Raw genomic sequence first — 243,793 nt, 5'->3', positions numbered from 1 at the left:
GTTGGGGTGGGGGATGGTGGGTGGGGAGACTCTTACCCTGTTGTTGTTGTTCAGTCGCTCAGTCATGTCTGACTCTTTGCGACCCCATGGACTGCAGCCCGCCAGGCTTCTCTGTCCATCACCAACTCCCAGAGCTTACACAAACTCATGTGCATTGAGTCGGAGATGCCATCCAACCACCTCATCCTCTGTCATCCCCTTCTCATGCCTTCAGTCTTTCCCAGCATCAGGGTCTTTTCCAATGAGTCAGCTCTTCGCATCAGGTGGCCAGAGTATTGGAGCTTCAGCTTCAGCATCAGTCCTTCCAATGAATATTCAAGGTTGATTTTCTTCAGGCTTGACTGATTTGATCTTCTTACTGTCCTGCTTTCTAACAAATCTGACAATTTGTGTTTCTTTTCTGAGCCCTTTGGCTTGTTCTCCAAATACTCTCAGGGCAGAGGTGTGAAGTGAGAAGTAACCGAGTAGCCCAAGAGTACCCAGGACCTGGGGCTCTAGAAGGTGAGTAACTCCCATAGATGACGCTAAATTAAGAGCCTTTGCTTTTACAAAAAGCTGTAGTGCAATCGTGTCCCCCGTGTGCACAGCTGGCCCCCATCCTCTGACACTAACAGTCAGAGGAATCTGGTGCGTCCCTTCCTCATCTCACACAGCGCAGACAGCACTCTACCTGAAGCCAGCAGGTCTGGGCTCTGGGCCTGGGTGGTCTGTTCTGCCACCACCCCCTACTTTTATTCCTTTTGTAGCACTTTTGGCCAATCTCTGGGTTTCATTTTCCCAACATATGGAGATCAAGAAGCTGCAAGCAATTTGACTTCTGGGAATGGATTCCAAAAAAGCATTAAGCATTTATGCAAATATTTAGCTGCATGAATGTTCATTACAGCACTCTTATGAACAGAGAAAAAGTTGAAATAACGTAAGCGTTTAGCAATGAGGGATTGGTTAAATAAACTGAGTAGTTCAGGTAATAGGAATGTATGCAGGCATTAAAATGATGTTGAGAAATATATCTATAGCCTCATAAAATGTTAGGTAAGGGGCAGGAAAAAATCACAAAAACAGTATAAACAGGATGAACCCATTTTTGCTTGAAAAAAGTACATTTGATGTGTGGGTATATATAATTATATTATACATAATATAGTATATAGTACATTATATATTTTATATAGTACAATATAGTCCTTATATATAATAATATGTATACATATATATATTTACTGAGGAGGGTATTCTAATTATCTAACATGGTGTTAATAGTGTAAAATGTTATACCAATTGTAAAAAAATTAATATATTTATTTGTATAAGGCGATATTTTAGTTATCTAGCATGATGTTACTGGTGATTGTTTAAAACGGGTGAGATTATGGATATTTGACCATTTCTTCTTTTCACTTGTCTGTATTTTCTCACTTATCTCTAATGAGCAGCGGTGCTATTTAAAACGAAAACAATTTGCTAAGGTAAGAATTCATCTTCCAATGAAGGAGACTTGGGTTATATTCCTGGTCAGGCAACTAAGACGCTATTAATACATGCTGTGGAGCAACTACACCCTCTCAAGACAACTACTGAGCCACAACCAGAGAAGAGTACATGCTGGTACGAAGACACAGTACAGCCAACAAATAAAAGTCTTAAAAAAAAGCCAATAAAAGAAATTTTGACAGAAAGGATCGCTTGACTATGATTGCTGAAGTTCAGTCATGCTCAAGAATTCTGGAAGGAAGACCCACTCTCTATAGAGCAGTGGTGGGATGGCAAGAGGGAAGGTTCCCCCGCCCTGGGCTGAGGGCTGGGAAGCCACCACCACCTTGATTTTGGTCTGTACTCTCCCACATAGATATCCTCTCCACCTAGCTCATGCACCATCCTGGAGTTACTCATCCCTAGCTTTCTGTTTATTTTGCCTCACTCCTCAGACTTCATCTAAAAGGAATTTCTGTTTAACCACAGCGCCCACATGAAGAATTCTACTAAAATTTCATTTTAACTAAATTCCAGCAGACAGATGACTTAAATAAGCTACAGTGGGCTCAGAGAAAGTATGCCGCATTTGTTGCTCATGGGCCTCATCAGCAGATGGGCAAACTCCATTTTATACACACACACTTGCCCCCTACATCGACAAAGTCCAGGCATCAGTTGATGACATGTGCCCTTCGTTCTTGAACTCCCAGCATGGACCGGTCGCCAGGGCTGGCTCCTGATGTGCCCCTGTCTCTGCTCCAGCGGTTGAAGAGAAGCCCCTGTGGTACCAGGGACACTTGTAGCCTTGGATCCGGAGTGACTTTGAGAGCTGTGGATGCACTGTTCCATCTCACAGGGAACGCTGCCATTTTCCCTGCACTTGGCTCGCCTGAATGCTGATTTTCCTTTCTGTTTATTTTTCCCCTAAGGCCCACCCAAGGAAGCTCTTCCATACCTCTCAGTGTGCTTCAAGAAATATGTGTGGGCTTCGGCATTTACTTGGCTGGCTCTTTGGGAAGGCCTTGATGTGCTGTTATTTTTTCTTTAATGTTAAGGTCCCCTGGGGTCCCCTTGACTCTTGTGGGCTGGTTACACTTGGCTCAAGACTGGAGCCCACTGTGTGTGACCAGAAGCAGTGTAGCAGAGTAGGGCTGGTGGGAAATGGGGGTGGGGGACTTTTCCACATCTTTAAAGATAATATAATAGCATCATGCTTAAGATGAGAATGGAAATATGTTCAGTTCAGTTCAGTCACTCAGTATGTAAGAGAAAGCAAGATTGTGAGACAGATGGGGAAAAGCTACCCCACCCACCAGTGGTGGAGGCTTTGCTGCCCCAACTCTGCAAGCTTAGCTCTTGACCGCCCCTCTGCCTGTGACAACAAAGCTCTCCTTGGGATTTCTTAAGAGTCCTGGGGCTTATTTCCCAGGATTCAGACTCTGCTCCTTGCATCTGCAGTCTTTCTTTCCTTTAATTTTTATTTTCAATTTATTTTTAATTGGAGGATGATTGCTTTATAATGTGTTCATTTCTACCATACAGCAATGTGAATCAGCTATAAGTACACATATACCCCCACTCGCTTATGCCTCCCTCCCACCCCCACCCCATCCTAACCCTCTAGGTCATCACAGAGCACCAAGCTGAGCTCCCTATGTTGTATAGCAGTGTCCCATCTATGGGGTCGCACAGAGTCGGACACAACTGAAGTGACTTAGCAGTAGCAGCAGCAGTGTATATATAGCTACTCTCTCAATTTGTCCCACCCTCTCGTTCCCCGACTGTGTCCACAAGTCTGTTCTCTATGTCTGCAGTCTTTCTTGCAGCATGTCTGTTTAGCCCCATGACAACAACAGAGGCTCACCTCAGCCCTCCAGTGGTTTCCCAGCAGCATCCCCGCACCATCTTCACCTCCCATGCCTGGCCTCCTGGACAGGTGCTCTAGCCTCTCTTCCTGATCCAGCACACTCTCTTGCTGACATTTAGGGTCTCCACTCCTTGCCCCTGTGTCTCTTCACTCTATCCCTGAAACAGGCACTTTCTCCCTTTCTCAGCATCAGACTTACCCCTTTTCTGCCGTGAGGCACCAGGTCCTTTTCCTTTAGTTCTCATTTAACTGTGAATCATTTGTCAGGCAAATCACTTCTCTGCCAACATCTTGTTCAAAGGTGAAGATTTGCCTCACTCTTTCCATCCTCCTCCCCCACCCTTCCCAATTTGAGGTTTCCAGGGAGTACTTGGTACAAACTTCCGCTTTTTTTTTTTTTTTTAAGCTTATTATTATTTTTCTTCCAAGGAGCAAGCGTCTGGAAGAAAAGCTATGACCAACCTAGACAGCATATTAAAAAGCAGAAACATTACTTTGCTAACAAAGGTTCATCTAGTTAAAGCTATAGTTTTTCCAGTAGTCATATATGGATGTGAGAGTTGGACTATAAAGAGAGCTGAGCGCCAAAGAATTGATGATTTTGAACTGTGGTGTTGGAGAAGGCTCTTGAGAGTCCCTTGGACTGCAAGGAGATCAAACCAGTACATCCTAAAGGAAATCAGTCCTGAATATTCATTGGAAGGACTGACGCTGAAGCTGAAACTTCAATACTTTGGCCACCTGATGCGAAGAACTGACTCATTTGAAAAGACGCTGATGCTGGGAAAGATTGAAGGTAGAAGGAGAAGGGGATGGACGATAGAGGATGAGATGGTTGGATGGCATCACCGATTCAATGGACATGAGTTTGAGCAAGCTCCGGGAGTTGGTTATGGATGGGGAAGCCTGATGTGCTGCAGTCCATGAGGTCGCAAAGAGTTGGACATGACTGAGTGACTTAACTGAATTGAATATTATTTTAAAAAGAACACCATTTTATTTATTTATTTGGCTGTGTCAAGTCTTAGTTGTGGCGTGAGGGATCTTTTGTTGCAGGGCACAGGCTTCTCTCTAGTTGCGTTGCTTGAGCTCTAGAGTGATGGGCTTAGATGCCCTGTGGCTTGTGGGGTCTTAGCTCCCTAACCAGGGATCAAACCCATGTCCCCTGCATTGGTAGGTGTATTCTTAACCACCGAAGAAAGTTCCCAGGCTTCTGCTTTATACCTAGGACTTTGAATCATAACTAGTTTTCTCTCCTTGGACTGAACAATGAGCTTGGTACAGACAAGGACGGGGTCTTTCATCTATGTTTCCAGCTCTGCTTATGACCTATGTCTTTAACATGCATTTGAGCAGGTATTGAATGAAGTTGGGCTGATGACACTGGAGACAAGACTGAATAATGCCTAATTGTGGGCTAGGTTGTCCATTTTCCGCCTGCCCACCAAGAGGAAATCCAGAAAAGTGCTTTCATGGATGGAAGAGAACTGGTCTGCAGTAAGTGAGGTATGGGTGTGGTAAGGAAGGAAGCACCATCCCATATGTTTCTTCTCAAAGGGGAGAGGTTCCCATAGCCTTCCCCAAGGGCCTGCTTGATGAGGCCTACCCTACCTTACCCTTGTCATTCATTCAACACCATTTATCAAGTATCAACTGCTTCCCTAGCGGCTCAGATGGTAAAGAATCTGCCTGCAGTGTAGGAGACCTGGGTTTGATCCCTGGGTTGGGAAGATCCCCTGGAGAAGGAAATGGCAACCCACTCCAGTATTCTTGCCTGGAGAATTCCATGGACAGAGGAGCCTGGTGGGCTGCAGTCCATGAGGTCGCAAAAAGTTAGATACAACTGAGCAACTAACACTTTCACTAACTACCTTCCAGGTCCTATCTCAAGGTTAAATGGGGAAACTGAGGCACCAATCAAGCCGCTTGTCTGAGGCCTCCCAGCTAGGTAATGGAAGAGCTGGAGGACAAGCGTGACTCCCAGTGCAGAGCCCTCACGTTTCGCCTCAGTGCCAGATGTTTGAGATGAACAGCAGAAGCCTTGAGTGTTTCCTGGGTTTTGTTCAGCCTGGAATCTGCTGGGAATCTGACCTCCCTGCAGTTGGAGTCTGCCAGTCTTTGGAGCAGTAGAGGAAAGGGACAATCTCTGGTGGAGTCACCTGTCAGCTGGTAACTGGCCTCAGCTGACTCTTGCTGATGGTGTATGGGCTGGGCATTTGTGGGGACCAGTGAGTCCACCTCCAGTTCTCAGGATAAACAAGCTGCACTGTGTTGGCCAAGATGTTTGCAAGCACCGTTTCCATTCAACAGCACAACCAGATTAAGGTTTCTGAGACCTGCTAAGCAGCCACCCCCTTGGATCTTTATCCTTCCTCCTATGTCCTTCCTGCCACCTGTAGTCTAAATTTAGAGATAAGCACAGTAGAGCACATTCTGGCCTGGGTCGCTCTGGTAGGCTCTTGAGCTGCTGATGAGCTGTTACTGCACCATCTCTCGGCACCGAGGGGTTGGGGAGTGTGCGGGAGCCTCCTGACAATCATCCTGGGAGGGTCTCCTGAGCTAAGGGCTTTCTTGCATTGTTTTCTTTTGATTATACAAATGATATATAGCTTGGAAAATGCAGAAAAATATAAAGGAAAAAAAATATCAATTGCATTCCCTTTGTTAGGAGATTTCATTGTTAATATTTTGTCCAGGTTTGCTTCTTTATATTTAAATCATATTTTTATTCTGATAATAATAAAACTTATTGAAAAAAAAAAAGATGATTATGAGCAAGGAAGAATCCTAGCCCCCAGAAATACCACTGCTAATATTTTGACATATTAGGTTGGCAAAAAATTTCGTTCTGGTTTATGTGCAATGTTACAAAACAACTGGAATGAACGTTTTGGTCAACCCGATAATTTTTTAACATATTTAAAAATTTTTCTGTTTTTGGCTTACAGAGTTAAAATCATACCATATGATCAATTTTGTCTCCCGCCGTCTCCACTTATCACTTTGCAAAATAAGCAGTCTCCAAGTTTTTATTTCAAACTCTTTAAGATCATTTGTCAACACAACATTTCTTTGCTTCAATAAACTATGATTTCCTTAACCATCTTGACTTCCTTCCATCTCCCTCTTTTGAGGTTTCTTCTAATATTTTGCAATTCTAAATTATGTAGTTGTCTACAGTTCTTAGAAGGTCAGTCAGTTCAGTTCAGTCACTCAGTTGTGTCTGACTCTTTGTGACCCCATGAATCGCAGCATGCCAGGCCTCGCTGTCCATCACCAACTCCCAGAGTCTACCCAAACCCATGTCCATCGAGTTGGTGATGCCATCCAGCCATCTCATCCTCTGTCGTCCCCTTCTCCTCCTGCCCCCAATCCCACCCAGCATTAGGATCTTTTCCAATGAGTCAGCTCTTCACATGAGGTGGCCAAAGTATTGGAGTCTCAGCTTCAACATCAGTCCTTCCAATGAACACCCAGGACTGATCTCCTTTAGGATGGACTGGTTGGATCTCCTTGCAGTCCAAGGGACGCTCAAGAGTCTTCTCCAACACCACAGTTCAAAAGCATCAATTCTTCAGTGCTCAGCTTTCTTCACCGTCCAACTCTCACATCCATACATGACCACTGGAAAAACCATAGCCTTGACTAAACGGACCTTTGTTGGCAAAGTAATGTCTCTGCTTTTCAATATGCTATCTAGGTTGGTCATAACCTTCCTTCCAAGGAGTAAGCGTCTTTTAATTTCTTGGCTGCAATCACCATCAGCAGTGATTTTGGAGCCCTAAAAAATAAAGTCTGACACTGTTCCCACTGTTTCCCCATCTATTTCCCATGAAGTGATGGGACCTGATGCCATGATCTTAGTTTTCTGAATGTTGAGCTTTAAGCCAACTTTTTCACTCTCCTCTTTCATCTTAGAAGGTACACTTTAAAAAAATCTGAAAAGAGTTAAATTTTAAAGTCTCCTGACTGATTGGCATACATTACTAAGGTGAATGATTTCTTATGTCTTTGCAAATTGTCTGGATGCTCTTTAAGTTAACCTGAGGTCTACATCCACCCATGCTCCAATCCATGTGTGTGCTTTCTGCTCTTGAAGTATCATGACCTGTCATGGAGGGAATTGCAGCATGTAGGTATGAGGCTTTTCTTGTGGCCTTTCTCCTTTCATATGCATTGTTGTTGTTTAGTCAGTAAGTCATGTCTGACTCTTTTGTGACCCTGTGGATTATAGCTGGCCAGGTTCCTCTGTCCATGGGACTTCTCAGGCAAGAATCCTGGAGTGGGTTCCAATTTCCTTCTCCAGGGGATCTTCCCCATCCAGGAATCAAACCAGTATCTCCTGAATTGGCAGGCAGATTCTTTATCACTGAGCCACCATGAAAGTCCTTCATATACCCTAGGACACCTGAAGTGGGTTGAACCTCAGATATGCCCTTGCTGTTAAAAATTTAATCATTATTCAAAGATGAATTCAAATCCCATCTCTTTCAGGTAGGAAAAAAAATAGATCCTTTGACCCACCTAGGCTAACATGTTCACTTTCTTTCCTAAACTTGATCTGTCTGTAACAGTGGTTTGAACAATCCTATTTGGGTATGATCATCTCTCTTTTTTAACCTCAAAAAATCTTTGCATAACCTACATCACAATAATTGTTCTTTTAGTACCTATTATAATAATTCATGATGACCTAAGGACAGCATAGCAAATAGCTATGTATTTCGCCAATCATAATATGTATTTGAAAAGTAAATATATGCACTTTTTGAGGCGTGTCTAAGTCATCTTGTAGATACGTGGATTTCTGAGGCTTCGTTCAACCCATAAATTACAAGCGATTTGAGGTCCAAAGTTTGGGAATCACTGGTCTGTGGATTTATTTGCAATGGATCACAGGTCAAGGGTACTGCTGGCATTGTCACACAACTCTTCAGGTTGGACTGTGTCCTTCATTTAGACTGAATCCTCCCTGAGGACAAGAACTTCCTCTAACATGCCTTTGTACATCTACCATGCTAATGGACCAATTAATCAAGGATCATTAATTGAGCACTAACCATATCCAGGACGCTGAACTTGATCCTGTGGGAGATACAAAGTGTAAGATCCAGTTCCTACCTTTGAGGTCTCACAGTCAGTAGAGACACGACATATGTCTCTATAAATGGATTAATGAACGAAGGCTCTGAGAGCAAGGCTTGAGATATAAAGTAACAGTTGGATTGCCAAACTCCACAGGCCTGTAAGGTGACTCATGAAATGAGGTGAACAGACGTTGAAAGGCAAGAGCACAGAAGAGAAGGAAAGCGCGCCAGTGAGCAGGGAGGCTTTGTAGAGGAGAGCTCTGAGCGCGAACCGCCAGGTGATCAGGACCTGGCTGCTTCCCTCAGCCCTGGAAGGTGCTCAGAGAATAATTTAACCAATGTGCACAGAAAGCATTTTGGGTCATTTATACCTCTATAGGTACAACTGAGATCCTTGTTCTTTTAAAGAACTCAATGGTGCAGTGCTTCATCCAGGACCATACAACCAGTTAGTAACACAGTTGGGACTTGACCTCTGGAAGCTAGACTTCAAGGTTAGTGTACTTTCCACTCTATCCTGTTACCCCTAGAATTCCCTCCTTTTGACCGAACTTTCCAGAACAATGTGTATAAGTTAAGTTTCCCGGAAGCTAACCATTCACACCTCCTCCTTTTTCTAATCTCAGTGCTAGATAGGCGTTTCTTCTTTTGCTATCCAAACATGCCCTAATTAGAAATTAGAAGCAACTTCTGGGCCCTGGCCAATGCGTCAAAGGGACTGTGTATTGGCACCCACTATGCCAAAGCCATCTTGTAAAAGACAAACTATTAATTACAAAATCCAAACCATTGCTTTGTGGATTGTGGGGATCTCATGAGCATGGTGGGAGATGTGGGTGTTTCTGGAGGGGCCCTCTCCACTGCCATTAGGTTTCACCCACAACAGAGAGAGTTGCCTCCTTTAGGATACCACAAACCAATTAGTTTGGGACCCTTCCAAGGAAACTGTCACCATCTGCTGAATATACAGGCAGCTTGGGTGATCTGAAAAGACAGTGGGTGGTCCCTGGGATACACAGACAGGACTTAAGGCCAAGGACGCTCCAGGCTTAGGAATCTGGAAGGCAAATACCCTTAAGAAATTACCTCCAAATCCCCTGGGCATCTGTGGCCTGAAGTCAAGCCATTGGTTTAGCTTGTTCCATTGTGAAGTATTTAGCAAATTCTTTGCTAAGAGGTCTTGGCTTCTCCTAACTGTACACTTTTCTTATTTCAGTGATAACTTTCTTTATTACTATCAAAGACTCCTGGGCCTTTATACTTTCTCTTTCCTGATCTACCCCAACAAAGCCTTGTTCTCAGAGCTTGAACCCATTAATCCACTCACTCAATGTATCTACTTCGCTGGCTTAGTACAGTGAAGTCACCACTTAAAGACCACTGGGTGATGTGACTTTCTCTGATTCTACAGACCAAGGCTCACTAACTGTGTGACTTGGGCAAGGCATTTACTTTTCTGGTCCCTCTGCTCTAATCTCCTTACATATAAAGTGAGGGAGTTGTATAAGATGATTCTTTTTCATTCTGTCTTTGTCATTCAAGGTAGGAGACAGAAACCACACCGTACTAGGAACAGGGAAGGTTTCATATAAAGATTTATTGGCTAATAACAGAGAACTGGCAACGCGGGGGTAAAGTAAACTTCTAAGAATACTGGAACTGCAGACAGTAGGAACAGTTTAGGGCCTGCCCCAGGGGCTGAGGCAGAGTACCCAAGGAAAGAACACATTTGGAGAAGGCTCCCAAGGCTGAAATAAAGACCTTACAGCTGTATCCCGACCAATGGCACAGAAATTCACTGGGGTATTACGGGATGGGGCTGACAGGTGAGGGGTACTAGAAAATCTCATTGAGGAGCTGCCTGTGGGAATGCTGCTGGTCTCATGGAGAAGTCAGCTTGGGTGCTGGTGGAATTCCACAGATGTGCCTGTGGGGCGCCCCTGATACTCACCTGAGGTGAGCATGCCCCCAGCCCCATCCTTTGTCTCCACAAGGAAGCTGCAGGAGTAAGAAGAAAAGAAAACACACCCAGGAATTCCCTGGTGGTCCAGTGGTTAGGACTCCAAGCTTTCCACTGCACGGAGCTCAAGTTCGATCCCAGGTTGGGGAACAAAGATCCCAAGTAGGATCAAAAAATAAGAATTTTAAAAAGAGAAAGAAATCACACTAGAACCAGGAAAAGAAGTCCCTTTCCCTTGCTTTCCCACGGTATCTCTCCGGAACCCTCTGCTGTCAAAGCTTCCATTATGTTGTCAGATAAAGAGGTAATGTTTTAGAGGGTCCAGTTTGCTGGGTAATGAAGGGTGAATTTGGAGATGAGAAGCAATAAGTCAATAACTGACAAATCATCATTATATAATGTGTGGCTCTTTGATTTGTTCAGTTTTTACATTAAAATGTAAGAAAAAACGTGAATCAGTTGTATTGTACCCAGCCTAGATATGATCTTAGCTTATTTTTCTATGCCTTCCTCAATAGTTAATGAATTGTTTCAGACTGAAACTACTCCTGAATGAGATGACCTTTGACCTTAACACTCTAAACATGCCACAATCATGTAAGATCTAGAATAAATTTATATATGATTCTAAATATATATATGTAATTGGTAATTAGTTATTAGTAATATCTATGCCAAGGACAGAGATGGATCTGTGAGCTTCCAGGAGAACGACTAGAAGATATCAAGGCCTTCTGTATCCTTCCTGGTGACAGCAAATAACTCAAGAGTTATTTGATTAAGAGTGAAGTTAATCTCAAACCAGATATTATCAAGAACCAGGTGAACAACAGAAACTGTGATAAAAGTTCATAGGAAGGAAAAGGATCCAAAGACTGAAATGGTCAAGCAAAGATTTGTGATGGCAGCTAGACTTGAGAAGAATGTTGAACCACGGACAGAAGTTGTACATAAAGTGCAAAGGAAATAGTCCAAGATGTGGCTACAGGTGAGAAACAGACTAATGCTCCCTTGACCCTGAATTGGCTAGCTTTAGCTTTGAACTGAGCCAGTCCGTTGCCAACAGATGTGTCATGCACGTAGGACAGATACCAGGGACATCAGCATGCAGGACCTCCAAGAGTCACTGAATCTCCTGTGGCCTCTTTGAGGGAACATCATTACACGCACCTCCTCCATCATGTAGATAAACTTTTGGTTCTCATATCAATGGGTTGAGCATTTGCTGGTATAGAGGATTTACTGTTCTAATAACTTCTCTGCACATTGTTTAATTGAAATATTGAAATACCAAGAAGTAAAAGCAAACAAATGTCCCAAATAATTGTGATCAACTGTGCAAATACAGTCTTGCCATGTCAGGCTGTGTTGGGTGCCTTCAGTTTATTTGTTCTCTCACAAGTGAAGACAGGGTGTGGCTCAGAAGTGTTCTGATTGTTTGACAAGCTGTGCTGTGAGAATGACAGCAGAAAAGTAGCAGTTGACTTCTGTCTATATCACTTGCACTTAATATTTACTGACATTTGGCCTCTGACCCTAAAGTTTGCTGGCCTGCATTTCTCTATCCATTCTTTAAAGACTACCATTCCTTAGGCTCTGTCCTATGGTTTACTCTACATACCTCCTGGGCCTTCTTATCTCTTCCTGTGGCTCAGATTATCATTTATATTTACTGACAACATCTGAGATTTTTATCTTTGGTTCCAGACCAGAATAGCCTCTGTGCTGCTAGATAAGGATGCATTACAGGCAACTCTAGCTCAGCACCAGAGAAAAGTCTTGAGCTCTTACAATATCCTACTGGGAACTACATGACGTAACTTTTTACTCCACCTTACATCTCTCAGTTCATATCCATCTCTTGCCCTTTTTCATTCTGTTCCAGTCACATGGGCACGTTTCACTTTCTATTCTTTGTCCTTCAGGAACAATGATTAATCTCAAGGAGTCTGAACGTTGCCTGGCACTTAAAAAGAACTCAGCAAGTATTGAATGAATGAATGAGTGAATCAATTTTCTCAATCACAAACTCTCATATTGCTTAATTTTTCCTGTCTTTAATGATGCTGTTTGCTATTTCAATTGTTTTTCGAAATGTTTATGTAGAATCTCAATTTTAGACAGCATTGACTAGATTTTTGCTTAAAGTGGACAAGAGAATGCAGGGCTCCTACAATACCAGGAACATTAGCCAAAAAACCAAAAAAATCTGGGGAACATGTCTGAAAGAAAACTTGATTTCACCCTAGAGTCTTTTTCAACCCTATACTCTAAGTCCTGCTTGTTCTGACATGAATCAGGAATGAAACTGGGAAGACATACTTTTGAAATTTCACATAACAATCACCTGTGACTTTATAAATGTACCACTTCAGTGAGTATTCATAATCTTAGACCTGAGACAAGATGGTCAATGAATCCTTTGTTTAAGATGACATTAACCTAAATCTTTGTGTGTGAATTGTTTTCAGATAGAAAACTCAGTCGCTTACATTATCCAATGTCAACACCAACTTCTCAGCACTTATTTGAGGAAGCTGTAGGCCTCAAATTATACAGATATATTAAAACACAGAAAGTGACCACTCTGAATCTCTATATGTGATTATACCTTATTCATTTCATTATTTCAACATTTTGGTAAAAAAGACAGATCTGAACAAAATGCAAACACTGGAACAAGATGGTCTCTTACACCTATTCCTAATCCTAGTATCAAAAGTACATTAGAATCAGTGCTCTTATAGTTAGAGATTTCCTTTTATTTTATTCATTTAGCCCATAGAAGGGGTGCTATAATCTCAGAACAACTGAAATTCTGAGATCTCAAAGTTATCCTTGCTAAACCTACCCAAGGGAGCATGAGGTCTGATGGTCCCAGAAGGTCTCTTGCTAACTTTTTCCAGTGGTGTGCTGTAAGAGCTGATTCTTAAATTTTAAGGAATTTTTACAAGCTGGTTGAACTCCATGCTGACTTGAACTCCAAAGTGGGATTATTTACACTATGGGACTGAGCAGTTACTACAAACCCATTAACCCTACAAGAAAATTAAAAAAGCCAACTGTTAAACATTTTACCAATTCTGCACCACTGGTTGAGTCACTTCTTTGACAGACTTTGTAGAATCAACTGGGGTTTCTAAATTCCCATTTATCCATGTTGGACTTTCTGAAGGATTTAACTGTCTATAGCGAATTGTGTACCTTTATAGGTATAGGTCTTTTATTTCAGTTTTGGCTTTATAGTTTTTCTCTCTATGGGCAAATTATTAACAAGCATAAATACCTTATCTACTAATAGATTTGGTTTTGCATTCATTTACACAACATCTTTTCTAATTATATGGCATGATTAATAATTGCTAATTCTCTGTCTTTCCCATCTCATGGACAACTTCACCATCTCTCATGTTGATACAATTTAGCCTTTGTAAGCTTCATATGCATCACTTATAAAACTGACATAATAATAGTACATGCTGCTCATTTAGTTGTTGGGAGTAGTAAAAGAAACAACATATGTAAAGAACTTAGCACTGTGCTTGGTACACGGTGGTATCTCAATACATTTGACTCATGTAGTAAGCCATTTGATTTATGTAGTAAGTCACTGGGACTTCCCTGATGACGTAGCAGGTAAAGAATCTGCCTGTAATGCAGGAGACACAGGAGATGCAGGTTAGATCCCTGAGTCAGGAAGATCCCCTGGAGAAGGAAATGGCAACCACTCCAGTATTCTTGCCTAAAAAATCCCATGGAGAGAAGAGTCTGGTGGGCTATGGTCCAATGGGTTGCAAAGCGTCAGACATGACTGAGCAACTAAACACAAGCACACTAATAGTAGTATTCAATAGTAGTACTTTGTGTGGTGGGGTACATACACACAAAAAGGTGAGATGTGGTCATTTGGTGGCTCAGTATTTTAACCTATCCCTGCTTTATAGCCTGGGAACCCAAATTAACCAATATATGCTTCTTGGTGGTTTTGATATTGGGGGTCCCTGTCTGAGTGGATCCCTTTACTAGTAGAAATTTATCAGTAGAATAGTTATTTCATACTCCTAGAATAACATTGAGGATCTCAGGTCAGGCAGAGAAAATTGATATTTTGGAGTTGTAAGACTGAAAGATATTGGCTCTTTCACACTTTCTCATTTCTCCTCAAACTTCCAAAAATCTCATTTCCTCACTGCTCATCTTTCCTTTAACTGATGATCACGATTCATAAGAAAATAGATGTAACCTACTTGAGACCTTCTATTTTTCTTTCCTCTAAATATACCAACCTCTGTGTATCTGTGCCTGTATCTGTGCCTATATATTTTTGCCTTCCTTCCTGTTAATACAGATGATGAGTTCAAGCTTTTGTCTGAGGAATCAGACCCTCTTTTCACCTTCTCAAGGACTTAATCCCTATGAACAGCACCCTTCTCTGTTTCATGAGTCCTTGCCCCTCTCCTAGATCATTCTCCTCCCAGCTTACAGAAAAGCTTTAGTTGCAATAGCTCCCACCTTAAAAAGACTCCTACTGACCTCTTGTTGCCCTTTAGCTATTATTCCCATTTCTCTGCTCCCTTTTACACTATGTTGGTCATAATCTCCACCCCATTACTTTCCACTCTGTCTTGAACCTATTTTAGCCAAATCTGATGGAAATTGTATGGTCAAGGCTATTCGTACTGTACTTGACGCCAAGTCCAATGGTCTCTCATCTGTCTTCATGCTTCTCCATCTTTCAGCACTATTTGGCAGAGCTGACCTTTGAAAATCCATCCTCTCTTGGCTGCTGCATCACCACCCTCTGGGTTTCTGCCTGCTCTCTAGCCATTGTTTCTCAGTCTCCTCCTCCTCTCCCTCTCCTCTCTTGTTTTCCAAGTGCTGCAGTATCCATGTCTTGGCCTTTGGCCCTCTTCTTCCATAATAGAGCTCATCTGGTCCCATGGCCTTACATTTCATTTATTAGCTTTTAATTTCCAAATCTGTGTCTCCAGCCCCATCTCTCCAGTGAGTTTCACTCTGACTGTTTAGACTGTCTAGTTAAATACTGCTGTTTAGATTGTCTAGCTAAAGTTCTTTTGGAGTTTTTCCATAATTCAGTTCATTCATGGTTTTTCCATAACATCTTATAGGAAAACTCCAAACAAACATTTTGGCGAAACCAATATATCCCCACTGGGATGCCCAATGGGAAGTTCAAACAGCATGACCAAAAAAGAACACTCAAATAACATTCAAAGTTTCCCTTCGAAACAGAGCTCCTGTAGTCATTCCCACTCAGTAAATGGCAGCACCATCCACTTAGTCGCTTAATGTCTCCTCTCTGTATCCAGTCTACTAGCAAGTTAGTTCCATCTCTAGACTGTGTTCCAATCCTGTTCATGTCCTCCTGCTTTCCTTCTTGGTCATTTATGATCAGTTCTTTCCCCATAAAAGGAAAGATATTTTTAGTATGTAAGAAAGATCCCATCATCTCTTGCTTAATTAGCTTCCTGTTAAAAAACAATCCAAAACCTTATATCGGCCCACAAGGCCTTACTTGTGTTGGCTTCAGCCTGCATCTCCAAACTCTTCTTGCTCATATTCTTTCCACATCATGTGCCAGTCATGTTGGCCGTCAGTGTGTTCCTTCAACACACTAACCTAGACCTCCCCTTAGGGCCTTTGCATTTGCTGTTTCCTCTGCCTCCACAGTTATACTTTTTTTTTTTTTTCAGTTAAGATCTTTTGATGTGGACCATTTTAAAAGTCTTTATTGAATTTGTTACAACATTCGGTTTTATGTTTTGGGTTTTTTTGCCACAAGGCTTATGGGATCTTTGCTCTCCGACCAGGGATAGAACCCCCATCCCCTGCACTGAAAGGCAAAGTCTTAACCACTAGGGTGCCAGGGAAGTCCTGTCCATATCTATACTTGGCAGGCTCCTTTAAGCCTGCTTGAGGAGGCTTAATTTGATCTCATCCAAACTTGAGGTCAAATTCACTTCTCCAAGAGACCTTCTTGAGCACCCCATCTTTGGTAACGCCCTCCTCTCTTATTCTCTAGCACATGACTCCTTCTATTTTCCTCATGTACCACTATCTGAATTTATCTTGGTCACTTATTTGTGCGTTTACATTTTCTCCTCCCTTCCACCCCTCTTGCAAGAATTAAGGTCCATGAGAGCAACTTCCCTTTTGTTTCCTCAGCACTGTCTCACACGTCATCTGTGACTAACTGTGCTGAGTGAATGAATGAACATCTGGATGCTTAACAAGGATATTTCTAAATACTGCAAGGGTAAACATAAGTGAGGAGATTGTCTACCACACTGCTCACTGTCCTGTATGTGACGCCACACCCATATGAGAAATATATTCTAGAATGCAGCATCAGGAAAACTTGACTTCTATGGAGAACCTGTTGTGCCTCTTCCTTTCCTCATATTAAAGCTGTCACTGATTGTTTCCATTTTTGTTTTGCCCTAGCTGTTAGGACAGAGAAGGCAATGGCACCCCACTCCAGTACTCTTGCCTGGGAAATCCTCTGGACAGAGGAGCCTGGTAGGCTGCAGTCCATAGGTCGCTGAATTGGACACGACTGAGTGACTTCACTTTCATTTTTCACTCTCACGCATTGGAGAAGGAAATGGCAACCCACTCCAGTATTCTTGCCTGGAGAATCCCAGGGACGGTGGAGCCTGGTGGGCTGCTGTCTATGGGGTCGCGCAGAGTCGGACACGACTGAAGCGACTTAGCAGCAGCAGCAGCAGCTGTTAGGAAGTAGACAGCCAAATTTCAAACCCAGAACAGTGGGACTTCCCTAGTCTCCCAATGCAAGGGGTCTGGGTTTGATCCCTGGTCAGGGAAGTAGAGCCCACATATCACAACTAAGAGTTTGCATGCAACAACTAAAGATCCTTATGCTGCAGTGAAGACCCAGCACAGTCAAATAAATTAAAAAAAAAAAAAAACGAGCCAGCAATAATAGTTGTTTTAATAGTCCCTTCCTCTGGTTTATTTCCTACTTTTCTTAAGGAAAGTATGGTAGTGAGATTTGTTGAAAAAGTGAGTGTTAGCCTTTCAGTCATGTCTGACTCTTTGTGACCCCATGGACTATAGTCAGCCAACATCCTCTGTCCATGGAATTCTTCAGGCAAGAATACTGGAGTGGATAACCATTCCCTTCTTCAGGGGATCTTCCTGACCCAGGAATGGAACCTGGGTCTCTTGCACTGCTGGCAGATTCTTTGCTGTTTGAACCATCAGGGAAGTCTTTTATGTCACCTCAGTTTCTTTTTGGAAAGAAGTGTGATTCAAATGAAAGCACTGAAAGTGTGGACATCTAGTGTTGACTTGGAGCAATGTGATATTGGATGGGAGCTTTCTGGCCATAAGGGTTCATGTGGTAGTGTGAGCTTTGTTGTTGTTAGGGGTTTGCTGTGATTCATATTTGGGGATTTCCCAAGGTCACTTTAATTAGGATTTACTCAGTTAATCAGAGCCCAACCCTTCAGGCATTAGGGTAGTCAGGCTTATTTGTATTTGTTGACTTGATGAATGTCACTTCAGAGTTACGAGCCGAAAAGTTGATGCATCTTGAGAGTTTATTATTCTCTTCATGTCTCAGGAGTGGAAGAAAGATGCCTTTTAGTTCAGCCTTAAAATGCTATGCCTTGATCTTAGGGTAATTCATAAACTACACCCTCCTAAGATTCAAAAGAACAGTTCTTAATTGTTATTTAGGTCTAGGGATGGTCTTGGAGTTTATGGAACATAATATGTAATGTTTCTCCTTAGTATTACAAAATTAAAATCTAACTCTTTGAAGTCCAGAGTGTGTTGATATTTTAACTGATTAGTTATTTTATATATTTTGCTTGTAGCAACAGCATTCATAAAACAGCAACTGTGAAAGCAAAGCATAAATTGATCCATTATTATTGAATATCTTGATGCTTGTACTAAATTGATATCACTGATGTAAAGAATATATACATGGTTAATTCATGAGGGCATCAGGGTGGACAAATCTCTTGGAATAGTGCCCTTATTTAAAACTGCCCTTACTGCTTATGTGCAGTGTGGAATAATGCCACTGTACACAAGAACTGTATCTTAATTTAAAATTTTCTCTCAAATAAGCATTGTGATTAAGTATTACAATGCAGAAATTTGATACAAACTAAATTTTAATTTTTGATAGTAATTTAAACATTGATGCAAGTAGTTTTGAAGAAATGGTACAGACAAAAATTTTTGCAAGCTTTTCTCGTACAGGAAGCAAATGTCTGAGTCATTTGGTAACCAAATCCAAACACACATAATACATAAATCCTGTATGATACTGTGCAAGTAACTGATTTTGAAGATTAACCTTTTGAAATACAAATTTACCCACACTAATATGGTTCATTTTTTTATACGAAAATTAGGACTTACATAAAGATCTGTTAATTTGTGAAACTATTTTATGAAGAATTCCACTTCCAGTCTGCTGACTTTCTGAATAAAGTCACTATTACTTGCCTCAAAAAAAGGATCCTAAATAATGCTTAAAAATAATAATATAATCTTGTATAATGTGATGTATAATAATATAGTACCTAATATACATAATAAGTTGTGTTTACATATAACTTTTTTAGAACATCTATTTATCCAGCATTTTTCTGTGACCTTTCTTTCAGCATAACCTAAACTACTATAGTTTTAATTCAAATGACTGTAAGATCATTGTTAAATATGTATCATAAAGCCTGGGACCTTTACCAAGCATATTTGAATGTGAGATTTACCTTGACTTGTTGTCTGGAATGTTCTTTCATTAGCTTGAGTAGCAAAGATTGGCATAGAATAACTTATGGTATACCAGTAACATAATTTACTAGTAATTATTCAATCAAGAATATCATTTAAACTCTATAAAGATATTCTTTATTTGCCATATTTTCAATTTAAAAGCAAGAAACTTTTCTATTCCACTTCGACAGTGCTGAAGTCTTGAAAGTTTTTTGGCTCATTGTGAATATCATGGTGTGCTGGCCAAGATAAGAAAAATCCAGGGTCTGGAATCCAGGAAAGTTTATCATGGAAGTCAGATGCTTACTGGTTCCTGAACCAACTGCCTTGCATTTATCTGGGTTCCAGGTTGAGTAGCCTGTTTTAAAAAAGGCAATCCAGAGCTTCTACCACTCACATCGAGGGCCATCAGTCTCACAGAGAGAGGCCAGTGGTATTTCTGGAGCTTTGTATAATCAAGACTCAATAATAAAGGCTACTTTTCACCAAAGGAGATGGGTTGTATTTTCTGACTTTAAACCTGACTGAGTTTAGAGAAAAAGTGATGGCTGTTTTTAGGTGTAAGCTGTTATGGCAGGGAAGTCTGGTTTTGCTCCTGACAATGCCTCTCCCTGCTTTTTTGCTCCCTCCTTCAGTATTGAAACTAATGACACACTTGATGTGTCATACATGAATGACAGTCTGTCAATGCCAAGGAGGACAGGGAGACAGAAAGCAGTCCTCTTCAGGAGATAATTGGTAGGCTCAAGCTTGCTACAGCAGAACACAAAACAGCCCTCAGCAGGAGATTAAAAGAGTTTCTGAATATTGGAAATAAAAGCAAAAATAAACAAATGGGACCTAATTAAAATTAAAAGCTTTTGCACAACAAAGGAAACTATAAACAAGGTGAAAAGACAGCCTTCAGAATGGGAGAAGATAATAGCAAATGAAGCAACAGACAAACAATTAATCTCAAAAATATACAAGCAACTTCTGCAGCTGAATTCCCGAAAAATAAATGACCCAATCAAAAAATGGGCCAAAGAACTAAACAGACATTTCTCCAAAGAAGACATACAGATGGCTACCAAACACATGAAAAGATGCTCAACATCACTCATTATTAGAGAAATGCAAATCAAAACCACAATGAGGTATCATTTCACACCAGTCAGAATGGCTGCTATCCAAAAGTCTACAAGCAATAAATGCTGGAGAGGGTGTGGAGAAAAGGGAACCCTCTTACACTGTTGGTGGGAATGCAAACTAGTACAGCCACTATGGAAAACAGTGTGGAGATTCCTTAAAAAACTGGGAATAGAACTGCCATATGACCCAGCAATCCCACTGCTGGGCATATACACCGAGGAAACCAGAATTGAAAGAGACGCGTGTACCCCAATGTTCATCGCAGCACTGTTTACAATAGCCAGGACATGGAAGCAACCTAGATGTCCATCAGCAGATGAATGGATAAGGAAGCTGTGGTACATATACACAATGGAATATTACTCAGCCATTAAAAAAAATACATTTGAACCGGTTCTACTGAGATGGATGAAACTGGAGCCCATTATACAGAGTGAAGTAAGCCAGAAAGAAAAACAACAATACAGTATACTAATGCATATATATGGAATCTGAAAGATGGTAACGATAACCCTATATGCGGGACAGAATGAGAGACACAGATGCATGGAACAATTTTATGGACTCTGAGGGAGAAGGTGAGGGTGGGACGTTCTGGGAGAATGGCATTGAGACATGTGTATTGTCATATGTGAAACAGAGCACCATTCCATGTTCGATGCATGTGACAAGGGCTCGGGGCCGGGGCAGTGGGATGATCCAGAGGGATGGGAGGGGGAGGGAGGGGGGTGGGGGGTTCGGGAAGGGGAACACATGTAAACCCATGGCTGATTCTTGTCAATGTATGGCAAAAACTATTACAATATTGTAAAGTAATTAGCCCCCAAGTAAAATAAATAAATTTATAAAAAAAAAAAAAAAAAAGAGTTTCTGTAAGAAGGAAGCAGTTACCTCCTCTCCCTACTTCTCTTCTTTCCACTCTAGTTTTCCAGGATGGAGTCATTGGAGAGCTTACTAGAAAATGCAGATGGTTTTAAAATTAGTGCCAAAGATGACCTATTTTTTTTTTTTTTAAAGCTCTCTTATGCAGTGTGTTTTAGTTTTGACTGTGGCAAGAGAAGAGGGTGTGAGAACTGCCTCATGTCTCTCATTCCTGGGGCTGCCCTATAAGTTGTGGGTGGAGGTGCCTTTCCTCATGACCCTGTGGCCACACGTGGTTCTGCCACTAATCTGCTTTGGTATCTGAGCTGGGAGAGAATGACTGATGTCCTGGGATTCTCCACGGAATTATTGACTGACTTTGTTGGCAGGGTTCCCTGGGGTTACCGGGGAGACAGAAGTTCTGAAAATGAAGAGGGAAGTTGTTGGACATAAAATTCATAAAATTCATGATTAAAAGTAGATCATTTTAACTGTAAATTTTTGATTCTCTGTGCTTAATTTGTCTTTGTCATGTTGCCATTATCATCACATGGATATCAACGAGTATCTCCCAATCGAACTCTCTTATCTGCTCTGGCTGGTCCCCAGGGAATCCTTTGCCTTCTTGGTGTTCCTTCTCAGTACACTCACTGAATCTTCTCCCAACTTTGGCTGTTCTCCCTACATGAAAACTTATTTCCTGATCTTTCCTTCCCTAAATACCACCCACATCTGTACTCTACCATACAGTTTAGTAAGTAGTTGTTCTCCAGTTGAGCTATGTATGTTAGCTTTGTCCCCCAGACTAGAATACAAGCTCCTTGACTGCAGGAGCCAAAGAACAGAGGTGGTAAGGAGACTCACTTTCCCCCTTCTGTATTACTTGAGATGTCTTTATATTATGAATGTATAACCTATTAAAATAATTTTAAATGCATTTCCCTTCCAGATCTCATATATTATAAGAAGCAAAACAACAACAAAAAATCACATAGATTCAGCATGGTACCAAATAAATTTCATCTAGATATGGTAAGTGTCTTTTGCTCTGAAGGGGAGATAAAAAATAAATAATAGTGATAATGGTTAAAAAACAAAACAAAACGTGTCTGGCTGAATACTAGTAAAACTGCCTTTACTTCATGTTGGTAGCTTCCAGATCAATACAAAAAAGATGTACTGCACATTCAAACCAGTGCTATTTACTTAGCAGCTCTCGAATGGGAACATGCAGACAACAGCTATCAAGTTTCTAGCCTGGAAAAATCCACAAAGGCCACTGAACACAGACACCATGGGGACATCATGCAGACAGTTTATAAAAATAACCTGCCCACACATTTTTGGAACCTGATGTAAGCTGTACTTGTGGCTCTGTCTGCTTCCTTTGCTTTATCCAGTAACAACTGAAAAGAGACCAGTTACTAGGAGTCCGAGAACTTGGATGCTCAAGAGATACCCAGCATTCAACACAGGGAAAGTACCAATCTTGTGTTACATGAATACACACAACAAACTGTAATGCAGTCTAGTAACAAAAAGAAAAATGGATCAATCTATTCAGAAATATTTATCAAGCACTTGATACATGCTGAGCAGTCTAGGGAATTCAAACATGTATCAGTTATTCCCTGGGTTTAAGGAGTTTGAAGTCTAGTAGTGAAATAATTTTTGTTCAGAACGTATGTGTTAGTATCATCTGAGAAGCTCAATTTAATCATTCTGAAGATGGAGAAATCACTTTCAGTTGAGTGATCAGAAAATGCTCTATTAAAAAAAAAAAAAGAAAAGAAAATGCTCTATTAGAGGGGAGGACACTTGGAACGGATGTATGAGTTTAAAAAACTTTTAAAATTCAAGTATAACATATACAAAAGTGCACATATCATAGACTACAAGCTAACTGATTCTATACAAACTGAACACATTAGTTATGTAATCAGCACACTAGTTATATAACCAGATAGAATAGTACAATACTCCAGAAGTTCCCATTGTGCTCTCTTCTGATCATTCTTGGCAGGGGGCAGTAGAATTTTGTTAGATGAATGTAGACAGAGAGAAAATTACTGGAGGAAGGATTAGCATGCTTAAAGATGTGAAAATTAAAAGGCAAGACCCATGTTTGAGGAACGGGCTGAAGAGTTTGCTTGGAGTGTCAGCAAGAGAACAGGGTTGGATACATATTATACAGCCTTAAATGCCAAGTGAAAGAGTTAAATTTTATTAGCTCTGAAGCTGTTTGAGCAAAGGAGGAATATTTTGTAAAATTTTTTGATGATTGGTAGTTCAGAGGTCAGCAACCTCTGTTGGAAAGCTTCTATAACATCCAGGTATGAGATGATTTTGGATCTGCAGTGGCAGATGAGGACAGAGAGTGACTAGCCATCCAGACACTATAAAGAGCCAACAAAACTGAATGACTGTAGATCTTGAGGAAGGAGGAGGAAGAAAATTTACTTCCATAATACTAATCAAGAGAAAATTTAATAATTTTCTCAAGTAGTTAACTGTTACTAAGTGTTTTGTTAAGGGTAAACACGGGAATGCCGTCTCTCCAAAACAGTTCTGAAAACTTTCTTACACTATTTGAATAAAATCTTTAGTTATTCTAAGTAAACTCCAGAGAAGCAACTGACCTTTCAGACAAAAAGAGTCCTTTGTTAGTGGGAAATGTGGACTGTTTATCTTTTCAAATGGGTGAATGCTAGAATAAATATTTTGCTGGGAAAAACTGACTCCCAGGAAGACTTCTGAAGATGTCACCATAACAGCAAATTATTGGGTGTTGCTCACTTGCTGTTTATCCATCCAAATTTCTGGAGAGGATGAATTAATTTCATTGTATACTTTCACCTGTGTTTCTACAGGAAACACCATCATTTTTCTGGAAAAAAGGACAATTTTTTTTTTCTTTGACAGCTTTTTATGTATCACTTTGGCCGTGTGGGTCATTTTTGATTAAAGCTCTCCCCCTCCAACTTTCAACTCTTACCCTCCAAAGCAGTGGATTCTGGGCTCAACAAATAATTATTGAGCACATGATATGTGCCTTGATTTTCTATAACGTTTTCAGTCTGTTTCTAACCCTTCTGTACAACTATTACCTCATTCTTCAAAGTCTGTTTGTTTTCTTTTATTTCCCCTGGAGTTTTGGATGCGAGTAGTTGTTTCCAGATACTGGGATCTGTCTAGCGAAACATCAACCGATGTAAGGGAAGTTGTTCTTGGAAGCCGGTGAGTGTGCAGGTGACCAAGTCTTTTCTGGGATCAGACGGAAGAAAGAGAAATTTACTTGGGAAAGAGCACGTGGGTGGGAAGAGGAGGGGAGTCCGGGTAGATGAGAGCTGGTGTAGGCTAGACTCCGTGCTCTCTCTAGACCTGACGCTCCATCACCCAGGTAGTCGGGGCGCCCACGGCCTGGAGCTTCTAGAGTCGCTCCACATCGCTGGCTGCTCACCTCCACCGCTTCCCAGCTGAAGTTCCCAACTTTTTCCTGCGGAGAGAGGAAGGGTGTTATTAAGTTTGAAAGGGAAGTCCCTCCCCCTTCCCGGATTCCTATTGGTCAGATCCAGCCCCATCCCCACCAGGGTCGTGGGCGGATTGGCTGTGGGAGGGGAGTCCCGCCGCAGGCCCGGAGCCGACGGCTGCCCGGGGGCCCCTAGGTGGCAGGTGGGGCCGGGACCGCCCGCGCCGCCGCCTCCTCCGCGCGTTTCCAGCCGGCAGACTTTAAGGTTTGCGCGCTGGTTGGGGGCGCCGCGCTCGGCGGGAGCGGGACTGCCAGGTCTTGGCCATGAAGAGCCTCAAGTCCCGCCTGAGGAGGCAGGACGCGCCCGGCCCCGCGCCGTCCGGAGGCGCCGCCGCCGCCGCCGTCAGCGCGGTGAGTTCCTTGGCCAGTGCGCGCCCCGAGCGCCCGGCGCTTCCCTCCCGCGAACCGCGCTCGGCTTTCCCTCACAGCGTCCCGCTGGGTCGGCCCCGGCGACTCCTCCTCCCTCCCCAGACCAGGCTCCGCGTTGGCCCGGAGACCCCGGGGACCCTCCCCGCCGCTGCCCCGGGGCTCTACGGGCCCCTTCCCCACCCCTCACCCTTAGGTTTGCCAGCTCCTGGCCTTTAGGATTGTATCGTACCCTCTTCCTCAAGTCGGTGTTTCGGGGTTGTCCACCACCTCGGCCCTTCTCCGGTGACCCCAGTCCCTGCCCTCTCCCCGGCTGACCCCCGCACCCCACGCGCGCTCAGTCCCGGCCCGGCTCTGCTGGGCACAGCGGGCGCCCCTCAGTCCCCGGGCCTGCGGGTCTGGCGGGGGCTTGGCGCCCCGCAGCTCAGGTGGGCAGGGCAGTGGACCCGGCGCCGCCCCGTCCGGAGTCCGGACCTTTCGTGGGTGAGCGCTGCTGGGCTGGGTGGACGCCGTGTGCTAGCCGCTGTCTCGGGGTCACTGGGACTCAGAATCAAACACACACAAGTTTGATTTCTGAGTGAGGCAGAAGCATCTGGCGTAGTTGTAAAGACAAAGCCCCAAATGGGTGGTGATCCTGAAAGTGGTGGTGAAGTTGGGAAATTGTCTTGTAAGTCTCACCTGTGGGACAGACAGACCCCGGCAGACCTGCATTCAGCGCTGATCTGCAGCCCGGCCTCTGCACGCTAAGTTCTCAGGGCCTCTCTTAGTTGGCAGGAGAACAGAAATGTTGAGAAACAGCCTGACTGCAGATGTTGGGATTTAGATAATTTGGCAAGTAGAAGAATGTCTATATCTTCCACATTATGTATTATTGGAATAAACGTTATTTAAAAAGTCTTGAGGGTCAGAAACGTTTACGAGATGTAATGCTCAAACTGCCTGGTTGTCCATTTGAAGTCATTAAAACAGATCTTAATAATTTCACATAGGTTTTACCAAATGATTAAATGCTTTTTTTGTGACTACTCATTAATCTGCTTTGGCTTTTGAGTGAATTCAGAATTATGCCTTTTTCTCCACTTGACTACTTCTGGGATGATTTTACTTGGGCTTAAAGGAAATTGTGGTGAAATTTGGCTCTTTACTTCTCAATTGAAAAAGAAAGGGGGGGATAGTTTCAGATAGCATGATATTTGATGATTTGATATTGGTTAATATGGCATGAAATTGTTTAATTAGCCCATAGAAGGGACGATTACTTTCAGATTTGTTAAAAGAAAATAATTGACAGACGAGTGATTTAGTGATATCAGATCACTATACATAGTTGAGTTGAAGATTCAATTTCTTTGTAGTGCAGATTGTTTTCAGCTTTAACAGTATACTTTTCTACGATTATTCACAATGTTTTACCCCGTTTGGTTTGCACTAAGTACACCTTAATTTTAGCCTGTTTTCTCTTCTAGAGATGCAGAGTATTTAGTTGTTATTGGTATTACCAACATGCCAGTTTGCATTTTATACATTCAGCACATAAAATGCATCTTTCTGAGTAAGTCTTTAACACTTGTTACATGGGGCATTCTGTTATTTTTTTAAAAAATAATGTCATAAAAAATAAAGAGAAATACATTGTATAAAAAAATAGAACCTACCTGCTTAGAAAAAGTGAACATCTCTCAGTTTTAGCCAAATTTGCAAATACGTTTTGTAAAATATTTAAATGAAAATGTATAAAGGTGATGAGTAATGAAACCAAATTAAACATCAGAGTTTAATAAAGGAACAGGGGAAATAGATTCTTTCTGCTTTTCAGTCTATAAACCATAAGCCCTAATGTCCTGTTTGGTCACATGTGTATGTATTGTTATGATTGAGCATTTTAAAAAATCTTTTTGCTTTCAAAGTTATTTAAAAATTTATTTGTTTTTGAATAGATAGTATAGCACATGGCTTAATATTTAAAAGGAACAAAATTATTTACAGTAGAAAGTCCTTCTCCCACCTGTGTACTTCAATTTTTCTGCTTGCCCCCCACCATTCCTCAGAAGCCATTGGTATTGTCAATTGCTTGTATATCCCACCAGAGTTTAGCATATACAAGCAAATATTAATATAAGTATTCACCCTTTATATAAATGGTAATACACTGTACTCGCTGTTCCATATATTTTTTAAAACTGAAGTATCTAGGCCCATTTAGAGCATCCTCATTCAAATCTTTTGCTATAATGTACAATGCTATGATGAATAAGCCTGTATATATTGCATGCGTGTGTGTATACTTGTCGGATCAATTCCGGAAAGTGTAATTGCTAGATTAAAAGACAAGTGCATGTATAATTTTAAAGAATGTTGTTAAATTTCTTCTGTGCATCATGTACCCAGTGTATATGAAATTATTATTTCCCATGCTTTTATTTAAAGTTTGTTCAAATTGTTAAGTTTTTTCAGCCTGATTAAGTAAATCTGGTATCTCAGGAGAGTTTGAATTTGCATTTCTTTTACTGTGGGTGAAGTTGAGCATCTTTTCACGTTTTTAAGAGCCCCTTCCATGTTCTTTTCTGTGAAGAGTTTACTCTTTCAGATTTTCTATTGGGTTGTCGATTTCTTTCCTTTTCATTTGTATGTACTTTATATCAAGGAAATTAGTCTTTTCAATATGAATTTTTTTTCTTAATTGGTTTTTTGTCTTTTGACTTTGTTTATGGTGGCTTTTGCTATGCAGAGTGTGGCATATTTTTATACAGTTGGATTTATCAACCTTTTTTTGTGACTTTTTATATCTTGACCTTTCCACTCTGCAATATTAAACAAAAATAAAGAAAAATCTCCTTGGTTTCATCTAGTCTTTGTTTCATTTTTAAAAATATTTAACTCTTTAATCCATATAGAATTTTTTCTGGTGTAAGATAAGAGGTATACATCTTGTTTTCTTCCTTCTCTCCCATTTTCCCCTTGTGGCTACCTAATTGAATCTTAAAGCATTCATTTACTCATTATGGAAATGATCACAATTTGTACAACTTTAAAGATTTAAAAAGTGTATTTCATAAATAGTTTTCTTCATGCATTTATAATGTTTAAGCTTATTTATCTGGAGACAAATTAGAAATAAACTGAACTATGTAAATATTTTATGATATTATAGTATGAAAAATACAGCATATTAATGTAACATGCTAAATTATAATTATATGCTATGTAAGGAATTTCAAATATTCTGAGTAGTACCATGATTATTAATATGTCAGTGAGTTTACAGTTCACTAAAAGAGGGTGTGTTTATACACATAAATAAATATAGTTCACAATTTTAAATTGTGCATAGAACACATGTGAGTGTCCTTTACTAGCTAAATCTAGAGATAGCTGCATCTTTTAATCATAAAATAAGACAATTTTTGTTGTCAGATTTATTTTTAATTACTAAATTGGAATTCAGATTTCTGAAAAGGATAATTAAATAACTATAAATGCTACTTCAGATCTAGTCAGTTATATGTACAGTCAATTATGTGTACAATTATATGTACAATGAGAATAGGCTTGTTCGATTTTCACCTAGTTCAGATTAGGAAATTTGAGTAGTAATTAAAAGGACTACTGCAAACCAGTATTGCAAGCACACATTTTGGAAGGAGGTTCCACTTTAAATTGTACCTATACTACTAATCTCTGACCTGTGAAGATTTTTGCTGCCCTTTCTTTAGGCTGCTTTTCAATGGGGCAATCAGTTTTATAAATCAGCAACCAGATATGTTCGAAAGCATCTCATTAATGTCTCAGTACCCTGAAAAAAATTTTGGTATTTCTAAAAGAATTTAGAGTTACAAATATAGCAACTGAAAAATCTTCAAAAAACTTCTTTTGGTTCCCACCAAGAGTAGAAGTTTGACATGTTTTGAAAAGCATAAAAGATTAAGTATTATTTTGTTTTAGTTGTAATTTTGAGAATGAGGCATTTGTGTTTTCCACTCAGTGATATGGGTGTGTTTGAAAGGATGTTATTGTTATTTTTGTATTGATGATTTTGTGGTAATGTGAAAATTAAGATCACAAATTGTTCTGTTTAAACTCATGATACTTAATTGAGTAGTGTTTACTCATTTTCATTAAAGATGCCAACCTTTAGTCAAAATGTTTACCTTAATTAAAACTTTATTCAGACAGTTTCCTAGGATTATTCCTGTGTTGTATTTCTTGTGGTTCTTGCAGGAAGATCACAATAAAGAAGCCCTCTTTTTATACTTTTGGATTTCAACCCAGCAGCAGTTTTTCTCAGCATCGTGCTGACTTTAATTGCTGAACTTTATTATAATACCAAAGCAGGAGGGTTGAGCTGCTTTGGTATGTCTTTTAGTACATAATGAGTCCAAGAACTTAAATGATGAGTACTTAAGCATTTTAATTACTTCTTTTAATAACAGTGGAGTAATGATTGTGCATTTATTTATTCCACATCATACACATTTTTCAAATTTAAATTCATTAGTTTAGTAATAAGGCAGTTGCCTTATTTAGTTTGTAAGACATTTATGGCACACGTAAGCTAGGCTCAAGAAGACTGAATTAATAATTAGATCCTCTTTGAAGACATGGATAATTCCAAACTGGGAGCAGAAAATGTGCAAGATGACCATGGCATCCTTCATTACACTAGAAAGCAAAGAAGTCATCAAAGATCAGGACTAAAAGAGAAAGAATGAAACTTGTGCTTTTTCTCAGGGTAACCAAAGGTATTTTACCCCAGCTGGTAGATGAAGATGGGATGATAGAATTAATATATCACAATTTTTTAGCTCCTCATGAATCAATGACTGTAGAGTGCCGACAGGCATTTATGAGTGGCTACTAATGTCTCAGAAAGACAGTTGGACATAGTTTATCTCCTGATGGAAATATTCATTGCTACTAATTGTCTTGCTAAAAGTGCCAAACCTAAATATGATAGGTCTCTAGACCTAACCACCATTTTACAGAAAATACGGAGGACAGAGAAACATGGGGGTGCAATGAGCAAAATTCTAATCATGGAAAACTCTATAGAGTAAGTGACCTAGTTTCTTAAAAAATATATTCTAAGAAGAAGAAGAAAAATGGAGGAGAAATCTAGATATTAAGAGATTTAGGAGACATATTAACTAACCACAATGGTAGACCTCATTTGACCCTGATTAAATAACTGTAAAAATAAAAGTTTATAAGACAATTGAAGAAATGTAAACACCGTCTGAATTTGTGTTGATAGTATAGAATTATTATTTTAAAAGATTTAAGTGTGACAGTGGTAGTAATGCGGTTACATTTATAAAGAGGTCTGTCTTTCAGAGAAACATTTAAGAGTATACTATTTACAGATGAAATGATGTGGAGTGTGGAATTTGCTTCAAAATAATCTGGGTGGGTGGGAGAAGTAAGTGGGGGATATAGTTGAAATAGGATTGGTTGTGAGTTAATAATTATTGTAACTGGTTGGATAATGATACTGTTGTATTTGCTTTTGTGATACTATTTTGTATATGTTTTAAAACTTCTGTAATAAGAAAGATAAAATAATTTTCATGAAGTTTCAGAGAGCTAGGCATAAAGTAATACTATAGTAAGAGCCATAATATAGGTGTGTATAAATTGCTGTAAGAGCACAGATGTGTAGGGTGGAGTCAGGGATAAAGGTAGAAAGGTGAAGCCTGAACATGAGTCAGACAGAGTTCGAAGGGCATTGAGGGCAAAAGAGAAGTGAGCACACTGTTTTGGAGTTGTGAAATTATATAGCCAATTGTGGGAGTATCAGGTTTGGAAACAAAATTTGGTGTTCTTGTGAAGGATGGTACATATGAGTTACTGACAAGGATTTCAGTGAAAGTCAGGAGTTAGAGGGTGACAGCTTGAGAGGAGAGTGAAAGGAAGATTTTTCTTTCTTTCTATTTTTTTTTTTTACCTTGAATTAAAACTTCGAATTTCTTGACAAGTTTTAACCATTGTTTAGAGGGATCTCTGACGAGAGTCAGTTAAGTTTCATCTTCAGAAATTATCCTGTTAATAACAAGTTCATGTTCCCTCTCATCCCCCCTCCTCTAGAATTAGCTAACAGCCAGCACAGTTTTGTTCTCATCAGCCCTGTTTCGCTTATGGTTGCATCCTTGCTGAAGACATCTAGATCCCAGAATATTAGATTTAAACATAACTCCTGTAGTCTCTGTGTCAGTATCATATGGAAACCTTTACTGTCCTGTTACAAATGTGAGGACATTTGTCTGTCCTCACATAAAGGATCTAACAAACTGGTGAAAATTTCCACCTGCATGAGCTATCTGCATGAGCATGAGAGAAATCAAATTGATTTCTGTAATGAATTTGCCTAAAAATAGATGTTTGAAATGTACTTCCTGAAATTATAAGCAGAATGATAGGATAATATATGCATTTTGTCTCTTCCTAAGTCATAAAACGATTAAAAGCTTTACATAGTTTTTATATAGTTGGAAAAAGTAATAGGTCTGTAAGGTTTAAAAATATAACACAAAAACACAAAGTAAACTCACTTGTTTGTAGTTACAAAAACAGTTTTGTCTGTTGGGCTTTTTTATATTCTCAGGAATCCTGAATATTGTTAATGTGAACTAATTTATTTCCACATACTGTAGTCTCTAAAAGGAAGTATAAAACATGAACCAGTACAGTTGAGTGACTAAAGCGCTGACCAAGGCTGGGATTTGATAAGCTGTATTTATGTAATGGAATCAGACTGGCAGGTGCCCTTGAGAGAGAGTAGATATTTGACTGAACCAATGAGGATAAATGGCTATTGATTTTAAAAATCTCTTTTTTCCCATAGAAGTCACACATGCTCATGGTAGAAAACAAAATATAGTTGAAGATAAAGAACAAGTCAATTGTAGTTTTATTCATCAGATTTTAAACCACAGGTAATGCTATTTATTGAAAGATTCCATAGTACCTCTTTGTTATTCACTTAGCATTTAGTGACCTTAATGCCACAGTAATGATATGTGTATGTTTTTGAATAATGTTTGATTCTAAGACATTTTGTACTTAAAACTACAAGTAATTTGAAATGATTTGAGCAGATTCAAATGTCCCATTAGGAGAACTCAGTAAATGCTAGTGAATTTTCTTAAAAATAAATAACATACAAGAAGTCCAAGTGCCAATAGCCAATATTTATTGAACGTGGATATCCAGGCATCATTTTAAGTGCTTTACATGAACTCACATACTCCTCACAACAACCCTAAGAAGTGAGTGCTATTGCCATCATTTTATAGACGGAAGTTAAAGAATTTACTTGCCCAGGTGCTGTGGCTATAAGTAGAGAGCAAGGTGGTCTGACTCTGGAACCGTGTTTTTAACCATTGTGAACTGGTATAATTTCAGATTGAAAGCTATGGAATTTGTGTCTTAAGCCAAAGACCTAAAAAATTGGGAGGCAGGGTATTTGGGCAGAAGGAAGACCTTTTATGGTAAGTCTCAAAACCATTTTGTGTTCTATCCAGCAGTTGCATTCCCCATACCCTTCCAAAAATCAATACTATGATTTAAAACATATTTATTTATCAACCAAAATATTATTGCTTCAATCTGTGTCTTTATTTTCCACGGAGTATGACAATATTCTTGTGATTATTGGCTGTTTCACTTCTTGTTTTAAGAATTATCTATTCACGTTATTTGACCATTTCTTTCTGTTGATGCCTTGTTCATATTGATCTTTGAGAGTTTTATATCTCTATTTTTGCTATTTTATGGCCCATCATAGCTTTGAGAGTAGTGTATCTTTGACTATAGTTGCTCTTCTGTCCTCTTCCCTTTATATTTCAAACAGTTTTTGCTTTATGTACTTAATTTTGTTTTAATTGATATATTAAGGTTCCTGGATACTTTACATTCATTGTAAAGTCTTAACTAGTGATTATAAAAATCTTGAATTTGTTCCATTATAATTTTGTCTTGAATTGTTGATATTAATACTGTCATATTGTATCCTCTTTGCCTTTTGCTGTTGTGTATATGTGTATGTTCACTCAATAGATTATCCCATCATCCTTGGTTTTAGCATTACTTGGAGGATGTGTGGGTGAAGTAAGTCCTGAGTATCCAATAGAACTAAAAATTGTTGGCTTAGTGTCTGGAAAGGTGTGTGTGTGTGTGTGTGTGTGTGCACGTGTGTGCATGCTTGTGTACATGTGTGTCTAAAAGGGTATACGCTTTTTGGGGTGGGGGGAAATATGTTTTTAATATTGACCTTATTGATATGTTGTCAAGGTTGACATTACTTCTGTAGTAAAGTTTTTCCTTTCGGATGCACAAACATATTTTAAAAAGTCTCATTGACTTCTGGTTAATTTTTTTCTTACCAGATTCTGATATTATTAAAGAGGAGGAGGGAGGAAGGACATAAAACAATCATGCTGTCTAAACTAAAAAAAGTGTGTGTAGATTTTCTTCTAGCTTGTTTTGGTTATTCTATAGTTTTCTCATCCACATGATACTTAGCCTGTGTAGAGGTTGGGGTGTCATGAAAATACCCCACCCTCTCCAGTGGGGAAGTCTTGTGGCTGGGGTTCTAGTGAGGCTGATGCACTCTGATCTTTTCTGCTGTGTACATGAGAAATAGCTCACAAACACTTGCTAATTGACACACGAGAGGTTTTTTTTTTAAATGGGAGATTTTGTTATGATGCACCTCTATTTTTTTAACTGTTGGATTCTTTTAAAAAATTAACATTTTGTATTTTAAAAACACTTTATAAAATACAAACAACATTCATGGCAATGGATAAGTAGATAAATGTGGAAAGTGGAGTGTTTTCTCAGCGTTAGAAAGGCACACTATGGGCCAGACTGTTCATAGTTTTTGAAACTATGCCTGGAGCAATGTGAAGGGGCAGGTGGTGTGTTATTGTTGTAGGGTCAAACTCTGCAGCCTGGTAGACTTGAACTTGGATCTTGCTGCTCCCAATAACCAGCTTTATGACCTTGGGCAAGTTACTTCAATATACTTTGTTTCCTTATTTGGAAAATGGGGTTAATAATTGCAGTTAACTCAATAAATGGTAGTTCTTTTCATTACTCCCTGAAAAATCTCACCTGAGCTCATTCCATTTTTGTCCTTTGCTGCTGCTGCTGCTGCTAAGTCGCTTCAGTCGTGTCCGACTCTGTGCGACCCCATAGACGGCAGCCCACCGGCTCCCCCGTCCCCAGGATTCTCCAGGCAAGAACACTGGAGTGGGTTGCCATGTCCTTCTCCAATGCATAAAAGTGAAAGTGAAGTCTCTCAATTGTGTCCAACTCTTCGCGACCCCATGGACCGCAGCCTACCAAGCTCCTCTGTCCATGGGATTTTCTAGGCAAGAGTACTAGAGTGGGGTGCCATCGCCTTTATAACCAGATAAATAGCAGTCTTCCTGATCTTTTTCTTTCCAGCTAATACATGCTCTTGTAGGCTTTTAATAGAACCTAGATCTTCAAAAGATTGTTTGCCCCTAGCCTTTTGCCCCCAAGGAGATAAGTGGTATCTCTATTTTTTGTTTATTAAAAATTAATTTTTGAGGGCCTAGGCTAAGCACAGGGAGATGAGAAGATGAGGAAGATAAAGAGGCTCAAAATACTGTGCGGGAACTCTATAAATGGATAATACAAAGTAATAAGTGCTGTGGAGTTTACAAGGTGCTGATCCAGTCTGGGGCTGAGGAGTCAGTGAAGGTTTTTTGTATTTTTTGTAGGGTGGGCTGCTGCTGCTTTTTTAAAAATTAAGATGAGAGCCACATAACAAATCATTTTAAAGTGAACCATTCGGTGGCATATAATATATTAACAGTATTGTGTTAGCACCATCTCTGTCTAGTTCCAAAACTTTTTCATCACCCCAGAAGAAAACCCTGTACGCATTAAGCAGCTGCTTTCCAACTCTCCTCCTCTACCCCTTGGCATCCCCAACCACCAGTCTGCAGAATGAGCCTCTTCATCTGAAGCTTTAAAGAAGTGGATAGGAGTGATCAGGGAAGGAAGACATTCTTTTCAGAGGGAACAGCAAGAGCAGAGGCATGAAGGGAAGAAATGTTGGAGTTGGGGGAAGGGGAAGTTGGATTGTCAGCTCAGCTTTGTGCCACCAAAATACTCAGCAAGGGATTGAAGGGGAGCTAGTCAGGAAGGCAGGTTGGGGCTAAATCTTGGAATGGCTTAAAATAGGCCACGGTGTTAATGTTGGACTTTGTCCTGTGTATGCAGAAGTGGCGAATCATATGATCACAGGTGTTTTATTAGATGGATTACTGTGTAGCTGTGTGCAAGATGGATTTGAGGGGGTCTGTCTTAGAGGTGGGCAGATTGTTTATGAGTCTGCTACCATAGGATAGGCAAGGATTAGTGAGGGCCTGAATCATAACAGTGCTGGAACGGATGGAGAAGAGGGAGTACATCAGAGAAGCATGGGTCATCTGAGACCAGAGAAGTTGTGACTTGCCAGGCATACAGTTAACTTGCCCTGAGCAAGTCCCACTAAGCCCCCTGCACCTGATGCAGTGGGGAAGGTGCAGTCCCAGACTGGAGGTAGTAACTCTCAAGGTGGGAGTGGAGGGGTGGCTGGAGAGAATGCTGTCTCCATCTTCCTGTATCCTAACATCTTAGCTTTGTTTTAAAGTACACTGATTCATAGTTTGGATGAATAGTTCAAAGTTCTGATGATGTTGTTTGAAAAATACTTTTGAAAGCTTAACATGCTATGTTAATAATCATTATAAGCACATTATAAGCATTATAAGCACACATTGCTTATAATCATTATAAGCAATTTGTATAATTCTTATAAGCATTATAAGAACCCTCGATTTAGGGTGTTTTGCTAGCTGTGGAAGACATTACTCGTGTATTTGATAGAGTTGAAGCTATAGTTGGTGTGTTTTTTTTTTTTGGCCTCACTGCATGGCATTATAGTTAGTATTTTATATTTACCACTCTATGAGCTTACCATTCTATGGTATCATTCATATCTACTAGTGTACTCTTCCCACTGGTAAATACAAATAGGCAGAATCTGGCTTATTTTGCTGGGAACAAATCTTTGGAATTCTGTTGAGGAACATACTGTATCTGCTTGTATTGATATATTTGCCATTGTATAAATTATAATTACTTTGAGACTGAAAATTTCAGTTCCACTCATAGTTGTCAGACTTTCTTGGTCTTAAAACTTCTGTAGTTTGCCCTCATTTTCTTCTCTCGTTCTCAGGAACTGCTCTCCAGTCCCCTTGCAGATTGCTCCACCTTGGACCCCATTTTCAGTCTATCGGTAGCCTGTTGGTAATGTTTAGCCCATGAGTAGCTGAAATTGAGAAAGAGTTCTCTTTTCTGTCCAGAGGCTTGAAGTTCCTGAAGGCTAACAAACATATTTACTGTCTATTACATTGTGCTTTCATTCAACACATATTTATTTAGCACCTTCTTTATGCCAGGTTTGGTTTGGTTCCTCCCTCCCTTCCTTCTCCCTTCCTCTTTGCTTTTCCTCCCCCTTTTCTTTTTTTTTGGCCAGATTTCTGTGGTGGGCATGAGGACTGTCTCATACCAAAGTCAGTTGGCTGAATCCCTCTGAGATGCCCTGCTACCCTGATCCCTGGGTTGTATCTTTAGTCGTAGTTTTCCTTAATGAACCTTGCTTGGAATAGCCTAAGAGCCAGGTTTTCGTTTGGCCCATTTACTCCTCTGTTCTTTATAGCAAGAATCAGACTGGAGTTTTGTACTATTGAAGTTGTCACTGGAGGTAGAGTTCTTCGCTTCTGGTTTACCCAGTCATTATGATTTGGCACTAAAACCTTTATTTCCATAGCCATGCTTTGCCTTTTGGTGTAACTAGAAAATTGGCTCCGAAAGGTGATGATTTTACAGAAACATGTCTTACCTGTCTTTTTTTTTTTAAACTAGGGGAAAGTTCAGTTCCCTTTTTATTGTAACTAATTTTTAAATTCATATAATTTGATTTTCTTAGTGAGTTCTAAAATAGCCCTTCACTTTATCTCTTTAATTTGTTTAAATATTAGATTTTTAAAAAGCATTTTAGGATTAGAAACGACCTTAAAGTTTGACTGTTATCCACAGTTAGAAATACATTTTCTATTGTGACAGAGAGGTAGTGGGCAGAATTCTAAAAATGGCCTTCCCTAATTTCTCACCTTAATCCCCAGGACTTTGAATTTGATAAGATACTATGCCCATGGTTATGTTCTGTTACATGACAAATGAGATTTTGCAGATGTAATTTAAGGTTACTAACAACTGGACTTTGAGTTAGACAATAGGAGTTTATCCAGGTGGACCTATTCTAATCACATGAGAGTTAAAAAATAGATTTTTCTCTGGCTAACAGCAGAATTGGAAAACAGAGAGATTTGAAGGACAGGAAGGACTTGGTATGTTGTTGCTGGCTTCAGGATGGAGGGGGCCAATGTGTCAGCGAATGCAAGAGGCCTTGAAGAGCTGAGAGAGAGCTCTGTGCTGACAGCCACCAAGGAAACAGAGTCCTTGACCTACAGCTACAGGCAATGGAATTCCACCAATAACCTGAATGAACCTGGAAGTGAATTCTTCCCAGACGAGAACCCAGCCTGGCAGGCATCTTGATTTTGGCCTTGAGAGACCCTAAGCAAAAAACCCAGTCAACCCCACTGGACTTGACCTGTGAACTCATAAATAAGTTTCGTTTTTAAACCTCTAAATTTGTAGTAATCTTTTTACACAGCAGTAGAACAATGCAAGACTTTTGCCATAGTCTTATTTTGCTATGTAAATAAATTCTATGGAAGAAATGGAAATCTTATAAGTGAAAAACATCAGAATAAAAAATATAGGTACAACTTGATAATAGTCATATGAAAATTCACATGGGAAAAGACCAGCAGGGGAATACACAAAGATGATCATCATTATGGATTATAAAACTTTTATGTTTCACTTCTTTGTTATGATTTGAATTTTTATAATTAAAATTGACTTATATTAATATAATTTTAATACACTTACTTATGAAAACTAATGGCTTAATTTTATTTGAGGATTTATTGCTGGGAACATGTAAGTCCATAGGCCTGAAAGACTCTTGCTGGCAAGTGTTACATGTAAAAAGCTTCTGAGTGGTTTCCCTTGCGTTAATTATTGAATGTATATAATTAAGATAATTGGTAGAAAGAGCCCATTGGCAATAAGCTAAAACCCCTATGTTCCTTAACATTCACCCCATCACTAATTTGCTGAGGAGATAGCCTTTGCTGTCCTGTGTTGTTGAGGGAAACACATAGGCCTGCACAGTTTTGGAAAAGAGATTCAGTATAGGGGTCACAAGGTGGCCGTTGGAAAGATAGATTTAAATTGCTTATGTGTGGCCTTTAAAATAAAGATGTGAAAGGACTTGTACCAAATATTACTCGTCTCCAAGCCCCTTAAAGTGATCTAGCCTTAATAACTAGCTTTATTGCAGGGGGTTGGGCAAGTTAAGCTTTGTTAATCAGAACTCTTTCTCTGCACAGTTGAGGAAATGGAACAGCAGTTTTCCTAATTGCTTAGATCTAACAGCATTCCTGCTGTTGAACTGTTTTTATAGCGTGGGAAAGGGTGAGTCACAAAAGAGGAAGGAACTATACTTAGGACCCTTGATAAACACTTCTGGGTGTGGTGGTGTGTTTGGGTCTACTCCTAAGACAAAAGTGTCTCATTTTATGTAATGAGGCTATCATGTAGGGTTTTTGTTGTCAGTGATTCTAACTTATAAGATAAAAAACTTCCTTTGTCTGCTCCTCGGTAGCATTGAAGATATTTCCTAAAAAAGACCATAAGTAGGAAAAGAATAGTATTGCGTCATGAAGATGAAATTCTACCCTATAGTTATTTTTGGATTGAAACTGATTTATTAAAACTAATATTGCTAACCACAAGGTATACTATTGCTTTTCAGTGTTTCTAGTTGATAACACTGATTCAGTTAAATAGTGATAATTGGGAAAATATGTTGAAAATAACATTTCCATTGAAAGTGTGAATACACATGCTTAAAAATTACAAACCACTTATAAACACAAGGCCAGCTTTATAAAGGACAATCTTAGAGTTCCTGAAATGCCCCTTTTTTTCCCAACCTTCAAAATTTCAAAATTTAGGTGTTCCAGTTGTATCCATGTGGGTGACTCTTTTTGCTGGATTCCCCAGTTCCTTGTTTGGTACCATTAGACTAACAGTTTAGGCAGGCCCTATGGTTCTTTGAGGGCTCTCAGAGATAACAAGAAAGGTATAAGTGCCAAGGCTTAATACAGGACAGAACTTGGAGATGCGGAAATCAGGGTGCTGTTCCTGCTGTTAAGTGCAATCCCTGCCGAACCGGAGGCAAGATTAAAACAGCAGTTGCTTTCTTTATATTTTAGCTTATTACCTGGCCATTAGGATGAGTCCTTCCTTAAATTTAGTGCCCTTAGCACTTTACTCCCCTTACCCTGGTGGCAACCCACTCCAGTATTCTTGCCTGGAACATCCCATGGATAGAGGAGCCCGGTAAGCTATAGTCCATGGGGTCACAAAGAGTCGGACACGACTGAGCAACTTCACTTTCACCCTGGTCCCAGCCCTCCTCATTGGTGCATCACTGTGTTAGCAAGTTATCCCATTTTCTCTTCTCTGAAGGAGAAACTATTAGATTTTTGCCCAGAGAATCCAAAAAGAGGGTCTTTAAGTTGGTTCTTGTATATATGACTTCACTTGGCCAATGCTATCACAGATATGTATATGAATATAAGTTAGAAGATATTTAATTTATGCATTTGAAGTAGTTTGGCTTGTATGTATTATTTCCAGAACATAAATATTGCGTGAACAGTTTAGATCAATAAATATTTCATGACTATGACTGCAAGGTCTTCCAGTATGCCCAGGAATGTTCTGATTTGTTATTTTCTTCCTTCTTTTATTGAGACTTTGTACGCCTGTAATTTTTGACAGAAGTTTTCATGGTGTGTTTCATGTTTGTAATTGCTGTTAGCATGAGGGGTGGAAATGGGATGTATATTGCCATTGCGTTGAAATGGGGGGAGAGACGATTGGACATGAACTGTAGTTTTGAGACAGAATTTTACCTTTGGAGATTGGGAGAGAAATACCACCATTTTTTGGTATTTATTTGTTATAAAATATAAATAATAAACCAATCTGAGATTTATTTATGCACCATACTAAATCCTAGAGGTAGTACTATTAGTTTAGTTGAACTTCGATAATTAACTTCTTTCATATTGATTGCCAAAATATGGTAGTGTTTTTGGCTGAATTAGCAGGAATCTTAAGTATTATCAGTGAAATTTTGAATTTTGAATATGTAAGCTGTTAAGAATTTGGTATACATCTTATATATCTGTAAATAAAGTTTACCTTTTAGACTCATTTGAATGGCCTTTTAAAGTAAAATTAGGTTATATTGGCAGGAATAAGACCAAGTTGTCCATACCTTATTTCGTTCATTTTTAGCAGTGGTTCACAGCTATGAGTAGGTTTCTGTTCCCTGGGAGATATTTTGCAATATCTAGAGACATTTTGGGTTATTACAACGTGGGAGTGTACTACTGGTGTGTAGTGGGTAGATGCCAGGGAGCCATGCTGCTAAGCATCCTAGAGTGCATAGGACACACCCTTCACAACAGATACTTACTTGGTGCAAAGTTTCAAGAGTGCCAAGGTTGAGAAAGTATGCTTTATAAGGTTTATAGCAAAATATAGTTTATATCCTCCTTTGTATATTTTATTCTCCTCACCCCCACATCTTAGGTGAACCAGCATTTTGAAATCGTGCTTTTGTCATGCGTGATGTGTGGTAGACCATTACAAAATGGTTCCATTCTCTACCCTTCCCTGTATCCATAGTCTTTGCAGTGTGACTTTGCCTATTTCCCTGCTTCTTGAATATAGGTTGTACAAGCAGCTTGCTTTGGACAATAGAAAATGTTGGAAATGATGTTGAGCCTAGGTCTCAAAAGGCCTTTCATGCTTCTATTTTCTCTTGTGATCAAGCCCATACTTGCCTGGCTAGATTGCTGGTTACTAATTGCTCCTATTGTCCCAGGAGGCATCTAACCAATCACCAGACATGGGAAAGAGGCCATCTCAGTCCAGCCAGCTGGGCCATTTGACTGTAGACACATGCATCACCGACGTTACCCAGCCTCACTCAGCACAGCAGAACTGCCCCGCTGACATGTAGACTCATGAGCAATAATATTAATACATGGTAGCTATTTTAAGTCTCTGTGTCTGGTTTTGCAGCAGTGGAAAACTGATAAATTATGATATAGTAAGCTTTTTGAAGGGAATGAATGTATCTGCTTTTCCTTCTAATTATTAATAATTCTAGGCAGATGTCTTGTTAAAAAGCCTTGAGATGCAATTATATTTATTTTCTTCGTAATTTAAAAACAGGGAGACCATTAAAGTTGAAGTGAGGTGAGCAAAGACCCTAATGTTGGGAGGGATTGGGGGCAGGAGGAGAAGGGGACGACAGAAGATGAGATGGCTGGATGGCATCACCGACTCGATGGACATGGGTTTGAGTAGACTCCGGGAGTTGGTGATGGATAGGGAGGCCTGGTGTGCTGTGATTCATGGGGTCGCAAAGAGTTGGACACGACTGAGCGACTGAACTGAACTGAACTGAACAAAGGGGAGAAAGTGGAAGGAAATTTTGTCAGTGATCTCTTGCAGGTACAGATCATGTATGGGTAAGGATTTTGGATTGTATTTGGATCCCAATCTAAAAAATCCAGTAGGCCAATTCTTCCGTTTGTTTGCTTTTTACAAAACATCCCACAGTTTGACTTTTCTTGATTGCTTCCTAATATTACTTTCAGGTTAAATATTTAAGAATACTAACTACTAGAGGATTTTAAGCAAAGGAGTGATATGATCTGACTTAGGTTTTAAAAAATATTCGACTACTGTGTAGGGTGTAAACTGTAGCTTACAAGTAGTCAAGGGGCACAGATAGAGTGGGAAGGCCAATTCATAGATTATCGTTATAGTCCACAGTGATGCAGAAACTAAAAAACCCACAAAACTCCCAAGCAAAACCATAATGCGTGCATGTGCTCAGTGGCTCAGTTGTGTCCGACTCTTTGTGACCCTATGGAGTGTAGCCCATCAGGCTCTTCTGTCTGTGGGATTTTCCAGGCAAGAATATTGGAGTAGGTTGCCATTTCCTCCTCCACATGCTCTTCCTGACCCAGGGATTGAACTTGCGTCTCTTGTGTCTCTTGCATTGGCAGGTGGATTCTTTACCACTGTGCCAGTTCTTATTGCCATTAATTAATATAAATCAATTTTATTGTAGGCTATTTATTGTAGGCTATTGTAGGCTATTTAAAGGCTATTTAAAACTTTTTCTGTATTTTCCATATACTCGCACTTGAGAAAGAATGAAATGTTTAAAAATTGGCCTTTTAAAATAATAAACTCATGGGTTTATTTAAAAGCTCATCTTTCCTCCAAACATTAAGGAGAAAGGTGAGGATGGAACAACAAATTATAAAATGTGTGAGGCTGTGTTATATCTATATTATTGGAAAAGTCTAAGCAAATTTTTTATTTTAAGAGTGAACCTCTGAGTTTGGCTTGGTTTGTATTTAAGTACTATGACCGAATTTGTTCTTTTTAAAAGAAATTCTTTCATTTTTAAGGAAAAGGCTGTGATTGAAGTACAAAAGATATTCTTAAAAAGAATTGAACCATTTCATATTTAACAAAATAATTATTATATAAATACATATAAGTAAGTAGATTTAGCAAGTGTTTTTGAATATAGAAAAAAATACTGTGCAAATTTAAAATTGAGTAAAACTTTTTAGGAAGAATGTAACAAAGTTTAAGATTTTTACCTCAAGAGAATACAGGTTTTTTTATCTTTAATGTGTATATTTTATGTAAGACTTTGGATGAAATAGCTTGCTCTTCTTGATTTGTTGACAGTATGGAAGTGGTCCCCAAAAAGGGTCCTGCTACACTCAAAAGGGATAGACAATCTTCTCAGACAGTCTTGCACTCTGAGCCATGATAGCCACCTCTTCAGATTTGTTTCCCAGCTTTGAATAGTAATGATTTTAAAGCACCGCAACTGTGCTAGATCTCAGATCTCCTCATCATTAAACAGCCTTGAAATTCAGAAAAATATGGTGATGAATATGAGCCACCCTTATACCTCTCACAATGCCTGAAAGGATCACTAGGCAACATGTGAGAACCAGTGACCTGAAACTCTTATTACACACTGCCTAGCTCTGCCATTAGCAAAGTCATGAGCTCTGTCACTGTCAACCAAGAGGTTATAAATATAAACATTTATTAACTCCAATTAGAATAATCACTGCAATAGAAGTAAGTACAATCCTTTGTTAAGATGAGAATAAAGATACTGAACTTTAAGCTCCATAATTTCTCAAGTACAGAGTATTATTTGAAATCTGTTGAATATGCCACTATTTTATTAAAATCAATACAAAATATCTCAATTCCAATTGTATAGTGAAATACAATTGTTAGAATAGTTTGCTATAATTTGATTATAAAATAATACTTTAATCATACTAATTTGAAAACTACTCATTCATGCTAAATTAAAATTATTCTTCATATGCAGTTACTTGAGTGATGTAAAATATGTGAAAAATTCAAAATTGCTTGTAAGAGTTATTAAATATTTCCAAAACATGAAGACTATACTTAAACTAATTAACCAATTTAGAAATATGCCAAGGCTTCTGTGGTGGCTCAGACGGTAAAGAATCTGCCTGCAGTGCAAGAGACCTGAATTCGATCCCTGGGTTGGGAAGATCTCTTGCAGAAGGGAATGGCTGCTCTCCCCAGCGTTCTTGCCTAGAGAATCCCACGGACAGAGGACGCTGACAGGCTACATTCCATGGTGTCTCAAAGAGTCGGACGTGACTGAGTAACACTTTCACTTTCAGTGAACTTCCAAATCCCAAACCAGGGATGTTTCCCGCAAAGGTATCTTCCAGTACCATATAAATATTATAATCTCCAACATTAAATTCTAAAATCAATTCAGAGTACTCCAAATAGCAATGGAAACATTTGTTAATCATTCCTTTTTAAAAACTTTGTTCTCTCTGATTATAGAAAATTTGTAATCCTTAGAGATTATCATTTAGATTGTGAAACATCGTCATATTTACATATATGTGACATGTCAAGATATCCAAGATATATTTATTATGTGAAAAAAGCAAGTTGGAGGATAGCCTATTAGTACAATCCTAGTTTGGTTACTGGAGAATTTTTAATTGGAAAAATATATACTAAATTCTTCATTAAACTCTTAAAAGTAGTTTCCTGTATTTAAGGAGTACAGGAATATGGGGTTCTCAGAGATACTCCTGCACCACACTTTAAGAGATGGGTTAGATTTGGTATCATTCTGTGTGTTGAATAAACTCATGTGCCAGGTCATTTTGATGCTGACGGCTTGCCTGCTACAGCTCCGCTTGCAGGGCTGAGCTGCTCTATGGAGTATCTTAGGTGGTAGAGGACAAAGGAAAGAATACAGCCAGCAAAGGGACCCTATTTTCAAAGAGAAACTCATCTTCTTTATTCACTTCAGGACTTCTTTGAAAAAATTTTCTGAAATTAAAAAGATTTGAAAACCACCTTCCGAGATTGCTGTCCACATCAAGTAGAAGTTCTAGAACAGTTTGAGGGTCTTTAGTAATTAAAACTTTAATGTCTCTACCTTATGTATATTTGGAGTTTTTAGTTTTTGAGAACATTTTCTCAGTTATTTTCATTTTAATCAATTTAATCTGAGCAGGACAGATGGGAAAATGTATTAGGAAAGAACATATTTCTACCATGATGAAATATTTCACATAATTTATAAATAGGTTGCCAATATAAATTAATCTGCTCTGTGGACAGTAAAGTTCAGAAAAAATATCTATTTAAAATGGAACCAATCAGTTTTATAGTGCTTCATATTATTTATATGCGATGCAGTATCAAATAATTTCAAAGTAATCTGTTTTGATTATGTGCATTTTCTCATTGTTGTATAATCATTGTTTATGTAATAGAATGAGGAGAAACTAAGGATATTGTGCTTTCCTAAATAATATTTTTACAATTTTTAGAAACATAAATATTAACTTTCCTTTTATAGGTTATTCCTCCCCGCCTCCAAATGTCAGGGAGGATGAGGGAGACTTTTCCTTTTTATACTCCTTTTTCTATACTGTCTAGTTGTTGTTTAGTCTCTAAGTCGTGTCTGGCTCTTGCCACCCCATGGACTGGAGCTTATCAGGCTGCTCTGTCCATGGGATTTCCCAGGCAAGAATACTGGAGTGGGTTGCTATTTCCTTCTCCAGGGGGATCGTCCCGACCCAGGGATTGAACTTCTGTCTCCTGCGTCAGCAGGTGGATTCTTTACCACTGAGCCACCAGGAAAGTTGTACTGTTGGATCTTTCTGAAGACCATGTGTGTGTATTCAATGCATAATCTAAAAAGGTGCAATTCAGTCCATAAGCAAAAGCTGCTTATTTTCCTAACCTTCTTATACCTTAACACACAGCTTTCTGCTTAAAATGAAGGAAATTTGGAGTTTAAGGTGGAAGCAAAGAAAGCCATGTCCATGGCTGACAGCGTGGAAGACATGCGTGGACCAGAATGGAACAGTGTACATAGCAGAGCTTTGGTGGGCAGCTCCACTCGGTCCTCTTCTTGAGGTTCCTGGAGCAGAACTGATGCCGGGGCCACCCTGTCTCCAGACTTGTACAGCGCAGCTCAGCTGTCATTTTCTATGAGATTTCTCTTGCAGCTCTTTCTTTATATAGCTTTATGATAAATCCAGTTTTCCTTAAGGCAACTGAATGGGTATTTTTTCTTGCAAGTAAAGAAGCTTTAATAGAACAATATTCATGGTAGAAAATACAGAAAATATAAAGAATTCAGGTCTTCTCTAATCCCACATTCCATAGCTGTTAACTGTTTTGTTGTTTCCTCCCATTATTTTTCTGAATGTTTATTCCTTAAAATTGTGATCTTACAACCTAGATTAATGTTTGCATGCCTTTTCAGTGTGCTGAGCTCTATGATCTTATTTCTACTTCAGATGAAAATTAAAGTCAAGTGAAACGAGAATTGATAGGTATGTACTTTTAAAACCTGAATTTTGGAGAGATTTAGTTTTATTTTTAAAAGAGCAGCAAAGAGGATGCTTCTAAGCTAATGAGAAAATCAGTGCTGTTTACAGTTTCTACAGATTTCCTCTGTGTTGCTCATATATGTCTTATAAAAATTTGAATTAAAAGTTTTGTTAAGGGAGACCCAGTTTCCTGTTGTCAGGGAAAGCCTTTTTATCTCCTTGATAAATTCACATAAGGCTAGTTTGAGCAGAAGCTCAATCTTGATTGGGTTCGAAGATGCTGAGTTACACTGAAAGTTCACTGAAGTATTAAATGTCATCTTATTATATTATAAGAAGTAAGTAGCAGACTAGTGGGCTGGATACTTCATCCAGTCTTTCCCTATAGGGAAGCAAGTTTATCAGAAGCTTTCTTGGTGAAGGTAGCATCAGAAGAGTGGGAATGAGCCATACCATTCCAATGTTTAAAGCCATCATTGTGTTTTGATGACTTGGTGTCCCGTCATCTTCCTTGGATTGTTCCTACCTGAATTTCTGAAAACTTTCCCTATTGATTCACTTCTCCTTTCATTCCAGTTTGCTCACAGGTACTTCAGTGTGCCTCTCACTCTTGATTCCTATTTTTTGGTTAAATGACAACATAGGAAATGGAACACTGAGCCTGATCACAGCCCATCCACCTCTGTGGAGACTGTGGTGCATTAAGAGATCTATCACCAGAGAGCCTCCTCAAGGCTGAAAGTCCATCAAGAAAGTTGAAGGGTTTTCTTTTCAAACGTGGAGGAGGGAGATTTACCAGAATTTGTTGGCTATCTCCTGTCACAACCATCAGCAGCAAATGTTCCCTGTAACAATTAAAATCACATGTTTTTCTCACATTTTTGACTACTGCTTTATTTTCAGGGAGGTCTGTGGACATCCTTGGTAAAAAGGAAAGAGTGCCAAGATTGATTTCATGGGAGTGGCGACATATAATGCTAATAATTATTCCTGAACTGGATGATCCCCCAACAGCTTAAGCCTATTATATATATATATGAGATTATTTTAAAATTTTAATTTTCCATAACATAACAAGGGAAGAAATTAATTTTTAATTTTCTATATGTCATAATGCAGCTTTGGAATCATAAAAGTGAAAAGTGAAAGTTGCTCAGTCGTGTCCGACTCTTTGCTACGCCATGGACTATACAGTCCATGGAATTCTCCAGGCCAGAATACTGGAGTGGATAGCCATTCCCTTCTCCAGGGCATCTTCCCAACCCAGGGATCAAACCACCAGGGAAGCCTATTTTGGAGTCATAGGATCTGCTAAAATCATCAATAAAGAGAAAAATCTATCCAACACATCTGTCAAATGAATTTATCAAATATCCTATCAAATAAGATTTGAGTCTAGGAGGTGTGTTGCAAATGTTGTTTTGTTTGGTTGGGGCTTTCCTTGTTGAGGAAAAGCCATTTGGGGCAAAACTCATTATATACTTGGGAATGCTTACTATATAAGGAAGGAGCTAAATCTATAGAAAGGTCACACTCTTTAAGGCAGTTGGAGGTAGGTGTTGGTTTAAAATAGTGCGATATACATACTTCTGGAAGAAACCATGAAGCACAGCTTTTAGCTGGTTATTGCTAGCTTAACTAATTTGCTAACCACAAATTCCCTTGAAAAGTAAAACTCTAATACAGTGTAAAACACTCAATTTTAGACAAATTTTCAATTGAATATTTGTTACAAAAGCAAGCCACAGACATTAACTAAAAAAATTAAATTATAAGTGTTAAAGGATTATCATATATTTAGGTTTCTGTGTTCTTAAAAATTCTTCTCTTTGAAGTGTACAACTTAGTTAAAGATATTTCTGTATATTATTGTCTAACTTCATGAACAGGCTTTATGAGCAGCCGGCCTGAGAGTTAAACAAAGGAAAATATCCATAACGTTGTTTTACATTTAAGTGGCCACCTTTCTGTGTGAAGTAGTCAGGCTGAGAAAGAATTCTTTGATTTCAGTATTTGTTAATTAAGTTTATTCAGTCATTCAACAGATACTTAAGTGCCTACTCTATGCAGCCAAGTGGCGAGGTTGTGAGGATACGGAATACTTCTCCCTGATCTTGAGGAACTTGTAGACAGACAGGGGCAGGTCAGGAGGCAGTGTTACAGGGCTAACACATTTAAATATACAGTTACAGCTTTGTGTGATAATACGTAATAGGGATAATACATAATAGGGAAGGTCTGACTTGGTCTGGGAAGGCAGAGCAAGTGTCTCTGCAAAAGCTGAACTGAGATCTAAAAAAATGAGTTATTGTTAAGCAGCATTGAGGAAGGAAATGCTGTAATTAGGTACTCTGTGAAGGAACCTGGTACTTTTGAAGAACTTCACTATGAAAAGAGATTGGAGGACTGAAGGGAGAGTATCCAAGTTCAAGATTACACTTTAGAGGTTAGTAGGGGCCAGACCATGAAGAATCTTAGAGGTCATTTTAAGGAATTTGATCTTAAAAGCAATAGGAAGTAGCGGAGAGTAAGTACAGTAAGTTTACATTTTAAAAGTTAATCTATTTGAATTGATAACTGTATAGTATTAATAATTCTTTAAAAGTTAATCTATTTGAATTTGTTAACTGTATAGTATTAATAATTCTTTAGAGGGTATGCTGTCTAATCCCAACTTAACTCCTTGTGGTGGTGATAGTAATAGCAGTAATACTTAACTGCCATTTATCTTGCATTTAGTCTATTAATTCGAATTTTTATAACTAATTGGGTGGTTATAAATGCTAAATGATATTAGCTTCATTTTACAGATGAGGATACTGAAACTCTGAAGGGATAAATAATTTGACCAAGGTCATTAGCAAATAAGTTATCAAGCTGGGAACTTGCTGGGAACTCAGTCCAGGATTGTCTGATGCTAAATCCCTGTTGGCTAATAAGAGCACACTCAATAATAGACCGTTGTACTCTTTCTGGCCAAATTATACATTCAAACAAGTTCTCAAAGATGTTTTTAATAATGATAAATGAGTGCTTCTCTGAGACTTGAGTTTTTAAACAAAATGAATAATAATAAAAAGCTTCTCTTAGTGTCCAGCAGAGGGAGCCAGAAAGACTGATATTTGAATTCAGTGGACTTCTCCAAGTTAGGAATATTCATTTATAAACAATTCTGTTGAACTCATATTAAAAATAACCATGTAAATGAAATATGTGTATTTTTATTTAAAAGTAAATGTGTATCTATGTATTGAAAATGAGGAAGGATGTGTAACAAAATGTAAAGTTGTTATTATCTCTTTAATTGTGGTTTTGCTAGGTTGTCCTTTCTGCTTTTTTGAATTTATATTAGTTTTGTATAATTTGTCTACCCTGAATGTATGTTATATGATAAAAATAGCTGTCATTTTTTGTTTATATGGGTGAGATAAGGTCTATTAAATGGTTCATAAAGTGTTTAAAATGTTCTTCTTATCTAAAACGCATCGCCAGTTGTTTTCTTACATTATTGATTTGCTTGGGAAATCTTTTTCATATTAACTAGGTAAATTTAGGCCATTACTTAACCTGAATCTTCAAAATTTTGAATTGCTATAATCTACATTTAAGAAAATATATTCAATAGAAATAAAAGATGTATTATTTTAGATTCTTGGTTGTCATATTAATAGGGACATCTTAGAGTATAAAAGAAGAATTCATTATGAATAGTATGTTTAATATGATTTGTATTTAGAACTGAGCTCATGGCATCAGTTTTCTCTTGCATCAATTTTGTAGAAATGTAAAAAGTATAAAACCAAGATAACTCTTTTATGGACTGATGACACAATAATCTTTGCCCTTTTTTTTGACAGCATGGTATACAAAAACATTGAAATTTAGAATTAGAGAGTCTTGAATTTGAATTTTTACTCTGTCATTTGGTAGGTGTTTAACGTTGGCAAGTTACTGAACGTCTCTAATTTTCTTTCTCTTTATATGGAAAATGAAGATGGTAATAAAAGTCTTTTTGCTCAAGTTGAGGATTATGTGAAGGGAATGTGAAGTGCTTATTATTAATAATAAATGTTAACTTATCAGGTTTGCAACCTTAGTTTTATTTTTGCTGCAACCTCACTTCCAACAACTGAACTGAACTGATTTATCCTTTATGGAATCTATATTTACTCATACCCCCAGCTGCTAGAGAAATATAGATTTTTCACTAACTGTGCTAGCCTATAATCATAGGTATCAGCTACTAAAGTAATAGCTAAGCATCACAGAATCCCTCCACCTTTTTCCTTTTGCTTCATTTGATTTCTGTGTTAATCAACTTGGCTACAGAAATAGATAACTCCCCAATTTCGGTGGCTTAACATCATATTACCTTACACAAAGACTTTGGGCTGCCTGTGCTGAGTGGCTCTGCTCCACATGTTTTCAATCTAAGACTCAGACTGAAGGAGCAGCCTCTGTCTGGACCTGCCGTTTGCGTGGTATTGAGAGCTCAAAGGGCTGACTGAAACTTGTGATATCCCTTAAAGCTCTGGTTCAGGTGTGGAGTGCCTCATGACTGCCAAAACATGTCACATGATTAGGTTCAAAGTCAGTGAGGCACAGGGACAAATGTTCCCACTGGAGGGTATAGGCAAATTATGAATTAATGGGCAGGGATATAGAGCCTCTTCCAAGGATGGGTATGGTAAAGAGTGAACAGTAATATAATCTGCCACAATCTCACCTCTTGATTACAAATATTAACTTTCTTCCTTTCTGCATACTAGATTTATTTATCCTTTCCTCAAGAAAAATAGCTTAATTGTATTAAAGTCTTGAAGCACATTAAAATTTCTACATCATTTCTGCATGTAGATTTTCTTGACCCGGAGACAAGTCATCTTCTACCCTCTGTCTCCCCAGTGTACAGTGATGAGCAGGGATAGGCTCTCCACAGTAAACCCTTTTGTTAAGAAAGGGGAAGAATGGAGGCACACAGCAATCACTGTGCTGTGCTTCATCGCTCAGTCATGTCCAACTCTTTGCAACGCCATGGACTGCAACCTGCCAGGCTCCTCTGTCCATGGGGATTCCCCAGACAAGAATACTGGAGTGGGTAGCCATGCCCTCCTACAGGGGATTTTCCCAACCCAGGTCTCCTGCATTTTAGGCGGATTCTTTACTGTCTGAGCCACCAGGAAAGCCCAAGAATACTGGAGTGGGTAGCCTATCTCTTCTCTAGGGGATCTTCCCAACCCAGGAATCAAACCGGAGTCTCCTGCATTGCAGGCAAATTCTTCACCAACTGAGCTACCAGGAAAGCCACAGCAACACAGTCTTAAAATTGCCAGGGTACAGCAATCACTGAACCCTATTTTAAGAATGTGTGTGTGTGTGTGCACACATGCTCAGTAGCTCAGCCATGTCTGACTCTCTGAGACCCCATGGACTATAGCCCGCCAGGTTCCTCTGTCCATGGGATTTCCCAGAAAGAATACTGGAGTGGGTTGCCATTTCCTTCTCTAGGGGATCTTCCTGACGCAGGGATTGAACTCACATCGCTTGTGCCTCCTGCACTGGCAGGTGGATTCTTTACCACTGCACCACCTGGGAAGCCCCAGTTATAAGAATATTCTTGGGTAAATATAGTGAGGCCTCCTTTTCTTTGCACTAGGGGATGCTCCTTGACTAGGCCCTGGTTGTGCTCCTGTGTGAGGCTCCCTAGTTCATCATTTTCTGTGGCCATTGGCTGTGCCCTCTGTGAAGTGTTTCCTGTAGTATATCATACTCATCCATATTGAAACAGAGTATTGGAGGGTATACCCCTCTCAGCTGGGGAATGAGGTAAGTGTTGAGCAGCTTTCCTAGCCTGCTTCTCACCTATAGACATTTGGGGACCCAAGATGATCTGGAAGAGTAGTAGACCTAACTCAGGCTGGGGAGTGTTTTGGAAGTTGTGTTTTTATCTATTTGATTTCAGCCAGATCCATGTGCTATGAACTGCACCCTCAATTCTTTGAGAAATGCATTTTTCTCTAGACATCAGTACAATTATCTTGAGCTTATCAGGTTTCTGTGGCACCACATCCTTAGTCTTTTCCTGTGGGGAGTTACCCTCCAAGCCATTTTGTTCCACTGAAAGAGTTTACTGGGTGAAAGGAAAACATTTGTTTCCTTTACTCATAACTCACTGAATAGTTTTGTATTCCCAAGTAAGTGTGGGTTTTTCCACACCAAGCAGTTCTCTGTGGGTACCCGCTGGGTGTCCTATAATATAACTCATTGTTGGCACTACCCAGAACTAGCTCAGACCTCACAGGTTCAGGGATCAGTCGTGTAACTTTAGGTGCTCCTCTCCCACTTGGTGGCTCTGGTTAGTTCATGGGGTTGCAGAAGACTCAGACACAACTTAGCAACTAAACAACATTAAGGTAATAATGACCTTAAATTTTAAAAAGGATACTCTGATTTTTGTACATTATCCAAAACTATGTAAGAAAGTTGTGGTAGACAGTATTATTATTTGAGATTATCCAATCCCCTACTTCCTCATATATGTGTGTATGTGTGTGTGTGTGTGTGTGTGTGTGTATCCCCACATGTATGACTTTTGCATATTTTACAAAGACTATACCTCCCATGGTTATTGATTTGGGGACTGCTCATGTCATATGCTGCGGCCAAATTTGGGCCAGGCTTCTTGTTTCAATACTTTATCAAGAGACTGCCATGTTTCCTGTAAGGGTTGTTCCTTCAGCCTTGGTTCTGGAGGGGCATCACAGGCTATTTCTACAGAGCTGACCCACAGTCTACAACATAATGTTAATAGGACATACAAGTTTGTTGTTTTGAGAAACCACTGAAATTTGGAGGTAATTATTACAACAAAATGAACACTGCAGGAACTGGAACCTACCAGTACCACCAAAAATAATAAAAATATGTGATGTAGGCATGGAGGCCAGGGGGCTGGCAGCAAGGAAACTGTAAGGGCAAACCACATAATGTAGTGGTAAACAAAAATGTTAGGTATAAAATATTAGACAACTTGGTGCAAAGACTGGAATTGTGATTGGCATCTACAGTGGGAGTATGTAAAAGTAAAGTGTTACTTGCTCAGTCATGTTCAACTCTTTGTGACCCATGGACTGTAGCCAGCCAGGCTCCTCGTCCGTAGGATTCTCCAGGCAAGAATACTGGAGTGGGTAGCTATTCCCTTCTCCAGGGGATCTTCCTGACCCAGGGATCAAACCCGGATCTCCTGCATTGCAGGTGGATTCTTTACCACTGAGCCGCCAGGAAAACCCCATTATTATATTAGGTAGGGTTCTCCAGAGAAATAGAATAGAAGATATCTATATATCTATATCTCAAAGATATCTGTATCTAAGAGAGAGAGATACTTATGTACTTTAAGGAATTAGCCTACATGAATATGGGACTGAAAAATCTGACTTGTAAGGCAGGCCAGACTTACAATCTGACTTGTAAGGCTGGGAACTCAGGCAGGATTTCTGTGTTACAGCCATGAGGCAGGATTGCTTATTCTCTGGAAATTTTCAGATTTTGCTCTTTAGGTTTTCAAGTGATTGGATGAGGCCCTACCCCACATTATCAAGGGTTATCTCCTTTACCTCAGGTCAGCTGATTTCAGATGTTAATTACATCTACAAAATACCTTCATAGCAACATCTAGACTCGTGTGACCAAACAACTGGACATCATAGCTGAGTCAAGTTGCCCTATAAAATTTACACACACAAACACACACACACACATATATATAGTGCTGTTTTGAAGAGAGTGGAATATGAATACAGAAAGTACTTTCTAATAGATCTCATGATGATAAGAAAGGAAACAAATTAGTTTGATCACAACTAATAATGTTTTTGGCTGAAGATGTTTGAGTATCTAAAACAGGTTGGCAACTGTGGCCCACTGCTTGTTTTTTATAAATAAAGTTTTATTGTAACAGCAATGCTTATTTTTTGTGTATTGTCTGTGGCTGTTTTCATGCTACAGTGGCAGAATTGAATAGTTACAACAGAGACTGCATGGCTTGCAAATCCTGAAATACTTACCATCAAACCGTTGATAGAAAGTGTTTGCCAATGCTTAAAGAATACATAGAAATGCTGCTTGTGGTTCTTGCTCTGTTATGGTTCATTCCTAGTTCAATATTTCCATTCAAGTATGAATGTATACTTATTAAACATTACAGTAGCAATGTTTTGTTGTTGAAAGCCACAGATTTTACTAGTTTCATAAAATTTAATAATTTCTTAACTTTTTCGTTGCAGAGATATTCAAATTTTCTCTTAGATCACTTGCTGAATTCAGTTTTTGTGGATAAAATATGTATGAATGCTGTTAGTCTTTAAATGAATACTTGTGTATCTTTGGGAATGAAGAGAAGGTACTTTTTGTACAAAATTTAGTCAGCCTCATATTATTACAATTGCAGAATTCATTGTATGTATCTATTTTCCTTCTTTTAACATGGTAAAAAGGTATATTTCTATGCCCAGCTCATCCCCTTTTTTTAGATAATGGATTAAAAAGTAAGCTATTTTTTAATTTGCTCCTTTATCTGTAAAACTGAATCAGACTATAAGATGCAGTTGTTTCCCAACCAAATAATAAATTGCAGCTTTTGTTAGTAGATAGAGTCTAGGCCCTGGATTCAGACATTCCTCGGTTTAAATGTAGTGGTTTAAAACAACGGCTATTTTACTTGCTGCTGACTCAGGTCAGCAGTTTGGGCTGGGTTCTGCTGCTTGGTTGTTCCACTGGTCTTGTCTGGGATTACTTATGTGGCTGCCAAGTCATCTGGTAGTGCCTCTAAGGCTGGGTGGTCTAAGTTGGCCACGCTCATGTGTCTGGCAGGTTTTGCTAGGTTGCATGACTGGGTGGTTGGGCTCTCTCTTATAAGATCTCTCATGCTGTAGGAGGCTAGTTTGCTTACACTGTGTCAGCAGCAGCCCCAGAGGGGAAGCTGCAAGGTCTCTTGAGACTTCGATTCAGTGTTCTACAAGATCACTTCTGCCACAGTTCAACTTGTCAAGTCCAGCCCAGATTTAAGGGATGAGGAAATAAATGCCATCTTTTGATGAGAATCATGGCAAAGTCATATTGCAAAGGATGGGTTTACAGGAGAGAAGGGAATTAATAGTAGCTGCCCAATCTAACACCATCAGTTGCTTAGTTTCTTTATGCCCCGTTTGGAAAGTAGAAATAACAATGTGACTTAGAGAGTTTTTCTTATAGTGTAACAATTATGTATATAAAGCACTTAGAAGTATTTCTTAAAGAATTTTGAAATTGAATATTTTAAATGCTGTGTTTTATTATTGTATACTTAAATATCATGAGAGTATTCATTCTTCCTCATTGTTAATTTGGTCATGTATTTTTAATGAGGAGAAACATATTAAGACTTATTGGGAGCAAATCCTGTGTAAAATAACTGTGCAGGAAGAGTTAGGCATATGTGTAGAACTATTATCCTTTTCATAATTAAAAAGAAAAGCAGTTAACTTCTAATGTGTTTGTAAAAACATGTATTTTCTTATGACCCTCTGTCTACATATCTTTGTATTTCCAACTTTCAATTTTAAAAACACTGGCTAGTAGGGTAAGATTTATTATCAGTTTAATTCTCAAAGGGTCTGTTTAGTTCTAGCAAACATTTTTATTTAGCTGTTTCTCTGCAAAGCCAAGAATAAATAGAAAACCAAAGAAACAAAAATATCTCTTATTTTTCACTGTAGTCAAACCCCATCAGAGGCTCTTTTATAACTGTATCTGTTTTGCCTTTTACTTTGTCAAGAATAAACATAGAATGTTTCCTAAATCTGTCCTGCTTGCAGACATTAGCAGAAATGTTTGTTAAAACTCACCAGAGGTATTACTGTGTTCATTGGTGTGTGTAAGGTAGGGTAGGAGGCATAATAGACCCTTCTTGGTTTTTACCTTTATACTGAAAAAAATTCACTCATGACACTTAGATGTTTAAAGAACTCTAATTTAAATACATTTTTCTCTAAAATTTTCTCGGGAGAAACTTTTCTCCTGAATAACCAATTGCTTAGCATTTTAAAGGGGATCTTAAATAAGATCTTATATATCCAGCCTGAGAGCTCTATTCTTGTATGATACACATTTATCATTTGTTGTGTTCAAGATCTACATATATATTTACTTTAGAATTTGATACTTCTTCTGTTACCAGAAGAATGTTAAAATAAAACAGGAAGGGTGAAATACATAATATTATGAAACAAATGATACTTATTAAAATTGGAGAGGCAATTTCCTATCTATTTTAAACAACCTCTTTTGGGCCCCTAGACAGCTCTAATAAAGGAGCAAATACCTGCAATAGTTAGTGGTAGACAGTCTGGTATTTATACGACAGACTAGAATAGAATCAAACGGAGTGGTTAGGAAATCTTATCAAGGCAGTGCTGAGTCTTTTAGACTGTAGTTTGCTTTAAGTTATTTTATTTATTTATTTATTTTTAAAATTTTATAGCACCTTCAGTATTTAAGATGTTAAATTTGTTATTTAAGTAATAATAGTAATTATTGTTGTTGTTTTTTCTTGACATTTTTATGTAGAGAAATTCAGTAAAGCAGGATTTAGCCTGTCTTGGTCAGAAAAATGGTTGACGGGATAAGTTTTCTCTAATTGTTCCATTGAGTCCTGACTAGTACTTACAGATCACATAGTGGAAGACTTGAGTAGATAAAATGGGGCCTAATTAAATAAGGAAAAGGAAAAATCAGAAAGGGAAGAGAGCCTGGAATCTAGGAGAAAGACACTGGATGCACAGCTTTTGTTTTCCTGTTTTATTTTAACATTCTTTTTTTTTTTTTCTTTTTCTGTTATGTAAGCTCTAACTTGCTGTTATATAAGAAAGAAGAGTAAATAACCTTTGGACTAAATGGAATGGGGGAAATATTTCTAACTATCATCAATCCAGTGAACTGTAGAACAGTTCTTAATTGTGCAGCCTAATCTTCAAGGAATGTTTATGCTTCATGAGCTTTGCTTTCTGCTGTTTGCTCCATTTTCGGTTGTGGCGGGGCTTGTCTTGGGTTTAGTAATGAGAATGGTGATAATTGTAGGGTACTGTGGAAGCCTTAAACTCATTAAGTTATGTACTTTATATATGTACGGCTTTTTACACGTCAATTATACTTTAATAAAGTGGTTTAAAAAAGAGAGATTTTGGCTGTCTTATTCACGTCTATATCTCTGGTGCCATGCCTGACATATATATTAGGTGCTTCATTAAAGTTTGTATATGCAAATATGGAAGTTTTTATTTTTTATTTTTTTGATGTAAAGGACATCTAAGTTTCTGATGCTTAAATTTTTAAAAAATACTTGCATTTTTACATCAAAGATTTATTTTCAGATGATTTGAGAAGTTGAAATTTCTTAATTAGTAGAAACCACTGGATAACAAGTCTAACAAAAGAATTCTCTAATCATTCTGCAGCTAACTGCAATTGCCTTATACAAAATCCCGTAATCTCCCAGTGACTCAGTTGCTGCATATATAATATGAGAATCAGTTAACATTTCAATATGAGGAGGCTGAAGGAGGTAGTGGGGATAACACTATTCAGGGATTTGTAGACATCATGAGCATAGCCTAGTGTGCTACAGTCCTTGAGGTTACAAAGAGTCGAACATGACTAAGCAACTGAACAACAAGACATCATGAAGGAATTTGTTTTTCTCCTCCAAGAATAGGAAACTACTGAAAGATTTTAAGCGAGGTGGCAAAGGGTGTTTGAAAAGGAGTGGTGTAGTGGTGGTGGTGTCATGAGGTTTTCATTCTGAAAATCACTTTGGCTGCAGTGTGGAGAATACAAGGGAAGGGGCTGAAATGAATCAGGACAGACTGTTTAGGAAATTAATGCAGTAATCCTGGTGAAGAATGGTGCTAACTTGAAGTAGGGTGATGTTGATTGACATGGAGATGAGCAGGTAGAGTTGAATAATGGGGAGGTAAAGTCTCTGAGATTTGGTGCCAGGGGAACAAGGAGGGTCAGGTGTCAAGACTCATCTCTATATTTCTGTCTTGTACAACTAGATGGATGATAGTATCATTTACTGTGTTAGTAAAAGTTAGAGTAAGATCAAGTTTCAGGAGGAAGAACACACTTTTAAGACACTGAAGAGGAAATGTCAAGAAGATATTTGAATACGTGGGCCTGGAGCTTAGAGAAGCCTGGGTTGCAGATGTGTATATGGTAGTCATATGTGAACAGATTTTTTTAATTACAATATGATGAAGTGCTTTGTCTACAAGCTGTGTTTAGTTCCCTAATTTGTGGTGTTATTTCAAACCTGGTGATTTTTCTACTCATCTTTTTTTGTTGTTGTTAATTTTTATTTTTTTTAGAATAACAGAAAATATTTTACTAAAACATAAGATTTACAAAAGATTCCAGACAAGCCACGCAAAATGATCACAAGGTTTTTCTTGAAGGGAGAATTCTACACTTGACAGGAGGGTCACAGTGTTACTAATAAGGGCTGTGATATTTGTTTAATGTTTCCATTTTGGTTCAAACGATAGAGCTTGTCCATCTACAGTGTCTAAATAAAGTTAGAGTTGGCTGGAGAGCATATTCTAAAAAACTGGCTAGCTGTTTTTACCCAATGCAGTTAGATCACCATAAGACGGGAGAAAGGAACTCATAAAATAAACTAAAACTACCTTCTCCCCCACCAAATAAATAAAGTGTAACACCCTCACCCCTGCTGCTAACCCTGACAACTACCTTTATTCACAGTGCTTTCTATTTAAACTGTGATGGGGGAAATGAATAAATGCAGAGAGGGGTCACTGCTTTTGAATGTTTTGCAACATCCAGATGATACTTGTAGCCTCTGCTCAGGCTTTACAACAGTGAATCAGGGCAACACATAGATTTGCTAATGTGCATTTAATCACTAAAGGACTGAAGCTGTCTAGGCTTTTATTCTGTAATGTTTTTAAGACTGTGTCCATTAAATGCAAACAAAAAAGGAAGAAGTCTTGGCAGAACAGAAGTCATGCAGACTTGATGATCGGATCAGTGTAAATATTATTCATGGCATATAGCCTAGTCCATGCTCTAGCTGTTTCTATGGCTTGGGCTTCATTGGCCTTCCACTGATCTTATATTGTTTGCTAATGGATTATCTGGTTTGGAAGCACTTAACAAAGCCAGGATCCATGGCAGAACTGTTCATATGTGCAGTGCTGGGGACTACTTATTCAAAGTATCTGAACATATTCTTCCCAGCTTGTCTACATTAGGATGATAAATTTTGGTTATTAAACATATTTTAGGAGCTGCCATTAGGTATTCTTCTGGAAGGAATAGTTCAAGTTTAAAAGTCCCTCGCTCAAAGGGGGAATCCTGTGGGCCAGCAGTGACCACATGAAAATAACAAGCATTGCTTTCTTCTGGTTCTGCTTTATGCCAGGAACTGGTTCTGCCAGCAGATGCTGGGTTTCCTTGATAATCTTGTGGGGCAGCCCGGCCATCTTGTTAGATCCTGAGTTCAGCCTCTGATCTCGTCTCCCTACTCATCTTTCAGTAGATAGTTTACTAAACTATCTACTTTTTTTTCTACAATTTTTTTTTCTGATTTTCTCTCTTTTGAACTACTTCTATACCTTCCATGTAATTAATGTAGTGTTACAGCAGTGTATGAACACCCCACTCCAGTATTCTTGCTGGGAGAATCCCATAGAGGAACCTGGCGGGCAACAGTCCATGGGGTCACAAGAGTCAGACACAGCTGAGCATCTAAGCATAGAACATAGATAGGTAGCAGTGTATTATGATTATTTGCATGTTTGCATATGTATCTGTCTTTTTCATATTGTGAGAGCAATTGAAGAAATAACTGGGTTTTATTCCTGTGAATTTGCCTGAGGCCAGGTCTCATGTATGTTTTGTTCCCTATTTTATATCCTGCACCTGACATGTGGCATAGCACATACCAAATGATCATGTATATTTAAATCCCGAGTCGAGTATTTAAATATATCCCTTTACACATAATGCTCGGTAAATTTTTACTGAACAAAATAAATTATCCCATCTTCCGACAGTTATTCAGTATTTTAGAAACATTATATGAAAGACAAAACTCCTTTGCTGCTTCTCCTTATCTGTGTTAGCAGTTTTTGACCTGGAGTTCATGGATTCCATATTTGTAGAGAGATCAGTGACCCTCCAAAAATAAATGTAAATTATTTTGATTATGTGCTTTTATATACTCTTAAAAAGAGTTCTTTCATCTGATTCTTGAAGGGGTCTGCGACACTAAAATGAACAATTGTGAATTAGGTACTTTCGTTTAGCATGACTTTTCTTGGTTTTAAGCAGTTTTCTATGAAAGTTTTGTGGTAATCTCTGAAAGTTTTGTGTATGTTTCTCTTTTGGATAATACATCTAAGATGGCCTTTAGGCTAAAACTGGTCTTCAAATAATATTACCTGTGATCTGTTGAGTCTACCCCTTAAATATATAAATACTTTATATGAATTTGCATATATTTTAAAGTCTGCTTGCTTATTTGCTTCTATAAAGTTATTCTCAAGAGACCTTCTATCCTAAATATTGAATAAATGAAGCAACTGTTGGACTCATTTATGTTTAAAAATTGTGACTAGACCTTTTAACAGAGAAGAAATCAGAGGTTAGTATACAAAATTTTTAGTAATTATTTTCTGTGTGGTGGAATTTCTATTTTTATATGTAAAGTTAAATGTATTACAGATTTTCTACATTAGAGATGTATTACTTAAACATTTTTAAAATTTCATTTAATTTCTGAAAAGCTATGAATTTGCAGTTGATGCTAACATGAGGAAATCACTGTCGAAACTTTTAAGTGATTTTCTTTATGGTGATTTAGTGTTTAAAGATATCTTCTATTTAGGTCTACTTAGAATACTTTGTGTTAGAATGTTTTATTTATTCTCTAGAAACAACTGTATTTTGATTTTTACCATAGATGTGTTGGCTTGGTACATTCTGAGTTTAATGAATAGCTTCTTTTCAAACAGTACAGTACTGAAGTACAGAAACATATTTATTATAATATGTGGTAAACACTTAATGCTTTTTTTTAAAAAAAAAAACTGCTTCTTTTCAGAATGCTTTCATTCAGTAGCACAGGACTCATCTTCTAAGTATATAGCTGTGAATGAAAATGGCTTCATTTTAATCCAGAGAGGACTGAGTGGAAAGGATATACTGTGTTTCCTGCCAAAGTAATGAATCGGCGAAGGGCCTTGGTAAGAGGCATGTAATATAGTTTAAAAATTTATACATCAACCAGATTTATTGGACCAAGTGTCAAAAGTGCATGAAACGCAGAAGTTGAGAGAATAGTTTAGCATAGCAAACCCCTGATGAACGTATAACTCAGCTTTAACAATTATTGACCTGTGGTCAGTCTCATTTCATCTATATCTTCACCCTCTTAATTTTGTTTTTAAAAGTTTATTAATTAATATAAATCATGCTAATGATATTGTGAGATTGCATTTCTTTTGTTTTATTTTTAATTGTGGTAAAAAGCACAGACAGTTTACCATCTTAACCATTTTTAAGTGAACATTTCAGTAGTGTTAAGAATATTCACACTGTTGTGCAAATTATCACCAGAAAATTTTCATCTTATAAATCTGAAAGCTAAAATATATCCATTAAATAACAACTCCCCATTTCCCTCTTTCCCCAAATCCATTCTGTGTTTTGTTTCTCTGAATTTGACTACTTTGGATACCTCATAAGTGGAATCATACCGTATTTGTCTTTGGAGGGCTGGAGTTTATTTCACTTAGCATAATGTCAAGATTCATCTGTGGTGTAACATGTGAAGAATTTCCTTCCTTTTTATGCCTGATTCCTATTCCACTGCATGTATATACCACATTTTGTTTATCAATTCATCCATCAATGGACATTTGGGTTGCTTCCACCTCTTGGCTATTGTGAATAATGCTGCAGTGAACATGGGTGTGCAGATACCTCTTTGAGACTCTACTTTCAATCCATTCAGATATATACCCAGAAAAAGGATTAGTGGATTGTATGGTAGTTCCGGTTTTAATTTTTTGGGGAATCTTCATCTTGTTTTCTGTAGTGGTTGCACCATGTTCAATCCCACCAACTGTGGGAAGGGTTCAAATTTCTCCACCACCTATGGGAAGGGTTCAAATTTCTCCACCATCTATGGGAAGGGTTCAAATTTCTCCACCACCTATGGGAAGGGTTCAAATTTCTCCACCATCTCTGGGAAGGGTTCAAATTTCTCCACCATCTCTGGGAAGGGTTCAAATTTCTCCACCATCTCTGGGAAGGGTTCAAATTTCTCCACCATCTATGGGAAGGTTTCAAATTTCTCCACCATCTCTGGGAAGGGTTCAAATTTCTCCACATCCTTAGCAGCACTTATCATTTTCTAATTTTTTGATAGTAGCCATCCCAATGGATGTGAAGTGATATCTTATTATGATTTGATTTGTATTTCTAATTTAATGATGTTTAACATCTTTTTATATGCTTGTTGGTCATTCATATATCATCTTTGGAGAAAGGTCTATTTAAGTCCTTTGCCCATTTTTAATTGGGTTATTTCTTTATAATTGAGTTACAATTCTTTCTATAGTCTCCGTATTAACTGTTTATCAGATACATGATTTGGAAATATTTTCTCATCCTGTGTCTTTCGTACAGGAGTTTTTAAGTTGGATGTAGTTCCATTTTTGCTTTTGTTGCCATATATAAGAAATTACTGTTAAATCCAAAGTCATAAAGCTTTTCCCTGTATTTTAGGAGTTTTATATTTGAATGTTAAGTTTAGTCTTTAATCATTTTGAATTAAGTTTTCTATATGGTGTAAGATAAGGGTCCATCTTCATTCTTTTGCATGTGGATATCCAGTTTTCTCAACAGAATTTGTTGAAGAGACTGTCCTTTCACCATCAACTGGTCTTAGCACCCTTGTTGAAGATCATTTGACCTTATATATTAGGGTTTATTTCTGGTTCTTTATTCTATTTCATTGTTCTGTGCTGTGTGTGTGCTCAGTCGCTCAAATGTGTCTGACTCTTTGCAACTCCATGGACTGTAGCCCACCAGGCCTCTCTGTCCATGGGGATTCTCCAGTCAAGAATACTAGAGTGGGTTGCCGTATTCTCCTCAAGGGGATCTTCTCAACCCAGGGATCAAACCCAGGTCTCCCGCATTGCAGGCAGATTCTTTACTGTCTGAGCCACCAGGGAAGCCCAATGATCTGTTTTCATGACAGTACCATACTGTTTTGATTACTGTAACCTTGTAACATGTTTTGAAATCAGAACATGTGAGACCTCATACTTTTTCTTTTTCAAGATTATTTGGCTATTTGGGTTCCCTTGAAAGTCAATATGAATTTTAAGGTGAATTTTTCTATTTCTGAAAAAAAAAAATGTCTTTGGAATTTTGATAGAGATTATATTGAATCTGTGAATTGTTTTGAGTAGTATTGACATTAATGACAATAAATCTTCCAGTCTAACATGAACTGTCTTTCCATTTATTTGTATCTTCTCTAATTTCTTTCAGCAATGTTTTGTAGTTTTTGGTATACAAGTCTTTCACTTTATTGGTTAAGTTTAGTCCTGATTATTGTATTATTTTTGATGCTATTGTAAGTGGAATTGTTTTCTTAGTTTCATTTCTGGATTGCTCCTTGTTAGTGTGTATAGAAGCATAATTGTTGTGTGTTGCTTTTGTATCCTGTAATTGTACTGAATTCATTGATTAGGTCTAAATGTTTTATTCTTGTGGAATTTTTAGGATTTTCTGCATATAACATCAGGTTCCCAGGTGGCTCAGTGATAAAAAATCTGCCTGCCAACACAGGAGACATGGGTTCAATCCTTGGTCAGGAATATCCCCTGGAGAATGAAATGGAAACCCACTCCAGTATTCTTGCCTGGGAAATCCCATGGACAGAGGAGCCTGGCAGTCTACAGTCCATGGGGTTGCAAAAGAGTTGGATACAACTTAACAACTAAACAACAAAGAACAACATATAACATCATGTCATCTGCAAACAGATATAATTTTACTTCTCCCTTTCCAATTTGAATGCCTTTTATTTCCTTTTCTTGTCTAATTGTTCTGGGTAGAACTTCTAATACTTTGTTGAATAAAAATGGTGAGAGTGAACATCCTTATTTTGTTCCTGATCTTAGAGGAAGTGTTTCACCATTGGATATGATGATACCTATGTGCTTTTCATATGTATCTATTATGTTGAGGTAATTTCCTTCTTCTTTTATGATTTAGTTATTTTTGGCTTTGCTGGGTCTTCATTGCTGTATGGGCTTTTCTCGTTGCAGTGCAAGGGCTTCTCATTGCGATGGCTTCTCTTGTTGTGGAGCACAGGCATTTGGGATTAGTAGTTGGGGATCCCAGGCTCTAGAGCGTGGGCTCAATGGTTGTGGCGTACAGGCTTAGTTGCTCCATGGCCATGTGGGATTTTCCCAGACCAAGGATTGAACCCGTGTCTCCTGCATTGGTGTATGTGGTGTATGATCCTTTCAATGTGCTGTTGAATTCAGTCTGTCCCCCTGATTATTTTGATTATTTTTGAAGTAAATACCAGAAATAGGAAGTAAGCTAATAAATGGGTAACCATATGATATACTGGCAGATACGGATAAGTATCATGAAGCTGGATGAAACAGGGCAGAAAGATAAAGAGTGGCAAGGGTAGCATGGGGCTAGTGCTGTAGATACAGTATTTGAGAAGTTGTCTGAGGAAGTGATATTTAAGAACTAGAATGAACGTTAAGGGAAGAACCTTATTGGCACAGGGGGCAGCAGAGGGCAGCAGAGGTGGGAATTTGTCTTGAGCTCTTGGGAAATAGCTGAGAAGGAGAGAGAGAGAGTAGAAAAAGGAGACTGAGAAACAGGAGAGGTTCAGGATATCCACAGTATAGGAGGGTCCATACATCCCGTCTCCTGAGCCTTAGTTACTAGCACAAGACAGCTCCATATATGGCTTTTACTACTCCTTGCAGATTTCCCCCTTTCTTTTTATTTCCTTTGCCTTTGCTGTCCTATTTCTAGAAAGAATGTGCTTGCTTTGTTAACCAAAGGACAGGGCATGAGTTCTATTCCGCCCAGATTTCCTCTGAAGAAGGGTGAAATGGAGTGGGCGGAGTCTCTGGGTCCAGCCGAGAATCCATTGTGATGTCTAACGTGATTTGGGGGAAAAAAAGTTGTTTCAAAAATAATAGATTATGGTATATGACCTTATATATCTTATAAGTAGAATATGTACCTAATATTTTACATAGTTGGAAATGGATTTCTTGATGATATTCATCAAGTTTAGCTGGCGGCATGATCTGTAGTATAGCCCTTATCTCCTTCCTATAAACAGTTGTGTCGGGCTGTTTTTCATTCCCATGAAATGGTTTTCCCAAATCTGACTTTTTGGAGGAAGTGTAAATTACTCTTGTGCTAATGAGGGAACTATAACAGAAAAAATCCCTGGAGCTTGTGGAAATTTGTCATCGTCCTTGATAATGTAAGGGATGTTGTAGCACAAGGAGGTAAAACATCACGGAGGAGAATGTGGAGAGGTTGTTTACTTTGTCCCCAAATGGAGTTTTATTTGCAGTCTAGCTCAGTGATTAAAATGCATTTGCTTCCTTTAATATTTAATCATCTTATTTGTTTTTTAAAAGCCCTGAATCCAGATAATTTGATTTTCCACTGATAAAATAATTTACTTGCTATATCAGGCAGGGTGCTAAGCTTGGAAATTAAGAGCAGTGAGTTAAATTTAAAATTTGTTGAAAAGTATTCATCATAATGCAGACTATTTAATGTCTTGGCAGTGCCTCACTCTTCTCACTTAACATGTTAGGAGACAGACTGGCAGCAGTTGTAAGCTGAAACCTGGTTGCATGCAGAACAAGACTGAGAGGGGTACAAGGAAAATGGAGAAAAATCTGAAAATGTTTCTCTGTGTGTGTGTTTCCTTAAATTAAAGTGTGATTCTATTTGCCAAAAATAGAATTTTATATTCTGTTTATCAAGGTTATTATAACTTCTGTTTAGAAGATCCTAAGACCGAAACTGGTTTAAAATATTTTTTTGTGGAAATAACCAAATTTGTCTGTTAACAATATTGTTGTAATGTCACACAAGTTGCTTTGATATAATAAGCATGTTTTACAATGTGTTTGAGTCATTCTTCCCTCACAGACCTTAAGTTTATTACTCAGAGGAGAAGCATGCATTTACAGTATATTCTTAGCTGCTCTTCTCTATCTATCACTCAGCTGTCAAGGCCTATGGAATCTAAAATAGATCCTGACCAATGGGAGACAGTCTACACACTGTTTATGGGATGATTCGGATGTGGACAGCTTTATCGCACACAGACGCTGATCTGTGCTGCAGTGTTGAGGCGGCAGGATGTAGAGTGAACAGCACTGTTCAAGCTTTCCAGTGGAGTCCCTGAAAAGGGAAGGCAGTGAAAGACAGCTTCTAAAGAATAACAAATAGGAGGAGTTACAGTACCTGATTTGGGGCTGCTGTTAATCAAGGGCTGCCGCTGCAAGGAAGATAATTTTCAAGCGTTATGAAGGCGGAGAAGGATTCCGAAGACGAAGAAAATATCCTTAGAGATCCAAGCTAAGTGTAGCGCAGCATGAAGATTGCAGAACAGGAAGAGTTGTAAGAAGGACTGAGTCACTAGTTAGGAGTTTCTCTGGGGGCTCGCTTTGTGAGCCACAGTGATTTGTAACTTAATGCGAACTAATTTGCTGTTAGCAACAAGAAACTAAATCCTGTCTATGATGAGCTGTTGGTTTTCTTGTGCTCCTAAGAACAGAGTAGGTATCCCTATAGTCAGTGAAACAAAAGTCTTGGCCAGGCTTTCTGAACTGTATTCTTTTAAAATGTACTACTTTTTAAAAAAATTTTGTTTCTTTGTCTTATTCTGTTCTCTCTGGTTTATTTGATTAGCAGACTGGGGCTAGTGATCGGAAACAAAAATGCTTGTTTCTTTTTCTGGATTTAAAAGGCTCATAATAGAATTTTAGTAATTGAGCAGTATTTCTGTTAACTGACAGTGGACCGAAGTGCTTGGTAGGGTAGAACTGAAAATCACAGGATTAATACCCGACTTTAATCTCATTTAGTTATCTTTTACTAACTAAAAGCCTTACTTTGGGATTTTGCAATTGTTCTAGTGTTTTAAATAGCTCCTTTCTCCACCAGCTAGTTTACGTGGAAATAAAATTGAGATTGTTCTAACTGCAAGGGTAAACTAATCAATTTAGAGCAAGGGTTTGTGTGCTAAACGTGACTTAATCCCTTAGGCATTTGAAAACACAAAGCCTACATCTACTACCACTCCCCAAATTACAGCCAGTACACTGATTGTTTTGTTTTAAAGCTAAAGAAAGGGGAAGCTGAAAATGTTGTTTAGACTGAGGCAGTAAGTAGGGTTCATAGGACTCATATCATAGTTGATATTTTGAACTTCTCAGGTTAGACGGAAGTAGTTCATCTCCAAATTTGACTGCAGACAACAGTTCTGAAGTCTTTGTAGATACTTGAACTAGATTCCACTGAAATGTTACATTTCATTAGTGGGTTAAAATTTTAATATATCTATCTTTTTTCATATTCAGTTTTTATATTTTTCACTTCAAGTATTTAATGAATACATTACTTATTTAGCTAGAAAATTGGTTACTTTTTTTGTTTTGTTTTAGAGGAGAGTAGATATAAAATAATTCTATTGATCAAACGTTTAGAGTATATGCTTTATATAAAGTGATTCAATTTTTTCCTCCAGAGATTTATTATTGTGTTTGTGGACATAGGAATTGCTTTGTAAGTTAAGTGAAAGATATGTACATTATTTTTTGTTCTAAAAATGATATTGGACTTAGCAAAGAAGAACTTAGCAATAAGTTTACTGTACAGAATTTTAAAAGGCTAAGACCTTACTTGTTTAAATAATGTATATTTTAGTTCTGAGTTCTACATTTCTATTTACTAAGAAAAGGTTAAAGTTATTGGCTTCAGAATATCTAATATCTTGAATGTATTTTCTCCAATTAAAACTTGATAACCTTGTTATAATTAAAATGTATATCATGTGATATGTTTTTCTATTTTAAAAAAAATTGCCTTTAATGTTCCTTTGACATACATATGCACTGTTTTTGTTGAAATCAAACATCTTTTTTTTTTTTATATGTTGAATGTAAAGAAGCAAGAAAATGAAAGTCATCTCTGATTCTATAATGTTAGGATTTTTAAGTAGTTAATATTTTTAGACACTTTAAAAAATTTTTTCTATGTAGATGTTTCTTTTTATCCTAATATATAAGCATAATGGATTGCTTTTTTAATTGCATGTATGTGTGTACAATTTGCTTCTATAATTATATTTCCAATAGTACCTTTTAAGCAAGTGATGCTGGGGGGAGAGGGGTGGGTGTTCTTAAATGTGTACAGAATTCCACTGCCTCTAAAGGTCTTGGGCGATAGGTAACCAGAGCCAATTTCAAAAGCATGAATTGCAGAATAGGAAAACAAGCACACTGATTTGGGAAGTCATGAGAAGTCAGAATTGGGCTTGGCCTCTTAAGTCATTTAATATCCCTGGAGCCTTGATTTTTCTCATCTGTTAAATGGAGGTGATAAATCTGCTTTACTAGGGTTGTTCCAGTAACTTATACCTGGCACATGGTAGGTATTCAACAGTTAATTCCTTTCCTTTCTTTGCTCTGAAGGCAAAGAAAATAGGGCAGAAAACATGAGAAATCCTCTTTTTCTCAAATATATAATATATAAATTATTTCTTGTATATTGTGTGTTTTGGAAAGGCTCTTTTCATCAAGTTAGAATAGCGAGGAGAAAGGAATTTGAGATACATTTGACAACTGAGTGATGTATTATACAGTACCCTTTTCCCTTCTCTTGTTTCCCCTTCTTTGGAGAGCCTTACTAATATAGTATATAGTATGTTATGTTTACTTTTTTTTCCCTTTATTGTAGCAAGCAGCAGATTGGAATAAATATGATGACCGATTGATGAAAGCAGCAGAAAGGGGAGATGTAGAAAAAGTGTCCTCAATCCTTGCTAAAAAGGGAGTCAATCCAGGCAAGCTAGATGTGGAAGGCAGATCTGCGTGAGTATTACTGGTGGTAATTCTCTCAAGGGTACACCCTTGGCATACAAATGAAATTTGTGAATTATGGTTATCAACATGTAATTTAAAAAATCTTTACCAAAACCCACACTCTAAAATCTTTCAGACATCACTTTCATCACTTTCATCAATTTGAGGACAATTAATAATTGTCCTCAATGTGAAAGACTTTCAAAGTGAGAGAGAATACTAGAATATGACCCAGTGGTCTAGTTGTTTGGGCCCTATGGCAAATCACAGCCTGGGTTATTGGTGCAATTTTGTTTATAAGCTTTTTTCAATACTCCTTATCATGTTTGATCCTCACAGTGGCCCTCTGAAAGAAGTAGGAAGAAGTTTACAGAGGCTAAATAACTTAGTGTCTAGTCTCATTAAAAGTCACAATCTGGGATATAAACCCAAGTTTTCTATTTTGGAAGAGTTCTATAAATTACACTGCCTTTTCCCCTTAACCCCAATCCATTTTTGTATTGGGGTAATTAAATTAAATGAAGATGTCTAGGACAATAGAGAGGCAGAATAACTAGTGTGACTTAGGGAGATACAGGCAATGATCCTGCCCTTTTGTTTTTGTGTTACTGAAGGCTGCTGGCTTGTCTATATGTTTATAAACCAGGTATCTTTTCTCCTACCTCTTCCTAGTCGTCTTCATTTTCCTTCATGTTGTGGATAGGGAGCAGTTCGGTTAAAGGATAGATCTAGATTCTGTTACTATCCTCTATAAATACAGCAGTTCAAACCTTATCTGGGAAACCTTCCAAAGTTAGAGGTGAAAAGTCTCATTTCCTTAAATTCCTCTCTGCCTTATACTTGGATGAGGTTTTTTTTTAGAATACTGGAAACCAGATACTAAATATAGAAGTGAATATTAGGAAGTGAATAGTTAATGTTTGATGTAGGTCACTGCCTTAGAATGCTTGCTGCTGCTGCTGCTAAGTCGCTTCAGTCGTGTCCAACTCTGTGCGACCCCACAGACGGCAGCCCACCAGGTTCCGCCGTCCCTGGGATTCTCCAGGCAAGAACACTGGAGTGGGTTTACATAAATATAGTAAAAATAGCAGAGAATGACTTTAAGTTGTTTGTAAGAGCACTGAAGTTTGAGAAGTCCCAATTTTTTGTACTGTTTCAGTTTTGTAAAGTAGGCAATTTGATGGCTACAGAAACTGGTTATTTTGAGTCCTGCTTCTATTTTTGCTAAATTTTAAGCTATTTATAGTGCTCACAGTATAAATAGTAAAAATTTAATATCAAAACTGTTTTTTTGTATTTTTTTCCCCAAGTGCCATGATATTAAAAGTTGAAAGGATCTTCTTTGTGATGAAAATCTTCAGTGAAACCTTATTTCTTCAGTTTTGTCTGCCCATGCTTTGAATGTTTTGAATGAATGGTTACTTGAGATTTTGTTCAGACTTTTTTGATCTAAGGTTCAATTTTGAGGGAAATTACTTATATTAATAGAGTTATGCAAATCTGGTGTAATATGATGAACTGTGAACTTTAGTTTATGATGAACTGTGAGCTTTAGTTTATGACATATTTGAGTAGTGTAAGTTTTTGAGGTATTCACTACGGAAGTAGCATTCTTTCTAGGATTCATAGGATAAAATATTTTCCTTTTGTTATTCACACACAAAGTGTTTCTTAACTAAAGCATTTTATATTTAGTCAAGTATAGGACATACTACAAATATATTTTCTATAGTTATAAAAATAGTTTAATCTTGAATGATTTTTTTTGGTTTTTAATTTTTGAAATTTAAAGCAAAATTAATATATCCTTCTTAATCTCTGAAGTGAAAGTGTAAGTCAGTCCATCATGTCTGACTCTTTGCAACCCCATGGACTGTAGCCCTCGAGGCTCCTCTGTCCATGGAATTCTCCAGGCAAGAACATGGGAGTGAGTAGCCAATCTCTTCTCTAGGGGATCTTTCCGACCCAGGGATAAAACCCAGTCTCCTGCATTGCAGACAGATTCTTTACCATCTGAGCCATCAGCAAAGCCCCTCTTGATCTCTATACAGTTTCAAAAATGAAATATTTGAGGCCTTGCCATTGTCATTACAAGAATCTATTTTCTTCCAGGTCATCTCTTTCCCAGGGATGTAGCCCTTTGCCAATACAAAATGGGGCAGGTTCACCTAGAATCCCTATTGCCTCTTGGAGAGCTGTGGGTTCCAATTCCTGACTTGCCTTCCCCTCAGGCTGTCAAAAGTACTGTTCAACCTCTCAGTTCTTTTCTCTCTAACCAGCAAATGCTCCTAGAGAAAAAGTAGCCCCATATTCCAAGTTCACCTCTCTGGGCCTCTGTGCTTCCCTGCATACTGTCTTAGTAATTTTTCACTATCATGTTAGCTCACTGATACCTTCAGGCAGATTTCTTATTTTGTATGCTTTTCTGGTTGTCTTCAGAGGTGGGGACTGTCCAAATTACCTGAATCTCCTATTATAATAGTAATACTTGTCTTGTTTTTAAAAAGAAAAAGTTGATTTTTTAATTGAAAAAGCATATTTCTATAAAGCAGTTTTCCAGATTTCCTTTGCAGCTCTGCATACAGTGTAATGATTGATATATCTTCTTTCTGAAGCACATCTACTTTTTATAGCACACCCATATTAATAATGCATTGTAGATTTGCTCCGATTTCTGCCCTCTTAGTGCATCATCAGTATAATGCTAAGTTATTTTGAAGAAAGAAGTCTTTCAAATTTTGTGAGCTAAGAAGTGAAAACAGGTAGACAAAGAATGAGATATCCAAAGTTGTTTGAAGATGAAAAACCTTCGCTTGAAGGAAATTACCATTCCTCAAAAAGTTCTCAGTGCATTGCATAATATAATTCCCCACTTTAGTGTTGCAGAAAGAATTTATACCCTCAGCCTTATAGCAGTTTAATTCTACTATAAGGAGAACTTTTCTGACTTTTAAGAACAGTATATTCTTTTTATCAGAAATACCTCTGTCTCATTCAAACTGTACACAAACCTGATTTACTTTACTTAGTGGTGCTCGGTCTCTAGTTTGCATTTATGTTCATCATAATGATAGTAGAGGCATAACTGAAGATCTGGAAATGAATTTGCAAGGTATCTCTACATTTTGTTTCTAAGCATTCAGTTATTTAAATATTTGAGGGTCCATCATCAGTCTGGTGGGCTTCCCAAGTGGCTCAGTGGTAAAGAACCCACCTGCCAATGCAGAAGACATGGGTTTGATCCCTTGGTCAGAAAGATCCCTTAGAGAAGAAAAGTGTCCCACTTCAGTATTCTTGCCTGGTAAATTCCATGGACAGAGGAGCCTGGTGGGCTATGGTCCATGGGATCACAAAAGAGTCGGACACGACTTAGTGACTAAAAAACAACACATCTGTCTGGTAGTTTAATTGGTTTTGGGAATATAATAGGAAGCAGAACAGCCAAGAATCCCTGCTTTCTTAGAGGAGATTAACAGAACACCATTCCATGTTCGATGCGTGAGAGACAAATGCTCAGGACTGGGGCAATGGGATGACCCAGAGGGATGGGATGGGGAGGGAGGTGGGAGGGGGGTCCAGGAAGGGGAACACATGTAAACCCATGGCTGATTCATGTCAATGTATGGCAAAAACTACTACAATATTGTAAAGTAATTAGCCCCCAACTAAAATAAATAAATTTATTTAAAAAAAAAATAGACCATAAAGAAAATAAAATTTGAATATATGTATATTAGAAAGTGCATAGTTAAATTTAAAATAATGAAGGCAGGGATGAAGGAACTAGGATACTAAGGTTTCAGGGAGTGGGGGAAATGTAAAATTTTTAAATGGTACGGTGAGGGAAGACCCCTACTGCGGGGTATGCTGCCGAGTGTGTCTGTATCCAGGCACCTTGCTGAGCCTTTATCTCCTGGCATCGTCACAGTGGTTATTGTACTTGTTTATAGCCTGAGTTCAATGTCCTCTGCCAACAAGTCCTACTGTATTTACGTACAGTATCAGTTCTTAATGCACACAAGGTATTTCTGTGTTTGTTCATTAAGAAAAAGTATTAAGATGATCAAAGAAACAATGGGATATTTTATCCTGTATCTTGAATACTTGATGACTTAAAGTTATGTTTTTAAGTAGGCTTTACTTGCCTTATTAGAAAATGTGTTCAATTCTGCCTGTTTGTGTGAAATTTCAACCAGTCACACAGATCTCTTGAGTGCAAGAAGGAATTATGTGGTAGTACTTTGGGGGAAGAAGATGATGCCAGATCTTTTGTGGCTTTCAAGTGTAGCTTAGCTTGTTTTGAAAACTTTTCTATGTCAGCTTTAATATGCTAATTCTAAAGAGATGGATAAGTGTTTTGATCTGTCTTTGGCCTTAGCATTCTGCGCTATCTTCATTTGTTTTAGCAGTTTCTGTATATTTGAAATTAAGTAAAATAATCTGATAGAAAATTTTCAGTGCATTTAAGATCTAAACATCACTTCTTCTGTTACTGAAATGATAAACTGTACGGGTAGTGATATAAATTTGGATTAAAATGAGTTTTTCAGTAATGTAAAATAGGTTTTTTTTTCTTGTATTAAATATGTAGCTGTTTAGTGTAGCCTTTAAAATGCACATGTATACGTGTGTGTATGTATGAGTATTGAATATAAGATGACGTGAATGTAACATTAGAGTTGACCTTGGGTAGTTTCCATGGCATAACAAAATTTTCTTTTTGTTTAGCTTTCATGTTGTGGCCTCAAAGGGAAATCTTGAGTGTTTGAATGCCATCCTCTTACATGGAGTTGATATTACAACCAGTGACACCGCAGGTATGTTTACCTCCGTAGTTAATAACAGTACAGAGAAGACAAGCATTGTCCACTGATAATGCTCTCAGTCAGACTTAAATGTGATTTACAGAGAGAAGGTCTTAACTTTGTTTCTAATTAGTTGAGGTATTGTGGGGGAGAGGACAATGTAGCAGAATGCATGACTGAACAGATTAGCAGCTGGAGACCTGAAGTCTAGGGCTTGTCTTGGTAGTGTCACAGGATTCTAGAATCTCAGACTTCGAAGAATCTATGCTGCTGCTAAGTTGCTTCAGTCGTGGCCAACTCTGTGCGACCCCATAGACAGCAGCCCACTAGGCTCCCCTGTCCCTGGGATTCTCCAGGCCAGAACACTGGAGTGGGTTACCATTTCCTTCTCTAATGCATGAAAGTGAAAATGGAAAGTGAAGTCCCTCAGTCGTGTCTGACTCTTAGCGACCCCATGGACTGCAGCCTACCAGGCTCCTCCGCCCATGGGATTCTCCAGGCAAGAGTACTGGAGTAGGGTGCCATTGCCTTCTCTGTCGAAGAATCTATAGGGGCCATTTAATTTATACTTACATACTATTTATGGCTCAGCGGTAAAGAATCTGCCTGCAATGCCAGGAGCCGTAGGAGATGTGGGTTCGATCCCTGGATCGGGAAGATCACCTGGAGGAGGGCATGGCAACTCACTCCAGTATTCTTGCTTGGAGAATTCTGTGGACAGAGGAGCCTGGTGGGCTACAGTCCATAGAGTCACAAAGAGTCATGCATGACTGAAGCAACTTAGCACATGTGCATGTACTATTCAGTATATAAATTCTTGCTGTCCTGAGGTCATTTGGCCTTTGGTTAGACTTGTTGGGGAACTAATTGCCTCATAACAACATCACCAGTAGTGATCATAACAAGAATAGATGATGCTTTTTTTTTTAACATGATAATAGATGATGCTATTCTGCTAAGCACTTGACATGTATTAACTCATTTTATCCTCACATCAAGCCAAAGAGTCTGCAAGGCACTGAGTTGTTAAGTGATGTGCCAGAGTCCTTCAGTGTATGAGTCACAGTCAGAGTCTATGTTCTTAACTGTTATGCCTCATGAGGAGACCTGGTCTGTTTGGCTAGCTATATTTATAAAAAATTATTTCTTCTAGACAGGCCTCCTGCTTAAACGTAGTCATACCTATGTTTCTCTTTTAAACTACTATAGCATAAGTTTGTTTGCATATCACAAGATAGATTTTAAGTGTTTGAATATAGCTATCACTTTTCTTTAGTGAATGTTTTAGTTTTCCGTTCATCTAGACAATCATTCTCAGTTCTCTGAGATCCTTTGCAACTTATATCTCTGAGCTTATACTTGGTTACTCAATGAAATATGGGAGTTGACCTAAAGCAGAGAGTTTTCTTAACAACTTTAATGTTTTATCCTGTGACTTCATGTGTGGACAAATACACGCATTACTGTTAACAGCATTCTGTTTGGAAATGGAAGGCAAGGAGGGAGAGAAAGAGAGACATCACAGATAAGTTAGTGAGGTAAATCTTTACCTAAAGGTACATCAGATTCTTAATTGAAGACCAAACTTTATTTACTTGCCACCTTTGAATGAACAAAAAACTGTTTATTACACATACACACACACGTATGTATACACACACACGTGTGTGTGTTTTCCATTGATGCAGAATATTTATTTTTAGAAATTTTAGACTAAGCATACCATTTCAGAACTCATAAAACTTTATATGTGTATTGTGGTGATTCCAACTCTGACGTATGTCTTTCATGTTTTTGTCTGTGTTCTTTCTGCTCTGGACGTTTTGCCTAGTGGCCAATCTGAATGATTTTTGCCCTCCCTCCTTCAGTGCAAATAAAGCTCAAACTTAAAGCATGCCCATAAATGAAGTAGTCTATCGACTGATTTTGGAAAAATCAATCACATTTTTAAGGGGAATTCACATGTGAAGAAAATAACTCTTATCATATATTTAAAATTATCTCTTTTCTAGGAAGGAATGCTCTTCACCTGGCTGCAAAGTATGGGCATGCACTGTGTCTACAAAAACTTCTACAGGTAGTAAAAGTGGTTAATACTTTGACTTTATTACTTTGACTGCAAATAGTTGATGTGTTTTCAATGCATTTTTGAAACTTGAGATCAAAGAAAATAGTAGGCTAGCTTTGACTGTTAGCTTACGTAATGTTTTTTCCATCATTTGTGAAAGAATGTGAACAATAAAGAGCAAAAACTCTGAGGGAAGTGAATTGCATAACTCAGTGTATTAAAAATAAACAACAAAGACTTGACCTTCCTGTTGACATTAGCTAGAGATTGGAATTTTCTGTGGTCTGGTATATGACTTGAGATGAAGTGGCACAGCGTACGATCTATATGTTTCTATATAAACACCAATAAGTCAGACTGTATAATAGCATCATTAGTTTAGCTTGTAATCACGCAACCACAAAGTTCTATGAACTAGTGGGCTAGATTAAGTTTTTAGTTGAAGAGTCTAGTCACACTTTTCCTTGAACATGTTTGCTATTGAGTTTCACAGCAGAGCTCATTTTTTTTTTTTCTGATTCAATTGTTCCAGTTTTAACTGTTACAGAAAAAAAAAGCAAAACCCAAACAATAGCCATTTCTATATTCCATGCTATTGTAATGTACCGTATGTTTTCCTGTTTGCCAGAATACTGTTAAATTTATAGTATAATGTTATTATATTTGTCACATGTCAAAATATTTATGACTTGTCTAGTGCTCTTTAGAGTTTTTGATAAATGCAATATTTTTAAGATGAAATAACAGCTGTTCATTTGAATCACGATATTTAATTTGAAAATAAAACTTCCTTACATGACTAAATTTCTGTGTTTTAACAGTACAATTGTCCCACTGAACATGTAGACCTGCAGGGAAGAACCGCACTTCATGATGCAGGTAAGCAAAGGTTTCAGTTGGACATAAATCTTTGTTAAAATGGCTGTGCATTTAAATTAACTTCAGAGTTTAACATGCATATGTTTATGTAATCCATGGAGAAACATAATGTTATGAATTTTTTTATTTACTCAAGTTTGAAATTGGGTAGATTGTACAGCTTGAAAAGATTCATTCAGCCAGTATTTATGGGTGAAGATGCTAGATACTGAGAGTCCAAAGATGAATAAACCATAACCTTGTTCTCAAGGAGCTGTAAATACCATGTGTGTGCTTGGGGACTGGTAGGAGAAATGGAAGAAGGAAGACTTTTCTCTTTCTTAAAAACTGTATTTACCTCATTAACATGTCTGTACCTCATTTTCCTCATCTACTGACTGAAGTTAATAATACTACTACTGCCTTGTGTGTTTAGTCGCTCAGTCGTGTCTGACCCTTTGTGACTCCATGGACTGTAGCTCACCAGGCTCCTCTGTCTATGGGGATTCTTCAGGCAAGAATACTGGAGTGGGTTGCCAACCCCTCCTTCAGGCGATCTTCCCAACCCAGGGATCGAACCCAGGTCTCCTGCATTGCAGGCGGATTCTTTACCATCTGAGCCACCAGGGAAGCCCAGTAGTGGTTATAACTGAATCATGAATAGTGCCTGGCATGTAGTAACTTCTCAATTAATGGTGGTGGCACTTGTTTTGGTTTAGAGGTATCAGTGCTGAATTTGATATCATTGTAATGTGCTCTATTTTAAAAGAGATTTATATTAGTAATTTCAAGGATTTTATTAATATCAAAGTTTATCTGCATTATTCTTTAGGTGTTTTAAAGAAAATGATTAGAAAAGGTTAAATGTTTAAGGAATTTTGGAATGTAAGACCCCTGGCTGGACTCTTCTAAGTCTGAAATTCCTAGTTAACTAGAAGTTCAAAGAAAAGGAAAAAAAACAACACTGTTTCTTTTCATGTATATGGAAAAACTGTGGTAGTTAGAGTGGTCCCTTGAAAAATGTATTATACTTCAAATTTCCTTCAAACTTTCATAAGTTGATTTTCTTCCTTTAAAAAAATGTGTACTTTTATGATAGTTTAATCTCTTACACAGTGCATTTTTAAAAATTTTGGAACAGAGTGCTATTATTTGCAAAGCATTTTTACATACATTATCATTTGAGCCTCACAATGACCGCTGTGAGTTTCTGTAGTTTTTTATTTTTATGATAATTTTGTATTGCTACTTGTATAAAAATAAGTAACTAAAAAAATGTAAACCTAGACTCATATGTAATATACTTATCAAGCTTGTGTAGTTATGGAATCACCAAACAGATTTATTTAAATTTAACACCATAAAAAAAATACAATTCATTTCTATAGCACTAATTTATTGTGCTTGATAGAAATTTTAAAATGATTTTGCTGCTTAATGAAGTATGAATTTGTGTCATGTGATATTTCTGTTCTCCTACCACCTTTTCATAGTTATTTTTTAATCCATCCAACCTTATTAATAATCATGTTTTTAAAATTATTTAAAAATTTTCATTATGGACAATTTCAAACATAAAGTTAAACTATCATATGAAAATACCTTATACTGTTTATCCAACGTAGACAGTTGTGATCATGTTGATTCATTTATACCACCACCCATTATCTTACTCTCCTGGCATATTTTAAATCAAATCCAAAACATCATATAATTCTATCCATAAACAATTCAGTTTTTATCTCTGAAAGATAATGATTCTATTTTGTAACCTAAATGTAATATCATTATTACACTTAGTGTGTTTGAAAATAGTTTCAATATCATCTACTCAAGGTTCAGCTTTCCCTAGTTATTTTTATTTTTTTAAATACCTGAGGTATAATTATTATAGAAAATTGTAGATAATTATATAATAATGTATTGCATATTATTAACAATATGATATTGTATAATTTAAAATATATTAAGAGGACAGAATATTTTGATAAGCATTGTCACCAAAAAAAAAAACCTCAAACCCCCAAAACACATACGCATGAAATGACACAAGGAAATTTGTGGAAGTGATCCGTATGTTTAGTATCTTGATTGTGGTGATGGTATTACAATGTATGCTTTAGTCCAAACTCATCAAAATGTATACATTAAGTGTGTATAGTTTTTTGTATATTATAGATTTTATTATCCTTGCTTTTAAAACTGGTACCACTTAACCAATTGAAATCTAAATATTTGTTCATTAGGTATATTGATGAAGTTAGAATGAAGACCGAGTTGATGTAATAAAAGAACTTCAGTACCAGTTGCTTATTAAAAAAATGTTGAGTGGTATATAGGTTAGCACATGGCTTGAGGTCATTCATGCACTGAATTCTTTCCATATCGTTGCTCCACTTTCCTCTGGTATCTTTCTCAGCTACGTCATTGAAGCTGGATTGTAGTCATATCCGTGTTCCAGCTAGCAGCAAAGGGAAGGAGAACTGGGGAAGCAAATGCCCGCGATCTAAGCCCTAGATTTGGAAGTGGTAAATAGCCCTTTATTCATAACCCATCAACAAGAGAAAAGTCAGTTGGTGGCCTGCAAAGGAGGCCCAGAAATGTAATCTCTAGATAACTAGTCACGGCCCAGCTGCTCCACTGTAGAAGAAGAGGAGAACAGATTGGTAACAATCGCCACAGTCCAGCCCTTGGCCTTCCAAACATTCCCGCAGCTGCTACTTACTACACATAGACCTTTGCCCCCTCCCTAAGGAGAGGATACATAACCAATCCAGTTACTGAGGCCACCTCAAAGTCGGGCTTCTGGGTGCTGTGCTCTTGTTGGCTCTGAAATGGCTCTTCATGGTCCAACAATTTGTAAACTTAAAGAAAAGAAAGCTACTCTTCATAATATATAGTGATGAAACAAGAACAGGATAAATAAACTAAAGTCTCTGTTTCAGAAAAGGGAGACCTGGGAAATACACAGCAATCACTAATCAATAGCAGGTATCAAATGCTGCTGAGCAAAACTTGCAAAGGCTTTCAGCTGAGGTCTTGAAGTAAATTTCTTGGTTAACTGCTTCAAGTGCCCCCCTGGTTCTGTTTCCTGTGAGAAATCCCTTATCATTGTCATCTGTGGGCCCTAGCACTGCCATCTGGGAGGTTCTTACTTGTCTATTATCCTCTAAGACACAGATAAGTTGGATGCTGGAAGGTATGCCTTCTATATAGGCAGCTTAAGTGCAGGAAGAGTTATTGGTTTAGCTGCCTGGGCTTTTGGATTTGGGGCTAGCGCATTCATTCCCTCAAAACCTTGGTAGGTTTCTTGCCTGTTTGTTCCCAGCCACTTTCATATACCAGAAACCATTTATTTTCTGGACATAAAAATTTTAACCCTCCTTTATTTCTTGTCTTTATTTCTAGAGTCATGATACTCTACCTCATTTTATTTTTTTGGCCAAAATTTAGAAAATTTGTTTATTTATAAAATGTTCCATACAGTGTAGAACATTAGGTTAATTTACAAGGTTTTAAAAAATTGTTATTGAGAGTATAGTTGATTTACAGTGTACAAATGTACAGCGAAGTGAATCAGTTATACATATTGCCACTCTTTCTTTTTTTAGATTTTTTTCCCATATAGGCCACTACGGAGTATTAAGTAGAGTTTCCTGTGCTATAGAGTAGGTTCTTATTAGTTATCTATTTTATATAGAGTGGTGTGTATATGTTAATTCCAATCTCAATTTATCCCTCCCCTCCATCCCCGGGTAACCGTAAGTTTGTCCTCTATATCTGTGACTCTATTTCTGTTTTGAAAATAAGTTCATTTGTTCTCTACTTAATTTTAATACTGCTATCTCAAAGTCATTTGAAATAATAGTCTTGTATAGGAATATAGTATCCTCAATTCGATCTTTATTCCAGGGCTGGACCTTTTTTCTTCCCTCCCTTTCTTTATTTTCCTTACTGTGCAGTCTTTGGGAAAAGTTGTGACCAACAATAATTTTAGATCTTGCTGTTTGGTATAGAGAAATAATTGGCTTCCCTATACCTGTGAGGTCCCAAATATCTAGGCACTCTGTTTGCTTCCAACAGTGTGCATAACTAATTCTTGCTTAACCTCATCACTTTCTTAAATACCTTACTAAAAGCAGTAAGCAGCTGTCAATATGTACTAAAATTTTGGCTCTTTTCTGTTGCTTCACCTAGAAAGGTTCCATAGTCACATGATGTACCTTTTAAATTGGAACACATGATAAATCTAGCAAATGTTTTGCTACAGCATGAGAAAAATCACAAAGTTCCTAGCTTGAAATACATTTTACTGACCACCTACTATCCATCCAGTAAACCGATGCAATGTAATTTAGTTATTTGTTCAGTTATTAGCAGCACCTGACTCCCAATAACAATTTTTGTCTTGATTAGGGTTAAGATTCTACCGCTGTGACAAAATAACACTGGCTTTTAAAAAAACACAGAGTTTCTTTCATGTCACAGCCCTGATGATTAGATTGGCTTATTCCTTTGTTCCATACAGCGGTCCTTCGGGGACCCAGATTACTTCCATTTTGCAGTTCTGCCATTGCCTGGGGGGTGTTGTCCTCTTCTTTAAGGCTGAAGCTGACAATGGGTATCTGTTTTCCTGCTAACAAGAAAGGGAAAGATTATGGAGGAATGTATAACCACATTTTGCAGCCCTAGCCTCAGAAGGTAGCACACATCCCTCCGGTCAGACTCAACTGGCATGATCTAACTCATATAGTCTTGCCTGCATGCAAAGGAGACTGGGACCTATGGTCTAGGTGAACCGCCCTGTGACTGGCACAGTTTTATTACCAGGGAAGAAGGGTGAACAGCTAACATTCTCCATCACAGCACCTTTAATACTGAGTTTACTTATGCAATATGGTATAACTCTCAAATTTTTTATCCATTACATTTGTTCATTATTATTTGAACCTAAATGGTTGTTAATTTCATAATTCTGGAATTAATGTATTTGATTTCAGTTTTATCTTTTTTAAAAGGTTGATGGTATATTTTATATAAAAGATTGCTGGATTAAAGACATCAGAAATGAAAAATTTACTTGATTTTTTTAATGTATGTTTTGTTTTACTTTATTGAATTTTACCAAAAAAAAAGAACATTGACTTAGTTCTTTTTGTGCAGATAATCTAATATCAACTCATAAAAATTTATAAAAACTCATGGGAAGTATAAACACATTTTATGAATTTGACCATTTTTTCCTGGTACAAATATGAACTCTAGTGTCAATCAGAGAAGAAGCATGATGTGACTTTGTAATATAATTTTTAGCAAAATGACCCTGCTTTTTGCATAATGAAGGCCAGACATTGCAGTTTCTGCTTTAAAGGGCATGTGAACTGTATGAGTCATACTTTATTAACTAGCTCTTCTATTTAAAAAAAAAAAAGAAAGGATATGATTCTTTAAAAAAAAAAAAACTGAGTTAATACTTCAAGGGTCCAGTCAGTTATAGCCATATTTTAAAATATACTCTATTTTTAAGTTTGATTTTCATTGTCAGTGTTTACCCTTAGAACAGCATTCTATAAGAATGACAGTATTCCTTGGTTCTAATAAATTATACAAAACTTACAAAATGATCTTGTCTAACCCATTTTCAGATAGAAAAATCGATGCTTATAATGCTAAACTGAGAGTGAAGGATGTAAAGCTTAGTATTTTAGGGATTGAAGAATTTAGGCCTTATATGGGTCTTGCAAAACACCACGTGTTACCAGCAGATGTTCACCATTTATCATTTTCCTTTGTTCCTCAAAGCTATGGCAGACTGTTCTTCTAGCATACAGCTGCTCTGCGACCATGGGGCCTCAGTGAATGCCAAAGATGTAGTAAGTCAGTTTATGTTTATTGTCATTTCAACTCATGGATTCTAACGTTCACTTTTTGGGAGATCTGTTGTCTTAATGTTGTCTTATTTTTTTGTTGCTTAGGATGGGCGGACACCGCTTGTTTTGGCTACTCAGATGTGTAGGCCAACAATATGTCAACTGCTGATAGATAGAGGGGCAGATATTAATTCCAGAGACAAACAAAACAGGTAATTCTTTTATCAAGGTTCCCTAGACATGAGCTGGATGTACAGTGATCCTGAAGCTCTGCTGTTGTGACTTGGCCTTTCCACCGGCTGTGGTTCTCCCTTCCTTGGAATTAGCATTCACTTCTTATTTTTCTTCAGAATTGGCTGAAGAAGAGGGGAGAGGGAAATAGGGGATGATGAGAGGATGAACTTGAAATATACGCAGTGACTATGGCCTGTGTTTGAGTCAAAGAACTGAAGAAAGAGGAATTATATCCTAGTTATTTCTAACTTTTAAAATAACCTTTAATGAAATGGGTTCAAATAATGAAGAAGAATAAAAAGCTACATCTACAATCTACTTCTTCATTAGTGAATCTTTTGAGAGTAAAGGAGTTCTTGGCTGTCCTGGAGATTGACATGTTTCAGTTAGGTTTTCTCAAGGTGTTTTCTCTCCTTTCTACCTGCGCACAATGCCACCTCCTCTGAAACTGAGTTCATTTCTGTACCCCAATACAGATTCCATTCATTTACTTCTGCATCTGTATTTGATGTTATTTTAATTGATGTGCACTAACAATTTCTGTCTGTATTTCTCCCTGTCTTCTTTTCTGGGCTTAGTGTATCATGTTACTTGCTATATTGTAATTCTGATGTTTATAGTCACAGAGTTTCTGACAACAAAGTATCCAAAATATGCCCATTTCACCAGGTGAAGCATTATAATAATTTATGACAAGTTTCTGAGATTTTTATAGATGATTACTAGTGAAATTGTTGGTTTCTTTTCAGTTAATTTTATTCTTTTAAACATATATTCTATTGTTTGTAGTTCACTGGAAGTAGATAAGTATAAGAATCTTTGGATGTCAGATTTTATAGCTCTGATCGTTTTTACTGTTCAGGCATCCCAAAGGAGGAAATTCTTAAGCAATTAAATCATTAGTGTGATTTTTTTAAGAAAGTGACTTTTTTATTTTACTTTGTTTTTGTGATACTGTAATCTGGCTCCAAGCATGATTAATAAAATTTGATATAAAAATAAATTTTAGAGAGGGGTGATCTGGCTGATCCATGTATATAATGTCTTATTTAATAAATCTTATGTTTTCCCAAGTATGTTTGTCTCTTTTTCATTGCTGTGTTGTGCTTAGTCATGTCTGATTATGTGACCTGATGGACTGTAGCCTGCCAGGCTCCTCTGTCCATGGAATTCTCCAGGCAAGAACACTGGAGTGGGTAGCCATTCCCTTCTCCAGGGGATCTTCCTGACCTAGGGACTGAACCCAGGTCTCCTGCATTGCAGGAGGATTCTTTACCATCTGAGCCACTGCAAACTAAGGGAAGCCCTGTAAACTAAGACACAAGCACATGTTTTTATAAATGCAATGGAGTTAAAATATAAAATAAAAATATGAAGTCAAATCTGTGTGTGTAACAATATAGCTTTTTAAAGTCATATCTGTTCTTTAAGAATGGGCCTCTGAAAGAGATTTCTGAAATATTTTTTGGATCCTTCTTATTGTCTTTTATTCTTCTGTCTTCCTTTGTAGGACTGCTCTCATGCTAGGATGCGAGTATGGTTGCAAAGATGCAGTAGAAGTCTTAATCAAAAATGGCGCTGATGTAACCTTGCTAGATGCCCTTGGCCATGATAGTTCTTACTATGCAAGAATTGGTGACAATCTGGACATTCTAACCTTACTGAAGACTGCATCAGAAAATTCCAACAAAGGTACCAGCAGTTTTCTGTCATTAGAAAAGTGCTAGTTAATAAACCGTGCTAATAAAGAACAGCTTTTTAAGATTTACATGGTAGAGCTACAGTGTCTGTAAGGGGCAAAACACTCCTTACTTTAAGCAGTACTGGTTCATCTCCCTCTTTGACCCAGCTGTGCGGGTTTACATTATAGTCACTCATTTTGAGGCAGTGTATGTTACATTTACTGTCTAGCTTATCCAGTCAACCCTACTCTACTGGGGAGTAATTTAAGAACTGAAAAGAAAGACCCAAATAAAGGTCTTTACTAATACATATTTTTTGATGAGGGGTGAGGGATTTAAGGTCTTATACTTAAAAAGTTTCAAAGAATCGTTGTTTAAATGTGTATATAAAATATTCAACCAAGATTTATTGAATACTTGTGTCAAGTACATTTCTATGCTTACTAAGGAGAAATTGGAAAGTACAGAAAAGCACAGCAAGTAAAATTAGCCACTCATTCTGCCCCTTCCCTGGTGGCTCAGACGGTAAAGCGTCTGCCTACAATACAGGAGACCTGGGTTCAATCCCTGGGTTGGGAAGATTGCCTGGAGAAGGAGATGGCAACCCACTCCAGTATTCTTGCCTGGAAAATCCCATGGCTGGAGGAGCCTGGTTGGCTACAGTCCATGGGGTCGCAAAGAGTCAGACACGACTGAGTGACTTCACTTTCTGCCACTGAGGAGCCTCTACTAACATTTTGAGGAATATTCTCCCAGTCTGTTCACTGTGCATAAAATTGAAGTCACCTGTAGTGAGCTATAGATTACTTTTTTTGTAATATAGTTTGAAGACTTTTCCCTCATAAGTATTTTTTCTATAGTATGATTTTTATTGATGCATAAAATTCAATCTATTTACGTTTAATTTGGTTAAGTAATTTTCTATAGGTGTTATTTAAGTTGTTTACAGTTTTTGCTAATGTAAATAACCATTTAGTGACTGTCCTTATACATAAATGTTTTAGCATGTTTTTATTATACCCTTAGAATCACTTCCTAGAAATTGAGTCAGAAGGTTTCAGGTTATGCACATTTCTTTAAGCTTTTGATATATATCAACAAGTTGCCTTCTCATTTAGGAGTGTTTTCAATTTTGCATTTTTTACCTCCCTCCCCTCCCTAGCATTGAATGTTGTCTACATGGATGTTATCATAGGAAAAAAATACTTTACAAATTAGATAGGCAAAAGTATGTTTCACTATTGTTTTAACTGTAAGGTAGTAAGCTATAAAGAAACTTAGAAATTTATTTCTTTAATATTGACTTAATCATATAATTAGGGAATGGAAATCTACCTGAGTTAAACTTCTGTCTCACTGTTCCTCTTTCTCCTCTCTTTCCCTCTCTTTAAATCTTCAGGGAGAGAACTTTGGAAGAAAGGACCATCTTTACAACAGGTTAAAAATTATGTGTATTGTGCAATTTAAGTAAAGTGCTTAGCAAACCTGGTTAATGGTTATGTATAACTATTTTGAGTTTAAATTCATGTTGTTCTCTCTTCTCAGTTAATCATGCCCATGTAGAACCTAGGTCATGAGATCCTGAGGCTTTATACAGATACTGTCACTCAGCTTGAGACAGTGGGTCTTAATTACAATAAATGTATCCAGTGGGCAATAAGCAACCTCCTGATCACTGGTCTTGAACATCCAGTCCTTTCAAGTGTGAAATATTGCACCTTGTTGAGATTCTTTGATGATGAATATTAGTCTGGCAGACTGTAGACAGTTTTCTGTTCTCACTTAGTAACAGAACCAAATATATCCTGATGTGGGAAAATTCTTTCAGTGCAATAAGAAGTGAAGAAAACAGAATTCAAAGATTATATATGTGATTTCAATGCCACTGTTAACATTTTGATTTTCTTTTTTCTTTTTTGCTGTGTGTATTTAATTTAGTGAGGACTTGACTTTAAAAGGGGCTTCCCTTGTGGCTCAGCTGGCAAAGAATCCGCCAGCAATTTGGGAGACCTGGGTTTGATCCCTGGGATGAGGAGATCCCCTGGAAAAGGGAAAGGCTACCCACTCCAGTATTCTGGCCTGGAGAATTCCATGGACTGTATAGTCCATGGGGTCGCAAAGAGTCGGACACAACTGAGCGACTTTCACATTGACTTTTAAAAAAAACACAGTACATGAAGTAATTCATCCCTTGCACTAACTTTATTATCAAATCATTACTTAACCCTGGTTTTGTGTCTCAGTCTCAGTAGATGTCTAATTATTTCCCCTAATCTCTTTGAGTTAAAACAAGTGGGGTTGCTTTACGCACTCTACCCATCTTGCCAAAGCTAGTGTAGGCAACTCTCCTCTTCTGCCGGCTGTTCCCTTCCAGGCTTTCAGCTTTTCTCTAGTGAGAAGGACCTGAACACTTCCAAACCCTGAAGAGAAAGTAATCAGGTACCTTCTCAGCCATCCTGTCATCATTCTGCATCATTTCTGTAGCCCGCACCTGAATCTGAAAGCTATATGAAAGCATGCTGCCCTTTCAGTCCATCAGAATTAAGTAATATGTCCATGCATGGGTCATGTCTACTGTCACTTTTTTTCCATCTGGAGCAGCTGTTTCCTTAGATAACCTAAGTTGGGGTAGAGGGAAATAAAATGTACGCTCTGATAACTGTACCAGTCCTCTCACCCAGATTCAGAGAAAAATGAGTCTGAAATACACAGGTGTATAAAAGAAAGAATTATTGAATATTAATATGGGAATGGTATCTTAATGAATAAGTTACCTAAATGAATTCATGGAATTAATATTCTACTAAGAACAATGAAACTTATTTCAGTTATTTATTAAATACATTTTATAATAGCTGCTATAAATAGGATTTGTTTCTGTACTAAAGGACATGTAATCCTTGTTATCAAGAAGCCTATAGTTTAAAAATAAGATGTATTCAGTTACTTACTTTATGCCCATTACTGTTCTAAGTGCTGGGGATATCAGTGTTCAAAGTCCCTGCTCTCATGGAGCTCCCAGCCTAGTGAAAGAGATGAATAATAAACAAATAGGTATTTAGTATCCTAGGAGATGCTTTGAAGACCAGCAGAACAGGATGAGGGGAGGCAGAGACAGAGGGCAGGAAGCTATTTTAGATGGTGTGGTCAGGAAGTGACATTCCAGCAGAGGTCTGAAGGAAGTGAAGAGGGAGCCAGGGGCTCTGTGGGTGAAGCCTCAAGGGCAGAGGGAATGGCAAGTACCAAGCCTCTGATGAGGGAACATGTCTAACGTGTCCAGGGGGCAGTAGAGGGACAGAAGGACAGGAACTGGGGACCAGAAGGGAAGGTGAGAGCAGAACATGTTATGATGAGACTGGTCAGATTCCACATGAAAACGGACCTTTGATAGAAGCAATGAAGCTAGAAATGTAGTTTGGGCCAAATTGTGGATACGGAGTATCATCTTAATGGGAACTTTTTTCCCCTCTAACTCCAAATCCAAGCTCATTAGAATGATAGTTTAAGCACTTGATTAAACAAAACTCAACAAATAATGCAAAACATAATTACCTTAGAGAATTAACACATTTACTTTTTTACTTGGTTTTTTAGCTCTCAAATTATTGTGTAGATTTACAGATCTATTTGGGCAAAAAAAGGTTATTTTCTCTCGTTTAATGATTGTGTTGTGTTTTTATTAAAGCAAATCTCTAAGCTGGAATAAAGTTTCAAAGCAGTAAGTGTACAGAAACAGATCATGTACCAGCCAAGTCATTTAGAAGTCTTTCATGTAGCTTTTGTCAGTGCGTTGTCTGTCTCTTTCTTATCACACCCTTTGATATTTTATTTCCTCTGTATTCAAAGAAATAATTTCCATATTTTCTTTCAATATTAATATAACTCCCCCTTCTCCTCTTTTTAAACACCAGTTCCCTTGTTTTGGGAGGAGTAGCTGATGCTTTTTAGTATAACTTGAGTTTTGCCTCTAGTATAAATTCTTCTTTTTAGAATTTTGTGACTTTGGTGAAAATAAATAGTTAATAATAGAGATTTTAAATTCCATTATTTTTTAGTATTTAAAAATAGACTATATTTGATTCATTTAAAGCCTATATTGTTAAATATTTTTTCCATTTGGAGTTTTAAGTGGAAACACTGCCACCTTGTGTTTTGTACAGGAAAGTGAAAACTCGGGTAAGCTGAAAAGCACCCATTGGGTCTATTTCCTGTTGAGGAAAATTACTTTTCTTTATTCTCACACTTGCTAACCTGTGTTTTCATATGTTTTACCAAAGCGAAATTTGTCTCAGATGCTAGATGAAGTAAATATGAAGTCAAATCAGAGGGAGCATCAAAACATTCAGGTAAAAAGAAAAACATTGGTATCTTCCTTTGTGGAGAATTCCAGTGTTGTTTGTGGTGAGGTTTGGGACAAGAAGGGAAGCAAAAATGGGAAGTAGTATGGATAAGTAGAGGCAGGAAGAGAAGCTTGTTATGTTTTGTGATTCTATTTCTTGCATAATTCCTTCTAAAAGAATTGACTTTTGATACAAATGTTTGTGTCAGTATTATCTTATGGAAAGTATTGTTTTAATATACGTTAGGAAGTAAATAACTTTATATAAATTTTTGTTGATTTAAATATATCTGTTTTAGGCCATAAATCATACATTTGTATTTATTTCAGAAAATTAATTATAATGACAAAATGATTATCAGTGTGAATAAAACAAAATCTGAACACCTTCTTAAATTTTAAAATTTTGACTAAAAAAAAATTTTTGTTACTCACAATAATTTTACCTTTTATGTTCATTAAAGTGTTCAAAAAATAATTATTATTTGGGTTGCATTAGAAGATGAGCCATAATTAAATGGTTTACTTTGTGACAAATACCATTAAAATATAAGTTGAATAACCATTTCTGTACAATGAAACAAAAGCATCTTGGGGGGATTTCATAGTTTACTATGTAGTGTTAAGAAAGTGAACTATAGCCTTAAATGTTTTATCAGAGCACTGAAGTGATGATTAGGTTAACAAAGTGTAAGAGTATTCTTCACTTTTTTAAACTCATTAATTTGAGAGGTGTTTGGCAAAAGTTAAAATGACATATTCTGCTATTTTCTATTTCTAGATGATGCTTTTATTTCTTATTTATTAGAATCATGATTTGCTGTCTTATATATAGTTGTATTTATTAGTTATCATAGGACTGTAAATTTCTACATTATTTCTCATGTGTAGATTTTATTTAAATGTCATTGAAATTATTATATCTTTATACTTAAAGCTGTTTGTATATGTATATATTTATGATAGTGAACCGCTTTTAGAAATTTCTTCTATAAGAGTTGCTCCTTTAAAGTTGGTCTAGCACCTGTTATCTTTACTGTTGAAGGATCTGGAGATTGAAAATGAAGATCTGAAAGAGAGGTTGAGAAAAATTCAGCAAGAACAGAGAATATTATTGGATAAAGTCAATGGTTTACAGCTACAGCTGAATGAGGTAAATAATTGCACGATACCAACAACATCCAGAACTATTTTACTGTGAGTCATCATCATTGTCAATAACAAATTGTTAACGATCAAACCCTCCCAGCAAGTCATGGTGCCAGATGCTAAAGGAGGTAAAATCAGGTCATTGCCCTTGAGGAAAGTTATATCTTATTAAGACCTTTACACGAAACTTAATGTCAAATCTAAGAACAGAGAACACTGTTGGTCTATGGTGATAACATTGGAGTTGTGGGATTGGAGAGGAAGGAATGGACAGAAGTGAGGAGGAAGAGCGAATAAGAGTTGTAAGGAATTGATAGGTTGTCAGAAGAGTCTAGAGTGCTTGTGAACAAGGTTAGTGAGATGAGTGAATGACAGAGAGCACGGAAGTGGTGGCACAGGCATTTTCTTCTCACATCCGTGACCCCAAGCTTAATGACATGCACGTCTTTTTAAAAGATATTTGCCAAGTGCATGCTTCTTAAAATAAACTTTCAAGAGTGAAAATACATTTCTTCTTCTTTTTAAATTTAGGAAGTAATGGTGGCTGATGATCTGGAAAGTGAGGTAGGATGATTAAATTTTACTTTAAAGCTGTAAAATATTACATAAATTGAAGAGAATATTGCAGTAGACATTTAAGTCCTGAATTGAGATGGAGACAGAATTCCTTTTTTGGTTAATTGTTTAAAAGGAAAAACAAAACCTATGTGTGACTGTAAAACTATGTTTTGAGAATAGCGGCATGGGTTATTGTAGGCATTTTGTTGTTACTCTTCTGAATGTCTCATTTTCCATGAGACTTGTCATGAAAAGATATAAAATTCTAAGCATTATAAAGAAAATGTCTGAAAATAATATGACTTAAAACCACAGAAATTTGAACTTTTCATAATGTTGTTTGTATATTGTGTATATTATTAGTATATTGGTATGAAGTTTGACTAATAGTTAAAAAAATCTACCAAGTTAGAGAATTCATTAACGATAGTGCTCAAAGTAATTCTAATGCACATTTTCTGTAATACATTTTTAACATGATTTCAAGCACAGTATGATTTTGTGCTGTATTTATTCCTTTCCATTTCAGAAAGAAAAGCTGAAGTCCCTTTTGGCAGCCAAAGAAAAGCAACATGAAGAAAGCCTAAGAACTATTGAGGCTCTGAAAAGTAGATTTAAGTATTTTGAGGTACAGAAAGCTTAAATAAAGTATTTTGTGTAACTTACAATGGAAGTGGTAAAGGGCTTGAAGTCAGACTTGAATTTGAATTATCACTCTCTCTTTTATAGTGTGACCTCAGGCAATTCATTTCAAGTCTCTGAGCTTTTTGCTGCTTTGGCAAAATTGGGGTGATTGTCCCTTTTTCCATGGAGTTGTTGTAAAGGTTAAATGAAATAATTGAAATTGACTAAACTAACATTTAGTTCAGTTCCAGTTTCTCTCCCCCAACCTTCCTCTTTGTCCATTTTTACCATTTCAAGACGTCATACTTTTACCTGTAAAATGACAGTGATTCTGATGGTGTTAATAAAAAGCATCATTTAAGTGAATAGTGGTGATTCCAGGATTATCTGAGAAAGAGCCTTGTGCATATACAAACTTGTTTGGTGAGGGTAGTGTGTTAATAAGGCTCAGATCATATATTTAACTTCTATTGACTCAGTTAGCTCTTAGTTTTTCCAAGACTGTGTTTTTCTAAAAACTTTTAATCAAAATATAATATATGTTAAAAAGTACATGTTAAAGTGAATAAGTTGAAGGATTTTCACAAGTTTCACAAATCAAACCTCCCAGATCAGGAAATAGCACATCACCTTTATCCAGAAGCCTCCTCATGCTTGCTCCCTGCACCAAGGGTGACAGCTCTCCACACCTGCAACTGTATAGATGTGTTTCACGAGGCCATAATACATATTTTTATAAATGTTGTTCAGCACTGGGATCCCTGAAGAGAGTAGCTGATTCAGTGTGAGTCTTTTATCTTTATTGTGAGCTATAACTCCAAAATACATAACAAAAGTCAGTTTTTTCTTTGTAAATAAAAAAAAAAAAAGAATGGGTACTGCTATGGAAAAGAATATAAAGACATGGATGAAACTCAGAGATATAATGTTGCATGAAAGAAATCAGATGGAAAGAGCACGTATTGCATAATTCCTTTTTTATGAAGTGCAGAACTAGATACAGCTAATCTATGCTGATACAAGGCTAATCTATGCTGATACAAAACTCATCTCTGCTGATAATGGTATTCTTAGCACCTGACCATCCTTTCAAACCTTTCTTTGTACATGTATGTGTGTGCGTGCTCAGTCTCTAAGTCGGGTCCGTCTCTGCAACTCCCATGGACTGCAACCCACCAGTCTCCCATGTTCATGGGGTTTTCCAGGCAAGAATACTGGAGTGAGGTGCCATTTCCACTTCCAGGGGATCTTTCCAAGCCAGGGGTTAAACCTGTGTGTCCTGTGTCTCTGGCATTGACTGGAGGATTCTCTACCTCTGAGCCACCTGGGAAGCCCCTTCTTTGTACATAACTTTTGTTATATACATGAATTCATCAGGTGGAATCTTATTATACATCCTATTTTGTAAGTTTTTGCATTCAGTATAATGGGGACATTTTCCCCAATCAAATGAATTTTTATGCTAGAAATGATCTTTAACCATTCATGAGAAAATTATAAGGTCCACTTTATTTGTGACCCAGTGTTTATGAAAGCGGTTATTAAAAACTAAGGAATCATAATTTGTAATATGGAATATCCACTGCTATCTCATCTCACTTGAAAGTCTTCATAAACTGCCACCAGCATTGCTGTATTATGTGTAATACTTAGTTCAGTTCAGTTGAGTTGCTCAGTCATGTCCAACTCTTTGCGACCCCATGGATTACAGCATGCCAGGCCTCCTTGTCCATCACCAGCTCCCGGAGTTTACCCAAACTCATGTCCATTGAGCCGGTGATGCCATCCAACCATCTCATCCTCTGTCGTCCCCTTCTCCTCCAGCCTTCAATCTTTCCCAGCATCAGGGTCTTTTCAAATGAGTCAGCTCTTTGCATCAGGTGGCCAAAGTATTGGAGTTTCAGCTTCAACATCAGTCTTTCCAATGAACACTCAGGACGGAGCTCCTTTAGGATGGACTGGTTGGATCTCCTTGCTGTCCAAGGGACTCTCAAGAGTCTTCTCCAACACCACAGTTCAAAAGCATCAATTCTTCGGTGCTCAGCTTTCTTTATAGTCCAACTCTCACATCCATACATGACTGCTGGAAAAGCCATAGCCTTGACTAGACAGACCTTTGTTGGCAAAGTAATGTCTCTCCTTTTTAATATGCTGTCTAGGTTAGTCATAGCTTTTCTTCCAAGGAGCAAATGTCTTTTAATTTCATGATTGCAGTCACCATCTGCAGTGATTTTGGAGCCCTAAAAAATAAAGTCTGCCACTGTTTCCATTGTTTCCCCATCTATTTGCCATGAAGTGATGGGACCAGATGCCATGATCTTAGTTTGTGAATGTTGAGTTGTAAGTCAACTTTTTCATTCTCCTTCACATTCATCAAGAGGCTCTTTAGTTCTTCTTCGCTTTCTGTCATAAGGATGGTGTCATCTGCAATCTGAGGTTATTGATATTTCTCCCAGTAATCTTGATTCCAGTTTGTGCTTCATCCAGCCCAGCATTTCTCACGAGGTACTCTGCATATAAGTTAAATAAGCAGGGTGACAATATACAGCCTTGACGTACTCCTTTTCCTATTTGGAACCAGCCTGTACCATGTCCAGTTCTGTCTGTTTCTTCCTGTCCTGCATACAGATTTCTCAAGAGGCAGGTCAGGTGGTTTGGTATTCCCATCACTTGAAGAATTTTCCACAGTTTGTTGTGATCCACACAGCCAAAGGCTTTGGCATAGTCAGTAAAGCAGAAATAGACGTTTTTCTGGAATTCTCTTGCTTATTCAGTGATCCAGCGGATGTTGGCAATTTGATCTCTGGTTCCTCTGCCTTTTCTCAAACCAGCTTGAACATCTGGAAGTTCATGGTTCACATATTGTTGAAGCCTGGCTTGGAGAATTTTGAGCGTTACTTTACTAGTGTGTGATATGAGTACAATTGTGTGGTACTTATTTTTATAGAACAAGTTTGGGAAGCGGATATTTTAGAACAAGGCTAATTTTATTTTGTAACTCATGCATTTGTTGTTGTTTGAGTTATCAAGGAAAGGTAATAAGTCCAAACTAAGTTTTTTGAATTTCTTATGTGCCATGGCCTCCCTTCACCCAAACATGTATAAGCCCATTTACTACCTATTGCAGACTCTAGTATTAAATATTAAATATTATTTAGAACAAAGAGCTTACCTAAGTTTACAGATCTTTTTCCATACCCTTGGGGCAATAAGTTTTAGTGGGACATTAATTTAGTTATTGAACTATGGGCCGTTTTTATCATGGTCACTTATCAGAGTTTGACACACAGCCATTAGTATGAATATAGATAAATACAGAAACATGATGTACATCTGCATATCTTTACTCTTGATGGTATAGTATTTTAATTTCTGTTAGGTTCTTTGTACTTGGCTTACTTGGGATAGGGAGCAATCCAAGTATACTTTAACTCAGTATCTAAATTTTCTCTATTATTCTCCTTTTCCTAACTGATGCATTGGTGGATTTATTATGAGCTATATGCAGCTCTTTGCCTCAGTTTTATTTCCTGCTCTCTGACTCTGTTACCTTCAAAGGTAATTGGTATTTTATAAATCTGAAATAAAGGGTTAGGCTAATGTTTCATAGTTGATGAGGTAAGGCTGCTCCCCAGCCGTGATAGAGTAAATTGATTTTTTGGTGCGAATGTGGCATTTCCTTCCTTTTGAGGTAAAGCAGCAGAGAGTACATGTTCAAAGTTGTTTCAGTTCATTTGGAGCTTGCTTTTCTTTTGAACAGTCAAAATTTTTTCTTGAAATACTTGTCTGCTTGTATTAAAATGCTTAGTGAAATAGTTTATTCCCAACTGATCTCGCTAATTGTGCTTTGCCTTTTTGTGAGTTCGAGTAGAATAATACCCAGGAGAAACAAGGAATGTTGAAAATGTGGTTTTATGACTAGATCATTTCGAGCTAAAATAGATACAGAATTTAACAAAATTGAAACAGTATTCATCTAAATGTTTTAATATATTCTTCTGATTTCAGAGTGATCATTTAGGATCAGGAAGTCATTTCAGTAAGTATAACAGTATAGATTATCATTACAGTTCACCCAGTTCAAGCAAAAAAGAATGTTTATGCCTCTTTATTTTATCTGACTATGTATGATACTCCTGCTGCAAAACTTCATCAACTACTTGGTATCTTATACCTCAGCATGGCACAGGGAAGAGGTTAAAAATGACTCCTATAGTCTCTTAGCTGAAAATCCGGTAATCACTAAGGCTCTGATTTTCCTTAGGACCTAAATTTTTAAACTGTGTATTGTACAAATTACCAAATTTGCATATTGATTGTTAAGACATTCAACCTGTTATATTTGGGACTTGCTCTTTATTGAAAGAGATGTAAATATAGTTTTCTGATGTGGAAAAATCTTTGGATATAGCCTCATGCAGGTAAGCATTTTAAAATTATTTAGATGTTCCATAAATACTTCTTTATTATTTTAAGACTTTACATAATTAATCTTCACTGTGTTTATTCTCCAATTTTAAAGTTTCTCTATAAAATCCAATTTTTTGCTCTCTATTGAATATTAAATTATTCCTTAGCTAAGTACAGTTGTAATATTTATCCTATAAATTGCAAATGATACCATTTTTATTTTGACTATAATAACATATTTTATAATAATCATTTAACTTATTTAGTCTAACAGTTTTACATAATTCTAAAAGCCAACTTCGTATCTACTCAAAAGAATATACATACTTTCCTTATGTATATAGAAAAATAAGTAAAAATATGGCCATTTTAGAACAGGATAATTTTATTTTGCAACTCATGCTTCTTTTTTATTTGAATAATAAAGGAGATAATAACACCAAATTAATGCTTAGCCTTCTTTGGTATGGATATTTAAGGTATCCTTTTTTTGGATTTATTTAGGGAAAGAAGATATGCTTCTTAAACAAGGTCAAATGTACATGACAGACTCACAGGTAATGTTTTATTTTAAAAAATATTTATAAAAATATTTGTGCCTTTTTAAAAAGAGGAAAGCAGCATTGTTTATTTATCATCTATATATACATTGAATTAAGTTTTCATTATCAAAGAAAAATTGGTCCTGTGGTCTTGAGTTTAATAAAAGCAGATACACTGTGTTTAGTGCCCTCTAGAGTATTTTTGGTGACAGTGACTTAAAAGATTTGAATTAAATTTCATTGTAATAGTAGGCCTCTATTCTTTAACAGCAGTTGGCCAACTCTTTGTATTTGCCCATTTATAGGGGAGACAGGTATGAATAATTCAAAAGGCATTTGTTTTGACTTTGAGATGTATTGTTCCTTGAATTCAAATGTATATTCTATATTTGGTAAATTTACCTCAAAATAAAGCTTCCAAGAGGGAGTGTTGTCTGATTCTATTACTTAACTGCTCTTCACTTTTAGTTTCCAGTGGATACAAGGTTTGCCTTCCTAGTACCTTCTATGAACTGCAGAACTGATAAATATTTGGGCTTTTAAAGGTTTTATATATATACCTTCATCATCCGTGGGCAGAGTGAATTAGCCTATATGATGTCTAAGGTCACTCTAAGTTGGAAACTTCTAAGATTCTAAGTTGAGAGAATGGATGTCAATTAACTGAATAATATTTAAGAAGATAAAATAAATATTTGATTGTGGTCAAATAAGTATGGAAATTGTGAAGCTGTGTAAGTAATTTGTTGGTAAATTATAGTAGTCTTAGTCTAAAGATAATTGGTAAGTTGAAAGCAGACTGAGGCTGAGAAATTATTCCATGTTGTTAATTTTCTTCTTTGGGTTTCCCGGGTGGCTCAGTAGTAAAGAATCCACCTGCTAATGCAGGAGACATGGTTTTGATCCCTGGGTTGGGAAGATCCCCCAGAGGAGGAAATAGCAACCCACCCTAGTATTTTTGCCTGTAGAATCCCATAGACAGAAGAGCCTGGCAGGCCATAGTTCATAGAATTGCAAAGAATCACACACGACTGAGCAACTAAGCACAGCATGGATTTCTTCTTCATCAATGGGAAGGCAGTGTTAATTGAAGTCAACAACGGTAAAACCTGCCTATTAAAATAGTGGGACATACTCATAGCACATGGCTTTTATCGGTACTTTAAAAGAGCCCTTACTGTAATAGGGTGGATATGGAAAAATAGAAATAGTTCAATTTAATATTTCATGGCTATATGTTCTGTGTTCTGGGACTTATGAAATGTTTCAGTGAGAACTTAAATTATACTTCTTTTTGTCAGCATTTAATAGAAGAAACAAGATGTTGATTCAATTTTGTAGTAAGAGTGTATGCTAAATTCTAATTTATCATTCTGTTTGAAAGAAGAAAAGATGTTTATATTTTGTGAATTGATTAATATCATTCTCTTGATTCTTATACTAGCTAGGTTTATTTTGGTATTATTTTTATAATTTTAACATTACACTGGAGTTAGCATTGAGGGAACTCAGAGGTCAATATATGTTATTAGATAATGATATGTCATTCTATAAAATTATTTGCCGATTTAAAATCACAAAACCCTTGCTTTTACTCAAGGGCTCTGATGATTTTCTTCAGAATTTGCAGTTCTAAGCACATTATGTGCCGCAAAACATAGAAATAGCAAATGTATTTTGACCAATTGACATTCATTGGTAGATATTATGAAAAGAGAAAGAGAAAAAAGTCCCCAGAGGCCACAACTGTTTCCTTCTTTGGTCTACCAGAAATACACGTAAAGTGAGCAGGCTTTCAAAATGTCACTGCATCAAGGAAATCATACCTAGAACTGTTTTTCTTACCTCAAAGATCAGTACTACTATATTTTGCTAATACACTAGTCTGGAAACCCTTTGGCTACTGATAATGTGGCAACTTTATAAGTTGGGTAAACAAGTGTCTTCTTCAGGCTTTTGGGATTGATATTTTATTGTGTTACTATTATTTTTGCAGTGTACTTCCACAGGCATGCCAGTCCATATGCAAAGCCGATCTATGTTAAGACCACTGGAGCTAGCCTTACCTAATCAAGCCTCGTATTCGGAAAATGAAATTTTAAAGAAAGAATTAGAAGCAATGAGAACTTTCTGTGATTCAGCAAAACAAGACAGGCTCAAACTCCAAAATGAACTGGCTCACAAGGTGGCAGAGTGCAAAGCCTTAGCGTTGGAATGTGAAAGGGTGAAAGAGGATTCAGATGAGCAGATAAAGCAACTAGAAGATGCCTTGAAAGACGTGCAGAAGAGAATGTATGAGTCAGAAGGTAAAGTGAAACAAATGCAGACACATTTTCTTGCCTTGAAAGAGCACCTGACAAGTGATGCAGCTACTGGGAACCACAGACTGATGGAGGAACTGAAGGATCAGTTGAAAGACATGAAAGTGAAATATGAAGGTGCGTCCGCAGAAGTGGGGAAATTGAGAAACCAAATCAAACAAAATGAAATGTTAGTTGAAGAGTTTAAGAGAGATGAGGGCAAGCTGATGGAAGAGACTAAGCGACTGCAGAAGGAGTTGAGCATGTGTGAACTGGAGCGAGAGAAGAAAGGAAGGAAGCTCACTGAGATGGAAGGCCAGTTAAAGGACTTGTCAGCCAAGCTGGCCCTTTCTATTCCAGCAGAGAAATTTGAAAACATGAAGAGCTTGTTATCAAATGAAGTAAATGAGAAGGCAAAAAAATTAATAGATGTGGAAAGAGAATATGAAAGATCACTTAATGAAATTAGACCATTAAAGAGAGAACTTGAGAATTTGAAGGCCAAACTGGCTCAGCACGTCAAACCAGAGGAACATGAGCAGCTCAAGAGCAGATTAGAGCAAAAATCAGGAGAACTTGGGAAGAGGATCACTGAATTAACATCGAAAAATCAGACGTTACAAAAGGAAATCGAAAAGGTCTGCCTGGATAATAAGCTCCTTACACAACAAGTACATAACTTAACAACTGAAATGAAAACTCATCATGTCCCTTTAAAAGTAAGTGAAGAAATGAAAAAGTCACATGATGTAATTGTTGATGATTTGAATAAAAAGCTTTCAGATGTGACACACAAATATACAGAAAAGAAGTTGGAAATGGAGAAGTTGCTTATGGAAAATGCCAGTTTAAGTAAGAATGTCAGCCGCCTGGAAACTGTGTTCATACCTCCTGAGAGACACAACAAAGAAATGATGGCTCTGAAATCCAATATCACTGAACTTAAGAAGCAGCTGTCTGAACTTAATAAAAAATGTGGTGAAGACCAAGAGAAAATATATTCACTCATGTCTGAAAACAGTGATTTGAAAAAGACCATGAGTCATCAGTATGTGCCAATGAAAACCCATGAAGAGATTAAAACTGCCTTGAGTAGCACATTGGATAAAACCAACAGAGAATTAGTAGACGTGAAGAAGAAGTGTGAAGATATAAATCAAGAATTTGTGAAAATGAAAGATGAGAATGAAATATTAAAAAGAAATCTGGAGAACACTCAGAACCAAGTAAAAGCTGAGTACATCAGCCTAAGAGAGCACGAAGAAAAGATGAGTGGCATGAGGAAGAGCATGAAGAAGGTCCAGGACAGCAGTGCTGAAATGCTGGCTAACTACAGAAAAGGCCAGGAGGAGATTGCAACCCTGCATGCCGAGATCGCAGCCCAGAAAAGCGAGCTCGACACAATACAAGAGTGCATCAAGCTAAAATATGCTCCGATCGTCAGCTTGGAAGAGTGTGAGAGAAAATTTAAAACCACCGAAAAAGAACTAAAAGAACAGTTATCCCAGCAGACACAAAAGTATCATACCAGCGAAGAAGAGGCCAAGAAGTGCAAGCAAGAGAATGACACGTTACAGAAGGAGATCCTCACTCTTCAGAAGGATCTGAAGGATAAGAGTGTTCTCATTGAGCATTCTCAGGAAACAGAAAGAGCATTAAGCAGAAAAACAGAAGAGCTGAACAGACAGTTAAAAGACCTGTTGCAGAAATACACAGAGGCAAAGAAAGAGAAAGAGAAGCTCGCGGAGGAAAATGCCAAGCAGACTTCTGAGATCCTTGCAGCACAAACTCTTTTGCAGAAGCAGCATGTTCCGCTGGAGCAGATTGAGTCCCTGAAAAAATCTCTTAGTGGTACAATTGAGACACTCAAGGAAGAACTGAAGACTAAGCAGCGATGTTATGAGAAAGAGCAACAGACAGTGACCCAACTGCGGCAGATGCTGGAGAATCAGAAGAACTCCTCTGTGCCCCTTGCTGAGCATTTGCAGGTTAAGGAAGCATTTGAGAAAGAAGTTGGAATCATGAAAGCTAGCTTGAGAGAGAAGGAAGAAGAAAGCCAAAACAAAACCGAAGAGGTCTCCAAACTCCAGTCTGAGATTCAGAATACTAAACAAGCGTTAAAAAAATTAGAGACTAGGGAGGTGGTTGATTTGTCGAAATATAAAGCAACAAAAAGCGATTTGGAGACACAGATTTCCAACTTAAACGAAAAATTGGCCAATCTGAATAGGAAGTATGAAGAAGTATGTGAGGAGGTTTTGCATGCCAAAAAGAAGGAACTGTCTGCTAAAGATGAGAAGGAATTGCTCCATTTCAGCATTGAGCAAGAAATCAAAGATCAGCAGGAACGATGTGACAAATCCTTAACAACCATCACGGAGCTACAGAGAAGAATACAGGAATCCGCCAAACAAATCGAAGCAAAAGATAATAAGGTAATATTTTAGGGAAGCATGGCTTGGTGGTGGAAACCCCAGGGCAGAACTGCCAGGGTACGATAGGACTCTTTACTGTAGCACTCCACAAGACAGGTTTACCAGAGCATTGACAAAGGGACCATTAAATGCCGCCTTTTTAGTGTGACTATGGATATGCCAAAAACAAAAACAAAAAAAACAACACAGAGTTGAGAAAAAGGTAAAGTTACACAAACAGAAATCAAAAGCAGTTTTCCTTTTGTTTTCTCATCTGGTTCAGCCAAGAATTGTGGAAAGATAGGGAGACTCAAGATTCACTTGCCTCAAAAATGAATAATCAAAACCCAGGGGGTTTTAGGGCACCTAAAGAGTGGGAAGGGGAAAAAAAAATAAAACTATGTTTCTGGGCTGCAAGAAGCTGAAGACACTGCAGAGCCTCCCAGAATTTGAAGCCTCCCAGAATCTTGAAACTCACTCATACTAGTAAATTGAGCCTTCCAACTCACTGTACATTTTATCTTCCTTTAGACAGAATGTCTTTCCCCTCCTTTCTACCTGCTCAAATTCTCTTCATTCCTTAATGCCCACATCATCACTTAACTCTCCTTCCTAAAGCCTTCTTTGGCCGATCTAGCCTATAGTAAACGGTTCCTCTTCCAAAATGTATGTTGTGTTTTGGTTTTGACATCCATTTACAGCATATATATTACTGTGTCAGAATGATACAAGTGGTCTTCCCAGCCAGTTTTTAAGAGCAGATTCATAACTTATCTTTCCTTCTTACTGTTCATTCTCATTGCACAATTTATAGAACAGGTGCTCAATAACATTTTCAAAACTGGTAGTTGAATAAAGTATGTACTAGGAAGATGAGAAATCAGGGAGATTGAATGCAGGTTTATTTTACCCATTCAAATAATTATTAAATGCCTTCTACCTGCCAGGTGCTATGTTTAGTGCTGGGAATACAGTGACACAGCTGCAGCTTCAGCCCAATGGAGTGGTACAAGTACTGACCTTCTGACATGTCTGCTCATATGACCTAGAACTTTAGAGCTCTCATCTTGTTTGGAAATCAGTTATGAATATAATATGAAATTATAATAACAAGTTATTAATTTCCACTTATAATTGTTGCCAATTATTAAGCACATACAACATACCAAGGAGCTTCCCAAGTGGCACTAGTGGTAAAGAACTTGCCTGCCGATGCAAGAGACGTAAGAGACACAGGTTCAATCCCTGGATCAGGAAGATCCCCTGGAGGAGGGCATGGCAACCCGCTCCAGTATTCTTGCCTGGAGAATCCCATGGACAGAGGAGCCTGGTGGGCTACTGTTCATAGGGTCAGACACAACTGAAGTGACTTAGCACTCACACCCACATACCAAACATATATTATGATTTTACTTGATTTTCTAAACTATGAAAGATTTTCCCCGTACTGGGAGGAAACCATATACTGCACATACTGTTGAAACAATCTTGACAAAGAATTCATTCCTCAATTTTCTGGTATATAAAGGTAAATTTTGTGTCTCAGAGAATGAGCTCTGTGTAAAGATGTTCTTACAAGTGAATATGTGACTAATACATGTTTCTCCCACAACCTTTTTTCTTTTTCCATAAGATAACTGAACTGCTCAATGATGTGGAGAGATTAAAACAGGCCCTCAATGGCCTTTCCCAGCTCACCTATGGGAGTGGGAGTCCCAGCAAGAGGCAGAGTCAGCTGATTGACAGCCTGCAGCAGCAGGTCAGGTCCCTGCAGCAGCAGCTGGCGGTGAGTACCTGGGACCTGCAGGGCTTCATGCTGATATGTGCAGGGTCACCTTTGCTTGTTTGTAAAATCTTATTTAGAAGTCAGATTAATTTGTGGCTGTGTTCAGATCCAAGCATGTAATCATTTTTGCTAGAAGTTATTTATACTAATGATACAATATCATTTTTGTGTGCTTATTGTGTACCAGGCACTATACTAAGCATTTTATGTACTTGATCTTTAAACCTGATCTTCTTCACAGTCCTACAAGGTTTTATTTAGCCCCCCATTTAATTCTTAAGCAAACAAAGACGAAAATATGCCTGGGGTCATACAGCTAGGATTTAATCCTGGGACTTACTCCAAATCTGATAGCTTTCCAACTGTTGCAGACTCTAAAATATTGGTCCACTTCTTCCCTGATAGCTCACTTGGTAAAGAATCCGCCTGCAAGGCAGGAGACCCCTGTTCAATTCTTGGGTCAGGAAGATCTGCTGGAGAAGGGATAGGTGTGCCCACTCCAGTATTCTTGGGCTTTCCTTGTGGCTCAGCTGGTAAGGAATCTGCCTGCAATGTGGGAGACCTGGGTTCGATCCTTGGGTTGGGAAGATTTCCTGGAGAAGGGAAAGGCTACCCACTCCAGTATTCTGGCCTGGAGAATTCCATGGATGGTATAGTCCTTGGGGTCACAAAGAGTCAGACATGATTGAGCGACTTTCACTTTCACTTTCAAACTAAAGGAAGCTTCCCAGGTGGCACAATGGTAAAGAACCTGCCTGCCAGTACAGGAGATGCAGGAGACCAGAGTTTGATCCCTGAGTCAGGGAGATCCCCTGGGGTAGGAAATGGCAACCTATTCTGGTATTCTTGCCTGGAAAATCCCATGGACAGAGGTGGCTGGTGGGCTACAGTTCATGGAATCACCAAAGTTAGACACGACAGAGCACACTTTAGTAATCTTTTATCCTTATGAATAAAGGTAGGCATTCCTATGGTTTTTATACATTATATCCTTATATGTTAAAAGAAAATATCTATTTGTATGTATATATATATATATGTATACATTCATAAATACCTGTGTGGATATGTATCTCCTTTATATATTAAAAGAAAACATCTGGATTAAGAAGGTGAAGTTGGGAGCTCAGTTCTAAGCCCTGCCACTTAAAAGAGGGTGGCGTGATACATTCCCCTTAATCCTTGGCTTCCTCATCCTTAGAACACGATAATATGAACTGATTGCTTGCTTGTTCCCTTTTTTTAGTTGAATGAGCTGTGAGGCTAAGTAAAATGTAGCCCAATCAAATGTAAATTGTCAGGTACTATTTTTCTAATCTATAGGAATTTGTTGTGAGTTGTTTTTGAATAGAAGAAAGTTATTTTTTATAGTGTTCATTTTATAACACTCTTGGCCTACAGATTAACAATAACATATTGCTGATTTGGATCTTACCAAAAGGATGTGGTGGATTTTTCAGTATTTGAAAATATTTGTTTATGATTTATTATGTTCATGACACTGTGCTAAGCACTGTCAGGGATAAAGAGAGTACACGGTCCCTGTCCCCAAGGGATCTGGGTAGTTAGGCAAAATATATATCCATAAAAAGTAAAATAATGAGACAAAAATATCAAATATAGAATTGAGTATACGGTCCCGGGATCTAAGGGATATGAATTTCCAGGGAGGAAAGGTTACTGATGTGGTAGGAGCTAGTTTCAAAGAGGGAGGGAGTACCTGGGCTGAACTTGTATGTGGATGGTGTTTTAATAGGTGAAAGGAAAACAGAGTCTCCCTCAGGCAAAGGAAACAGTGTGAAGCAAGGCCTAGAAATGGAATCAAGTGGCATGTGTGCCTCAGGGTAGTAAAAGGGTGCTAGGCTGGCTAGTCTTGGGAGCTGTGTTTGAGGCCTAGTTGTGGAGGCTTTTGAGAATCAAGCTGATGAGTTCCAGTTCCCTCTTACAGATATGAGATAGTAGATATTAGATAATGAGGTGTCACTCAAGATTTTTGAGTGAAAAGTGATGTGAGGACAGAGTTACCTGAGTCTTAGTAGCATGAAAGGAAATAAAGTCTAGAGACAGGTGATGAGATGGGAAGTTTTTGTAATAATCTAAAGCATATGTTAATAAGTGTCTGGATAATTTCATGGCATTAGATGTGATCTAAGGCAATAATTTCATATTACCTAGGGTGAGTGGCATTGCTTTCACTGTGAATGTTTCCACACTTTCTTTAGAAAAGTTTATACTGTTGTTTTGCTATGGAATTTTGCATCTAGTGGGTCCAAGGTGGTTTGTTATCGGAATATAGGAGGAGCACTTTAATAATACTGCTGTTTAGAAGCATCAAGCCTGAGGACAGCATTGTTACAATCCTCCATGTGTTTGAAAACATGAATGCCGATAGTCTGACCTCCCCATCTTTCCACACTTGTAGGATGCCGACAGACAGCACCAAGAAGTAATTGCAATTTATCGGACACACCTTCTTAGTGCTGCACAGGTAAAGTAGAACTACTCCTTTGGATAGGATATCATTTTAGAGAAAATAATTCTTTATTTTCCAGTTAATTTATGTGAAAGTCATTGATGTTTAAAGTAGTTGTACCCCCATATGCTTATTTTAAAATAATTGTTTCTTTTAATCATGGGTTGCATGTCTTCCAGAGAAATTTACAAAGCTGTGTGGCAACACAGCATCTTAAATTTAGTGTTGTCTCCATCTGCTTGTCACTCATTTTGTAGACAGTTTGGCAACATGTGATGGCGGCACACGTTACTAGTAGCACTAGCTGGAGATACTGCCTTGACATCCACACATGGCTGTTGCTGAAAGAGGAGAGTAGGAAGAACTTTGCTGTTTCTTGGTAGCTCAGAAGTGTTTCTTTGAAATGTAGAGGATACCAAAAAAGTGACAAGTGTGCACAGAACTGTAATAATATAAGAAAACAGAGGTTCTGTTAGAATATCAGTAGCATTTATTTATTGAGCCTTAATCTCAGTGAAGCATAAGACCACAGATTGCCTTCTTGAGGGGTGTGATGAGAAAACTATTTAAAAAATCACACTAAGAAATATGTTTAACATATGAAGTGTTTTATACTTAATACTCTGTAGAAACACGATCAGCATCTCCAGAATTCTCAGGATAGATTTTTTGGGAAGACAGTCGAGGCAATGTTAAAATAGCAATAGCAGGTGAGATGTAATAGAAATTGTTTAGGATTTGAAGTGTCCACACTGAAAAAAAAAGAAGCGAATTTTTAGAAAAAGAACTAGGTAAAATAAAAAGGAAGAGATTTTTACAGTATCAGTTTCTTAAAAAGGCCTGCCTTTTCTGTAGGAGATAAAGAGGAAACCAATGGAAAAGGATGAATAATATGGTGAAGTCTCTTTGGCTGCTTTCTTTTGAGTAGATAGAAGATAAGCTGGGGTTTGAAAGTTGCTATTATTGAAATTATTAGAGAAGACTGTTGACAGGCAGCAGGATGGGGAGTTCTTTGGAGGGAAAATAGTAGAAAAGTATAGAAGCTCTGTGTTAGTGAGGGTGAACTTGCTTGGCTCTGATACTGGCCACGGCGGGGAACAGCATACTCAAAGAGAGCAAACCTAACAAGCCTATCAACTTTTTATCATGTATGCTTCTGAAATTCGAAATTATTTTCTTGACTCCTAATGAAACATAACAAAAGCAATTGGCATCTGAAATTGTCTTGCCTTCTGGCATCATAAAGTTAAGTAAGACATTCAGTTTAGTCAACTATGGTTAATGTTTGGAATTTAAACATCCTGCTGTTATAGAAACAGATTTTGGAAGCTAAACTTTTTATATTAATAGGAAGTGTTATGCTGAAATCCATTCAAGTGCTCAAGCAAAGGAAAAGGGAAGGGGGGGGTGGCTGTTGTAAGCCCACCATATTGATTTGCATTTAATCAACCTCTTGCCATCATTTTAACTTTAAAATGTCTCTTTCTAATTATAAGTGGATAACATTCATGTTAAAAGACCTCAACATAACTAGTAAAAGGGGAAATAAACAAGGAGGTACCATTTTTCACTGCTGGGATTGGCAAATATTAAACAAAAGGATAATCTGTAGCACTGGTCAGGGCATTGTGGAAAATGGACATTTATACCCTGTTGGTAGGAGTGTAGCTTGTCATTATCTCTGTAGAGGGAAATTTTGTAGTACTGAGGGAAATTTTGTAGTACTTAAGAAAATTTAAAAATTGAGCCTGCTTTTTTGACCCAGCAATTTCTTCTCTAGGAACCTGCCGTGAAAGATTGGAAACTCCATATATGCCTGTTGTTGAGAGAATGAATAAAGAAATTATGATACTTACATACAGTGGAATATTATACAGTAATTTAAAATAATTAAGGCAGGGAATTCTAGTAGTTAAGACTCTAGCTTTCACTTCCATGGACCCAGGTTTGATCCCTGGTTGGGGAACTAGGATCCTATAAGCCATGTAGTGTGTCCAATAAATAAATGAATAAAAATAAGCAATAACTTGGAAAAGATTTCTGTGACATTAGGTGGAAATACAAATTGCAAAATAATATATATGACCCTATTTATGTAAAAATATAAGCATAGGAATTTTCATTAATTACTTTTCTGATTAAAAAAAAACTTGGCAGAAGCAAAAGAAACTTTTCCTTGTAGTAGTTTACTTTGCTCATCTGTAACTTAGGCTGCCTCTATTATCTGAGCCATTAGTAAAAAGAGAGAAAGAAGTTTATCCATCTGTTCTCTGATACTAGACATTGAGAGTCACTGGTGTGCACTACTTTTACATTGATTGTCCTTCTTTCCATGATAGAGCTCTACTCTGTTTTCCAATAAAATGTTTAGAATGTCACCACGATGGTGAGGATTTAGCATTTGGTGAATCACAACCAATAAGGTCCTGTTATAAAGCCCCGTGTCTTAAGAATCTGTGTGTGAATGAAGATGACAACATAAAATACTTCTCCCCTCTTCTCTTTCTCCCCAGGGTCACATGGATGAGGATGTGCAGGCCGCCTTACTGCAGATCATACAGATGCGGCAGGGGCTCGTGTGCTAGTCAGCACCCACCAGTGCACGGTGGCTTTCCCTGCTGGTGCTGAGCATTCTGTGTGCAACTTCATGGCCTTTCTGGGCCTCGCTGTGCTAGTATAATTAAAATAAAGTGTATTTTGATCCATCAGTAGGTTTTTAATTTAGACAGATATGTTACTGAGTTCTTCAGTATCAGTTCAAATCTTATATTCTGTGTATGTTAATTTTACAATTAGACAAACAACATTAACACTTTGCCTTGGATTGTTTTAATTGATTGAGTACCCAGTAAAACCTGAGCCAACTGAGTGGGTCCATTCGAAGAGGGGTTAGGCGGAAATAATTATTTAAAGGTTTCTTCCAGAGAAATTAATTGGGTTGGGAGCCACTTTTAAGTGGATCAAAAGATCTTTCAGGTTTTCAGTCAAGCCATGAGACCTCATGAAGTTTCAAGGAACACATGGTAACTTGGCCAAGTTCCATTTTTATTTAAGTAACTTAATGAGTGCCTTTGACTTCTTTTGGAGGTACACATTTTTTTTCTTCTTACACTAGTAACATTTATGCCTTTTAAAGTAAATTTCATTTCACAGATGGTTTGCAGTGCTAAATTACATTTAGGTTAAGAACAGGCAAGAGTGGAATATATCAGGAATTCATAATAAAATTGCCTCATAATCTCCATAATGGTATCTTAATTTTCACTTGTGGTGACTTTTCTTGCCAGAATATGTAGAAAACTATGATTAATGGTATACTAGATTTTTCAAAGTGTCAAAAATTTTAGACATTTTTTTTAGTAATTACTCTGACATTTGCTACTATAGTAACCAAGCACTCATTATATATGCATCCTCCAAATGTTTTGTAGTTATTGTTAGGAAAATTGCACTAATGAGATTAATAATGTGAAAGGCAGTTTTCTTGCAATATTAGCATTTGAGAATGGATTTTAGAGGACAGATCTTTAAGGATTTAGACAAAAGTGCAGTAACATAGTAAACTGTAAGAATATAGCTAGCAAGAAAATAATGCAATTGGACATGTTTATAGTAAATATTATAACCAACCATTTTTATTATTTCTGTCTCCTTAAGGAAAGTTTATATGTTTTGTTATTTTATTAATATTTTATTTACAATTTAGATTGAAAATTACTAATTTGACTATTAGCAAATAAACTACACAAATGAATCATTTCAACCAGGTTTTTTTTTAATTGCAAATGTGCCTTAGCAATAATCTTTGAGTATCCTGAACTAGGTTTTTTGATCCCATTTTTGTGAATTACAAGAACAAAGGAACATCAGAATAACTTATCCTACCAAAGAATAAACTATCATAGTTCTTCAGTATAGAAACAACAGTGAAAAGTCAGAAATGGATTTATTTTTAATTCTTTAGTTAGGTGTACACAGTTTACATAAGCAATATTTAGATTCTTTAATTTTTATATTTAATGTTGTCCTTCAGCATGAGTTCTGTTTCATGAGTGTTAAGTCACCTATTGAAGCTCTAGAGTAGAGAAGTTCTTAACTGAATAATTTTCAGTGTTATACTTTCCTTATTAGGGATGATAACGGAACCCCTGTATGGGTTTATATATTTTTTATTTTGTCTTCAGCCATCAAAAAAAACATTTTCTGTGGAATATTGTTTTGAACATCCTTGTAAGAGATTTACAAGGTGATCAAGTCCATTTGCTATTTTTGGAGAATTTGGGGTAGAGAATGATGGGGTGCAAAGTACAGATAATGACACCTATTTTCAGTTAGCTATGTGGAATGCAATAGCAACTAACCTCCTTGAATTAATCTCATTTTCTCATTCATTCACCTTTGGATGTCAAATGCAGAGCTCGTACAAGCCTTAACAAATGAAACATATACAATGTGTGATGCTGTTCTCTTTGCTGTTCTGTATTCAGAAAGACTGTGAAGTCTGAACTTAGGCCGAGAGGAAGGTCAGTTGTCTAAGATACTAGTGCTTTCTGAAAGAATCACTGAATCCCTATTGGAATGCAGCCCTGCGTTGAAAGCTTTATTACTGTTTGTCGCTTGTTTTTTTTTTTTAATCACTCCTACTTCATCAGAAAAGTTCATTCCTTTTAACAGAGGGATAGTGTTATAAAGAACCTTTAAAATAAAATATTAATGCAATGAACATCTTAAAATTTAATAATGCAGTGACTCTAAGCACTAGCTCAGTTTCAGTTCAGTTCAGTTGCTCAGTCATGTCCAACTCTTTGCGACCCCATGGACTGCAGCACACCAGTCTTCCCTGTCCATCACCAACTCCCGGAGCCTACTCAAACTCATGTCCATCACGTTGGCCTTCTTTTCCTGCCTTCAATCTATCCCAGCATCAGGGTCTTTTCCAATGAGTCAATTTGTCTCATCAGATGGCCAAAGTATTGGAGTTTCAGCTTCAGCATCAGTCTTTCCAATGAATATTCAGGACTGACTTTGTTTAGGATTGACTGGGTGGATCTCCTTGCAGTCCAAGGGACTCTCAAGAGTCTTCTCCAACACCTCAGTTCAAAAACATCAATTCTTCGGTGCTCAGCTTTCTTTATAGTCCAGCTCTCACATCCATATATGACTACTGCAAAAACCATAGCTTTAATTAGATGGACCTTTGTCAGTAATGTCTCTGCTTTTTAATATGCTAATTTGGTCATAGCTTTTCTTCCAAGGAACAAGCGTCTTCTAATTTCATGGCTGCAGTCACCATCTGCACTGATTTTGGAGCCCCCAAAAATAAAGTCTGTCACTGTTGCCATTGTTTCCCCATCTATTTGCCATGAAGTGATGGGACCAGATGCCATGATCTTAGTTTTCTGAATGTTGAGTTTTAAGCCAACTTTTTCACTCTCCTCTTTCACTTTCATCAAGAGGCTCTTTAGTTCTTCTTCGCTTTCTGCCATAAGGGTGGTGGTATCTGCATATCTGAGATTATTGATATTTCTCCCAGCAATCTTGATTCCAGCTTGTGCTTCATCCAGCCTGGCATTTTGCATGATGTACTCTGCATATAAGTTAAATAAGCAGGGTGACAATATACAGCCTTAATGTACTCCTTCCCCGATTTGGAACCACTCTGTTGTTCCATGTGAAGTTCTAACTGTTGCCTCTTGACCTGCATACAGATTTCTCGGAAGGCAGGTCAGGTGGTCTGGTATTCCCATCTCTTGAAGAATTTTCCACAGTTTGTGATCCACACAGTCAAAGGCTTTGGCGTAGTCAATAAAGCAAAAGTAGATGTTTTTCTGGAACTCTCTTGCTTATTCGATGATCCAGCAGATGTTGACAATTTGATCTCTGGTTCCTCTGGCTTTTCTAAATCCAGCTTGAACATGTGGAAGTTCATGAGTCATGTATTGTTGAAGCCTGGCTTGGAGAATTTTGAGCATTACTTTGCTAGCGTGTGAGATGAGTGCAGTTGTACAGTAGTTTGAACATTCTTTGGCATTGCCTTTCTTTGGGATTGGAGTGAGAACTGTGGCCTTTTTCAGTCCTGTGGCCACTGCTGAGTTTTCCAGATTTGCTGGCATATTGAATGCAGCACTTTTACAGCATCAAGCACTAGCTACACCTGTGCTATTCTAAAATTTCAGATGTGTGTGTGTGTGCTCAGTCGTGTCAGACTCTTTGTGACCCCATGGATTGCAACCCGCCAGGCTCCTCTGTCCATGGGATTTTCAAGGCAAGATTACTGGAGTAGGTTGCCATTTCCTACTCCAGGGGATTTTCCCAACTGAGGGATTGAACCTGGGCCTCTTGCATCTCCTGAATTTGCAGGTGGATTCTTTACCACTAGCGCCACTTAGGAATTAAGCTTAATCTTTCTTATAGCTTGTTTTTTATTTAAACCTTTCCTCTTGTCTCTAACCAATGTTATACAGTTTAAATTTTTCTGTAATTCTAAATGCATTGGATCATTGGTGCTTTAAAAAGCTTGCAGCTTTAGAACATGAGAACTTTTTCCCCCTAGTGTTACCACCGTCCTTCTAACAAAGACCTGAATATTCGTCTCATACACGAGCTTCTTACCTACAGAGAACATGGTTCATGTTTTCAGTTTGCTTGTTTCAAAGAAGAAAAGGGAAGAGTTTCAAATTAATTTTTGGTGTCCATGATGACTAGATATATCAGTGCCTGCTTACACTAATGCCAAGTGGGTAATATTGACAGTAGTGATTACAAACTTCTTTTGACATATGCTTCCCCATGGTGGAAGAAAACTATTTCTTGCAGTCTTTTTATCTTCCTCGTCACTGGATTCTACAACCTTGTGGTGATCCTTTTCATCCTACAAGTTCTATGTATCAAAGTAAAGGCACCAAAATAAGGATTGAAAGAGAATTGCCTGCGATAATTGTGCAAATTATGGTTGCACACGTATTGTGGGGGAGGAAGAACCTGGACCTTGCTCCTAGCTGCTGAATGTTGTGAATAAATTTCAGAGAGGAAAAACAATTACTGTGAGTAATTTTCAGAAAAAGAAAAAAAGCAAACGGCACCAGAAGATACATCGTGCACAAAATGCTAAAGAGATGTTTCAGCTCCCACTTCATTCAGTGTTGTTCCCAACTAAACTGGATATAAGACTTTGTTGTTGGAAATTAAATTCTTCCTTATGTTTTGGGCTTGACTATTTGAAACAAGAGTGAGTGTCTATACTAGCCTCTCCAGGTACATACTAACCTGCTTCTTAACATGGCTCTGTTTCTTACTGCTTGTATGGATCTTTGGCTCATGAGAATCATGAATGTAGAGATTTAAAGAAAAAAACTGCAGCAAAGATGGCACTCCAATAAGACTCTCTGGGCATTGAGACTGTGTTTAGCATAATTGGACATGTGGCATCACTTACGCATTAGAGGGCATTTTCATTATTTATGGCTACATGAACAAACATCGATGATGAATGAATTCAACCAAAAAGGCAAGGTTACAAAAATGTCATATGTAAATGAAAAAGAGCCAGGACTTGTGAGGGTTGCTTCGCCAGTTATAAGTGTGTATCTGTATACACATACCTACATACACATACATATGTATAATGAAATAATAAAGGAGATAAACATCAATAAAAATAATGTCCCTTATAACTGATATTTAGCATCGAATTGTACTTAATAGGCCCGATTTTTATTTTATGTTTTAAATAGGTTTGGAGTTTTTTTTTTTTTTTCAAGATAGCAGTCCTGGGAATATTCTGAATTCAGGAAAGAGTTTAGAGAGGTTATTGCCTTGTTAATAATTTAGAGCTTCTATTGCTCTGCCAAGTCAGAAGATTAACATTTAATAGAAAAAAATTATATATCTATAATTCAGTCACGGCTATTAGATCGGATGGATTTTACATTAAGTGAAAAAGATGTCGAGCATTTAAGGACCATTAAACTACAGGACTCTTTTATTGGGTTTTAAGGCCTCCAAGCCCAGGTCCTGCTGTGAAGAGTACTTATTTTACATATATAGAACACATTAAGGATGGGAAAAGGGCATACATTTTAAAAGAAAATAGGCCATGAAAAAGTGTGATTTTCCACATTGTGAACAGCTACCATACAGATTCAGTCTTATTTTATAATAATTAGTTTTATGCGTCATTAAGTAGCTTTCTCGCAAACTGAAGGAACATGGTGCAGGCCACTTTAAAAGTGGTACCTGCAGGGTATCCCAGTAGCTGGGTACCCTCTGTTGACGTTTCACTTCGCGGAACCATATTTCTAATAGTTTCAGGTAAGCTCAACATTATAAAGAATTTAAGTTTGAAAATGCATTCTCTGGTGGTCCTTAAGAAGTGTGTGCGGGGGGAAAAAACCTAGAGAGAAATGACTTTTAATCAGTTTCTACTGTTCTCTACTGATGCGCACATTACCTACTAAAGGCTGGAATTCAACTCTTGAGAAAAACAACTCATCTATGGGAAGAGATTCTGTACCATCCAAAAGAGTACCATCCCCCCCTTTTATAATTAATTAATTAATTGGTTGCACTGGGTCTCAGTGATGGCACACAGGGTCTTTGTTGGGGCATGAGAGGTCTTTAGTTGCAGCATGTGAACTCTTAGTTATAGAACGTGAAATCTATTTCCCTGCTGCTGCTGCTGCTGCTGCTAAGTCGCTTCAGTCGTTTCCAACTCTGTGCGACCCCATACACGGCAGCCCACCAGGCTCCACCGTCCCTGGGGTTCTCCAGGTAAGAACACTGGAGTGGGTTGCCATTTCCTTCTCCAGTGCGTGAAAGTGAAGTCGCTCAGTTGTGTCCGACTCTTCGAGACCCCATGGACCGCAGCCCACCAGGCTCCTCCATCCATGGGATTTTCCAGGCAAGAGTACTGGAGTGGGGTGCCACTGCCTTCTCCGACTGGAGATCAAACCCTGCATTGGGAGTGTGGAGTCTTAGCCACTGGACCACCAGGAAGGTAACTGCACTGGCCCTTTTGTTAAGTGCATGTAACACTTGACTTCGTTGCAGTTAAAACATGACAAGCAATATCTTAAATAATATAAACTCTCTTTACTATTTACATCATACCTCCTGTCCCATCCACACCTCCAAACACTGAGGAAGAATTTTATGTAGGAGTATAAACAAGAACAAACAGACTCAGGGAGGATGGAGGAAAGGAGTTCATATAATTTGTAACTTTTTTCCCTACAATGTCCAAACAAATTGTGTGATTTTCTTTCTTGCTATTCTAGGCTTTTTTTAATTGCCTCTGACTAAAGTGGAACCTTCTGGGCTGCTTCAGAAATTCTCTTTAGGATTTAAAAATGAAGCCGATTCATATTCAGAATCTTCCTGCTAAAATCTGTTAAGCCAAAATAAAAATGACGGCTACTTAAAAATTTTCCCTCTTTGCTGTTGCTACAAAGATTGTCTCAACAGATTTGCGAGTTCCCATCAATGTACAATTAAAACCTCTTCCTTGTACAAATGGACAGGGATGAACCATCACAGGACTGCCAGCACATGTCCTGAGGACTGAAGTGTATACGCCTCAATCAAACAAAGAAGGGCTGCTCTCTTGAGCTTGGAGGCTTATTTTGTAAAAGTGAATTGTTCCAGTTGGCCCTAATCCCTAAGCAGTATAGCTCCTTTAAAGCCATCTTTATTCATTCACACCAATTGACACTTTGAGAAATTCCCCCAGCTACTGTTCATCTAAGTCTAAATATATCTGTTAGAGTCGAATGCGTTTAAGAGGATTTGCAATCTGTGATTATCCAAAGTACTATTCATTGTCAATATTTTTGGTGTGCCATAGCCAATCTTGTTATTATAACGTACATAGCCACTTAACTGCAGCAAAGCCCGACTACATCACAGTGACGGGAGTAACCTGAGGAGGGCTTGTCTCCGCTCCATGCTACCATTCTGCCACAGCTTGTTGTATGGTTATGAACACCAGGAAGAATTCCTTAATACGCTCCTGCTCTCCTTCCAGACCCTTTTGGGCAATATCACCCTCTGTGTTCTAAGCGGAGAGCAGTTACCAGGACAACAGAGAATCTGAGGAAGATTTAATTGTGATCTGATGTCTAACCAGAATAGGGAGCTAGTGCGTTGAATTTACATTTTGGGTTCCCAAGCAAATGTCAAATGCATATTTATTACTTTTTGCCCTACCTCATTACAAAAAAAGATTTTAAGGTGGCTTGCAATTTTTTTTTTAATATGGGAGAGGGAAAGAGGAGTGGTAAATACTAAAAAGACAGGAAAAACAAGAAACAGCTTCGGGTCTAGAAAACATGCCCTAAACACTATAATATTCTGCTTACGTTTCTGGAACTGGCCTCAATTTGACTGAACTTTCTAGCAGCCAGTGTAAGGACATGGACGTCACGCATGTGAGACACTGTCTCCACTAGGTAGAACACAGTTATTCCTGGTTCTGAAGCCGGCCAGCATTTCCCCCACGTGTCCAGCTTGTCATTTCAAACTGGAGTGAAAACTCCCTTCAGGGCACATGCAGTGGGATGAACAGGGCGCATCTTCCTAAGTGCTTCCATCAGATCTGATGGTAAAAGTTTAAGCTATTTTGTAATAATTTTTAAATTTTGGAATAATTAGCCTATGATATGACTGAATCTGAGTAACTATGGTCTACATTTTGGATCCATTTGGGTCCATGAGGAAGAATTTGTATTTTTCCTTCACCTTATATTTTACTAAACTACTGTTGATTTACAATATTGTGTTAGTTTTAGGTAGATAGCATAGTGATTCTGTATTTTTCCAGATTATGTTCCCTTATAGATGATTACATGATTTGTATATAATTCCCTGGGCTATACAGTAAACTCACGTTGTTTACCCATTTTATACATAGTTTCTGTTAATCCCGTACTGCTATTTGTTCCCCTCTTTGGTAACCACAAGTTTTCTATGTCTTTGAGTCTGTTTCTGTTTGTATATAGATTCATTTGTATATGGCTTCGCTAGTAGCTCAGTTGATAAAGAATCCGCCAGCAGTGCAGGAGACCCTGGTTCTATTTCTGGGTCTGGAAGATCCGCTGGAGAAGGGGTAGGCTACCCACTCCAGCATTCTTGGGCTTCCCTTGTGGCTTAGCTGGTAAAGAATCTGCCTACAATGCGGGAGACCTGGGTTTGATTCCTGGGTTGGGAAGATCCTCTGGAGAAGGAATCCGCCTACGATGTGGGAGACCTGGGTTTGATCCCTGGGTTGGGAAGATCCTCAATCATCTGTTGATGAGCACTTAGGTTGCTTCCATGTCTTGGCTATTATAAATAGTGCTGCTGTGAACACTGGGGTAAATGTATCTTTTTGAATTAGAGTTTTTATCTTTCCTGGATATATGCCCCAGGAGTGGGATTGCTGGATCAGATGGTAGTTCTATTTTTAGTTCTTTAAGAACTCTCCATACTGTTTTCCACAGGGCCTGCACCAATTTACAGTCTCACCAACAGTGTATGAGGGTTCCCTTTTCTCCACACCCTCTCCAACATTTGCTATTTGTAGACTTTTCAGTGATGGCCATTCTAACAGATGGCTCTCTCCCTTTTCTTGGTTGACAGATATTTCAAACAAATTTTTAAAGTAGCTGTCTGTCTGTGGTATTTTTTGCCTTCCATTCCGCTCTTTTTGTACATTCACTACCCGTGTCCCTTCAGGCCTCCTATGCTCTCACCATACCCTGAATCCTCCATTCTACACCCCCTTATCCAGGCCTAACATGGACTCCAATTTTCCTTTATCTCCCTCACCTCTATTCCAAGAAAAGTAATGGTGAAGCTTTCAGAGGCAGGAGTTAAAAAAGCAGTGTGACCAAATGAATACATTTGTAAATTATTGATAACATGTTAGCTACTATATAAGTAAATTTTTTACTTAAAAAAAGGTATGTTTAACCCCAAATAATGTTGTTAATTAGCAGATAATCTTAGAGACAGTAATAAAATTACTGGAAGAAATTCTGTTTTTAAGGGGAGAAGGAGATAATTTGTCACATGAGGAGCCATCTTGGCTGCCTGAGTTACCCCACCACGATTCCCTCTAAACTGCTCTTGCTTTTCAGATTCCTACCTCCCTCTGTATTTTTGATGAAAATCTCTAAAATGTTCTATGTAGCAGCCGATTACTTTTCTCTTGACACCAGCCTATGAACCACTTTTCCGTGTCTAGGGCATTCTCTGCCTTGTGTATCTTAACGAGATGAAGAGATACCTGCCCACTATAGAGGCTGCATATGCCAAGGGTTTGCCTTTCCCAGCATCCCGTGATGCAGGCACGTGACCCAAGCCAGGTAATTTTGCCAGCTGTGCTCTTGACTTTGACTAGGGGACTAAAAGTAAGAGGGGGAGATGGCACTAGTCTTTCTTTCTGGTTGAGGGACAGTTGGGGTTGCTCTATGACAAGTTCCTGGTGCTGAGATGGAGGTGATCCCAAAGATTACCATCTAGTCCTTGATGGGACCACTGTTGTCTTCTCCTCAGACTTTCAAATATGATTTGGAAGATTTTTTCTGTTCACTCAGGTCCAAGTCTGGTTTTCCACCTTCTCTATAACTCAATGAGCTACCAAATACATTTTAAAAATTATTATTTAAAACAATTTTTTTTAATCCAGTGCATTCTTAATAAATCCCCTATTTACTTAAAACAGCCAGAATTGAGTTTTGTTGCTTGCAAATAAGAATCAGGACTGATTAAACATTTTCCCCCTTATTCCGAAACAACATATATTCAATTTGAAAACTTTTAGAAAATACAGACAAGAAAAAGGAGAAAAATAATTCACCCCTCCAACCCTTCCAAACCTTGCTGTAACCGTGGTTAATGCTTTGTTGTGTCTTTTTCAGTCTTCCTGTATGTGTCCTTTCCAAGGAAGACTATCCTGTAAAACAATAATAGCACAGGATTTGGGGGCACTTCTTCTTTGATCAGGGAATCCAATAAATAGGCTTCCTACCATTGTTTGAAGAGTCTGAAGTTAAGAGTGCTTAATTGAATTGGACTATGTGGGCAGGAATTTGCTCTCAACTCCTTTAAGTTTAAATTATGGTTAAATTTAACCTAAGAATCACCTTCAAAAGGATGTTAATTCTTTGTCAAATAGGCTGTAATTTTTCCCCTCTGATTTTGTTATTTTCCTTTTAACTTGGCTTTTTTTTCTCATTTGTAAGTTTAGATTTTGTATTCAAATTTGTCAATTTTTTATGGTTTTGGGCATTGATATCATACCTTAAACATTCTCAACATATGGATCTATATTTTTGTTTAGTTCTTTAATTATATTGTTGTTTATAATAAAGAAGCCATTTGTACTTTTTTATGCTATCACATGAGGTACAGATTCAGTTTAATTATTATCCATATTTCTATCCAGTTTGTCTAATTAATTCAGTTATCTTTTTTCTTCAATGCAATATATTGGTTTTTTCCACTCAAAAGTGTAATAAGTTTCTATTTGGGGCTATTTTTTAATCTTCATTATGTTCCATGGGTCTACATATCTGTTAACCTCCACTTCAAAAATCTATGTTATCTCAAGTTCCAAATCTTTTGGCAGTTACTCTAAGAAAGATAAAAGATAATATCGGATAAATAGGCAGGGATTGGAGTAAACTTATCGATTAGGACCATCGTCATGAAAAACTCTGTCCTTTAATGTGAGCAGGAGATGGAATGCTCTGGTTAATGTAGAATTTTGGTAAAGAAGCAAGTGTATTGAAGTAATTTGACTTTGCCTTTGAGAATTCATAGGGCTGTCAAGACCTTATTGTATTTCAGGATCATCAGCAACAGCACAGACACTAATTATCATTATGCTCTAGATGCACTGATGCCCTCATTAACAGAGCTTGGGCAGAATACTGAATACAACAGAGCTGACAATTTGCTTTTGGAGTGCTGGGAGTGAAGTGAATGTCAGGGTCCCTGGAGACAGATGGCAAGTCCATCAGTTTGCTATGTGCATTGCCACATCTACACTAAGCCGATGAATGGACTTTGTGAGTTACAGTAACTAAGACAATGGTAAACAGTTGATCAGTAATTCATGGAGCCATTTCCTAGAGGGGGAAGAAGGTTCTTTCTTTCCTGCTTCACTCCGAATAGCTTTCTGGTAGGGAATCCAAGAGAACCCACTTGGATTATGACAGCACACCACAGAATACCTTGCTTACACTCAGGTCTTAGACGAATAATCTGTAAGATTATTGATAAGACTGGTTGTATTGGAGGAAAACCAGTGAAAACCCACACATGGGCTGACAAATGGGGGAACCAGGGCATTTGTGCTGCAGTACCTCCCCCACTTTTCCCCATAAGGGCCTCCTTCTATCCCAGATAAGCTGGGCCCGTGTCACTGCCCTCAGAGTCCTAGGCTTGCCCACCTCCTTGTTTCCCCATCGTATTCCTCCCACTTAAAATGATCTCTCACTCCTTTTCTTCCCTTTATAATTTATCCAGTTCTTTAAGGAATAACTTAAATCCCACTCGCATGAAGCCTTCCAGGAATTACCTTTTGGAAGAGTTTTTCCTTTTATTCTGAATTCAAAGAAGTTCACAAAGCATTTCCTGAGTACTTGCCTTGTATCAGAAAGGCACTGTCTTAGTTGTCCAGTTGGTTTCTTATGACCAGTGTAACAAACCACCATGTGCAGTGGTTTCAACCAACAGAAATTTATCCTCTTACCTTCAGGAGGATGGAAGTTCAAAATAAGTTGTATTGATTTTTGTTAATATCTCCTAAACCATTTATAAGCTACTGGACAGTGGTTGTGGTTTAGTTGCTAAGTCATGTCCAACTCTTTGCAACCCCAAAGACTGTATAGCCACCAGGCTCCTCTGTCCATGGAACTTTCCAGGCAAGAATACTGGAGTGGGTTGCCATTTCCTTCTCCAAGAGATCTTCCTGACCCAGGGATCTAACCTTGGTCTCTAACACTGCAGGCAGCTTCCTGCAGTGCAGGCAGATTCTTTACCGGCTGAGGCACCAAGTAAGCCCTACTGGACAGTAGAGGTGCTCAAAAAAATCTCTCTCCAAGTGGTGGCTACCCCAGCCCAGACTCTTCCACTTGAATAAGTGAATGTACAAATAAAGTAGAACATTGAAATGATCTAGAGAAAAAGAGATGAGTAAACAAATAATTGTACTTCAAAAATACATTCACCTTTGCTGACTACAAAGCCCAATTATACAACATTTTCAAAATGACAAAATTATAGTAATGGGAACAAATCAGTGGTTGCCAGGCATTGGGCATTCTGGATTATATACCATTTTCAAAATGACAAAATTAAAATGATGGAGAACACATTAATAGTTGCGAGGGGTTAGGGCCAGTGGAGGGAGGGGAGTGAATGCGACTGAAAAGGGATGGCCCAGAGGAGATCTCTGGAGATGGGATACTTCTGTATCTTGCTTGCAGTGGAGGTTACAGAGTCACATGTATGTGATAACATGATCTAGAGTTTTACACACACATTGTACTGATACCAAGTTCCTGGTTTGGGTATTTCACTATATTCATGTGAAGTGTAACCATTGGAAGGAACCAGGTAAGTGAAAAGCAGGTTGTGCTGTGCTCAGTCGTGTCTGACTCTTTGTGACACCCTGGGCTGCAGCCCTGCAGGCTCCTCTGTCCATGGGCTTCTCCAGGCAAGAGTACTGGAACGGGTTGCCATTCTCTACTCCAGGGGATCTTCCTGACTCAGGAATTGAACTCTTGTCTCCTGCGTTGGCAGGCAGATTCTTTACCACTGCACCACCTGGAAAGCTCAACAAATGAGAAAACTCTACTGAAAAACCTGATTACTTTATCCAGATCGACAGGAATTAATTACTGGGACTGAATGAATTGATGAGTATCCTTTACAACTGTATGACTTTTGGGGAAAATATACTAGCTTTAATCTTTGTTTCCCAGAAAAACTTTTTCTGTTAGGCTATGACCTACAACAAGTTGATGAAGTATACCTTTGTAAACAAACAAACAAAAAATTAATAATAGGCATAGGGTAAAAATTCAAATCATACACAATGGTACAGAATGAGACCTTTAATCTCCATGCCCCTCAGTCAAGTGAGGATCTTGGGAATAAACATACAAGCAAAAATGCTTATTATCCAAACAGGCTGCCCTACTTTTGGGGGCTCTTTTGGTTTCGGGTCTTTTTGGTCAAACATAAGACAAGGCTAAACAGCTAAAAATACAGAAAAATTCATTGAAGGCTTCTACCCTTTCAAAAAAAATGTACGAAGAAAGCAGCAAGAGAATGTAGAAAAAAGAATGAATGGGTATAGGAAGGGAAACATACAGAATGCAGGACACAGGATCTGCATCCCGAGGGGCCTGGCTGGGGAATCTGAGTCCGGATCTGCATTGTCAAATCTCTTGGGCTTTTAAACAGTTGTTTTGAAATGGCTAAAACCACTCAACCTTGTACAGTTCTCAGGCCTGGTTTGCCGCAGCACGTAGGTTTCTTAGGACAAGGAAAGCTGATCCCAGGGGGCTTCCATCGGAATGTGGCAGAGCCAGGGCAGTGTGGCTCCTGCTTTCGGGAAATGAAAAGCAGGCTCTCTCTTCCTTAAAAAACTGGGAATAGAACTGCCATATGACCCAGCAATCCCAGTGCTGGGCATACACACTGAGGAAACCAGGCTTGAAAGAGACGCGTGTACCCCAGTGTTCATCGCAGCACTGTTTACAATAGCCAGGACATGGAAGCAACCTAGATGTCCATCAGCAGACGAATGGACAAGGAAGCTGTGGTACATACACACAATGGAATATTACTCAGCCATTAAAAAGAATACATTTGAATCGGTTCTATTGAGATGGATGAAACTGGAGCCCATTATACAGAGTGAAGTAAGCCAGAAAGAAAAACACCAATACAGTATACTAATGCATATATATGGAATTTGAAAGATGGTAACGATAACCCTATATGCAAGACAGAATAAGAGACACAGATGCATAGAACAGTCTTATGGACTCTGAGGGAGAAGGTGAGGGTAGGATGTTTTGGGAGAATAGCATTGAAACATGTATATTATCATATGTGAAACAGAACGCCATTCCATGTTTGATGCATGAGACAAATGCTCAGGGCTGGGGCAATGGGATGACCCAGAGGGATGGGATGAGGAGGGAGGTGGGAGGGGGGTCCAGGAAGGGGAACACGTGTAAACCCATGGCTGATTCATGTCAATGTATGGCAAAAACTACTACAATATTGTAAAGTAATTAGCTCCCAACTAAAATAAATTAAAAAAAAAAAAAGAAAGGTAAGATCTCTCTAATACCTTTAAAACTTTCAGTGACTCTGTAATTATTTTAAATTTAAATATGGTAAAAATAAATTCCCCTTGTTTTTCAGAAAAATAAGACATATATATGGCAAGGTAAAATTATATTCGGAAATTGAGGGTGAAGAGAAAGGTGAGGGTAACATCCTCAGAGCATAACTAAACTTGACCTGCAGAGTTGGCTCTGAGCTTTCTGAAGTCCAAAGGAAAACGTGGCTCTGTTAGGGTTTTCTGTGTTTTTCCCTGGGCTACTACTGTAATCCAAAGGATAGCACCTTTAGCACCTGAGTAGGTCAAAGAACTTTTTCTGTTATTTTTTCTGTTATTTTGTGTTACAGTGAAAACATTCAGCAGTGGCCTGTATCCTTTCTCTTCTGCATTTGAACAGGGGTGTGTTGAAGAGCATGGACTGCCCAGTTTATGCCTTGGCTATGCTAGTCAACAGGAAAAGCCAGGGCCCATGATGGAAAAACTGTACATTAGAATTTGTAGAATTTCAAAGTGCAAAGTCTGCTGAGAACCTTCTAAAATGGCATCATGTAGGAGAAGAGATTTAAGTCCTGGGGGAAGAAATTCGCTTTAGATCAAGTGAGGGATGTCTTTTAGAAATTAGTGAGCTTAGCTGGAAGTTGGGACTTGTCTTTATATAGAAAGCCTTTTTGTCTTACTGGATACTGTGTGCATGTGTGTGTATATGGTCATGTTAGATATTATCTACGGGCTTTTCTGGGATGTATTTAATGATGAGAATTTATGAAGTTTTGTGAAATGTACGGATGTAAGCAAAAATTTTTTCTGGCTCCTGGGTATACTCTTGATTATTGCTGTGACTTGATATCCAGACCTGAGTGGGAAGAGAAATGCTTTATTACAACAGCTCTTCTTGGCATGAAAGTTTTATGAAAAGTTCTACTCCTAGGATGATTGTTGGTTTTTCTGAATTATGAACTTCAGGGTTGTTTTTTCTGACTCAGTTTGGTTTGAGATGTATGTGTGCTGGTATGCATGTCCCCAGACTCCTCACCACTGGTGTTAAGGAGTCAGTCCTTGCTTACATGTATTAACAGAGAGGGAAAATACAGGGGAGAATCAAGCCATTTTGGGTATAAGAGCTCCCTTCCAGCCTCTGCAATGGTGGCTGGAAGACAAGCCATATGACAGGAGAGATTAAAGGCAGAGAGAGTTCAAAGAGCTCACCAAAGAAGTAGGAAATTCATGCTGGAAATAGACTCATTCAAAAAGGATTTCAGAGTTGTTCAAAGTGGCTCATCATTTTGCTTCAACCCACCATATGCACAGAATTCTGTTAGTTTGTGGCCCTACTTCCTGTGTCATTAGTCCAAAAGTTAGAATAAGACTCGGCTACTTCCCCTTGAGAATTATTTATATGATATCAACCGAGAGTTTTAATCACAAGAACAATTGTCCGATTTAAGAAGAAAGGTGAGTATCACTTCAGTTGTGTCAGACTGACTTGGCAACCCCGTGGACCGTAGCCCACCAGGCTCCTCTGTCCATGGGATTCTTCAGGCAGGAATACTGGGGTGGATAATTTCCTCCTCCAGGAGATCTTCCCAACCCAGGGACTGAACCCACATCTCTTACATCTACTGCATTGGCAGGTGGGTTCTTTACCACTAGCGCCACCTGGGAAGCCCAAGGTGAAAGATAATTTATTGAAACAAATACTAGGAAGCTCACGGAATCACTGGAAAGGCAGAAAGACAAAATCTGAAGGCTGTACAGCCAAATCACGTTGCAGAATTGGTTTGGTGGAGATGCCACTGTTACTAGCACTCAGTGCCAGACCCCAGGCAGGTTTGCATCCCAGCTGCCTCTAACCTGCTAATTGTGAGGGAGGCTGGGAAAATGAGTTGAGGGCATCATCAGCACCACCTCATACTAAGATTCATACAGTGGGAGTTTCCCAATTAAAGAAATGGTTTCAAATTCTGGGAAGCCCAAAATCAAACCAACAAAATACAAGTAAGTATTCACCAACTTCCCTCTTGTGTCCAATCCAGTAAACCGCTGTTGCAATGTTATAAGTAAATTCCCCCCAGACTCAACTCTTGTAAAATGTGGAATATATTAGTGTTCAAAATAACTGGGTGAGACATCAGAGCTAGCTGGATGGTGATTCTGAAAGTCCCTACTGCCTGATTCAATTGGGGCCATGTCCCAGCTGCCGCATGGTGCCACTCGGGGCAGCTGTCAGCTCCAGCTGAAATGTCAAGAGAAGGATTCTGGATTCTGTAGTATGCAGAGATTCCAGAGCAGTTACAATGATTCTGCAACTCTCCTACTTAGTCGGTTCTCATCTAATTGCCCTGACCTGGAGAGAAAATCAGCGAGCGACGTAGGAGTACAGCCTCCAGCTCTCTGTTGAAGAGGTTGCCTGCGGCTTTCCTCCTCAGCTTCATCCTTCCATATTCCTCCCTCCTGCTGCAGAAGTAGAAGATGACAAATTAAGCCCACCTCCATTTCATTTGAGAACAGAGCTGGTCAGAGGCCTGAGGCAGTCACCACTTGTGCTGTACCCTGGTTTTCCTAAAGAAATGATGTGTTATTGTTTGACTTCGGTGTCTAGTTGCTAAGTCATGTCCAACTCTTTTGAGACTCCCTGGACTGTAGCCTGCCAAGCTCCTCTGCCCATGGGATTTCCCAGGCAAGAATACTAGAGTGGGTTGCCATTTTCTCCTCCAGGTCATCTTCCCAACCCAGGGATTGAACCTGTGTCTCCTGCATTGGCAGGTGGGTTCTTTACCACTGAACCATGTGGGAAGCCCTCACAATCAAATAAATTATATTAAAAACAATGTAATAAATAACCCCAATCTCATCACTTTCTAGTTATTTTACTATCATCTATACTTTTAGGGTTATTTATATGTTTTGTATGGATTGTAGAAAAACCACATAATGGTGGGCTACTGTTTATCTTAACTGCATGTTCAGAATGCTGTAATGTCATATTGATACTTTGAAATTGGCCACAGTAGGAGGTTTTACTCTAAGGAAATTGGCAAACACAATTCAGTGTTATCAATTACTGTTTTCACTCATTTTAAGAGAAGTCCCAGGGGATCTTCTAAGTTACACCTGTTCCTGAATTATGTAGTAGATGTGGAAGATCCCCTGGAGAAGGGAATGGCTACCTACTCTGGTATTCTTGCCTGGAGAATTCCATGGACAGTGTGTTCCAAATCCTATGTTATACACTGTGTTACAACACCACAGTAGTATGAGGAGGTGAAACAGCCAAGTTTTTGAAACCTTTGTTTTTGTCTCCTGATGGAAACATTCTTCTCTCAAGACTAAAATCTCTAAACCAGCTCTGAGTTATAGGGATGGGAAGCAAAAATCTGGGGAGTCATTCGTTATGAAAGTGACAAGCGAGCTCCTCCACATCCACGGCTTGGTTCCTGGCCCTGTGTATCGGTTGCTGGTTCAAAGCATGTATCATATGCTGTAAATCCATGCGCTAACCTCAAAGGTGTTGTTTCTCCAGTGGCACTACGACTTGAGTTTTATACCCTTCTATAAAGCCAATAGGGCTTCGCAGGTAGCTCGGTGGTAAAGAATCTGCCTGCAGTTCAGGAGATGCAGGTTTGATCCCTGGGTCAGGAAGATCCCCTGGAGGAGGAAATGGCATCCCACTCCAGAATTCTTACCTGAAAAATTCCACGGACAGGGGAGCCTGCTGGGCTACAGTCCATGACGTAGCAAAGAGTCGGACACAACTTAGCAACTAAGCAACAACAGTAAAGCCAGTTACGTCTGAATAATTTGGTACATGGTAAAAACTTTTGAATGAGATCTATCAACCAACTTCCTAATTTTGCACAGAAGATGGATTCCTTAGAAGCAAGGTGGTCTTTGATACCGAGTCTGTGGAGAAGGTGAGTCCACAGATGGTTGTGCTAGCAGAGGCATCATGTGCATGGACACAAATCCTAGTGTGTATCAGTGAGGATAAAATACCACACTCTCCACGGTCACTGCTGGCAAGCTGAGCTTATAAGATCAAGAACTTAGGGTTCAGAGCTGTCCAGTCTTTCTTTCAGCTGGTCATTGTTCTTAAAAGGAGGCACAAACCTCACAGTCCTTGAATTCTCAGGGTTTTAGTACTATTCTCTGACAGTAGCTTCCCACATCCTTCAGTTTGGAATCCAGGTTCCTTAGTATGGCTGTTTTTATTTGGAGTCCCAACTACCTCTCCAGCTTCATCTCTCCCCCACCCTTTTTTGCATCACCTCAGCTCCAGCCAGACTAAGCAACTTGCCATATTGAATTATTCCTCCCCCAACCCCCACCCTAAGCCACTCCGCCCCCTCTGCTTTTGCACTTGCTCTTGTCTGGCACAAGCATCCTTTCACATGTCCTCTGCCTTGGCCCTTGAAGACTTTGCTATCTTGCTCCCTCTCCCCAAGGAAAATGGAGCCTTTCCTTTATGCACTTATGAACCTCCCCTGCAGACTTATCCACACAACAAGCCTAGAGGAAGGAAATTTGTGTTCAATGAGTAACAGGCAAGTGTCTGTTGGAACTGCTGTGGGTTATATGAATGCAGACAGGGCTTCCAAGAAGGCCGAGAGGTAAAGAATCTGCCTGCCAATGCAGGAGACACAGATTTGATCCAGAGTAGGAGATGGCAACCCACTGCAGTATTCTTGCCTGGGAAATCCTATGGTCAGAGGAGTCTGGCAGGCTGAAATCCATGGGGTCGCAAAAGGGTCGGACAGGGCTTAGTGGCTAAGCATGAGCACAGGTACAGCGATAGCAGCAGGGCATCCTGGGGTGGATGGGAAGGCAGGGTGGGGCCTGCGGCACTGCCTGCCCAGGTTGGGGACAGAGAAGGACACTCTCTTCCCCACCACCACCCGAGGTAACATTATCCTAGTTCATGAGACTGGCTGCTGCCTCACAGTGCCAAAGCCTAGCAGCAGTGGAAAGCTGGCCTCAGGGCCTGCCCGGGACCCACCCCAGGGAGCTACCGCACGCCTCACTTAGCCTTTGAATTCTTCTCAGTGATGGCAGGGAACACGCTGCATAATGAAGGTTCACATGTAAACCCAGAGCTCACACCTCCCACTGCTAGTGTGGGTGTTCAATCTCCCTGCAGTCACTTAAGAAGCGTGTGTAATGAGTTTGTGTGGGCAGCAATAAAATCTTGGAGGCATAAGGGATCCCATCTTTTCTTAACATTAACAGTCACTGCCAGTTCATTTCATTGGAGGACAACTCCTGTTACAAAGCTTTTTCCTTATTTTAACCTGAAATCTGCCTTCCCAAGACATCCCCCTGGTGATCCTCAGTCCCAAAATAGTACATAAAGGTGACTGGAAATGGTATGACTTTTTTTTTTTTGACAGCCACATTCCATTAGTGATTCTTAGAGGGCTTATTACCAAGTAAAGCCTCTAGGACTGTTTTTGTGCTCCTGCTCAATCGCTCAGTCGTGTCTGACTTTTTGTGACCTCATGGACTGTAGCCCGCCAGGCTCCTCTGTTCATTGGATTTTCCAGGCAAGAATATTGGAGTGGGTTGCCATTTCCTCCTCCAGGGGATCTTTCTAACCCAGGGATTGAACCCTTGCCTCCTTCAGATACAATTAAATCAGACCTTTCATAGTGTTACTCTGCAGATAATTGAGAACAAATAAGTATGGGACTTTACAATTAAACCTGTTAAATGGTGTCCTCTTGATTTAGACCCCTCCTTTCCCAATTGGCCCAGCATTGGAAGAGTGAAGCTAGGATACTAGAGTTGTTGCAAATGGGCAGGAGATGGCAGGAGAGAGCCAGGAACAACTACCACCATGGCCTTCAGGACTGTGAAGATGCGGAGTCCTAGATGCTAGCTGGGAGGGAGGAGACAGGAAACTGGGCCAGAACTGGCCCCTGGGGTGGGGAGCAGGGGCAGGGGTAAGGTTGCACATAAACCTGGAGCAAGGTAGCCAGAACAGGAGAGTTTGCAGGTACTAAGCAAGGTGGGCTAAAAAGTGTAACAGAATCACGTGGCTGGGGAAGGACTCTGGAGCCCCACCTGGAACAGAAAGACTTAGGTATCACTGAAGCCAGCCCCCAGACCCAGAGCAACCTACAAGGTCAGTGAGAGGGGAATGGGCAAATAAATCGTGTAACCTACATGTGATGGACTATTCCACCCAGATTAAAAAGGGTGTTTCCAAAGAGTTTTAATGACAGAAAGATGTTTTTAAGTTGAAATTTAAATCCTCCTGTTGATCCTAATTATGTAGTAAAGATCTGTGGTGTGTGTGTATGTATCCTATGTATATGTATGAATGAATAAATATTCTGAACATTCCTTCTGTATCGAGAAAGAAATCAATCAAAAAGTTAACATTGCTTATAGTGTCCAAATCTGCCTCAGAGAGCATATGCTACTTTTATAATTGGAAATTACAGTAAATGTTATCAAATCTCCAGTTTCCAAGAACTGGGACTTGATGATTGAATAGAGTGCGATGATAGGATCTTTGCTTAACACCTGGAATTCTGAACCAATTGCTTTTAAGGCAGGTACCTATCATCCAAGTGGTCTGTGCTTTTATTTGTCCATAGCTACTTATCAAACACAGTCCCTTGGACTGCAAGGAGATCAAACAGTCAATCCTAAAAGAAATCAACCCTGAAAATTCGTTGGAAGGACTGTTGCTGAAGCTGAAGCTCCAGTACTTTGGCCACTGGATGTGAAGAGCTGACCCATGGGAAAAGACCCTGATGCTGGGAAAGATTGAAGGCAAAAGGAGAAGGAGATGATGGAGAATGAAGTGGTTAGATAGCATCACTGATTCAATGGACATGAATTTGGGCCAACTCTGGGAAATAGTGGAGAACAGAGGAGTCTGGCATGCTGCAGTCCATGGGGTCACAAAGAGTCGGGCGCTCTGTTGGCAGTGCATGGATTCAAAAGTGAAGAAACCCCTACTGTGTTGTTAGTTGCTACTGTGATTAATAGCATCATAAATTCTTGCACAATACACAGTAAGGGTTAAGGAGCAGAATTTATTGGGAGAAACACCAAAATAAAGATCAGCAAGCAGGGAAATGAGATCCCCATCCTTTCAACATCCCATGGAGAGGCATGCTGGGCTTGTTGTTCAATGGAGGGACACTAGAGGAGTAGTGAGGAAAGCTTCACTACCTTCACGTGGATACTTGGGGGCCCATGGGAGTTTCAGGCAGGGCAAACCGTCTTGTGAAGCAAAGGAGCTCCTTGTTCCCATAGGAAGCTGAAAAGAGGAAGCCCTGACAACCAAAGCCAGCTATTGGGGTCATTTTCATGAGATCCTCCTTGTATCCTCAGGCACTATCTTTGTTCCTACAGCTCACAGCATGCCAGGAAGATAGATGGGTGTCCAGAAAATCACAGTCCACTAGCATTTGTAGGTCTCACTACCACAGAGCTGCCCAGATTCTGCCATGGCCCATCATTTGAGCCCGCCAAGATTTTTTGTACTGAGTCATCACAAATTTGCTGTCCCTTGTAGCTTTGTGTCATCAGCACAGGGACAGACATGTTCTCAGTGCCTTCATCCGAAGGGCTCAAGGACCCAAGATTTCAGCAGGCTGCCAGGAGGGGCCTCAGGGCTGACTGGATCTGTGAACACTTGGCCCCATTAGCCAGGTATGAATCTGAGGTGCTATCCACTCACTCGGCCCTCCCTTACCCCGTGGGAATCCGGACCTCGCCCAGGCTTCCCACCTTCCCCACCCAGCTCATGTGGGCAAATTGCCTTCAGACCCTGTCACTTCCTTGCCTTCTTCTCTCCATACCCACTGCTACTCAGCCAACTCTGGCCTCCTTTGTCTCCAGCCGGAACCACCACCAGGGTCTTCTAGCTTGTCCCTTGGCTTCTATTTTTTCCTCCTTTACCCATCTTAACTGCTAGAACCAGCATCCTTCTTTGAAACAGACATCTAACTGGAGTATCATTCAGCAATAAAAAGGAGCAGACTGCTGATTCATGCTCCCGTGTGATGAGCCTCGAAACATGATGCTGAGTGAATGGAGCTAGAGACAGAAGACCACACATTGTGTGATTGCATTTATACGAAATGTCTAAAAATAGCTAATGTATAGAGACATAAAGCAGATCAGTGGTTGCCTGGGGCCGGGGGTAGGAATGGGGATTGACTACAAATACTCACGTGGGACTCTGAGGTAATGAAAATGTCCTAAAACCGGATTATGGTAATGGTTACACAGCTCTGTAAATTTACTGAGAATTACTGAATTGTACACTTAAAAAAATCTGGTGCATATACAGGGCAAAGGGTGGGATTGAGGAGGGTGGGTGGGGCAGAGGGTTCTGGTGTGCTTTAGGAGGATCTAGCATATCCTGCTATGTTTTTGTGAGATCATCCTGGTGGCTTTGTGAATGAGATTAATGTTATACTAGTTCTTTACATAAAAGATTTCTTTTTAACCAAAGAGATAATGAATATATTCTTATTTTTCACTAGATCATTCTGACCATGTTACCATCTGCCTAACAACTTTCTTAACCCTGTGCCTGTAACACAGAGAGTCAAGGGGCCTCACCATGGCATTGGCACCCTTCACCTGGTCCCCAAAGTTCTTTCTTAAGAACCCTGCACACCAGTCACACTGGATTACTTGTGGTACCCCCAACATACCAGGCACATGTCATGCCTCTGCTCACCCTTCATTTCCACCTTGTGTCTTGACCAAGCTTCATCTTTCAAAGCCCAGCTCACATGGCACCTTTGCTTAGTTGGACGGGTGATTCCTCTATCTCTGTTCTCATATCTCCTCCATGAAAGAACATTTCGTTGTTATACAGCCACCCGCCTCTAGCTCTTATACTGGAGTTTAAGCTCTTGAGGGGAGAGACTGTGTCTTAATCATCTGTACATCTACAGGTGCTCACTAACTCCTCATTCATTCAGCAGTCATTCATCTGGAGCCTGGTTTCCCAACCTTAGCTCCATTGACATGTTGGAACAGATAATCCTTTGTGGTAGGGGCTGTCCTGCACATTGTAGGAAGTTAAGCAGCATCCCTGGCCTCTGACCACTGGATGTCAGTAGCACCATACACACCCAGTTGTGCAACCTAATGGGGTTTTACATGTGCTCAGTCACTCAGTTGTGTCTGACTCTGTGCCATCGTACCAGTCTCCTCTATCCAAGGTATTCTCCAGGCAAGAATACTGGAGTGGGTAGTCATTCACTTCTCCAGGGAGTCTTCCTGACCCAGAAAATATCCTGGGTTTGGAGCCTTCTCTGTGACAAGCACTGTGCTTAGGATTGTCATATTTTGTGGAAAACATGCTCAAGCGAAGCACAGAATCCTGCAGCCCACCCTCAGTTACTACCTGCCAACTGCCCTCAGGATGGAGATGGGTCAGTTGGGGAGTCCAAGCCCAGCCTCACTAAGTCTACCAGCCTGTAATCCTGTCAAGCCCCAGCACCTGGACTTTCGTTGGGTGTTAATTTCTCTTAACTCAGTCTGTTTTTACCTTTTACGTTCTACAACCTTTGCTTTGGTAGGAAAGATAGGAGTAAAATAGGGGTTTTGCAGTTCTGCTTTCTTGCTGTCACCTGCAAAAGTCCCACTCTGTCACAAGCACCAGCTTGTCCCTTCCTCCTCCAATTCATGTTGTTGTGGTTGTTATTCAGTCTCGAAGTCATGTTCAACTCTCTGCAACCCCATGGACTACAGCACACCAGGCTTCCCTGTCCTTCACCATCTCCCCAAGTTTGCTCAAACACATGTCCGTTGAGTCAGTGATGCCATCCAACCATCTCATCTTCTGTCGCCCCCTTCTTTTCCTGCCTCAATCTTTCCCAGTTTCAGGGTCTTTTCCAATGAGTCAGCTCTTTGCATCAGGTTGCCAAAGTATTGGAGCTTCAGCTTTAGCATCAGTCCTTCCAATGAATATTCAGGGTTGATTTCCTTCAGGATGGACTGGTTTGATCTCCTTGATGTCCAATTCATGTGGAAGTACTTTAACAAAGCCCCTTCTATTGTCCTGGGGATATTAGCAAAAGCCTAAGTGTGTTCTCCCAATACCTGTCTTACAGGCTGGGAGTGGAGTCTCTGTTCTCAGCCTGCCATGAGGCTTCTTTTGCCCTTTGTCCTTTTTGCCTCTGAGGAAGGAATTATTTGTATATTCTCAGAATTTGTAAAAGCCTCCCATCCTTTTTCAGACATCTTCCTGTCTCTAGAGTTTCCAGCTCTGTGTGTCCTGAAATCTACTTCCTAAAGTCTATAAACAACACTCATTTTAATTTAAAATATTTATATACTAGTAGAGGAAGATTAAACACACACTGTATGACTCCAAACCCAGAGTAAGGTTATCCACTCTATTACTGCTGCATCTCCAGGTTTCCAGATTTACTTTCTCAAGTATTCTTGAGATTGAGAAAGTATCCTTAAACTGGATACAGATCTGGAGAAGGATTTGACTGTAAGTCATTTTTTGAAAAGCGATCACAGGGACATGGGTAAGGGAGTGAAGAAATGAATCAAGAAAGGAAGGAAGCTCCTGGAACGTGTGTTATGCCCATGTATCCACTGTGGTCAAGGAAAACTTAATCCCTGTAGGAGCCCTGGGAGCTGCAGGAGAGGGGCCTCAGAGCCACCCCACAGGAGGGAAAAGAGGCTGGAGTTTGACTCACCAAATCTCTATCCTCAGTGTTTATGGGCACTTCCCGAGACATTAGTTCTATCTCTGCAGTTTGCCCTTCCTGGGCCTGGTGCCAAGTCTAAGGTGCACCCTGGACCCAGTAGAGGGTGTCAGGTGTGGACACAGGCCTAGTCTATACCCATGTTCTAGGTTGACCGTATGTCCTCAATTTCCTTTCTTGTTCATTTCAACAGAGAGTCCTTGGGGGACAAGAATTAAGGAGTCACTCTCCTTCTTCTATGTTCTGAGATGCTGACTTTAAAAAATGTACAATGTGAAAGTTGCAAGGTAAATTTTATTTGGGACAAAGTGAGGACTATAGCCTGGGAGACAGCACCTCAGATAGCTCCGAGAAACTGCTCCAAAGAGGTAAGTGAGAAGGTCAATATATATGTGATTTTGGTGAAGGGGGCAGGGGTACATGCAATTGAGCACATTTTTTTTGTTTGTTTGCAGAATGTTTCTGCTGGTTACAAGGAGCAGTCATCACCATGAAAAATTTTAGTGCTTTTCTAGATATGAGGAGATGTAACAGTTGGGCTCATAAAATCAGCTCCTGAAAATATCTATGTGAAGACCTGTCCTGCCAGTTTTTCCCTGAGCACAGAGTGCTTCATTTTTGCTGTCCACCCTGAATTCCTTTCAGAAGGTGTTAGAAATCAGCAGCTTCAGCAGCACATGATTTAATCCTTGTAGAGGTAGGTGGCAAGTGCCAGTTTATAGCTGACAGACAGATGACAGTATCAGCAGGGCCTGGACTCTACATTTAGCAGAATGAAGCTCCCTTATGGGTCTGAGTCTGGAGATTCTCCCTGCCCGGAGATTCTCCCTGCCCTGAGCCTTCTGCTGTGCAGTGTGGTGAAGGTGTCAGCTAAGGTTCCCTATCTCCATGCCCTGGCTGGGACCACGGTGGGGAGGGGGGTGTGTGGTAAATAAGGAGTCCTGCTTCTCGCTGCTCAGCATCTCAGAGAGATTGCAGGGAGATCGAATCAGGCCTCTTCGCCCTGTGTGGTGGCACACCACTGGAGATGAACCACTCCTGGTGGGCAGCCTAGGGCCACGTGCTGACCCCTGCTTCTTAGGAGGACTGCACTGTGCCCCACCCCTCAGAGGACCCTACCCCTGTGACCGGCACAGCTGACCCAACAGTGACCATGAGGCTCTGGGTGGACACCAGCTGTTTTTCTCTGCCAAGACTCTTCCTTTCTTTGAAGAATTCAGTGTTCCTTCCCCGTCCTATATGTCCCCTGTAGGGAGGTAAGAAATGGCTCAACCTACCCCTTGTGGGGGTAGGCTATGTGGTCACATGGCCCATCTCAGCCTATCAGAATGCTCCAGCCCCACCCCCCGCATTGCCATGGATATGAACATGCAAACAAGATCGCTCAGAGCCCTGTCATTAGAGGACATGCAAAAATTAGGAGAGAGAAATGCTTCACCTCCTGGGTTTGCCTAGAGCTAGCTAGAGATGGCTGCGACAGGTGAATATGGCTGGCAGCCAGTCTCCACTGTTTGGTCCTTGTTTTCTCACCTTTAAGACAGAAGCAAGACTATGGGTGAGCACAGCGGAATCTGAAGTGAGCTGCAATCTTGCGGCAGTGGGCAATAAACCAGGGTTGATGCAGCACTGGAAACACTTAAAAGTAAGAGGCCAGATGTTCATTTAGAAACAGGAATGGATCTTAAAGCCATAAGCCAGAGGGCTCACAAAATAAAATTAAATGCAAACAGAGATAGTTAGACAAGACTGTCTCCACGTTCCCTTTCAGTCCTGTGTTTGCGAATGGTAGAGTGGATTACAGAGGTTAGAATATGAACTTGGTGGTCTGTTCGCTGAGGACCCATCCTTCTTTGGTTGTGGGTGCCTTCCTGGGGCGTTAGCTCTCTTTCTTCCAGGTTGCCCTGCCTGGGCCTCATGCAAAGTCTCAGGTCTTCGGAGGACACAAAGCTTGATTTCAAATCCCAGATTTGCCATATGCTAGTTGTAAGAACCTTGGGTGAGTCACTTATGTCCTCTGAGCCTCCATTACGTAACCTGGAACACAAGGACTATAATCCCTGTAGAGTGCACTGATAGGGTACGAGCTCAAGGAATGATGGGCAGGTCTCTTGAGCTGTGGGTTGGCAGCATTTCTCTGGTATGGGAGGAAGACAGGCTGTGAGGAAATGTTGAGGAAAAGCTCAGTAGGGAGTAGAGACGTCGATATCATCCTAAAGAAAGTAGTGCTCTCCACAGCTTGTCCACTGTCGCTGGGCATCCATCACCCTGGTCCACCTTGCACCCGAGGAGGGGCTCTCACCACGCCGGTCTGTGGCCAGGCACAGGCTGTAGGTCAGATCCATTTTCCAGAGCCACTCTCTGTCCTCCCCCAAGGACTTTCATCTCCTGGGGCTGGTCTGATTTGAGACCTCAGGTGCAGTCCTTGTTTCCTTTCCTCTTGTCACTCGTCCAGCTCTTAGGTTGCACATGACCCAGAGGACACGCAACTGGGCCCCTGTGATATGCTGTGCACACAGTTGTGATGCTGGTTCTCTCCTTTGTGGTGCAGTAAACATGGGGCTGGCTCCTGTGGGCTCACCATCTAGTGGGAGACAGACAGACATCATGAGCCCCTGTACTGCCTCCGTGTGCAGATTGCTGAAGTGGGGGAGCGGCGGGGCCGCTGGAACGTGAGGAAGGCCACTTGACACACTTGGGGTGGACTTGGGGGCTTGGAAGGGCTGCCAGCACAAGAGTGCTTCTAGCTGAAGAGTGAGCTGAAGGGTGAACTGAGGGGGCTGAGGGGCATGGGAAAGAGGGATACACAGGACTGGGTGAGTGTCCAGGCAGATGGAGCAGAGACAAGAGCATGCCCAAAGCTCCCGAGGGTCAGGGGGAATGTGAAGGGAGAAGTGGCTGGAGCCATGGTCAGGCCATGTGCTGGGCCTGGAGAGCCATGTGGGAAGCCAGGGTTTGGTCTTGAGGTTGTAGGGATTAGGGAAGAGCTTTAAGCAGGAGAATATCTTGCGTCAATTTCTGTCTTAGAAAGACAGCCGGGGCTGCTGCAGAAACATGGGTTTTGAAGGGGAAAGGGCAGAAGGGGGAATACTTGGTAGGAGTACATCTCAGTCATCCAGGTAAGAGCAGACCAGGTAGGGTAGGGAGGGAGAGGCTGGACACGTGGGGAGGGGAACGCTGAGCAGGTAGACCTGGAAAGGGAGGTCCAGGGGAGTCCAAGGTGTCTTGCCTTGACCTCCCCTGTCTTGCCTTGTCCTCTGGGTGGTGGGGAGCTGAGAGGAAAATAGATTCTCTGGAAAGGCAAGCATGGTAGAACGAGGGTGGACACCATGGGGGCCACCCAGATGCCCTTCAGTGCAGGGCCTGTTCGCAGCTACAGGGAATGCAGCCTTTAGGGACTGCCTCGCCCAAGGTCATGCCCCTTTCCAAGCACCCACATCCTTTGACTTGTGCATATGAAGTCCTGGCCATCTTTCCTACCTCAGGACAGCTCTGAAGGGCCATTTTCCCTTTAGCGTGTCTGTGGCGTAGGCTGGGCTATCTGTGGACCTGACTGCTGCTCAACATCTCCCTCTCCCTCTCCGCACCCCCTACCCTGCTCCTTTCTCCTCCTTTCTACTGGTGACCATTCCAAGGGCCCCCCTTGATACATATCCTGCTCACTCACTACATGCCAACTCAGAGTCTGCTTCCCAGTGGCCCCCAAGGAATTATGGGGGCCACACCACTTTGCAGTGACATGCATAGATGCAGTCCATGTCTCCACCCCCTGAATCTGAGCTGGCCTCATGTCTTGTCTTGATTTGACCAGGAAAATGTGTAGAAGTGACTTTCTGGGAATTCAAAAGTCGAGGCCCACGTGGACTTGCAAATTTCACTTTTGCCCTTGGAACCCAGCTGTCATGTAAACAAGCCCAGGCTGTCCTACTGGAGGACGGCTGTGCAGAGGAGAACTGAGGCTTCCAGCCAACAGTGGACAGTGTGGCCCCAGACACAGAGTGAGGTCACCTGGGATCCCTGAATCCCGGTCAGGCCACTCAAGACAGCACCACAGGGTGCAGAGATAAGCATTCCCCCTGACCCACTCAAATTCTGACCCACAGAATTGTAAGTAATAAAATGATTGTTGTGTGAAGTCCCTAAGTTTTGGGGTAGTTTGTGATTCAGCAATAAAACAACCTGGCTGCACCAGCAGGACAGTCCCATGGCTCATAACCAAGTAGGGCAGGAGCCCATGCACTAGACAACCTTGGAGGGGCTGGCCTTCCTGCCAGCTACCACAGGGTTAAATTCAGCTTCTTCCCCCAAGGATGAGGCTCTGTTTTGTCATTCCAGAGCCCATCAGTGCTCATCTCATCTCCACTCCTGGAACAGGGAAATGCCAGTGCTATTACCTCTTAAGCCTCTCTGTGTCTGTAGAGAGTAGTGACTCTCTGCCAAAGGAGCAAATGAGGCCCAGCTTTCTGCAGAAACACTCATCGTCCTGTGCTGCTCCGGGCAGAACCCCAGCATATATTTCCCTTCTGTGGGAGCTGGCTCACAGTGCATCCATCTTCACGAGCTCATTATTCATCTGATTATTTCCATGCCATCCCAGTGGAGAATGAAAGCCATCAATAAATCACACCATTGCTGCCGATTGTACTAAATGACCAGGGCAGAGTGCTGGCTGTGACAGTCGCTGTGACCATTGCTGTGACCACAAGGACCAGGGCCTTGTGCAAAGCGAGCCTCAGGGCCGAAGAACATGTGCTCTGCTTTCACCCTGGACATGAGTCCATCTCCCTGTTGCCCTTGATGTCCTTAGGATAGGATAGCACATATATGGGCATGTGTACTCAGTCATGTCTGACTCTGTAACCCTATGGACTATAGCCTGCTAGGCTCCTCCGCCCATGGGATTTCTCAGGCAAGAAGACTGGTGTGGGTAGCCATTTCCTTCTCCAAGGGATCTTCCTGACCCGGGGATTGAACCCACATCTCCTGCGTCTCCTGCATTGCAGGCAGATTCTTTACCACTTGAGCCATGTGATATCCATAAGCACAGAAGCCCTGTGCATGTCAGAAGGCCCGAGTTCAGCCTCTGCATGAACTGTGTGATTTGGGGATGGTTGCTTGCCCTCTCTGAGGCTTGTGGCTCCTCCTCTGTAAAACATCCAGAAATCCTTGTTGTGAGGACAAAATGAGAAAATGAATGTGAGATTTGCACGCTGAAAAGTGCCATATATGCACACGGGTGGCATCGTTATGGTCATTATTTCAGAGTAGCTGTGACACATAGAGGGTACCATGGGAGAGATATGCTAGACTGGACATAGAAGAGCCATGAGCAATCGCATATGATTTCTTAACTTTAGTTCCTCCTGATTCAAATGGGCCCAGTAGTATTTGCCCCATCAATTTCATAGAGCTATTGTAAAGCTCAAATCAAATCACAGTTAGGGGAGCCCTTTGGCAAACCATTAAGTTGTACAGATGTAACCTGCCTTAGCGAATTATTTCTTCTTTGAACTCTATTGTTTTGTTTTGTCTATTTTGCTTTTGCCAATCTTCCTATTTCTCTAGTTTTCAGTATTATTGAGAATATTCCCCAAGACTTTCTATGATAATCAAGAAAATTTGATCCAGTTGGTTTTTTTGGAAGGAAAAAGCAACTTCCATTATTGAGTACTCATTACATTTCAAGCCTTCCAATATGTTACCTCACTTAAAGGGTTCTAAGATGGACATTATTTGACTGTTTTCCTAAGAGAGGAGGCTGGGACTCAGAGAGGCCGAATATTTGCTCAAAGCTGCAGAGCTGATTTTTGAGCTCAGTTCTCTCCCATCACGTCACACTGAAGAGTCAAGAGTGATATTTTTCTTTCATTGGAGATGCTCAACTCATATTTTCGGGCTTCCTTGGTGGCTCAGTGGTAAAGAATCTTCCTGCCAATACCAGAGAAGCAAGAGACGTGAGTTTGATCACTGGGTCAGGAAGATCCCCTGGAGGAAGAAACGGCAACCTGCTCCAGTATTCTTTTCCTGGAAAATCATGGACAGAGGAGCCTGGTGGGCTACAGTCCATAGAGTTGCAAAGAGTCAGACATGATTGAGCTTGCCCACACTCATATTTTCACTGCCCCCACTTTTGATCTTTCTTATCTGTCACAAGTGAGACTCCTTAAGTTAAATTAATTGATGGAATAAGGGCTGGGAAAGATTGAAGGTGGGAGAAGAAGGGGACGACAGAGGATGAGATGGTTGGATGGCATCACCAACACAATGAACGTGAGTTTGAGTAAACTCTGGGAGTTGGTGATGGACAGGGAGCCCTGGTGTGCTGGAGTCCATGGAGTCGCAAAGAGTCGGACATGAGTGAGTAACTGAACTGAACTGAAACTTTTTGTTAGTCCAGGGAATCCATGGTGACAAAAAAATCTGGTGAGCTGATTCACGAAGTGGAAAACCTTTCTATGGATGAATTACATCCATGTGCCTCTGCACCAAGGAACCACTTGAGAAGAGCCACAGTCTCTCTATGGAATATTTGAGAACATGAGACTGTTGTCTTTTTTAAATAAAGGATGGATTGATCACTTCAGGAAGAGAACTTATTTGCATATCTACTGGGTTCAAGAGAGCCTAGGAAGTGAAAGAAAGTGAAAGTGAAAGTCACTCAGTCCTGTCTGACTCTTTGCGACCTCATGGACTATACAGTCCATGGAATTCTCCAGGCCAGAATACTGGAGTGGGTCGCAGTTTCCTTCTCCAGGGGATCCTCCCAACCCAAGGATCGAACCCAGGTCTCCCACATTGCAGGACAATTCTTTACCAGCTGAGCCATGAGGGAAGCTCAAGAATACTGGAGTGGGTAGCTCATCCCTTCTCCAGAGGATCTTCCCAACCCAGGAATCGAACCAGGGTCTCCTGCATTGCAGGTGTATTTGTTACCAACTGAGATATCAGGGAAGCCCTAATTGCCACCCCATCCTAGTTTTCAAATGTTCTGAGAAGTAAGGCAAGAAATTAAGGGTATAAACACCAAAATAGCTCCTTGATGAGTGGTGAATTTGATATTTGGGCTTTCTAAACTCGGGTTTGGATAAATGTAGCCCCCTGAAATATTGGTTTGGGAATTATTACTCTTGGAGCAGTTTAACAGAAGGTGTGCTTCCTTAGGACAACCTGTGCCCAAAAGAAAGGGCAGAAGGGGCTGGGGTGGCCAGTTTCTCTTTCCTACCCTCCAATCTGAGCAAGGCCAAAAATATTACAAAGAAAGGTGCCCTTCCATGTAGAATGAGACATGAGAGGGGAATAGGCTTCTCCTCTCAACAATGACCTTGGGGTTTGAGGAAAACTGGAAGACTAGGTGGAGCATTGTAGAATTTTCTAGAAAATACTATTTTTAATTGTTGAAGAGAAGGTAGCCTAAAATGAGTCTTTTCAGTGGATTAAACAGGGACCACGACATAGAAGAAGAAGAGAGGAAAATGAAGTTTCTTCCTCTTCAGAAACTGCCGCATAATACATGTCAGAGACATTCTTATAAACTGAATAGGCAGTGAAAAATAGTTGCGACAGAGGACTCCAATTTGGGGTCCCTATTGGAAGTCCTGGTAAAAAGATTGCCCAGGTTTGATTCTGGAGGTTGTGCTAGGAGAGGGAGAAAGTACCTCTGGCCCAAACTTTGACTCATGTCTCAAGAAGTGAGCTAGTCTATTCCATGCAGAAAAATTCCACCAAAAGCATTTATGGCATAGCTTTGATGCTGAATGATTGATTTAGTCTGAATGACACTTTTGTAAATGCAGCTAGTGATGCCTGATAATGAAGGACAAGGTAATTTGGATTAACTCTCCCACTTAGCACAGTAAGACAAACCAGACACAGTATCATTTTTAAAAATCTGCTTGAAGACTTTAGTCAGCTGATAGAATGGTGAAGAGGATAGGTGGAGAACAGAAACTCCAAGAGGTAAATTCAGAAATTGGGGTGCTCATAAAATGTTCTCTGATCCTGAAAAAGAAATAAAAGGAATACAGATAGGAAAATAAGTAAAACTCTCACTGTTTGCAGATGACATGATCCTCTATATAGAAAACCCTAAAGATTCTACCAGAAAATTACTAGAGCTAATCAATGAATATAGTAAAGTTGCAGGATATAAAATTAACACACAGAAATCCCTTGCATTCCTATACACCAATAATGAGAAAACAGAGAAATTAAGGAAACAATACCATTCACCATTGCAACAAAAAGAATAAAATACTTAAGAATATATCTACCTAAAGAAACAGAAGACTTATATATAGAAAACTATAAAACACTGATGAAAGAAATCAAAGAGGACACAAACAGATGGAGAAATATACTGTGTTCATGGATTGGAAGAATTAATATAGTGAAAATGAGTATACTACCCAAAGCAATCTATAGATTCAATGCAATCCCTATCAAGCTACCAACGGTATTTTTTCAGAGAACTAGAACAAATCATTTCACAATTTGTATGGAAATATAAGAAACCTCGAATAGCCAAAGCAATCTTGAGAAAGAAGAATGGAACTGGAGGAATCAACCTGCCTGACTTCAGGCTCTACTACAAAGCTACAGTCATCAAGACAGTATGATACTGGCACAAAGACAGAAATATAGATCAGTGGAACAAAATAGAAAGCCCAGAGATAAATCCACGCACCTATGGACACCTTATCTTCAACAAAGGAGGCAAGAATATACAATGGAGAAAAGACAATCTCTTTAACAAGTGGTGCTGGGAAAACTGGTCAACCACTTGTAAAAGAATGAAATTAGAACACTTTCTAACACCATACACAAAAATAAACTCAAAATGGATTAAAGATCTAAACGTAAGACCAGAAACTATAAAACTCCTAGAGGAAAACATAGGCAAAACACTCTCCGACATAAATCACAGCAGGATCCTCCATGACCCACCTCCCAGAATTGGAAATAAAAGCAAAAATAAACAAATGGGACCTAATTAAAATTAAAAGCTTTTGCACAACGAAGGAAACTATAAGCAAGGTGAAAAGACAGCCTTCAGAATGGGAGAAAATAATAGCAAATGAAGCAACAGACAAACAATTAATCTCAAAAATATACAAGCAACTCCTGCAGCTGAATTCCAGAAAAATAAATGACCCAATCAAAAAATGGGCCAAAGAACTAAACAGACATTTCTCCGAAGAAGACATACAGATGGCTAACAAACACATGAAAAGATGCTCAACATCACTCATTATTAGAGAAATGCAAATCAAAACCACAATGAGGTACCATTTCATACCAGTCAGAATGGCTGCTATCCAAAAGTCTACAAGCAATAAATGCTGGAGAGGGTGTGGAGAAAAGGGAACCCTCTTACACTGTTGGTGGGAATGCAAACTAGTACAGCCACTTGGAGAACAGTGTGGAGATTCCTTAAAAAACTGGGAGTAGAACTGCCATATGACCCAGCAATCCCACTGCTGGGCATACACACTGAGGAAACCAGAATTGAAAGAGATGCAGGTACCCCAAAGTTCATCGCAGCACTGTTTACAATAGCCAGGACATGGAAGCAACCTAGATGTCCATCAGCAGACGAATGGATAAGGAAGCTGTGGTACATATACACAATGGACTATTACTCAGCCACTAAAAAGAATACATTTGAATCAGTTCTATTGAGATGGATGAAACTGGAGCCCATTATACAGAGTGAAGTAAGCCAGAAAGAAAAACACCAATACAGTATACTAATGCATATATATGGAATTTGAAAGACGGTAACGATAACCCTATATGCGAGACAGAATAAGAGACACAGATGCATAGAACAGTCTTATGGACTCTGAGGGAGAAGGTGAGGGTGGGACGTTCTGGGAGAATAGCATTGAAACATGTATATTATCATATGTGAAACAGAACACCATTCCAGGTTCAATGCATGAGACAAATGCTCAGGGCTGGGGCAATGGGATGACCCAGAGGGATGGGATGGGGAGGGAGGGGGGAGGGGGGTTCAGGATGGGGAACACATGTAAACCCATGGCTGATTCATGTCAATGTATGGCAAAAACTACTACAATATTGTAAAGTAATTAGCCCCCAACTAAAATAAATAAATTTATGAAAAAAATAAGAAAAAGAAATGTTCTCTGATCAACACTGAATCAAATGGGAAATCAATAATGATAAGACGTCCAGAAAAACACCTACATACCAAAATTAAACAACACAGTTTTATATAATCCCTGGGTCAAAGAAGAAATCCTAAGTAAGTTAAAAATGTTTCCAGTTGCATGAAAATGAAAATACAATAACTAAATTTGTGGATTTAGTTACACCAGTATTTAGAGGGAAATGTATAGCTTTAAATGCTTATAGTAGAAAAGATGAAAAGTCCCAGACAAATGCCCAAGGGTACCCTTTTAAACGTTAGGGGGGAAAAAAAAGAGAGGCAAATAAAACCCAAAGTAAATAAAATTTTTAAAAAAGATAAAAGAACAAATTTATAGGGAAAAGATCAAATAATACAAAGAGATTAACAAGGTCAAAACTTGTTTCCTTGAAAAGATGAACAAAATTGGTAAATTCCTAGCTAGGCTTATCGTGAAAATATAGAGAGAAGACAAATGATTAACATCAAGAATAAATAAGGCTTTATTACCACAAACATGAAAAGTAAGAGAGTGTTATAAATAACTTTATACCAAAAAATTCAACATGCTGGAAGAAATGGAGATGTAAATTGAAAAAACAGAATTTACAAGAAGTGTCACAAAATGAAGGAGAAACTGAAAATAGACTGTTGTTCAGCCACTAAGTTGTCTCTGACTCTTTGCAACCTCATGGACTGCAGCATGCCAGGCTCCTCGGTCCTTCACTATCTCACGGAGTTTGCTCAATTTCATGTCGATAATGCTATCTAACCATCTCAACCTCTGTCATCCCCTTCTCCTCCTGCCTTCAATCTTTCCCATCATCGGGGTCTTTTCCAATGAGTTGGCCCTTTGCATCAGGTGACCAAAGTATTGGAGCTTCAGCTTCAGCATCAGTCCTTTCAATGAATATTCAGGGTTGATTTCCTTTAGGATTGGCTGGTTTGATCTCCTTGCAGTCTAAGGGACTCTCAAATCTTCTCCAGCACCGCAATTCAAAAGCACCAGTTCTGCACTCAACCTTCTTTACGGTCCAACTCTCACATTTATACATGACTCCTGGAAAATCCATAGCTTTGACTATATGGATCTTTGCTGGCAAGGTGATGTCTGTGCTTTTTAATATGCTGTCTAGGTTTTTCATAGCTTTTCTTCCAAGGAGCAAGCGTCTTTTAATTTCATGACTGTAGCTGCCATCCACAGTGATTTTGGAGCTCCCAAAATAAAATTTGTCACTGCTTCCACTTTTCACCCTATTTGTCATGAAGTGATGGGGCCAGATGCCACGATCTTATTATTTTTAATGTTAGTTTCAAGCCAGCTTTTTCACTCTCCTCTTTCATGCTCATCAAGAGGCTCTTTAGTTCCTATATCTATTAGATAAATTTAATTTGCTGTTCAAACAGACAAACAAACAAAATTCCCAGAAAGAAAACTCCAGGCTTTATTGGTAAATCCTATAAAAAAATTTAAGGACTTTCCTGGTGGTCCAGCAGTTAAGAAACCATGCTTCCACTGCAGGTAGTGTGGGTTTGATCTCTTGTTGGGAAACTAGGATCCTGCATGCTGTGTGGCACAGCCAACAAATAGAATAAACAAATAAAGAAAGCTAGTGCTGTTCTGCATATGAGTGTGATTATGTGTCAGATATGTGGATGACACCACCCTTATGGCAGAGAGTGAAGAAGAACTAAAGAGCCTCTTGATGAAGGTGAAGGAGGAGAGTGAAAAAGTTGACTTAAAGCTCAACATTCAGAAAACTAAGATCATGGCATCTGGTCCCATCACTCCATGGGAAATAGATGGGGAAACAGTGGAAACAGTGTCAGACTTTATTTTTTGGGGCTCCAGAATCACTGCTGATGGTGACTGCAGCCATGAAATTAAAAGATGCTTACTCCTTGGAAGGAAGGTTATGGCCAACCTAGATAGCATATTTAAAAGCAGAGACATTACTTTGCCAACAAAAGTCCGTCTAGTCAAGGCTATGGTTTTTCCAGTGGTCATGTATGGATGTGAGAGTTGGACGGTGAAGAAAGCTGAGCGCCGCAGAATTGATGCTTTTGAACTGTGGTGTTGGAGAAGACTCTTGAGAGCCCCTCGGACTGCAAGGAGATCCAATCAATCCATCCTAAAAGAGATCAATCCTGGGTGTTCATTGGAAGGACTGGTGTTGAAGTTGAAACTCGGATACTTTGGCCACCTCATGTGAAGGGTTGACTCATTGGAAAAGACCCTAATGCTGGGTAGGGTTGGGGGCGGGAGGAGAAGGGGACGACAGAGGATGAGATGGTTGGATGGCATCACCGACTCAATGGACATGGGTTTGGGTAGACTCCGGGAGCTGGTGATGGACAGAGAGGCCTGGCGTGCTGCAATTCATGGGGTCGCAAAGAGTCGGACATGACTGAGCGACTGAACTGAACTGATGTGCCAGGACCAACTTATCTGAGTTGAAGGAGAGAGAGAAAAACTGCTGACCAATTCCCTGAAGCACTGTTTGGCATGGAGTGGATATTCAGAACCTTCCAGGGGATCCAGAGACCAGACACTACGGGCAGCTGCTGGATTAGAACAGGTAGATGGGAGAAGTCTCTAGAAGGCTAGTGCCCATGTGTGGCAGCCAGTTCTGAGAATCTGCAGCTGGGGTCGCTGTTGGCTCAGCAGGCAGGGAAAGTGAGGACAAGCTGGAGTTCACAGGGACCTCTGCATCTGTCTGCCACCACATCTAACCACAACAACCTTTAGAAAGGAGGGGCGACTCCTTCACTTCTATCTTCCAACTCTACACAAGAAAAAACTGGAAGTTAGGAGAGGGGAACAACTGAAAGTGATTTATTCTACAGGTGACTCAGGGATTCCAGGGAGCCACATCTCAGTTTAGTCAAACTGGCACGATCCAAACCCCGAGGTCAGCAGAGCAATAGAGGGGCACATGGGGGCTCCTGGGGTGATGGTGACATTTCTTGCCCTTGATTAAAACTACATAGATGCTCACTTTGTAGCTGTACATTTTTGTTTTGTGAACAGAATGTATGTCATATTACAAAATCAAAATGTTAAAAAAAAAAAGCAATTATGACACATCTCTTTCCCACTCTGCCACCTACTTTGAAACAAGTAGGCCATTCTGTGCTGAGTCTTTCCGGAGAGGAGATGATAGCAAAAGTACAAATTAAAAATAGCCTTTCCCCCCTGACTTTTTTGCATTTCAAAGTTTCAGCCCTTCAGGTAATGGGAAATTGCACATCCACTATACTGAGAAGACAAAAGTCAACAGTGGACTTGGGTGAAAGGAAAACCCAGACACAGACGTTACTTGGGTAAATCAAACAGTGTTTACTCATCTAAAGTAAGCAGAAGGAGGCCACGCAGTCAGGACATAAAGTGGAGAGACGAGCAATGATATCTGGGACAGGCAGAGGCAGCCACACAATTGGTTCACACCTGTGTATGATAATGTCTGAGGGTCAATGCAGAGTTTTTTGAAGTTCACAAAACAAAAATGTGCAGCTACAGTGAGCATCCATGTAGCTATAACCTAGGGTAGGAAATGTCCCTGTGAGTGCCAGTTTTGTGTACTGAGGAAGCCCCTACTGAGGATAAGTGTGGTCCTATTCACTAAGATGAGAGCTGCTTCATTGAGCAAGGTACTTCTGGGGTTAAAATGGGAGCAGCTCTGCATGTGGGTAAGCATGATGATGTGCCAGGACCACCTCATCTGAGACAGAGGCCCTCATCAGTCTCAGGAGGCATTCTGTGCTATGTGGCTTGACAGGCATGTACTATAATCCAGTCCACTTGGCACAAGGCCCCCCTTTCACCATCCTTCACCTCTCCACACCACAACAGCCCAGGCTCACCCCAGGCATCTCTGGGAATCATGCTTACAGGCCCTAGGACGAGGGAGAGGACACAGTATGAAAGTACTTGCAACAGGAAAGAAATATCTCAGGGAAGAACAAGACTTCTGCCATCCCTGTTGTCCAAACTCCAGATAAGACTTCTCTTCCCCACCCCCGCCCCCAGGACTGGGGTGATGCAGAGTTGAAAGATGTGGTGTATAAGCTATCATCTCTCCACTCCTCACAAATGCTTCTATTATTTGCTTTATGACAGTGAAGCTATAACTTTGCAACTCAATTTCCTTGTTGCCAGCAGTTCCCTGCCAAGTCCTGCCAAAAAGGAGCACTAAAGGGTGCCCAGGAGGCAGGAGGTTGGAAAGTGGTCCTACTCCTATGTACTTGCTGTTCTTGTCAGCATCAGCCAGGCAGCAGACTTGGGTCCAGTTTCTAGTGTTTCTTTATGGTCCATCAGAGGTCACTTAGACGTTTCCTCTGCACTCCGGTAATGCAGTGGCATTATTTCGTGCCCTCTTCTTGGAGATCCAAGTCCTAGTCCTTTGAGACCCCTCCTCTAGGGTCCTGGGTTCTGGTCACCCCCAACTTCTTCCTTTTGTGCTCCCAGTGCTCAGAGTGGTAGCTGTTTCCTAAAGTTACATGTTTGTATGACATCAGAGTTTCTTTTCTGGCTTTTCAGTCCTTTGATAGCTATCCAGCCAATTTCCTATATTAAATCCTCCCATCGGCTGCTCATAGGTATGGGTTTTCCCTTTGGGGTGAGGAAAAGTTTCTGGAATTAGACAGTGGTGATAGTTGTGAAAGGTTGCTGAGCCATGAAAGATGCCAGTTTTCTTGGCCTCCGGGGGAGAGGAATTCAATCCAGGGCCAGTGATGAGGCTTGATCGCTCAGAGCTTTTGTGTGATAAAGTTTTATTAAAGAATAAAAGAGATAGACAAAGCTTCTGATATAGACAACAGAAGGGGGCAGAGAGAGTGTCCCCCTGCTAGTCTTTAGCTGGATGTTATATAGCTACCAGCAGGCTGCTAATTAGAGAAAGGAAATGTCTCAAAACTCAGAGACTGGCACCAGGCCCCTCACCCACAACATGGGTTTTGAGATAACATTGGCACAAGGTGAGTCATCCTGGGCCATAAAACGATTGACATGAATCTTGAAGAAAGGCAGGTTTCCAGGTAAATATATAGTTTCATTAACATAGATTAGGAGAACAATGTATGAGTAAAACATACTGGTTTGTTGAGCCCTTATGGGTTCTGAGTCTTAAGCGGAACCAACTTGAAGAAACAGAGTCTAGGGTAAATACATAGTACATTAACATAGCTTAAGAAAAGCATTTCCATAAGAAAAACACATTGGTTAGCTCAAGGTTTGAGAAAAGCTAAGTTCAGGTGGAACCAGGTGTCATCATGGCAACACGGAATTTTAAGAGAAACCTCCTTTAAATTTGTATAGAGAAGGGAAAGAAATCTGACACTTGCAGTTTGTTTCCTCCTGGTGCTTAGCAGAGAGATAAAAAACGTCTGACACTTGCAGCCTATTCCTTCCGTTTGGAGACCCCTAGCCTTCCTGCCTACATTTTAAAAGGAGACATTTTATGGTATGTGAATTATATGTCCATTAAAAATATAAATACTTTATGTTGAATTACTTGGCTAGAACCTGATTGCTATAGTATTTATCAAGGAGAGTGTGGTAGCTCATTTTACATGTCAACTTGGCTGGGTCACCATACTCAAACATGTGGTCAAATGTTATTCTGAGAGTTTCTGTAAGGGCGTTTTGGATGAGACTAACATTTATAATAAATCAGTGAACTTTGAGTAAAGCAAATTGCCCTCCAAAATGTGGGTGGGTTTATTCAATCAGGTGAAACCTTGCGTAGAATAAAAAGACAAGTCTTTGAGCAAGAGAGAATTTTCCAGCAAACTGCCTTTGGGCTTCATCTGCCAGTCTCTTCCTGGTTCTACAGCAGACAGCCTTCAGACCTGAACAACTTCTCTCCTGGGTCTTCAGCCTACCAGCCCACCCTGAAGATTTTGGACTTGCCAGCTTCCAAAATTTATTCCTTGTGATAAATTTCTCTCTATATAGACACATACCTCCTGTTGGTTCCATTTCTCTGGAGAATCCTATTATGAAGGTAGCTGCTGGTGGTCCCAGGGAGAGGAGAATGAAGCTTGCTGACACCTTAACAGGTAGATTGGTGGGATCTGAGAGTACAGGGGCCCTGTGCTAGCTTTCCTGATAGAGTTTTGAGAGGTGGCAAGGTCCCAGAGGGTTGTGTGGAACACCTAGGCAGATGGGGTCTCACAGCATTTCTCAGTCCCCTCCTTGCAACCACAGGATGATTGTCAGGAGCTCGAGAAAGGAACAGACAAGAGTAGAGAGAGACCTTTGGAGACCACTGATTGAGGAGCAGATGAGACAAGAGACATTTAATGATGTTTGCCTGACTTAATGATATTGATGACATAATAGACCTCCCTGCCCCTTGAAGCCTTGATTCTCTGAAAGTCCTTTGGAACTCAAATACCATCCCAGAGAAAGTGGGAAGAGCCCCTCAGATTAACTGAAATTAAGTTTTTACTTCTCCAGCAGAGCTCCAAAAAGAAATTCAGGTCAGTTTTGAGATGTTAGAAAAAGTGTCCTTCCTTGTACTTTCGAACTTGTGAATTGGGAAGTGATTCAAAATCACTTCACAAATATTTGCTTTTATCTGTCTATTTTCAAGATGAATTTTGGCGTTTTTTGTGGTATGATATGAAATGAATTTTCAGAGACAGAACTTTCATTTGTAACTTTGCCACTTAGTATCAGGGCAGCTGTGTATCAAGGTTATTACAATGGCTGGTTATGGGCAGAGTGTTTGTGGAGCTTAAAAAATATAATCTAAGATTGATGTAGAAGAGTAAATCCCCAAGTAGCTGTCAAGTTTGAAAAATAAGAGTAAAAAGAGAGAGTGCAACATATCAGACATAAAGATATGATAACATATGTCAAAGCCATGAGCAGTTCCTGTGCAGGAAGGGGCAAATAGAGATATATGGAAAGAAGAGGGACCCTGGAAACAGACCCTGGACATGGGAGCCTGGTATGTGACAGAGTGCCACAAACAACTGGAGGAAGAACAGACTATTTTTAAGATGGCATCAGAAAAACTCTACGGAAAAAAAAACAGAAACAATTGACCCTCTCTTCTTATCCTATATAAAAGTAAACCCCACTTAGATTTAAGATCTACTTTTAAAAAGTGAAACTGTAAAGTTAACAGGAGAAATTGTTGAAACATATCCTTGCAATTTGAGGATGGCCAAAAACTTCTTAAATGAGATCTTTAAAACTTCTCTTCTTAGGGAAAAACATTAATGCATTTGATGGCATATATATTAAAGATTCTGTTAAATGATCTTCATAAATGATGCTAATAAATAAAGACAGAGTGGGAGGTCATTTTATGATGTCAAAAATTATTGGGACAAATGGGGAATGTTGAATATGAACCTTAAATTAGACATTAGTGTTGTATAAATGTTAAATTTATTGAGTGGAAGAATTTTACTACAAGAGAATGTCCTTGTTCTTAGAAGATTTATGCTGAAATATTTAGTGAAGTGTCTGAACATCAGCAATTTATTTTCAAATGTTCCAGCAGAATATATTTATATATCTATATCTATTCTTATGGGCTTTCCAGGTGGTGCAGTGATAAAGAATCCACGTGCCAATGCAGGAGATACAGGAGAGGTGAGTTAGATCTCTGGGTGGGGAAAATCCCCTGGAGTAGGAAATGGCAGCCCACTGCATTATTCTTGCCTGGGAAATCCCGTGGACAGACAAGCCCGACAGGCTACAGTCCATGGGGTCACAAAGGAGTCGGACACAACTGAGCACACACACAGCAGCATGCTTATATCAAAGAAAGAAAGATGAATAAAGCAAATGTGGAACAATATCAACAGTTGGAAACTCTATTATGATAATTGTGTTAGTTTGAAATATTTCAAAATAAAAATTTAGAAATAAAGTAACATTCAGAATATACAAGCAATTCTTGAAAAATCAACAATAAAAAGATGAAGAACGATATGGAAAAATGAGCAAAGGACACAGCTGGCATTTCTCAGAAAGGGAGCCTAATTGTAACAAGTACCTGAAGAAATGTTTAATGTTGTTGGTAGTCACAAAAAGCAAAAAATAAAGCCGAAATGAGATACACATTACATCCAGCAGGTTGGCAAAAATAAGAAAGCCACGTTATCCCAAACGTTGGGGAGGTGATGGGGAACCAGAAACCATGATTTCTAAGGTCTTAAAGGGTAATCTGGCAGGGCAGAGTGCAACTGGGCATAGGAGTACCCTAGCACCCAGCCATCTGCTTTTGAATGCCAGAGAACCTAACTGAAACACTTGTACTAGGATGTAAGATGGTCACCATAGTATTGCTTATCTTAGGGAGGATGTGAAGGCACCTACGGCCATCCCCAGGGGACTGGATCAGGCAAATGAGGTAGACACCTACTAGTTGGGGTCCACCTTCTACCCAAGCCTTATTGGAATTAGAAGTCAGAACTTCTGTAAGAGAGAGGGCCGGGAAACAGGAGAATGGGGGGACCTTCGGGAAGGATTCAGGATTCAGGGGTCTGGAATTAGTTTGAGTTGAGGAAAATAAATATAGTTATATTTACTGCATGTTTAAATTTATGAGTAGATATTTACTCCTGCTACACTGTAATTAACAGCTATTAGACTCACTAACTCCCAGGAGCCAGATGGAAAGATAATGCTTAACCCAAAAAGAGTGGATTGGTAATGGTGGAATCTTAGGCAGAGGACAGTCTAATGGGGGATATTTTTGCATGATGGTAGTGAGAAACCCATGGTGCAGCACATGTGAGATTTTATGCATGGCCTAAAAAAGATTTTCAGAAAATCTAGAGCTTCTTTCTCTTAAGTTAAAAGTGAAACTGTGTCCTAAAAATAAATATCCACTGTTTAGATGGATGCTAGCAAGGTCTAAGCAGTGTATGTGAAGGTCTTTTCAGGGAAGAAAAATAAATCTGTGTTCATTTACTGTGTAGAAAAAAAATCCCTCAAGTTTTAAAAGATTAATGCATCAGTTCTTTTTGCAAGTGTCGATTATTATCTTGTAGCACTCAGAGGAATTTAAAATTCCAATGCTTTTTTCTCTCTTGATGTAAAATAAGGGGCTGATATTGAACTTGCTATAACCAAGGGTGAGGACACAGAGTGTTCTCTGTCCAGCATCAAAGACATCTTTGCTTGTTGAGTTTATGCAGGGACAAAACCTTGGGAAGAGAACTCTCTGAGCAGTGAGCATCTTCTGAGAAGAACCTGTTCTGCTGCGCCCCACCCTTGTTCCCCTGGGAGTCCAGGCAGAGGGCTCCTAGGAAGAGGGCCAGGGTGGGAGGGAGAGATGAACTTGGACTGAGCTGAAACCACGTGTCAGGGGCTGGGCTAAGCATCCTGTGAGGTCTGGTTTGTATTAGTATTTCTCACACTTGCCCTCGTGAAGCAGGCATTGTTCCCATCCATCTTACAGATAAAAACACTGAGTCCAGAGGGATTAAAACAGCTGGCCCAAGGTCACACAGCTAGTTCATGAGCATGCTGGGATCCCATCCCCAGGTGGAATTTTCACACACTGAGCTGCCACACTCAAACAAAAACTGAAAAATATTTTGAAGCTTTATACCAGGACTCAGTAGGGCTTCAGCTAGTTTGTCTGAGCTTGTCTTAAAGATATCTCCCACCCTTTTTAAGATACTTTGGCATTCCAATGCAGTCAGCAGAAAATAGCTGTAGGAACAATTACTGTCCGAAATTGAGTCTGCGAATTTCAGGTCATTCAGATCTCCATTCCATATGCAGACTTTATTAATACCCTAGCTTCAGGTTCAAAATGTCATGTTCACTGAAAAATTGAAGAAAAAAAAAAAAAACCAGTCTGTTGTAGCCATTGGGAGCTCTTTCCAAGTGAGGCTCAGCTGCCGGGGACACTTAACAATTGCCCAAAGAGATGGAGTTGGAGGAGATGCAGTCTGGCTTCCAAACCTTTAATAGGCTATGGTTTTGAGGCTGTTTGCCTCTAACCTTTCAAAATTCCTGCTCTGCAGGGAGGAAGAGGCATCAACTCGAGATCAAGGTTGATGAAAAGTTGAATATTCAAACTGACATTCACCAAGAATGATGAGAGAGGGAGCTTTAATGGCATAACAAACGATTCTCCTGAAAGAAAATGTCAGGCAGGCTATTTTTTTTCTTGGACTTTCTTTTCTCATCATCTCCACTCTCCCCCACCCCCCCAATCCACCCACACACACTTAAATTTTGGCTTATTTAAACTTCAGGAGAGTTGCCAGCCAGGCAGGAAGAACTGAAATTAGGACGATTCCAAAGCCTTGGTTTCCAGACACTAATAAATTAGGTGAATGATAAGGCATTGGTGAAAACCTGCATCAGGGCCAATTTAAAAGTGATTCTTCCTGCTGGAGTCAGCACTGGCTTTGGGGCTTGAGGTCGTGGTAGAGAAGCTCTCCGGCTCTCTGTGCTCTGCGTTCTGGCTTATCTTGGAATGGAGAGGTGAAATCGCACTCTGAAGTGGATTCAGTGTAATTAGGGCCAACAGAATTGTTCTGCTTCCAGATGAAATGTTTGTTTCAAACAGATCAGCTTTGCAAGGACATGGCTGAAAACCCCAACTGTCCTATTTGAATATAAAAAGTCTGTGTGCACTTAGTCTGCGGCTCATTTGGCTTCGCCTGGTGTTGAATTTCATGTGATTATAAGGCCCCTTCCTTGGGATTTTTCTCCAAAAAGGGAAATGACTCATGTGTTGTGGCCTTGTTATTTACAGGAGAGCGGCAAGGTGTCACAAGGAAGGGTCTAAATTTTAATGTTTCAAATTTGGTAAATTCTTATAGCCAGTTCCGTCTATGTACCTATCTATGTTTGTTCCTTCTTATCTATCAATCTACCTACTTACCTACCTACCTATCATGGCCTAGATGTTTGTGTCCTTACCACATTCATATTTTGAAATCCTAACTACCAGTTCTATTTACCTATCTATGTTCATTCCTTCATATCTATCTATCTATCTATGTATCTGTCTACCTACTTACCTACCTACTGGCCCACCTACCTATCATGGCCTAAGTGTTTGTGTCCCCATCACATTCACATTTAAAAATCCTAACCTTTAAAGATGATGGTATTAGGAGATGGGGCCTTTGGAAGGAACTTAAATATTAAGGGTGGAGCCCTCATGAATGGGGTTAATATTTCATAAAAGAGGGCCCAGATAAATCCTTTGCTTCCTCTACCTTTTACACAGTAAAATGGCACCAGCCATGAACCAGGAAGAGAGCCCTCACCAAACGAAGCTGGTGCCTTGATTTTGGACTCTGCAGCCTTCAAAACTGTGAGAAATAAATTTCTGTTGTTTATAAGTGGTATTTTGTTATAGCAGCCTGAACAGACTAAGACAGTATTTTTCTTCTCCTTTTCCTTCTCCTCTATCTATCTAATCACTCAACAAATACTTCTGGAGCTCCTACTATCTTCCAGGTCATAGGAAAAGCCCAAGACAAGCTGTTTTTGAAGACCCCAGGAACCAACACTTAATAACCTCTCAGAACTTTATTAAAAATTCAGATCCCATGCTCCTCTCCTAGGAATTCTGATTCAGTAGCTACTGTTCATTAAGACGGAGAAGGCAATGGCACCCCACTCCAGTACTCTTGCCTGGAAAATCCCATGGACGGAGGAGCCTGGTAGGCTGCAGTCCATGGGGTCGCTAAGGGTCAGACACGACTAAGCGACTTCACTTTCACTTTTCCCTTTCATGCACTGGAGAAGGAAATGGCAGCCCACTCCAGTGTTCTTGCCTGGAGAATCCCAGGGACGGGGGAGCCTGATGGGCTGCTGTCTATGGGGTCGCACAGAGTCGGACACGACTGAAGCGACTTAGCAGCAGCAGCGGCGGCGGCAGCATTCATTGAGAACTACTTAATGCACCAGGCAAGATGTGTAATCTCATCTAACCTTTACAACATCCATTCCGAGGGAACAAGTATTCTTCCTATTTTACAGATGAAGCTCAGAAAAGTTGAATAACTTTCCCAAAGTCTCACACCACTTCCCTTCACTTCTGACTCATCTGAGGATCAATTGCAGATGAGAGAATCCACCCCAGCTAGCTTAGGCAGAAAGAGATTTAATAAGCAGAGTCCAGAGTTTATAAAAGCACTAGACAGATTGGAGAGGCCGCTGGAGACTGTCACCCACCACATTTAATCCAGCAGAAACACCTCTAGAACAACACTGAAGAACTGGCCTGCCATAGGAGCTGCTGCCTCTGCCATGGCTAGGATGCTGCAACTGGTCCATTTTGTCCCCGCTGTAGTCCATGCCAACTGAAGGAATACTGCTATAACTGTTCCAAAAAGGCAAATGCCCCCACAGCCATGCCTTCCAGGAGGTGCAACAGATATATGCTCTGGCTCATCTTCCAAACTGTGAGTGCCTGCATGAAGAAACCTAGGTCACATGCAGACCTGAGCAGCAGGGGGCCATGGGTATGATATTCTTTCGCTTCCCATCCTCCTAGTGGGCAAGAAAGCTCACTGCAAGCAGGTGGGAATGGAACCAAATGAGCCACAGTTACTCTGATACCACCTTCTGTAAAAAAAAAAAAATATATATATATATATACACATATATACATATATATATATATATATATTTACTTATGACTGCATTGGGTCTTAGTTGTGGCACTCAGGATCTTTCAACGTGATGAGTGGACCTCTCTCTATAGGTGTGGTGTGCAGGATCCAAAGTGTATAGGCTCTGTAGTTAGCAGCACTCTGGTGCCATTGCCTCACAGTATGTGGGATCTTAGTTCCCTGACTGGAAATCGAACCCACATCCCTTGCATTGGAAGACAGATTCTCAACCACTGGACCACCAGGGAAGTCCCCCACCTTCTTCTAATTTTCATCCCTTCTCAGAGTCCAATTCTCAGTGCCTCTGCTCACCTGACTTCTACATATCAAAGGGCCTCAGAGCTTGATCCTGGGTCCTCTGCTCTTTCTCTATCCTCTCCCTAGTGATCTCTCCCAGCCCCATAGCTTTTAGTCTTCCATTTTGATTTGTGTGTCTTCAGCCCTATGTCTCTCTTGACCTGACTATCTAAGAAGCATATCAGACAGAGCATGCTCTGAACAGAGCCCGTAATTTCACTAAAACATAGTATCATCATCCAACTGCTTCAACTGAAAACTAGGGAATCATCCTGATACCTTGTTTTCTTTTCCTCTCCGTGGAGGATCCTAAGTAAGTGATGTCACAGCATCACCGCCCGCCCCAAAATACTGCTTCACAGAGACTTCCCCTGGCTTCCCTATCCAAAGAAGTTTCCTCTCTACCCACTTTTCTCTGTTACATCAACCTGTTCCTTAAATTCGCTTGTTAATTTACATGTTTACTAATGTGTTGACTGCCTCTCCTTCTAGAATATAAACTTCACGGAGGCAGGGACACCACCTGTCTTGTTTCCCATTATCCCTTCAATGCTTAGAGCAGGGCCTGGCACATAATTGTTGCTCAATAAACATTTGTCAACTGAACAAGTGGAAGAGTAAATGAATGATGACATGATCGTGAAGACCCATCCCTCTGAAATAGTCGGCCTGCTCAAAAGGATTCAAAGCCTACCCAATCATCAGAGTTCAGGCCAAGGCCCATCACCTTCAGGAAGCTGAGGACAGGGTGCTCTTTCCCTCCTCTGCACCAGTCATTGACACGTGGCACATATCCAGTGGCAGCATTCTAACCACTTTGCCCATGTCCTGTGTTTTCATCTAGACTCTCTACTCCCTGAGGACAGGCCAGTTGCCATGACCTAGTAATTTACATTTACATTATAAAGCATCTGGCATTTACACAGCTGCTATTGAGCCACAGAGGCTAGACAAACATTCTCCCAAAAACTCATGACAATTTCACTAGTACGAGCTCGTAGCTGTCAGATTCCACTTGACGGAGGAGGTTCAGGAAGTTCAATGATTCACTCAGGGTCACATGTTCAATGACAGATCTGAGAGTCAAATTCTGAAACCCACTTCCTGCCTTATGTTTGGATCTTCTAGGTCTTCCAGGTTGGGTTCACAGCAGATGATCCATAAAGACTTGTGAGATTTATGATGAGCGAGATTGTGGGGTGGCAGAAAGAACACTGGTCTGGAGGGCAGGAGATCATGTTCATGCTAGGGGCAGCTCTGAGCAGGATCTGCCACTCTCTTGGCCTTGGAGCCCCTTGGCAATTGGGGTTGTTAGATTGGATGATTTCTGCAGATTCATATTCTGGGACCCCAAGCAGCAACTTCTTGGAGAAAAGAACCTTTTCATTCTCAGCTTGTAACATCCCCAGTGCGTGCAACAGTATTAGGTACACAGTGGGTGTTCAATAAATATCCATTGACAGATGACTCCCTCAAACCTTCCCTTCATCTTGGCAGGGTGGATGTGATGGAGTGAAGATTCAGCCTTCTCCAAGTTGCAATTAAAGAGAAAACTGACCAGAGGGATATGGTGGTTGATCCGGCACTGAATGGGCTTCCCAGGTGGCTCATTGGTTAAGTATCTGCCTGCCAATGCAGGAGATGCAGGTTTGATCCCTGGGTCTGAAAAATCCTCTGGAGAAGGAAATGGTACCCGCTCCAGTATTCTTGCCCAGAAAACCCCATGGACAGAGGAGCCTTATGGGCTATAGCCCACGGAGTCGCAGATTTGGGCACGAACTGAGTATGCTGAGTACCACATAGTGGCTCAAGATCCACGAGACTGCTGAGGCCGTAGGAAGCATGGCAGCCACCAGCCAGACATACTTCTTTTCCTGAATGAACTGTTACCAGAGGCAGTGAAGAAAGATCCTTCATCATTCTCTGTGTCTCCGTATCTGGCCACTGCACAAAACCCTTCTTCCCGGACTGGTGATGACCAGCTCCGGCTCAGCCTGTAGAACTGTCCACTCTAAATGATCAGATAGAAGCAGCTTGGCAGGGTGTCTGGCTTTCATTTTGTGGTTGAGTCCAAAAGCTCCAAATATATGTGACCCCGAGACTATAAAGGAAGGTCAAAGTCAGGGCTGAATCCTGCCTTCTTAAGTCCCTGCCTCTGAGTGACCACCAATGCACAAGGAGATGGGAGCAGCCTTCTGATTCACCCTATTGTCTGCATCCACCCCCCAGGCCTTACTCTGGTATTTGGATGCCTCCCTTGGGATCCTGCCAGCCCCAGGGCACCAGGAGATCCAGTTCACTGGGAGGCCAGGAAACCATCCTAAAGCCATATCTCCCTGCTGAGGGACACAGCATTCACCCAAAGTCGGGGCAATTCTTTTAGGGCTGTTCCCCATTGTAAACACCCAGGTAGGAGTTTCCAAGCAGGAGAATACACAGAGGCCTGGTTGAGCTCTCTGGGAAGTCCTGAGCCATCTACCCAGAGGCTCCTCCCTCCCCCCTCTCCTCATTCTTTTCTTTGGCCTTTGACTGTTATTTTCTTTGAAGGAAGGAATTATTTTGCCCCAGGAAACTCATTTATAGTGAAAGGAGTGAAAGGTCTGGGCATCTGGCCCCACGTGGGGCTTGTTCTCAGGTTATTGCCTTAGCACGGTTTCGTCTGGCTCTCTGGAGCTTGGGACATCTCCCTGCCAACATCACACCTGGTTTCAACTGGAAGGGAGAGGACTTCAGATTTTCATCTTCTGGGCCTCTTTGTTATTATTGGAGCCAAGGTTTGGCCTGGGCTCAGATGGGGGCTGGGGATGCCTGAGAACTGAATCTGGAAAATGTCCGGGAGGCCAGGGAAGAGAAAGCTTCCCAGTGTCTTGGAGTGCCTGCCCCTCCTGGCTGGCACAGGGCTGACCTGCAGCCAGACCAACCTGGCGAAGCCTCTGGTCTTAGGGTCATTGCTGATTTTAGATGCACGAGAAAAGGCCTTCTTAGGCCTCTGGAGATGAGGAATTTTAAGTGATTTGGCTTAAGTGAGAGATGCATGAAAATGTGAAACAGCCAAAGGGTTAAGCTGGGAGACAACCATATGCTAAATTTCCTGAGTAGGAAGATTGCTTTTTGGGACAGTTTATAGGTTAGTGGTTAATATTTTCCTTAAAAGCTGGCTTATTTCTATCCCTTATTTATTATTTTTTTTTAATGTCGCTTTGAGAAAAACCAAATTATCCTTTAGCATGCCTAAGAGGATTTTGTCTATCGTATGTTTCAGGATCTTTATGGTGTGCATATCTAGCGAAAACCATTTCCCATAAAAATACCAAGGGAGGGCATTTCGATGGAATTTTAAGCTTATTTAAAATTAATTGCAGATTCATTTCACTGCACATTCGTTGAGAGTTTTTCTTTTTTCATTATTAATATGAAGAAATGGCGAGAGTGCTGCCAAAAGTCTGCAAGGAGAAAGTGGCTGCTGTAAAAGGTTTCTAGAAGTAGCAGACATCTGCCTAAGACAGGCATTCCTACGCTAACCAGGCTTTGGCCTGTCTCTGATTAAAGGGAGCCCACGGCTGGATTGAGAGTGTGACTCGTGGGGCCTCCACCCTGCTTCTTCCTGGTTCCCTCCCATCTCCCCTCCAGCCTGGGCAGCAAACAGCATCACAAAGAGGACCCAAATGGCATGTTTGAGGTCACGAAGAATTCCAAGATGGCAGAAAGCACAGACTGGATGGCCAAAGGGTGGTGTGCTTGGGGGTGGGGGTGGGAAACAGGTTTCTTTCTGGATTGTCTCAAGGCAAAACTCACGTAGGCTCCTTAGCTCTGGGTTGAGTTACCTGGGAACTTGGGAGGGTACCTCCCAGCAGAAGCAAGTTGGTCACTATGTTAGATAATCACTCTGAAGGTCTTTGTGAGGAGACCATTGTAACTAAGTTGGGTTTCCTTGAACTGCTGAGGGCCCAAAGATGTATGCGTCAGAATTTGGTCTTGGTAAAGTCTATGGGTCCTGGAGGACTCGGTAGGCATCTAATGCGCCCACTTATCTCACACTGGGAATTGAATAGAGTGAGGGACTTTTCCCAGGTCACACAGCTGGCTGGGGAAGAACCAGGATTAGGGCCCTGGCTCCTGATTCCCAGTCAAGAGTGCTCCATTCCACATCTGTGCTATGGGAAAATAATCTCTTAAATTGGAGGGCAGAGACACCAGGAGAAACTGGGAAAGGTTGATGAAAAGGCATAGTCCCTTCTCACGGGGAACCTGGGATATTGAATGGTATTCAAGACTAGTTAGTGAGAAGATTGTTTATTTTTTAGAAGTTTATTATTTTTAAAAATAAAATTCAAAAATATTTGTTTATTTATTTGGTTGCACTGGGTCTTAGTTGTGGCATGCAGGATCTTTTTAGTTGTGGCATGTGAACTCTTAGTCTCGGCATGTGGCATCTAGTTCCCTGACCAGGAATGGAACCCGGACCCCCTGCATTGGGAGTACAGAATCTTAGCCATTGGGCCACCAGGGGAGTCCCTAAATGTTTCTGTTTTTCCATGATTGGCTTAGGGGCCAGCTTTCTTATTATTAAGCTGTAAAATAAATGGGCACTTATCACTGGTCAAGATGATTATGTGGACTTGTGAGGGTGTCATTTAGATCTCTCATTTTGTGGCTGGTGCTGTCATGAGCGCTGCTGTGCAGAGGAGACCAAGGGCATGATCTGAGAGGGTCCACCCCTCTTACTATCCTGTGTTTCCTGGCTCCTGTAAGTCTCCACTCTACCTGGATGACCATAGTGCCATTTCAGTTCCCCTGGCATTAATGTCAGTTAGATACTGTGTCCAAGATTCCTTGAAAAGTCTGAGTGTTCTCCTTTCCCTGCACAGTTACTATAGGAACTGGCTGCAGGACTTTTGGGGAAGGGATCAGGAAATGGTTTATCATTTATACTTGGGATCATAGTACTGGGTCCTTTCTCAAGGCAATTTGATCTCCTCTCCAATCATGGTTCTCCTTTTCAACCTCACAGTTCCTGAGAACCATGGAAACTGGATGCAGAATCATTGCATTCCAGTGTGACAGCTTCTGCTTGCTATCTCTTAGTTTTTTGGGGTCTTCCTTCCTTCCTTTCTTTCTGGCTATATATATCAAATAACGCTCTAGTCCATTATCTATCTACCATGCCCCTCAGAACAGCATAACCAATTGGCAATCACCAATTAGATTCTCACAGGACAAGGTGGCCTGATTGCTACTCCAGCCTTGCTGCCTATTACAGTAATTATGTCTACCTTGCTCCTGCTGATTGAACGCTCGCCTTAGCATCATCCTGCCTGGAATCCTGTCATCTCCACTAGGATTCTAGGGATTCCAAGTCCATGGCAGTATGTGCTATTTTCAACCCTGTCCTGCTGAGAATTGCCACAGTCACCACTGAGCTAAAAGATGCTGGGGAACCCTTTTCCAGTGCCATCTTTATTGCCTTAGAATGAGGGTAGGCTCAGGTAGCTTTGAGAAAACAAAGTGAGCTCTGTGCTTTCACATAATACACCCATTCTAATAGTCCCACCTTTCTGAGAATTGCACCCCTTCCTCAATATCATGACAAATATTCTATCATCTTTATCTCCTGGGCCACAGGCCATCACTGAGCCCAGCCTTGAATAAGGCCTCAGGCCTTGCCAAGACACAGACATGTTCCCATGTTAATAAATAGAAAAGATATTCAACCTTATCTTTAGCCAACTAGAGCAAGCCCAGACTCTCAGGATTCACACTCACACGTGGTCCTATTGTTCTTACAGGTGTTTGGCAGCCAGGGACTGCGACTCCTCTGATGTGTAAGCAGTTTTCTCCCAAAGCAGGCACTGTGCTTCTCCTCTTGGGTTGTGCTGAATCCTGACCTGGTTTTTGGCTTAAGACAACAAGTAATGGTGCATGAAGATCTTGAGAAAGCCAAGAATCATTTCGGGAGGTGCCTGTCTCAGGTAAAGATTCTCTGTGGTCTCCAGGCCTGGGGAGGCCACTCTTCTCTAGCAAAGAGAAAGGAGCTTCTTTTTCATCCTGAGGATTCAGGTCATCTGCGGTTCAACATTCTTGGGCTTGTTCACCCAATGTCATCTGTTCTATGTCTCAGGGTCCCATTCTTGCTATGAAGGTTTTGACTTTGATCTGAGAGACCTCTTAGTAGCATTGCCACCTTTACTATTAGATCTGGGACCTGAGTTTGAGCCCAGGAGTCCTTGTGAGTAAAAGAGACAAAGGTGTCCACAGATGCCCTCTGGCTTTCACAGTGAACCTTGAGTTGATTGCTACCTGATCTGGGCCTGTCATTTTCTTTCTCTTCCCTTTCTTTTAAAAAATAGACTTTAATTTTGGGGGAAGTTTTGGAGTCACAGTAAAATTGAGCAGAAAGTACAAATAGTTCCCAGATACCCTCTATCTATCCCAACACACACAGAGCCTCCCCCACAATCAATGTCCCACACCAGAGTGGTACATTTGTAGAGTAAAAAGATAGAAAAAATAAATTAAAATAGGTCAGTAATCACAATAAATATTAAGTAGCTAAAAATCTCAGTAAAAGATACAAATTTATTTCTTAAATATGCAGAATTCAGTTTATATGCTGTCTACAAGAAACATAACTAAAACATAAGGATACACAAAAACTGAAGGTAAAAGTGTGGAAAATATATGCAAGGTAAGTACTAAGCCAAAGAAATGGTGTGGTGATACTACTATCAGACAAAATAGTATTTAAGGGAAACAGTGTAACTTACAGAAGCAGAGTATCACATAACCATAGGACATTCTTAACCAGAGAGATGTAACACGTCTAAGTGACATACCAAAAAAAAAAAGATTTAAAATTTGTAAGGCAAAAATGGGCAGGACTGTAAGGATAAATTCACAAACTTATGACCAAGGTAGATTTTTAACATCCTTCTGCTATTAAATGATTTTTCTAGGAGATAAAAATTTAACAGAGATATAGAATATTTGAACAAAACAAAGTTTGACCTAATAGAAATGGACTGACTTTTGCATGCAAAAAAAACCACACATTCTTTTCAAATATTAGTACATACAGAATATTTAGGGAAATTAATTATAAGAAAGGTCATGGAGTAAGCCTCATAAATTTCAATAAGATTATTGTCATACAGACTACATAATCTAATCACAAAGCAATTAAAATATCAATAACCATAATGACAGGAAATTACACACACCCCACCCCATTATTTTGAAACCTGAAAAAGGAAACACTTCTCAATAACTCATGGGTTAAAGAAATCATAATATAAATTAAAAAATGTTTAGAACTTAACCCTAATGAAAATATCACACATCAAAACATGATGATGCAGCCAAAGCATTATGTATAGGAAAGTTTATAGCCTTAAAAGTCATTGTATGAGAAATGAAGAAAGCCTAAAAATTATTGAGCCAAGTGTCAAATTTCAGAAGTTAGAATAAACACAGAAAGTGAGGGAAAGTGATAATAAAGATAAGCAAAAAAGAGAAAAGAAACATAAACTAGAGGTAATTTTAAAAATCCTATAAGTTAGTGTTTGAAAAGATTATTGATCAAGAAAAAAGGGGCACAGTTGAAGGAATGGAAAAGTAACCCCAATGTGTAAAGTGTTAGTCACCCAGTCATGTCTGACTCTTTGTGACCCCATGGACTGGAGCCCGCCAGGCTCCTCTGTCCATAGGATTCTCTAGGCAAGAACACTGGAGTGGGTGGCCATTCCCTTCTCCAGTATGAAAAGGAGTCTCATACCATTCTTAGCTTTTTAAAGATGAGATTTAAAATTCCTCCTAGCTTTGGTCTAAGTTCTTTATGTAAAACTTGAGCCCCGAGACTGAATGTGACTTGAACAAGGACAGAAGAGTTGATGGATCTATCTGCCATCTCCCTTTTTCTTGTCTGATCTTGTCTCTTCTTTTACATAGCCTGACATTTCTCACAGAAGAATTGTTCCTTTGATTTATAGGCTATAGCACCTCTTAAAATAGTGGTTGAGTATTGCAGGGTGTGTATCGCAGGGTTCCCTTCAGTCAATTCTACCTGCAATGGAGCCCCTACATTGTGCAAAACATGGTATCAAGATAAATGAAGTGAGAGTAAAAAATTAGTGCTCTTAACCTCTAGTAACAGAATTCATCTTAGAGAGGAATATAATAGCTTTGGAATAATAGCTTGATAAGCCACTGGGACAGAAGGTGAGGGTGCTCATAGGAGTCTAAGCCACAGAGGTGATGTTTAAGTTGCTGTGAGAACATGAGAGGAATTTGGTTTTTGCTCATTTGAGGGCTAGGGAGGAAGATCAGAGGAGAGGGACAGAGGGGAGAGGAGGCAAGAGGCTGTGAACCTGGGGACTACATGAACGGACCTGGTGAGAATATATTCCCTAGGGGTGTAGGGTGAATGAAGGACTTCTCAGAATGAAGCTTACTACTCCTTAGTCTGAATAAATGTGAGATGCTGCAATGTAGCATGTCTATGTCTTTACTGAAAATATTTTCACTTAACCTGCCTCCCACTGTGAAATTGTGAAAATGGAAGGCTGGTGGCTTGTCACTTCAGGCTCCAGGATGAAAAAGAAAAATGAGTAGGAGCTGAATATCAGTGGTGATGATGAGAATGTGAGCTCATTCTCTTGGGGGAGGAGACGGTTTGTATCAGTTATGACTGAATTCAGCTGAAACTAAGAAAAAACCCTCCAAGGAGTGGTTTAAAGAAAGAATCGGTACAGTGTCTCAAGTTATCATGGGGGACCCAGGTTCCTTCTATCTTACTGCACTGTGTGTGTGGCTTCTGTCCTCATGGTTGCAAGGCTGCTGTTCTCCTATAGACCTCTTGTCTACGTTCCAGGAAAGAAAGGCAAAAGGCCAGATGCATGAATCTGTCCTCTTTTGAAAAGCTTTCCCAGAAGCCCCATTCAGTAACTTCTGCCAGGGGTGGGTCACATGGTCACACTTAGCTGCAAGAGAGTCTAGGAAGGAGATTATTTCAGCCAGGCATATTGCCTCCCTGAGAAAAATCCTGGTTCCATCATTAAGGAGGAACTGGAAAATGGCTATTGGGTAGGCAATTAGCCGTGTCTGCCATGAAACTCATCTAAACTAGAGCTAAATGGGCTGGGAGATCCCAGGAGCCATCTGAGTTATTTGGAGATGAATAGGACAGACTTTGAGGAGTTCACAATTTATGGGGGAAAGCAAGCGCCTAATTGGAACGACAAGAACATTGAATTGCATTTTAATGTAATGGGGTTAAGAGAAGTGATAGAAGTGAACACAGTGGGCTCTGAGCACAGAGGCAAGAAAGCTTGGCTGGGGAGGGGGAAGAGCCCCAGAGCAGAAGTTGGTCATGTGGCTGTGTGCCTGTGGCTATGCAGAGGGAAGGACCCTCCTTGGCAAAGGGGCCCCTGTAAGTGAAGTGCGAGGGTGAGTACAGAGTCCGTGTTTTGACGGTGGATCATAGACAGGCTTGTGTATGGGGACCCTCAAGCCTAAGGTGGGAAGGGACAGAAGGGAAATTGAAAACAGCAGCAGGAGCAGATAGTCAGGAGCTGTCTCTGCTAGGCTGTGGATCTTGGCCTGCATCTCCAAGGCTCTGGGAAGTGACTGGAGGGTGCTGCTCAGGGAGTGACCTGGTCAGAACTGTGTTTTGGGTGGCCATTCTGGCAGCCCCATCGTGGGGGGACAGGTTGTTCAAACAGGAGGCAGAGAAGTAGGGAGGGTGGAGGGGGAAATGAAGGCTGCACAGGGGAAGGGATGGAGGGAAGGAGTCTCCAAAGACTCTCAGATGTAGGGGCAGAGTACATGCTGACCCCTCCCCAGGTCTGTTGTCCAGATGATGAGTCTGTGGTGGTGCCCCATACTAATTCAGCCCAGGAGGGGGAGAGGGAGAAGGGGCTGTAATTCGGGGAGGGCGAGGCCAGATGATCTCCTGCCATTGTGTATCGATTCTGGAAAGAGAACTTTAATCAAGGCATTTCTGATATAAACAGAACCTCTCCTTTTTCAAAGTTGAGGAAATTCCCCCAGGGTCGCATGTGAACTATCCAAGGTCACAGGGCTGTTTGCTGAACTCCAGTTTCTTGCCTTCTACGTCAGTGCTCACTCAGCTCATGGACTGTACCTTTCTGTCTTGTCTGTTTGTCCAGCTGGCTTGACTGTTGCCTTAGAAAGAAGAGGAGTCCCTGTCCTGGGGAGCAGGATTGTTGAGGGGCTTTGAGGTTTTGCAGCAGCTAGACATGGCTGCACTGGTAAGGGTTGAGGGAGGTTGGAAGGAGGCAGAGGCCGCTCAGGAGGGGAAGGGGTTAGCTACTGGGCATTAAAGAGGAGTGTGTAGGGAGACTGGAGACTGCGGGAGAGGAGGCGAGGCACTGCCAAAGACATTACCTCAATAGCTGTGGTCCTCACAGCAGCCCTGGAGGTTGGTGGTCCTTCATCTGTGCACTGAGTGATCCTCACAGGTGACCTGGGTTCAAGTTGTCCAGCTGACCTCGAACTCAGAACCCCGGGAATCCTGTGCTTGCCGGACCGACTGCCTTCTCAGAGCTCACCCACCCAATTCGGCCTTTGCTGTCCGTGTGGGCTGATGGACCGGACCCTCTGCTGGAGAGGGATCGGCGATCGGTCCGCAGGTGGCGCTGCGCACCCAGGCAAAGGCCCAGCGCAGGCCGCGGGCCCGGGGGTGGAGCTCTCGCCTCTGCGGAGACTCGCTTGCCCAACCTCAGCGTTCCGGCAGAAATTAGAGGACAGGGTGCCGGAATGAAAGGGCTTCCAGACTTCACAGGAAATTCCCCGAATTTCCAGAGCAGCCAGGGCCGGCGAGCGCGTGCATTCACGGCTGGAAGTGGAGACCCGGGCGCCCCGGCAGGAACAGGGGGCCGCCAGAGCGTGTGGCATGGTCGCGCGGAGACCCTGGGACTTGTAGGGGTGTCCTGTCCAGCTTTTCCTGGGTCTGTGATGGGGGGCCGCAGGGCTCCGCCACCTCTAAGGCCACGTTTAATGTGGAATCTGCCCAGATGATTCTCACCAAGGCCACAGCCACAAGAGATCCCACTTAAGAAAGATCTGTGAACGGGTTTATAACCACGTTTTGCTGAGAAGCGTGCTGGAGGTATCCAGGCGGAGTTTATTTTGCGTGGTGGGTGAAGGCTGAAAGGCTGGTAGTCCCTTGTTAGCTGTGCTTTGGGCGCTTTGCACCTGTCTAGGGACTCAGCTTCCTCATCTGTTAAGTGAGGGGATGAGGCTGGGACTTGGCTTTTGAGCTTGGACCTTGTGAGGTTTTGGAAGTGACAACCCTCCTTGCCTCAAGGTTGAGCTCAGGCCACCTGTTTCAGCAGATTAGGGTGGGTAGCTTATGAGTTTTTCTGGAAGTTATTCCAGTCTAGCTTAAGGGAGGTAGAGGGCCTCTGATACCAGGCTTTAGAGGGGAGGACAAGATAAAATTCAGAAATCCGGTGTGGGGTCAGGCCTCAGGGGAGAAGGAAGGGGGAGAATGGCACAGTGAGTGCTGCCTCTGGACCAACAGAAATGAAAACGACCAAAGGAGGGACTGCAAAGACTCTACTCTCTTACTTGGCCCACTATCCTGAGGTTTCTTTAGGGCCCCGTACTGCAAGACACTTTGCCACCTCAGGACCGGCAGTAAATGTAGTTCACAACCTGAGGTGTGATCTGTGGGAGGGGCCTGCTTGTCACACTCTGTCTTTTGGTTTCTTGCCCACCCTGCCTGTGGTCCAGGGTGGGGTAACCGAGTGAGTTGTTCAGACGTTAAATTGTGTCCAGCTCTTTGTGACCCCATGGACTGCAGCACACCAGGCTTCCCTGTCCTTCACTCTCTCCCAGAGTTTGCTCAAACTCATGTCTATGTACTCAGTGATGCTATCTAACCATCACATCCTCTGCTGCCCCCTTCTCCTTTTGAGATGGGAGTTCTTGTCCGAAGAGCTGAAGAATGGAATCCATGAACACGCAAACACTCATGGTCAAAAGCAAATAGGATTTATTAAAGAGGAGGAAAGTACAAAGCTCTCAGCATAGACACTGAGAGGGGGGTAAAGAGTCCCCCCAAGGTGGGACTTACAGCAGTTTTTATATCCTTCCTTAAATCACATTATTTCTAACCAATCAATTTAAAGGTCAAGATACTTAACATCTTTATGGCTTCTCTTGATCCTTGGATTAAGTCACCAACCTTTTTCATGCCCTCTGGCCATTTTACCATGGACCAGATGTATGGGCTTAAGATTAATGATCACCAGTTGTTTTTCCCTCAAGCATATGGAACAGAATTTAATTACTGCCCTTCCCTGGATCTGAGTGCTGAACATTTATCAGATTAAAGACACATTCCAGGAATTCAAGACAAAGGAGTGGGATGTTTATTGAAAACAAGACTGAGGTCTCAGAGTTCTACACTGACTGTCTAGTAATTTCTACCTCACTGTTGCCTTCAATCTTTCCCAGCATCAGGGTCTTTTCCAGTGAGTTGGCTCTTTGCACCAGGTGGTCAAAGTATTGGAACTTCAGCTTCAGCATCAGTCCTTCCAATGAGTATTCAGGGTTGATTTCCTTTTGGATTGACTGGTTTGATCTTGCTGTCCCAGGGACTCTTTTAAGAGTCTTCTCCAGCACGGCAATTCGAAAGCATCAGTTCTTTGACACTCAGCCTTCTTTATGGTCCAACTCTAACATCTGTACATGACTACTGGGAAAACCATAGGTTTGACTGTATGGACCTTTGTTGGCAAAGTGATGTCTCTGCTTTTGAATACACTGTTTAGGTTTGCCATAGCTTTTCTTCCAAGGAGCCAGCGTCTTTGAATTCTGTGGCTGCAGTCACCGTCTGCAGTGATTTTGGAACCCAAGAGTTAGTTACAGCTGAACTTAGTTGTGACAGCGCCCAGGTGACACAGGTCAGGAGATTTTGGGAGGACTTAGATAAAGTTGGGGGACGGAGGCTTGATAGGGTGGGGCTGCCCTCTTATCAGAAGAACTGAGTCAAGAACCTGGAATCTTCTTCAGGGTCAGCTGAGCATCTTCTGTCTGCTTGGAGTCTAAATCCTCAGTGAGATGCTAGGGACACAGCCCAGGCTCTCATGCTCATAATTTTCATTATACATCATTATTATTTTGGTTATGGATAGTAGCACCTTCCTTGTCTTGCGTGCTTCCTGCAGCATCTACATCAGTCTCCATAACAATCTATTAGGTAGAGGCTCTTGTTATTCCATTTCATGGATAAGAAGACTGAGGCTTAGTGTAGAGTTATGTTACCAGCTCGTCCATCCCATGATCATCTGGACGGCACACCAGAGCTTATGTTGAGGCAGCAGTAGCCCTGGAAGGTAGGCAACACGCTGTTGGGCTCCCCATTTATGTCATGGGGGAAGTGAGCTCCTGAGAGTGCGGGTCCCTGGCCTGAAACCCCCTGTAAGGATCAAAGCCAGTGATCTGAAGACAGGGTGGCAGCCCAGAACAGACATTTCCTTGTGGGTCTCTCCCTGTGGGCCTTCAACCCACCCAGCTCATCCCCATGGGAGCAGTGGGTGTTCAGCCCAGGTGGTTGAAGTTCAGGCTAGTGGAGTTAGAGGATGAAGGAGAGGGCTTTGATCAAGCCCTGGAGCCGTAGTGTGGAACTTCAGGCGTCATCAGGGTCAGAGTGTGCTGACCTGTGGATAGGGTCACTCAAGAGGCCCCACTGCCCCACCCCAGCATCCTTGGCCTTACATTGATTTTTACCCTCTGACCTGATGTGTCTATGGGATCTAGCCTGGACTGTCCATCAAGCTCAGGTGTTGATCTGAAGGGACCCAGTATAGAAGCCACAATGATCCAAGACCCGTCTGTCTCCAAGAATTTAGTGGTATGTGTGCTTGTGGGTGAGGAGTCAGGTCAGTGTGCCCTGATGAAGACATGCACAAACCATTGACTCCTAGTCACCTCCATCTTCCCTTCTGCCAGTGTGTTAGATGGAGGTCTCTCTGCTTGAGCTCAGAAGCCAGGTTGGGCCCCAGTGTAGGGTTGCATCTCTGCCCCAAGGAAGGGCTGAGAGAATCTTCTTTTAAGACCTCAGCTGGGTGTGGTATCGGCTAAGCCAAGCATGTGGAAGGCTGAAAGCAATTTCTCCGCCCAGCTTCTCACCCACAGCAGCTCTTTTCAATCATCCATTTGAACTGTTCCCCAAATATGGTTTTCACTGTGGAAGGTGGACACTCACCCCATCTCCCTCTAAGCTTCAAGACCGCTCCTGAATCTACCAATCTAGGCCTTATTCTGAGCTTTTTGAAGGTACTTCTGTGTTTTATGATTTTTTTCTCTAGATTTAATCTATTTTTTAAAATTAAATAAAAATACATGTTTATCACCATTATATTTATATATAATTTTCCATTATAGGTTATTACAAGATATTGATTATAGTTCCCTATGCTATATGGTAGGTCCTAAAAAACAGATGCTTCTTGGGACTTCCCTGGTGGTCCAGTCACTAAGATTCGGTGGTCCCAATGAAGAGGGCCCGGTTTCAATCCCTGGTCAGGGCACTAGATCCCACATGCCACAAGTAAGACCTGGTACAGCCAAACAAATAAACAATAATTTTTTTGAAAAATGACAAAAAACCCCCAGATACTTCTGGTTTTTAGCCCACACTATCCTTAAAGGATGCAGTGTTTTGGATTTTATACCTTTGTCTAAAGTGTCCACTGGCTGAATCTACTGTATAATATACATATGTTGCTCCTGTTAGGAAGGGTGAGGCAGATCCCTGGGGACAAAACTGGGCAGGTCTCCAGACAGGTTATGAACCAGAAAAGCCAACTATAGATGGAGGGCACAGCTACTCACAGCCTCAACAGTAAGCAAGCAAACAAAACACCCTCCAAAACAATATCACTTACTTATTTGGGGGACATTATATGCACATGTAAATAAATAGAGGCTTGGAGGTGATCTTAGGAAGCTGAGGGGTGGTTGCCTTTGGGGAGAGGGGAGGGAGGGGCTCGAATGGAGGTTGGTGCCTGGGGACTTTAGCCTTATTCGTACTATTTTTACAATTTTTATGAGAATTAGTTGTTTAATTAAAAATTGATATTTAAATAAGTTTCTCTTTCTGGCGGTTGCCACATACCTGTTTTACGCTCCCAGCTGTTGCTCTGCATTGTGGGGAGTGGGCCTGTGGGTGCTCCATCCTGGAAACCCAAACATGTGCAGAACACCTTGCATACCAGGCGCTTTACCTGAGTGAGCACATGTGTCATCAGCCAGCCCTGGGTGCCTGTGGCTGGCCCCGGAGCCTTTGATCTGATTCTTCTCAGCTCCTGCCCTTCCAGACTCTGGACCTAATTTCTTCAGTGTCTCCGCAGATGGCAGCCTGTCGAGCCAGGCTGTGTACTGTTGTTCTTCTCTGGCTGCCCTGACACTCCTTCCCTTTCTCTCTCTCTCTGTCTCTGCTCCTTCTCTCTCCATTGGCACAGGTCACGGCTGCCAACAGGGGAGGACTAGGCAGGATGGAAGATGTTTTCAGTTTTGTTTCTAATCTGTTTCTTGAAGCTGCCCCCGGGCTGGATGTTACAGGAGTTTCTGGGGGCCCTTCTGAACTCATCATGATCCCCCAAAGGCCTGATTATTGTACTCCATTTACTCACTTGTCCTTCAGATATTTGTGGGTCATCTACCATATGCTTGGAGCTGTACTAATCACAAAGTCTGCTGCTCTGTGGACTTGGAACCCACCCACCTCTTCCCATTCCTGTGGTCACTCTTCAGGCCAGGCCACTGTCATCTGTCAGCATCAGCTACAGCAGCATCCAACTTTGTCCTCCACACATTTCTCCTTTTTCCAGCCAGAGCAAGCTTTCTAAATCAAATCTAATCATGCCCTTCCTTTGCTGAAAAACCCCATGGCTTCTCATTGGTCTAGAGTCAAGTCAAACACCTTGGTGTAGCCCACAGGACTGATGGGCATGACTCCAGCTCATTCCTATAGCATCCATGCTCCAGCCACCCTGAACACTCAGGACCCCACCCCCAGGCTGTGGTCTCTGAGTCTTTTTATTGTTCAGTTACTAAGTCATGTCTGACTCTTTGTGACCCTATGGACTGCAGCACACTAGGCTTCCCTGTCCTTCACTCTCTCCCGGAGTTTGCTCAAATTCATGTCCATTGAGTCAGTGATGCCACCCAGCCATATCATCTGTCACTTGCCTCCTCTCCTGCCCTCAATCTTTGCCAGCATCAGGGTCTTTTCCAGTGAGTCAGCTCTTGGCATCAGGTGGCCAAAGTATTGGAGCTTCAGCATCAGTCCTTCTAATGAACATTCAGGGTTGATTTCTTTTAGGATTGACTGGTTTGATCTGAGCCTTCACACATGACTTTCTTCTGCCTGCAACACTCCCTGCTTCCTCATTCTCTCTTGCTCATCTCGCTGAAGTTTCAGGTCTTAGACAGCACTTCTTTCTGGCAGAAGCTTCCCTGAACCTTATCCTCCCACCTGAATTCTCTGCATCTTTCTCTCAAGGCATTTCTCACACTCTGTATAATTGCATGTTAAATTTGTCTGTTTCTCCCACTGGACTATAATGCCATGAAGATAGTGTCTTGAATAATTGTAATGACAACCCTACAACAGAGTGAGCTCTTTCCTAACCAGGCACCATGCTAAGCATTTTCTTTGCCTCCCACCATTTTAATTTTCACCTCTCTTTGAAGTGGGAACTATCATTATCTCCATCTTAGAGGAGGAATTGAGCCTTAGGTAAAAAATGTGCCATAGTCAGGGAGTTAGATGGTGGAGCCAGGATTCAAACCCCAACAGTGTGACTTCAGAGCTTGCATTAGGGCAGAGGTGTGTCTAGCTCCTAACACAGCACCTGCCATCTAGAAGGAACGCAATCACTACTTCTTGAATGAATACATAAATCAAGAGATGTTCAGTGATGGGCAGCAAATGTAATCCCTGCTAGGATTAGTTCTCTTTAAATGCAGCGAGGGTAAGCAGAGCTACATTATTGATCCACACCAGAAAGCGCTGGCATACATAACTAAGGCAATCTGAAAATTCTCTAGCCAGGCAGCACCACTGTGTCTGTCTGCTGGGTTCGGCTGGTCTGCCTGGCCAATGGGATTTAGTAAGATGGGGCTGGACACACAGACAATGTCCTGGAGTCTGGGGAGGTGTTGAAGACCCTCATGACCAGGTCAGGAAAGAGTCATTTGAGGAGTTTCAGGTTAGCAGAGACTCGATAGGATCAGAAAACAACATTTACTGTGGGGAGATTGATGGGGAGAGAAACAGTCAATAGCACTTGGATTTATTTTATTCTGTCCAAAGTGAAATTTCTGCTGATGATTTAAATTAGTGGTTCTTAGGCTTTCCTGGTGGCTCAGTGGTAAAGAATCTACCTGCCAATGCAGGAGACGTGGGTTCAAACCCTGGTCCGGGAAGATCCCACATGCCTTGGAGCAACTAAGCCTGTGCACTGCAAATATTGAACCTGTGTTCTAGAGCTTGTGCTCTGCAACAAAAGAAGCCACCGCAATGAGAAGCCCCAGCACCACAACAAAGGGTAGCCCCTGCTCACCGCAACTAGAGAAAAGCCCGCACAGTGTGAAGACCCACCGCAGCCAAAAGTAAATAAGCAAATAAAAATTTTTAAAAACTTAAAAAATATCACTGGTTCACAGCCAGGATAATTTTGATCCTCAGGGGATATGTGGCAATATCTGGAGACATTTTTGGTTCTCACAACCTGGGGGGTGGGGAGTGCTACTGGCATCTGAGGGTTAGAGACCAGGGATGCTGCTAAATACACTACAATGTACAAGACAGCCCCCCAATCCCAACAAAAAATGATCAAGCCCCAAATGTTGTTAGTGCTGAGGCTGAAAAGCCCAGATTTAAACAGTGGAATGAATGGGTGAACCCGGAGAGTAAGTGACGTTTGCTGAAGTGCCTTCTCTGCTGGCCTTGATTCCCTAACAGTGCAGGCTGTGGTGGGGAGGGACCAGAGGTGACAGATGCCCTCTTTACTCCCCCACTCTCTCCCCAACCCTGGAAAACATTACCAGGGACTCATCCCTCTCTGTGGTTTCCCTCCCCTTCTCCTCATTCCTCACAGTTCTGTTATCACTCCAGGATCAAAAGTTTGGAACATTTGGTGCCCATATTTGAGGAAAGTAAAGGAGGTGGGTCTTAGATGTGAGCTCTCTTCCTCCAGGGATTCTGATGTAGCAGCGTGCACACTGCTCATAACTTTGGGGGTTACTCCCTTCTGGGAGTGAGAATGGGATGGGGAAGACATTGAGGGCAGTCCCGGAGGTTTACCCAGGCGAGTGTGTGACTGGTTTTTCCATGTCCCAGCCCCTGGCAGCCCGACTCCTTCTTTAGGGCCTGTTCATATTCATGCTATGATGTGTCCTGAGGGCATCCTATGTTCAGAGACATTGTCAGGGACTGTGTGGTTAGGAGGATGCTTCAACCTTCAAGACACGTATAATCTCTTAGGAGAGAATAGGATTCTCTATTTCTTACTCTCTCCTGTTATTTCAGGTCCTAAGAAAAGCAAACCCCAAGATAGAGTTAGAGGTGCAAACGATTTACTAGGGAAAACACCTGTGGAGGATGAGGGATGAGGAGCAGGCAGGGTTCCAACACCTGTGAAAAAGAGAGGGCAGGAGGAGAGGTTGGACAGGAAGCATCTTATTTGCTGGTTAGAGCCTGCACCCTGCACGAATGGCACCAGTGCCTGCTGTGCCCAGCCACTGGCTCCTCCCCACCCTTGACCCTTGGCATTGCTTCTGTGGCCTTTCCAGACACCTCTGCAGGAACCCTGGACCACTCCTTTCTCAGAAAGCAAGAAAACAACTGAAACCCAAACTCCTGCCTTGGAGCTGTCCAGGCCCCCAAGTCGGGCTTCATGGCCAGCAGCCCACCTTAGTCCTCTCCCCACTACTGGCCTATCACCCTAACCAGGTGGATGGGATCTGCTGCCCATTTAACCAGGCTGCCTCCTCAGCCCACTTTTGCAAGTCTGCTGAGACCATCTTCTTGCCCAGAGTGCCTTTTCTTTGCCTTTGTTGTTGTTGTTAGTGAATAAGCCATGTCTGATTCTTTGGTGACCCTGTGAACTGCAGTCTCCCAGGTTCCTCTGTTCATGAAATTCTCCAGGCAAGAATACTGGAGTGGGTAGCCATTCCCTTCTCCAGGGAATCTTCCCAACCCAGGGATCAAACCCTCATTTTGTGTCTCCTGCATTGGCAGGCAGATTCTTTACCACTGTGCCACCTAGGAAGCCCCTTTTTTTGTTTAGTCAAAACTAAATCTACCTATTGCCTGGCTTGAGTGGACTCCTACTCCTTCCAGAATTTCTTCAGCCCCCACTGATGTTCCCAGGCCTGGCATTTCTGTTTTGTTCAGAAGCACTGCAGAGTTCCCTGGTGGTCCCATGGCTAGGACTTTCACTGCCATGGTCTGGATTCAATTTTCAGTATAGTTCCTCTGTTACGGCAGCCATATCTCTTGCGTGGCTACCAGTGACTATATTGGCATGCAGCGACACATTTCCATCATCTCAGGAAGTTCTCTTGGACAATACTGAGAAAATGAAAGGCATTTAAATAAGTTGTACTTACTTTGGGCTGCACTGGGTCTTTGTTCCTGTGTACAGGCTTTCTCTAGGTGCAGAGCGCGGGGGCTACACTCTAGCTGTGGTGCTTGGGCTTCTGATTACTGTGGTGTGGCTCATGGGCTCTAGAGCTCAGGCTCAGTAGTGCTGGCACACAGGGTTAGTTGCCCTGTGGCATGAGGAATCTTCCTGGACCAGAGATCAAACTGGTGGCCCCTGTATTGCAAAGCAGATTCTTAACCACTGGACCACCAGAGAAGCCCCAGAAAAGGCATTTTTTAAAAGCAGGTGTGAGGTGTAGCAGGAACTTTCTTCAGGCCTGAATCACCCCTGTTTAGGGACTCTGGCCAAGAGAAGCCACATCTTTAAGGCTTCCTTGTTGAGCTGAAAGGAGGCCCCTTGGAACCATTCCCAGTCACTAGAGATGCCCCTGCAGTGAGCACAGGCCTTGAGGTCACGGGAGCAGTGGTCCTGGGGGGAAATTCATAGGGCCCTGGTTCCCTCCTAGGCCTGGGTCCCTGCCCTCTGGCTCTGGGATACATCTCTGGATGGTCAGATATCTCTGGCCAGTCACGGCTACTCTCCACTGCCTACAGGAAGGGGAGGTCTGTGCTGTATCTGCGTCAGCCTGGGTGCAGAATTCCTAATGCACTCAACAATCGACATTCTGTGCAGTTTTATCAATTATTAAGCAGAAAGCCCAAGGAGAGTCTGTGGAGCCGTGGAGTGTGGGTGGGGGAGGGAGTTGCTAGGGTGGAGAAGCGGATGGTGAGGGCGTGAGGCACTGGGCAGAAGGTTTGAGCGCTGACCCTCCCACAGAGAACAGAACCTCGAGATCAGGGAGTGGATGGGCCTGACCCACTCCTGCCAATGAGTCTTTGGGGTGATGCTTCTCCTTTCAGTGGGGTTCTGACAAACCTGAATGTGCTCAGGAGTTAATAGGATCCTGATGGGACTTGAGGCTTGGTTGATGAGAGAGGTGGTCAGGCCTGCAATGAGCTAGGCAGAGGACAGGGCAGTACTCCTCCAGGTTTGCAGGGCTGTCATCTTGAGCAGGGGTACCCAACCTCCAGGCCATGTGCTGGCATCTCCTGTCAGATCAGTGGTGGTATTAGATTAGAGATAAAGCACACAGTAAATGTAATGAGCTTGAATCATTCCCAAACCATCCCCCACCCCCCAGTTCATGGAAAAATTGTCTTCCACCAAAATGGTCCCTGAGGCCAGAAAGGTTGGGCATCGATGCTCCTAGCAGGGGCGGGCACACTTTTTCTTTAAAGGGTTAACTATTTTAGGGTTTGTGGGCCTTATGGTTTCTGTTGCAACTGCTCAACTCTGCTGTAGCACATTAGCAGCTGGAGACAGGTGTAAACAGGTGGGCATGGAAGTACCGCCGTCAAGTGCTGTCTTCAGAGGCAGGTGGCAGGCTGGTGCCCTGCCCCTCATCTAGGACCTCCATCCTCAATGTGGGATCCTGGACTTGCCATCACTTGGGGTCTTGTGAGTCATGCAGAATCTCAGGCCCCACCCCAGATCTCTAGAAACAGATCTGCTTTTTAATAAGTCCCCTGGGCCTAGAGAAGTCTGAGGATAGAGTTTAGAGTTATTCTGGGGAGATCTGGTCAGAATCATGCACAAAGTGTACAAATGGCAGAAAGCAAAATTTCATCTCAACATCAGCTTTCTATTGGGGCTTTCCTGGCAGCCCCGTGGTTGAGACTCCATGCTTTTGATGTAGGGTCTGCAATTTCCACCCCTGGTTGGGGAACTCGGGTCCCCCATGCCAAGAGGCACCGCCAAGTAAACAAATTGCAAACATTGTGTGTATGTGTTCTTCTTTTTTTAAAGGTGGACTTTTTGCCAAACAGAGCTGTCCTCAAAAGCAACAAGAACACCCCATCACAGAGATGTTGAAGCAAAAGCTAGATAACCATGTGTTTAGGACAGTAGCAAGGACTTGGGCAGGATAAATAGTATCATGGCTAAGTGTCCTTGCTGGGAGGCAAGCTGCATGGGTTTGGATATTGGTTATGCAAGAGGATGTCTCCCCCATCCTTATTTCAGATTCCCTGTCCATAAAATGGGATCATTAAAGACCTCACAGAATTGTGCTTAGACTTAACTTCAGTAAATACTGCAACAGAACTTCCTATACACTAAGTGCTAAATGTTACTAGAGTTTACTTAATTCTATAACAGATATCAATATTTTTGTGCTTCCCTGGTCTCAGCAGTAAAGAATCCACCTGCCAATGCAGGAGATGCAGGTTCCATCCTTGGGTGGAATCCACAGGAGAAGGAAATGGCCACCCACTCCAGTATTCTTGCCTGGAAAATCCTGTGGACAGAGGAACCAGGCAGGCTACAGTCCATGAGGTCACAAAGAATTGGACACGATTAAACAACAACATCCATATTTTTGGTTGGATTGAGGACCAACCTTCATATCTAAGGTCTCTTCCTTCCAATTCTGAGATTTGAGGTGAGAAAGAGGGAATATTTGGGGAGTAACAATCCTAGCCAGTGTTTTTTTTGATATTTGGTGTGAGCCAGGCATTATGCAAGCATCGGTTAATGGCTCTCAAATTACTTTCAGATACTTGTTGCCATGGAAAAGCAGACAGATTATAATCTGTTGCTGCCCAAACACTGTGGTGTTAAAGCTTCAGAAAGATTTAGCCCAGAGCTGAAGTGCATTGTTTTGTCATAAATAGATTCACTCTGTGTTGAGGGCCCAGAACTCTCTAGAGTTGGTCAAAGAGCCACCTCTTTTGACCACATCACCAGCTCATGTCTTCAGACGGCAGAGGCCAGAACACTTGACTGCACATATGCACACACAAATGAGCCTGCTGACCCCCAATTCTATTTGTGTAGAGGCACCCATAGATGTAACGCCCCCTCTATCCTTATTGTTTTGCGTTTATGATCCCCAATCGTAGCGTTTAACCACAGACATTGATTTGAATTCTTGCTCCATCACTTCATAGCTGTATGGTCAAGAGTGAGCCTCTTGACCTCTCTGAGCCTTGGTTCCTTCCCTTATTAAAGGGACTGATAATGCTACATGCTTCATAGGGCTGTGGTGAGACTGAAGTGTGAACATGTGAGACTTCCATGAGCCGTGCAGACGTTGGCTGTCATTTTGATGCATCGTATAAGCCTCTTGAAGTATCTTTCTCACCCACAGTGCTTGCCACAGAATAAGGGGTTAAAACAGACTTATCAGGGCTTCCTAGGTGGCGCTATTGTAAAGAACCAGTCTGCCAATGCAAGAGACAAGAGACATGGGTTCACTCCCTGGGTTGAGAAGATCCCCTGGAGGGGAAATGTCAGCCCACTCCAGTATTCTTGCCTGGGGAATCCCAGGGACAGAGGAGCCTGGCAGGTTATACAGTTCATGGGGTTGCAAAGAGTTGGACACAACTGAACGACTTAGCAGGCACGCACAGACTTATCAAATATGAGACGAACAAATGATCTACAATGTGGGAAAGAACTGCTCCGGGGGAGGAGTGAGGTGAATGCCCTCTCCCTGCCCTGTCCCCGGCCCCACCGCTACAGCTTTCACCATCGTTTCAGCTCCAGGGTTCCTTGTGTGCCGCACAAGTTTCCATGAGCCAGTGGCAGGCCTACCCACCTTTCTTCCCTGTAATAGCATTGCCTTGATTTTGTGGATGCCAACACAGAGTTCTTATCTTCCCAAAGAAACCTTTCAAAAAACAACATACTGAATTTTTTATGGTATATGTGTGTGCTTTAATTTCATAAAGTGGGTGGGAAGGAAAGGGAAGATTGGCCTTGTACCCAAGGGCAGTAAGCAGTCAGGCTGGGGACTCCTTTCTCACTGCTTTAAACTCTCCCCCATCTCCTTCCTCGCCTCCTTCCCCCATCATATGATTTTTGGTGCTTTTTGGTTAATTAATTTAAAGTGACGATCGTCTCAGATGAAAGTGTAAATGAGTTTCAAATGGCGCAGCCGGGCCACCCACTACTGGAAGATCATATTGCAGTGACAACATTAAAACTTGAACAACCCTCAACAAGGCGGGAGGAGGGGAATCCTGAAACCTCAAGTTAAAACACATTTCCAGCTCAATTCCTTGCTGCAGCCCTTAAAAAAGTGGAAACAGATGGATGGTGGCTTTGATAATGAGAGAGGCAATCAACTTTAGATTAAAAAAAAAAAACACACCCTAAACCCTACCCAAAAAGGATGAGTCTGACAGTAAAATCCTAGACACATAACGTTCCATTTAAGAGGCTATTGACATATTAGTCGGGAACAGAGGGGGTTCTGAGAGAGGTCAGTCCTCCCCTCCCAGAGCACTCTGCATTGTTCCCTCGCCTCTACAGCTAGAGCACTCAGCCCCCTAATTGAAAACACTGCTGTATCTTTGGATGTCAGCGATGGTCAGATTTCCCCTGGAAATCACTAAGTGTTCTCGGGAGGCTTGGCTGCTGCCTGCTGCCAGATTCTGGAGAGCTGAAAAGACATTTCTGTTTTTAATTTAACTTAATTATTTTTTTTTTTATTTTGGCTGGGGGAGGCATATGTGTGTGATTTTGGGGGAGGTGGAGGACAAGATACCAGGAACAGAGAGAAACAGTTCAATATCAGGAGAAAAGGAGATGTTGAAGTCATGAGATCAGGACTTATCATGCCTCAATTTGACAAGCTGTGTAGCTTGGGACAAGTTCTGGCATGTCTCATGCCTCCACTTTTTTTGTCTGTAAAATGGGGCTGAAAAGTCCTGCCAGGCAGGTTCTCAGTGACAAATCTGGGTAGCATGTGTGGGAACCTGTTAAAATCAGAGCTAGGGGTCTGGGGCTATTTTTTCAGCTCTACCACTTGCCAAGCTTGGGTCTTGGTGCCAGTTCCTTTTGTGAGCTGACCTTCAGCTTTTGGCCTGTCTGATTGGGGCTGCCATTTCTGTGCTGCCCAGTGGCCGAGGCTGGGAGGGAAAGATAATGGATGGCGTGCACCTGCTGGGGTGGCCAGCCCTTTGTCCACATCTGGCGTGTGCTGTGCCCTTGATAAATCATTGTCAAATGAGTGAATGAACCCATGAGGGGGCTTGCATAAGGAAAAAGGTAATACTACTAGAGAGTGGTGAAATTAAATTGACTTCTGAGCAATGGCAGCATGTTCCTCAGGGGACTTTGTCAGAAGAGATGGGCTACGTGAGTTTCTGTGGTCCAGCAGGTTGCTGGAGATCCCAAAGACAAGAGAGACTCAAATGGAAAGAAGCCTTGGTTTGGTCCAGAGAACATTTGCACATTTGACAGTTCAATCTTTATGAAAAATAAGGAGATTTGGTTCTCATTCAAGTTTCTGCTCAGGCTTATTTCAAAGGCTTTTCGGCCATATTTATAAGCATCCTGAGGACTGGGCCTTGGCCTGTCTTATTCACTGAGTGTTCTAAGCATCCAACAGGTGCCTGACACACAGGAGATGCTCGATAAATAAGTAATAAGTAAACGCAGGAATCTTTCTCTCTTTTCTCCCTCCATATCCCCATCCCCACCCCTGAAGCCAAGATGAACACTGAGCTTGGACGGCTTCTGTACAAAGTGGGACTTGAGAGCTGCAGCTTTCTTGGTTGGAGAATCGCTCAGGACAGGTAGCTGACACACCTGCAGAATTGCCTAGCGGGAGCTGGGGGATCACGTTCTCATCTGACTAGTGCTCACAATAGATGTCCTCCTCTGGTCCACGTCCTGTTCCAACTACTAACTCCTCTGTGCTTTGCAGTTTCCCAGGATGTCAGAATCTACTTGCATTTCTTTCTCTTTTTTTGGAATATGATTGCTTTACAATGTTGTGTTAGTTTCTGCTACACAACGACATGAATCAGCCATACGTATATATATATCTTCCCTCTTGGGCTTCTCTTCCACCCCTACCCCCATCCCACCCCTCTAGGTCATCACAGAGCACTGAGCTGAGCTCCCTGTGCTATGTAGCAGCTTCCTTCTAGCTATCTCTTTTACATATGGTAACATATGTATTTACATGCTATGCTTTCAATTTATCCCACCCTTTCCTTCTACAAGGACAGGGTTCACAAGTCTATTCTCTACATCTATGCCTCTATTTTTGTGCTGTAAATGGGTTCATCAGTACCAGTTTCCTAGATTCTATATATATGTGAATATAGGATATTTGTTTTTCTCTTTCTGACACTTCACTCTGGGTGACAGGCTCTATGTTAATTCACATCACTACAACTGACTCAATTTCATTCCTTTTTATGGCTGAGTAATATTCCATTGTATATATGTACCACATCTTCTTTATCTATTCATCTGTCGATGGACATCTAGGTTGCTTCCATATCCCGGCTATTGTAAATAGTGCTGCAGTATACACTGGGATACATGTGTATTTTTGAATTATGATGTTCTCAGGGTTATTCTCAGTAGTGGGATTGCTTCTGGTGAGAAGGTTATTTACTTCCAGGTCCTCAGGGATGAAAATAGCAGCAAGTGAGAACTGGGCCCTGTTGTTGGAGATGTGAGGGCTTAAATCTCATTTTGATGGCTCGTTTGGAACCTGGTTGGTGCCCTAGCAAGACAGTGTGTGTGTGCCTGTATGTATGTCCGACTCTTTGCAACCCCGTGGACCGTGTACCCCACCAGGCTCCTCTATCCATGGGATTTCCCAGGCAAGAATACTGGAGTGGGCTGCCATTTCCTTCTCCGGGGGATGTTCCTGATTCAGGAATTGAACCCGTGTCTCCTGTTTGGCAGGCGATTCTTTACCATTGAGCCACCAGGGAAGCCAGCAGATGGCAGCTGGATTATATGTATGGTGAGCTTGACGGGAGCTCTAGTTTTCTCCTCTACTTCTCCCTTCTACCTCTGCTTCTCTCCTCCTCCCTTCTCCCCTACCCATCCTTACTCTGAAAGTCTAGGCCTTGGGAGGCATCAGGAGGAAGGTTGGAAGGAATTCTTCCATACTTTATAGCAAGCAGCCCTGGCAATACCATGTTCCTTCAGCCACCGGTGACCAGCATTGAGGAGCGTGGATCCCCTAGCTGTTTCTTTGACTGGATGAGCAGCTCAAATCATAGCACTGGGGTAGTTTTGAGGTGAACTGGCTATTGTTAGAAACATTTAGAAACGTCTCCCCTTTCCTCCAATTTCCTCCTCTCTGCCAGTCTCAGCTCTCACAGCTGGAAGAAATTTCTCCTTCATCTGCTATATTCAGTCTTTCACTAAGCTCCATCAATTTTGCCTTTGAAATTTTTTTTTGTACCCGCCCTTTCTCTGTTCCCACTGCTAATCCCCGAGGCCTGGCTCTCATTCCCTTTGCATGCCGAGCTGCCTCCAGCACCTCTTGGCAGAGTTCCCTGCCTCTGGTCTCTCCATTTTCAATCCAAGCCAGACTCTTCTTTCTCAAGCTCAATGTGCATCTTAGGATGCCTCAGTTCAAATTCTGCAGACTCTCCAAAGCACTTGGCATTGCCTAGATGGCTTTTGCAGCTCCCACAGCCTTAATTTCTTCTCAGAGCAGTGGCTGTATTAGTTACCTGTGGCTGCTGTAACAAATTACCACAAACAAGGTGGCTTAGAACCACTCAAAGTTGTCCTCTTAGAGTGTGGGAGACCAGAAATCGAAACTGTCTTAGGGGCCTAATCAAAGTGTCAGCAGGGCTGTGCTGCCTTGGGAAGGCTCCAGGGGAGAATCCCTCTCCTGCCTCTTGCAGATTCTGGTGGCCACTGACGTTCTCATCTTGTGGCCATATCATTCCTCTGCCCCTGCAGTCAATCTTTCTGCCTCTGAGGTCACTTTGTTTTCCCCTGATCTGTCTGTGTATCAAATATCCTTCTTAAAGGGATTGTACTTAGGGCAAGTCTGGATTATCCAGAATAATCTCCCCATCTCAAAATCCTTAACTTTATCACATCTGGAAAATCCCTTTTGCCAACTAAGGTGATATTCACAGGCTCCCAGGATTAGGGTGTGAATATCTTGCAGGACCATTTTCTAGCCTATCTCAGGCTTCTTATCCATTCAACACTTCAACAGATATCTGTTGAGCACCTACTGTGTGCTGGGCTGTGTTCCAGGTAAGAGGTTCATAAAGAGCATTTTCAGACCCATTCGCCCTCGGGGTGAATGACCCTTATCTCGGCTCTTTACCTCCTGGTGCTTGCCTGTTCAGTCGTTAAGTCATGTTCGTTAAGTCATGTTCGGCTCTTTGCAACCCAGTGGACTGTAGCTCACCAGGCTCTTCTGTCCATGGGACTTTCCAGGCAAGAATACTGGAATGGGTTGCCATTTCTTCTTCAAGGGGATCTTCCTGACCCAGGGATAGAACCCTCATCTCCTGCATCTCCTGCATTGGCAGGTAGATTCTTTCCCACTGCGCCACCTGGGAAGCCTTCCCTCCTGGACTGTGGTATTTTTACATAGCATGATCATCACGTTGTATCACTGTTACATGCCTGTCCCTTTCCATTTCTATGAGCCCCTTGAAGATTCAGCTAACTTACTTATATTTGTACTTAATGCTAGATGGGACTCAGTGAAGGTTTGTTAAATCAGTGAACAAGTCTCTTGTGGCTTCCCTTCATTCCTGCTAAATATATTTCTAATTTCCTCGGATGCCATGTGAAAGTTACTCAGTTGTGTCCAACTCTTTGCAACCCCATGGACTATAGCCTGCCAGGTTCCTCTGTCCATGGAATGCTCCAGGCAAGAATATTGGTGTGGGATGCCATTTCCTTCTCCAGTAATACAGTTCTGTCTCAGAATTAAATGTTTAGGGTCTGGCCTTCTTGGTGGTCGCCTCCTTGGGCCTGGGTGATGGGATATAGCTGTTGAGGGCACATGCTGTCCTACTCTTCTCTAGCCCTAGAAGTGTTATATACAATTGTTTCTTTAATGCTTCCTGTTAGTCATTTCTATTGCCCATTGGCTTTGGAAGGAATGCGGGAGAGAGGAAGTGGAAACATTAGAAGACTGTGGTTCTCATCACTCCTGGGTCACATTTTCCTGAGGGCATTGCTTCTTGGTGTCATCCAGGCATGGCTCATCTGTATCTATCACCTCTGGTAGGACAGCACAGTTCAGATCTGGTAAGACAGTGCTTCCCTTGGCAGGTGAGACGAATCATCTCCTCTGTAGGGCCTTTTCCCCCAAGACCTAACATAATACAGAAGAGGGACAGACCCTATTATGTATGGCCTTGGGATGTTGGTTTACATTTTTAAAGTTAATCCCTGTTTCCCTGTCTTAGGAAAGCAAAAATGTGTTTAGTACAATAAATTAGTGGTGACCACTGGAGGCTTGTGAATCTATACACAGCCCTTGGAAATGTGGGGCATGGTTGTAAACAAATGTCTAGAAAAAGCATTTTAAAAGGCAGTGTGACTCAGAACTTCACACTGAATTGTCTTTAAACCTTGGCCCTTCCTTGTTTCAGTTTTCTGTGTGGCCCCCTCATGCACTGGCATTGCAACCTCATCAATACCTATTTCCTTAGCTACAGCATTATGTGTTGCTTTTCCAGGTGGAAAGTGAACATGAAAGTCGATCAGTTGTGTCCAACTTTTTGAGACCCCATGGGCTATACAGTCCATGGAATTCTCCAGGCCAGAATTCTGGAGTGGGTAGCCTTTCCCTTCTCCAGGGGATCTTCCCAACCCAGGGATTGAACCCAGGTCTTCTGCGTTGCAGATTGCAGGCAGATTCTTTACCAGGTGAGCCACAAGGGAAGCCCAAGACCACTGGAATGGGTAGCCTATCCTTTCTCCAGCGGATCTTCCCAACCCAGGAATTGAAACGGGGTCTCCTGCATTGCCGGCGGATTCTTTACCAACTGAGTTATGAGGGAAGCCCATCCTTTTCCAGGTGGAAAAGAATCTTACAATAAAGGTCATCTCTCTCTCTCTCTCTCTCACACACACACACACATACCCCACACCCTTGTAACTCTCTGGCCTCCAATAGAACCTAATAAAGTAAATAGATAGATTGATCTATTTAATCTAAATTTAAATTTATTACCAAATATCTATTGGAGATGGATATATGGATGTTGATTAGTTGTACTGTGCTTTCCAAGCTGTGTCATTCACTCACCTCTTAGATGACTTTTGTCACACCCCTATACCACTCATGGTGTCATTTTATTAACATTTGTATTTAATTTGCCTCAAATGTTAACTTGTAGAAACTTATTTTAAAAGGAAATACTGCATCTGTACCATAAACAGAAAACCAACATCACTTATTATAAATAGAATGTAACTGTAAAAATAAATACGCTGAAAGCAAAACAATGTTATTCACCAAAAAATTTAAATGAACAAGGAAATGCAGAGCAATGACAATCAAATTGAGTCACAGAATCTCATTGATTCACAAAAATGAGATGCTCAGTGAGAGAAACAGAATGGCTATGACCATTCAGTAATAAAAGAATATTAAGCTTAATGTCATTTGATTTAATATGACCACGGGTTTCTCTGTCAATTAAATTATAATGTCTTTCAGTTTTGAGAGTGATCAGCCCTAAAAATTCCACCTCACATACACCCACCATCAGAAAGGACAACTTCTCATTGCCCAGAGGGTAAATTTTAAAAATTAAAATGTTTTTGTATATGTTATTTTTGTTGTTGTTTTTGTGCTCAGTTGTGTCCGACTCTTTGTGACTCCATGGACTGCAGCACACCAGGGCTCCCTGTCCATCACCAATTCCCAGAGCTTGCTCAAACTCATGTCCATTGAGTCGGTGATGCCATCCAACCATCTCATTCTCTGTTGTCCCCTTCTCCTCCTGCCCTCAATCTTTCTCAGCATCAGGGTCTTTTCAAGTGAGTCAGCTCTTCGCATCAGGTGGCCAAAGTATTGGAGCTTCAGCTTCAGCATCAGTTCTTCCAATGAACACCCAGGACTGATCTCCTTTAGGATGGACTCGTTGGATCTCCTTGCAGTCCAAGGGACTCTCAAGAGTCTTCTCCAACACCACAGTTCAAAAGCGTTAAACATATGTATTATTAGTACATGTAAAGAATATATATATTCATAACTTCCTTTGTGTGATATTGCAAATCATAATTATAAAATGAATCTGGGAACCTACCCCCTCTTAGAAACATTACTATTGAGTGTGCTTCCTCTCTGATTCTTGTCCCTGACTCTCTCTCCTCCCCATCTCAGGTAAAAATTGTCTTGAATTCCTTTACATTTGAAAATAGTTTAACCACATACGGCGTTCCTGAACGCTATGTTATTTAGATATGCTTGAATATGAGCTTTATAAAAATGCTGTCATAGTGTCAGGATCTTCTAGGAGGCTGGATAATCAATTATGGTATGTGTATTCAACAGGGTGTTATTTCAAGTGAAAATGAATACTTCATACTGGCACAAGGTCACTTGGATTAACCTTGTGAGGCATGAAGCTGGTCACCAACTCTCATTCTGCTCAAACCTCACCTTGAGAGAAATTTAAGGGTGGGTGAAATGAAAAGGACTTCCCTTCTTCCACCTTTCGCACCCCAGTTACTTCTTATGGAGAAAAGAAGCCTGAAGCTGCTCTCCTTAGAAGGCCTGCTGGCAAGACTGGCCCTTAGCTGGCATGGGGAACTTGGGTTTGGGAAGTGTCCCCACCATCCCCTGGTAAGAGAGACTCATTCTGCCTAAGCTGTCCAAATAGTACGGTTCATGCTGAACACATGGTTTCCCCCCCGGGAGCTGAAATCTTGGTACATGGCAGACAGAGGTGCCTCGGGGGCCAGCACCCCCTCCCGCTTTCCCCCAGTAAAAATCACAGCAGAGGCTCTGATGAGTTTCCCAGGTAGGCAGCATTTCACGTGTGTCGTGATAGCTCATTGCTAGGATATGAAGTGCGTCCTGTGTGACTCCACTGGGGAAAGACTCTTGTTATCTGGGCCTGCATTCCGTCTGTTTGGAGGTTGCCCCACCCACCTTTGTCTTTGCTAATTTTTCGTTGTATCCTTTTGCAATTATAAGTCATAGCCCTGAGTATGACTTCCCTGGTGGCTCAGATGGTAAAGAATCTGCCTGCAATGCAGGAGACTTGGGTTCAATCCCTGGGTAGGGAAGATTCCCCTGGAGAAGGGACTGACAGCCCACTCCAGTATTCTTGCCTGGAGAATTCCATGGACAGAGGAGCCTGGTGGGCTACAGTCCATGGCGTCGTAAAGAGTCAGACATGACTAAGTGAATAATACTTAATTTTCACGTGAGTAGGACTGTTGAATCCTCTGAGTCTTTCTGAGACCAGTCTTGGGGATCCTGACACTCGTTCAAATCTTCATTTTTCCTATGTCACTCTGAAACCTGAGTAGAGGGGCCTTGGCTCTGGGCTTTATATTATACTTTGGAGGGCCCTGAATCTCTATCTCACAAACACACGCGTACATGCACACATACACATGCCTCTGACACTTGGGATCTGGAGCTCAGAGCTGGCTCAGCAGTCTGTAACCCTAAACGCCAGCCCTCATTCCATCACCATTCAGGCCCCGAGGAAACCCTTCTGCACATCTCTTGTCTTACGTCCTGGAAAACCGCATCAAAATGCACGAAGGTGGTGTAGTGAACACCTCCAAGAATGTCAGAGGCAGACATTGCCTCAGAAAGCAGAAAGATCTGAGTAGAAGTGCTCAGGTAAGAGAAAAGGCAAATTAATTAACTTGTCAAATCCTTCCTCTCAGCTTGAATGCAGCAGATTCTTGTATAACGAATTATTGTTTCTCAGCAGTGCCAAACATTCATTTTCTTGCTTCTCTTCATGTTCCAGCTCCTGGTTCTGGAGATAAGAATAAGCACGGTATTCACAACACTTGCACATAGATACTGAAGCATATTTTACTGTAGTAAACAATTCATATGGCTCTTAAATTTGTGTATATGCTGCTCAAGACACAGTATGTGCGAAGCGTGACATCAGCTCCTTACATTGGCAACTAGTTGGATGCTGAATCATAGAATTGTAAATTGTTTAATTTTTGTAAAAATATTAAATATCTAAATTTTCAAGAAATTAAAAATTTCAGCTTTAAGTATCTTTGATTAAAATATTTTATATTCATTATTATGATTTATATTTTTCCATTTAATTTTGGTAGCAATTTAAAATATTATAGAGAGGAAATAACATTTCACTGAGCTCCTATTGAATTATAATTTTAATTTTTTCAATTTTTACACATATTTTTATGGTATTTTAAAAATGAAAGTACATTTAGTTATTTCCTTGAATATACATTTTATTTTTTAATTATTAGATAATTATTGTCCATAGAATAACATTTTGTAAAAATGAACACGCTTGGAGATTTTGCTGAAGTGATGGCAAAAAATAAATGAAATAAATGTAAAATAATACATGAGCTATGGCTGTCTTTATTTTAATGCTTATCTGAATATCACCAGCCCATAAATGGAACACCCAGATGCACACAGTAATAATTAGGTTTGTTTGTCTTTGATGGAAGGCTTTCAGTCATATAAAAGCCACAACTTTATTAATTTTTTATGTCTTATTATAAAGATGTTTTTGTCAAGGTAGAGCATAGAGCATCATAGCTGATGTAGCAGTTGGCTTGTGATTTAGCTTTTGCTCATGTAGACATGCGATGTGGGGCCCCCAGGTGCAGGCAGGCCTGTTTCCTCCCCTCTTTTTATTTTTCTGATTACATTTTGTAAATAATGAGTCAATTCCTAGGCAGGTTGATAAGAAGTCCGGGGTCCCGGGGTCCCCAAAGAGGAGAAAGGGGTCTGGGTCTCTTAAGGAGGAGATAGGGGTCTGGAGTTCTCAAGGAGGAGGAAAGGACTAATGTTTTTTTCTACATTCTTTAGTAAGGATTATATAACAATAATGTATCCTGCTTGAGGACATGTTTCTCCTTCCTGAAAACCTTCTGACTGATCCTGTAAAATGTATGTTATGGGGGTGGGTCTAGTAGGATCTTTACAACCTTGAGACATTCTTTTGATTTATTGTAATAATCAATTAAAAAGTATATAATTCCCTTGCTAAGACTAGAGATTGCCGGCACTCTCCGGCCCCCTTCTGATGTCTATGTCAAAAGCTTTCTCTGTCCCTTTTTATACTTTAATAAAACTCTGCTACACAAAAGCTCTTGAGTGATCAAGCCTGGTCCCTGGTCCCGAAGTTAAATCTTCATGAATCCAACACCGTTCTCCGTAAGCTATCAATAATATGTTACATGTTTTTTGTTTTTTAAATTGGAGGATAATTTCTTTACAATGTTGTGTTAGTTTCTGCTGTACAACAGTGTGAATCAGCTACATATATCCCCTTCTTTTTGTGCCTCCATCTCACTCCACCCCCCAACCCACCCTCTGTGTCATTACAGGGCAGTCCATCCTAAAGGAGATCAGTCCTGGGTGTTCATTGGAAGGACTGATGTTGAAGCTGAAACTCCAATGCTTTGGCCACCTCATGTGAAGAGCTGACTCACTGGAAAAGACCCTGATGCTGGGAAGGATTGAGGGTGGGAGGAGAAGGGGACGACAGAGGATGAGATGGTTGGATGGCATCACCGACACAATGGGCATGAGTTTGGGTGGACTCTGGGAGTTGGTGATGGACAGGGAGGCCTGGCGTGCTGGGGTTCGTGGGATCACAAAGCGTCGGACACGCCTGAGCAACTGAACTGAACTGAGCTCCTGTTGTACAGGAGCTTCCCACTAGCTATCTATTTTACACATGGTAGCGTGTATATGACTCCCATTCCTCCCCTCTTTACACACAGTTCCAGAAGGGCCTGGGTTCTGGTGTGGAGAGAGTGCCCGGCAGTCATGTGGACCAGGGCACAGCTGACTCAGTGTGCCTGTGTCACCAGGGCCAAGGCCACACCAAGGCCAAGGGAGAGAAGAGCCCTAGGAGCCTCCCCAGTGGCCTCAGTGGGAAGCCTGGAAAAGCCTCCTGCATGCAACCCTTGGGTGTCTACACACCAAGCTGGAAACATGGATGCTGGAAAGGCGGTCAAGTGTGGGCTTGGCAAGGGGTTTCAATTTTAGCTCTGCAACCTTCCAGAAAGGTCACTCCAGGCAAATTTCCTGAACCTCTTGAAATTGTTTTGACATGTTTAAAACAGGACTACTCATTCCTACTTTACAGCCTTGTGAAAATTAGAGATTTGTATTTAAAACTCATAGCATAGTCCCTTGGTTGTGGATTCATACATGTTTACCCATGTTTTGGGACAGGGAAAGTGAAGACATTAAACAAGAGGCTAAAGTCATGCTGGTGGTTACTAGAAGGAAGAATTCATGTATGTTGATGTCTTGCCCGTTTTCTCAATTCAGTTCAGTCACTCAGTTGTGTCCGACTCTTTGCAACCCCATGGACTGCAGCATGCCAGGCTTCCCTGTCCATCACCAACTCCTGGAGTTTATTCAAACTCATGTCCATCAAGTCACTGATGCCATCCAACCATCTCACCCTCTGTCATCCCCTTCTCCTCCCACCTTCAATCTTTCCCAGCATCAGGGTCTTTTCAAATGAGTCAGTTCTTTGCATCAGGTGGCCGAAGTATTGGAGTTTCAGCTTCAGCATCAGTCTTTCCAGTGAATATTCAGGACTGATTTCCTTTAGGATGGACTGGTTGGATCTCCTTGCAGTCCAAAGGCCTCTCACCAGTCTTCTCCAACACCACAGTTCAAAAGCATTTATTCTTCGGCACTCAGCTTTCTTTATAGTCCAACTCTCACATCCATACATGACTACTGGAAAAACCATAGCTTTGACTAGATGGACCATTGTTGGCAAAGTAATGTCTCTGCTTTTTAATATGTTGTCTAGGTTGGTCATAACTTTTCTTCCAAGGAGCAAGAGTCTTTTAATTTCATGGCTACAGCACCATCTGCAGTGATTTTGGAGCCCCCAAAATAATGTCTATCACTATTTCCATTGTTTCCCCACCTGTTTGCCATGAAGTGATGGGACAAGTAGGAAGGAGGAGTACATCAAGGCTGTATATTGTCACCCTGCTTATTTAACTTATATGCAGAGTACATCATGAGAAACACTGGGCTGGAAGAAGCATAAGCTGGAATCAAGATTGCTGGGAGAAATATCAATAATCTCAGATATGCAGATGACACCACCCTTATGGCAGAAAGTGAAGAGGAACTAAAAAGCCTCTTGATGAAAGTGAAAGAGGAGAGTGAAAAAGTTGGCTTAAAGCTCAACATTTAGAAAACTAAGATCATGGAAGCTGGTCCCATGACACTTCATGGGAAATAGATGGGGAAACAGTGGAAACAGTGTCAGACTTTATATTTTTGGGCTCCAAAATCACTGCAGATGGTGATTGCAGCCATGAAATTAAAAAGACGCTTACTCCTTGGAAGGAAAGTTATGACCAACCTAGATAGCCTATTAAAAAGCAGAGACATTACTTTGCCAGCAAAGGTCTGTCTACTCAAGGCTATGGTTTTTCCAGTGGTCATGTATGGATGTGAGAGTTGGACTGTGAAGAAAGCTGAGCGTCGAAGAATTTATGCTTTTGAACTGTGGTGTTGGGGAAGACTTTTGAGAGGCCCTTGTACTGCAAGGAGATCTAACCAGTCCATTCTAAAGGAGATTAATCCTAGTTGTTCACTGGAAGGACTGATGTTGAAGCTGAGACTCCAATACTTTGGCCACCTTATGCTAAGAGTTGACTCATTGGAAAAGACCCTGATCCTGGGAAGGATTAGGGGCAGGAGGAGAAGGGGATGACAGAGGATGAGATGGCTGGATGGCATCACCGACTTGATGGACATGAGTTTGGGTAAACTCCGGGAGTTGGTGATGGACAGGGAGGCCTGGGGTGCTGCGATTCATGGGGTCGCAAAGAGTCAGACATGATTGAGCAATTGAACTGAACTGATGGGAAAAGATGCCATGATCTTAGTTTTCTGAATGTTGAATTTTAAGCCAACTTTTTCACTCTCCTCCTTCACTTTCATCAAGAGGCTCATTAGTTCTTCTTCGCTTTCTGCCAGAAGTGTGGTGTCATCTGCATATCTGAGGTTATTGATATTTCTCCTGGCAATCTTGATTCCAGCTTGTGCTTCATCCAGCCCAGTGTTTCTCATCTGCATGTAAGTTAAATAAGCAGGGTGACATTATACAGCCTTGATGTACTCCTTTCCCAATTTGGAACCAATCTGTTGTTTCATGTCCAGTTCTAACTGTTGCTTCCTGACCTGCATACAGATTTCTCAGGAGGCAGGTCAAGTGGTCTGGTATTCCCATCTCTTTAAGAATTTTCCACAGTTTGTTGTGATTCACACAGTCAAAGGCTTTGGCGTAGTCGATAACACAGAGGTAGATGTTTTTCTGGAATTCTCTTGCTTTTTTGATAATCCAACAGATGTTTGCAATTTGATCTTTGGTTCCTCTGCCTTTTCTAAGTCCAACTTGAACATTTGGAAGTTCATGGTTCATGTACAGTTGAAGCCTGGCTGGGAGAATTTTGAGCATGACTTTGCTAGCGTGTGAGATGAGTGCAATTGTGCACTAGTTTGAACATTCTTTGACATTGCCTTTCTTTGGGATTGGAGTGAAAACTGACCTTTTCTAGTCCTGTGGCCACTGCTGAGTTTTCCAAATTTGCTGGCATATTGAGTGCAGCACTTTCACAGCATCATTTTTTTAGGATTTGAAATAGCTCAACTGGAATTCCATCACCTCCACTAGCTTTGTTCATAGTGATGCTTTCTAAGGCCCACTTGACTTCGCATTCCAGGATGTCTGGCTCTCGGTTAGTGATCACACCATTGTGATTATCTGGGTCGTGAAGACCTTTTTTGTATTGTTCTTCTGTGTATTCTTGCCATCTCTTCTTAATATCTTCTGCTTCTGTTAGGTCCATACCATTTCTGTCCTTTATTGTGCCCATCTTTGCATGAAATGTTCCCGTGGTATCTCTAATTTTCTTGAGATCTTAGTCTTTCCCATTCTATTGTTTTCCTCTATTTCTTTGCATTGATCACTGAGGAAGGCTTTCTTATCTCCCCTTGCTATTCTTTGGAACTCTGCATTAAAATTGGTATATCTTTCCTTTTCTCCTTTGCCTTTTGCTTCTCTTCTTTTTACAGCTATATGTAAGGCCTCCTCAGACAACCATTTTGCCTTTTTGTATTTCTTTTTGTTGGGGATGGTCTTGATCCCTGCCTCCAGTACAATGTCATGGACTTCTGTCCATAGTTCTTCAGACACTCTGTCTATCAGATCTAATCCCTTGAATCTATTTGTCACTTCCACTGTATAATTGTAAGGGATTTGATTTAGGTCATACCTGAATGGTCTAGTGGTTTTCCCTACTTTCTTCAATTTAAGTCTAAATTTGGCAATAAGCAGTTCATGATCTGAGCCACAGTCTGCTCCCAGTCTTGTTTTTGCTGACTGTATAGAGCTTCTCCATCTTTGGTTGCAAAGAATATAATCAATCTGATTTTGGTGTTGACCATCTGGTGATGTCCATGTGTAGAGTCTTCTCTTGTGTTTTTGGAAGAGGGTATTTGCTATGACCAGTGCGTTCTCTTGGAAAAACTCTATTAGCCTTTGCCCTGGTTCGTTTTGTGCTCCAAGGCCAAATTTCCCTGTTACTCCAGGTGTTTCTTGACTTCCTACTTTTGCATTCCAGTCTCCTATAATGCAAAGGACATCTTTTTGGGGTGTTAGTTCTAAAAGGTCTTGTAGGTCTTCATAGAACCATTCAACTTCAGCTTCTTCAGCATTACTGGTCGGGACTTAGACTTGGATTACTGTGATACTGAATGATTTGCCTTGGAAATGAATAGAGATCATTCTGTCATTTTTGAGATTGCATTCAAGTACTACATTTTGGACTCCTTTGTTGACTATGATGGCTATTCCATTTCTTCTAAGTGATTCTTGCTCACAGTAGTAGATATAACGGTCATCTGAGTTAAATTCACCCATTCCAGTCCATTTTAGTTCGCTGATTCCTAAAATGTCTATGTTCACACTTGCCATCTCCTGTTTGACCACTTCCAATTTGCCTTGATTCATGGACCTAACATTCCAGCTTCCTATGCAAGATTGCTCTTTATAGCATCAGACTTTACTTCCATCACCAGTCACATCCACAACTGGGTTGTGGATCCACAACTGGGTTGTGGATCCACAACTGTGTTGTTGCTTTGTCTCCGTCTCTTCATTCTTTCTGGAGTTATTTCTCCACTGATCTCCAGTAGCATATTGGGCACCTATCGACCTGGGGAGTTCATCTTTCAGTGTCCTATCTTTTTGCCTTTTCATACTGTTCATGGGGTTCTCAAGGCAAGAATACTGAAGTGATTTGCCATTCCCTTCTCCAGTGGACCACATTTTGTCAGAACTCTTCACTGTGACCTGTCTGTTTTGGGTTGCCCTACATGGCATGGCTCTTAGTTTCATTGAGTTAGACAAGGCTGTGGTCCATTTTCTGGGCCCTGATAACATGCTGTTCTCCTAAAGCCCACCTGCTCTCCTGCCCACACCCGGGTTAGGAAGAATGCCAGCCCTGTGAAGCGTTCTGGTCTGAGAACTAGTTTACTTTCCTTGGAATCCAGCTCTGAGGATTTATAGCCATGGTGGGTGCACGCTGGAGGTCCCCTTACTTGTAAGTTATTCCACCAGTAATTAGATTTCTTTCCATTGTGGGAAGCCGGCATGTGTAAATTCACTGAAACCTGGGAACAGATGATATAAAGGTCACTGGAGCCTCCACGCTGCCTAAAATGCATCTTCCAGGATGATTTCTCTGGGCACATAAGTCACTATGGTCCCAGGATAACCATAGCTCAGGCTCTTACCATTCCCTGAATGCCATGCTCAGTGATGGAGTGTTCACAGCCCTCTCGGCAGCCTGCCCATCCACCTGGCCCTGCCCTCTGAATGGAAGAGCCTCGTTGACACCTGCTGTCACAGAGGGAGATGATACAGGTAGAGAGTGGGTGGGTAGAGAGGAGGAAAGAAACACTCCCTTTCCAGCCCCTTTTCTTCCAGGCAAGACTGAGTCAAGTTCAGAGACCCTTAGTCCTTCAAGTGAACCACTTGGAAGTCAAAGACACTTTGAACCATAGCAGAAATCACTAGCCATTTGCAAGAGGATAAAATTAGGTACCTGCTTCACACTCTGTGTACAGTAACATGTCCCAGGTGGATTAAAGATTTGTGCATTAAATATAAAATATTAACAAATTAAAAGACAATATAGGACTATGTATATGTAAGACATATAATCTAAGCTGTCATCCTTGTCTAATGCAGGTATACAGATAATCTCACATATATAGTCTTATAAGGCCAGGCAGAAGGCACACATCATGTACTTCAGTCTTGATCTTTGTATCTCTATATCTATATCTTGGGGCCTTTCTAAGTTTGGTGGCAAACCCAGAGGTCAAAAAAAGAAAAGTTTGGCAGATTGGACCACATAAAAATTTTAAAAAGCAAAACAAAACTGTACTGTGAAAGGCACCATAAATAAACCAAAACATAAATACATAAATGACAGCTTGGGAGAAAGTATTTGATACACATTCTATCAGGAAAGCTGTAAATATCCCATACCATAGCAAGCATTTCTTCAAATCAATCAGAAGCAACATAAATGGACAAATGGGCAATTCACACACACACACACACACACACACACACTATATAAATGGTCCATTAAAGAGGAAAAATATTAAATTACTTGACTTCTAAAACTGGGAGAAAAATCATTGTTTGGTTTCACCAATAACTAAGAAAATTTGAATGAAAACAACATTGTGGCATTGTTTTTATTTTTGCCCATCCAATTAAAAAGATTGATAACCTTCAGAACTGAGAGTGAAGAAATGAGCTCTCACACACTGTTGGTAGGAATGAAAACCCCCACAACCTTTTGGAGAGTAATTTGTCAATAGATATGGGCTTCCCTTGTGGCTTAGCCAGTAAAGAATCCACCTGCAATGTGGGAGACCTGGGTTTGATCCCTGGTTTGAGAAGATCCCCTGGAGAAGGGAAAGGCTACCCTCTCCAGTATTCTGACCTGGAGAATACCATGGACTGTATAGTCCATGGGGTTCGCAAAGAGTCAGACACGACTGATTGACTTTTACTTTCACATAAACATAAACAGCACTTATTGAATAACCCAGTGATCTCTCCTCTAGGAATTTATTCTCCAAAATCATGGCACGAATAAGTAAAGATGTAAGTACAAGGGCATTCATTGTATCATGGTTTATAAGAGCAAACATTTGTAAAAGTTTGAATTTCCATGGCAGAGCGTGGTCTCGCTGTATAGTGGAATCACAGTGTAGTTGGAGGTAACATTTTTCTGAGCATTTGCTGTGGTCTAGGCGCTACTCTGAGTGCTTCCCATACCTCAGGGTCTCCAATCTCCACCCCGGGCCACCGAGTGGTACCTGTCCCTGTTAGGAACCGGGCTGCACAGCAAGAAGTGAGTGGTGGGCTGGGTGATCGAGTGACGCTTCATCTGTATTTACAGCTGCTTCCCATTGCTCGCATTATAGCTCTGCCTCTTGTCAGATCAGCGGTGACATAATAAATGTAATGCACTTGAATCACCCCAAAACCATTCCCCCCTACCATCAGTGGAAAAATTGTTTTCCATGAAACCAGTCCCTGGTGCCAAAAAGGTTAAAGACCTCTGCTATACACAACTTTGTTTAACTCACTCAACACTCTGTCAAGTAGACAATGTTGTCATCACCCACATGTTGCAGAAGAGGCACAGAGAGGTTATTAACCTCCACAAGATCACACAGCTGAGAGAAGTCAGAGCTGGTATTTGGACTGGGCAGTGAGTCTCCTGAGACACCAACCAGGAAGGGGGTCACTGATACAAGTTGTGCTGAGTGACACACCAACTTGCAGAAATACATAACCTTTTGATGAAAATACATGTGACTACATATATAATATGTATTATTTATATCTGTGTTTGCATTACAGTAATTATAGAAAAATTAATTTGGCAGGAGTAACTGAACGGGCAGAGAGAGTAGGTTGATTTCTTTTCTTGAAAAAAGGGATAGTATCAAAAAAACAATAAAACTAACCATTTAGTTCCCTTCTTTTATTTTATTACCCATGCCCACTTGATTTGAATGAAATAAAAATGGCCACATTTGGTTTTGTAACAAAAATATATCCTTGAAAAATATTATATTCAGTTCACACCAGAAATAAAAAAGCCCAGTTTGGGAAATTTAGCTTTTGATAGTTCGTATTTAACAGTAGATACATTACTTTAAATAAAGACTTTAAAAATGACTTAAAAGGTAGGATGTCATCACTGTAGAAAAGGTGGAGTGATAGAGCTATGAGAGTGAACTGGTCATCTGGTGGGTTCTGGGGAGCTAGGGGAGCTGAGACCTCCTGCTCCACGGTCCCTGCTGCATTTATTTCTCTCCTTGTTTTCTCCCCAGCATCTTGTTACCATGACATCCTACTCTAATCCCCCAAGCCCAGAGCAAGCCTGGTTGGGGTGGGGAGTCAGTATGAAGTTGAAGAGCTCCAACCCAGCCAAGTGATGTCGCAGGGGCTGATCTAGGATGGAGATCCTGTTCATTTGCTGGTGGCCAGAGTCCCAGGGTCACAAGACCTCCAGCCACTGGACTCAGAAGGGGACCCTGGGCACATCAGGCACTTGTGCTCTCTGGACTGTCTGATATAAGTGCAGAGTGGAGGCCAGTGCCATGGCTGGAAAGCAGTGGGCAGCCGGGCCATGGAACCTAATGAGGCCACATTTAAGCAGCTTGGACAGCTCTTGACCGGTGGTTCTCAGTTGAGGGTGATTTTGCTTCCTGGGGACATCTGGCAATGTCCAGAGACACTTTTAGTTCTTACCGCTGGGGAGGGGGTGCTACTGGCATCCAGGGAGGGATAGGCAAGGAAGGCTCTGAATATGCTACAGACCAAGAATTGTTGTTGTTGTTTATTCGCTAAGTTGTGTCTAACTCTGTGACCCCGTGGACTGTAATCTGCCAGGCTCCTCTGTCCATGGGATTCTCCAGGCAAGAATACTTGAGTAGGTTGCCATTCCCTTCTCCAGGGGATCTTCCCAACCCAGGGATCAGACTCATGTCTCCTGCATTGACAGAGGAATTCTTTACTGCTGAGCCACCAGGGAAGATCTACAAACCAAGAATTATCCAGCTCCTGGTGGCTCAGATGGTAAACAATCTGCCTGCAAAGCAAGAGACCCAAGTCTGATCCCTAGGTGGGAAAAATCCCCTGGAGAAGGGAATGGCAATGCACTCCAGTATTCCTACCTGAAGAATCCCGTTGTCAGAGGAGCCTGGCAGGCTACAGTCCTCGGGGTCACCGAGTCAGACACGACTGAGTGACTAACGCTTTCACAAATCTCTATGGGGCCCGGAATTAGACCCCTTGGTTGGTCTTGCTGTAGGAAGCCTGGGGTCCTGAGGGCCCCACATATGGAAGTTCCTTGGCTGATGTGCTGGTTCTAGAGGAGAGGCAGATCGCCCTAATGACAGGTGGAGCTAACCAGGCCAGTCCTCGCCAGGACACCGCATTTCTGAGGCGCTGGGAGGAATTAAGTTATAATACAGTGACTAACATTAATACAGTGCTTGACAGGTGACACAGTGCTTCCTCTGTGCTAGGGTTCATACAGATTGGGGTCTTCTGTACCATGTCGCCCATATTGTGGGGTCATGGACAGGTTGAGGGAGGGGAAAGGCTGCATCTGCTTCTCATTCTCCCATGAAACGAGCTCCTTGTCATTAACTCCCCAGAGTCTCCCTTTGATCACAACTCTGACAGTGCAAACCCTGCTTGTTATTCTGGGTTCCCCTTATGGGTGGGAGGCCTTCCCCCGCAGATGTGAAGGCAAACAGATTCTTTCTCGCAGTGCTGTGGTTTCCTGGAGTCTGGCGAGCTGGAGCTAGGATGCCATGACATCAGATGGGTTGAGTGTGGGTTTCACATACCTGATATATATCTTATAAGCTTGGAGGAAGTTGTTGTGTTGCTCAGTTGCTAAGCTGTGTCTGGCTCTCTGCGACCCCATGGACTGCAGCACGCCAGGCTTCCCTGTCCTTCACTATCCCCCACAGTTTGCTCAAACTCATGTCCATTGAGTTGGTGATGCTATCTAACCATCTTATCCTCTGCTCCTTCTCCTTTTGCCTTCAATCTTCCCCAGCATCAGATTCTTTTCCAATGAATCAGCTCTACACATCAGGTGGCCAAAGTATTAGAGCTTCAGCTTCAGCTTCAGCAACAGTCCTCCAATAAATAATTAAGATTGATTTCCTTTAGAATTGCCTCTTTTGATCTCTTTGTAGGGAGGGTGGGCAGCAAAAGCTGGCCAGGGACGTTGGGCATTCAGGAAATGGACTGGATTTCATGTGTCAGGCATTTCATATACATTATTTTACTTGTTTCTCAAGACAACTCCTTGAAATGGGTTTTATGACAGTATCTATTTTTCATAGGAGGAATTCAAGCTCAGAGAGGTTTATTAACTTGTCCAAGCTCATGTAGAAAGTTGAGCTCTTGGCAAGTATTTGAGCCGGAGGCGGGGGGTGGTGCTCTCTGGGCCATCGTGGGTTCTGAAAGGGCAGATGAGACCTGGATGAGGATAGAGTGGCAGGAGAACCACATGCCTGGGACAAGTTAGTCCAAGGTTAGTGGGCAGCATCACCATGCCATTGAGCAGGGAAGCTGCAGGCTAGAATGAAGGAGTGGGATCAGAGTGGCTGCTGGACAGGACATCACCTCTCTGGGGATTGGAGGAGACAGAGTGAGGGGAACTGGGAGTGAGCAAGAGAGGGCAGAAGCCACCTTAGAGGGGTCTGCAGACCAGAACAGGAGTGGAAAGAGCTCTGAAGGACTGAGTTCCTTACTGCATCCCATGTGTGCCCTGTGATGGGGAGATGAAATGTCCCATGTAGAATACCACGTGACCCCCAGGGGAGCATCTCCCCTCTGTTGATGTATGTGCTTTAATGAACTACAGGGTACCACTAGCTTCTTGGCTTCTTTGAGTGATTTAGAAAAAGTGCCCTTCTGGGTGGGTGCATAGTTCAGAGCTTGGGCTGGATTTCTGCCCCCTCGGCTTGGTCAGGTGTTGAGAAAGGCCAGGTGCTGATGTGGGACATCTATAGAGCAGGCCCATCATGGGCCTGGTGGGCTGTGTGACCAAAGATGAGGAATCAAGGAGAGTGGGTTGCTGTATCCAGCCTCCAGGAGGGAGGAGACTGACTTGTACCTGTATTGGTATGTACAGCACCTGGCACTGGGCTGGTTTGGCAGTGTTTGGTGAGAGAATGAATAAAAGAGTGTTGCATCAGTCCATGGGATCGCAAAGAGTCAGACATGACTTAGCAACCAAACAACAACACACCTTCCTTTCGGTTCCCTTGAGTGAGTCTTCAGCCTTCTTTAGAAGAAGATTTGGGGGTGAGGAAGAGGATGCTATGGGGCATGTAAGATGGTGGCTAAAAAAGGGAGAAGCTTGACTCATTATGTCAACTTCACAGTAGATGCTTTAGAATCCTTAAAAAAAATAAAGCTGTATGTTATTGAGTGATGGTGGGTTACTAGGAGCCAGACATGGTGCTCACCCTTCTATGATGGGCAGTTTTATATATCACTTTACCTAGACCTGAGTCTCCAGCTATTCAATCAAATGCTAATTTAGGTATTGCTATGAAGGCGTGTGTGTGCTAAGTTGCTTCATTTGTGTCCGACTCTTTGTGACCCTATAGGCTATAGCCCAACAGGCCCCACTGTCCATGGGATTTTCCAGGCAAGAATAATAGAGTGGGTTGCCATGCCCTCCTCCAGGGGATCTTCCTGACCCAGGGATCGAATCTGCATCTCTTAAGTTTCCTGCACTGGCAGGCAGTTTCTTTACCACTAGTGTTACCTCGAAGCTGTGAAGGTAGATGTCCTTAAAGTCCAAAACCAGTGACTTTAAGTAAAGGAGATGATCCAAGGCAACCTGGGTGGGCCTGATTCCATTAGTTCAAAGGTTTTAAGAGCAGAGGTGAGGCTTCCCTGAAGGGGAAGAAATTCTGCCTGGGGCCTATAGCTGGGAGTGAGTTCCAGCCTGCCCTTCCTAAGGGCCTCCTCTGTGGATTTCAGACTCACCCAGCCAGCCCCACAATCTCATAAGCCAATTCCTTGCAACAAGCCTCTTAGTATGTATCTCCTGCTGGTTTTATTTCTTGGCTGAATCTGGACCAATACACCTTCATATGGATCAATTTATCTAATACTCTCAAAAACACTGTTATGATTTTCATTTTAAACTGGAACCCAGAGAAGGTGAGCAGTGCCAGCAAGCAGCGAAGCCAGGACTCAAACCACAAGCCTTCTCCCTCAGAGCCCATGTTCTCAGCTGCTACCGCAGAGACTCGCAGGGTGACAGCCACGTAGATAGTAGCCAGCGCAGGATAGCTGATAGGCTTTCAGATGGGTGGGGCAGTCGCGATTGACTGGGACACTGTTGTGAGGGATGGGGTGGCCGCTGCCCAGAGCAAGTCACCATGGCACTCAGACCTGGGGGACACACACATTTTGACATCCCCTTCCAGCAATAATCTGTCCTTTCCTCTGAGTGCCCTGACATTCTGAGTAAGCACAAAATGTTCCCTCAGTCTTGTGTTTGCTTGTACATTATTTTGCTTTCGAGTTATCCTTTGGTGGTTTGTTCCATCTGTTTTCTCACAGGGCTGAGCTTATTAAAATTCCCTGACATGTTCATCATCAGTCCTCTATCCTGAACTCTTTCCTCTGATTCATTCTTTCATTCAAAATGATGTTGAATTACCCTTTTTAACAAAGCAGCACCCAAGAAGAAGATGGGATGGTGGCTCAAAAGGAACCGAGGGGCCTCCACTATCTTGGGGGTGTTCCTTGGCTGTGTACATCTCCTACTTGAGTGCAAATTACCCCTGAGGAGAAATAAGTTAAAGAAAAACTTTTGGGTCCAAGTTTGGGGAGCTGATTTTCCCACCATTTAAAATAATGGAGTAGACATCTATGGCCTTTGATTTGTCTCTGTATAGCAGCTTGGACTTGAAGCGCTGGTCTGTGCCCACTCCCGGTTCTCCTGCCCACAGCCCTGCAGTCCTGAGGAGACTGAACACGAGCAGGCCAGGAGCTGAGGAACAGAAGGCATTTCCTTCTAGCAGTGGCTTCTGGAAAACGCAGAGTGGAACTCGAGCCGCAGTAGTTGTGTGTGGGGTAGGTGTGGGATATGTGCACATGTGTACATTTTTCTCTGTGTCAGAGGAGGTATGGGCAGAAAGAGGGTGACTAATAATGAGCAGGAACTGGGTAATTCTTCCAGCTTGAGAGGTGAAGTTTGAAGCCATGGGATGACACCGGAGCTCTGAACTCATGGGCCCCCAGCAGTGTGACTGGGGATGGAAGGCTCAGTCTAAGGAAGCCAAAGGGGAACAGAGACCAGTGCCCAGGGCTTAATGACAGTTCCAAGGGTGAGAGTGTTTACATTCTTTGTCTTTGTGTCACTAGCTTTGTGTCTCTGTTTCTCTCCCATGTGTGCCTATTCGCTCATTTTCTTTGGAAGCAGAAAAGCAATTGAGTGGTTTACAGAATCACCAGGAAGAGAAATACTGGGACCTTCCAAAGGCACAGAGACAGGAGGAAGAACCACAGGCAAACTCACTCCTCAGAACCACTGCCGATGCCCTGCTGGCTCCTGGGTGTCACCCAATGGCCCTGCGGCCTGCAGCTGCTGGGCCCTGGCTGCTGCCCAGACCAGAATCAGGGGAGCTTTTCATAGACCTGGCAGATTGCAGCTGGAAGACTTAGAGGTGACATGAGTCCTCAAGGGACCCACCAGCTGGCGAGGTGGGGCCAGCTAGAGGCAGCCTTGGGATTTGGGTTTATTGTTGGAAGTAGAAGAGAGAATTATGGTCAACTCTTGTGCTAGCTGGGCACCAAGTGTAGACAAGGAATTTCAAACTTTAATTTTACCCTGAAACATCAGCAATCCCTTCCCTAAATTTCCCTAGAGATTTTAGGGTGATTTCTAATGCCTAGTAAGCTGGATGGGAGCTCCCCACGTGGTTCTAGTGGTAAAGAACCTTCCTGCCAATGCAGGAGATGTAAGAGACGTGAGTTCAATCCCTGGGTCGGGAAGATGCCCTGGAGGAGGGCATGGCAACCTACTCCAGTATTCTTGCCTGGAAAATCCCACGAACAGGGGAGCTTGCCAGGCTGCGGTCCATGGAGTTGCAAAGAGTTAGGCACAACTGAAGCAAGTTGGCACTCACACATGTACACACAAGGTGGATGGATCAACAAGACTTTTCCTGTGTCTTTAGTTTATCAGGTACAGAGTCTTCTGGAAAATGGGTCAGCCGAGTGGCAATGGAGTGGGAGAGAGGAGAAGGGAAAGTAAGGACTCAAGATAATGTGAAAAATGAAGATCCTGGAATCTTCCAGCTCTGCATCCCTATTTGTTTGTTTGTGTTTACTTTGAGCCATAGGTGTTTTTTGTTTAAGCTGAGATCTTGATTCTCAGGAGCAAGCTGTCATGGTCCTCAAATTTGGGAAGAAGCGATGGTGGAGTGGGTGACAGGCAGAAGAGGAGTTCCCATCCTCACGCTGCAAGCTGGTTGCTGTTTTGTTGCTATGGCCAGTTAGAGCCTGCTCTGGGAAGGGAAACTTCCAGAATTCTGGGAAGTGACTGTCTCAAGGTCTCATCCTGGAAGAACGTGTGTGTGCATGCGTGCTCAGTCGCTTCAGTCCTGTCTGACTTTCTGTGACTCCCTGGACTGTAGCCCGCCAGGCTCCTCTGTCCATGGCATTCTTCAGAATACTGGAGGGGTTTGCCATGCTCTCCTCCAGGGCATCTTCCTGACCCAGGGATCGAAACTGCATCTCCTGCAGTGCAGGCAGGTTCTTTACTGGGGAAGCCCCCTGGAGAAACAGTCTGACCCAAAGCAACAGGTGAGGAGTGACCTCTGTATTTCTCAGCCAATTTCTAGAAGATGACAGAGAGGGCCAGCAGTGAGTTTAGTCTCATGGAAATCACAGGCTTTGCAGCCCTTGGGATATGTGAACTTTGTGATTTCCTTTCTCTTTGTACCAGAAAACCAGACCTGCCTCTGCCAGGCTTGGGGCTGCAGATGGAACCTGGAAGCAGAGCTAAGGGGAGAGACAGCCTGAGACCCATGATCTCCTCCACACAGGGAGAGGTGGCTCCTGACTGGTGAGAACTGGCTGTGCCTAGGTGTGTATCTGTATATATCTGAGTGTGTGTGTGTGTGTGGTTGGTGGTGGGCACAGAGCTGAGGCTGGCTCTGCTGAATGCTTGCTCTTCACACCCTCGAAGGGTGAAGGCATTCTCCTTGACGCCTGGGAAATGCAGAATATCGGAGAGAACACATTTGCCCAGAACAAAGCAAATCCTTCAAAGGTTCTTTCCCATTTCTGATTCTAAAAAAATGACCTGCCCTTTCATCGGCTTCTCACATTCCCAGCCTGTCTACGTCACTGTCGTTCTCTAGTTCCTGGCATTTCAGAGCTCATCCTTTCTCTTTTGTCTCTCCGTCCGTCCGGGCTGGTTTGCATCTCTTTGTCTTTGCAGGGTCTGTGTCCCTGCCTCTGTCTGTCCCTCCCTCCGCCTTGGCGGGCTTCTTTCTCATCTGTCGCTTTTCGCTCCTCTCCTCCTGACTAGCACTGAGCAAGTGGCTGTCAGCCGTCCCTCGCTAGAGCTGAATCCCAGAGACAACCAGTGTTGGATCTGATGAGAGATTTTGGCTCCGCATCTGATTTCCCTCCAACTTGGTTTTGAAGCTCCACGCAGGCCGGGGACGTCTGGAGGCTGGCTGGGCCGCTCTGGGCTCTGCAGCTCTGGGCCCCCAGCCTCACTTGGCTCTTGAGTCCCACCCCCTTCTCCTGACTTGGAGTGATCCCGTCATCCTGTCTTACAAATTGGGATTGCTCCCTGCATGTGGGCTTTGGTGACAGCCACCAGATGGCAGGGACTGGTTTTTATAGTAACTCATTAACCTCTTGCCATCCTACAATTAAGAAAGCATTTAATTGCTTTTTCTCGAGCCATCCTCTGAGTGATTTGGGCAGCTTGTGTTCATCATGGGAACCAATTTGCAGCTAGAGCCCTAGAGAGTGAGAGCAGCCGGGTGTGGTGGGCCCAGACTTGGTGAGCATCCTGGGTGGCCCTGGTTTCCCTCTGGGGGCCTCTGGGTGGAGGGGAGCACAAGCCTCAGAACCTTTCCCACCCTGACTAGCTTCCTGCTGGGTTGATGAACCCGTGGATTAGCACTAAATGTACCGGTGAGGCTAAGTTTTCCCTCTCATTTAAAAGTTTTTTAAAAATTTATTTACTTGTTTATTTTGGCTGTGCTGGGTCTTTGATGCTGTGCGCAGGCTTTTTCTAGTTGTGGAGAGCAGGGGCTACTCTTTAGTTGTGCTGTTTGTGGTGCTTCTCATTGTGGTGGCTTCTCTCGTTGCAGAGCATGGGATCTAGAGCACATGGACTTCAATAGTTGCGGCATACAGGCTTGGATTCTCCACAGCATGTGGGATCTTCCCAGACCAGGGATCGAACCCGTGTCCCCTATATTGGCAGGCAGATTCTTAACCCCTGGACTACCAGGGAAGTTCCTTCCTTCTCATTTAACTGTGGGGGAGACTAAGACCAGAGAAGTCAAGGAACTTGCCCACAGTCACACAGCTAATCAAAGGCCCCAACAGGGGGCTGTTTCCCTCTGCCGTGCTCGGGGTGACTCCTTGCTCTGCCAGCATTCCCTGGGAGACGAGCCTCTGCAGTGTCTCTGGGACCATGTTAACTCACATACCTTGCCTTTAGATATGTAACTGTCCTAGGGTTCTTTATTCAGGAAATAGCTCAGAGCCGCCCCTGGATGGATTAACCACCTGCATCCAGAGAGGCAGGACCCACCCACCTCTCCCCAACACACAGGCAAACAGCACAGCTGGCAGCCTTACTGCAGCATTGGGGGTCACTGAGTGCACGACACCGTGACCCCTGGAGCTCTAGCCCGCAGCAGAACTCTCACTAGCCTTACTTAGGTGCCAAGCCCACATCAGCTGACCGGCTCATGCAGAGGCCCCCAGGCCTCCCAAAGACCATCAGCATCTTGCCCCCATCCCTTTGCCCTGGCACTGCCTCCATAGGGCGGGTCCCGGCATCTGTCATTGCTGTGACCTTGTTCCTTTACTGCTGGTACCTTTCTGACCCTCATCCCATCTCTCCAACCCCACACCCTTCCACTGGGTCTTGGGTGCTTCTGCTCCACAACAACAGATACCTTGGTACCAGCAGGATGGACAGATAACTGCACCACCCAGATGCCCTAGGCTTTGCCTACACTGCTGGGATGGTGGTCAACAGGCCACCTCTGGAGTCCATCTTAGCTGCAGAGGGCTGCCTTGCACATAGTCGTGCCCTTCTGGTGGCGGTAGGGGGAGTGCCCCATCTGATGACTGACCTGTGAGGCAGGACAAAGACGGGTTATTTTAGTCCAATGCAGGACAGCTCTGATGGGCCATTTCAGATCCAGAGCTCCCCATGAAGTCATCCAAGGGCCTGCCACTGGCCTGCGTACCAGCTTCATTTCTTCTCCCAACTTTTGCTTCATTCCAATCACATCCCTAGGTATCAATCCCAAGAACATTCCTGCTTATGATGAAATATTAAATGTGGCAACTCCATGTTTAACATTTGGAAGAAGTGCCAGACTATTTTATATTCCCACCAACAATGTGTAAGGGTCCAACTTCTCCACATCCTCGTCAGCACTGTCCATTTTTGTGAAAATGGCCATCCTAATGGGTATGAGGTGGTATTGTGGTTTTAATTTGCATTTCCTAAATGACTAATAATATTGAGCATCTTTTCATATGCTTAATGGCCATTTGCATATCTTCTCTAGAGAAGTGTCTACTTGTATTCTTAGTTCATTTTTTAATTGGGCTGTCTTTTATCGCTGAATTATAAGAGTTCTTTGTATATTCTGAGGAGTAAATCCTTATCAGATATATAATTTCTTCCTTCAGATATAAATATTGCTTCCTCTTCTGTGGACTGTCTTTTCATTTTTAATAGTGCCCTTTGACACAAAGTTTTTAATTTTGAAGAAGTCCACTTTATCTGTTTTTTCTTTTGTTGTTTGTGATTTAGGTATCACATCTAAGAAAGTGAAAGTCGATCAGTCATGTCCAACTCTTTGCAACCTCATGGAATTCTCCAAGCCAGAATACTGAAGTGGATAGCTGTTCCCTTTTCCAGGGGATCTTCCCAACCTAGGGATCGAACCCAGGTCTCCCACACTGCAGGCGGATTCTTCACTGCTGAGCCACCAGGGAAGCCCCATATCTAAGAAACTGTATCCTAATTCAAGATCACAAAGATGATACCCATGAATTTTATAGCTTTAGCTCTTACATTTATATCTTTCATTCAGTTTGAGTAAACTTTTGCATACAGTTTAAACTAAGGTTCCAAATTCATTCTTTTGCATGTGGGTATACAGGTATTCCAGCACCATGTGTAGAAATGATGTTTCTTTCTTCATTGAGTCATCTTGGCATCCTTGTTGATATTAATTGACCATAGGTGTATGGGTTTCTTTCTGGACTCACAATTCTGTTCCATTGATCTATATATCTATCCTTATACTGGTATCTATTTATCCTGATTACTGTAGCTTTGTAGTAAGTTTTATTTTATTTTATTTTTAATTCTCAGTCTCTTTATTGTGCAAAAGCATGAACTGGGTGTGGGGAGGATACAGGAGGGTTAAGTGAGACCCCGTCCAGGGGCTTTTTCCTCCAGGGCCCGCCTACCATACAAAAATGAAAAAAAAAAAAAAAAATGAAGTCGCTCAGTCATGTCTGACTCTTTGCAACCCCATGGACTGTAGCCTACCAGGCTCCTCTGTCCATGGGATTTTCCAGGCAAGAATACTGGAGTGGGTTGCCATTTCCTTCTCCTGTAGTAAAGTTTTAAAAAAATTAAAAACCTTGTCTCCAGCTCTATTTGTATACAATTGACATATAATTTTGTGTAAGTTTAAGGTGTTCAATGTGATGACTTGATACATGTATGCATTGCAAAATGATTATCAGAATAGACTTAGTTAACACCTCCATCACCTCACACCATTACCATTGTGTGTGTGTGTGTGTGTGTGTGTAAAAACATTTGAGGTGTAATCTTTCAGCAACTTTCAATTATACAACACAGTATTGTTATCTATAGTCACAAGGCTGGGCATTAGATCCCCAGAACTTGTTCATCTTATAACTGAAAGTTTATTCTTTGACCCATATCTCCCTCCTTCATCCTATGATAAGTTTTGAAACCCGGCATGTAAGTCCTTCACTTTGTTTCTTCTTTATAAAGATTGCTTTGCTTTTCTGGATCCCTTACATTTGCATGTGAATTTTGGGACCTGAGGGGACAGGAAAGGGGGGGAAGCTTTTAAAGTTGCTGACACTAAGGCCTGGGATATGGGACTCCCACCCCCCACCCCCGGCCCCCACCAAGGTCTTCATTAACTTTAGTTGTGTATGTGACTAACTGGGCAAACATATTTGCTTATTTATGCATTTATTTGCTTATTTACTTAGGTATTTCGTGAAACAGGGTAAAGGGGCTACTTCTGGTGTTCCTCTTGACTCAGTGTGGAATGGGGACAGAGGCCTGGAGGCAGGAGGTCACAGCAGGGAAGACTCCTGAGTGAAAGCCTTTCCAAACCTGGGACAGCTCCTGGCCCCTTGGGCTGTTCCCCTGGGGACTTGAGAAGTCCACGCGCACCCCACCATCCGACAGCAGGCCTGTCAGTGGTAGTAACACAGCGCACAGGAATGGAGCTGCTGCCTGGACAGGGGGTAGGAGAGAGGCATGTGGCACCCTGTGGCAATTCTGTGGAACAGAGTTTGACAACACTCGGTGTGACTTTAGAAGGGTTAGCAATGTAACCCGCGCCTCATGGGGGAGGGCGGCTCTCCCCCACCCGCCGTGGACAGATGGGGTTCACGAGCTCCCTGGGACTCCGTCTGTCATGTCTCCCAGCCGCCCTGTCTTCTCTGGAGCCGACAGCTGGGCTGGCTGCCTGTGCAGAGTTGCAGCCCCTCGGCTGCCTCAAGCCAAGTTCCTCTCAGCGCTGTCACTCTCTGGGCCACTCCTGTGGCTGCCACGATGGCTGATGAGGCCCCGCATGACTCGTGTCCTCTGCACAGACTCCAGGGCTGGGCTCTGAGACCCAGGGAGGCCAAGGTCTGGCCAGAGGGTGCATGTGTGCTGGCGGGTGGGTGTGAGCATTTCAGGTGTCCGGCTTACAGGAGTTCTGTTTACTCATCCTCTCCTCAGAGTCCTTCAGGGAGACGGCATTCTGCCTCCTTTCCTGGGACTGGAATTGTCCCCGACTCAGTGCTGCCCAGATCTGGTTCCCAGATGCCTCTGCAAATAACTTAGTGGGAGAGGGCTTGCTTACCTCTCCTAAAGCCTGGAAGAATCCTGGACATTCAGAGCCATGGGTGAAAGGCAGCTTGGTTCAGGAGAGGCCACAGACTTCAGAAACACCCTGCCTGGGATCCATCTCAATTCTAACTGGCTGTGTGGCCTTGGACAAGTTACTTAGCATTTCAGCTCCCATTTCCTCCTCTGGAAAAACCTGATAGGGTTACATGAATCAGCCATGGGTGTACATGTGTTCCCCATCCTGACCCTCCCTCCCCATCCCATCCCTCAGGGTCATCCCAGTGCACCAGCCCTGAGCACCCTGCCTCATGCATCGAACCTGGACTAGCGATCTGTTTCATATATGATAATATACATGTTTCAATGCTAGTCTCTCAAATCATCCCACCCTCGCCTTCTCCCACAGAGTCCAACAGTCTGTTCTTTACATCTGTGTCTCATTTGCTGTCTCACATATAGGGTCATCTTTACCATCTTTCTAAACTCCATATATATGCATTAATATACTGTATTGGTGTTTTTCTTTCTGACTTACTTCGCTCCAGTTTCATCCACCTCATTAGAACTGATTCAAACGCATTGTTTTTAATAGCTGAGTAATATTCCTTTGGGTATAAGTACCACAACTTTCTTATCCATTCGTCTGCCGACAGACATCGAGGTTGCTTCCATGTCCTGGCTATTGTAAACAGTGCCGTGATGAACGTTGGGGTACGTGTGTCTCTTTCAATTCTGGTTTCCTCGGTGTGTATGCCCAGCAGTGGGATTGCTGGGTCGTATGGCAGTTCTATTTCCAGTTTTTTAAGCGAAAGGAATCTAGTTCATTTCCTTAGTTAGGAGTGTCCCTATAGGCAGATGTCAGGAATATATAGGGACCTTGTTTTATTCTTCGTGGTTCAAGAAGTTTTTAAAAAAATTATTATAACAATATTACTGATAGAATCAAGAAGTATATACATGAATAAAAATGAATGAATGACTAAAGATGGGTTAAGTATTGTTCTTTACTTAAATGTGTAGTAAAGAGAAATGACATTAATATGAATTAAAATGGATAACTGGTGGATCAACTGTATTATGCATTTTTGAGTAAGGATGATATAGACATTGATAAGTAGTAGCCCGTTATTCGGAGAAGGCAATGGCACCCCACTCCAATACTCTTGCCTGGAAAATCCCATGGACGGAGGAGCCTGGTAGGCTACAGTCCATGGGGTCGCTAAGAGTCGGACACGACTGAGCAACTTCACTTTTCACCTTCACTTTCCACACTGTTCTCCATAATGGCTGTACTAGTTTTCGTTCCCACCAACAGTGTAAGAGGGTCGCTTTTTCTCTGCACCCTCTCCAGCATTTATTGTTTATAGACTTTTTGATAGCAGCCATTCTGACTGGTGTGAGATGGTACCTCATTGTGGTTTTGATTTGCATTTCTCTGATAATGAGTGATGTTGAGCATCTTTTCATGTGTTTGTTAGCCATCTGTATGTCTTCTTTGGAGAAATGTTTGTTTAGTTCTTTGGCCCATTTTTTGATTGGGTCAGTTATTTTTCTGGAATTGAGCTGCAGGAGTTGCTTGTATATTTTTGAGATTAATTCTTTGTCAGTTACTTCATTTGCTATTATTTTCTCCCATTCTGAAGGCTGTCTTTTCACCTTGCTTATAGTTTCCTTCGTTGTGCAAAAGCTTTTAAGTTTAATTAGGTCCCATTTGTTTATTTTTTCTTTTATTTCCATTACTCTAGGAGGTGGGTCATAGAGAATCCTGCTATGATTTATGTCAGAGAGTGTTTCGCCTATGTTTTCCTCTAGGAGTTTTATAGTTTCTGGTCTTACATTTAGATCTTTAATCCATTTTGAGTTTTTGTGTGTGTGTGTGTGTATGGTGTTAGAAAGTGTTCTAGTTTCATTCTTTTACAAGTGGTTGACCAGTTTTCCCAGCACCACTTGTTAAAGAGATTGTCTTTTCTCCATTGTATATTCTTGCCTCCTTTGTTAAAGATAAGGAGGACACACTCATTCTTCCAGCAGCAAATAGTGGCAACACGTGTGACCTGTTCTTAGCCATGGGGGCTCATTAGAGACTCAGAACCCGGGGCTTCTGCTGGGCAGTGGGGGGAGGGTTGGCGAGGGCTGGCCATCCGGGCACCTCTGTCTGCCCTGCACCACAGTTCCCGATCTCCCAGGAGGAAGGCAGGAGCTCAGCATGAAGCATAATGTTTGGACAGTGTAGGTAGAGTGAGCCACTCTCATCAGGGAATGGAGGGGACCCTCCAAAACCCCAGTTCCCAGATGCCAACTAGGGCTCGGCCTGGCCAGCAGGCCTTCAAAGGAGGACAGCTTCGGGTGTTTATGGTAATGCACTTTTCTCTACCGTAATGTCATGGAATGTGGTCCTCAGGGGAGGAGGTGAGACCTTGGTGTGTCAGCCCTCTGACTGCCGAAGCCTGCGTGCCACAGCCCCCCAGCAAGACCTTCATTAATGGGGGAATCTGCATCTAAGTGTCCACACAGGCGTTGAGGTAAGGTGTGCTCATGGACCTCAGAGTTATGGAATGTTGAGGGGCTCTGGCATTGGAAATATGGCCACGTCACCTCATGTGGACCCAGAAGAAATAAACCAAGAGAGCCTCTGACATTGTCCATTCATAAATCATTTACAGAATGTGCACAGGTCAGACAGCAGGAGAGAGAAAGTGGTGCTTGGCATTCAAGGGGCCTTATCTGTAAACACAGACGACCAGAGAGGAACAGAATAGACTGGTGATATAAAGACGTATTTGCTGAATTGAATTGATCCCACTGACCACCTTCCCTGTGCTAAGAGCTGTGGATTTAGATATAAATAGACATATATATTTAGACATATATATAGACATATTTAGATATATTTAGACATAAATAGGGCTTGGTTTTCACCCTGGGGTGCTCTCCGTCTAGAGGCAGGGACAGACCTGTAGTCAGAAAGATGTAATTGGAGAAGCAAGACAGGTAACTGAGAGAAGCAGAGAGTGAGGAGGGCCTGGGTGAGCCTGGTGCCTAGTAGGAATGGAGTGAGGAGGGAAGGCTTCCTGAAGGAGGTGTCATTCAAGTTAGGCTCTAAATGGTAAGTGGAAGTTCACCAAGTGGACTAAGAGAGAGGAAGGAGATTTCAGGAATGGCCAATATAACAAACTTGGGGTAACCCAAAGCCTGTGGATTCTTATGATCCCTGGTGTCTTATTCTTTTGAATGATTTCTTCTAGATCAGGAAAATTTCCTGGAGTCATGGAATCTCTGGCTGGAGAGAAACTTAACAGCTCTCAAAGCTGACCTGCATCTACATCAAGCTGTTGGGAAGTCTTGCCTGCATCCCTCTGATGACACGAAGCTCACTACCTATCAAGACCATGCACTCATTTGGATGGCTCATCATGCTGGCAGACTTCCTTCCTTCTACTGAGCTGGAATCTTTTTCCCTGTTTCTTCCAGTTATTGATCCTGATGTTATCCTTGGATTGATGACAAATTTAGATCTTAATGAATCATGAGAGTATGTGGGTTTTCTGCTATTACTCTCCAAGTATTCAATAGTCCCTCTATCTATTCAATAGTAGCAAAGGAAAGAAGGCAGCGACTGGAACTGGAGAGCCAAAGAGAAGTAGTATAATGAAGCGATTACGAGTGAGACTATGGAGCCCGACAGTCAAGGGTGGAATCTCAAAGCCATGCCCCTTATTACATAACCTCAGCAGATGACGTAAACTCTCCATGCCTCAGTTTCTTCATCTGCACAATGGGGACAAGCAGAATCATTGGATGGTGGTGAGGATTAAGTGACTTGATACTTGAAGTGCTCAGAACAGTGCTGACATACAGCACTGTCAATGTACAAGCTTTGGTTGCTATTAAAAAGCGACTTGTCACTGTTGCCAGGCCACAGGAATGGTGCCGCAGACCTACTGAATAAAATGAAATGAAAATAGCCAGCACGGCTGGATGAGGATCAAGCTTCTGGCTGTGAATGAAAGCCATCGACTTTATTCATACACTTCGTCTCCACTATTCTCTCTGCTTTTGTAAACTGTATGTGAGCCATTTGACTGTCCCCAAACTTTCCCATCACTCAATCAATAGACATGAGTTTGAGCAAACTCCAGGAGTGAAGGACAGGGAAGCCTGGTGTGCTACAGTCCATGGGGTTGCAAAGAGTCAGACACGACTTAGCGACTGAACAACAACAAAAATTTCCCATGTATGGGGTCTCCTTTTGCTCTTTAATTAAAACTGCTGCAGGTCCCCATTTCATTTCGTGAATAATGGAAAACCCACAGTGTGGCTCCTTCTACCTGGAATCCTCCCTACAGCACCCAACTTTAGACTGTTGTCTGTTCCATTGTGGGTCATGGGATATTTATTTTTGTTTGCGGGATTTTTCTGTTTTGTTTTGTTTTTTTGCTGTTCCATGCAGCACGAGGGATCTTAGTTCACTGACCAGGAATTGAACCTGTGGCCCCTGCAGTGGAAACTTGGAGTCTTAACTACTGGACCACCAGGGAAGTCCCATTTGTGTCACATCATAGCACAGGGAACTTCAATATGGATGTGACTCATGGCTGCCCTGAAGGTCCAAGGGCTGCTCCTTCCCCACTCTCTCCTCCCCCAGGCCCTTCATCTGCCCCTGGGTTCCTGACTCCTCCTGGGACCTCCTCACATCTCTCTCTCACTTTGTTCTCTTTCCCCTTTCACTCCTCTCTCTTGGGCTGCCCTCAGAAGCTCAGGATTCCTTCCCTTTATTATGAAGAGCTGTGTTTGGCCCTCCAGCCAAACTTGGACTGGCCTGTTTCTGTAAATGAAAATCATGGGCAGGAACCAGCAGAGAGTCTCACATGTTAGCTTCCCTTCACTATCATCAGATTGTCCACATGGCTCCCGCCCCACCACCAGACTCCATCAGTAAAGGGATCCAGGCCACGATGTATTCTTTCCTTGATTTAAATTATTCTACACCCCTGGCCTCTTTAAAGACAGATGGAGTCACTTTCACTTTTTAAAGTGATTTAAAATCTTGCCTGCTAATCATGGAATAGTCTTCCTTCTTCCTCTCTGACTCTCCGAATTCTGCCTGCCTGCCCTGTAGGAATGAACTGAGTCTGCCTCCTCCATGAAGATTCCCTGATTGTAGGACTTGGAATCTCATGGCAAGACCCCCACTTAGCCATTACTTACCTGTTACTGGAATTAGATAATTCAAGTCCTCTGCTTATATGACTTGTCAGTTCAGTTCAGTTCAGTTGCTCAGTAATGTCCGACTCTGTGACCCCATGGACTGCAGCACGTCAGGCCTCCCTGTCCATCACCAACTCCTGGAGTTTACCCAAACTTATGTTCATTGAGTCGGTGACTTGTCACAGCAGTTCAAATGCCCTTTCCCAGAAGTCTTATGAGACCCAAAGTTCACTGGAGGACGCCTGGCTTGAGGACAGGAGGAGCAAGAAGTCAGAGAGGCATGGGTTTAATCCTGGCTTCCACATCTGTTGGCTGTGTGGCCTTCTGCTGGTTACTTAACCTCTCTGAACTCTTTCTTTCATCTATGAAAGTGAGGATGGATGCTTGTATCACATGGTTGTTCTGAATATGATCAAAGACCAGAAAATAAGTGTTGGTGAAGTGTTAGTCACTCAGTTGTGCCCAACTCTTTGTGACCCCATGGACTGTAGGCTGCCAGGCTCCTCTGTCCATGGAATTCTCCAGGCAAGAATACTGGAGTGGGTTGCCATTCCCTTCTCCAGAGGATCTTCCTGACCCAGGGATCAAACACATGTCTCCTGTATTCCAGACAGTGTCGGTGAGGATGAAGAGAAAAGGAAGCCCTTGTGCACTATTGACAGAGAAGGCAATGGCAACCCACTCCAGTACTCTTGCCTGGAAAATCCCATGGATGGAGGAGCCTGGTGGGCTGTCGTCTATGGGGTTGCACAGAGTCGGACACGACTGAAGCGACTTAGCAGCAGCAGCAGCAGCAGTGCACTATTGATGGGATTGTGAAATGAAACAACCACTATGAAACACAGTATGGCGGTTCCTCAAAAAATTAAAAATAAAATTACCTTATGATCCAGAATTCCACCTCTAGGTACATGCCCAAAGGAACTGAAAACAATCTCAGAGAAATATTTGCACACCCATGTTCATAGTAGCATTACTACAATAGGTAAAAGGTATAAACAACCTGTGTTCAAGGCAGATGAGTGGGTAAACAAAATGTGGTATATCCACGCAATGGAATATTATCCAGCATTTAAAAGGAAGGAAATTCTGGCACATGCTGTAGTATGGATGAACCTTGAGGACGTTATGCTAAGTGAAATAGTTCAGTTCAGTTCAGTCGCTCAGTCGTGTCCAACTCTCCGCGACCCCATGAATTGCAGCACGCCAGGCCTCCCTGTCCATCACCAACTCCCGGAGTCTACCCAAACCCATGTTCATCGAGTCGGTGATGCCATCCAACCATCTCATCCTCTGTCGTCCCCTTCTCCTCCCGCCCCCAATCCTACCCAGCATTAGGGTCTTTTCCAATGAGTCAACCCTTTGCATGAGGTGGCCAAAGTATTGGAGCTTCAGCTTCAACATCAGACCTTCCAATGAACACCCAGGATTGATCTCTTTTAGGATGGATTGATTGGATCTCCTTGCAGTCCAAGAAACTCTCAAGAGTCTTCTCCAACACCACAGTTCAAAAGCATCAATTCTGCGGCGCTCAGCTTTCTTCACTGTCCAACTCTCACATCCATACATGACCACTGGAAAAACCATAGTCTTGACTAGACGGACTTTTGTTGGCAAAGTAACGTCTCTGCTTTTAAATATGCTATCTAGGTTGGCCATAACCTTCCTTCCAAGTAGTAAGCGTCTTTTAATTTCATGGCTGCAGTCACCATCAGCAGTGATTCTGGAGCCCAAAAAAGTAAAGTCTGACACTGTTTCCACTGTTTCCCCATCTATTTCCCATGGAGTGATGGGACCAGATGCCATGATCTTAGTTTTCTGAACGTTGAGCTTTAAGCCAACTTTTTCACTCTCCTCCTTCACCTTCTTCAAGAGGCTCTTTAGTTCTTCTTCACTTTCTGCTATAAGGGTGGTGTCATCTGCATATCTGAGGTTATTGATATTTCTCCCGGCAATCTTGATTCCAGCTTGTGTTTTTTCCAGCCCAGCGTTTCTCATGATGTACTCTGCATAGAAGTTAAATAAGCAGGGTGACAATATACAGCCTTGACGTACTCCTTTTCCTATTTGGAACCAGTCTGTTGTTCCATGTCCAGTTCTAACTGTTGCTTCCTGACCTGCATACAGGTTTCTCAAGAGACAGGTCAGATGGTCTGGTATTCCCGGGAAAGACTAGAGACCTCTTCAAGAAAATTAGAGATACCAAGGGAACATTTCATGCAAAGATAGGCTCGATAAAGGACAGAAATGGTATGGACCTAACAGAAGCAGAAGATATTAAGAAGAGGTGGCAAGAATACACAGAAGAACTGTACAAAAAAGATCTTCACGACACAGATAATCACGATGGTGTGATCACTCACCTAGAGCCAGACATCTTGGAATGTGAAGTCAAGTGGGCCTTAGAAAGCATCACTACGAACAAAGCTAGTGGAGGTGATGGAATTCCAGTTGAGCTATTTCAAATCCTCAAAGGTGATGCTGTGAAAGTGCTGCACTCGATATGCCAGCAAATTTGGAAAACTCAGCAGTGGCCACAGGACTGGAAAAGGTCAGTCTTCGTTCCAATCCCAAAGAAAGGCAATGCCAAAGAATGCTCAAACTACCGCACAATTGCACTCATCTCACATGCTAGTAAAGTAATGCTCAAAATTCTCCAAGCCAGGCTTCAGCAATACGTGAACTGTGAACTTCCAGATGTTCAAGCTGGTTTTAGAAAAGGCAGAGGAACCAGAGATCAAATTGCCAATATCCGCTGGATCATCGAAAAAGCAAGAGAGTTTCAGAAAAACATCTATTTCTGCTTTATTGACTATGCCAAAGCCTTTGACTGTGTGGATCACAATAAACTGTGGAAAATTCTGTGGAAAATTCTGAAAGTGAAATAAGCAGATCATAAAAAAGACAAATACTGTATGATTGACTCTACTTGCACGAGGTACGTAAAGCAGTTTGAAAAGACAGAAAGTGTAACAGTGGCTGCCAGGGTCAGAGCTGAGTACAGAATGGGGAGTTATTGCTTCATGGGTCTAGTGTTTCAGTTTTACAAGGTGAAGAGTTATGGGGATGGATGGTGGTGATGGTTGCATAATAGTGTGAATGTATTTAATACCAATGAAATGTGCATTTAAATATGGCTAGAATGGTAATTTTTGTGATACATATTTTACCACAATATAAAGAAGAAGATAAGAGAGGTATGTCAAGTGCCCCACAAAGGGTCTGGTACATAGGAGGGGTTTATCAATTTTAGACTCCTTTTTCTTTGGAAGAACCCACAGAAGCGAGGAGCAAACAGACAATGGGCTTCGATAATGCTCTAGGGGGACTAAACACAGAAGGGCAAGGGTACCCACTGGAGAAGTCAAGGTTGGGGGCAATAAGAACCAGCTGGGTCCAAATGCCACCTGACAGACAAGCAGAGCCCTTGTCTGGGGCCGATGCAGGAAGCTGATACATGGCAGAAACAGGAGCAGCCGGCCTCCTTCTTTTTGCCCAAACCAATGTAAAGGCAGCTCTCAGGACTCCTGCTCATAGTATGTCCTCCTTCCCAGAGCTGCTGACTTGGGTGGACTGCTGCCCGAGGCCCCAGGGCTTGCCCCAACCCGAAGGGAAGGAGAGGTGGAGGAGGGCAGACTTCAAAGAGAGGCACACACACAGCCCATGAACTCAGGCATCAAGGAGACTTCTGAAGGGACAGACTGAGGTATGGGGATGGCGAGGGAACTAGCTCTGCCCCTCTGAGCCTCGGTTTTCTCATCTGTGCAAAAAGAGCATTGGACTCTAGGATCCCTAGGAGAAGGGCCTTCCACCAGCAAGCTCAGGGAGTTTGGCTGTGTGTGTGTGTGTGTGTGTGTGTGTGTCCTTGGAGAGCTCTTCACACTCAGGTGTGGCTAACTCAGATCTCATTGATTCTGAACATACAATTTTTTTGACTTGGACTAGGCTGAAGGCTATGCTTGCATAATTTCACACAGAAAAGGGCTTGATTGCTCACAAGAAGTGTTGGTGTGACGACGAAAGAATCATTTCTGTAATGCCAGGCTGCCTCTCCCCCCACGCACAACTTTCAGATCCCACCAGCACTGATATAACTCCCCTCCCCACAGACCCCTCTGCCTCCAGTTGTCTCTGACCTTCCCCTGTGGGTCTGGGAGACTTCTCCAATTCTACCATTCAACTTATTTATTTGAGATTCTCTATGTTCATTCTTTCATTGAGTCTATTGATTATGATTTTAATTTTTATAGTCATATTTTCCATGTCCAAGAATTGCTGCTTTTCATTGCAACTTTTTGCTCTGGATATGAGTGTCATCATCTTGACTCTTTCTGAACATGTTCATTCTTATTCTCAACTTGTCTTCTGTTTTCTCTCTGGAAGTTACTCCCTCTTGGTGAGGTCAGGGCCTCTCTTTTACAGCGTGGGTTTTCCTCAGATGTTCAGTGGTTCTTAGTTGTCTCTTCACATTTGCACATACGAATCCCTGTTTCTTGAGAGACTCCTCGTGTGTTAGACGATTTTTCTCTGCACTTGTTCCTCTGTCAGTTCAGTGAATTCAGTGCTTTCTGGTTACTCTTTTGCAGGAATCCCTCAGAATTTCTGGTTTGCTAACTCCACTCACCCTCCCTCCTTTCCTTCCTTCATATTTTCAGTGTTGGTAGAAGTAGACCTCCTCTGATTTCTCTTCTCTCTCTTCTTCCATTCCTCCTCCTACTCCTTCTTCTTCTTCCCCAAAATGTATCACTTCAGTGATCACAGACACTTTGTCAGGAGGAGAAAGATTGGCTGTGCTCCATCTGATGTCTCTTTTGATTTGACTCTTTTGTGTCTCTTTTCACAAACCTTAGAGTAATCCAACATATAATTATCATTTCCCTCTTTTTATCAATGAAGAAACTGAGAGATTAAATGCCTTCCTTGGAGTTGCCTTCCTTTGACATCACATCCTCCGACTCCAAGTTCAGTCTTTTCATCTTCTCTTCCATCTTTCTGAAATCCCAGAGACCTTCAACCTGCTCCCTCTACTCAGAACGCACAGTTCAGACCAGTGACTGCTGTGCATTTGAGTCTGAAAGAGCAACATGCAATTGTATGGTCACAGTGGGAGTTGGCCCAGGAAGACCCTGATGCATTGTGGTAGCAGAGATGGTTAAGATTTGTCTGTGAGCTACAAATCAGAATTTATTTAAAACTATTTCAGAATTTAGATTAGTCAACATGTTAGAACAGCTTTCTTCCCCAAATGAATCTTAACTCATGTGGATTTGACTACATTGCCTGACTTATTGAATTGTTTATTGATTTTTTTCCAGGTTCAGTTCAGTTCAGTTCAGTCACTCAGTTGTGTCCGACTCTCTGCGACCCCATGAATTGCAGCACGCCCGGCCTCTCTGTCCATCACCAACTCCCGGAGTCTACCCAAACCCATGTCCATCGAGTCGGTGATGCCATCCAACCATCTCATCCTCTGTCGTCCCCTTCTCCTCCCGCCCCCAATCCTACCCAGCATTAGGGTCTTTTCCAATGAGTCAACCCTTCGCATGAGGTGGCCAAAGTATTGGAGCTTCAGCTTCAACATCAGACCTTCCAATGAACACCCAGGATTTTTCCAGGTAGTAGTTCTTAATAAAGTAAATTTCTTAATAAAGTAAATAAAGTAGTGTAGTCATGATGTGGTGTCTAATCACGAAACCACCTCTCAGAAATGATGGAACATGGGAGCAGTTGTGTCTGCACTGGAACTGAGACTTTCAAACAAAAGGGAAATTTTCCACTATGTCCTCAGGGTCAGGAGGAGGTTACCAGGTCCCTTGAAGTTTGGGACTTGAACTTGAAATAGGAGAAAGTCAAGTCCCTAAGACCCTGGGTGGGTGCTGAGTTCAGGTCTGACACTGGCCAGTGAGTGCACTTCTCAAAGGGCCCTTTGTATCACCCTTGAGGTCCTTGTCCTAAGTCCTTAGGAAAAGTGGGCTGGGAAGCTAAGCATGGGCCCTGGAAATGACTGTGCTCAGTAGAAGCAACCAGTCAAGGATGGTGGAAAGAGGTGCACCTGCCTGTGGTTGCAACAACAGAGGATCTGGGAGGAGCCGTGAGCTGGAGAGACAGAGGGGCAGAGCTAGTTCCCTCTCCAACCCCATACCTCTGTCATGTCATGTGTAGTTAACAGCCCCTGGGCCTATGGAGAAGGCAGGACCTGGGACTTGGGGCCCAGGAAGGGAACGAGGTGGAGCTCAAATCCAGAAACCTTTGTGATTCTCACTCAAGTCACCACTGGCCCCAAGGCTGATGGGATCTGGGAAGAAAGAGTCACCCAAGAGAAAATTGTGAAGAAGCAGAAGTGGATTTCAATCATCCCCTTGACTTCTCCCCCTGTCTGCTCTGGGCCTTCTGAAGCTTGGTTTGGATGGCCATCTTCCCTATTACTGCTGAGGAATTCATCATGGCCCAGCATCTCTTGGACTCACCAGGCACCTGGGCCACTTCCTCTGGATGAAAGAGCTTGTGGAGTGTCTGTGAATGAGGCCTCAGCATCTGGCCATCCTGGGACTGGCCTCTCCACAGACAGGTAAATGAAGTCTTCATGGGATAAATCAGGTGCCAAATGCAGATGGAGATATGTAGGCTAAATGTGGTGTTCCAAGCTGGGTTATGAACTTTTAAGAGAATCATTAGCAGTCATAGCCAGCCATAGAAGAGATTATTCCAAGCAAGATGCTACAAGGTAGATGTATACAATGTGTGGGTACCAAACTGGGATGAAACTCCTTGTTAGGGTGGGGACTCCCCCTGAGACCAAAGGTCCCTCCCTGATCGCAGCAGGAACTCTATCCTCCCCATTGGTCTGAAGGTTTCCCCAAGCACAAACTCAGTCTTTTTGCCTTGCTTCCATCCTACACATGGGTTGGTCTTTCCCAAGGGCACAGTCCTTGTCTTCTCTATCAGCCAAGAGCTTCAGAAGTTTATATGTCTTCAAAGAATTTGAGAGCTTCCCAAGGGCAGGGAACCTCCCAGCTTCCCTGGGAGGTTTCCCAGAACAGAGACAGTGTCTCTCAACTAAAACAAGAGTTTCTTGCATCCAGGCACCGTGTTTGTCATTTTGTTTCCTCTCTTACTGTGCAAGACTGAGTCCTGCACACAATGGGTACTCAGAACTTCTTACTGACAACCTAGAACCATGGTGGTGGTCCTGGGGATGGTGGGGGCTTAGTGCTGAACTGGAGGTAGCATTCACCCTTTAATCATCTGATTCAGGTGTTTTCCCTAGGTCTGCTTCCCCAGAGAACCTTGGTCTTCCCTCTCCATGGGTTCTCCATGGTGCAAATGTTCTCAGGAAAAAGGGCAGTGCTTGTCAACGGTACCATACACATGGTTTCAATTCAGTCTTCTTCAAGTGAAAAATGTGTGTTTCAGGACTCACCTCAGCCCTGGGAATTATTGAGCAGTCATTACAGAATTCATTAGTTTGCTAACAACCTTTCAAGAACTTCCCACCTGTGATGTTGTGACTGATGCTATGACAAGTCACTCCAGAGTCTACCTAATTTGTTCTGGGAGGCTATGTGTGTGTGAGCATGCACATGTATGTATGTGTGTGTGTGGTTTTCAAGGTAATGATGCAGGAAGTGGAAAGCAGGCAAGAATCATTTATTGCACGACAGGCGGCAGGATTCCAGCTCTGCAGGCTGTGTGACCTTGGATAAGTCACTTGACCTATTTGGGCCCCTGTGAGTTTATAGCCTGGAAATGAAACAATCATCCTGCTAATCAACTGACCTTTTGAGAACACAGAGTCTTTCCCTCTCACTGTCTCCATAATAGGAGAAAAAGAAATAAAAATGGTTGCTTCTCTTTTCTTCCACAATTTTTTTGAGATGGGGAGAGGGAATCCTATTTCTATTCAAGGTCTCAGTTTTGAATTTCTCCTCAATGAAAAGCCAAGGGAAATATGCTGACAGGGCTGATATGAGTCTCTGATGTGGGTCATTGCGGTGGCGTTGGCAGTCAATTCTGAATAAGTTTGCCTGTTTCATATGGGCTGGCTCATATAAGATCAAGCCAGGCCCAGCTGTTACAAGGCCTAGAGTTGACCACATACTGAATCTGAAAGACTTAGACACCAAGTCCCAAGTGCAAGGCGGAAACATGTTTCTACCCATTTAATCTCATAACTGATTGACTGTATCACATTAGATACATCTTGCCCACCAAAGGTCATCTTCAATGTTCAACAACTCATCATGTACCAATTAGCACCTCATAGGAAAAGCCAAACGCTCACTGGTTGAGTTCACTTGGCTGCTCAAGTGGACTTGAGCTTGAATCCCAGCCTGGGTTTGAGTGTTGGACATTTTGGTTTATGCATGTTTTCTGAGACTCAGCATATTTATCTTCTATTACATGGTGACCGACGGGGGTTGCATGGAAACCCTTCTGAGCTAGAAGTGCCACCATGTTAGAGACTCTAAGTAGCTCTGTCACCTACAGAGGAGTCTGGAAGGGACGGCTGAAAGCCAAGGGCACAGGCACTCAGCGTTCTCCTGGAAGCCCCAGGCGCAGGTTGTTTCGAGCTTGTTTTAAATGTCCTGTTTTGTGCTCTGTTGAGTATAAAGGACTGAACTGTTTCTCTATGGAGTTAAAGAAAACCATTTTCTCTAAATGTGGAGAGACTGTGTTCCCCACCTGTGAATTATTATTTCTTCTAGGGATGTATGGGCCTTCCCTGGTGGCTCAAACATTAAAAATCTGCCTGTAATGTAGGAGACTGGGGTTCGATCCCAGAGTCAAGAAGATCCTCTGGAGAAGGGAATGGCTACCCACTCCAGTATTCTTTCCTGGAGAATTCCATGGACAGAGGAGTCTGGCGGCCTACAGTCCATGGAATTGCAAAGAGTTGGACATGACTAAGGGACTAAACACACAGGGATGTGTTTGGTGGTGTTTCTGTGTGTGTATGAGGAGTGTATATGTGTGTGTGTGTATCTGTCTGTCTGTTCTAGTCTGAGCTTTTGCTCTCAGGAGACAGGGAGTGAAAACTGTGCCAAAGGGACACATAGTCCTGACCTTGACCCTTCACGGTGGAGATGATGGAAGGGAGCGCCTGGGCTTGGCACAGCTCAGCTTTGACTAGGTTGCTGGCCCCTCGTGAGGGATGCTATGTGGTCGTGGTTTGGGACACTGGACCGTGTACTCTTATGAATGTCTTACCTGGACTAAACCCTGATAGGTTTTTTTTTTTTTTGCTCTGAAACAAATATAGCTTGGCACTATCGAGTGTCTTGGGATGAAATTAATCCTGGGATAGAGGATGGAGGCGGTCTAGAAACCAGGCCAGGAACCACCCCAATGAAGGTGTTGGTTTGGGATAGGGTTGACGTCACTTAAGAGCTGGCTTTTTAAGGCTTAAGAGGTTTAAGGCATAGCCACTTCTAGTAACAGTCATACATTTCCCTCTGGGTCGCAATTCCCTTTTCTTACCCCGAAGACTTCATTCAAGTCAGCTGGCAATGGAGTACTGAGAGGCATAGTGTCCCCTCACTGCTGTTAAAAGGAGATCCAGGTGCACGGAGCACATTGTGATAATCACCGGTCTTAAGGAAGCAGTCCAGCTTCTCAGCATGGAATCATGGGTCCTCTGGGACCTGGGCCTTTTCCATCCTTTCTTCTCCTACGCTAATGCCTCACCACCTCCTCCCCATCCCTAACCCCTGCTCTGCACAGAGCAGGTGATCAGGAAATGGGTGTTCTCTTAATGGAACCGAGCAGCTATTTTGATCCAAACCCTGTGGACCCCCTTGGGTCACCTTCTCCCTCCACACCTGTCTGCTCTCCAATGCCACGTCTCTGGACCTTTCCACTGTCAGGACCCTTCCTTTCTGTCTTCCTCTGTATTTCCACTCTTAGACTCAGGGGAAGGGTCCTGCTTGGACCATTGCAGTATTCTCCAAGCAGGTTGACCTATGTTCAGATACTCCCCCCATTTCCTGTCTGCTCTTCAGGTTGTTGCCAGGAGATTCTCTGCAGGTCACTGCTTTGATCTTGTTCTTCTCTGGCTCCAAGTCCTTATTGGCTCCTCGTTGAGTGTAGGTAAAATCCAGACTTCCCAGCCTGGCCTTCCACAATCTAATGTCAGCCTACTTCTCCCTGCAGCACTGAGGATACCCTAGCCAAATTTTGTGTGTGCCCCCATGTCTGGAATCGCTCTTAGTGAGACCTTCCCTCTCCTTCAAGAAGCAGTTTCAAGGTCAGCTTCTCCCATCATCTTCCCTGTTCCCCTCAATTCAAAGGATTCGTCTCTTCTGAATTGCGCATGTGTTCTGGTCTCTTGGCATGTATCATGTGCTGCCGTGTAGTGCTGTTTGCATGCTGTCCTTACTCAAGCTCAAAAGCAGGGCCTATGACTTAGTCACCTTAATGTCCCCAATGCCCATAGCACATAGTGGCAGAGAATAGGAGCTCAATCAATGTTTGTTTAATGAATAAATACATAATTCAAATCCAACGCCCTGCTGTCTTCCAGGGAACTCAAATCATCCTAGGCAGAAAGCATATTTACCTTTCTAACCTGACCTCCCACCATTGGTCAAAATTAGAATAAGAGCTTTGAAGATTAAGAGCTGTCACGTTGCATCTGGCACCTTTCAGACTCAAGGTTGGGAGTGACTCACAGTTTACCAGCCATGGGTCTGAGATGTTGGCAATAGTATCAACTGCCAATAGAATGATGTCTGGGCTTCCAGGCCTGCAGTAACTTGTCCCTTGAGTCTTCCTTCTGACTTCACATGCCCTGGGTCCTGGGCTGGTGTCTCCTTCCGTGATTTCACCCTCCCCCAGAACTTTCGGGCCTTTGATTTTGGTGTGTGTTTCTCTCTTGCTTTCATTTTTCAGCTCTTATCTGCTAGGAAGTTTTGGGTACAAGCAGCAGAAAGCACTGTGGCTAATATCAACACAAGGAGTTTATCGTAAAGATAGAGCTGAGTTCATGGAATTGAGGGGCAGGCTGGAGAGCCAGCCCAGAGGGCCTGGAACCAGGACAACATATGAAGTCACATATGGGTCTCAGAAACAGGAAGAATTGATAAAAGGACAGATCTTAAAATGCTGCCATTGCTGCTTCTGCTGCTGGTGCAAGTAAGTGCCAATGACTTTTAGTCTTTTTGTCGCTCTGGTCCAGATTCAAGCTCCAAGGAGAATCCAACTGGACCTAGAATGTGTTTCATTTTTGCCATCTACTGCCCTGACCCCTGATCCTTTTCTGGTTACCAGCCCGCCACTCACAGTTCCACCCATCACTCAGTCGCCCTCCAGTCTTGTACAGTTGCTCATGAGGGGTCTCAGAGTCGCCCCCTCCAGACTTCTGCCTGGTCCCAGTGACACAGCCCTCTGAGTGGCAATGCAGGCAGCAGCAGGACAGCTAGACACCAGCTGTCCTCCTGCTTTGAAAATAAAGTGTTTGCTTGTTTAGCCAAGATGACGGGTCATTGGTGGCCAATAGCATAAAGAAAATTTGGATTCAATGAGTCACTTTAAATTTCATAAACCTTATATTTCCTTTCCCCTGGCACAAAACATATAGTCTGATTCTGAAAACTCACAAGCGATTTGTTCTTGTAAGTGCAAACCTGAGGCCAATTTACTAATTAGCTATTTGTTCCTCCTTCCTGGGCTTTGGTGAAGCCATCTTTAGGCACAGCAGCTAGATTCAAACTGTCAGTCCCGCTTGTTCCAGTACCAACAGAAGCTTCCTGAGAAGCAGTTCTGAGCAGAAGTCATAAACACAGCGCTCTTCATTTCTACCCATTGGCCTTGTGGGCTCACTTCATGCTCGTTTTCTCCCTAATGAAAGGCAAGGGAAATATCAGCTAGAAATTTCATAATCAGAGTGTTTGCCTAGTTTGCTATTTTTAAACACCATGGGCTGTGCTTGAAAAGAAGGATGTGCGTGAGGCTGGTGAGTGTGGCTGGTGGATGAAGAGTGAGTTTCCTGTCTGCAAAGCTGCGCTGGAGAGGACAAGGAGCAGGCGTAAATAATGGATTAAGAGTGGCTCCAATGAGAGCCTATTTGTCCAGCAGCCTCAAAATGAAAACACGCCGCCAGTGACTCATTGGATAATAGTAAATATGACGGGCTCATAAAACCGCTGGTTCCCATGGGGGCTGTTGCACAGCCTTTGTCTGGTCTTGAGCTTGTTATGTTCAGAAGCTACCAATTTAAAACTCCCTTCCCCCAGTAAAGACGTGGGTCCTGTATGGAGAGAGTTATTGGGGTGATTTGCAAAGTCTGGATGGCACAGGGGGAGGCGGCCTGCCTCCCAACTGAGATGCTGCTCCTCTGCTCATCAGCCTGTGCCCAGGGGCTGGGTCCAGCTCTGCCCTGGGCCCCACGGAGACCTGGATGCTATATGGACTTCATTAAGGGGAAGGCAGAGACCTCGGCCCCAGGGAACCTGAAACTGAAGAGAGACATGGCCTTGACATAAAGTGAGGGTTCTGAGTCCAACCTGGGAGATGAATAAAGAACATAAACATGTCTCCTCTCCACCAAACTAAGCATTTCCAGCCAGAGTACCGCTGATACAACAGGAGGAATACGAGATTCTGTAGGACTATGGCTTTTGGGAAGGGGATTGTTTTCAAGTTTGGGAGAGCCATGTGGGCAGAGGGTTTGAGTGGGTTCTCTGAAGTCTCAGAGGCTTCACGGGGACGCAGGAGGGGAGGGGGGAAGCAGAATGAGTTGGAGAAAGGTCAACATTAGCGATATCTGAAAATGGGACGGAGTTTCCCACCGGTGGAGGTGTGCTGGAGGGAACTGATCCTATAGTCACTGATTTCCTTCAGCTGCTGATGCCTTAGGCATGACTTGGATGTCCACTTGTGATAACAAAACAGAAGCCCTGAGGGCTGACTTCAATTTGCAGGTGGGTTGGTTGCCCTAAGAGACATGTTCTTTACGCAAATTCCTCAAATGTAGGAATAACAGTGAAAAAGGGAATTAGCCTCAGCTCTGTTGCCACACCACTCAGGCAAAGGGGCAGAGGTGGGGAGATTAGAGTGGGTTGAATTTCTTCTGTATTCTGGGGATCAGGCTTGATGCTTTGCATAACAACTCTTGACCAGGAGTAAGGGATTCAGGGACTCTGTGAACTTGGGCAAGTCACTTACCTTCTCTGGCCTCCAGTTTTCTTCCCAGTCAAATCACAGCGGAGGTGTAAAGGTAAGTGTTATTTTTCACTTGTAATTCACTAAGTATTAATGCATGTATCTATTCGACAAACCGTTTCCCATGGCACCTTGATGTGTTAGGTACTGGAGAAACAAAGACACCTGGGGCCAGGCCTGCCCTTGAGCAGCTTGTGGCTCATACGGACATATGTGATGGGGTGGGTGTGATGCCCACCACAGTGGAATCAGTGAGGACTGGGGGACGTAGGGCCGGGAGTGGAGGGCGGGGAGGGGTAAGAGATACTGGCAGCTTTCTGTGCCTGGGGGCAGTTGGAGAGGAGCAGGAATCTAAGCATATTATTATTGTCACAAGCGAAGATTAGCAGAACGCAGAAGACCCTAGGAGGGCTTAGTTGTGACATAGGCACAAGGCCTAGAGTTGTGAACATCTCCATAGGACGAGCTCCGGGCTTCCTTCTTGGGGCATTTGCCAAAAGGGAGCAAACTCTCCATCATTTTCCAGTGGCCCTCGTACCTGAAGAGAAGAGGATAAGAAGTAGGAGCCAGAGGGGCCCCAAACCAGGCTCTTGTTCATGCCCACTCAGTGGTCTCGTCCTCCACCCTGGCCTTGCAGGGCCTGGGAGTTAAATGCGTGACTCAGCAGAACTGCCCCTGATGACAGACCTTGGGACTCAGGGGCAGCCAGTCAACAACCCAAATTGGGAATAGGAAATTTGCAAATGACAAGGATGCATCTGTTTGTGGGATGCAGAGTGTGTGTACTGGAATTCCTTGGGGGTAGGGAACAGAGGAGAGTTTTCATTTGGTTCCTGCCCTTAGAACCTTGCACCCTGTGGGTAACTCGGAAAGTCCTAATAGTGTTTGTACTGAGCAATTGTCTTAGTTTTGCAGAGATCTTAACTAGACAGCTTGGTAGTCAATGATGCTATGGACTCGGGAGGGAGTCAGACCTGTGTAAACATCCCAGCTCTGCATTTGGGCAACTGTGTAAGCTGGGGGAAGAAACAAATCTCTTCATGCCTCAGTTTGTTCATCTGTAGAATGGGTCTCACAGGGGAATGAATGAGAAGTGCATATATGCTAATAGCAAATAGTAAGTGCCCAACACATGTGTAGCAGCAGCAGCAGCACCTTGTTATTGTCTTTATCTTCATCTTTATCATCACCCTTATCATCACCACCTTTATTCTTGACCCATGAAGGTCACGATTGGAGGGGTGGATGGCCACCCCCTCTCATAGGTCTTCTAAGTGCCTCCCTGGCTTCTGGACTCCTACTTTCTCAGGGTCAGAATTCTGAATAAAGTATTTTATCAAGCAAACTTTCTCTGACTGTACATGCCAAAAGAACGAGTTTTAGACTTTCAAAAGTTTCATCTTAACTGATTTTTCCAGAGTCCTCTGGACTGCAAGGAGATCAAAGCAGTCAGTCCTAAAGGAAAGCAACCCTAAATATTCATTGGAAGGACCAATGCTGAAGCTCCAATACTTTGGCCACCTGATGTGAAGAGCCCACTCATTGGGAAAGACTCTGATGCTGGGAAAGATTGAAGGCAAAAGAAGGGGGCAGCAGAGGATGAGATGGTTTAATGGCATCATCAACTCAATGGACATGAATTTGAGCAAACTCCGGGAGATAGTGAAGGACAGGGGAGCCTGGCATGCTACAGTCCATGGGGTCAAAAAGAGTTGGACATGACTTAGTGATTGAACAGCAACAGCAATGCATTGATATTAATCAGTAAAAACTTGACAGAAGATCAAACCCAGGACTTTCTGGTTCCATTTGTGGTTGTTTTACTTCCCATCATGTCAAGCAAAGAGGAGAGTCTAGCTGCAAGCTGGATCCTAGATGTTAATCATTGGTTCCTCGAAGCTCACCCTCACTCTCTCACCGTACTGGTTCAAAGACTGCTTGGGGGCAGGCAAATATACCATATGTTATGAGGTTGAATTTAGAAGCCGAGAAATAAATTGTTACTATTATGGATGAAGCAATTATCATAAATCTATTTTTAATCTCTTCTTCCTTTTAAAATAATCGAGGCTGTCTTTTCATAAGAGGAAGAATCCAGGCTTTGATATAAGGGAAGGTGCAGAAAAGCTCTCCTTTTTCTAGCTGAAAATGCTAATTGAGCAATACTAATTTTTTTAACCTTCATTAACTGCATTAGCCTGCATTAACAACTTTTAAAAACCTCTTTAAAATTGTGTTCGATTCACCTTCTTTAATCTCTTCTTTTCTGGGAGTGTGGAATCACTTTGATCCTCATCTTCATCTTTTCTTTGATGACAACTTTGGGTTTAATTTGTATTTGGGAATTGAAATGCAAATTTGCAGTTACTCACAACCCCCTCCCCCTCACACTCTGCTGGAGTGGTTAGGATCCGGATGAATATTGACGCTGCGTGTCCCTGGCCAGAGCACCCTCCCAGGCCCCAGGTTGGGGTTACCCTGGTCACATAGGTCCTGAACATTTGAGAAAGTTGCAGAAAGTGCGCAGTATTGTGCCTGCCTTTGATAAACCTTCAACCAGTCATAGAACGGTTGTTTCTTTTCCAAAATTTTATAGGGAGCTTCTTTCTTTCTCTGAACACTGCTTTTCTTTGTCCTTCGTCATGGTGCCTCGATGTTGGGGAGAAAGCTGTGGAAATTTTCAAGAGAAGAAAGACATAAAGCTATATCATTTTCTCATGAAATTAAACATAGAATTGCCATAGGACCCAGAAATTCCACTTCTGGTAAATACCCCAACATATTGAAAGCAAATGTTCAAATAAAAACCTATACATGAGAAACAAAAGACTTATATATAGAAAACTATAAAACACTGATGAAAGAAATCAAAGAGGACACAAACAGATGGAGAAATATACCGTGTTCATGGATTGGAAGAATTAATATAGTGAAAATGAGTATACTACCCAAAGCAATTTATAGATTCATTGCAATCCCTATCAAGCTACCAACGGTATTTTTCACAGAACTAGAACAAATCATTTCACAATTTGTATGGAAATATAAGAAACCTCGAATAGCCAAAGCAATCTTGAGAAAGAAGAATGGAACTGGAGGAATCAACCTGCCTGACTTCAGGCTCTACTACAAAGCCACAGTCATCAAGACAGTATGGTACTGGCACAAAGATAGAAATATAGGTCAATGGAATAAAATAGAAAGCCCAGAGATAAATCCACCCACCTATGCACACCTTATCTTCGACAAAGGAGGCAAGAATATACAATGGAGAAAAGACAATCTCTTTAACAAGTGGTGCTGGGAAAACTGGTCAACCACTTGTAAAAGAATGAAACTAGAACACTTTCTAACACCATACACCAAAATAAACTCAAAATGGATTAAAGATCTAAACATAAGACCAGAAACTATAAAACTCCTAGAGGAAAACACAGGCAAAACACTGTCCGACATAAATCACAGCAGGATCCTCCATGACCCACCTCCCAGAATATTGGAAATAAAAGCAAAAATAAACAAATGGGACCTAATTAAAATTAAAAGCTTTTGCACAATGAAGGAAACTATAAGCAAGGTGAAAAGACAGCCTTCAGAATGGGAGAAAATAATAGCAAACGAAGCAACAGATAAACAATTAATCTCAAAAATATACAAGCAACTTCTGCAGCTGAATTCCAGAAAAATAAACGACCCAATCAAAAAATGGGCCAAAGAACTAAACAGATATTTCTCCAAAGAAGACATACAGATGGCTAACAAACACATGAAAAGATGCTCAACATCACTCATTATTAGAGAAATTCAAATCAAAACCACAATGAGGTACCATTTCACACCAGTCAGAATGGCTGCTATCCAAAAGTCTACAAGCAATAAATGCTGGAGAGGGTGTGGAGAAAGGGAACCCTCTTACACTGTTGGTGGGAATGCAAACTAGTACAGCCACTATGGAGAACAGTGTGGAGATTCCTTAAAAAACTGGGAATAGAACTGCCCTATGACCCAGCAATCCCACTGCTTGGCATACACACTGAGGAAACCAGAATTGAAAGAGACACGTGTACCCCAAAGTTCATCGCAGCACTGTTTACAATAGCCAGGACATGGAAGCAACCTAGATGTCCATCAGCAGACGAATGGATAAGGAAGCTGTGGTACATATACACAATGGAATATTACTCAGCCATTAAAAAGAATACATTTGAATCGGTTCTATTGAGATGGATGAAACTGGAGCCCATTATACAGCGTGAAGTAAGCCAGAAAGAAAAACACCAATACAGTATACTAATGCATATATATGGAATTTAGAAAGATGGTAACGATAACCCTGTATGCGAGACAGAATAAGAGACACAGATGCATAGAACAGTCTTATGGACTCTGAGGGAGAAGGTGAGGGTGGGACGTTCTCAGAGAATAGCATTGAAACATGTATATTATCATATGTGAAACAGAACACCATTCCAGGTTCGATGCATGAGACAGATGCTCAGGGCTGGGGCAATGGGATGACCCAGAGGGATGGGATGGGGAGGGAGGAGGGAGGGGGGTTCAGGATGGGGAACACATGTAGACCCAGGGCTGATTCATGTCAATGTATGGCAAAAACCACTACAATATTGTAAAGTAATTAGCCCCCAACTAAAATAAATAAATTTATTAAAAAATAAAAAATAAAGATTGAGAATAGCCACTAAAAAAAAAAACAACAAACCTATACATGAATGTTGAGGGCAGCATTCTTCACAGTAGCCAACAGGTGGAGACAGCCCAAGTGTCAGTCACCTGATGAAAGGATAAACAGCATGTGGCATATCCAGGCAATGGAATATTATTCAGCCACGAAAAGAAATGAAGCAATGAACCACTCTACAATGTGGCTAAACCTTGAAAACCTAATTCTAAGCAAAAAAAGCCAGCGCAAATGCCACATATTCTATGATTCCATTTACATGAAAAGTCCAAGGTCAGCAAATCCATAGAGACAGAGAGTAGGTGAGTGGTTGCCATGTTGGGGTAGGGGACAGGGAAATGGGGAGAGATTTTCCTTTTGATGTGATGAAAATGTCCTGGAACTAGACAGTGATAAGGATTGTACAACAGTGTGAATGTGCTACATACCAATAATGATAAATTTTATGCACGTTTTACCCCAAAAATAATTTTTTAAAAGATACTGATTACTCCAAAGGGAATCAGGTTTAACCCTAAGATAATATCAATACCAGGACTGGGTTAATGCATGTAGGAGACAAAAGGAAGGATGGAAAGAGAATAGCCTTGGCAATCAGGCAGACCACGGTTGGGTTTTCATCAACCCCACTACTTCCCAGTATGCACCTGGGCAATGTCATTGGAAAAGACCCTAACGCTGGGTAGGATTAGGGGCAGGAGGAGAAGGGGACGACAGAGGATGAGATGTTTGGATGGCATCACTGACTCGATGGACATGGGTTTGGGTAGACTCCGGGAGTTGGTAATGGACAGAGAGGCCTGGCGTGCTGCAATTCATGGGGTCTCAAAGAGTGGGACATGACTGAGCGACTGAACTGAGCATGTGGTTATTGAGAGGATGAAGAGAGATGACATGGTTAATTTTCTTAACACTTGTGGCTGCTCAATGAGAAAATTCCTCACCTCCCCTTCTGTATCAACTGTGGTTATTTTTATTGCAAGCAACCAATTTTAGTGGACTCAAGCAAAATGAGAAACTTCATTGGGAGACTCTGGGAGCATTTCCAGAAGTCAAAGGCGAGTTGCTTTGAGGAGGGCAGGAGCCAGGCTGCTCCTGTGCTCTGCAGCCTCCAGTCGGTGAGTCTTCGCTTTGCCTCAAGCATAAGCATCCCCTGACCACCGTGTATCTCCTTTTTTAATCTATCAGGGGAGAGAGTCTGACTGGCCCAGCTTGGGAGATGAGGGTGTCATCCTTGCCCGGGGCAGGGTCTTGGAGTACCCATATATCCTGGGAGTCCTCTACTGCATCCTTCAAGGGCAGTGCCCAGAGAATGGGAGTCCTGAAGCAGTCACCCACTGGTGCCCACTATACCGCTCCTAGTGGCCGGGGTGGGGCAGGGAGTGAGGAGAAGCAGGACATGCAGAGAAGTGGAGCTGCAGCCCCTGATGCAAGCCTGAGCTTCCCTGCATGGCATCTCCTTCTCTTCCCTCCTCTAATTGGATGATGCAGCTTCCCAGCATCTTCATGACTCTTCACACAAGCACACATATGCCCCTTACTGACTGTGCAGCTGAAAGCAAGCCTTGGCTCACCTGGTTCTCCTTTCACTTTTCACCACAATGTAAGACTGATGGAGCTCCTCATGCTCAATTCAAGTGCACCTCTTCCTTGTAGCCTTCCCTGATTAGCCCCCACCCCAACTCAGTCTCATCTCCCTCTTCTATTTCTCCTTCCCTGCATCACGCACATGGTTCTGAGCACAGACTGCTGACAGATGCCCCTAGTGCTGTTCAGCTTCTCATAGCATGTGTGTGTGTTCTGGTATGTGGGCTCCAGTGCCGCATCACTCGCTTGTAGCTTCTGTAGCACCAGCACAGTTTTTAGTGATGTAGAGGGGTGATTGGGAGTCCAGGATGACTGCAAAGCGATAGAGGGACCCTCTAATGGGTACAGTTGAGAACTTACTGATGGAAAAGGACTGTGCTGCCCAGTGAGTCCACATCTATCCTGGGCAAGTCCATAGATAGAGGGTCAGCCTGCAGAATTGGAGTCTCAGGCCACTGGAGGTCTATTTGCATAAAGACCAGAGGGTCTTATGGGAAAAATCTCACCCTAAGGGAAAGAGGAGGGGCACACAGGTGTGACCCTTCTCAGAGCAGGATTGGATGACAAAGTGTACCTCACCCTGTCTGCTGCTCAGACTCCCAGAAAGTAAAGCACCCACACCTCTGAACCTCAGATGCAGAATCCCCACTGTGGGGTGGGAGGTAAAACTTCCATGAATTTGACTCTTGCTGGGCCCCTTAGTGACTCTGTGGTTGAAAGCAAGCCTCTTCACCTTAGTTTTCTACTCAGCAAAATGGGCACAAAAACACCTGTTTTTAGGGTTGCCGAAATTAAAAGTAATGAATTCAATGTGCCTCACTTGGTGTAAATGACTTCAAGACTTAGGGCTGGAGAATGTAGGTGGGAACTCCTGGAGTTTGGAGGGGAATACAAATAATCTGGAAAGTCCTGTGACTGGCTGCCCCTCAGTCAGCCTGGTGGTCAGCTTTTGTTGGGTAAATACCTCCTGGGAGGCAGGGCCCAGCTGTGAAAGTCCTTTTGCTCGAGGTCATGGCGGGAGATGCGTTTGGGAAAGGCAGTCTCCCCCGTCTGTGGCCTGGCTGCTGTGTCCTGGCAGCTGGCCAGGGCTGGTGAGCCAGGACAGGCAGACCTTCTAGGCAAGCAGTCTACCCCTGCTCACTTCTGCAAGTTGACTAAGACTAGTGTTTTCTATTCTGAACTGAGAAACCATAAAGACCCAGAGCTGCTGAGATGGGTGTGGAGAAGGCTGCTTGTTTTCACCCCTCACCCCACCCAAGAGGCAAAGTTCCAGGGCAGCAAACCCCAGATAAGCCTAGCATATTTTCCTGGAAAGTTAATTTTCCTGGAAGATTCTAATATCAACTCTAATATAAAACTCAAACATATTGGAAAGCAAAATTCCCATGAATTTTTTAGATGGAAATCTGGAAGTTTTTCACAGTTAGAAGGGAACTTTCAGTTATACTGCAGCCTGTGAAAGTACCCACTCACTTCCACCTAAGACTTACTTTCATGGATAAATCTGGGTAACTCTGGGTTAGAAGTGGGGGGGGTGGGTGCAGGCGGGCGGGTCATTGGGCTATAACTGCAGCTATAGACTTTGGATTTTAATATCTTTTCTGGATCTCAGAACCACTCTAAAGACAAAGCTGAACTATTGCCATGCCTCTAAGTCAGATTTTATTTTCTTGGGCTCCAAAATCACTTTGGACAGTACCGGAAGCCACAAATTAAAAGACACTTGCCCCTTGGAAGGAAAGCTATAACAAACCTAGACAGTGTATTAAGAAGCAGAGATGTCACTTTGCTGACAAAGATCCATCTGGTCAAAGCTATGGTTTTTCTAGTAGTCATGTACAGATGTGAGAAATGGACCATAAAGAAGGCTGAGTACTGAAGAATTGATGCTTTTGAACTGTGGTGTTGAAGAAGACTCTTGAGAGTCCCTGGGACAGCCAGGAGATCAAGCCAGTCAATCCTAAAGGAAATTAACCCTGAATATTTATTAGAAGGACTGAGGCTAAAGTTGAAACTCCAGTACTTTGGCCACCTGATGTAAAGAGCCCACTCATTGGGAAAAACCCTGATACTGGGAAAGACTGAGGGCAGGAGAAGGGGGTGACAGAGAATGAGATGGTGGGGCGGCATCACCAACTCAATGGATGTGAGTTTGAGCAAACTCATGGAGAGAGTGAAGGACAGGCAAGCCTGGCATACTGCAGTCCATGGGCTCACAAAGAGTCAGCCACGATTGAGTGACTGAACAACAACAAAGTTTCCAAATTCCAGGCAGAAAATCAAGAAGGAGGAGAGGCACCACAGCCTGAGGCCATGACTCAGTACCCCTCCAGCTGCTACATCTCAGGGCACATTTCACATAACACAAGAAGTGTCAAGAAATCACCGGCTCACCTGTCACTCAGGAAAAAAGTAGGGCTCATTCCAGCTCATAATCAGCCTGCTGCTGCTGCTGCTAAGTCGCTTCAGTCGTGTCCAACTCTGTGCGACCCCATACACGGCAGCCCACCAGGTTCCGCCGTCCCTGGGATTCTCCAGGCAAGAACACTGGAGTGGATTGCCATTTCCTTCTCCAATGCATGAAAGTGAAAAATGAAAGTGAAGTTGCTGAGTCGTGTCCGACTCTTTGCGACCCCATGGACTGAAGCCTACCAGGCTCCTCCGTCCATGGGATTCTCCAGGCAAGCATAATCAGCCTAAAAGTTGTCCTTTTCCTTAGACAAAAGCCCAGTCTGCCTGTAATGTCTCTTGCCATCCCAGTGTAGATGCAGAGAGATCAAAATAAAGAAGATTCTTTTAACACCCTTGCTGTGTCAGCAAATTTGGAAAACTCAGCAGTGGCCACAGGACTGGAAAAGGTCAGTTTTCATTCCAATCCAAAAGAAAGGAAATGCCAAAGAATGCTCAAACTACCGCACAATTGCACTCATCTCACATGCTAGTAAAGTAATGCTCAAAATTCTCCAAGCCAGGCTTCAGCAGTACGTGAACCGTGTACTTCCAGATGTTCAAGCTGATTTTAGAAAAGGCAGAGGAACCAGAGATCAAATTGCCAATATCCGCTGGATCATCGAAAAGGCAAGAGAGTTCCAGAAAAACATCTATTTCTGCTTTATCGACTATGCCAAAGCCTTTGACTGTGTGGATCACAATAAACTGTGGAAAATTCTGAAAGAGATGGGCATACCAGACCATCTGACCTGCCTCTTGAGAAACCTGTATGTAGGTCAGGAAGCAACAGTTAGAACTGGACATGGAACAACAGACTGGTTCCAAATAGGAAAAGGAGCACGTCAAGGCTGTATATTGTCACCCTGCTTATTTAACTTATATGCAGAGAACATCATGAGAAACGCTGGGCTGGAAGAAGCACAAGCTGGAATCAAGATTGCTGGGAGAAATATCAATAACCTCAGATATGCAGATGACACCACCCTTATGGCAGAAAGTGAAGAAGAACTAAAGAGCTTCTTGATGAAAGTGAAAGAGGAGAGTGAAAAAGTTGGCTTAAAGCTCAACATTTAGAAAACTAAGATCTTGACATCTGGTCCCATCACTTCATGGGAAATAGATGGGGAAACAGTGGAAACAGTGAGAGACTTTATTTTTTTGGTCTCCAAAATCACTGCAGATGGTGACTGCAGCCATGAAATTAAAAGACACTTCCTCCTTGGAAGGAAAGTTATGACCAATCTAGACAGCATATTAAAAAGCAGAGACATTACTTTGTCAACAAAGGTCTGTCTAGTCAAGGCTATGGTTTTTCCAGTGGTCAGTTATGGATGTGAGAGTTGAACTATAAAGAAAGCCAAGTGCCAAAGAGCTGATGCTTTTGAACTGTGGTGTTGGAGAAGACTCTTGAGAGTCCCTTGGACTGCAAGGAGATCCAACCAGTCCATCCTAAAGGAGATCAGTCCTGGGTGTTCATTGGAAGGACTGATGTTGAAGCTGAAACTCCAATACTTTGGCCACCTGATGCGAAGAGCTGACTCATTTGAAAAGACCCTGATTCTGGGAAAGATTGAGGGCAGGAGGAGAAGGGGACAACAGAGGATGAGATTGTTGGATGGCATCACTGACTCAATGGACATGAGTTTGGGTAGACTCCAGGAGTTGGTGATGGACAGGGAGGCCTGGCATGCTGTGGCTCATGGGATCGCAAACAGTTGGACACGACTGAGGGACTGAACTGAACTGAACTGAACTGGCTGATGAGTAGTTAATCTAGGTGTTACCCACTAGCTGGTGACTTTGGATAACTTATTTAAACATTTTAAGGCTTTTAGTTTTCTCATGTTTAAAATAGCACTAATTAATAATACTTTCCTTAAAGTACCGTTTGGAAAATTTGGTGAGGCAGTGAATACCAAAGGGCTTAGTTTGGAGTCTAGAACATAACAGACACTTGGTGCATATTAATTATTATTATTAAAACTGAGAAAGCTACAAAAACTGTTCAAAGGATTGGGGAATATAGGAAATAAATGGAAGCCAAATCTCAGAATTTCCCTCCAGCAATACTAAAAAAAATGAATTAAAAATTGCAAACTCCAGTAAGCAAGCAATCACTGACAGTAGCCACATGAGGAAAGACGTGCCCCGGTCCCATGAATGTTAATATTGATGGCAAAGAAAAGAAAAGAGGATTCTAAGTGGGGAGGAGAGATGCAGTACAGTGAGGCTCCTCTTTGATGGATAAAAATCTAGATTTTTTTTTGCCAAGAAGACCTCTAATCTGGAGAGATGCAAAATGACTGGGTTCCTCTCCCTTTTCCTAATCTGTCTTGGGAGTAGTGGGAAGGTTTCATGGGAATGTGAAGTGGGAGATGGTAGCGAGGAAGGTGAACCCCCTCCAACAGACATGAAGGGATCAGGGCTATGTTCTGAATCACAGGGAAGATCTTGGCTCAGGCTGTTTCCCATGGTGATGGAGTACATCCTCAAAGCAGGTGGAGAACCTGGGCCAGGCCACTTAGCAGACTTTGGAAGAGAAAACAGAACCTAGTTACTCTAACCCAGAGTGCGTCCTGCCTGAGCTCAGCTCCTCCCCAGCTTGTACCCTCCACTATCCCTGGATGAAGAAACCTCAGGAGATAAAACCACTGGTCTCAGATGTGGCAAAAAGCACTGAGAAGGGACTTCCCTGGAGATCCAGTGGCTTAGACACTGTGCTCCCAGTACAGGGGATCCGGGTTTGATCCCTGGTCAGGGAACTAGATTTCCCAAGTGGCAACTAAGGGTGCAGGCAAATAAATTTCTTTTAAAAAGTGCTGAGAAGCATGTTCACTATATTGATGCAAATAGGAAGTCTAGAACTATTCAAAGGAAAGAAAATAAACAGAAAAGATAAGGCAACTAGTTTGTGTTATAACCGAGAGAGGAAAGTACCCAACTTAGAAGAAAAGACAGTCATGAAACAGAAGGGGATTCTCCACTACTGCTTCATATACCCATATGAAGACTACCCAGACTAGTTTCATAAAGCCACAAATTCTAACCCTAAGTTACAAGAGAGAGTAACAGAACGGGATAGAGATTGCAAAGCCCCAAAACTAAATGCCGGACCCAAATCTTCATGTATGCTAAATAAATTAGAAAGAGCCAGGAAGGAATTGACACCCTTGAACATAGACAAAACTGAAATTATGGACGCAGAGAACAGGCTTGATGAGGTAGAAGAAAAAGAGATTACAGTAATTAGAGCGGAGTTACTAGATATCAACTGGGAGGGAGATGCTCCAATATGTTCAATTCAGGTGTTGCCTGAATTTAAGAATGCATCAAAGGATAAAGAGGATGCACTCAGAGTTGGGCCAGACAATGTCCCTGGGATGGAGAAAGGAATAATCCTTCAGATCAAAAGAGCACAGGTGATTATAAACACTCATTGCTGAACATAGCTTAGGTAGGCTACTGAACTTCCAGGATAAAAACAACAGCATCTTTGGATATCAGGAAAGCAAAAGCAAATCACCAACAAGGGTTAGAGAGATGGTGGGGGAGGGGAGTGATGTAGGAGGAAATCAGGCTAACTATGGGCTTTATCTGTCATAATCATCAATTCCTGAAGAGCATAAAATAATGTCTCCGAAACTCTGGGAGAAATGGAGTGTCATCTAAGAATAAAACACACAGGCATGCTATTGTTTAAGTACAAAGACTAGGCAGACAGGCATTCTCAAGTCTAACAAAATTTGTGAGCATATCAGGCATGAACCCTTAGTTGAGTTCTACTTGGTAAGAAAACCCAGCCAAATAAGTTATGAATGAAAGCAGAGAATTCAGAAATTAAGAAATATTGATGGTGATCACAAATGCATTTAAAAATAAAGTTTCAAATAACCATGGGAGTTATGGTTATCAAACATGAACTCTTAAACCTTATAAACATAAAATAAAAAATACTAATGTCTTTATACAAAGTGGGGGATCAGTTGATACTGTTTATTATACAAACAGGCTTCCCAGGTGGCACAGTGGTAAAGAACCCGCCTGCCAATGCAGGAGGTCCCAGAGATGTGGGTTAGATCCCTGGGTTGGGAAGATCCCCTGGAGTAGGAAATAGAAACCTGCTTCAGTCTTCTTGCTTGGAAAATTCCACGGACAGAGGAGCCTGGTGGGCTATAGTCCATGAGGTCACAAAGAGTTGGACATTACTGACTGAGCACAATGGCAAAAATTATACAAATGTGTAGTTTGAGAAAATACTCATTATAATGTATAGTGCTTTTTCATGGTGGCTCAGATGGTAAAGAATCTGCCTGCAGTGCAGAATGGGGTTCAGTCCCTGGGTGGGGAAGATCCCCTGGAGAAGGGAATGGTTACCCACTCCAGTATTCTTGTCTGGAGAATTCTATGGACAGAGGAGCCTGGCAGGCTACACAGTCCATGGGTTCACAAAGAGTTGGACACGACTGAGTGACCAACAATTTTTCAGTTTTAGTTAACCTTATAGGAATCTTAAAAAAAATTTTTTTTGTGTGGTAAAGAACATTTATTTGAAGTTCAACAATTTCTTCTGTTTCATTTCAGTTTCCTTTTCTGCTGATAAATTCATGTAAAATTAAATTTAATACTTTTTATTAAAATAGCATATATAGCATTATCCCATTTTTATTAAAGTATTTCTGACTTTCTCTCTACATATGTATCCAATTGTTTGGCTTTCTCTTCATATAAATGCAGAGAAAATTATCTGCAATGATGTTTACCTAAAGCTAATAATGGTTATTTCTGGGTGATAGTTAATTTTGATTTTGTACTTTTTAGCTTTGCTTAAGTTCTTTATGAAGAACATATGTATATTTTTAAAAATAAAAACTATACAGTGATTTTTTTCTGTTTATTATTGTAGAAAACCCTGAACATAGCCATACCAAGAAGTTAACAGTGTTTTTAATTCCGAGTGTTGGTAACGGGATACTATTCTTTTCTCAAGAATAGATACCAAGAATAGTATCTATTGCTTTTTTCTGTAGTTTTCAAATTTTTTAAAATAAAAAATCCTAAATTAAAGAAAGTGATGCATATAAAAAGAAAGAAATATACATTTTGCAGAAGGCACACTTTGAAGGAAAGCAAATGATCCTAGTTTGGGATGTTGACTAAAGTCTGGAAGCAATCAGAAGAGAAGGGGTTAATGCTGTAGGAATCAGCAGGGTAGAGACTCAGAATTGAAAGACTAGCCTGTGAGCAACTACAGAGAGCACCTACAAATTCTCTGATGCAAAATGTGGCCATTTCAGCTAAGATTGGCATAGGGTAGTAGATTGGTAGGTAGGTAAGCAGAGAGATGATAGATAGATAGACAGATGATTGGTGATAGATATATTGGGATCCAGAGGAGAATACTGGGTGGAAAGAAGCAAGATGATGAAGAACAAAATAATTTTGGTGGAATACGTCTTCCCTCCCTACTTTTGATGAAGGGTTTCTCAATTCTCCATGTATTTAATGGGGTACCCGGTAGAGCCTGGATTTTAAAATAAAGTTGGAGCTGGAAAAACCCCTCTGGGTGTTTGTGAACATTTGAAGCAGTGTAGGGTAAGACTGGAATTCATCTCTTGGACAGCTCTGGGAGTTACCTCTTCATCAGGGCAGCAAGTACCTGTTCATTTTTCTTGGGGAATCTCTGAAACACAGGTGAAGTGTACCAGCATCAGAGTCTGCAGCCTGCAAGGTTCATTGGCTTGTGTAGGATGTACCCAGTATGTTAGGAGAGTCTGGTCCCATGGAGTTAGGCTCCTGCCTACACTTCACTCCGCATCGAACACCTGGATTTACAGTATTCTCACAGTGGCTTGTTCCTGTCCTTTTCTCTTACATTT

At 41.5% G+C, this 243,793-nt stretch overlaps 1 protein-coding gene, 2 long non-coding RNA genes and 1 pseudogene across 32 annotated transcripts; 1 reads left to right on the top strand and 3 right to left on the bottom strand.

Annotated features, from left to right (window-relative positions):
- Positions 1-405: 405 nt before the first annotated feature.
- On the top strand, positions 406-108,285 carry UACA (uveal autoantigen with coiled-coil domains and ankyrin repeats). 30 transcript variants are annotated; one of them, XM_081506193.1, is made up of 23 exons: positions 24,901-25,040; positions 31,894-31,984; positions 32,454-32,539; positions 60,839-60,947; positions 61,407-61,548; positions 69,341-69,474; positions 74,194-74,282; positions 76,283-76,347; positions 77,160-77,217; positions 82,999-83,069; positions 83,172-83,278; positions 84,811-84,992; positions 86,382-86,419; positions 89,260-89,328; positions 90,367-90,474; positions 91,002-91,034; positions 91,558-91,656; positions 95,661-95,691; positions 96,567-96,619; positions 98,601-101,339; positions 102,952-103,104; positions 105,527-105,592; positions 108,091-108,285. In XM_081506193.1, exons 5-23 carry the CDS (start codon positions 61,528-61,530, stop codon positions 108,160-108,162), a joined length of 4,188 nt encoding a protein of 1,395 aa, XP_081362319.1. In that variant the 5' UTR covers positions 24,901-25,040; positions 31,894-31,984; positions 32,454-32,539; positions 60,839-60,947; positions 61,407-61,527; the 3' UTR covers positions 108,163-108,285. The 30 variants fall into 30 exon arrangements, with proteins under 30 accessions (XP_081362316.1, XP_081362327.1, XP_081362307.1 ...); XM_081506190.1 differs by lacking the exons at positions 24,901-25,040; positions 31,894-31,984; positions 32,454-32,539; positions 60,839-60,947; positions 61,407-61,548 and adding exons at positions 406-501; positions 4,700-4,849; positions 22,110-22,192; XM_081506201.1 differs by lacking the exons at positions 24,901-25,040; positions 31,894-31,984; positions 32,454-32,539; positions 60,839-60,947; positions 61,407-61,548 and adding exons at positions 21,558-21,599; positions 22,110-22,192; positions 24,312-24,397.
- LOC145512515 (uncharacterized) lies at positions 17,358-25,524 on the bottom strand. Its single transcript, XR_014058577.1, has 4 exons — positions 25,288-25,524; positions 24,621-24,656; positions 24,268-24,424; positions 17,358-18,275 (listed from the first exon to the last, which is right to left on the bottom strand). It is a non-coding gene; the product is annotated as an uncharacterized LOC145512515 (long non-coding RNA).
- On the bottom strand, positions 59,305-59,784 carry LOC145512420 (ubiquitin-conjugating enzyme E2 N pseudogene; annotated as a pseudogene).
- Positions 105,627-115,630, bottom strand: LOC145512508 (uncharacterized). The gene is made up of 2 exons (XR_014058570.1): positions 115,442-115,630; positions 105,627-106,019 (listed from the first exon to the last, which is right to left on the bottom strand). It is a non-coding gene; the product is annotated as an uncharacterized LOC145512508 (long non-coding RNA).
- Between the last annotated feature and the right edge of the window lie 128,163 nt (positions 115,631-243,793).

The sequence above is a fragment of the Giraffa tippelskirchi genome, chromosome 7 (genome assembly GCF_054371585.1).
Source record: "Giraffa tippelskirchi isolate mGirTip1 chromosome 7, T2T-mGirTip1v1.2.pri, whole genome shotgun sequence".
Taxonomy (NCBI): Eukaryota; Metazoa; Chordata; class Mammalia; order Artiodactyla; family Giraffidae; genus Giraffa; species Giraffa tippelskirchi.
Note: the sequence above shows the minus strand (reverse complement) of the source record. Positions and strands in the feature narration are given on the sequence as shown.

What these genes read in the sequence shown, in the direction of transcription:
- UACA (XM_081506180.1), top strand. Translation starts at nt 24,954, where the DNA reads ATGAAGAGCCTCAAGTCCCGCCTGAGGAGGCAGGACGCGCCCGGCCCC. An exon ending in CTGATGATCTGGAAAGTGAG is followed by an intron (nt 91,035 to 91,557) that starts GTAGGATGATTA and finishes TTTCCATTTCAG; the next exon opens with AAAGAAAAGCTGAAGTCCCT. An exon ending in TCGAAGCAAAAGATAATAAG is followed by an intron (nt 101,340 to 102,951) that starts GTAATATTTTAG and finishes TTTTTCCATAAG; the next exon opens with ATAACTGAACTGCTCAATGA.